Genomic DNA, 251235 nt, shown 5'->3' on the forward strand with positions numbered 1-251235 from the left:
TAGCCATGGGATAAGTCATGGCATTAGATGGCTACATGATCATCAGGTGGCACCAGGTGGCACTGAGAGGTGCCTCTTCAAATCAAAGATGGGTACCAGCAGAAAGAACAAGTAACAAAGAGACCTTCTGTGCTGGCCACCTTCCCCCCTGACAGTGGGCCCATCAGACGGCCTGTCAGTTTAGTGATAAATACGATGCTGACATTGCCACAGTTCATACAGGATCACAAACCAGCTTACCCTCACATCCATCTTCAAAATAGGTTGAGACAGCACAAATTTAAGACTTGCGATTGTTTTTCCTGCTCTCCTATCCAAGCAAATTAACCTTTGAAATAGCATCTCGAGTGACCAAAGGTTAAGAAAAATTGTCTTGCAAATGTTTTGAATTATTTGTCACCCCCAATTTCTTTCACAACCCTGGGCAGTTCATTAGGACTGCAATTGGCTTCAGGGCTGACAACTTCAGTGGCAAAACAGGAAGTGTTGCCCCTCAGGCCCCTGCTTTACTGCATCTACTGAAACTGAACGGTCTTGGGGTTTCGTTTTCTTTTGTTTTGGTTTGGTTCTTTTTTCCTTTGGTTGGTGACTATGGTGGTTTTTTTTCCCTTTTTTTTCTGTTTTGTTTAGGAGCCTCAGCTGGGCAGACACTGCCACTGCTCCTTATTTGCATACAGCTCAGCTGGGGCAAGGGTGAACTGAGGACAAACTGGTCCCTTTTGACTTCGCAAAAGCAGAAAGTCAGCTGCAAGAAGCTACCACTTTGCAAGCAAACCGAGGTGTCTTTCCCTCCCTCCCTTCCACCTCTGCCTCTCTCCCACCCTCTCCTCTCTCCCACCCCCCCCCCTCGCTCTCCCTCCCTCCCTCACTCACTCCCTCCCTCCTTTTAGAAGAAAATATAAGATCAATCTCCAATAAAACACAAAAACTTGAAAGGGGGAGACAATTAAAGTGGCCAGGTCATTCTTGACCCACTTGCTTTGTTTGGTTGTTCCTTTAGAGAGGATCAGATCATCAAACTGGAAGTGTCCCAGGTGAGTTGCAAGACTAGCTGGAGAACCAACATTTGGTGACAATGAGAACAAGCCAGCAGTATTCTGAGTACCCGTTTTCTGTACAGCCACCTCCTCTCCAGTCCTTTGGGGATGAATCCAACCTATATTTCTTCATCATTGCACCTGAGAGGTCTGTTTCAAGTGAAGGTGAGTGAACGGGTTATGCAAAACGAGCAGGCCCTGAGAGAGGTGATTGCATGATTTCAAAGCAGTTTGGTCCTTTCTCACTGGTTTTCTGATGCAGTTCAAGTCTCCCCAACTTCATTATTGTGGGTTTGAACCTCTTTCACAGATCTGTCCCTTGTAGCTGTCACTCACAGCCTTACTGTCTGGTACATCAGATTCCAGAGATGCCAATGGGCAACTTTGCTCCAATGTGTTTGGTAAAATAGCAAGCCAACACTCACCAAAGAAAGTACATCAAGCCAACACTCACCAAAGAAAGTACATCTCTATTGTGAGTGGTATTCGGCCAAGCTCCCTGTGTCCTCTCTCAAATAAAACAGCAAACTTTCCCAGCAATGAGCAGCAAGCGGATATAATAGTGCATTTATCTCACCTTGTTCCAAGAAACAAACAATAGAGTAATGAAGTATATATTAATATTTAGATATGCCTCAAAGCTTCACTTTCAGAAGAAATTTTCACCAATATTACAGCCAGCCTGAATATTTCCCCCTCCACGTTGGAGTGCCATGAGCCCTGAGCCCTGATAAGGAGTGTCCCCAGTCCTCTCTAAATGACTGTGGCAGTAGTTTCAGAAGACTGTCATATGAGTTTGCTCTCACAGATCCACAGAATCGCAGTTCCTATCAAAACCTCCATCACACAAGGTAACTTGCCTGTCCAATGTTTAAAATATTTTCTCTCATGCCAAATTGTTATTTATTAACAAACAGTATTTTCATTACCTGAAAAGCTAGCCCCTCATTAGCTAAATATTTCATTCCAGATACTAACTGGCAGTGCAAGAACTATGTAACAAAGCATGTAATTCAAAATCATACCTCTTCAAAATTAAAAGTACCGTAAGTTATGGAACTCTGAGACTGATCCAAAATTCAAGAACAGACTACATTCTTTGAAGAGTCAAGAGTACACGAGAGCCTGAGTAGCAGAAAAATGTGTATCTCAGGTGTCTGGAAAAGAACTCCCCTCTAAGGAAGGTTCGCTTGACTTCCAAACATGTGATTGAATTACCAGGATAAGCCTTAACCTACGAGAGGTCAGTTTCTATTGCCATGCATATATATAAAACAGCTCTTCAAAGAATTCTTGAAAGATGTGTGTTGTCAAAGAACCCACACAGAGTTCAAGTGTTTTTGCACCCAAAAATTTACCTTTGGACTCCATCTATTCATGAACTTGTTCAAGTCCCTTTAGATATCTAATTAGTGTTCGCCTTTATAATAATTTACTGTTATGCAATTTTTGAAGACATTTATATATTTGTTATTATTTGGCGAAGCCAAAATTTAGAGATGCAAATGTTTGTTGTTTAGGTATTAGTTCATTCTTTTGCCTGCTACCATCAAAGCCCCTGTCACTAGTTTAAAGAGAGATGATTAGAAAAGCACAAATACATCAAGGTACAAAAAGCCTTCATATTCCAAGGTAGACAGTGGGCCTAGATACTCTATATAACTCTCTGAGCCCTCATGGTTTTGATAGGATTAGTTTGCTGAGACCTGATACACAATACTCAGTACTCTCAGACTCGTGACCCACCTCTGTTCTATCGCTTAAACCACTGCCTGTCTGCATTCTGGAACAGGGAGAATTGGGCCTTGTAACTGGCAGACACTTCTGGACTTCAGGGACTGCCATGCACACTTGGTTTCCATGCATTTTTTTAAGAGCTAAACATCAACAGCTCACATTTCAATGTTTATGTTTCTATTTAAACAGAGAACTATGATAATGTGCTGGAGTAAGGCTCACTTACCAGAACTGGTGCAGGCTTGTCTCATTTGGGAGGCTATATTATTATCCACACACCTCTTACTGGTCCACACCTTCTGCTTGAGCTATCTCAGTTATTTCTGTGGCTTCAATTCCATTTCCCTTCTGTCATCACCTGTCTCCTTCCTGCTGTGTGCTGGGCTCTCGACTCATCCTCTGCCTGGCAAGTACACTTGTATCTTTCAGAGGCATCTCAAAGGGGCTATGTCTCCACCGTGAACATTTGAACTTCACCTGCCAGCCTCCCTCCACCTCCAGAAATGTTTCTCTTCTGTTTGCTAATGCAATCAATAGTGGGTTTATTCTCTGTTGCTCATGCCAGAACAGGAAGAAACCACTCCTGGCACTTCACATTCCATCTCTCACCACGCTCTCTATCCCGGTCACCATCAAGCCCAGTGAAGCTGCTTCAGCGATAATGGAAAACTCATTAATTCCTACTGTGCTGCTCCATTCTACTGTAAACCGCTCTGGCTTCTCAACAGTGCCATGGCCAGAACATGGACTTGATCTCGCCACAACTTATTTTTCTTTCCATGCCAATTCACTACCACTAATTCCCCACCCACCAATGATTACAGATTTTTATTCTATTTTAGCAAAATAGATATAAAATTAATACTTCAGCCTTTTTAAAAAAGATTAACTTTATTCTAAAGACAGAGTGATAGAGAGTAAGAGGGAGACAGAGTTTGAGAGATACTTTCCATTTGGCCAGGACATGATGAGGGCTAAGCCAGAAGCTTGGAACTCTGTCCTGGTCTCCCACATGGGTGATAGGGGCTCGATTACCTGGTTCAACTCCTCACTGCTTCTCTTCCAATTCAGCTCCCTGCTACCATGCCTGATAATCCAAGTGCTTGGGCTTCTGTATCCATAAAGGAGACCCAGAGGAGCTCTAAGCTGCTGGCTTTGGCCAGCCCAGCTCTAGCCTTTGCCACCATTTAAAGAGTGAATCAGTGAGTAGAGGATATCTCTTTCTCTCTCTCTCTAAATCTGACTTCCAAAATTTTTTTAAAAATCTAAAAAAATGAAAGCACATTATGGAATATTACTCAACCATAATGAATTCCTATCTTCTGTAACAAAATGGACAAACTGGAAATCATTATGCTTAGCAAAATAAGCCAGCCTCAAAGAGACAAATAGCTGTTTTCTCTGATATGTGGCAAGTAACACAGAGCAGACCAAAAAAAGGTAAGAATGAAATGATGGCTTAGTCCATGTTTATATTCCAGTGGGAATGTAGGCTTGTAGTCTTTTAGTTTTCACTTGTTGAATACTATGTTTAGTGACAAATTACACCTCTGAATACACAGTGGATTAAAATTATGACCATATACGTGCTGTAGAAGATAGGGAAGAGATGAATGGGTAGGGTGATGGAACAGGGGCACAGGGAAAGTGTAGTTATCTTCTTGGAACTGTACATACAGAATGTATAGAATCTATTCTGTTTATATTAATTAAAAAAATTTCAATGTTTAAAAGGCAGAGAGAAAGATACACAGATATTTTTCATGTGCTGGTTCGCTACGCATATATTCCCAACAACCAGGATTGGACCAGGCCAAAAGCAGGGCTGGAACTCAGATCCATGTCTTACATGTGAGAAGCAGGGATCCAAGGTCTTGAGCTGTTGTTGCCTTTGTATTCAAGAGTGTGTATATCATCATAAAGAGAATCAGAAGTGGAATAGAATTCAAACCTAGCCACCCCGGTACATGATGCAGGCATACACAGGATCTCAAGCACTGGACCAAAGTCAGTGTTCCTGCCCTATGTTGTTTTAAGCATACAGATTCTTATGTATGAGCAATAGTCCTCAATTCAAAGATTAGAAATATTTTCTTCTTTTTCAAAGTTTATGCATTTTTATTTATTGGAAAGGCAGAGCAGCACAGAGACAGAGACTCAAAGAAAAATCTTTTATCTGCTGACTCATGTAGCAGGTGGTTACAACTGCCAGGGTTATGCCAAGCCAAAACCCAAAGCCATGAATTCTATGCAGGTCTCCAATATGAATGGCAGAAACCCAAGCACTTGAACCATTATCTGTTGGATCAAAAGTGGATGTAGGACTCAATCCCATGCATTCTCATACGGGATGCAGATGTTGCAAGTGGTAGCTTGCCACAGATTTTTTTTTTTTTTTTTTTTTTTTTTTGCCACTCAGTTTTGACATGTCTTCACTTGAGCTCTCTAATTTAACAGTGCATTAATTCTTGGTATTCAGTGTCAGTCTTTGGAATTATTGGAATAACAGAGCTCTCTCATCTTTGTCTTGAATTAGTTGATGATTACTCAGCATCTCCTGCAGTTGCCAATAGTTACCTCTACGATTTGTCTAAAAGCATCATTCAGTTTTCCTATAACCTACTCCGTTTATTTGAAGGCACCACAGTTTTCTCACATGAAACACATGAATAATTACTACCAACCCATGCCGTAACTGTACTTTGTGCAAACATTGCAAATGCAGTGGCAGTAGTCATTGTCAGTTTGGAGCAGAGGTCAAGAATCTCCAAGAGTAGCCTGACCTGCTCATCAAGACTCAGGAAAAATAACAGTACGTCATCATGTCAGGATGCAGGTTAACTAGGGTTCCATGAGAACCAAAGCATCTACTTACACTGTTTGACAGCCAGTAGCAGGATTTACATCCAAATCTACCTTGAGCAGATTGTTTAGCCACCTTTTCTTTCAGTTTCTATAGACAAAGAAATGGACATTAACAGTAATGCCTACTTCCTAAGGTGCTATAAATAACTTTAACACAATAGCCTGCATCATTCAATGGGGAGACCAAAACTTTTAAAGGAAGAGAAAGTGCAAGTGTTATGACAGCAATAGCTTTCTTTCACTGCTTTCTCCAGGGACCTCAGCAGTGCGTGACCTGGATTTGTGGAAAGAAAGTGTGAGTAAACTTCAGATCTGAGGCTCAAATGTGCAACTTACGGACTCATTTTTTTCTTCCATGGTTAAATGGCATGAAGGCAGAAATTCTGCCTATGTGTGTCACCCTGTGTCCCCAGCATTTACTCCTGTGCCTGACAGAGAGATACTCCACAGAAACATTTGCCAAAGGAACAAGTTCACAAAGACAACATGCATGGCACATTCCCTTGTATGAAACAGGTGCACAACTGTTGGAAGTTATGTAAGTTGCAGGGGCTCTTAATGCCATAGTAGCCAACCTGAGACCATCTTGACCTACTTGAGAACTGATTTTCCACAGATGTGAATATTACACATTTCTTTGTGTGTCTTGTCCTGCATTTACCCATCAGTTCCTGATTACTACAGCTAGACTTGTGTGTGTGTGGTTGTTCACACAGAATCTAAAACTGGACTATAAAATATGGCAACCACTGCTACATGTGGCTACTTCATGTTAAGGTAATAATTTACATTTAACACTTTAATATCCATTCTTCAGTTGCACTAGCCACATTGCAAATGCTCAGTGGTCTTGAGGTTAGACACTACTATTTTGAGTAGTTTCAATAAAGATGAAAAAATCAGCAATATATTTAAAAATTGTCTTTATAAAGAATATCACACTACCCCTGTATTCTGGCATTATTTTTTGAACCTATAAGCCCCAGGTGCTTCACAGTGTCTTAAATTATATCAGTATGATGGTTAACTTCAATGTCTAGATATGTGGGTGTGTCTGCGTGAATTATTCTCAGTGTGTCTGAAGTGACTTCCTGAGTGAAATGAACAATCGGATTGATAGACTGATTAAACTGATTGCCTTTCCTAATGTGAATCCATCTTGTCCATTTAGTGAAAGACCTGAGCAGAATAAAAGACTGAATAAAGGAGAATGTGCTATCTCTTTGCCAGGCTGTCACCCATCTAGTGTGTTGACCTTTTCCTACCCTAAGATTCAGACTCATACTGGAGCTAACACCTTTGGCTCTCCTGAACTCCTAGCTTGCTAACTGTAGATATTTGGGTTTCTCAGCATCCACAAGCACATACCAGACTCACTCTCTCTCTCTCTCTCTCTCTCTCTCCCTCCCTCCCTCCATATATGTATAATCTCCTACAAATTCTATTTTTCCTTAGAATCCTGACAAGTACAAGCAGATGGATGGAAAATCTGCCTTCAGTACAAATGAAAAAGCTATGCTTGTAGGAAATGAGACTTTTTCTGGGTCATACCACAGGCCAGGTATCTGGACTCCGGAATGTGGTTTCTTAGTTCAGACTGAGCCAGCCACAGAGCAGAGGGCTTTCTGCATTTCATTAAAATTGGCCATATCCGCTTCATCCCCAAGCCCAGGGTGCTGTGGGCCAGTCAGACTTTGTTGTCTGTGGTTATGCCCATCAGCCAGGCTCCGGGATCTAAACCAGGCCCAAGCTCTTCCCACTGAGTTCAGGCAAGGGGAGTTCTACCTTCTAGTCTGCCACAGTGTTCAGGAGCTATTGCATATTTAAGCAGTCTGGAACCTAGTAGGGAATTTTCTATCTCTATGGTTTTTTTTTTTTTTTTGTATTTTATTTTTGGTGATGTTTACATAGTTGATTATGGTGGGAAGAGTCAAGGGTTAGGAGAAAGTGGATGAGAACATTGTTTCCATATTTTCTTTTTTTTTTTCTTCCTGTATCTGGGGGAAGAGGGGAGAAGTTGCACCCTGCCTTCTAACTGCTTCAGTACCTAGGGATAGGAAGTGGCCATTCAATGTCATCCCAGAGTCATCAATGTAGAGCATGCTCTGAGAGTCCTGCTCAAGTGGTTTTGATAGTTCTGAAATGCTGTCGATCTCACCAGTCCAAGAAAGGAAATCCTTCCAAGGTCCATTGGCTGACACAGTCCACCTTAGAATCTCCATTTGCCCAGATATTTGCTGCCAATGCTTGGCTGGGGTTGCTAATGAATTTGTTCTGCCCTCCTTCCTCTGTTATGGTACCAGATGTCCTCTGTGGGCTCCAATGGACTGTCATATCCTCCACATACACCTGGGTATGTCATCCACTGCTCCGTCTAAGCCACTGAGGAGGACTGGCTCTGACATGCATCCCACAGTCAAGCCACAGATCCTGCAGTTCTCCCCATGATTGGAGTCTGAGTCCAGCAGTACATTTGGGGGATCCCAAAAATATCTTTATCTAAAATGACTCTTGTGTGTGCTTGCCAGTACAGGGTCCGGTTCTGTCTGTCACCCACATCAGCCTACACTCACACTAGTAGTGGCAATTGCTGGGTCAGTTCTGTCTCCAGCCCCACCTCCTGCACAAACCAATGAGTGCTGTGGTCCAGCCCGACCCTGTGCACCACACACTCAGCTTCATATACACCAGCAGGAGCTACAGCCTAGTCGGAACAACTCCCAATAACCTCAACCAAGCCTGCCCCCCAAGCCTTAGTTCCTGTGCTTACCAGTACATACAGTAAGCTGTTCGAAGTTTGTCTCATATCCCATTCAGTTCATGTACACATCAATTGGCATTGAAACCAAGTTCAACCCAAACAATACCACTATCCAGACCAGACTCATGCCAGCAGGTGTCACCACATGTCTATCCAGGCCTACCCCAGCCCTGATTCTCATGTTCACCAGTGAGGGTTCCAGCCTTTCAGAGGGGTGCCCAACAGTTTCCCTACTGTGCCCACTCTCAATCCCAACTCTTGCACTCTCCAGGTGACTCTGCAGTCTAGCTTGACAGAAGTTTCCCCCAGTCCCAGTACTCACCAGCCAATGCTAGAACAAAGCCTAAGCTGCCCGTATCCACTCTAGCTTATGCATGCACCAATGGGTATAGTCCACCCAGCCTGGCTCACTCCATGATCCAGCACACATGCAGACCAACAGGTGTTATAACCCTGCCCAGCTTGGTCTGCTCCCATTCCCAGCTCTCATGTTCCCCAGTGGGAGCAGTGGCCTAGCAGGCGAGTTCCCTTAGCCCCCATGCCAGGTTCACAAACCACCACCCCCACTGGATCTCAAGTGTGCTGATGGACATTGTGGCCCAATCTGCCATGGCCCGTCTCACCTGGCATTTTCCAGCGGGTGCTGTGACCTTTCTATCCCAGCTTGCCCCAATTCCAGCTCAGGCTGATAGCAAAGCCCAGCTATCCCCCAGTCCTGGCCCTATTGCTGTGACCTGACCTGGCCTGTTCTGCACCATATCCTGGTTCTCAGATATGCCAGTGGGTCCTAAGGACTGGCCCAGCCTGGCCTGCCCCCAGACCTGACCTACACATATGCCTGTGGGTACTATAACCTGGATTGGTCTGGGCTATTCCTAGCCTTATTTCTTATACTCAGCTGCAGGGACTGTGTCCTGACAAAGGAGTTCCCCAAGTTACTGCATCAGGTCTCATCACAATGGCAGGTCTCGCACACACTGGTGTATCCTTGACCCAGACTTACTTAGTCCACCTTCTGTCCTGGCAGGAACAGTGGCCTTGCCCAACTGACCCACACCCATTCTGGTACTTACTGTTGGGTGCTACAGCCCAGCCACACTTGATCCACTCCCAGACATAGCTCTCAAGTGGTTCAGCGGGGCAGAGACCTAGCCCAGCCTGTTCTACACCCACCCTGACCTCTCACAAGCTCCAGTGGGTTCTGGAGTCTAGCCCAGTCTGGCACACCCCAGACCCAGTTCATATACATGCTGTGTGACACTGCAGTCGTATCCAGCCCAGATTGCTGCCCCCATTCTGGCTCTAGTAGTCACCAGTGGGAGCCCCAAACCAACCAAGGCATCCCCTAGCTCCCCAATTAGGCCTGTTCCCAGCCACAGCTCTTGTATGTGCCAGTTGTTGCTCTGACCCAGCTCAAAATAATTCATCACCCATCTTGACCTTTGCCTTCAGATGCTGCAGCCTGACCTGTCCTGGCCTGCCCTCAGTACCAACTCTCACTGTCAGGTGCTACAATCTAGCCCTGCTCAGTCTTCCCCCATCCCTGGCTCGTGCAAACCTGTAAGCGTTATGGTCTAATTCGGCATGACCCAAACTCCAGCTTGGCTGCTAAACATGGCAAAGGGATAAGGTTGGTCTGGCCTGTCCACACTGCCCCCTTCCAGAAACAATACTTTCTGATGAGTGGACCTACCTTACCTGACCTGACCAACACCCAGGCCTGAACCACATTCTCTCCAGCAAGATCTACATCCCACCAGAGGAGATTCCCAAGTTCCCACCAGACTCACTCCCAGACCCATATCTCACATGTGCCAGCAGGTGCTAGGGCCTTACCTGGAATATCCTGCCCCCTCCTCCCCGGCCTTTGCATGAGCTGGTAGATGTTGTAGTCCTACCCACCTCATATCCTGTTGTTGGATGGGCCTGTGGTTGCTGAAGCCTGGACCTAGCCAGCCTGTTCCCAACCCCAGTACCCATAAGTGTTGGAGGGTTCTGTGATCATGCCTATCTCAGCCCATCACTACCCCCAGCTCTTAAGCTAACCAGTGGAAATTGCAGTTCCACAAGGGTGGGCCCACAGAATCTGCCCCTGGACCTGGTTCTTTTGCATGCTATTTAGTGTCATGGCCCAACCTATACCCGTCCCCTGTTCTGTCACTGGCAAGTATTAGGATCTAGCCCTCCCAAGTAGGCTTCCAGCCCCAGCTTTAGTGGGTACCCCTGGGTGGTGGTCACCTGTGAACCATACTAACTAGCCCAGCGATCTCCCACATGGGCTGGTGCATCTGTGTGACCCATGAAAGTACTGCTTCTTCCACCCTCTGAACCACTCAGTCTCAGCCCTCTCACTTACCTGCAAGTACAGTGGCATTGTCGATGGGAGTCCCTCAGAAGTCAATCCTTGTCTGCAACATATTCCTTCAGCAGTATTCCTCATTACCTACTTCCCTGATCAATCCACAGGCCACATACATGGGGAGATCCCCAGGCTCACTCCACCTATGTGGACGTGAAGTCCCAGGTGTCCCCAGAACCCTTCCCCACCTGGCCAGTATCATTCCCCATCCCTGAACAAGCCAGTACCCTCAGCCTCCCAGGAGTGTGGGGTCAGGCTCCTTGCACCCCAGGGTCAACCAGCCCACATGCCGGCTGCTCACCCACGAAATTATCAAGGACAAGATCAGAGATGCATCTCCACTGATTCGCTCTAAGCCAATTTCAGTAGTCTTGATCATTAAAAAAAAAAAAAAAACAGAACTGAAAAGAGGCAAATAAAACATGAAAGGATCGACCTTTCCATTTCTTAAGCCCTATCATCTGTTTTACAATTAAGGACTCAAAGGAGGTCAAGAAGACCATTTTCTTCAACAGCTATGACTGCTCAGCTTTCTGCTTCAGCCAGGGTCCCTAATCTAAATTAAGCTGCACAACAAACGACTCACATGCTCTCATCAGTTATACTGGGCCTAGCGCAATAGCCTAGTGGCTAAAGTCCTTGCCTTGCCCATGCCAGGATCCCATGTAGACCCTGGTTCTAATCCCAAAAGCTCCACATCCCATCCAGCTCCCTGTGTGAGGCCTGGGAAAGCAGTTGAGGACAGCCCAAAGCCTTGGGACCCCATGCACCTGCACAGGAGACCCAGGGGACGCTCCTGAACCCTCAGCTCTGGCAATTGAGTCCACATGGGGAACGAACAGTGGACAGAAGATCTTTCTCTCTGCATCTCCTCCTCACTGTAAATCTGCCTTTCCAATAAGAATAAATAAATCTTTAAAAAGAAAAAAACTGAATCATACCAACCACAAGCCAAGTGTCTTGATCTATAATCTGTCTTCTTCCCAGCTCAAACTCTGCAGAGGGTTTGCTGTATTTCTGACAAATGGCCAGCACCACTTTTAACTCCAACCTCAGGGGACAAGGGGCAGTCAGGTTTTGCTGCTTATGTTGTTCCCATCAACCAGCCTCCAGAAAAGCCCCCAGCTGAGAAACATTGTTACATATGTGAAGACATTTGTGTAATCACAAAGCATTGCCCAAGTGTTATTGTTAACATTCAATGGTTTTAAAACAACATCATAAAAACTTAAATATTGTTTGGTTATAGTTATATTACTATTTGCAAGAACACAGAAGCACATAAAATATACACTTGGGATTCTGTGTGGGAATGACTATTTTAGGGCCCAGCTCAATGGCCTAGTGGCTAAATTCTCCCCCTGCAAGTGCCAGAATCTCATATAGGCACCGATTCATGTCTTGGCTGCTCCATTTCCCATCCATTGCTTGTGGCCTGTGCAAACAGTACAAGATGTCCCAGAGCCTTGGGACCCTGCACCAGAGTGGGAGACCAGGAAGAAGCTCGTGCCTACTGGCTTTAAATCAGCTCAGCTCCAAATCTTACACCCAAAGGCGAGTGAACCAGCGGATGGAAGATCTTTCCCTGCATAGCTCCTTCTCTCTGTAAATCTGCCTTTCCAATAAAAATAAATCAATAATTAAGGAAAAAAACTATTATTGTATTAGAGGCATAGGTCCTCTTTGTATTTCTAAGAAAGTCTGAGTGCACAGCAATCCCTGAAGGAGACAGAAGTCAAGTAACGGCTGCCACTTCAGGAGAGCGGACATGATCTGGCACCAAGACGTGTGGGTGAGGGTTTTGTGTGATTTTCTCTTCCTGTTGATTTATTGTAGCACTGGGAGCTCAGATACAGGCAACTATGCACTACATGGAGCATGCTTGAAGAGCAGTTTCTTATACTCTACTCCGGAGAAAAGGGATGTGACCAGTTCTTACATTTCTAGATCTGAACAACTCTCAGCACCGCTAGGTTATAAAATAAGTTTTCCAAACTTCAGATGATTTTAATTGCTGGTTACTAACCTGAAGTGATGCACACTTTTCACATATCTCAATCAGTGTCCCCCAAACAAAACACAAGGACTAAATAAGCAAATCATCAGATTCAGCCGCAGTTATCTTGAGGTTGCTTTGGACAAGGATTTTCACACCAGTTTGTTTTTTTTTTTTTCCATTTCTGGTACTTTCGGTGCACAAACAGTTGAGTGTGATGGAGAAGACAGGAATGAGTGAATGCACACAAACATTTCCCCCAGCCTGGGGGTCTTTGTTGAACACATTGGCAAGCTGGAGATCAAGCACCACATTCTTGGTAAGAAGCCTCTTTCACAGAGAGAGTGCATTCGAGAAGAAAATCGAACTTGAATCGCTGTTTCTGAGCTGACTTTGAAAGACAGATGGAAGGAGTAGGTTCCATGGGAAAGGAAAGGAGGAAAGAAAGGAAGTGGAATGATTTGCCAAAGGCAATCTGGCTGTGGTTGAAACTCTTTCAAAACTGCCAGAAACTTTTGGAGTCACATGCTTTTCTTTACTGGGAGGAGACCCAGGGCAAAGTGACAGTTCAGTAACTGGAAATGACTTTCTCTAAGACCAGCACCTCACTCAGAAAGAAAAGAAGAAAATGGAGTAAGCTAAAGCCCTTCTTTCCCTTTGGGAAAAATTTACGGAATCCTGAGAGATGCCAAAAAATCACAAGTGGACAGATTCTTAATCTGGAATCCATGACACTCTACGAAGTCCCTAAGAGAGCCCTAAAGGAATCTGTGACCACCCACAAAGTTATACTAAAATGGAATAGACAGTTCTTAAAAAGTGTTCTATGCCAAATTAGTTATATTTAGAAGACATTTTCAATTCATAAGCCCTCCTAAGAGCACAAATTCCCTTCTTCACTACTGGAGATATAGTTGGCCACACCAAATACTTTTCTGAGATAGTTAATCTTTCTTTCTGTTTATTTATTTATTTGAAAAGCAGAGTGACAGAGGGAGAAAGTAAGGGAGACCCTCCACCTGCTAATTCACTCCCCCAATATCCCTATGAGCCAGAGCTAGAGCAGGCCAACACCAGAATTCAGGAACTTGAACTGTGTCTACCACATGCCTGGCAGGGATTCAAGCACCTGAGTCATTGTTCCTGCCTTTCCAGCACATTAGCAGGAAGCTGGCAGGGAAGCTGTGACCCCGAAGCAGTAGCCTAACCCACTGCACCGTAGTACTCACCATATCTAATCTTTCTTAACCTTCTGAAGTGCTTACTATGTTAAAAGTAGAGAGTAAGATGATACATTTTTTTCAATCATTATTATTTTCTCAAGATCTATGTGAAGTACTGTCTTTCAGACACAGTATGCTGTATTTGTGCTTTGATTTGAGGCATGACTAGGAGCAGTCCCAGTGCAGAGGGCTCTGTGACAATCAGTAGGGCTTCATTTTGTCTCATTCTGCTGAGTGTGAGTGCATACAATCAACGAGTGAGTCCTAATTTTATACTACGCAGGCCCTCTTGATGTCAAAGATTGCCAGTGTTTGACAGGAAAGTTAGTAATCTGTCTTATACATTTTGTGTTAAAAATTGTAGGTCAGAGTGTTTTCAGAAAACTACTTGTGGAAATTGTTAAAAATTACCTCCAAGCCCTTATACTTGCCATTGGGGCTATTTCTATGCAGTGAACATGGCAAGGTCTGTAGGCAGAAACATTTTTGTTCCGAAGTTGTTTTCAGGATCTTTGTTGCAAAACCACAGTTCATGCAGTTCTCCTATGTGTGTGCTGGTGATAACCTTGAGATCTTAATTGAAACATCTAGTTTTTTTCTAGATATTTAAAGGTTTACAATCCTTGTCAAGAGTAGAGAATGGCTAACAGCTTACATTTGACTGTTGTCCTATTAATTCATAGGTATGATTATCTTTTGAGAATTGAATTGTTAAACTTACTCTCTTGGAAAAGGGAAGTACTGAAGGTTTCTGTGCTCCAAGTTATTACACAACTTTGGATTGTCTTACCATTGTTCTAAATATGCATTTTAATTGATATGGGTATTTGTACAAAAGTTAAATGAGTCCTAAGTTCCTAGAGTATGTGAAAACAGAGGTGGCAAAATAATACCTTTGTAAATCCTGTATGTATGTATGTATGCGTGGTTTTTTGTTTGGGTTGTTTGGTTTGGTTTGGGGTGGGTTTTTGGTTTATCTAGTTGTTGTTGTTATTGTTGTTGTTGTTTATAAGGAGGAACTGTTAACCTTCTTTTCCATGGAGCCACACAGATTTCTTTTTTTTTTTTAAAGAATTATTTATTTTTATTGGAAAGGCGGATATAAATAGAGGAGGAGAGACAGAGAGGAAGATCTTCCATCCGATGATTCACTCCTCAAGTGAGCCACAACGGCCGGTGCTGCGCCGATCTGAAGCCAGGAACCAGGAACCCCCTCCAGGTATCCCGCACAGGTGCAGGGTCCCAAGACTTTGGGCTGTCCTCAACTGCTTTCCCAGGCCACAAGCAGGGAGCTGGATGGGAAGTGGAGCTGCTGGGACCAGAACCGGCGCCCATATGGGATCCTGGTGTGTTCAGGGCGAGGACCTTAGCCGCTAGGCCACGCTGCTGGGCCCACCACACAGATTTCTATACTTCATCTGTGGGATGGTGGAGGAGAAAAAAGCCAGAGAGAGGAGGAAGGGCCCCTTGCTATTATTGCTGTCTCTAGAAGATGGTCTTATAATATAACCATGGCCTATGTGCAGCTTTTATTAAGTACCTGTGTTTAAACAATATTCATTCTTTTTTAAAAATTGGGACACTTTTTTTTAAAACTTTGCTCACTCACTCCCCAAATGTCCAACAACTTGAAACAAAATGTTTTATCTGTGTATGAATTCTCTTCCCTAGTCTCTAGACAGGAGAGAGAAATTATTTATGCAGCAAATACTTATAGAGTGCCAAGCATGAAGCTAAGTGTTTCATGGTGAGAAGTTAGAAAAGACCTTAGGTATGGGCAAGAAATGAGACCTTTGCTCTCAAAAGAGTTTACAATTTGCAAACTAGACTAGAAGGTGAGTTAGATGAGGTTAGAGATGCAGAAAGAAAAAATGAAACTGCTGAGATTGATTTGCTCTCCATGTTATAAATTGGAGGGACTGACAACATAGTTGTATAGACTATTCCTGCACTTTCAAGCACCAGCAGCCCACATAAACACCAGTTTGTGTCCCGGCTGCTCCATTCCCAATCTGTTTCCCTGTTTATGGCCAGGGAAAGCAGCAGAGGAGGGCCCAAAGCCATGGAACCCTACACCCACGTACGGGACGCAGAAGAAGCTCCTGGCTCCTAGTTTCATACTGGCTCAGCTCCATCCATTACAGCCATTTCCATGTGAACCAGTAGATGGAAGATCTTTCTGTCTCTGTCTCTCTTCTCTGCAAATCTACTTTTCAAACAAATCTTGAACACAGATTATAAATTGGAGCATTGTTAACACAGTGTCTTTCTCAACTCCTATTCCACAGCACAATGAAAGTTAACAAGGTGTATCTGTACTCAAGGCCAGAAAATAGAGAGCCTACGTATCACTATGGTCTGCAACATCATTTTCTCTGCAACTGGGTGAGATCAGGCTTCCTTCCTCAAAGACCTAAGGGTGAATAGGTCAGGTCATTAGACAGCTCAGTGAGCAGGCCATGATACTTAGATAGTCCTTTAGAATCAGTACATCAGGACCCAGTGTGATGGCCTAGTGGCTAAGGTCCTTACCTTGCATGCACCAGGATCCCATATAGCACCAGTTCTGATCCCAGCATCCCCACTTCCCATCCAGCTCCCTGCTTGTGACCTGGGAAAGAAGTCAAGGATGGCCCAAAACCTTGGGATCCTGCACCTGAGTGGGAGACCCAGAGGAGGCTCCAGGCTCCTGGTTGCAGATCAGCTCAGCTCTGGCCATCGTGGCCACGTAGGGAATGAATCAGTGGATAAATGATCTTCCTTTCTCCCTCTCTCTCTGTCTCTGTCTCTCTCTCTCTGTCTCTATGTCTAACTTACCAATAAAAATAAAATAAATCTTAAAAAAAAATCAATACATCTATGGGCACCATGATCTTGTTAAACATAGTGATCAAATAATTTTTCAAGCATATTAGGTGTACATACAATCTACAGTTTTGAATAGAATAGGGGTCTGCAATAGCTATTAAAAACTCAGTGGTACACTAAGTAGTTATGAAACATGATAGGAAGATCTGAACCCTGCACCCTTGTAAATTTCAATCCAAACGCAGGCTGCATTCTCAACTCCTAGCTCTCAGTTCTTTGCTAAAATAATAAACTTTTGTGTCAGCTCAATTGGGCCAAGTGATGTCCAAATAGATAGCAAAGTATTGCTTCTGCATGTGTCAATAAGAGTGTTCTGGAAGAAATCAGCATTTGAATCTGTACATAGAACTGACAAAGAAGATTACCACCACCAATGCAGTGGCATCATCCAATCCATTTGAGCCCTGGATAGAAACAAAAACAGAGGAAGGGAGAATTCACTCTCTCCCATTGAGCTGCAACCTCCAGCATGTTCAGGTTATGGAATCACAGCCGCTCCTTCTTAGGTTATCACTAGCTTTCTAGGTTCCCTGGTTGCAGATAACAAATCCTGGGACTTCCCAACCTCCCGAACTGTATAGGCTAATTCCCATAATAAATGTTTCTTTAGATATCTGTATATGCAGCTGATTGGCTGTGTTTCTTTGGAGAACCCTGACATAAGCTAAGTAAAGAAAGGATGGAGAGGCCCAGGGAATGACCTGTGCAAGACTTCTTGGCACATGATTCACAGAAGGTGTTTTCATCCACTCATCTATTTCACTCAATAAATACCTGTTGAGTATGTATCTACTGTCTGAAGGAAACCATAGTAAATATAACTGACTGTGTGCTTTACATTCTAATAGCAAGAACTGAAAATAATCAAGACAGTAAAATAATTAGTTATGACAACTTTCATTAAGGAAAGAATCTTTCATTAAGTAAAGAGATTAGCCAGGGGGACATGCACTACATGAAACAGACAGTAAAGTATCTTCCAGGAGATGAAATACAAGTCGACATTGGATGGATGAGATATCTGGACTATGAGAAGATATCAAGAAAGGTTAAACCAGGAAAAATTAAAAGCAAATAAAAATATCTTCAAGTATAAAGCACTGAAAAAAAAAAAATAAACACCAGCATTACAGGAGTGTCATGAGGAAAGAAGAATGGCAACAAATAAGGTATGAGACAGACTACCAAAACTTGAAAAGTTGGGTGAAACCATGGCATGTTTTAAGCAGGGAAGTGAGATACTGACATTTGTGTTTTTTGCTGGTTGAGGAACGGATTAAAGCAGGCCAAAGTAACCAAAAGGAGGCTGTTCGGGATGTATTACAATAAGCCAGACGACATTATAACAGTTTGTTCTCTGGCAGTAGTGGTAAAGAAATAGAGCAGTAGATGCACACGACAAAAAACTCTTTTTATGAACGCATCCACAGGGCTAACTAATGTCCCTAAGATGAAAAGGAGAGTGGTGTGGAAAGTGGAGATACTGAGAAAGGACTCCCAGGTCTGACGTTTTAGCAACTTGGTGGGAAGGAAAAGAGAACTTTTTTTCTTGAGAATCATAATGGCAGATCATTGGCTCTAAGCAGGTAAGAACAGAAGCAGGGTGTGGGTAACGACAAAGATGCAATGTCAGTGGATTTCCATCTGCAGCTTCAGGACAGGCGTTCTCAACCTTTATTGTGGAGAGTGCCCTGTGCCTTGGAAGATTAACTTACAAAAATGTAAAGATTATAATGTATACCACAAAAAAAAAGATGCGTTAAAGAGGGTTATGGAGTTCATCAAAACAAATAACTTTGGTTCACTTTCTTTACTATTGCACTCAGAAAAAAATAAGTGCCTCAAAAACATTTCTTGAAAAGTCTTCATTCCATGGACATCGACAAAGTTGTCTACTAAGTGTCAGGTATATGTTAGAATACGGAGAAATGTGAAGATTAACTGGCACAAACCAAGAGTCCAGACAATTCCACCAGGATGGCAAGAAGGCAGCTTTGGAAAAATCTTACTTGGCCTCTGAACCTTTGCCAGTCCTGTACATATCTGTGAATGACACATTCCCATTTTCCCTCAGAGATGGATCTTGTGCAGTGGCCTGAGTTCACAGTAATGAGGATTGATTGCCTGCTGGGAATGCTATTTTTCCCCTTTACACAAATTGTCAGAGGCCTCCCACATGATTTCCTTTGAGCCCTTAATCTGTGAGGCTCCTGGGATTTTTCCACAATGGAGCAAGTGACATCAATCACTAAGAGCCAGAGCAGATCAGTGGTGGTCAGGCGTAAGCATGGAATGAGGATCTGTCTCCAGTCAAAACAAGGCAGTGAACGTTGGCATGGATGTGGCAGGCTGCAGATCTGCCAGCAAAGGCTGGAGCACAGATCTAAGGATGGACAGGGAAAACGGGAACTCAGATACTCATGAGTTTTCCTCCATGTCTGGATTTCCAAGAGATAAAACCATCATGCAATTCGGGTAATCCCTGTAATGCATGGTCATTACAAAGCCTGCAAGCTCCCCACTCTAAAAGGAGCCGGTTCGGGCAGTGAAAGACACACCTGTCTCCAGGGTCAACCTTGAGACAAGAGGCCTGTCTGATAGGTGCCTGGATGGAGGTCCTCAGGGGTTCTCCCTCCTAAGGAACCCCACATTCAGGTGGTTCTCACAGTGAATTGTACCATGAAGCTCCAGAAGACGTACCCCAGGTGCACTTGGGGTGAAAAGACACAGTACCTTGAAAAGTGATTTCCAAGTTTTCTCTTTATACATTATTTGAATCATTATCATGAGCATGCACAGCTTCTGTAATATTTGTTTGTCTACAAAACCCTGCTTGTCTTGAAAATTGAGTTGCCTCCAAAAGCTTCTAGATCTATCACATAAAAAAATCACTGCACACAATTATCTGTTCCTTCCTGCAAGCCCCAAGCCACAGCTTCTTTCTCACATTTTCAGTCCTCGCCTCAGCCGCCTTCTTCCAAGTTATAACACATTTGTGTAAACAGTCAGCAATACCTGTTATCTCACAGTCGCCATGACTCTTTATGGAAGAACACGAGATAAAAACACATCAGGAAGTACTGCTTTATCACATGTGTTGACTCCTTTGGGTTTTGAAGTGTCTTTTTCCTACTACAATATCGTCATCTATCTGCTTTTCCCTCCCCTGGCTTGTCTGAGTCCTCAAACACAAGGTCAATTCCCAATGAATATATCTTCTTCATTAATGCACATGATGATTTTCTAGACTCCTGGCAACCTTCCTTGCTCTGATTGAATTGGACAATCTGGGCAGAAGCTTGATTATTCCTGTCACTTCTTATCATTTAGCATAAGATGTCAAATGCTTTCGATTTTCACAGTTGTTCTCCTAATGGTCTGGAATCAAATAGGGAAATCTCTGTAGATACTAAAATTCTAGAATTTTTTCTTTATGAAAATTCCCTACCAAAATCCAATGAAGAGGAATAATGGGAGCATACTTGCCAGCGGCTGAGTCACATCACTCCACTGCCTCTCAAAGCCACACTGCTTGCACTGCAGTCATTGCTGCTCAGCAGTTGCATGCTCTTAGAGGCTCCCATAGCACATCTCACATAAAGAGCAGGTGAAGGGCCCGGCGGCGTGGCCTAGCGGCTAAAGTCCTCGCCTTGAAAGCCCCGGGATCCCATATGGGCGCTGATTCTAATCCCAGCAGCTCCACTTCCCATCCAGCTCCCTGCTTGTGGCCTGGGAAAGCAGTTGAGGACGGCCCAATGCATTGGGACCCTGCACCCGCGTGGGAGACCCGGAAGAGGTTCCAGGTTCCTGGTTTCGGATAGGCGCGCATCGGCCCGTTGCGGCTCACTTGGGGAGTGAATCATCGGACGGAAGATCTTCCTCTCTGTCTCTCCTCCTCTGTGTATATCTGGCTGTAATAAAATGAATAAATCTTTAAAAAAAAAAAAGAGCAGGTGAAAAATGAAATCCTGGGCCCATCAGGTGGAGTCCATGGTTCTTAGGGAAGTTATGAATACTTAGACTCTGCATTCATAACTTTGAACTTCCAGACAGAGTTGGCCTATTCTGGGAAAGTAAAGTGCAAATCTTTTTAGATTTGCAAAAGGATCTATGTGTAGCTGAGGTTTCAAGAAAGCTGAGAGAGTTTGGTGTAGGAGGGGGGAAAACACCAGACATAGAACAAGATGAATAGAAAATAATGTTAATGTGCCCAAAAATAGTTTTATGCATAAAATATTTCTGAAAATTATACTTTGAAAACCAATAATAGAGGCTTGTGCTCTGACTCAACTGATAAAACCACATATGATGCCAGCATTCTCTATCAGCCAGTCAAATGTCAGCTTCTCAACTTGTGATCCGGCTGCCCATTAATGTTCCTAGGAAGGTAGTGGCTGGTGGCCCAAGTGCTTTAGGCCTCTGCTACTCATGTGAGAGATCAGGATGCTGTTCCTGGCTTGCTGTTCCTGGCTCTGACTTTCTCCTTCATCCTTGCTGTCACTGTGCCTTTCAAATAAAGAAATAACCCCTTTTTATAAAAAGAAAAAAACAAAGAGGCCAACATCTTGTCATAGCAAATAAAGCTGCCATCTGTGATTCTGGCAACCCGTATGGCTGCTGGTTCAAGTCCTGGTTGTTCCACTTCCAACTAAATGTCCTGTTAGTGGCCTGGAAAAAGCAGTGAAAGATGGCCCAGGTTTTTAAGTTCCAACCTTTTATGTGGGAGATCAAAAACAAGTTCCTAGCTTGCGGTTTGGGTCTGACCCAGCCTTGGCCATTGCAGAAGCCATCTGGAGAGCGAACCAGTGGGTGAAAAGATTATCTCTGTTTTTCTATCTCTCTCTGTGTAACCCTGACTTTCAAATAAATAAATAGATAAATAAATTTTTTTTAAAAATAACAGTAGTTGTTCCTAGGGAAAGAAATGGAGTTAGAAGTCAATTGGAGAAAGGTTTGTTTTACAATCAAAACACATTAACACATTTAAAATTTTTAACATATATCTATGTCAGCTATTAAAAAACAGTTTATGCATTTTTCAAGGAAACTACAATTTCAAGCTGTCTGATAACTTTCTGTTTCTATGGACGGGCTGCTAGAATTGACCTCTCTCTGTCTAAGACACTCTGTTACTTGTTCTAATGAGGACAATAAAATACACAGTGGTAAATAATTAAAGCTTTTACGGAGCGCTGATAAGACTTATGGGAGCCTCTGGGTTTCCTACCCACTTTCCAACAACATCAGGGTGTTGCTAATAGTCTATCCTTCCCTGCTGTGTTGGGGGATCACCTGATTGTGTTCACACAGTTTCTGCCACTCCTCTGGAGATGAGTCAGGGCTGGGTGACTCACTCAAGGCAATTCTGCCCTCCCTTCACTCCTACCTGGTACCGAGAAGGTGAATGAACCAGAGCCAGCTCAGGTCTCATAAGAGAACAACTGCTAGGAGCACGAATGCAGGCTTTTCCTCCAAGTCAGCACATGGGGCAGTGTTAGGGAGAGTTTTTGGCCTCTGCCCATTTCCTTACAGCTGGCGCTGTGCCAGAAGTCCAGACTGCTTTGCACTATGGCATCTGTCATCACCTGTGATGGCAGGTGTTGCCAATATACCGACCATGGCAGAACAGGAGAAAGGGAGACACTGGCCCTCAGGGACTTTACTAGAAGCAGGATACAGTCCTGGCTATCCCTAGCTTCTGATGAGGAACAAATCCTAGGAGTTCTCATCAGAAAGCTTATTATGTGCATCGTATCAAACTACCTTTCGACCCAGAAATTCCACCTTCATCTCATCATCTTCTGACCCAGAATCTCACTTCCGAACATTTATCTTGAGGATATGGTTATACGTTAATGATTCATCATTATTATAAACAGAACAAGTATTGTTCTTTATTGTGAAAATAAATTTTAAATCAAGTTACATATCCAATAGATTGCAGGTTAAATAAATTATAACAGTATATGCAATCTAGACCAACTTTTCAATATAATATTGTCTCCCATCCAAGTACTAAACTGGCCCGAGCCTGCTTAGCTTCCAAGATCAGACGAGATCAGGCATGTTCAGGGTGGTATCGCCATAGACTCAATAAAATATTGTAAAGGTGTTACTGACATATTGTGTGAAAAAAAATTAAGGTGCAAAAGAGGTGTAAATAATGCTTTTCTTCTTGTAAAACACACACATCAAAATCACAATGGCAAGTATTTAGTAGATAATGGAATTGAACATTCTTTTAAACTTATTTCCAAGTATTGAACTTGCTAGTTTTACTACAATGACCATGTGCTCCTTGCCTGGTAATTTCCATTGGCTCTAGCAGAACACTGAGTTGCAGTAGGTATTAAAATAACACCAAAATAATATCATCAGTAGGATCCCTAGGAAAGACCATTTTAGGTTTTTTCTTTTCAGATTATTCTCAACATTCTGGATGGTTTGGGGAGTGGGCACATTCAACTCACAACTTAAACTCTTTGCAAGCTATGGTTCTCAGACAACAGGGATGGTGCCTCATCCAGAATTTGAAGCTACACTGCAATTTCTACAAGTCTGGACTGCAGAATCCACTTCATTTCTTTCCTCACCCATACTTAAGTATCCACTGCCTACTCTACCTGCCTACCACCTTGGTGGTAAGGTATATGTCAGTAATATGTGTAAAGCAGCAATACAGGGGCATGGAGCAGGGGCTGCAGGATATGAAAAGGAACGTTGCACTGCTGAGAAAATAGAATAGAAAAAAAAAGTTGCATGGGAAACAGTCCCTGAGTCTGTGAGCCCCAGGGATGGGAGGGCGGGTCCTGTGGATGCTGGACTGTATGGCCTGGGACCTTCACTCCACCTGTATAGTGGGTGCTGGGCTCATGAGCCCCAGCAGAGGGATGTCCTGGCCTGGCCCAGATCACCTGGCCCAGATCCTAGGGCCCACCTGCATAGTGGGTGCTGGATCCATGAGCCCCAGGGGTGGTGGGTCCAGTGGGGCTCAGGTCGCCTGGCCCCGATTCTTGGGCCCACCTATGAGAAATGGCCCTTCACAGTGTGAAGAATGGAGTGCCGGACGGCAGACTATGGTGAACATAGAGAACATGGTAGCCCACTGGGGCATGCAGAGCACATCTGGTACCATAGCAAAGCATGGAGAACAAAACATATGCACAACTACCCCAGCCAAAGGATGACAGTAAATATCTGGGCAAATGGAGATTCTAAGGTTGACTGTGTCAGCCAATGGACATTGGAAGGGATTCCTCATCCATAGAGCAGTGAGATCAAGAGCATTTCAGAACTATCACACTCACCTAGGCAGAACCCTCTGAGGATACGCCACATTGGAACCCTGGGCTATATCGAATGGGATTCCCCATCCTGAAGTAATGAGACAGTTGGGAAGCTAGGTATGGCTTCTCCCCTTAACTCCATCCTCCCTCCAGAAATGGGAAGAAAAAATAGCCAGTTTGGATGCAATGATCACACCCACGTTTCCCTAGCCCTAGATCTTTTGCACCCTGATCAACTATGTAAACATCACCTAAAATAATAAAAAAGGAAAAACAGTCCCTGAGCCAAACCCATTTAATAGCTGCTCAACTCCATATCATTGTTCCTTAATTCCAGGAGTGATTATTTAGGGTACATAGCATGCCAGGGCTAAGGAACACGTACTTACATTCAGGCAATAGAGTTATGACCTCTGCTTTTAATTAGCACAGACACAAATAAATAAACCTTAGGACTTCTGTTGCAAAGATAAGCAAGTGTACAACAAATACTGAAGGTCACAAAGAGAGGACAGTTACACAATTGGATGAGACTGAGTAGGAAATTTTTCCAGAAAAGGTGACAGGTGAACTGGGTCTTAAAATTAGAACAGGAATTTTCAGAGAGGAAAGTCACTCCACAAAAGAAAAGGCATGAGTCTCCAGAGGTGTGTCCAGCACACTTGGTACTGGGAGGAAGCCATTTTAACACTTCTCCCTCTAGAACCTGGCTTCTCATGAAGGTCATAAGGCAAACTGATGATGATGACGACGACCAGTGAGACTACAGAACATTGCATGTTCCTTTTATTTAACTTTGTGTTTATAATTACGCAGTTTAAAAGTAGTCAATAGATTCTAATTAAAACAAAGCATTAACAAAGGTATAGTAGAGACAACTACTAAATCATACCCTGGGCATTTAATTTCTTGATTCAGGGGCTAGCATGGTAATACAGCAGGTAAAGCAACAGCACCCCACAAGAACAACAATTCAAGTCCCAGTTGTTCCACTTCTGGTCCACTCTCTGCAAATACCCTAAGAAAAGCAGAAGGCAGTTCAGGTGCTTGGACCCCTGCACCCTGCTCTTCATTTCTGCTCTCTGGGGAATGAACCAGTACATGAAAGATCTCTCTCTCTCTTCTCTCCCTCCCTCGCTACCTCCTTTCTTCCCTCTCTAACTCGGAGTTTGAGATATCAATCCATCCTTTAGTTTATTTTGTTTTGTTTTTAATTTTGAATTTTATGGTACAATTCCATAGGGTCTGGAATTTCTCCACCCCCCACCCCAAATTGCAACCACCTGATTTTCCCCATATTATTACAATAGCATAGTCCTTCATAAGCAGTCCATCGGTCTGTTATCTAAGCTTGCCCTGACATTGCTGGTACAGAAACAAAGTCAGCAACAGGTATGGAATTAAAACAAAAAAATTACAGCACCATGGAGTCTAATATCCAGGATTTACAAAGAGCTTCAGAAACCCAGGGACAGCAAAAAAAAAAAAAAAAAAAAAAAAAAAAAAAGGGAAAAAAACTTGTAACAAAATGGGCAAAGGAAATGAACAGACATTTTTCAAAAGAACAGATTCAAATGGCTAACAGACATATGAAAAGATGCTCAGGCTCCCTAGCCATCAAAGAGATACAAATGAAAACCACGTTGAAGTACCACCTAACTCCAGTGAGACTAGCCTACATTCAGAACTCAACACCACCTCCTGACGTGGATGTGGGGAGAAAGGTATCTTCTTCCTTCACTGCTGATGGGAGTGTAGGCTAGTACAACCACTGTGAAAATCAGTATGGAGAGTGCTTGGAGAATTGGAAATAAATCTGCCATATTGACCCAGCTACCCCACTCCTAGAAATATATACAAAAGAAATAAAATCTGCATATGAGAAGGGGATCTGTAATCCTATATTTACATCAGCACAATCTATAATAACAAAAACATGGAAACAACCCAAATGCCCATCCAAGAGCAGTGGTTAAAGAAACTGTGGGGCCTGGTGGCGTGGCCTAGCGGCTAAAGTCCTCGCCTTGAAAGCCCCGGGATCCCATATGGGCGCCGGTTCTAATCCCAGCAGCTCCACTTCCCATCCAGCTCCCTGCTTGTGGCCTGGGAAAGCAGTTGAGGACGGCCCAATGCCCAATGCATTGGGACCCTGCACCCACGTGGGAGACCTGGAAGAGGTTCCTGGTTCCCGGCATCGGATTGGCGCGCATCGGCCCGTTGCGGCTCACTTGGGGAGTGAATCATCGGACGGAAGATCTTCCTCTCTGTCTCTCCTCCTCTGTGTATATCTGGCTGTAATAAAAATGAATAAATCAAAAAAAAAAAAGAAAAAGAAATTGTGGTGCATCTAATCCATGGAATATTACTCAGCCATTAAAAAAATGAAATTATACCATTTGCAACTAGATGGTCCCAAAAAGAGACCTTTATGCTCAGTGAAATAAGTAAACCCCAAAAGGACAAATACCATATGTTCTCTCTAATATAAGACAGCCTTTATGTAAACTGTAAGATCACTAACCCTTTGTTGAAGGGTGCGAGTGCGTTCATACCGGACATGTCTAAGGCTTATTAAGGAGTCTTTATTAACCAAGCTTGGTGATAATAGAGCACAATAGCAAAACATAAGTCCATACAGCAATCCAACCAATCATAATTCCAAAAGAAACAAATGGTCATTATCCTTAAGTCCATCCATTAAGCTGAAGACCTATGTCCCAGCTTCCCCAACAATATAAGTTATCCTAAGAGAGATGCAACAAATAACCGGGACACACTTACAAAGCTGCAGACATTCACCTTTCCCTGGCTTCTCTGCCCACATTCCACTACTGCTAGGCCTCACCCCTCCTGGAACTCCTGACAGCACACAAACCAGAAACAACATTATTATAACCATTGCTCCATCTAAGCAGTACACAGGGACCATGCTCAGGGGATCACCTGTCCTGGGTCAGGCAAGAGTTGAGGTGCTAGCATAATGGAAGCACCTGGCCAGAAAGAGAGAGAGAGAGAGAGAGAGAGTCCCTGCTTCCTGGGCCTTTCAAAGGGGCTTGTGAGGGAGTGGTTACACGACAATGCAATACCATCCCCTCTCAGTTGATAGGTGAGTCACAGGTGGGCAGGAGCAAATACCTAAGTGTTGTGAGTTAAGGAGTTAATTGGCGCTCAGTGGGATGGGCAGGAACAGGAACTGGGTTTATAGCTGAAAATGCTTAGACTAATTGGACTTGTCTGCATCCAATATCCTGGCTAAATTAGGACATTGGGGAAGTGGTTGAGGATTGAATTATCATTCCATTGCTGTTAGGACCCACCTTCAGGACAGAGGATAGGGGACCCAACCAAGTTTCATTTGCCCACTATCACTGGCTGCACCCCATAACACCTATCCATACTGTTTTTGCTGCATCCCATGTGTTTTGATGTTTTTACTTTCATTTTCATTTCTTCCAAATAGTTTATTTTCTCTTGTTGAATTCATCACTGGTTCATGGATCACACAGTGGCATCATTTTATCCAAAAGGTTTTTGTGTTTTCTTTTTTATTTCTTCACCCACATGTTGGTAAATCAGTGGTGTATTTTTCAACTCCATTGTGTTGAAAATGTTTTTGTTTTAACATCCTTTAGTTTTAAAACAAATAATTTGAAGAAATACTGCACTTTAGAGACACACTCTAATTGCATAAAACAGTTCCATGCAAGTTAAAATTTGCACTGAATTACATTCTTGTACAGCTCTAGAGTCACATAGTTTCACTGCCTTCGATTTTTCTTCAGAAAGTATCACCAACTTTCACTTGAAACACACCTAATGCAAAGGCTTGCAGCCAAGTCTACATGCCCTGAAGGCTCCCTACGTAGATGGAAGTTCTGCAAATAGTGTGCTTGCGTCTAACAGTGTTCACTGACAAACAAGTTATAAAAATCTACTGATTTGAAACTTTCATAAACTCAGCTGTGACCACATCAATTGCCAGATTTATACCAACAGAATAACTTCTTCTGGAAATTGTATCTAACCAGTAGCATTATTTACAATGATAATAGGAAGTGAACTACACTTAGGTGGTTGTAGCATGCTTTTTAAAATTCTCTATGGACATGTACCCAGTAGTGCTTGGACCCAGGGCACAGCAGATGGCCCCCATTGCCCAATGCTCGGCATGCTGCTTACTGTATTTCCCTGGAGCAGAAACTTTAGATTAGAAAAACTGACCTAGATTGTCAACAATCAGACATGTGGACAGGTAGATAGAGCCCCCAGCAAGGGCAAAAAAGCCTTGGAAATGGTTTATCTTTCATTCTATCAGGAAATAAAGAGTTCTGCCAGAGGGAAAAACTCCACCTCCATATTCTTCAGCCAAACCTCCCAGTCACATACCAAAGGCTCAAAGCTTTTCCATGCTCTTCAGTGTCAGGGTCATGACAGCGGGACAACAGATACACTCACAGAGGCCAGCAAAACACAGTGGAGCTTCCGCTTCCTGGCCCCAAGGTCAAGCCACAGCAAGCTTTCCTGGAACATGGCACTTTAGCTACTTTGTCATTTTTGTTCCATCTTTCAAAAAATTTTTTCATCCCCTTTGCCTTATAAACAAGATCTTCTTTCAATACAGTCATGCCTCTCGAGACAATTCTTTTAGCTATTCCAGGGACCTGGTTTTCCATAGCAGCCTTTACACTGTGTAAGGACAGATGAAGAGCAAAATTAGACTTGAAAATTAGTGGTTTCATTTTGGCAAGAGTATTTCACACAAATAACTAATTAGCATTTTTAAGAAGATATTTATAAAATGATTTTCCAGGAAATTCCAGAAACAAAAAACATTTGCACTGATCAAGAAAACAGAGATATAGTCCCAGCTGGTTAAAAAGTGATTTTGGGGGCCTGGCACAATAGTGTAATGGTTAAAGTCCTCGCCTTGAACATGCCAGGATCCCATATGGGCACCGGTTCACATCATAGCGGCTCCACTTCCCATCCAGCTCCCTGCCTGTGGCCTGGGAAAACAGTAGAGGACGACCCAAAACTTTGGGATGCTGCACCTGTGTGGAAGACCTAGAAGAAGCTCCTGGCACCTGGCTTCGGATCAGCTCAGCTCCAGCCATTGCAGACACTTAGGGAATGAACCATCTGACAGAAGATCTTCCTCTCTGTTTCTCCTTCTCTCTGTATATTCACCTTTCCAATATAAGTAAATAAATCTTTAAAATAAATAAATAAATAATGATATTGAATGGTAAAGCTTACTGTCATGTGTGTAACATATTAATTTACTGCAAAATAAATAGGAAATTTAGAATTAAGCTTGACAGTATACAGAAAATTTTTTTAAGAAAAGGAGATTCACAAAGCTATTTTCTTTTCTGGACATTTTATTTTTTTAGAAACAAAGATTTATTGGGCCTGACACAGTAGCCTAGTGGCTAAATCCTCACCTTGCATGCGCCAGAATCCCACCATATGGGTGTCAGTTAAGTCAGTTGCTCCACTTCCCATCCAGCTCCCTGTTTGTGGCCTGGGAAAACAGTAGAGGATGACCCAAAGCCTTGAGACCCTACATCCACGTGGGAGATCCAGAAGTTCCTGGCTCTGGGCTTCAAATCGGCTCAGCTCCAGCCGTTGTGGCCACTTTGGGAATGAACCAGGAGGTGGGAGATCTTTCTCTCTCTTCTCTCTGTAAAATCTGACTTTCCAATATACATAAATAAAATAAATGAATAAATCTTTTTATTTGAAAGATTTACAGACATAGAGGAAGAGGCAGAGAGAGGGAGAGATCACTGGTCTACACCCCAGACCACCTCAACAGCTAGGGCTGGGTCAGGCCTGAGTCTGGAGTCTGCAGTTCATACAGGGCTCCCACCTAGATATTGGGGCCAGAATGTTTCTACTGCCTTCCCAGGAGCTTTAGTAGGGAGCTGGACTCAAAGCAGAACAGCAAGGATCTGAACTAACATTCATATGGCATGTCACCAATGGAGGCAGCACCTTAATGTGCTACACCAAAATGCTCCCCCTCTCTTCTGAAAGCCTGAGAGAGAGGTAAATGACGAGGGCTGAGAATGCTGTATTTGGAATCAGTGGCACCCACAACCAAACAATGGTGCTTTTGCCACAACTGTGTGTCCACTGAATGTATTGGTAGGGATTGTGGCGTCAGACAGTAGACAGATTCCCAACCTAAGTGATGCAGCTATCTGAGCTGACCGGTGTGAGGTCAAGAATGGAATTGTGGCAGGCAGGCAGGCAGGCAGGGAGGGAGGGAGGGAGGGAGGGAGGAAGGGAGGGAGGAGGGAGGGAGGGAGGGAGGGAGGGAGGGAGGAGAGGAAAAGCAGAGCTGTTCACATCATCACCATTGCCTCTGGCTTGACCTACAAAACCCAACAGAAGCTATAATAATACTCCATTTGCAGCTATACCAATGACTAAATACCATCACAGATCTTCCTAATGAAAACAAAACAAAATGCTAGACCAGACATTCAACAGGTGTTCTCCTCTGCTGAGAGGTAATGCAATCTCAAACCAGCTTGTGGCCTGAACTTCTGCTTTGATGGATTTGCAGCGCTTGGGGAGACAAGGCCAAGCTCAAACCACCCTGGAGGTAGTGGGTCTGTCTCAGAACACTGGGATCTCCCCAAGAAAAAGGCAGATCATCAGGATGAGAAGCATGAGAAAGTAATCCAATGAACATAAAGAAAAGGAAACCAAACACTCTCACCTTGGCCTTGGCCTTGTTCAGAAGAGGGAATCAATATGTCTTCACAAATTGTTGTCACAGGAGCAGGTGTTTGATGCAGTGGGTGAGATGTCGCTAGGGATGCATATGTCATATCTGAGTGTCAGTTTGATTTAGAATCCCAGCTTTGTGCTAATTCATGCTACTGGAGGTGGCATGTGATGGCTCAAGTGTTCGAGTCTCCGCCATCCCAGTGGGAAGCCTGGATTGAGTTCCAGGCTCCTGGCTCATCCCCAACTTGCATTTCGAGTGAACCAGTGGATGGAAGCTGTCTCCTGCTCTGTCCCTCTTTCTCGCTCTTGTTGTCTTGCACTCTTTCCATTTCAAGTAAGCCAAATACAGAAACAAACAGTAAAAAAAATAAAATTTGAGCAATAAACTCTACTTAAAAACAAACAACACAAGAAATAGTTATTACAAACCAAATTACAGAGTTTTCATCTGAATTCACAGTGCTTGTGTACAAAGGTAATGAAAGGATCTTCTGACTGTAAATCTGTAGAATGGGTAGTCACGATGAACCATCCTCCCAGGCCACCGACAGGAACAAATCAACTCAGAGATGCACTTACTCAGACCTTAAGGAAAATCCGAGGAAAACAGCAGCCCAGGAAAAGAGAGCAAACCCCACTGTGTGAAAGTGAGCAAAAGCAAAGGCTACAGAACCAGACTTCCTAGGCCTTGGAATTATCTGACACACAAACATTTTAGAATTGTGTTTATGATGTTTAAAGAAGTAAGGAGCTGACACACCATGGCACAGTAGGCTAAGCCTCCATCTGAGATGCTCCACTTCTAATCCAGCTCCCTGCTTATGAGAGAGTAAGTATGGCCCAAGTCTTTTGGATACCCAGAGGGTCAGGTCCTGGCTCCTGATTCCTAACTTCAGATCAGCTCAACTGTGGCCATTTTGGAGAACAAACCAACGGATGGACGATATCTCTTTCTCTCACTGTGTAACTCTTCCTTTAAAATAAAGGTGAATAAAAATGAGAAGCTTGATGACGAGAACAAGGAATATGAGCTTACAAGGGATGATCAAGCCGATTAGAAAAGAAACAAAGTCCATAACTGTAACAATGTCTGATTGCCTAAATTAGAAATGTTGGGATGTCAGAACATTTCTGATGCAATTAGGTGTAATTAGTACCTAACTGCAGTAGTAAAACCCCAGAAATTATTGGGCTATTGTAGAGGCCTGAGCATCCTTTTCACACATAAAGAAGGCACTAGGTTCCCATAATGTCCATAATCTCTTCCAACAACTCAAGTATTTCCTGGATTTCAAAGATGACTTTCTAAATTCAGAAACTAAGAAAACATAGTATTCAAAAATCAAGTTCTCTTTTTTGTTGTCAACTTTGATTTGCTACCTGAAAAAAAGATACATTGAAAAAAGCCCATGCTAGTTAGCTTTGTATAAATAACAGAATTGCCCCTTCCCTTTAGGAAGCAATAAAACCAAATGATAAGTCAGTCACTCAATTGCGTCACAAAAACTTATGAGGTGGATCAGTCAGTCATTACCGATTGGAGCAGATCAGGAAAGAACTCTTGGCTATCCCAGTTCTATGCGCAGGAATAATGTGATCCCTCATTTCCTGAAATTGAATCATAACAAGGGGAATGGCTTGAAATGTGACTTTCTTTATTGAGAAAAAGGGATTCAGACAAATCAGAATTCTGTGTCCTAGGATTTGTCTTCAGAACATATAACAACTCCTGCAACTAAGCTTTGAACTGAGATGCTTTGAGAGAAGTGGCTATCCTCAGTTACATCAACAGTGTTCTCCCAAAAAAGAGAAAGACAAGGGAGCTTTCCTTTGTCTGTTATTGCCTTAAGCAAACAATCTGAAAAAAACAGATTAACACAATTCTGCCCAAAACCAGGATTACTTGCTTTAAGAATAGGGATGCTTCTGAGGGACACTTACAACAAATCATTTTGGGGACCAGCTTTGCAACATAATGGGTTAAGACTCTGCCTGCAACTCTAGTACTCCATACAGGAACCAGTTCAAGTTATAGCTGCTCCATTTTCAATCATGTTCCTGCTAATTCACCTACAAAAGCAGTGGAAGATAGCCTAAGCACTTGAGCCCCTACACCCATTTGGGAGACCTGGAAGAAGCTCCTGGCTTCAGCCTAGCCCAGCCAATGGCCATATGGGGAATGAACCAGTGGATGGAAAATCTGTGTGTGTGTGTGTCTTTCCACTTTTTAAATAAAGTATGAAAGAGGGCCAGGAGCAATAGCCTATTGGCTAAATCCTCACCTTGCATGCACCAGGATCCCATTTGGGCACTGATTCATGTTCTGGCTGATCTACTTCCCATCCAGCTCTCTGGGAAAGTAATAGAGGATGGCCTAAAGCCGTGGGATGCTGCACCTGTGTGGGACAAAAAGCTCTTGGCTCCTGACTTCTGGATCAGCTCAGCTCCAGCCATTGCGGCCACTTGGGGATTGAGCCAGGAGATGGAAGATCTTCCTCTCTGTCACCCCTTCTCTCTGTAAATCTGCCTTTCCAATAAAAAGAAAAAAAAAAGAGAGAGAGAAGGGCCAAGGAGACACAGAGCCGCAAAATATGGTGATAGATGTTTCTACCTAACTGTGTGGTAGTTTGGGATGAGTTCAGAAAGGAGATACTGGCTTGGCTGGCTATAAAGAAAAAGACAGAAATAACAGAGGGAAACAAAGGTAGTTGGATGGAATCAAAGCCAAGGAGATATTAAAAGCCTACGAAATTGTGTAAATTCTTGGGAAGCCATGTTTCAGTATTTCCTGCACAAGAAACAAAAGAGAAGTAAACCTTAAGTCCAGTAAATTGTTATCCTTCATGTGTCACTTCATACAGGATCTTAAAATGTACCCATGCGGGCCTGGCGGCATGGCCTAGTGGCTAAAGTCCTCACCTTGAACGCCCTGGGATCCCATATGGGCACCGGTTCTAGTCCCGGCAGCTCCACTTCCCATCCAGCTCCCTGCTTGTGACCTGGGAAAGCAGTCGAGGATGGCCCAATGCTTTGGGACCCTGTGCCCGCGTGGGAGACCCAGAAGGAGGTTCCTGGCTCCCGGCTTTGGATCAGCATGCACCGGCCTGTTGCGGCCACTTGGGGAGTGAATCATCGGATGGAAGATCTTCCTCTCTGTCTCTCCTCCTCTCTGTATATCTGACTGTAATAAAATAAATAAATCTTTTAAAAAAAGAAATAAAGATGATAGCTGTTTGGTAAAAAAAAAAAAAATGTACCCATGCAAAGGATCAGTGCTAGGGAGAAGTTCAAGTTCCAACTCACTGTGACTGACTCAACTACAGTATCTCCACAGAGGCACCTTTGGACCTCTCCGTACCCCAACACTGCCTACAGAAATGCCACCCTTTTGGTTAACTGACCTCATGACTGTCTACTAGGCTTAGTCAGAGGCAAAAGAGACAACAGTGTAGCTGCATGACAAGTCTCTGCGCAAGAGACCAGCTTATCTATAGTAGCAACATGCCCATCATTGAAGCAAATATCTTTACTAAAAATTTAAGGGCAGGGGTTGCTATTGTGACATAGCACATAAATCCACCACCTGCAATGCCACTATTCAAAATGGACACTGCTGGATCATATTCCAGCTGCTCCAGTTCTGATCCACCTTCCTGGTAAAGGCCTCGGCAAAGCAGTAGAAGATGGGCCAAGTGCTTGGGATCTTGTCACCATCTAAGACACACTTGGAAGAAGCTCCTGGTTCCCAGATTTCTCTGGGTGTTGCAAAAATCTGGAGAAGGAACCAGCAAATGAATGATGAATCTTTCCTGATCTCTCTTTTTCTCTCTGTTTTGTATATATAAATCTTTCAAAAAATACTTCCATGCAGAAAGCATCCTTGTAGATATTCTTTTTTTTTTTTTAAGATTTATTTTTATTACAAAGTCAGATAGACAGAGAGGAGGAGAGACAGAGAGGAAGATCTTCCGTCCGATGATTCACTCCCCAAGTGAGCTGCAACAGGCCGATGCTGCACTGATCCGATGCCGGGAACCTGGAACCTCTTCCAGGTCTCCCACGCGGGTGCAGGGTCCCAATGCATTGGGCCATCCTCAACTGCCTTCCCAGGCCACAAGCAGGGAGCTGGATGGGAAGTGGAGCTGCTGGGATTAGAACCGGCACCCATATGGGATCCCGGGGCATCAAGGAGAGGACTTTAGCCACTAGGCCACACCGCCGGGCCCGTAGATTTTCCACTGTTGTGTTTTCCCATCACTGAAAGAAAGTCATGGACACTAAGCTAGCCACAGTACCATCCAGAACATATATTTAGTCCTACAAAAAAAAAAAATAAATAATACTAGGAAAAATGGAATTTGGACATCTTATAAGGCTACATCAAACAGTTCATGGAAAATGTAACTAAAAGACAAATTTATTTTGGTGCAAAATATTTTGAAATCTATGCACGGTTTCTTCATGATATATATTTTTCATAAACTTTTTGAAAGCCCTCTGATATTTGTCAAGTTTAAGAGAAGGCAACAGATAGAATGTTCTTTTGATCTAGCAGAGAATGAAATTAAATCAATTTGTATCAACACAGGTTTCAAGCTATGTGACTATACAGAGCTAAATGAGGTATGCTCTTGAGGAGCATAGAATAAATAAGACCAACTACCTGAACAAAAGTTGGTACCCCTCAGCAAGCTCTTCCAAATGATCGACATCATTTACAGTCACCAAATCTGCATTCTTCCTGGAACCAACAGATTCAGAGCCACTTCAGGTTTGCCCCATTTTGGGGTATGTGGCAAAAGATCCATCTGAAAGACCACAGAAACTTTCAGGAGCCAATTCTCACTAGAATGCTTCTAAGCACCTGCCTTTGGCCTTTCAGACTACTCAGAAGATGAATCATACATCAACCCAGCTTAACTCTGGTCTCTTTTGTGGCCTCTCCTTCCTTTCTGGAACCTGCTTTCAAGATCATCCTGGGAGGAATTATACTGTGCTAACATAGAAATGTGTTTGGCTTGGCTTAAACTTAGATTTATCAAGCTTGATTGAGCCATAGAATGAACTCACACCCTTTGTTTTAACTTTCACTCAAGAGATCAAATTGATTTGCAAGCTAGACATCTAGCCAAGAAATTTCATTCTCCTTCCCTTCCCTTTGTTCTGATCAATTCTTTAAATAAACGGAACATAGTGCCTTATGGCTCCAGCCCAATTATTAAGAATTTCATGGGGATGAGCACTGAGTTACTGCAATCAACACTAGTACCCCATATGAGCACCACCAGTTCCAGTCCCAAAAGCTTAACTTCTGATCTAACTCCCTGTCAATGTGACTGGCAAGTAACAAAAAAAAAATGGCCGAAGAGCTTAAGCTTCTGTTAACCACACGGGAGACCCATGTGAAGCTCCTGGATCCTGACCAGCCTGACCTAGTCCTGGCCATTTGAGGATTGAATCAGAACATGGAAGATCTTTATCTCTACTTCTTTCTGTAACTGCCGTTCAAATAAATAAATCTCTCAAACAGCAAAAATAAGAAAACGGCTGTTTTTGGTGTGCCAGTCTAATGTGTAATTTGTTTATCCACATTCTGGAGCCTAAGAAGCTGTCAGCAGATGAAGACTGGCCTTCAAGAACACCTGTGACTCAACATGGTAAAACAGAATCAGGACACACGAAATAAACCTAGAACTATAGACATGAAAGAGGATCCTTTGTGATATGGTAAGAAAGGAAGCTATCATACTTAAAAGTATTTCAGAAAGATTACGGAAGAAAAGGCCTGCATTTCATATCAGAGTGCCTGGGTTTAGGTTCTCACTCTGTTTCCAACCCAGCTTCCTGCTGTTGTGCCCACTGGGAGGCAGCAAATGATGGTTCAAGTACTTGCTGCCAACATGGGAGATTTGGATGAAGTTCCAAGATCCTGACTTTGACCTTAACCAACCCTGGATCTTGCAGTAATTTGGGGAGTGAACCAGTACATGGAAGATCTCTCTGTGTGCATGTATGTGTCTGATTCCGCAGTTGAAATAAATAAGTAAATAAAGAACAGCAACTTGCTTTTATTTCCATTATTAAAATTTATCAAGAGAATTTGAAGTTTTCAGAAGCTTGCTTTAACAAAGGACAAAAAGGGCCCGGCAGTGTGGCCTAGCAGCTAAAGTCCTCGCCTTGAATGTGCTGGGATCCCATATGGGCACTGGTTCTAATCCCGGCAGCTCCACTTCCCATCCAGCTCCCTGCTTGTGGCCTGGGAAAGCAGTCGAGGACGGCCCAAAGCTTTGGGACCCTGCGCCCGCGTGGGAGACCTGGAAGAGGTTCCTGGTTCCCAGCTTCGGATTGGCGCAGCACCGGCCGTTGTGGCTCACTTGGGGAGTGAATCATCGGACGGAGGATCTTCCTCTCTGTCTCTCCTCTCTGTATATCTGACTTTGTAATGAAAATAATAAATCTTTAAAAAAAAAAAAGGACAAAAAAAAAACTAAAGCCATTAAAATCATTGAAAGTTCTTTTTTTAATCTTGTGAATGATGGGGCCTATTATTCTCTTAGCTACGAGACTGCTTTTCTCCATGGAAAAAGCTAATTTCCAAGCTACACTTTCATTGCCCTGTGGCTCAACAGAGCCACTGTACCTCACCAGTGCCGGCTCTTGTGGGAAACAAGGGGGCACCTCACAGAGGTGGCGTGTCAACTGAGAGTCGCAAGTGGAGTCTGTGACTTGCAATGGGACTGTTTAATTCATCATCCAAGCAGAACACTTATGAGAATGAAAGAACACGCAAGCAGAAAAAAAAAAAAAAAGGCCTGATCTGAGACCCTAGTAACATGGCACATGGGACATTACATTTCCCAGGATGCCCTGCTCTGTCAAGCCTGTGCTCGCCTGGCACACAGCACTCTGGGACCAATGGTTAGCACCATTTAAGAAGGCGAACAATATAGGGCTGGGTTCAGACAGGAAGGATGCCCCCTGGGGACACTCAACCAGACAGAAAACAGCAACTTGGTTGAAATTCCAATGGATAGGGCCCAGCGGTGTGGCCTAGTGGCTAAGGTCCTCGACTTGAATGCGCCAGGATCCCATATGGGCGCCAGTTCTAATCCCGGCAACTCTACTTCCCATCCAGCTCCCTGCTTGTGGCCTGGGAAAGCAGTCGAGGACAGCCCAATGCATTGAGACACGGCACCCGCGTGGGAGACCCGGAGGAGTTTCCAGGTTCCCGGCATCGGATTGGCGCGCACCGGCCCGTTGCGGCTCACTTGGGCAGTTAATCATCGGGACGGAAGATCTTCCTGTCTGTCTCTCCTCCTCTCTGTATATCTGACTTTGTAATAAAAAATGAATAAATCTTTAAAAAAAATTCCAATGGATATTAAAATTAGGGTTGAGCCTCTCCCTTCCCAACAAGAGTAGTTTCCAAGGGAGTAGAGCTGGGAGAACTGCCCATCCTCAGTGCACTGTCCTAGGGCTGCTGAGTATTGCCCCTGCCTCGCCACCCTGCCAGCATTCCCATCACTGCTAGTCTTTTGGGGGATTCTGGAACAGGTACTGCTCCCAGCTGACGTCAATCAACTTGTAACGCTGCATGATGGCCTGAGCATCTTCCACAGAGGAATGTCCACTCTTCCCCACCTGTATATCCCACTCCAGCAGCTGCTTGGTGAGATGTTTCAGAGACGTGGTGGCGTTCTGTAGGGAGTCGGCCTTTCAGCTGAGGAGGGGGATATAGGAGGTGTCACAGGTGAGGGACTTGGGGTGAAGGTACTGGAAGGCTTTGAAGTCATTGTGCATGGCATGCCCCACCACTATCTTCCCTTCAAGGATCTTCAAGGATCTTCAAGATCTGGCTCCGGGCAGTCTTGAAGGGGGTAGTGTTGACCAGGTGCTGCTTCAGGATGCTGCTCCACCGGGTCCTGTAGTCTACAATGCAGCAGGATGGCAGGATGTATTCATCATTATCACCATGCCTAGCTAAGGAATAAAGACTATATTCCAGGCCTGGCAGCGTGGCCTAGTGGCTAAAGTCTTCTCCTTGAATGCCCCGGGATCCCATATGGGTGCCAGTTCTAATCCCGGCAGCTCCACTTCCCATCCAGCTCCCTGCTTGTGGCCTGGGAAGGCAGTCGAGGACGGCCCAAAGCTTTGGGACCCTGCCCTGTGTGGAAGACCCAGAAGGAGGTTCCAGGCTCCTGGCTTCGGATCAGTGCAGCACCAGCCGTTGTGGCTCACTTGGGGAGTGAATCATCGGATGGAAGATCTTCCTCTCTGTCTCTCCTCTCTGTATATCTGACTTTGTAATAAAAATAAAATAAATCTTTTAAAAAAAGAAACAAAAGGCCTGACACAGCTCAGTAAAGAATCAGTGCTTCTGAATAACTGTCAGCAGTAATTTCCGAGATTGAAATGAAAGGGGCAAAAATGAAAAAGAGCTGCATATTCAAGAATTGCGAGAAATTACATACTGGGCTAGATGCATGTAATAAGAATTTCAAAAGGAAAAAGAGAAATAGAGGAGGAAAAATAGTCGAGATAAAAATGACTGAGAACTTCCCAAAATCAATGGCAGATAACAAATCACAGGACAAGAGAGTTCTGAGAATATCAAGACAAATAAATACCAACAACTAAAAAAATTAAAATTTTCCCTGGACTGGTCGTTACATCCTGAAGAGAGCTAATTAAGACACAGCAGATGGGGGCCCGATGCAATAGCATAGCGGTTAATGTCCTGGCCTTGAATGCGCCGGGATCCCATATGGGCATCAATTCTAGTCCTAATCCCGGCAGTTCCACTTCCCATCCAGCTCCCTGTTTGTTGCCTGGGAAAGCGGTCGAGGACGGCCCAGATCACTGGGACCCTGCACCTGCGTGGGAGACCCGAAAGAAGTTCCTGGCTCCTGGCTTTGGATCTGTGCAGCACCAGCCGTTGCGGTCACTTGGGAAGTGAATCATCAGACGGGAGATCTTCCTCTCTGTCTCTCCTCCTCTCCGTACATCTGCCTTTCCAATAAAAATAAATAATAAAATCTTAAAAAAAAAAAGAAGAAGAAGAAGACACAGCAGATGGAATGGGAGAGCCTCATTCCTTTTGGTCTTTGGTCTCACCCCTATACTGACATTCATCAGATATCTACCACCTGCTTCACTGGCTCCAATCACAAAATCTGAGTCACCCCTTACAGCATCCCTCAGTCAGTGGTCTCATGAGGCCCAGCAGCTCCCTGCCTCCCTACTTCCATGCCATGTCCAAGGGCTTAGAAGTCAATCTTTAAATCAAAATTTAAAAAGATGTAGATTATTCATTAAAAAGGCAGAGTCACAGTGAGAAGAATGAGCACAAGGGAGAGAGGAGTGGAGAAGGAGAGAGAGAGAGAGAGAGATCTCCCACCTGCTTATTCACTTCCCAAACGGCCACAATGGCCAGGGCTGGGACAGATTAAAGCCAGAAACCAGGAGCTTAATCGCAGTCTCCCACGTGGGTACAAGGGCCCAAGAACCTACGTCACTTTCTGTTGCTTTCCCAGGTGCATTGGCAGGGAGCCAGATCAGAAGTGGAGCACTCAGAATTTGAACCAGCATCCGCATGGGATGCTGTTGTGTCCTGCAAACAGCAGTTTTACCCATTAGGCCAGGGTACTAGCCCCAAGAAGTCACTCTGCCACTTTCAAAAGATACCCAAGAACCTGAAGAAACTGGATGTGCCCCTCAGCCATTTGCTTCACAAAGCATGGCTGCCCTTAGTTCCTTCCTGAATGTCTTTTCTTTGCTTCAGTCCTTATCTGTCCTCCATTCTCCTCTTTCCTCCAGCATGAGCATGATATTTTGGTCAGAAGGCATGGTAAGGACAGCGGGGTGGGGAGCCTACTGTCTTTCAAGACATTTAGGTCTTCCCACATGAGCTTTAAAAAGTTAAGGCCAAGACAACTCTTATCTCCTTTCAGTGATGTTATGCACACACACACACACACACACACACACACACACACACACAAACACACCTCCCAAGGCAAAAGGCACAGAATAGTAACTACAAAACAACATAGGAGGGGGACCCAGCCCAGTGGCTCAGTGGCTAAATTCTCGCAAGTGCCAGGATCCCATGTGGCGCCAGTTCACGTCCTGATTGCTCCACTTTCTTTCCAACTCTGTGCTTATGGCCTGAAAAAGTGGTGGAGGGTAGCCCAAAGCCTGAATGGGAGACCAGGAAGAAGCGCCTGACTCGCAGGTCCTGCCTTCGGACCAGCTCAGTTCCAACCATTGTGACCACGTGGGCAATGAACTGACAGATGGAAGATCTCTCTGTCTGTCTCTCTTCCTCTCTGTAAATCTGCCTTTCCAATAAAAATAAATAAATCCTTAAAAAAATCATCAGAGGAAAATATGAGGCTTGAGGGAAAAGTAAACCACTATCTATAATTGGAAGGTCTAGATTTCCTGGTCTTCTGAAAGTTATTAATGCCAGAACAAAGTCACTTACATCTAACTCTGCTAGAATAAAGTTGAGGGTGTGTTCAGCACTCTGCCTCAGCAAGCACAGGTACACAGGAAAGATTTTGCAAACTGCAACCTGCTTCATGTGTCATACAGCCAGCCACATTAGGACAGCACATCACTTGTACCAGAACTCTTGGCTGACACATTGCCAACACTAACATGACCCCTGCAGTAAGCCCCTGCAACCAATACTCTGCTTGCTTTGAGACATTTTGCATGTACTTCTCTCCTTGGCCTTTACACACTTCCCCTTGGACAGAGTCCTTAGATCGTCCCCTAGTTTGCTGTCAGATGCGTATCTCAGACTGCATTCCCTGCCATTACTGAATAAACATTGTCTGATAGCTGATCTCTGTCATTTGTTTTATTTTTTCTAATGATTTTTTTGTTTATTTACATGATAAGCAGACTGAAATAGAGGGTGAGAGAGATCTTCCATCTGCTTGTTGAAGCACCATATGGTCTTAACAGCCAGGGTTGAGCCAAAGCCATCTCAAGCCATCCTTGCAGTCATTTGGCATATCTTGCTTGACCTTTCCCCATGCCAACTCCCATGGGACTGTGTGATGCCTCACTCTACCCAGCTGGAAAACTCACCAGCCTGTGGCAGTCTCACTGCTGTGTAGCCTCATGGAAAATGAATGGGGTTTCTCAGATGGAGGCCCACCACCTCCAGAACCACATCCCAGAAACTGAGGCACATACTCTTTCTACTCTGGAATCCGTGTTTATTTCGTTTTTGTATGGGACATAGACAAAGAGAAACAGTGCACACTGCCATATGATGGTTTCTTTACCCATCAAATACCTTCACGGTGGGAGCCAGGTACTCAATCCATGTCTCCCACATTGGCAAATAGTCATCAAGCTATCCACTGCTGTTTCACGGAGTACAGACAGAACTCAAGTCCAGGTACTCCCATATGGAATGTGGGAGTGACAACCAGTTTCTTAACTGCTAAGTCTAGTGCTTATTCCTTGTAATATCCTTAATTTACCAGGGCAATGGCCTTCTCACAATTAGAATAGTAATGATTAAATCTAGGTCGCTGTGCATGGGAGCTGAGAGCATGCAGTGAGCCCATACACAAATAAGTTAAGATATGCACATACAAGTTAAGAGCCAATGTAAGGGTTCTCACTGTCTCCCTCCTGAGAATTTCACAAGCAGAGGAGGAACAGGGATCTGAAAGCTAATCTAGTCCTCATCAATCTTTCTCCAAAAGCCTCTGCTGGTCTGTGGCTTTTCCCTTTCTAACAGGTAAACTGAGCTTACATTATCAAGTTATCATCTCCATTATAGCCATTTACATGATAAACTTCACACTCTAAATCATCCAGTTGACTCTTGGCCTCAAAAAGCTTTCTATTTTAATTTTCTAAGGTGTCCGGCTCATGAACTTGGTTCAGAATCTACTTAGAAATCTGGCTGATCTTGGTTCTACTGCCTTTTGACTAAAACCGAGGCTGCTTGGGTTTCATGGGACCAATTCCAGAAGGATCCTAGAGCTCAATGCCTAGAAATGAAGACAGAAAGACATGAAACCTTGGTTCACAACTGGAAGTGTGCCTCACTCAGTCTTTCCAGAAATATCTTGACTTAATTATTATTCTATTAGGCCTACTTTATCTTTGAGAAAGCTAAAGCAACGTAAATAACAGTTTGGAGAAATGAAACCTCTTCAAAACCTCAAAGAACCATCTCACCCTTGGTGCCCCAATATTTCTTATTTTCTTCCTAATTTTAAGAATTATGTACTTAAGGGCCAGTGCAATGGCTCAATGACTAAATCCTCATCTTGCAAGTGTTGGGATCCCATATGGGTACAGGGTCATGTCCCAGCTGCTCAACTTCTTATACAACTCCTTGCTTGTGGCCTGGGAAAGCAGTGAAGGATGAACCCATGAAGGAGATCGGAGGAGTCTTGACTCCAACTTTAGATCAGCTCAGCTTGCAGCCACTTGAGGAGTGAGCCAGTGGATGGTAGGTTTTTCCATCTCTCCTTCTCTCCATGAATCTAATCTGCCTTTCCAATAAAAATGAATATATCTTTTAAAAAGAATTATGTACTTAAATATTCATTTACTTGAACTTTAGCGTGATGGGGGTGGAGAATGGAGAGAGAGAATCTTTCCTCTTCTCTTTTCCAATCCCTAAATGGCTGTGACAGCTGAAGCTGGGCCAGATTGAAGCCAGGAACTCCATTCTGGTCTCCTACATGTATTAAACACCCAAGTACGTGGGCCATCCTTTGCTTCCTTCCCAGAAACACTAGCAGAGAGCGAGATCAAAAATGAAGTAGCCAGGACTTTACCTGGCACTTCAATGTGGAACCCCTTGTGCCACAACATCAGCCCTTCTCTTATCTTATTGATGTGCCAAACTTTTATATGGGTGTGTGGTTGCTCAGAATCAAACCTGCGTTTCCAAGCTTCCCTTGCAGCTACTCTGCATCTATCAAATGGTTTGACTAAAGTAGTGCTGGCTGCTGTAATAGGCCAACCCTAAACTCTTGAGAACATCACCAACTGAAAGCTTACATCTCATTCATGTGAACTACAATCAGATATCCTTGATAAAGTCAACTAACTTGTTTTCTATCCAGGGACCTTGATTTATTCTGTCCAGGGACCTTGTTTTCTGTTAAGAAACCCTTTTCAAGAGCCTCATGGTCCTCTCTATTCAATGAGCAGAATAACAAGAAAGAGAAGTCATCCTTCCTAAGTTTGTCTGGATTGAACTTGCAGTGGTACAGACAGTGTTCATTGGTCAAGACCTAATGCTATGGTCACATCCAAATGCAAAGTAAGTGGAATATAGTATCACCACACAAGTGTGCATCTAGGAAAATGAAGCACACAAGGAAACCAGTGAGCACACTCATGTCAGAGTTCCTCAAAGAGCACATGCATTTTTCCTACCTCCAGACGAAACAAGAAACAAGTCAAGTTAGCAAATACTTGTTGAATGCCTTCTGTAGACTTGGGACCAGACATATCTTCCAGAGACATATGAACCAGACCTGATCTTCCCATCTATCTGCTATCAGCCCAGAAGGGAAAGGCAAATAGTTTGCTAATTAAGATAAAATAATGTAGCAAGGATGGATTAATTCTATCTGACACAGGTAAGGAAATCATCATGGTGAAAGTGATGCTAGAGGTGGATCTTTTTTTTTTTAAAGATTTATTATTATTATTATTGGAAAGCCAGATATACAGAGAGGAGAAGAGATAGAGAGGAAGATCTTCCGTCCGATGTTTCACTCCCCAAGTGAGCCGCAACAGGCCGGTGCTGCGCCAATCCGAATCCGGGAACCTGGAACCTCTTCCGGGTCTCCCACATGGGTGCAGGGTCCCAAAGCTTTGGGCCGTCCGCGACTGCTTTCCCAGGTCACAAGCAGGGAGCTGGATGGGAAGTGGAGCTGCTGGGATTAGAACCGGCGCCCATATGGGATCCCTGGGCGTTCAAGGCGAGGACTTTTTAGCCGCTAGGCCATGCTGCCGGGCCCTAGAAGTGGATCTTTATCAATGAGTAGAATACTTTTAGAGAAGGGCATTTTAGGTAGAATAGACAGCTAAGCAAAGATATCACAGGCTGAAGGTAACTAGTAAAGTGTGGTTGCTGTGTGATGTAAACTGTGGAAAAATCTGGAATCTTTCGTTTCCCATATCTGTCTCATCCTGTCTGTCTCCTGACACCTGCAAAACCCAGATTCTTACCAAAAGCATCCCTTAACAACATTTCTTTCACACACCCAGCTGCCAGAGGCAGGCATAATGCCCAATTAACTTTTAGGAACCCAAGCAATAGTGCTCAATGCCTCAATGATAGAGGGGCCTGCAGAAGTCCAGGTTAATGACCTCAGCTTCTTTTATGGAATGGTAAATATCTCTGGTCTTTGTCAAACAACTGGAATTTTTCCTCACCTCCTGCTGCCCCAGTAGCTAGTTAATGGTTAGTTTCTAATTGCTGACTCGCAGGAGGATCTGTGTGACTCAGAGCTCAACAGACATTCCAACGGGTACTGCGGAGACACTGCTCCAAACGTGACTGTAGGCACACAGACCAGAGACACAGCGGGCACCAGAGGAAAGAGTCTGGCCTCACTCGACGAGTGCTCAGACCTCAACCATGCTTCCAGTAAGAATAACAAGACACTTACTGCCTATCCAAATGAGTTTACACTGATGCAAAGGGAAAAGAGAAGTCTGTTCAGCCCAATTTTGTAAAAGCAAATGAAATATTCTAAGGTTGATTTAAAAAATGAAAGAAAGAAAGAAAGAAAGAAAGAAAGAAAGAAAGAAAGAAAGCAAGCTTCCTGAGTAGCTGTGCCTGTGCAGCAAAGAACAGTTCAGAGCCTACACTATGTTGTAGTGGGCAAACTTCTACCCTGCAATGCCAGCATCCCATATGGATGCAGTCTGAGTTTCCAGCTGCTCTACTTCCCATCCAGCTCCCTGCTAATGCGTCTGGGAAAACAGCAGACAACTGTCCAAGTTCTTGGGCTCCTGCATCCACTTGGGAGACCTGGATAATGCTTCCAGTCCCGGCCCAGTTCTGGCTGTTTCACCCATATGGGGAATAAACCAGTAAATGTAAGATTCTCTCTCTCTCTCTTTCTCTGTGTGTGTGTATGTGTGATTCTGTCTTTCAAACAAATAAAATAATTCTTTTTAAAAAAAACATTTCTGGGGCCCGGCAGTGAGGCCTAGCAGCTAAAGTCCTCGCCTTGAATGCACCGGGATCCCATATGGGCGCCGGTTCTAATCCCGGCAGCTCCACTTCCCATCCAGCTCCCTGCTTGTGGCCTGGGAAAGCAGTCGAGGACAGCCCAAAGCTTTGGGACCCTGCACCCGCGTGGGAGACCCGGAAGGAGGTTCTAGGCTCCTGGCTTTGGATCAGCGCAGCACTGGCCGCTGCGGTCACTTAGGGAGTGAATCATCGGACGGAAGATCTTCCCCTCTGTCTCTCCTCCTCTCTGTATATCTGACTTTGTAGTGAAAAGTAAATAAATATTTTTTTTTAAAAATCATTTCTATCCTTTTAAAAGATGGCCATTAAGGATATTTTAAATGTTTGCATACACTGAAGTGCAGAAGTTAAATGTGTACACATAGAATATATAGTAATATGTTTTTATTTGAAATGTAGAAGTATTTCAGAGTAAAAGCAATAGCATAAATTCTCTGAGGCAAGTGTTGCAGCACAGCAGGTAAAGCCACTGCTTGGGAAGCTCTCAGGCCATATCAGCATGCCTCTTTAAGAACCAACTACTCTGCCTCTGACCCAGCTCCTTTCTGATACATTCAGGAAGCAGTAGATGATGGCCCAAGTACCCATTCCCCTACCACACACTTGGGACACCTGAATGTGGACTCCACTCACTAGTGAAAAAGAAGGAACATTTACTGCATTCCACAACATTCTCAAGGGAAGCAAACTGTGTGGAAAGTGGTCTCTAAAAGATGACACCTGGTTCTCTCCGTTTAGGTAACATTCCTGAATGATGTGTGAAACACACCTGTAAAAGGGATAACATGAAGGAGATGTGCGCTGATGAAGGTAGTCTTGGTAATGGTAAGAATCTACAAATGTGAAAAGAGAAAAAAAAAACTGCTTACATTATGCACCCAGAGACAGACAAAGAGGCATGGAGATCAGGAAATGTGTCTGCGCTCTATAAACCAATGCCCGTATCCTGGTGGCGATGTGGGCCTTTAGCTGTATAAGGAGCTAAATTATTGAAGCACGGAGGCAGAGGGACAAACGGATGAAGGAGGCAAGGACCTCCCTCCATAATTTTTCACAACTTCCTTGAATCTATGATTACTTAAAAGTTTTCTCTGTGGGGTTATTCTGCAACTATTCTCTTTCATTAGAGACTATCTAACCCTACCAGTTAGGGGCAATTTCTTAAGACAAAAGTCATCGGGCCCGGCGGCGTGGCCTAGCGGCTAAAGTCCTCGCCTTGAAAGCCCCGGGATCCCATATGGACGCCGGTTCTAATCCCGGCAGCTCCACTTCCCATCCAGCTCCCTGCTTGTGGCCTGGGAAAGCCGTCGAGGACGGCCCAAAGCTTTGGGACCCTGCACCTGCGTGGGAGACCTGGAAGAGGTTCCTGGTCCCCGGCATCGGATTGGCGCGTACTGGCCTGTTGCGGCTCACTTGGGGAGTGAAACATCGGACGGAAGATCTTCCTCTCTGTCTCTCCTCCTCTGTGTATATCTGTGTATATCTGGCTGTAATAAAAAATGAATAAATCTTTAAAAAAAAATTAAAAAAAAAAAAGACAAAAGTCATCAAGTTGAAGCTGAAATGGAAAGGTCACTATACTTGACAGAACTTAACTGGGGTGGTGATAGCTGATGGTTACATAGTTTGAGCAATTTAACTGTGACTTTCCTACCAGGAATCAAATGATAACCTCTAGCCAGAGGTATATTTTCTCAATTATGATCTGGAATATATATATAACCCATCCATGCAAATAACCACCCCTTTTATCTCATGCCATGCTTCTTTTTGAAAATGGTCCTATTTGATATTTAAATAACATGCCACCTATAATCCCGATTCAAGCGTCAAAACTCCACATAATAAAGATGGCACTTGGGTGACTACATAGGCTAAGTGACTGAAAATTTCTCTGTCGTCTGCAGAAATTTTGGTCCTTTTTTTAAAAGATGTATTTATTTGTATTGAAAAGTCAGATATACAGAGAGGAGAAGAGACAGAGAGAAAGATCTTCCATCTGATGATTCACTGCCCAAGCAGCCACAACAGCCAGAGCCGAGCTGATCTGAAATCAGGTTTCCCACATAGATGCAGGGTCCCAAGGCTTTGGACCGTACTTGATTTCTTTCCCAGGCCACAAGCAGGGAGCTGGATGGGAAGTGGGACTGCCGGATTAGAAATGACACCCTTATAGGATCCTGGCGCATGCAAGGTGTGGACTTTAGCCACTGGGCTACCGCACCAGGCCCAGTCTTGTTTTTACCAAAGAAGTTTTCATTCCCTAACAGGCTCGTGCTTTTTTTCTCTCTCTGTCTCTCTCTTTCTTTCTCTCTCTCTCTCTCTCTCTCTCTCACACACACACACCTTTAGCTACGTCTTTCTCTATCTATCTGCATCATATTTTATGAATACAAGATGCTGTAAATTTTAAGACAGCCCTGAGTTCACATATTCGAGCCGGAGGAGAAGCGTGCCTTGGAGTCGATGGGTGACCAGGCTAGTGCCATTCTCCAAAATGGAAACGTGGAATCTCTGTGTTTATTTCAAGAACAGATTTCTGCCTTCTGCCTTCTGTTTCCATGCACAGTGAATCAAGTCTTCCTTTCAAAACACAAACAAAGGCTTCCTTTTCGCATGCTAAGAGAGTGTGTGGGGAACAGGAAGATTGTGTGGTTATTTGCACTCCCTGGATGACCTCATGAGAAACTTCCCAGGGACCAGAGCATGGATGACTGTGTGCGAGGCAATCCCACTGGTCCCAAGGCCTCTGAGTCACTCACAAATCCACTCAAGGTTAAGGCTGGGGTTCCTGTGTCAGAGTGGCAGCCACTTCCTGTCTGAGCCAGGCTGCAGGAAGGCACAGTTGAGTCACCAGCCCCGGCTAACCACACCTCCTCCCGTGAGTCACAGGCAAGCCATGTAGGGAAATCTTCAGCTGGGTTACACTGGCATCTGGCACTGGGAGCAACTTGCAGAAGCCAAAGTAGACCTGGTGTTACTCATAACAGAGAAGGCCTCAAGGAGAAAAGAATGGCCTGGCACAAGGTCTGCAAGATCTGAGTTGAGAGGCTACAGAGAACCAAGTTAGGAGCACCAGATGCTGGCCTCAGAGTGGAGGCAACCCGGGAACCATCGAAACCAAAGGCCCTTGGACATCGTCCATTCCAGGAATGGAAAGAAATCAGGACCACAATGGAAAAAAAAAAAAGGAGGAGGAAGGTGGCACTGTGGTGCAGCCCGTTAAGCTGCGCCCTGCTAAGCCAGCATCCTGTATGGGCATCAGTCCGAGTTCCCAGCTGATCCACTTACAATCCTACTCCTTTCTAATGGCGTGCAAAAGCAGTGAAAGATGGCCCAAGAGCTTGGACAATCTGTAACCCACATGGGAGACCCAGACCCAGAAGAAGCTCCTGGCTCCTTGCTTTGGTCTGGTCTAGCCCTGGCTGTTATTGTAGCTATCTGGAGAGTGAGCCAGCAGATGAAAGCTCTTCTCTCACTTCTCTCTCTCTTCTCTCTCTGTATATGTGTGTGTATATATATATATATACACACACACACATGTGTATGCATATATATTTTTTTAACTCTTCCAGATATATATATATACATTTGAGCAGTTTGTAGATACATATACATATATTTGAATATATGTAGAGTTTATATCTATATATAAACTAAAAGTCCAAACTAAGAGGCTAAAAGTCCAAGTTCACAGTGCCAGCAGGACTTGTTTGTTCTGAAGCTACATGTCCTCTCTGCTTGCCTCTGTCTGCTACTCCCACTGGAGAGTGTGAGCTGGGATGGGGAGAGACCACACTAGGCAGGGCTACAACACCTGTGGGCCTCATGTGGACTAGATCAGGGAAGTCAGGCTGGGCTGATTGTTCCTACTGGTGCAAGCCAAAATTAGAGTAGGTGAGGGTTGTTTGGGCTTAGCCGCAGCATCAGCTGGCAGAAGCTGGCACTGGGGAATAATTCTCTCAAGTTAAACCTCAGAACCATCTGGAGAGTGCATAATCCGGGAGTGGGAGTGGCCTGGGAGGGAAATAGTGGGATCCTCCCTCTTGGGTTACTACTCCCAAGGGAGGGCATGAAAACTAGGACGGGGGCTAGGGTGGCTAGACAGAGAGGCACTCAACAATATCTGTGAGGGCTGGATGGTTGAGTTGGTTAAACGGAACTAAGCTTTAATACCCATTGACAAGTACAAGAGCCAAATGGGATGTGGGACAGACTGGATTAGTCTGCTACACATACTGGCAAATCAGGGTAGGGGGTGGGCCTGGTGGGGGTTATTGTGGGTCGCCCCGACTAGGCTGCAGCTCCCACTGGTTTATGTGAGGGCCGAGTATGTGCTGGGCAGAATCAGACTGGACTGCAACACCCATTGGTTCCAGTGCAACTCGGGACTGAAACCAGAACCAACCCAGTAATTGCAACCACCAGCTGATCGGGGTGATGGACTGTGCTGGGCCCTGTGCTTGCTAGAACGTACAAGAATCTGGTCTGGGAACACCTCAAAGTTTCTTTGGAGATATCCCTAATCGAACTGCTGGACTCAGAACTCTAACCATGAAAAGACAGAAGACAGAACAGGTCAATCATTCATCTCAGCTATATGTTGGCCGCGAAATATGGGGCAAAAGGAGACTTTATGATGGACCATATCAATCAGTGGACGACCTCATCGAGCGAAACTGGCAGCGATTCATAACTGGAGAACTATTAAAACCACTTGAGGGCTCGGCAGCGTGGCCTAGTGGCTAAGGTCCTCGCCCCAGGATCCCATATGGCCGCTGATTCTAATCCCGGCAGCTCCACTTCCTCTCTATCTCTCCTCCTCTCAGTATATCTGACTTTGTAATGAAAATAAAATAAATCTTTAAAAAAAAAAAAAAACACTTGAGCAAATATCTCAGAGCATGCCCCACATCCGGGACTTGGGGTGGGCGGGAAACCGGGTGGGGCTTCTCCCTCAATATCCCCCTTTACCTCAGATACATGATGGAAACAATATGGACATAATAGTATTACCCACTTCCCTATACCCCCTGAACCTTTTTTTTTAATGTAATTAACTATGTAAAGATTGTCAACAACAATACAATAAAATAAATTTAAAAAAAAAAAGGTCTATTGGCTGAGCACATCTACCTCACTGTGCCCACAGACTTAGATGCTTGCTACAATGGCTTTCTCCTTTTCTCTCTGACATCTTTTTTCTCTTGGTCTCATTGCAAATCTTTCTAAACATTTTGCTTATGTATTGAAAAGGCAGAGATAGACACAGAGCTTAGCATCTTCGCCACCAAGCTACATGCCCACTTCCAGACTTATTTTTAAAGCACTGGTTGGAATGTATAAGTCTGATGTGTCACTTAGAGACTGGCATTTGGACCCTTAAGCTGTTGATTGGCATGCCACATCCACGATCGGACTGCCTGGCTTTGAGTCCTGTCTCAGCTCAGCTCTCCATTCCAGCTTGCTGCTATGGGGCCCGGGAGGCAATACTGATGATTCCACATCTACATACTATCCACATCCCTGCTCTCTGCTTGGGACTTCCTGGCTCCTGGCTTTGACCTGACCAAGTCCAAGCTGTTTGGGGCACTTGGAGAGTAAATTGGCAAATGAGAGCTTTCCCTCTGTCATTTAATCTCTCTCTGCCTCTCACCCTCCTTCTCTCTCCTTCTGTCTTTTTCATTACATAAACTAAAAACAAAAAAGAAAGATGGTGAAGGGTAGAAACTCAACAGCTTAATGTCCTCATAGGGCAACCATTCCCACTGGATAGGCTACAGTCAAGAAAAGGAGGTCAGAACTTCCTTTCCAATCCTAAGGGGACATGAGGGATATTGGTCATCTCTGAACATCATCCCTACCAAACACTTACCAAACCATACAGCTTACAGTCCCTTTATCCTGGGACCTTGGGGTTCTCTGTAACATATCAAAAGCATTCATGATGGCAAGTAGGAATCCAATCACTGCTTCACATGGGTCCCCTTCCTAGATCCTAGCCAAGGTGAGGACAGGATCTATTGTTTATCAGTGCTAAGCACAGATTCAGTAAACATTCCCAAGCAAATAATGAATGCCTGCCTCTCACATCCACACCCACCTCTTTGCTATCTTATTGCCCATTTGCTGCACTTCCTCCCTTAGCTTTAAAAATATTAAGTGTACACCCGACACGTGGGAGTAGAGGGCACATGACAACCTGCCTGGTATGCACTCCAGACTACAACGAAGGCCTTGTGGTTATTTGTGGAAAAGAGTACTCCAACTTCCTTTTCAAACATTTTTATCACAGGTTTTATGTGAGCTGCCTCATTTATTCTGCACCATTAATTTGTTTAGAAACCCTTAGGCTCAGAGAGTTGAACATCTTGTCCAAGCTCACACAACTACTTGGAGATGCCTGAGCCAAGCCTGCAGCTCAGATATGTCTGATTCAAGCACTGTGTTGATTCAGCTCATCTGCCTAGAAAGTATTTCCTTGCTTGCAAAGTTTCAGTTTTTCAGCTCATCTCCAAGCACTGTTACCATGCTGTTCAGCTGGTATTCAACAGTCGCATTTCAAGTCTGACTTCTTGCCTCTCGGCTCCCATGCCCTCAACAAGCTGCCTTCACAGTCCATCTGGGGCTGACACAACAGAGAATGGATATTCTGTCTGTCCCCAAATAGCATCAAATGAACTAACAGGTGAAACTCTTTTGGTCCCTCCCCCCCCCCCCCCCCCCCCCCCGCTTAATCTTATCTGAGGTGTTAGAAAGAGTGGTGACACTTGATGAACTTGAGAGTTCAGCCATTGCCTTGCAAACCTTGTAACTGGTGTTTCCAGAATCCATTCAAATGCTAAACGCATTTCCTCTTGGCACTCAAAACCAAGTTCCAGGCAGCTGAGGCAAATGAATACTAATTAGTGATCTCCGAGGATATGTGAAGAACATCTTACATATTTTCCACAATTTCACTCATTTGGTTCTGACTACTTCTTCCCTTAACTGGCTTCTCAGAATTTAAGTTTACAAATTAGCAGATTTATTTTTAAGTGTGTCTTATTTCCACTTTCCATTTATGTCACCAGGTATTTGCTGGTGCTTACTATCCCCAGCAGCCCATGAGATGCACAGGAGAGCATGAGGAGCCAAATAAGCACAGTTCCGACCTGTGAGGCGCTTAACCCTAGTGAGAGAGCAGAGATTGGTCCAGCTGGGGCACCTGGACAGTGTTCTCTGACACCATGACACTGGATGCACTAGGATCTAGCTGAGTGAATCAGGAGTAACCACCAGCCAGTGCACAATGGAAGAGAGTGTAGCAAATATACAACTGGGCACCCCAGAGGTGTGAGCTGAAGCTGGAGCGGCAGGCCAGGACCAGAGCTTATGCTGAAGAATTTGGTCTGAAACCCAGAAGCAATGGGGAAACCACGCAAGAGCTTTAAACATTGGGATAGCACTCTCCAGTATCGCAGAAACATTGCCTTAGATTCAGAGGTAGAATAATGAATCCCATTAGCTCTGTTGTACTTTTCAGTAGAAAAGGAGGAAAAATAGGAATTGGTATCTCCGTGAGAGATGGTGACTCCTAGCACACAGAACACTAGCACACAGTAGGCCTTCCTCATTTTGCTAAATCTCCAAACACCCATTTAAAAATCAGATGAAATGCTTTGTCAAACTCACATCAGATGCCCCTCCTCCCATACAAGATCTGATGTATCGATTTCTGAAGTCCTCCAGGTACAAGGGATTAAGCTGGTGTCCAGAAATATAAGCTATCTAATGTCTAGCCCAGGAGTGGTTAAGCCTTGCTATCCTCTGATCTTCTCTCCACACACAAGTCAGCTGTCCTCCCATTCTCCACATTAAGTCACTCCCAACCTCCTCATCTCAGTGTCTTGCCTAAGGCAAAGGCAATATTCGCTGCACTTCAGCACCACCAGACCTCAGAGGTGCAACTACAATCTGTAATGCCTAAAATAAGTCTAAGCCTTCCTAAATCATTCAGTCTGCGTACTTCAGTCTTAAACTTGCTTACAGAAAGTTATGCTTTCTGCATCTCAGTATTTTCAGTTATAAAATGGAAATAGAAGCAATGGAGAACAAGTCATTCCCACCAAAATTTCCTGATGGGAACAACTGGAACAGCAGGGAAAACATGTTTTAAAACAATCTCTTTGACCCGAATCAGGAATTGCAAATGCAGTGGAGAATGTCAGTAGGGAGATGAAGGTACAGAGAAATGAACCCCATGTTTACAGCAGCTCTTTCTGCTCTTTCTAAGACGCACGGGCTGGGGCCAGCAATGGGATCTTGTATCTCACCTGCTTCACTTCTGATCCAACTCCTTGTTAATGCACCTGGGAAGGCAGCAGAAGGTGGGCCAAATGCTTAGATCCCTGCTATCCACATGGGGGACAGATGGATTTCCCAGCCCCTGCTATTGTAAATACTTGGGCAATAAATCATTAGATGGAAGATATCCTTCTCACTTTGCCTCCCCTGCTCTGTGTCACTTTGTCTTTCAAAGAAACAAAATAAATATTTTTAAAAAATAGAAATTGAAACAAGAAGAATATCTTGAGTATTGCATGAAAAAAGAGGCATATTACCTAAAAATAGCTAAAATTCAACAGAAGATAATGGAAGCATAAAAATTATCTTCAGCATCTCTAAAATGCTGAGATGAGACCATCCAGACCTGCTGAGGTCTTGGCCACACCTTCAGGTGGCTGGCACCAGCAGTGCGCACCCATTTCCTAACTAATTAAGAGACCACCAATGGGAAACATCTTACCTGTAGCTTCAGGGAATGCTTAAAATCCCAAGACACTTCCCAAAAACCCCTTTGGTGTCTCTCTCTCCCTCTCGGGAGGTGCTTCCCCTTCCCCCTCCCTTCCCTGCTCTCCTGATCCCTTCGCAAATAAACTTTTCTGTCTGCAACAGATTTCCAGCTTTTTATTTCTATACTGAGGAAAGAACCCACTGGGCATTTCTGGTAACATATTTTCCCTGGCGCCCAACGTGAGGCGTGAAAAAAGAGACTTAGATGGGAGCCATGTGGCCCGACTCAACCTAGAGAAGACTTCACAAGGCCTGTATGCCTTCCCTCAAGTGGGACTGCACCCGTGGAAGTGACCCTTGGCACCCCATGGCTCTGCACGAACACGGAGGACCCCCCAGCCACGGCCTAGCTACGGTCGAACCTCCAGAGGGATTGTATTATAAGGGGGGTTGTGTTAGGAAGGGCAGTTGTTTAGGCCTTCAGAGGCCTTAATCCCTAACCACCTCTTTGCCCTTTCCTATCGCCTTCATTTTCCTTTCGGGAGCAAGGCCGTGGATGCACAAGTTTGGAGGAAACCTGGAGGAGGACCGACAGTCTGGCAGAGACGACGCTTCTGCGTGACTAGAAACTCCCCAGGTGGATTCTGAACGCCGACCGCCCGAATGGGTACCCTAGTGCCGAGCTCCCAGCCACATTTCGGGCTGGTCTCTTCCTTGGTGGAGCTGTTAGTTATTTAAATAGGTGTTAGTTTTTTTAAAACAGTTTGAGTTCTAGTTCATACGATATTATTACGCGCAGCTAATTCCCGCAACCTGGTTCTTTACCGTGAGCTGAAAACACCAGAAGCGAGGTATCTTAGGAGATTCATTCCAGCGGGGCAGGAACGGGGTGCAGGTGCTGGAGACAAAAAGGGGAAGGGAAAGGGAGACCGGAAGAAGAGAGAGAGCCGCACCTGGGGCCTTTTTGTCTGCAAGGTGTGGGGGGTAGGGTTTTGGAAGGGGCTGGAAGATTGGGGGTGGGATTCTCAGGTGGAATGCCAGGTTACATCTGATTGGTGGATGGCTAGACCAGTGCTAATTTCGTGAGCTGTGAGGAAGAGGAAATGGCGCCAGGCCCAGGGTGGGATATTAAAATAACTCATAGAAGCAGGGGTGAGACTCCTGGCCACCCCCACGAGTGTGCGACTTGGGTTGTTCCCTTAAAGTGACCTTTGGATGACCCCCCTTTATATTCCCCAGATGAGTTGAGAAAAGGCCAATCCCTTTGCTCTGTCTGCCGTCTCCATTCTATCCCCCAAGCAGCTTCCTGCCTCTGAAACCCAAACAGCCTTAGAATGGGAGAGCGCATTTGGAGCTGCGCTGTCAGGAGATTCTTCCCTTAAAAGCTCTGATAGCCACAGAGAGTCTTTAAGGAATTCAGGAAACCTATAGCCATGTAAAAACCTTATCACCTTTGAAGCCAGAACCAGCCATAGAAGAGGGAGGGGCAGTCTTGGAGTCAGCGGTTGAGGAATTTAGGACTTGAGGAATTTAGGACCAAGGTAATTCGACAAACTTGCCCTTGCTGCTTCCCAGTTCCTTTTGAAGCCAGCCTATTATAAGGCGAGCTCCATGCCTTGCCAATTTTCAGCCATATTGAGGTCATGCACATTTCTGTGGGCTTTTATTTTGATCAGGCCGAGAAGAAAGTTCAAGCAGTAAGCATTAGCAATCATGTTCCTCAGCTCCAGGGGCCACTTTAGATTTTCAGGAAAAGAATCATGGTGAAGTGGTTAGCAAGGAGCCTCCACGGGGGATGAGACAATGGGCACGGACAGGTGGGGCGAGGCAGGGGTAGTAGTGGTAGTCCCCAAGCTCGTGGATCTTGTCCCGGCAGTCAACAGGGCCACTCCTGTAATGACCGCACACGAGGTCAGACTGGACTTGCCCCCAGCTCTGACATACACTTTGGGCATAGGCTAGACAAGGGAGAAAGTGGCAGCAAGTCTCTCTCTAGCCTGTTCATTGTCTCTTTGTTGCTCAGATGGGATCTCAAAATTCGCGAGTGGACTCCCGAACTTCGTTTGGTTGTATCCTTAAAAATTAGGACATATTCGGCTCAGGGATTGTGAGCAAAAAGGACTTGATCTTTTTCTGCATGAAGGCCTGGCCCAAATACTCTCTTGCTAATGGTGAAGCTTGGCCTCCCACAGGGAGTCTTAATTACCATACCATCTCAGAATTGGACAATTATTGCAGACGTTGGGGAAGGTGGGTAGAAATCTCCTATGTCCGAATATTACTCTATCTCTGGGATCACCTTAAGAATCACCTTGCAGAATAGAAAAGACCTAGTTCAGACAACTGGGGAGCTGGCCATTTCAGATTCAAAGAAGAAGGTAATTTGCAAGTGAATAAAGATTCTTCTCCCTCAAAGAAGGAGTCACCTGAAGGGATTCCCTCAGCCCCTCCTCCACTGGGACCTAATCTCTGCTTATCTCATCCGGAGGAGCCCTGCCCCCCAATCCACAGGCATCAAAGGAAAAGGCTTCTAGGCCTTATCCTGGAGTGAAGGGAGAAGCCACGTTTCCTCTTCAAGCTGTGGGGGTAGGAGAATTTGGGATACAGATTTGTTATTAACCTGTTTCTCTTGGAGAACTCAAGGAAATAAAAAATGATTTGGGCAGTTACACGGACAACCCTGATCAATATGTACAAACTTTTGAACTACCCCAGTCGGTATATGACCTAGCTTGGAAGGATGTAATGTTACTGTTAGACAACACTCTGACTTTCTTAGAAAGAGAGAGGGTACTGGAAAAGGCTCGTGAGGCCTGAAACCGTTATTATGCCGCTCAGGGGAGAAGTATCAGAGACCAGGCAAATATATCCATTGGGGCAGAGGCAATCCCCACAAAGAATCCCAACTGGGATGCAGAGGACGAAAGACACGACTAGGAATGAAATCACTTAATTTATTGTATTTTGGAAGGATTAAGAAGGGCAAAAGTTAAGCCTTCAAACTATAGCCAGCTCACCACTGTTCATCAGGGAGAGAATGAGCCACCAATGACCTTTCTAGAACGCCTCAAGGGGGGCAATTGTGAAGTTCACCAATTTAGACCCAGATACAGTGAAGGGTGAAGTGATCCTCAAGGACAAGTTCCTTGTGCAGTCTGCCCCAGATATCAGGAGAAAGCTCCAAAAGCTTGTGGCAAACCCTGATAAGTCCTCCTTGGACCAGTTGATCCAGGCAACCAATGCTGGTTACTATAATCGAGATTTAGAGAGGGAAAGGCAGAAAAACAGGCACCACAGTGAAATGCTGGCCGCTAGGCCATGCCGCTGGGCCCTTACTTACACTTTAGTGCTCTACTTTTGAAATTTTTGAATGCATTATCCAGTCCAAACAAACAAAACCTAAGTTCTTGATGGAAGCCTTTCATTATGGGGAAAAAACTTTTGTGATAGTTTTAAAAACACACCCTTTGGGCCCAGCGGCGTGGGCTAGCGGCTAAGGTCCTCGCCTTGGAAGCCCCAGGATCCCATATGGGCGCTGGTTCTAATCTCGGCAGCTCCACTTCCCATCTAGCTCCCTGCTTGTGGCCTGGGAAAGCAGTCGAGGATGGCCCAAGGCTTTGGGATCGGCGCCTGTGTGGGAGACCTGGAAGAGGTTCCTGGCTCCTGGCTTCAGATCGGCGCGCACCAGCCGTTGCTGTCACTTGGGGAGTGAATCATTGGACAGAAGATCTTCCTCTCTGTCTCTCCTCCTCTCTGTGTATCTGACTTTGTAATAAAAATAAATGAATCTTAAAAACAAAACAAAAACAAAAAACACACCTTTGGTTTCTCCCCTGACGTCAGATACAGGGAAAAATGATGATATTAGTGTGGAAACAATGGTATTACCCACTTTCCTGTAGCCTTTGACCCTTTTTACCCTAATCAACTAAGTAAGATTATTTAAAATTATTTAAAAAAGAACACACACAGAAGAAATTCCTCATGTGAAGATTATAGTTACCATTTAAAACTCTGCATGCAACTCCAAAAGCAAGTCTGAAATCATTGAGGAGATCTGTAAGCATACAGGCTTTCAGCTTTACCAGGCTTCAGAATTAACTGCACATTACAAAGAGAAACATGCATCTGATCTCAACAAAGCCATGACAGGTGCTCTACCTGTGACTTCAAAACTGTGGACATAGAGCAAGGGGGAGGAAGGCTTAGAGCCCGTAAGAAGTAGAAGGCACGTGGACGATGGCATCGCACAGGGCCCCATGCTCCAAAGGACTGCTCTGTGGTCACCATCTTATTTTTATTTTTATATTTATTGTTTTTTTCTTTTAAACTTTGTAGTAACAAAGGAAATTGCCTGACCTTTTTTTTTTTTTTTTCAGACTTTTTGTAGTCCTTCTTGGGTATTTACATTTGTCAGAAGAAAAGGTTATGTCAATCTCTAATATCTACCACCAAGTGGGAAGAGAATTTATTTCATGTGTAAGTCTATTTCTTGCCAGGGTTACCAATTCAGGGTGCAAAATATGAGGGTAGCTTTTCCATCCAGACAGTCTCCTACAGGGAGTAAAGGCTGGCTCCACTATCAGGAAGTAGATACTCAACTGGCAAGAGGAAGCAGCAGACTAAAAGCATGTTTTCCTAAGAAAGTTTGAAAGAGCAGCCAGGCATCCAAAATGGACATTTCAGCCCCGTATTGTGCCTAATCACAGACTTCTAAGGAAACATCGCTAAAGTTGCCCGGTGGTCCTGATGCTCCTTTTAGTTTGGCCTGTCTGGTTCTTGAGTTGGAAAACAATGATCCTGTTGCCTGCCCAGGCATGTGTTTCTATCGCATGGCAGGGGCCTTGTACATTGCTTAGTTTTCATTCTAGTTAGAAAGCATAATACACGTACTCATAACATCTGATTGTCTCCAGCTACCTTTCCACTCTTTATCCCCAATCATAGCTTTTTCTAGGATGATAAAATGAACAATTAGCCCTGTTTGTTCCCAGATGTTCTTTTATGTGCACATGTTTATGCAAACACATGTCCAGAAAAAGAAATCAGGTCAAACAATATATGTCAAGTGACTTACTTTTTTCCCCTCACTGCTTATTACAACGAATTTTTAATGTATATACTTAGAGCTTAACTTCATTCCTTCCAATGATGGCATAGTAAAACAGACGCTCCTCCCAGAACACTCTCCCTCTAATTCCTTCACCACTTCGATGTGTCATCCCCAGCTGATTCTGTGGATGTGCTATGACTTTAGCTGCTAACATCTGCAACGATGTTGTAACACCTGCCCTTAGGTTTCTGGAGCCATTTTCCTGCAAGCATTTAAGAACAGAAGGGACCAAAGGTGCATGAAAGCCGAGCCATCTCCTTGTCTCCAGTTGGTGTGATTTATAGTCCCAAGGGGATCTGGAGAGGTGAGCCAGGACGTCATCTGAAATCACACCTTCACTTCTTTCTTCCAACTCCCTGTTCTGCTTCCCACCAGTAGAATAACCCAGTAGGTTATCCTAGAAATATTTCCATCGTAAGTCACATGCACAGGAATTCTGATCAGAGGATGTGTCTGGGAAAAAAGGACTCCAAAATGTGCAATGTTTACCTCCACTGCCTTCTATACATCCATACATTGTTTCTGATTTTCCTGTTAGACTAATGGACACATGTGTGCCCACCAGTTCTACAGCTGAGTCCTGCATCGCCCTCCTCGCGGCCACGCCTATGAGTTGCTTTGGTGGTGAAATCAGTTGCCTTGCCTTGTGCTGTCATCGTTTAAGATTGTAAACACAGCTACAGGAAACACACTACCTTCATTAGCAACCATGAAGCAAATGACTCAGCCAGATAGTTTGTTTTTTCTGGAGTTAAGTTAGTTTGAAAAAAGAGTTCAACCCACTCAACTTCACCAACCTCCCCAGTCTCAAATTCCTAAGTAATCAATGTATATCATCAAACGCCCTGGATACAACAGACTGGATCCTGCTGGTGTGGGTTCAGATCATTGACTCACAAAGGGACCATTGTCGGAGCAACCACAAACTCTTCTTAGCATCCATCTCTTCCAGCTCCTTGGATGATCCCAACTGCGATGAAATCTTGTTGATGAGATTTTGTTTTTAGATGCTATTGAAAAACTTTCCAGGAACCTGTGAAAGTAGAGACTGGATATTCCTTTTATGAAGTGAGGACCTAAGATATATAGAAATCTATTGGAAACCCTTTTGTTTAGGCAGCCTCCGAAAATGAGCTAAGCTCTCAGTCTCCCGAGGAAGCCATTAGAGAGGCTTCTCACCCAGGTCTCCTGCCATAGACCCTAACACAATCATTTGAGTCTTCTTCCCCTTGTGGGTGTATCTGATTGGACCTCTCAACTCTGAGTGTACATCTGCACTCACCGAGTAGTTTCTGGAAGAAGTGATAAGATTACAGGAGAGCCATCATGCTAAATACACCTGGTAGGCAGCCTCCTTTCATCTGAGAAACGTTCCACGGCCAGGAGTGAGGTCCGTGCACTTAGAACATGCAGTCATTGAGTGAGAGAAAGAAGAGTGGTGGTTGTCAGCATGAGTTGCATGACAACATAGCTGGGACACAGACTACAAGCAGACACAGCCGACCTCATGGTACTGTCACATCCCTGGGACCGGTTAGACACAAGCACAGTCATCTCCTCTGTGTGGCATCAGAGAATCAACTGGAAACAAGACAGATGACATGAACTGCACCTCTCACATTCTTCTGGTAATCCACCTTCTCCTGAAAATCATATCCTGTTAGTCCCTGGAAATTCCAGCCCTCTGGTGAAGGAATATTGGATCAGACCAACCAGGGAGAATTACATCTTCTCTAGAAAAGTTCATCCCAACACTAAGAGCAAAAGACAAAATGAGTTTAGGGGCTGGCATTGTGGCACAGGGGAAAAAGCTGCCGCAGCATCCCACATAAGTGCTATGAATGCCGGTTCCAGTCCCAGTGTCTCTACTTCCAATTCAGTTCCCATCGATGCAACTGGGAAAGGCAGCCGAAGATGGTTCAAGCATTTGGGCTCCTGCTGCTCATGTGGGAGAACCTAGTGGAGTTCCAGGCTCTTGGTTTTCCTGGTCCAACACTGGCCATGGCAGCAATTTGAGTGAACCTACAGATACAAAATCTGTCTTTCTTTCTCTCTATAACACTTAATAGATAGATAGATAGGTAGATAGATAGATAGATAGATAGATAGATAGATAGATAGATAGATAGATAATAGATAATAGATAAATCTTTATTTAAAAAAAATCACAAAACAAAAAAGAAAGCAAGTTCAAAGGGCACAGGCCCGAAGCTCTCAGCGTTAGAAAGGAGCGCAGAGATAATGTGAGGAAAGGGATGAGCATTTTTCCAAGCTTACGTGGCTTACCCCAAAGGAGCTCATTAGTCAGAGGTGACAGCCTGCTTCCCTTACTGCTGGCCTGGGGCTTTTTCCAATAGAACACATTGTTAATGTTGTTAGAAACACAAAGGGCACAAGAAAGAAATGGCTTAAATGCCAGAAAGCCCTACCATCCCATGACACTGAGAATGATGATGGTGATGATGATAATGCTACAATCTTGGGCTCACATCTTTTCACACCTAGCAAAGCCCTAGATTATAAAGAAGGAACCGAGCACTTTTCTATCAGCCTTGAGGAGTCTGTCTATCCAAGGCCTCTCTCTGGGCCTGGAAACCGAAGCTTCACCAGCTAGACTGCTATTGTTCTGCAGACATTCTGCTCACAAATTCACACATCCAACCCGGCTCATGGCAAAGGCTGCTGCCTCAACCAGCAGCTTGGCCTGGCAGAGTTTTGGATGTTCTACAAAACAAAACAAAACAGGGTCTTCTCTTCACTTAAATTTACACACAGTCAGATAAGGGAGATATCTTATCTAGAAAAAGTACATCTCGCATTTTTGTATTACAATTGATGGATTTTTTCCCCAAGATTACCATAATAGTCTTTATAATTTTTTTTAAGATTTATTTATTTTATTATAAAGTCAGATATACAGAGAGGAGGAGAGACAGAGAAGAAGATCTTCCATTCGATGATTAACTCCCCAAGTGAGTGCAACAGCGGGGGAACCAGGAACCTCTTCCAGGTCTCCCATGCGGATGCAGGGGCCCAAGGCTTTGGGCTGTCCTTGACTGCTTTCCCAGGTCACGAGCAGGGAGCTGGATGGGAAGTGGAGCTGCCGGGATTAGAACTGGAGCCCATATGGGATTCCGGTGCGTTCAAGGCAAGGACTTTAGCTGCTAAGCCACGCCACCAGTCCCTAAAGAAACTTTCAAACCTTTGTATGTATATATACTGCCTATCTCATTATTTTTTATTTTCGTATATATTCCGACATCAAAAATTTTGACCAACAACCATTTGAGTTGATTCAAATGTTTTATAGGGCCCGGCAGTGTGGCATAACAGCTAAAGTCCTCGCCTTGAACGCCCTAGGATCCCATATGGGCGCTGGTTCTAATCCTGGCTGCTCCACTTCCCATCCAGCTCCCTGCTTGTGGCCTGGGAAAGCAGTCGAGGATGGCCCAAAGCCTTGGGACTCTGCATCCATGTGGGAGACCCGCAGGAAGTTCCTGGTTCCTAGCTTCGGATCAGCGCAGCTCCAGCTGTTGCCGTCACTTGGGCAGTGAATTATCGGATGGAAGATATTGCTCTCTGTCTGTCCTCCTCTCTGTGTATATCTGGCTTTGCAATAGAAATAAATAAATCTTTTAAGAAAACAAAGATTTTATAGTCGAGTATCATATGTATAAAAATATTCCTTTGTGTAAGACATTTCTATCATTTCCAAATCTGTCTTTATTATAAATAAATTTCTAGATGAACATTTGTTTCCACAAATGCCTTTGGACCCCATCCTTGCCTTCTGAACATCCAAGGTCTATTTGCATTGATTTTAATTTATAAAACCTTAAAGGTGGTGGCAGTTCCTCATCCCTGGTACTGGGATGTGTGAAAAGTCATGAGTGGTTTCCCCCTTTTTTCTTTCTCCTTCCCCCAGGAACAACAAGAAGCAATAGCAAATTTGGAAGCAATGAGTTCCCCCAATTTTCCCTAAACCTCGATCCCTCCCACACTGATCAACCATGTAAGCATTATTAAAAAATAAAATCTAACAAATTTTTTTAAAAACCTTAAAGGTTGAAGAGATATTTTTGGTTATTCTTTTTTTTTTTAAAGACTTATTCATTTTATTACAGCCAGATATACACAGAGGAGGAGAGACAGAGAGGAAGATCTTCCATCTGATGATTCACTCCCCAAGTGAGCCGCAACGGGCCGATGTGCGCCTATCTGAAACCGGGAACCTGGAACCTCTTCCAGGTCTCCCACGCGGGTGCAGTGTCCCAATGCATTGGGCCGTCCTCAACTGCTTTCCCAGGCCACAAGCAGGGAGCTGGATGGGAAGTGGAGCTGCTGGGATTAGAACCGGCGCCTATATGGGATCCCGGGGCTTCCAAGGCGAGGACTTTAGCCGCTAGGCCACGCCACCGGGCCCTATTTTTGGTTATTCTAGGCCAGTGGTTCTCATCTTAGCTTGCATATCAGAATGACATGGAAAAGTCAAGAAACAGTCATGAGGACAAAGGGGCACCCAGACCAGTCAGAACAAGACCTCGGGGCCTGGACCTCAGCACTTTTTAGAAGGTCCCAGGAGAGTGTGATGCGCAGCCAAAGCCACCCGCTTCAATTCATCCCGCTGGTGCCGTCTCTTACACTGTCTGTGTTAAACTCTCTCTTCCAACCCTTTCTATTTCTTGGGGCTCTGGCTGCTTGGAGACCGAGGGGATGGAGGAAATTTCTTTCAGGGCACCGGACACAGCATTCTTCCATGTGACACATAGCCCGTCATTCTTCCGTGTGACACATAGCCCGTAACATCTGTGAGGCTCTTGCTTCAGTGTGTTGCCATGAGAGGCAGTCTTTGGGAATTCACCAGCAGGAACAGGAGGAATTGTTTTTTCTGTGATGAGTTCCAGCTCTTCAGAAAAAGAGAATAACTTTTCCACCATGTTGGCCCAAGAGAATCGGAAGTGAACACATTTTCAAGAAAAACACTTTAATAAAAATGAAAGAACAGGTCAGTTTTCCAAAATCAAAGACTCTTGACTCCCATGGGATTTTCAGCATTTCTGGCAACTTACTGACTTTTCCTTCCTTTTTTTTTTTTTAGACTAAATTGTAAGTTTTTTTTGCCATCATCACTTCATATGCAGATACTGTATATGTACTTGATATTTTTCTTGGAAACAGGGATATTGATATCACAAAAATGTGGGATTCACGAAAATGATTGTAAATAAGATAAAGAAGGCCATATTGCCATTTATGTGCTACAATTCAGTGAAGCAATATTTGTAACCAGGCCAAACAATATGACATCAAGTTAGATCAAACCAAATAGCAAAGAAATTGGTTTTGTGGTCACCTGACAGCCACAATTAACCGGTTTACTTCTTGCTACCCTATGCGATCTGGGGCACACGTTTTTTTAAAAGATTTATTTTATTTTATTAGAAAGGCAGAGTTGGGGCCCTGCATGGTAGTCAAGTGGCTAAAGTCCTAGCCTTGAATGTGCTGGGATCCCATATGGGCACCAGTTCTAATCCCAGTGGCTCCACTTCCCATCCAGCTCCCTGCTTGTGGCCTAGGAAAGCAGTTGAGGACGGCCCAATGCATTGGGACCCTGCACCTGCATGGGAGACCTGGAAGAGGCTCCTGGCTCCTGGCTTCGGATTGGCACAACACCGGCTGTTGTGGTCACTTGGGGAGTTAATCATCAGACAGAAGATCTTCCTCTCTGTCTCTCCTCTCTGTATATCTGACTTCCCAATAAAAATGAATGAAGTTAAAAAAAGAAAAGAAAACAAACGAAAAGAAAGCAAAGAAAGAAAGCACAGAAAGCACAGAAAGGCAGAATTACAAGATCTGGCCTCAATGGTCAGAGCTGAATCAATCCAAAACCAGGACCTTCTTCAGGTCTCCCACGCAGGTGCAGGAGCCCAAAGACTTGAGCCAAACCACTGCAAGGAGTTGGATCAGGAGCAGAGCAGTTGAGATAAGAAAAGGCATCCGTGATGGGATGTCAGCACACAAGATTACTTGCTATGTACTCCCAAGCTAGCCCCAGGGGGCACATTTTTTAAATAGCCAGAATTTGGAATCTCAGCACCTAAATTTTTTCTTTATATACAATGAGGAGAAAAGATAACTGGCTCAGAAAGCTGTAACGAGGAGCCAAAGCAATGAATGTCCTAAGACCAAAACCCACAGGAGGCATTCAGATACTACTTTTGCTTACTCTTTGGGCCCTTTTCCTCAAACGTTCTCTGAATTTGTTGTGAGATTTTCCTGTCAAGACCCGGAGCAGCTGTTTGAAAGGGTCTGCAAGACAAAACATCCCAGAAGTGGAAAGGCAACAGGGGTGGGGACTGGCCGGGAAAGGGAAGTGGGGCTGGTGGGATTTCTCTCTTGCTGAAAGAGCTGAACTCTTGAACCAACTGGACGTGTCTTCCTTTGTTTTGCCTTGGCCTGGAGTAGCCAAAAAGTGGTGGGTGGATGGATGTCACTGCCTGTTTCCTCCTCGTTGTTTTTACACACTTCCCCACAAGAAGAGAGCTTTGTTCAGCAATTCAGCCAGGCTGTCTGAGATGCAAAGCCTTTCCATTTCAGATTAAGGTTTGGCTCCAAACATAAAAGAAATGCTGCCTCTTTTCCGGCTCGCTGAGCCTGCTGACTACCATGGAGCTTGAACAAGTTTTCCGCCCAACAGCAATACTGATGCCATCGGGGCGTCTAATAATGCACAAGTACCAGGAAACAAGCTCCCAGCTATCAAAGAAGAGACGGGAGGGATCTTGTTTCCACCCCCAGTGCCTGAATTAAGCCAAGGCCACCACGGGCTTGTTTCCACAACAGCATCAACCCTCCTCTTGCTATGTTTGGGGCTAGCTGCAATTCTAGGTCTTTGTAACCAGATTAGCAGGGAACACAAAACCAGTCCAGCCTCTGGGTGGCAGATGCCTGCTGCTGTCATCTTCAGGGGATTCTGAAGCACTAACCTGTAAATGTGACATTTCTCTCTGATGTTCTCAAGTAACAGGATTAAAGGATTGTGTTCTGTGGGCTCAGTATCAGTGCTGACTGCTTTAGTCCCCGTTCCTTAGGAAACAGATGCCAAATGCAGGTGACATGCCAACTTAGCTCTGCATTCTTTTTTTTTTTTTTTTGAAGATTTATTTCTTTTTATTTGAAAGCGTCACAAAAAAAAAAAAAAAAAAAAAAAAAAAAAAAAAAAAAAGAAAGCGTCACAGAGAGAGTAGGAGACAGAGAGAAGAATCTTCCATCCATTGGTTCACTCCCCCAGTGGCCACAACCTGTCAAACCTGGGCCAATCTGCAGTCAGGAGCCAGGCATTTCCTCTGGGTCCCTCATTGGGTGCACAAGGCCAAGAACCTGAGTCATCATCTACTGATTTCCAAGGCCTAACTAGGAGCTGTATTGGAATTAGAGCAGTCAGGACTCAAAGTAGCATCCATATGGGATGCTTGCACCACAGACGGAAGCTTAACCTATTGTGCCACATCACCGGCCCCAGCTCTTTACTGAAAAGCCCGGTGGGTTGTTTCTTCAGCTTAATACAGAAATAAAAAGTCGGGAACTGGTTGCAGACAGAAAAGTTTATTTGCAAAGGGACCAGGAAAGCGGGGAGAGAATAGGGAAGGGGAAAGCACCTCCCAAGAGAGCCAGGAGGCGGGGTGCCCCTCAAAAGGACAGAGGGAGGGACACCAAAGGTTTGAAGAAGGGTCTTTGGCTAAAAGCCTTCCCTGACCTCTCCTGGTTGGGTGGGAACCTACAGGTAAGATGTTTCCCATTGGCGGTCTCTTACCAGCTAGGAAATGGATGGGCAATGCTTGTGCCACCCTCTTGAAGGTGTGGCCAAGATTTCAGCAGGTTTGGAGTGGAGAGAGAGAGAGAGAGAGAGAGAGAGAGAGAGAGAGAAATAAATCTCACTGACAAGAGAACAACATCACTTCAAATTGCTTCCACTCCTTGCCTCAACATCCTCACCTGCAAAGGGGTAGAGCAATCTAGGCTTAAGACTCTCAAAAGCTGGTGCTATAATGAACTTATGCTTCTCTCTGCTAAGAACAAGTGACTTTCACAGGATGCGGTTAAGAACTTGCATTTTCTAACATATTGGTCACTCAATACCATGTCAATTAATTCCACAATATTGTAAATTGTTGTTGATGCTATGTTGTGGCTTTTAATTGGTCGGGATGATATTCTGCCAGCTCTGCTTTTAGACCAGAGATGGTCTCCCCAAGAAACTGTTGAATTTATCTGGACAATAAGATGCTGGACTCTATGCATGGTACATCCCTGCAATAAAGGAATCATGACTGGATTTGAACTGTACTACCGCAGGGGAGGGCTTGGGGGAATCCCAGCGACTATGAAACTGTGTCATAAAATAAAATGTAATTAAAATTAAAAAAAAAAACAGGTGACTTTCCCTTCATCTTTTACAACATGATGATATGAACCCCTTCCGCCAAATTTACCCCAGCCTTTCTCACTTCTGCACAGAGCATCTCTGAGTGCTTTGTTAGCAGTCCAGCATGAGTTGGTCCTTAGCTTCCCTTGCAACTCCTTATCCCCCACCTAATCCTTTGCAAGCTGCAGATTTTAAAGACCAAGAATTACTTGTCCACGTGTAATCTGCTTGCAGCAGGACTAACTTACCCTTGCATGAGAAAGGCGATGTTCTTAACCGGGCTAAGGTGTGCGTTACAGTTTGACCTGGCCCAAAGCACCTGCACAATACAACCTTCCCTGTGTCATGCACTCATGCTGTCAGTCCAAACTAAAACGTGCTTAAGGTTTGTCTACTAAATAGTTAACAACCAAATCCATCCACAGAGCAGATCGTCTTCAGAGCTTCCTGTCCTTGTTGACCAGCCTGGTTATTTCTAGGGCTTGTTGTGGTTAAGCTGCCTTGGAGAATAACCTCTGGTTCTCATCTAAAGACCTTCAGTTAGTGTGCCCTGTGTGGGGGTGCATTCTCAGCCCTGGCAATCAAGCGGATGGTCTCATCCTCATTCAACTACTGCCACCAGGGAGGCTGAAATAACTCAGGCCTCTGGATGAGACTTGGAAGAAAGAGCCAACATGCTTTTAACTTGCAAGCTCAAGAAATTATGACAACACAATTGTTTTTCTCACATCCCCTTCCTTCCTCCTTGTGAGACCTGCAAAGTGAATTAGAAGAGAGTAGGTCCCAGAAGAACATTGTCCTGGCCCCTAGGGGGACACCACAGGAAATGTCAGCCTCCAGTTGGTTTGGCAACGAGACCGTCCCATCCACAGCGGGAATGACTTGGGCCTATGCTGGAGTGGGGGGCGGGGCGAGGGGTAGAGACAGAATGAAGAGTTCCCATGGGTTTACTTCTTTCCTCGTCCCCTCTCTACTTGTCACTACCAAATTCATATCTTTTAATGATGTAGTCTCAGATTTAATGACAAAGGAAAAAAAAGCCTTGGGTTGCTTTTCCCTTGAATCTTGGAGCCAACAGAGAGGTCCATATTTATTGTGCCAACACTAGCTTCTGGGAACCGATAGCACCATCCTGGCACCCCACATGGGTAGCAAGGGCTCAAGTGCCTAAGCCATCTTCCACCACCTTCCCAGGTGCATTAGTGGAAGGCTAAACCAGAAGCAGAACAGCTAGGACGCAACCCACCACTCCAATATGGAATACCAGTGTCACAACCACTGACTGACGTGCTGTGCCACAACACCAGTCCAAACTTTTGCATTTTGAAAATCCCAGGAATGGGGGTGCGGTAAAGGAGCCTTGGCGCAATGGCTCAGCGGCTAAAGTCCTCACCCTATATGTGTCACAATCCCATATAGGCACCAGTTCATGTCCCAACTTCTCTACTTCCCAGCCAGCTCCCTGCTTGTGGCCTGGGAAAGCAGCAGAGGATGGCTCAAATCCTTGGAACCCTGTACCCATGTGGGAAATCCAGAAGAAGCTCCTGGGTCCTGGCTTCAGATCAGCTTAGCTCTGGCCATTGTGGTTAATTGGGGAGTGAACTAGTGGACAGATTTTTCTTTGTGTCCCTCCTCCTCTCTGTAAATCTGCCTTCCCAATAAAAATGAAACAAATCTTGAAAGGAAGGAGGGAGGGAGGAAGGAAGGAAGGAAGGAAGGAAGAAAGGAAGGAAGGAAGGACGGACGGACCTGCCGGACCCAGAACCCTAACCATGAAAAGACAGAGGACAGAACAAGTCAATCAACCACCTCAGCTATATGTTGGCAGCGAAAAACTGGGCAAACGGAGACTCTATGAAGGACAATGTCAGTGGATTCTTCAACGACCTCATCGTGCTTGGAGTGGTGAGATTGGCAACAATTCGTAACTGTTGAACCATCAAAACCACTTGAGCAAGACCCTCAGAGCATGCTCCACATCCGGAACCTGGGGTGGGTGGGAGACTCGTGGGGCTTCTCCTTTAATATCCCCCTTTACCTCAGATACATGAAGGAAACAATGTGGAAATAATAGTCTTACCCACTTTCCTGTAGCCCTTGAAACTTTTTACCCTAATTAACTAGGTAAAGATTGTCAAAAATATAATAAAAATAGATAAAGTTTAAAAAAAGTTGTGAAGTTAAAACTTAAAAAAAAAAGTATTGCATGTTCTTTTTCTTTTTTCTTTTCTTTTTCTTTTTTTTTTTAATTGGAAAGGCGGATATAGACAAGAGAGACAGAGAGGAGGATCTTCTGTCCAATGGCTTACTTCCCAAGCGGCCGCAATGGCTGGAGCTGAGCCATTCCGAAGCTAGGAGCCAGGAGTTTTTTCTGGGTCTTCCATGCGGGTACAGTGTCCCAAGGCTTTGGGCAGTCCTCAACTGCTTTACCACGCCACAAGCAGGAAGCTGGATGGGAAGTGAAGCAACTGGGATTAGAACCGGTGTCCATATAGGATCCTGGTGCTTGCAAGGCGAGAACTTTAACCACTATGCTATCAGGCCGAGCCCAGTAGGGCATGTTCTTCCAGGAGAGTACCCAGACTAGGTGCCCCAAGCACTGCTGGATCCCCCACCCTTGGGGCTCACAAACCTGACATCCAACCAGTAGGCTTGCCCCAAGGCCGGGGCCATGAGATCCAAACCTTGCTGGAACCCCCACCCCTGGGGCTCATAAACCTATCACGCAGGCAGGCCCCATGACCCAAGCCATGCAATCTGAGCCCCGTCAAATCCCCCACCCCTGCGGCTCATGAACCCCACACCCACCTAGAAGGTGGGCCTCTGGACCTGGTCATATGACCTGAGTCCTACTGAATCCCTGACCCTTGGAGCTCACAAACCCAGCCCCACCATAGCACCCAGCCCCGAGGTTCACAAAACCAGCACCCAACTAGAAGGTGAGCCCCAGGATCTGGGCCAAGAAACCCAAACCCTACCATGCTGGGGTCCGTGCAGTGGATGTGGGGGACACGAAGGTGTGAAGAGTATTGTTCCATTGCAGGCAGGGCAGGTTAATGTCAATAATAACGTTTTGCAAAAGGGCCTTCTATTATTCATATTGTCTTGGCTGTCCCCATAGACCTTATGCTAATCAAGGGACCTGCATTTAAGGTTTCATTCTTTCCTTGGTCTTTAAGTTCTCCTGTTCTTTGTGATAGAAGATTGAGTTGTAGAATAAGAATTGTAGCAGGAACTTTTAGAGTTTTTAGGTGAAACACACGGCAGAATTATCCTTGGAAACAGCCACTTGACCATGATGTCAAAAGTCTGAGCTAGGGCTTGTGATTGATTCTGTATAAATAAAGGGGACAGCTTTCTCGCATTGTCCATTATGATCCTGGAATTGTAGTGGTCCGTTTCGTTCCCCTTTGTGCCTCATCCATGCACCCTTCTCGAGTTCCAAACTCAGCTGGAGCTGGGCTCCGGCACTATCAGTTCCCCAGACCCTGAGGCTTAGGAACCCAGCCTCCACCATGTAGGTGGGCCCCAGGACCTGAGCCAGGCTACCAGAGCCTTGTCAGACACCCTGCCTCTGGGACTCACGGACCCATCCCCCACTGGGCCCAGGCTGGCATGACTCACCTCACCTCAGCGTCTGCAGTCTTACTGTGCAACCTGGCCTAGTCTAGTCTGTTCCAACTCCTACTGGTGCTGTAGCCTAACCCAGCCCAGCCTGATTGCTGTCCTGGTCCTAATGTCAACTGCCTGGTGTTGCAGCCTCATCTGGCTCCCTGCCCCCTGCCCTGGTTCTCAGATCTGCCAGTGGGTGTTATGTGCTAGCCGACTGGTCTGTCCCCAGAGCTGACCAACATGTATGCTTACAGGTACTATAACCTGGCATAGTCTGGGCTGCTCCCTGCCTTCCTTCTTGCTCTCACCTGCAGGGACTGCATCTCAATGAAGGAGTTTCCCAAGCTCCTCCATCGAGTCTTCTCCCAGTGGCAGTTCTCACGCACACCAGTGGGTCGTTGGCCCACGTTGACTTTTTTTTTAAGATTCATTTATTTTTATTGCAAAGTCAGATATACAGAAAGAGACAGAGAGGAAGATCTTCCATCCGATGATTCACTCCCCAAGTGGCCGCAACAACCGGTGCTGCGCCGATCCGAAGCCAGAAGCCAAGAACTTCCTCCAGGTCTTCCACGTGAATGCATGGTCCCAAGGCTTTGGGCCGTCCTCGACTGCTTTCCCAGACCACAAGCAGGGAGCTGGAAGGGAAGCTGGGCTGCTGGGATTAGAACCGGCGCCCATATGGGATCCTGGTGCACTCAAGGCAAGAATTTTAGCCGCTAGGCCACCGCACTGGGCCCTGCCCAGGTTGATTTTGTCCACCTCCTGTCCTGACAAGAACAGTGGCCTTGCTCAACCAGTCACACCCATTCTGGTTCTTCTTGTTGGGTGTTGCAGCCCAGCAACAACCATTATCTTAACATTTCCTCTTTTGGGAAATTACACTTTTTTGCATAAAGCGGAAGTTGTTTATACCATATAATGAAGTTATTGGCTTTTTTAAAAAATAAATGTCAATTAGTTTTTTAAAATTTTGCAATTTTAATATCAAATATAATAAGCAAAAAGAATTTGAAATCCTAAATGATATTTTTAAGAGTGTACAGGAGTATTCAGACTAAAAAGTTTGAGAACTAATGCTCTGCTTTGTACTGCTCAAACTGTCCTAAACTGAAACATTCCAACATCACTGAGTGTCCTCTTTAACCAAAATTTAGAGTGCGACAGAAATCCCTGGGCTTTTAAAGCGTGGGACTCCTTTGGTGCTTGGAAGGGTTCCCAGTCTGGGACAATGCACCGTTTTGGTGGGTAGAAATGAGAAACACCATAGAAAATATAAGTAGGGCCCAGTGCAGTGGCATGGTGGCTAAAGTCCTCCCCTTGAACACATCAGGATCCCATACGGGCGCCGGTTCTAATCCCGCCAGCCCCACTTCCCAACCAGCTCCCTGCTTGTGGTCTGGGAAAGCAGTTGAGGACGGCCCAAAGCCTTGGGCCCTGCACCCGTGTGGGAGACCCGGAAGAGCTCCTGGCTTCGGATCATTGCAGCTCCAGCCATTGTGGTCATCTAGCGAATGAATCATCAGACAGAAGATCTTCCTCTCTGTCTCTCCTTCTCTGACTGTCCAATTAAAAAAAATCTTAAAAGAAAAAGTAAGTAGTCTGTTGTAGCTGCTTGAGAAAAATAGGGACATGCAAGTTGAGGACCTGGAATCCCATTCCTTTAAAGGCATCTGTGCAGGAAAACACTTTGAAAAATCTCCGTGTTCCCCAGAATGAGGGTAAGCAGAGGATATTTGTCTAGAAGCCCTGTAGGAATGGGCCGGGAGTAACACATTACCTTAGAGACCATGCAGGTGCATACTACGATGAGACCCCTTCCAGCAAACCTGTTCTTCACAGCCCAAGGGACAGAAAAGCAGGCTTGCTAATTAATGTGCTTCTCCACCTCCATTCCTGTGGTGTGGTGACTCATCCCACAGAGCACCTGGCTGGCTGTGCAGTCTTAGCCTGTGATTTGGTTAAAGGCATGCATGGGTAGCCTAACAGAGCTGGAATTCATCCTCAGCTCTGGCTGGGCCAAATCAAGCAAGAATGGAAGCTAGCATTGTGGCACAGTGGGTTAATCGTATGTTAGCATTGGTTCAAGTCTGGAATCCTTCATCTCAGGTGCAGCTCCCTGCTAACGTACCTAGGAAAGCAACAGAAGATGACCCAAGTTTTTGGTTTCCTGCCACCCACGTGTGAGACCCAGATGCTGTTCTAGCTCCTTACATCAGCTTGGCTCAGCCCAACTGTTGCAACTATTTGTGGAGTGAACCAGCAGATGGAAAATTCTGTCTGTGTGTGACTCTGTTGCTCTGCCCTTACAAATCAACAAGTAAGTCTTTTGAAATTTAAAAAAAAAAAATCAAGCAGACTTCTTAAGTTCTCATAGTTTCTACTCCACAGCTATGAAAAGGGGATAAGAAGGTCCACCTTGAGTGAAAATACCAGCACACAATTCAATTAATAACTAGCCCTTCAGGGCCACTTTCTGCCCTCTAGAGCCTTTTACTTATAAGACTTAGTTGTCAGAATAAGCCTGGAAAGTCAGTTACACAATTATTTTCCTTGTAAAAAGAATTTTTGTCTGCTGAAGGCTGTATTTTATCTTGTATCAGATGTACCTAGGGTTTGTTCTATTTTTCACACGAAGATGATAAATTGATGGGACAACTTAGTAATAGGATATGTCATTTAATGAATGAAGGAACACGCTAAAAGACAGTCGCAACAACTTGTCCAAGTCCACAGATCAAGAAGGAACCCAAAGCATCCACCTGCAGAGCATGGAATGACCAGGGTCACACACTGCAGCAGGCTAGCTGCCTCCCCTCCCTTGCACCTGTGATTCTCCCAGGGAGCCAGGACTTGGGCAGATAAACCTTGGCTCTCTCAATCATGCCCTGCTACTTCTCTGCCCAGTTTAACAAATGCAGTTGCTGGTGGCTCAGTGAATCCCAGATGCCACAGCACAGTTACCCTTGCTAAAGTTTGTGTCTCTAGAAACTGAAAATTGACAAATCGCCTGTACCTCTCTCACCCTCCAAACATATCCCGACGCCAGGTCTAAGCATTTACTGGCAATACAGTGCCATGAATTCATTTGTTTATTTTTTTTAATATGGGGGACCCTTTGCTTTTGTCTTAGCCCCATTATGTTTCTTTTTAGTTGTTTCCTACCCCAACCTGCTTCTAATTTTCATCTCATCATGGAGGCAATCAAAATGTTCCTGCAAAATGCAATGAAAAGATAAGTCTGGGGCCCGGCAGCGTGGCCTAGTGGCTAAAGTCCTCTCCTTGAACGCCCCGGGATCCCATATGGGTGCCGGTTCTAATCCCGGCGGCTCCACTTCCCATCCAGTTCCCTGCTTGTGGCCTGGGAAAGCAGTTGAGGATGGCCCATTGGGACCCTGCACCCGCGTGGGAGACCCGGAAGAGGTTCCTGGTTCCCGGCTTCGGATTGGCGCGCATCGGCCCGTTGCGGCTCACTTGGGGAGTGAATCATCGATCGGACGGAAGATCTTCCTCTCTGTCTCTCCTCCTCTGTGTATATCTGACTTTGTAATAAAATAAATAAATCTTTAGAAAAAAAAAGATAAGTCTGTTTCTGTGCAAGCAATCTTTGAAATACATGCCTACACAATGGCTCTCTTTTTCTTGAAGGATGCACAGTACAAAAAACCACACTGTATTTGAAAAACATTTGCATCAAAATGAACTTGTCCTTGCATTTCATTTTTCCACAAACATTTCGAGGTGCCATTGGAGTAGCCAATCTGGGCCAGTGGTTCTTGACTGATATCTTCCAAAACTCATGTAGGGCACCATAAATTTAAATGCCTGGAGGCCTTGAATTATAAATCTCAACTGAACTTGAGCTGTGGTTATGCAACAAGGTGGAGGAATCCACCATGGTGGGAGGGTTTGGGGAGGGGTGGGGAGAACCCAAGTATCTATGTAACTGTGTTACATAATACAATGTAATTAATGAAGTTAAATAATAAATAATTAAAAAAAAATCACAATCCTCTCCTCCAAACCTCCCAGAGTGATACCAGAACAGTAGGCATTTTGGAAACCATCCCAGGCAATTGTGATTTGCAACTCTGATTAAGAAGCATTGAATTCAAACTGATGGGCTCTGACTTCTAACAGTTTAGACATAATCCCATTTGACTGGGGCCCCAACTGGGAGGTCAAAAGGCTGACCAACCAGGATTGGCATAAGCAGGGCTGTTCAGAGGACAAAGCTCATGAACTTCGAATGCTGTCCTCCAACACAAAAGCCTGATGCCTTGTCACTAGCACTTGAAGCTCGGAAGGTTGAAGGCATGAGCTCTGAAGGCTCTGCTGAGACATGTGGATATGAGAAGAACGTGGTGCAGAGAGTGGGCAGTTAGAAAGGTTTGCTACAGTAATGCGACCTCCTAATAAGACGGAGTTGCAGGTAGTGCTGTCTTTGGGTCTGGGCCCAGAATGAGCATAAAATCCTCATAACAGGTGTTTCCCCCTCCAGGCCTGGGCTCAGCTCTCTCTGCCAGCAGCCTCACTTTCAATTTTTTATATCTGTGGCAAGGATGATTTTTACTTGATTTAACAGATGGCATTGAAAGACTTGGTTAACCACTTCAGGGGGGGAAACACTGGTAAATTTAGTTTTGAATGAGAAAATGTCAAGCTTAGAAGTAATTTTAAAAAAAGGATACTAGGTTTCTACTAGCTTGCCTTTAAGCTCATCATACGCATAAGGGAAACGGCATACTTCGAAAGGTTTGCAAGCAATTCCATGGGCAAAATCATCATAAAATATAAATTGAAAGCCATCCACCCGGTTACTCACTCCTCAACATTTAATCAATGATTGCACACTTGGCCTGATGTCACACAGATGACCACTGGCCATAGAACCATGCCAATTTCCACGGCAACAGCAGCTCCTGAGGGCGTTAACATATAGATACATCCTCTTTTAGGGCAGTACCTGTGTATGTATCATGAGACTGGCCAGATTTTGGGACAAAGCTGGTGTCTGTCAAGGCCACTGCTCTTTAACATCACTGATTAGCAATCACCCCCAGGGGACCGACCTGTTCAACAGTGCTGACACACCACCGTGCTGTTGCTTCCAGACCACACCATGGATGCCTGTTCTCTTCACAGCTAGTGTTGGGAAAATGTAAGGGATGAAGCAAAGGCTCGTTTTGAGTCGTGGCTATTTCTGGAGTATAGCAGCAGGGACCCTGGAGGGAAAAAAATCCAAGTGAAACAGCCACACGTCTGCATTCTTTCAGTCCTCAGCCTTGACTGATATGTAAAGAGAAACTAGGCAACCTGGGTGGAGAAGCTACAGCAACTAAATAGTTTTTTTCCTCTGAAGCTTTGGAAGGGACTAAAAAGGGATGGGGAACAGTGAGAAGTAAATGGACCCTACAGTGAAACATGTCACCTCATAATGCTTATCACTTGAGGACTCTGAAAAAAAAAAAGACATTCATTTTTACTTGAAAGGCAGGTTTACAGAGAAGAGGAGAGACAAAGATCTTCCACCGTTGGTTCACTCCCCAAATGAATGCAATGCCAGAAATGAGCCAATAAAAAGCCAGGAACCAGAAGCTTCCTCCAAATCTCCCACATAGTTGCAGGGTTCCCAGGCTTTGGGCCAACCTCTACTGCTTTTCCAAGCCATAAGCAGGAAGTTGGATGGGAAGTGGAGCAGCCAAGACACAAACTGGCACCCATTCAGGAGGTGGATGCTTGCAAGCAGAGGATTAGCCAATTGAACCATTGTGTCAGACCAATTTGAGGGCTCTCATGTGATGCAATGCTTACCCAAGAGTTGCAGCTGGGGCCAGGGTTGTGGTTCAGTGAGTTAAGCCACTCCCTGCATGCAACGCTGGTGTCATGTACAGGAGCAGTGGTTTGAGTCCTGGCTGCTCTGCTTCCAATCCAGCTCCATGTTAATGCTTGGGAAAGCAGTGGAGGAGGGTCGAAGTACTTGGACTCAGTCCCCTTGTGGGAGACTGTAATGGAGTTCCTGGTTGCCAGTTTCAGTCTGGCCTAACCCTGGCCATTTGGGGAGTGAAACAGCAGGTGCAAGATTACTCTGTCTCTCCTGCTCTGTCACTTGACCCTTCAAATAAGTAAATATTTAAAAAGTAGAAACAAAAGCCCTGCTGTTTGAAACGACTGGGGGCAGGGAGAGGGAGACAAAAGGAATCAAATTGGCTGCATCACTGTGTATGATGCTGGAGTGGCAGACACAGCAGCAAGCCCAGAACTCACACAGCAACACCAGCGCACTCGCTCTAACAGACATGCCACGCTAACAAAGGATGCCAAGAACTGTGTTTTGCCACAAACACTCTGAACTCGCTGCTGTTTGCCATCAATCTAAAACCATTCTAAAACATCAAGTATCCCAACATGGACCCAGCTTCTTGCCTGATGTGCATATTCTGTCGAAAGGAAGAAAATGAAGTGAATGTCGACTAAAGACCTCTCTCCCAACTCTATCAAAAAAAAGATCCGAGGTACACTTCATCAGTGTATTTCAACCAAGTATTTTATTGGTCTGGTAACTGCAAAATATACAAATTTCTGAAAGGCATTCCTTGTTTGAAAGCGAGCACAGCTTCAGCCCAGGTCATTAATTCAAATATACAGAGAACAGAGAAGTCATCATTGGTCACACATAAAAGGTCCCCAAACCAATGAACAACTAAACTCAACCTATACAGCTTTCTGTCTTGACTCCCTTGTACATATTAAATAAATAAATAGCACATCTGCTATCAAAACAATAAAAAAATAAATTTCAAGTATTACAAACGAAAAAAATATCATTGGTGTGGTTCAAACAGTTTTTCTTCTCCCCCAGATGGAGAGTTTTTTTTGCCCACGGTCTCAGGACAGAATAAGGGAGAAGCCCACTCAAAAACAAATATGTAAAGTTAAGAAAATTGGTCCAGTTATTTGGGGATGGTGGTGGTGGTGTAGTGGAGTGGGAATCAGTAGAAACAGACATGCCACAGCTGTGGCCCACATCCACCCCAACCAGAGCCTCCTCCCAATGTCAGGTCACTGGCTTTCAAATTGAGCAGCGTTCCACTTCCTTCAAGATCTCCCCACCCTGTCCTGCATAACCTCTCTCTCCCTCACCTAGACCCTTCTTGCATTAAAGCCCCATGTGAGGTAATGTCTTCTTCATCCATGTTCAGGGAGTCAGATATGGGGACTACAAAGGCCTCCAGCTCCTACCAAGGTTCAAAGTGTCAGCTCCAACTACAGGACAAGATTCAAAAGTCACATGTAAGCAACCATTCTCAAGAGCAAATGGGCAGGCCCCTGCCTCCTGTCTCGAATATGCCTGGCCTGACCACACCTTCAGACTCATGTGTGTCTGGGAGAGAGGAGGAAAAAAAACAGTCCAAGTGTTATGTGGCCCAGGATGCAGCCCCAGACAGGCTCTGGGGCAGACAGCCCATTAAGGGAGATGGATGGGGTAGGCAGGGAAGACTTGCACAATTTGGTTTGTAAAACCAAGTGTTTCATCCTATGGGATCTGAAGCCATGTCCCCATATCCCAATCAGAGAAATGTGCATACTTGAGACATTCTCCTCGAACAAAAAAATGCTTATCTCTCTACTCCCAGCTTCAAGGTCCCCAATGTCCCGAACACTCATCCCAGGACTTGTACCTTTGTCCAAGGCAAAGAAAAGTCACCTTTGGTACTCAGAAGCTATGAGATACCCTGAGTTTCCAAAGTGTTACTTCTGGGCCCAAGACAACTCCTCCCGCCCCAGCACGCGCGGCAAAACCCACAGGAAGAAACTACAGGTCCTCAGAACCACATGTCCCATGCACCCCGCTTTCAACCCCAACAAAAACATCACAGATGCCACTAAGGCAAGGCCAGGCCAGGCCACCATTCTACCCTTCTGAATTCTCCAAAACCCCTGGTGTAGCACCAGGCCCATGGCAGATGCTATGCCACAAATACATGCAGAAGACAGTGCCCTCGCTTGAGGCCTTGCTCGGGTGGGCCATGGTTCCCACCTGGGAAAGGCAGTCAGTCCTGCAGGAGCTTCTTCACGCAGTGATTCCAGCGCTCCACTCTGAGCTTTCCGATCTCATGGGTGCACCCAACTCTCCATAATCAGAGGCTCTGAGCCCCAACAGGCCTCTATCTGGAGCACCCCAACATCCAGGTTCATGCAGAGATGGTGTGACTTTCAGATCACACTTCTGAGACCACCAATAAACAAAGTGCGAAAGCAAGCAGCTCTGGGAGTGATTCTCTCCGGCAACCCCCAAGTCCAGAGAGGAGAGCAGGGGAACCTCACGGCTCCCTGTGGGGAGGGGTGTCCTGGTGAGCCCATCTTGACGGAAATGGTTTCCTTCTGCCTGTGCAGCCAGTTTGTTCTTGAAGACAGGCATGTGGATGTGCAGAGAGCCAGGCTGCTTCAACACTTGGCAGGCAGGCAAGTCTTACACCCAGGGACTTCTCCAGAGAGCCCTGTCTCCCAACCCAGCACATGCCAGAGTGCATTCTCCACAAGGCACCTTTCCTGGCCGAGACACACCGGAAGGAGCCTTGTGAAAAGTCTTCTGAGTGTCCCTTGACCTTCAGCACGTACAATCTGGCCCTTCTGTGATTACAGGGTCCTCCACCAGCCCCATGTCTTCATCTGCAACCAACATGACAGGGCAAGAAGCTCACAGAAACTAAATGAGCCGGGGCCTTTTACCCCTCACCCCTTTCCAGTTCTCACCATCCTCTGTGAGGTCAGACACCCTGGAAATTCCAAGAGCTCCGAGGGTGGGGCAGCCGGCAGCTTGACATGGGAAGTCGTGAATCAATGGGACTTTCTGGGGTCTTGGCCACCCCAACCACGAAGCTGTGGTGGCATGTAGCTTCTCTTGAGCCAGCAGACGCCTCTTTGCTCCACCCCACCCCGTTCCAGGGGAAGTCCATGGGAGCAATTTGGCCTCAGGTTGGTGGGAGGACACAAGCTAAGCTGTGGGGATGGACCTGGATGTGTCTGTTTCAGTGCTTCCGGGAGGAGTCGGCGCCGTTCCGGGAGCCTCTCATGTTCTGTTTCCAGGAGAGAAGAGGGTTGGGGAACAGGGTTACGAGTGGTCGCTGGTTTACCTTTTAAAGCAGAAGACTACAAGCCATGTCATTTGCACCTCCCGCCCTTCTTCCCTCCTCCCCCACTCCAAAGAGAACAATATAAGAAACGTGTCACCAGCCTAACAGGGGAGGGCAGTCCAGGCAGGTCCCAGAATTTGACTGGGTAGAGTACCAGAGAGAAGGGCTGGGCACACACGCACATAGCCTGACTGGCACAGGGGTCAGGGAAGCAGGGCAGGGGAGGGGAGGATTCCACAGCTCTTCCTGTGGGCCCCACCCAGCTGTTCAGGGAGGACCATGAGTTGCAAGGTACACTGGGTACTGGGTGCCCAGTGGAGCTGGTTGGCCTACAGGTAGAGCAAGGCCTCCAGCGAAGCCCAGCCTGCCTCCTGCTGCCTCCAAGAAGGCACAGCCTGCCACTCCACCCATCAGGCGCTTGGCCTCTGGATTTGAGGAACACAACTCAACAGGGAGAACACGGGTGATCTGTGGGATGGCGACATGTGGCCAGGAGGCCCAGGCTAGGAGCCAGGCAGAGGAGGGCTGTGTGGCTGCAGTCCCACACTGTGTCCTGATCACAGTGACCCTCGCAGGAAGCCCCCTAGCCTACAGCTCTGGGGACACATGGCTGCTGCCACTGCCCAACAGCGGCCTCCTTCCTCACGCTCCTTCCAGCTACGCCTCAAAGAACAAAAAGCGAAACATGGAGTTTTAAAAGCATTGCCTCTGTTCCCGAGGGCTTCCATGAAGACTTCTGTAGGGAGGCCCACTCCTACCCTACATCAAAGCTCGGGTCCAGGGCTGAAACATCGCTAAGGGAATGGCAGGACTGCATACTCTGGAGCCAGCACACAGGTATAGGAAAGACTTGGGAATTCAGGAGTGTAGGGCCCTCTGTGAAGAGTGGGGTCCCCTGGGTGCGGCCTATATTTGTGTCTACAGAGTGCCCTAGTCCAGCTGTGAGACCAGAGAGTAAGGGTCTGCCATGCCCCTCCGCCGCTACTGGCTCCAACCTGACCTCCAAGCACCTACACAGGATGGAAACACGACATGGACACGTGGAGGGCTGCAAGGCAGGCAATGTCCACGTCACTCAGTCATGGGAGCCCTGGCTCAGGCGCACAGGGAGGGACAGGCAGAACACACCAGAAAGAACCTCAGGATAATGGCACTACTTGTAAACCCCTCTAGCACAGACACACACGAGGCACATATTCCACAATGGCCAGCCTGCACATAGACCAAGAGGCCCTGGGGCTGAGGTGCATGACTTGGAGAGATGGATGCAGAGGGGACAGAGTGACATGCACCCACTCAGTTACCTGTCCAAGGTTAGTAAGGAGAAAATTTTGAGAAAATGTGACATACAGTTCGTCTTTCACGCACAGAGGGCAAGAGGAAGAAAGAGGTTGGAAAAGAAAAAAAAAGTCTTTAGCAGCAGTTTCTTTTTCATGTGCATGTAATATAAAACTGAAGGATGTGTGGGACCAGCATTGTGGCATCGTGGGTAAGGCCACCACTTTGATTCCCAGTTGCTCCACTTCCAATCCAGCGACCTACTAATGGCCTGGGAAAGGTAGTGGAGGTTTGCCCAACTGAAGGAGCCCCCAACACTGATGTGGGAGATCTAGGTGAGGTTCCTGGTTCTTGGCTTCAACCAGCTCCAGCTCTGGCCATTACAGCCATCTGAGTAAAGCAGCAGACAAAAGCTCACTCTTGAGTTGCTAGCTGAGGTTCTAGAATTGCTTTAACTCTCCCCAGAGTTCCAGAGATAGCCACCAGTAGTACAACCGAGCCACAAACCCATACCTCACACCAACTCTAATCATTAAGCTCGAGCACAGAGCCCACGTGGATTCCTAAACTCTCCCAGCCAAGGAGTACACTGCCCAGCAAGGCTCGGCCCCACACCACTCTGGAAGGGATTTCTGCTGAATTGGAAAGATTCTAGCCTAGGCCATTTTGACATTTGCCCTGGAGGTGGGCAAGGTCAACCTCAGGTCAGGGAGATGCCTCTGAAAGGTGCCCACCAGCTAGGAGTTTTCTTTCCTGGCAGCCTTGGTCAGAAGAAAGGGGCTATGTTCAGATGACATGCCCCAAGGGTCCAAATACAAAGGCTGCTCCCCACACAAGGAGAACCTTGATCCTGGCAAAGTCTAGGTGCTGCAATGCTGGCTCCCAAGACAGATACTGAGCTGTGGGGACGGCTTTGTCTTTGAAGACTAACTTAACTCATAGGCTTACCGCTAGGTAAACAAGACCACAGCCACAGGAAGCAGCTGCAAGCAGAGGCTGTGGGAGTCAAACAGGAGCCGACAGCTGCAGGCCCTGGCCCTGCCCCACAGGTGGTGAGGATCGGGGAGCAGCGCTGGGAGAGGAGCCGGGAGAACAAGATCCAGCAGAGAGGAAGACGCCAGCTCTAAGAAACAGATCCCTGCAAGGGCCACTTGTGATGCCGGCAGGATAGACGGCCACATGGACATACAGCTGATCTCAGCCCCATCTGGCCACCTCCAGGGTCGTTTCAGGGATGTGAGAGATTCATCATCACTTTCTCCTGTGCTGCAAAACCCTACATGGTACATTCTTGCCTGCAGGCTGCCACCGCCATGTAAGCACAATGCCAAATCACTCCTGGCTTTGCAGAACCAAGCCCTGCTTTGCAGCTCCTCCAGCTAAACTTCTCCAACCCTTCCGGTTCCCGCACAAAGTAGTTAAAAAGGTATACTAATGAGCACAAGGAGAGTTGGGCAACAGAGGAGTTGTGGTAAGATGGCAGCTGCCCTGTGAAGCCCTTGGCTACTTCCTCAGGTTGGGGATCCTGGGAGCCATAGAGATGGTGAGTTCTTCACCCCGTGGCTGCTGGAGCTAATGTTGAACCAGGAACCTTCTACAAAGGGCCCTGGCAGAAGCAAGGGGCAACCTACTGGGTCTGATAGGACAGGTGGACCTCATCCTGAGCATGAAGCTAATGGCTGGGCAGGTGCCACTACGTGACTACCGACCACCAGATCCCTAGCAACAGCTGCCAACATAGAACTCTCCACAGTCTGGGGGGCTCCAGCCTCACCATCTGCCTTCCAGGAGACAGCTTCCTTCATTCCTTTTGCAGATCAGGCTCTGAGTACATATCAATTCCTAAAGGAAAAGATCCTGCCCCTCCTGCCCCCGGGGGAAGGCCCATGGTAGCAGGCCCAGACCCACCCCACCAAACTCTGACTCTAGGAGGGAAAATGTGGATTTACATGCAGCTTCACACCACGGCCATTACAACCACTCAGACTTGGGAGAGGGACTGTGGAGAAGCAGGCTGCAGCTTCAGTAGAAGGCCAGGCTGCTCCGCCTCTTGCACACCTTTCTGAAAAAATCCATCAGCTCCCAGCTCCTCCTTTCACCCCATACTCCCCTTCCCCCTGGGGAAGACCTCTCGGACTTCACCAAAACTGTCCCTATCTTCGACATGTTAACAGGCCAGGAGCCAAAGCAGCAAGCAGAAGAGAGAGGTGTGGGCAATAGACTTATTCAGAGAGAAATACTTACAGACAGGCTTTCCCTAGCAAAGGCTGCAGGGAGAAAAAGTGGAGAGAGAGAGAGGTCAGTTGGGAGGTAGGACTTCATTCCAGGGGGGCAAAGCCCTGGCACACGTCTCCCCCCACCACCAAACACACACACCTGCCAGGTCACATTCCAGACCCTCTAGGGTTTAAAGAAGCCCCTGAGGGAGTCAGGAAGAATTGGTGGGCTGAAGAGAAGGTCTTTTGCTTGGATCTTAGAAACAAGCCCAATGTGAAATTCAGCCTGCAGGATAGGGAGTTCAAGCAAGCACAGCCCCCTGGGCGATACCTAACTTGGAGCCCAGAGATTGCTACGGCTTGCACATTTGCCCAGAATCTTGAGTATCTTCGAGGAAAATACCGATTTGGGGATAACACATCTTGCCACTCAAGAATCACTCTCTTTCAGCCTCCAAGAGCCAGAGCCAATAAAATCAGTGAAATCTGGTTGGGGGGAGGGCTTTAGTTTTTACTCCCTGCTAAAATAGCCACACGAAGTGACAAAAGTGGCTCTGCCCTGTGCATCTGGCCTCAGGGGTGTTGCCAGCTCCAGGGCGTAGGAGGAAAGTTCTCAAATACCCTGTGCTTCTCTGCAATGGAAGGGACAGAAAAGATGTGTGGGCCCAGAGCTGCATGGAGACCTCGAGACTAAGGACTTGGTGTATTGGAAACAATCATTCGAGAATGTGAAAAGACTTGGACACATCGCTGTTCCTTGTGTGCTGCCTGGCTCTGTCCACATGCTCGGCAAGGAAGGGGACGTCACCCTGCTACCCAACCCCCAATCTGCCAAAGCCTCAATTTCAGAAAGCACTTCTTGTGCATACACAGGTGCACATGTGCACAGACACACATACCCAGATTCATGCACACACACACAGTCCCAGGCCTGAGGCCACTGCCACCCATCCCCCACCCCAGGGGAGGAAGGAAACAGGGAGTCACTGACTTGTCCGGGTAGCTGTGTGGGCACCTCCTGGGGCAGGCAGCTGGGCAGGGCAGCAGAAGTGGAAGCCACATGCTCCTCAAAGCTGTTGATGCGAGGCTTTTTGGTGGGCTCGGGGCTGGCTAGTGGGGTCACACTATTGCGTCTCATGAGCGGGTTAGGTCCCTTCTTTGCATCCTAAGCAAGACAAAGACAAAAGAGAGAAGGCGACAGTTACAAGGAGAGGGAAGGTCAATAAGCCACAAAAAAAAAAAAAAAAAAAAAAAAAAAAAAAGTTCTCCTGTTCCTGGATTTTAGAGAGATATAAAATGACTGACAAAGGAGGGGAGGGGGCCTGGGACCAGGCTGGGTGAGGGAAGGAGTGATGGCTACTTCCTCCATGTTCCTTCCGGTTCTTGGATTGCTTGGACATGCACACAGATTAACGCCAGGCAGGGAGGGAAACAATGGCCACAGGGTACAAGATCAGAGACAAGAACCTTGCTTCCAGCACCCGCAACAGACCAAGAGCCTGGGAGACAGACGAGGTCCACAGGAGGGGTAGAAGAGGTGTCAGCACTGACCCCCTTCCACCCTAGCCTGGCCCTGCATCACACACATGCACAATGCGCATACAAACACCACCCTGGCTAAGGACGGGACACAGACACCAGATACACAGAACACGGGAGGCGGAGCCTGCCAGGACCAGAGGACAGAGATGACACAACTGCAGGGGGTCCAGGAGCCTCAGGGAGAGCCCGTTCTACGCAGGGGAGCTTTCAGCAACCAGCATGGCCCAGCCCAGACTGAGCACTAGAGCTGAAATGTCAGACAGGAGGAGATGGGCTGGGCTGGTTCTCATAGAACAAATGCAAGTGCAGCATCTAGTCACCAAGCCTTGGGAAAGGAGGGAGCAGGAGTTAAGGCAAGGCCAACCAAGCCAGCACCCAGGCTCTTTCAGGCCATCATCAGCTAAGCAACTGCCCATGGGAGCTGGCAGTCCTCGGGGTGGTCATCTCAGAGCCTCTTAATGCCAAAGTCTGCTGGCCAAGCTCCTTGGCAAAGACTTCAGTTGCGTTGTTCTGGAAACTCAGCAGACAGAAAGCCCTGCCTGGTGAAAGAGGAAGGGTCTGACTCAGTCTGGTAAGGCTTTGCAATAAGTACATTCAAACTTGGGCAGAGAAGCAATCAGACAGACTCTCAGAATTTCAGACCTCTCTGAAGTGCAAAACAGGTTTGACCAGGCACTGGATCACTGGTTAGCCATCTGTGATGGCGCTCATCCCCAGACCCACTTCCACTCTCCCATGCTATCTATCCAGTTCTCGCACTCAGCAGATGCAGTTGGCCAAAGCCAACGGCAGGTCCTCTTTGAACCAATGACGCCTGAACTCAAAAGCATGGTGTTAGCTGTCAGAGAGGAAAACGGAAAAGGCAGCAATGCATGCCATCGCTGTTTCACAGAAGACTGCGTCTTCCTCTGTAACGTTAATTTCACGGGTGAAGGAGAAATGAAAGAAGTCACAGAAAGAAAGCAGATCTCTGGAGGAGCGACAAGAAAGCCAGGGAGAGCACAGGGATGCTGAGAAAGGCAGCCAGCTAGGCCGAGGGCAGAGAAGCAAGCTCAGGGAGACCATCTGAGCCCTACAGCACAGGCACGGGCTTCCTGTGGGTTCCATCACTCCACACAAGCTCCCAAGAATGATGAAGGGCAAGGGAGGGGTATTCAGGTGCCCCTACTCACCTCTGATCTTTCGCGGTGTGTGCTCACTGACTCCACATTCAAGTAGATAGATTCCACCCGGCAACCTGGGGGAAAAGGGGTGAGTGAGAGGCACTGGGGCTTCTATGGGAGGCACGATTCTGCCTACAGCTTCACAGCCCCTCAGAATCCATCACAACCTGGGAGACAAGGGTTCGGCACGGGATGCTGCTACTCACCATAAGCAACAGGTGTCAGTTTCAGGACGGTGTGAAGGGGGCATTTCAGGTACGGCATCTCCTCTGCAACAGAGAGACGTGGTCCCACAGTTAGCAATGAGATAGGTGGAGAGGCAGGTGGAGACATGCACGGACAGCCGCAGGCCACTGCCGGAACTCCTGCCACAAGGGACCTCAGAAATCATGCCTGGCTAGAGGTGTCCTCTCCCATCATGGGCCCATCCTGTGCAACGCAAAGGGTGCTAGGAAAAGGTACCTTGCCAAAAGCACCCAGCCAAAGTAAGGAAACAGACCCACCCACTCTCACAATGAGTCAGTTTTTTGTTCGTATTTTTTCAATACATTCCTCAAGCAAACAATTTGTCTACAAATTTACCTGAACCCTAGTTCTTAAGTTTATTTAAAAAAAATTTTAAAAGATTTGACAGGTAGAACAATGCAAGACTCGTAACAGCCAGGTCTGCACCAGCTTGAAAAATGAGCCTGTGGTCGCACATGCTCAAAGGAGTCTCTCTCTCTTCCTCCCTCCTCCCAGGCCAAGAACCTGCTCAATGGTACCTGCACTCTTATCCAGGAAGTAGGCCAGCAGGCAGCGCAGGACAGCCTGGTGGCAGATGACCAGCACGTTCTCCTGCCGCTCAAGCTCCATGATCACTGGCTCAAGGCGCTGGACCAGGTCCTGGTAGGACTGAACAAAGAAGGACAAGACATCACGTTGGAGCAAAGGTACTTGGTAAGTAACCCTGATGACGTGTCATAGTCTTCTGTCATTATTAGACAGCATGCCACCCCTCCACTCACCCAGCAATCCACCTACTCATCTGTGCATCCAACTATCCACTCGCCCAACCACCATGTCCACTCATTCATCTAGCAACCCATCTATACCCCACCCAACCATCCATTCATTCATCTGTCCATCTAGCCTCCCAACCTATCCATACACCCTTTCTCTTGTGTTTAGCCCTTCAAATGGCAAAGTCTTTAGGGGAAACATAAATCTGTTGTTTTCTGTCAATTCTTTCCTCTTCCTACCCCTCTCTTCATGAGTTGAGGGACAGCAGTGGCTGAGAAGGGGATGACTTACTTATCTGAAAGGCAGAAATGAAGGAGAGCAAAGGAAACAGAGAGAGAGACCTTTCCTTCACTGGTTTGCCCCCCAGATGGCTGCAAGAGCCCCGTCTGCAGCAAGCTAAAGCCTTGTCTCCCATGAGTGACAAGGGTTCAAGTACTTGGATCATCTTTTACCACCCTCTCGGGCACTAAGCAGAAAGCTAGAACAGAGGCGGAACAGCCTGAACTGAAACTAGTACTCAGGTGGGATAAACTGTAAGTAGTGGCTTAACCTGCTGCTGTGCTACAATGCCAGCCCTTTCGATGGAATACTATTCTGCAATAAAAAAAGAATGAGGTCCTGACATGCATGGAAGCTACACCACAAAGAAGCCTGGGAAAGGAAGCACACACACACACACACACACACACACACACACACAAAATCACACATTTTATATGAGATTGTGATGAGATGTCTAGAAGAAGCAGATCTATAGACAATGTAGATTGGCAGTTGCTAGAGGCTAAGGGTGAAAGAATTCAGACCAAATGATAAGGTCTGACATTTCTTTTTGCAATGAGGGGGAGTTCCAGAATTAACAGTTATGGTGGCATGCATGGCACTGTTAATCACAGCCCTCTCTCAGCCAACAATGTGACACCTGCTACCTATCCTGGCCATCCTCTGCAGCATGAACATGAGGCTGCAGATAGAGAGGGGAGGACAGGGGCTGACCCCCACACTCACCTCCCCTGTGGGGTAGCGGTAGTAGTACTTGTCCTGCTCACGCAGCGCATACTCCTCAGGGTAGGTGTCCTTCATCTCGTCATATGTCAGCTCCTCGCACACACCCTGGTGGCACAGCAAGTGGTCACTGGAAGGAACACGCCTGAAGGGGCCATCCACGATGCCAGAGGACCATTCATTCCTAGAGATCCCCACTAGGGCTCCCCACCCTCGGTGCAGACAAACGCCGGGGGCTGGGACTCACGGCATCGATCTCGTTGAGTGCCTTCCACTGTTCGTAGGGCAGCTTCAGGGCCTCGGCTGTCTGGATGGTGCTCTTTAGCTGGCTGGTCCACACCCGGAGGTCCTTGAGGTTCTGCTCCTCCACAAACTTGCTCAGGGCATTGGCAAACTAACAGAGGGTGGGAGAGAAGGCAAGCTGACCTCCCTGGGCAGAGGAAGGGCTCACATAGCTCACACAGAACAGTACTTGGCTGGGATCAGATGGCAGGAAGGGCCGAAGAGCCACCATAGACAACAGCTGGCCATGTCCCCATGACGGACATGCCACTGCAGAGCCCAGGACACTCACCTCTGCCCTCCACCTCCCAGGTCACCCTCTCTGCTGCACCCAGACGCATGCACCATGAACACACTAAAGCAACAGTGGCAAAAAAATGCATCCCCCTCCCCCACCTGGAGAATCTATAACTCCCTTCCCCTGAACAATGGAGCAGTCCCCTCCACTGTCCCTCCATCCTCAGCCCCATTGTCACTCCTACCTTCTTGCCCCTGGTGGACAGGCCAGAGTCACCCCCGATCTTGCCCTGGAGGTTATACTCGTTTTCACCATGCCGACACAAGTAGATGGTACGTGGCTGCACGTGGATGTTCATCAGGTAGTATACAATACGGCTCTGGATGTGGTCCTGAACTCTGTTCACCAGGAACCTCCGGCCAACATCAATCACCTTAATCAGCGATAAATCCCTGTGGAGAAACAGAGACCCTCCGTGAGGCCTCCCTCCGCCCGGTATAGTGTACCCATCCCTGGGCCTAGGAGGCATTGCTCTAGGACACGTAGGATCTTCCTGTCCAAAAGTCAGAGGCTGTGAGCATCCCAGATGAGGGGGAGGGAAAAGCAGAAGGATAGCAATGTGAACTCAGTAGCAAATTTGGGCTCCAATGTATAGTTGTGCATGCATCTACATGATGTCAGTTGTATTTGCACTAGGGTAGATCAGTGGATTACACCTCTACATGTGACAGTGACATCCTGTAGTGGAGTGCTGGTGCAGGTCTTAGGTGCTCCACTTCTGATGCATCTCCCTGCTAATGCGCCTGGCAAAACAGCACGAGATGACCCAAATGCTTAGACCTCTGTCACCCATATGGGAGACATGGAAATCCTGCCCCAGCCTGCCCCAGTCCTGGCTCTTGTGACCATTTGGGGAGACGGAAGATCCCTTTTTTCTGTCTCCCTCTCTCAATCCCTCTCCATCTCTCTGCTTTTCAAATAAAATCTTGTACAAGTCTTTAAAAAGAAAAATATTTATACCAAGTGTGAATGTGTGATCCTAGAATTTTTTTTAAAGACATAAAAAAAAGAAGAAAAGTTTATGGAAGTCTCCATAAACTCACGGGAAATTGAAGACAACACTGTTAACCCCCAGGCAAGGGACAGGGTGCCGGCCACCGCTGAGGAGCTACCTGTCACATTTATCGGGATCAAGGGGCTGGTAGCTGGCTTCATAGCAATTGATTCTCTTCATGAAGTCGTCCATGGCCTCTGCTGAATTGCAATCTTTGTAATCCGGGCTGGAGATTTTAACTTCCTGTAATACCACAAAGAGGCAGCTGATGAATCACGCTGCAAGGCTTTCTGCGTAGATTAAGCAGGATTTGGGGCTTTCAAAAGGGGAAAGCACAGAAAGGCTGAGAATAAAGATTATCCTACCCAGCATTTAAAAAAAAAAGAAACTGGGGGTTGCGTCAGCTTGATGATTACATGGGGAGGATGCACCGGGGAGACACAGAATTGCTGGTTGGAAGAACGGAAACAGGAAGTCCAGGAGGATGCTGTAAATTACACCTCTGCGTGGACCACCCCCAGTCCGGATCAGGCCAGTAACCAGGGGAGATCACCAGACAGGCCGGCCCTCAGGTCAGCGTTAGTCCACGCAAGCACCTGCAACGCCCTGGCCAGGGAAAGCAGCTCACTGGGTACATAAGGTCCACTCGGTGGTTCCTAGAGATGCCCCCAGCCTCCTGTGGATGCTCTCTAACTGCCCCCAAGAAAGGCAGCGCCCAGCTGTCACTGGGCTGAGATTAACTGCTTCTCTAACTAGACTACAAGCCCGAGAGACCTAGCAGGCAAACACAAAACATTTGAATGCTGGTGCTCTTCTACCCCCCTCACTGACTGTCCTACCTAAGTCAGCGGGCAGCTAGCAGGGCTCCAGCTGTGGCACAGCCTGCTTAAGCTTAGGCCACTGCTTACAATGCCAGCATCCCATATGGGAGCCCCAGGTTCAGGCTCAGGCTGCTGCTGTGCCTCTGATCGGCTCCCTGCTAATGTACTTGGGAAAGTAACAAATGATGGCCCGGGGCCTTGAGCCTCAGCCACCTACGCTCAACGTCACTGCTTCAACAGGATCGCTCGTAACTTTCCCCTCTTGGAGAAGACTGAGATGACAATGCAAGCCTGGCACGTCCGTTAAGATCCACATTTACATCCAGCAGTAGTGTGGCGATTGCTGCTCATCCAGAAAACCTTTCTTTATGACTAATTCTGAGATGCTCAGACTGCGGAGGGTGACCCATCTCAGAGCCTTCAAGGTCAGTCTCTCCGTTTTTGCTACACTGCTGTCGAAGCCAATTGCCCTCCACACACCTGAGCAAACGCCCTTTGGAGCACTGGACACAGAGGGCTCCAGGGCGGGTGCATGGCACTTCCTCTGAAACATGGGAACCTCTCTGTCAGGTTTTGTTTTAGTGTCACATTTTTAAACATTTTTTTTTTTTTTTTTAGTTTTTAACACATTCAAGGTAGTCCATGCATCAATTCTAAGAATATAATTATTTCCTCCTTTCTTTCCTACATTCCCCTTAAACTAGGGTCTTTTTAAAAATTTTCCTGATGGGGCCCGGCGGCGTGGCCTAGAGGCTAAAGTCCTAGCCTTGAAAGCCCCGGGATCCCATATGGGCGCCGGTTCTAATCCCGGCAGCTCCACTTCCCATCCAGCTCCCTGCTTGTGGCCTGGGAAAGCAGTCGAGGACGGCCCAATGCATTGGGACCCTGCACCCGCATAGGAGACCTGGAAGAGGTTCCAGGTTCCCGGCTTCGGATCAGCGCGCACCGGCCCGTTGCGGTCACTTGGGGAGTGAATCATCGGACGGAAGATCTTCCTTCCTCTCTGTCTCTCCTCCTCTCTGTATATCCGGCTTTCCAATAATAATAAAATCTTTTAAAAAAAAAAAAAAAAAAAAAAAAAAATTTCCTGATGAGCTCTGTACCTAGTGGGGTATTAAGCCTTTGATTGTAATGTAGATTAAAAATACATTATCAAGGCTGGAGTGGTGGTGGTGTACGTTACCCACCTGCAATGCCAGCATCCCATACGGGTGTGTCCTCACTGCTCCACTTTCAATCCAGTTCCTTGTTAATGGCAGCAGAGCATGACCCTAGTTCTACCCATGTGAGACCTAGAAGAAGCTCCAGGCTCCTGGCTTTGAATCAGCTCAGCTCTGGCCATTGCACTAACTTGTGGAGTGAACCAGGGTATGGAAAATCTCTGTCTCGCCTTCTCTCTGTAAATCCGCCTTTTAAATAAATAATAAATAAATAAATAAATAAATCTAAAAAAATAAATAAATCTCTTTTTTTAATTAGAAGATTATTTTCAAGGTTCATCTACATTGTAGCAATGTATTCCTTTATTCACCCCAGGCAACACTGTGCATGCTGACTATTCTCAAAGATCCCTCACAGCAATAGCCCACTATACAGGGCAAGCTTGTCTCCACACTTCTGACCTCTCAGACACAACAGAAGGGGTCAGGGGTAGCTCCGCCCCAGGGTTGGGTCACTCTGCAGGCTCTGACCTGGACCCCCATTTGTTTTGGACTGAAGACATCCTTGTGGTGTCAGTGCTACATGAGCTTAGAGGTGGCAAGCCGTCTTACCATGATGTTGGACGCAACAACAGAAGGGTCATCGCACACAGACTCGATGAAAAACACCTGGTGGAAGCCAGACAGAGATGTTAAACAGAGATGTTAAGAAACTGACACATAAGGAGCAGGCATTTGGCCTACCACTCACCCATAACCCCAACTGGAAGCCCCCGGGTTTGAGACCCAACTTCTGTTTCTTGCTATTACAGACCCTAGAACACAGCAGGTGAAGGCTCAAACACTTGGGTCTCTGTCGCCTGCACAGAGACCAAGTTCCTGGCTCCCGGCTGCAGCCCGACCAAGTACTATGGGCACTTAAGAAGTAAATCAAAGAATGGGAGATTTTTCCACCTATCTGTTTCATTCTGCCTCTTCTATATTTTTAATCTTTATAAACCTTTTTTTTTTTTTTTTTTAATTAGAAAGTCAGAGTTCCAGAGAAACAGGGAGAGGCTGACAGAGAGAGCTCTCCCATCTGCTGATTCACCTCTCAATGGCTGTAATGGACCAGGTGGAAGCCGGGTGCCAGGAACTTCATGTGGGTTTCCCATATGGGTGCAGAAGCCTAAGCATTTGGGCCATTTTCCACTCTTTATTCCAGCACTGCATGCAGTAGCATCACCCATCACTCTGCGACACTGGCCTCTCAAATAATTTTTTAAGGAAAAAAAAAAAAAGAACAAGAAAAATGTTTACAAAGAACAACTGCACATCTCAGTGCACCATCCTGGACGTCACTGTGGTGTTATCACATACGAAGAGAGAGGCCATTCACTGATTCCCACAGACAACAAAAATCCATGACCCCATTGCCCCACCGCAGGAGGGATGCCTCCTGGACCCCTGTGGGCCCTGCCATAGCCAAGCTCAGGCAGCGAGAGGTGAAAGACTAAGTGGGAATTGGGGAACCAGCTGGTCCCCCTGGTCTCCCCATCTCTTCTGAGCTCTCCAGAACTAAACAAGGGGGCTTAGCTCACCTTGAAGTCATTTTCTTTGGCAAAATGCAGGATCATGTGTCTCCTCTCTCTGGTAGTGTTGGTGGCATCAAAAACCTGGAGGGAGGGACAACGGCCAGGAAGAAGACATGAAGCTGGAGCTGAACAACATTTAGCAAAACCATCCACTTGTTCATTCCAGTAGTGTATCCAAAATGCCCTGGCCAAAGCCTCGTCAAGGTTCGGACGACAGGCAGTCCTCTCTCAGCTACTGCCTCCCACACTTGGGGACAGCAGGGAAGAGGTGGACATGGCAGTTAAAAGCAGACAAACGCTAACAGCTTCTTCTGGGAGGGTAGGCACAGAAGGGCGACTGGTGTCAAGGCCCTGGCCACAACCCAGGTTCCACCCTGCCTGGAGGAGATGTCCAACTGCCACGAGGCTGGTAAGATGTTTGTACGACTGAGCACACCACCATTTCTGTGTCCACCCTACAACCAGCCCAAGTCCCCAGGCTGTTCTAGCCACCTGCTCCCCTCATTTCCCATGACCTCAGCCCTGCTTGATCCTGTTTAGCATCCCTGGAACATCCTCCTGCTCTGTCCTGGCCACTGAAAACATCTTCCTGCCGCGGGGCTGCAGAAACAATCAGCTCTGTTCCTCAGACTTACAGCAATTTGGCCTCCTTCCTTGGTCAGGTAACTTTTGACATCTCTCAGGGCGGCTAAGGCACACTGCCTGCAACACACCAGAAAGAGAAACTGTAATCAGAGCCAGCCCAGCCCAGTCACTAGAAGCTCCCTCACTGGCCCCAACAAACAGGAAGCCATACTTCCAGCTCAGGGCTGGCCAGGCCTTTCAATTTGGTGCAATGCAGATGGCCCCGGGCACCTTAGGGAGGTCACACGCGCCTGCATGCCTGGCTGCACGCCGGAACTATTGCTTAGGGGAGCTGTTCAAAAACAGATGTGTGGAGCCCACCCACAGATGCTTGCAGGACTGGCCTGTGATGGGCCCTGGCCCCTTCCCAAGCTTCCCAGGTGGTCCCAATAGGCAGCCGGGGGTGGGTGACACAGCACCAGGGATCCAGATCACCACCTGCCTCACAAGAAATCATTTCCAAAGGTACACGGATGATTCTCAGTGCAATGGACTTTGTGTTGAGCTTAAAAGATGTGGCTGTGGCTGCTACTGACCCACCTCCGTCAGCTGAGACAGACCCTCTGGGAACAGATCAAAACAGCCAGCCTCAGTGAGGCAGAGAGGCAGATCAGAGGGCCACCTGCAGAGAGCAGCCCCACCGGCAGGGTGGCTTCTTCTCCTGCTCTTACAGAGTCCAGTCAAAAAGACAAAGTGAACCACCCCCCAGAATAAATAAATAAAAACGCCTGCCAGGAGGCTGGCGTCTTACTTTCGGACTTTCATGGCTTCCTCATTGTCAGGGCGGAAGAAGTTGTAGGAGCTGTATTGCTTCACTGCCTCCCGGCGATACTCTCCCACGTTGAACACTGTGTGGGGGGAAGACAAAGGCAGCCCTAGGTGACCAAGCAGGAGGAAGGGACCAAGTTCCAGCCAGGAAAATAGTGTCAAGCAAAGGGGGGGTTAGGGAGAAGGTCAGTGAACAAACACCAATCTGAACACGATGAGGACTCAGGATGGAAGCAAAGCGTGAACGTCGCAGTCCAGCGTTATCACCTACTCCCCGCAAGCACTGGGCTGGCAAGCAGCTCAGCTTCCTCCAAAAACACAGTGTTCGTGACTGCCTGCATTATGTGAGGCTCTCTGCTACAACTCAGGCCTATCATGCTGCAGGGATTGTGAGAACAAACATCTTCTGCCAAGAGTGGCACCCCTGTGGACCAGTCCCACACCATCCATTTTCCTATTCTCAGTCCAGTGAACAGCAGGAGGACACATTAAAAGTGACTGGGCTCTGATAGCAGAAAGAAGCCAGCAAGAGGAAAAACAAATTCCCATCTGAGCTGGGAGGATCGGGGCAGGTTCAAAGTGGCGGCAGCAGCCTGGAGCACTGGGAGAACTCTCAGCAGAGGAAGTGTAAAAAAAAAAAAAAAATAGGACATTCAAGGACAACGACCTGCCCGGTCTGTGGCGGCAGCTCACCTTTCGTGGGCACACCGATCCAGTTGAGGTAACGAGTCAGTTTCTTGGAGATGTACGTCTTACCCCGGGCAGGGAGGCCCACCATGACAATTACAGTGGGGGAATTCGTCAGCTTTGGTCCACAGGCTGGAAAGAACAAGAAAGAAGTAAGGTCCAGTGGTCCACAGCACAATGGTGTGATCATAATCAATAACTTTTCACCTATTTTGTATAGAATTGTAAGAGAGGTGCTTGGAGGCTCCAAACACAAAAAAATGATACTTAAGGAAATAGAAATACGAATTACGCCCATTTGGTCACTGCACATCATATACATGTACTCAATTAGCACACTGTATTCCATCCAGATTACAACTCTCATGTGTTAATTAGAAGTAATCGGGGGGACAGGCATTTGGCCTGGCACTTAGGGTACCTGGATCCCACAGCAGAGTACCTGGGTTCAATACCCGGCTCTGGCTCCCACATCCAGTTCTTATTAACACAGGCCTTGACCATCAAGTCAATAGTGATGGCTCAGGTAGTTGGGTTCCTTCCACTCTGGCTCCTAGCTTTGCACCTGCTCTAGGCCTCAAGGGCAGCGAACCACCAGAAGGGACTACACACTCCCCCATCTCTTTCCAAATAAAAAAATTCGGAAGAAATTTAAAGAAATAAATTTTTATCAGTCATGTGACAAAAGTTAACAAACACAAAGCCATGCCAAACAATCAACTTTAAGGAATTTCATCAAAATTCTGCTCATTCCCCAACCCCCAAACTCCTGCATTTTATAATCCAAAAAAACGATCACGGCCCCCTAGTGGCCAGAGGCCCCCAGTGTCGATTTGCAGCTTCAGGGTGTATTTAGCACACAGTCCCAAACTCAAATCCCCCACAACACAAAAGGTCCTACACCCAGCATGGGCCCTCTAACACTGGTAGAAATGTCCCTCTCCCTGGGGACCTTAACACCAGGGATGATGAGGGAGCAGGTAGGAGAGGGCGGGGGGAGTTGGGCCCCAGTACGTCAGGCTGCAAGGAGAAGTCAAGCACCAGCTTCCCAGCCCTCACCTGGCACGTGGGCACAGCCTTCCTAAAAGAATCTTTAAAAAGCAAGTCTCTTTCTTTTTTTTTTTTTTTTAAACAAGTGTTTCCTCAGATAAAAGCAGGTCAGGAACCCAGGATATGGGCCTCCCCAAGGGACAGGTAAAACCTCATGTTCCTGAGAGTCTCATGCTTTTCCCTGACCTTTTGCTGCCAGGCAGCAAGCCATGCCATGCCGTGAACCTAGGCAAGGGCAGACACCAGACTGCCTGGCTTCCACCATTCAACCACTGCCCCATGTTCCTCAGCAGTTCCATTAAGACACTACCAGGAAATGATGGTCTCACCAGGCCTGCCGGAGAGCAGTCCAGAGCAGCCTGTTCTGGAGTCCAAAGACCTGAGACTTCTCAGGTGGACTCCTATGGTCTAGTGACTAGTGATTGCACGCCCGGGCAAGGTGCCAAGTCCTGGGTGGTGCTGCCCCATGGCTCACGGCTTGCCAAGCACAGGCCACCTGCACACTGGGCAGGGGAAGCTCTGAAAGCCGTTCACGGAGCTCAGCCAATGTCAGATTTGGACAGAGGCTGTGACGCACAGAGGAGCCTCAGTGGGCAAGTGCCAGGGAGGGTGGGGAGAAAGCAGAGCCACCATCTGGTGCACACCTGGGGGTGGGGAGGAAGGAGCAGGACCTTGGCAAGGACCCAAGCTGAGGTCCACAGCCAAACACCACCTTGTGACTCCATGGGCTCAGGAGATGTGGGGGAGCGGGGAGGGAACACAGACAGCCCTAAACTGCATTCATTGGCTTCTAGTGGCCCTGGAACAAGCAAACATGTTCCTAGAGAATAATAGCTGGCACTATTCTGGGAGGGGCAGCGGTGATAATCATTAGTGTTGCTAACCAGCACTGAGGGAACTTCTGTCCTCAGGACAAGCAGACAGACAGCTCCTGGAGACACCCTGACACCCAGAGACGATCAGACATGTGTGTGCACACAAACACCACACACATATGTGCACACAATCACACATAGACTGTCAGACTCATACGTGGAACTGAGCCAAGGAAGCCCAGAGATAGAAGCTGCCTGATGTCCCAAATCGGGGATTATGCCCATCCACTAATCACAGGAACAAATCTCCTGCATTAACACTTTGGGAAAGGGAAAAAAAGTACTGAAAAATCCAAAAAGGCAATAACAGAGAAAACACTGTAAAGCAGATGTTTAGACTGAATTTCAAAAGCCTAAGAAGTCATCACTCTCTGTTTGTTAGGTTCTTGCCCAAGACTTCAAGTGGCAGCAGGAGACTGGCGGTGCAGCCAGGGTCCCTCCTCCCTGGTCACCCAGGTCTCAGCAAGGAACCACAGGGCCTTCCAGCAAATCTCATTCCCCTTCATCCCACCGCCCTTGTTGGACCCCAGCCTTTTCCTTTTTGTCCTGAACAGCACAATGACTGTACATGAAAAACACCTGTATGTAAACTAAGATTCTCCAAGGAGTCCTTGTGTGTGCCATTTGGCATCATGTCTAACTTCTTCTGACAAAGAAAGCTTTTGAAATGAGATGCATTTCATTGTCAGTTTTCAACATCAACTTTAAGATGCCTATGGGAGTTACACAGATGTTTGCTATGTTATAGGGGAAGGAACCCATCTGTTTGGAGACCATTGGCTGGATTAACATATACACACCGCACTACAGTCTGGGGGGCGGCTCAGGCTAAAAGGGTTGTCCATGGGTAAGGCCCGGTCACTAGAATTTAAGATCTCACAGAAATCACCTAGTCCCAGGTGGTCACTCATCAGACACAGTCGCTGGGTGTCAGGTGAGTCAGGATGGGTGGATGAATCAGGGCCAATGTCACAGAGTGTTACAGAGCTGAGACTTGGCTGTCTGTAAGCCAGTCGTACCATACTGTATTAGTATCCAACACACCATGGCTACTTGTTTCAGGTCTCTGCTAAAGACCACCAAATAAACCCAGAAGACCAGCTGGTGAGCACGTGAGCTGCAGGCAGAGATTGCCAATCATGCAGAGAATCAGCCAGTCGGACGAGTTCAACCCCACCATCTGGACAGGGCTCGTCTGTGTCACAGCTAGCTTGGGAGGCTGGCACCCCGGGTTCCAGTTCCAGTTCTCCTCCCTAGATTGAGTGACTAACCACGCTGATAACGACAGCTGCCCTCATCTACCCAACAAAAGTCCTGAACTTATTCTCAAATAAACTAATTTAAAAGGGGGAGGGGCCCGGCACAATAGCGTAGTGATTAAAATCCTCGTCTTGCACGCGTCGGGATCCCATATGGGCGCCAGTCCTAATCTCAGCTGCTCCACTTCCCATCCAGCTCCGTGCTTGTGGCCTGGGAAAGCAGTCAGGACGGCTTGGGGCCTTGGGACCCTGCACCCTAGCTCCTGGCTTCGGATTGGCTCAGCTGCAGCCATTGCAGCCGCTTGGGGAGTGAATCATCGGAGGGAGGATCTTCCTCTCTGTATATCAGCTTTTCCAATAAAAATAAATAAATCTTTAAAAAAAAATCTACAGGGCCCGGCGGCGTGGCTTAGCAGCTAAAGTCCTCGACTTGAACGCCCCGGGATCCCATATGGACGCCGGTTCTAATCCCGGCTGCTCCACTTCCCATCCAGCTCCCTGCTTGTGGCCTGGGAAAGCAGTCGAGGACGGCCCAATGTATTGGGACCCTGCACCCGCGTGGGAGACCTGGAAGAGGTTCCAGGTTCCCCGCTTCGGATAGGCCCGTTGCGGCTCACTTGGGGAGTGAATCATCGGACGGAAGATCTTCCTCTCTGTCTCTCCTCCTCTGTGTATATCTGGCTTTGTAATAAAATAAATAAATCTTTAAAAAAAGTTTGGAAGACTCTTGGCTGCAGCTCCCACACCTCCAACAAGTTTCCTTCTCTGAGAAATTCGATCCTCAAAACAACACCCGAGCTCATTTCTGTTTTTTTCTACAAGTAGATGAGTTATGCTTCAGTTGCAAGTTCCAGGGGAAAAGCACAAAGGGTTGTTTTGATAGATGACTCAAGAAAGGATCCATCCCTATGGCTGCCAAAGGGAACTGGAATTGTGCTGGTTTACAGTAACCACCTCAAAGTACTCCCACCTGACAGAGGCAGAACCCAAGCTGGGGAGAAAGATCAGTTTTAACCTGCAGTTACACAAGCTGGACCTGCAGGAGATGAGAATGCACACAGCACCAGCAGGCAAGAGATGTGGGCCACACAGACAGGAACCTCTCTTCTGACATCGGCAGTATCGTCCGAGTTACCTTCACATGAAGAAGCACATCTGAGTTATCCGCAGTGGAGAACGTTGCTAACAGCATCTCTTTTACAACCTCTTCTGCATTGACTGTCATGACTTTGCATGCAATTTTATGCTATCAGCTAATGAATTTTTTGACTAAGAAATGGTCTTTGCAGCCTCAGCCCCATAGTCTTCACCAGCAAAATGGAGAGGCAGATAAGATCTATCACTGACAATTTCAGGGGGCAATACAATAGTACAGTATAAATCATGAGGGGCTTGGAGTCCAGCAAACACAGTTCTGACCCTGGCCTCACCACCTCCTGGCCCCTGGACAAGGTTACTCGTCTCTGGATGTCTTTGTCTCTTTTGCTGTATAATAGACCTCTGGACACTGCTGGGGAAGGCACTATAGCAGTTTTTGAAAATGCTTACTGAGGAGCCCGGAGAGGCTGCTGGCTATCCATGTTTCAGACAAACAGAAAATGAAGACTTGGCACAAGGGAGAGGTCACACAGCAGGACTCATGAGCGACAGGACTTGGCTGGAGTCTTCCTTCCACGGAATCCTTCTCTCCTAAGTGACGGCAGTCCACCAGTGGCCGAACCCAACAAGCTTCTACAATACAAGATACCCGGGCCACAGCTGGGGCACCACTTACTGGGCTTGAGGCTCCAGGATGCTCTTTTCCCATCCTGTAAATGATTCTAACACACAGCCTAAGCTGAGAATCACTGCTAAGAACTCCAGGGGCAAGCCTGCCATCTCCCACGAAGTCACACGTCATCACCAAAGACCAGACTTGCCACACGTGGAACCTACTTCCAAGATGAAAACCTTTCTGTCGCCGAGTCCCACACTGACCTCTGCTCACACTATCCTAGATCCCCGAGCAAGGATCATCTGGCAGTTGGTCTCATTCCTCTGCACCTTATGAGGCAGTCTCCCTACTTCCTGTTTAAGCCAACCTTGAACAGACCAGGATGAATATCCACTGTTCTGCCCTGATGAGGCTACCCTTTCCTTGAGGCTCATCAAGTGCCAGGCACTGTCTTAGGAACCATCAAACACGGGACTCCTCACAACCCTACTAGATGGACTGTAATGTCACGCCCATTGCAGACAAGGAAACTGAAAGTCTGACCTCCGCGTTTGACAGATGGGGCAGGCTTTTCAGCAAACACCCTGTGTCAGCTAGTACCCAGGCACCCAGTTAACGTGCTTTGCAAGTAGAAATCTTGTCCAACTCATCAATCTTGGGTTTTAACTGTTCCTAATAATTCTCCAGACCCTCTTTTAGTCATCAAGCTCAGGGCAAATTTACTGCTCCCCTCCACCCCATGAAAAATCTACTCATGTTAACAGGTTTAGCAGGAGGAAAAATCACCCAATGTCCCCCAATGCCAATGTCAAGTGGTGGGGGCGGCTGTGATGACAATCCAGAAGGATGCCAGAAAGGAAGGGAAAAGTCCTCCTTTTCATTCTAGTAAGAACCAAATGGGACCATACACGTGGAAATCACCCCTCTCCACGCCACCCGTCCCCCCCGAAAAAATGCCATTACTTGAAACTAGACTATGTAATAAACACTCAGGCTGTAGATATTTTTCTTTTTTTTTTTAAAGATTTATTTATTTTATTACAAAGCCAGATATACACAGAGGAGGAGAGACAGAGAGGAAGATCTTCCGTCCGATGATTCACTCCCCAAGTGAGCCACAACGGCCGGTGCTGTGCCGATCCGAAACCAGGAACTTGGAACCTCTTCCAGGTCTCCCATGCGGGTGCAGGGTCCCAATACATTGGGCCGTCCTCGACTGCTTTCCCAGGCCACAAGCAGGGAGCTGGATGGGAAGTGGAGCAGCCGGGATTAGAACCGGCGGCCATATGGGATCCCGGGGCGTTCAAGTCGAGGACTTTAGCTGCTAGGCCACGCCGCCGGGCCCTGTAGATATTTTTCTAAGAAGGAATATGCCTGAGACCACACATGGGGATTCGGGGAGCAGGCAGGACAAGAACCTCAATCCATCAGCTTTAGGCATCATATTCTCTCCCCTCCAGCGTCAAGCTCTGAACGGTTCTGACAGCGATGCTCTTCCGTGCGTGCGAGACGTGCAGACTGATGAAGTCTAACAGATGGGTTTCTTCAAGCCTGGAAGCAGGATGCATCTCCGCACCCCGGTGTCTCTGAGAATCAATCACTAGCAACCAAGACCCATCTCAGTACCCAGTAGGATACAGTCTTCCAGGACAATCAGCACAGACACACATTCAATCCCAAGTATGTATCAAGCTAAATGCCCCATCCTGTATTTGTAGTTTACAAAATACACTCCAGATAGCATTTGTTTTATTCAAAAGTGAAAAGGGAGTGGAGTTGTTCCCTGAGGGCACATAGTCCACCTCTGACAGGTCGTACAGGAAGATAAGCAGACCGAGAGCAGCCCTGGTTTATCAAGCAAGTTGACAGGGGCTGGATGAGTAGCAGACCTGCCAGGACGCCAGTCCTAGGATACCACACCCAGGAGGGAGAAGTTGAAGTCTAGAGCACCGGCCACCAACCTCACCAACCAGGGGACCAGTGCCTACCACAAGCAGGCTTCAGGGCCTGGCACGGGCCAGCTGGTGATTTAAGTTGGCAAAGCGCAGGGAGGTCTGTCATGTTCCGTGGTGGTGCTCCTGAGAAACGTGGCAGTCTGGGGAGACACCCGGCCAACCAACCGCCTGGCTCTCAGGTGCCCTCAGATGACCACAAGCCATCTGCTGGGTTTGCACATGGATCCGCTGGTTCCTTCTCGGGCAACACACCCAGCCTGGGCAAAATGCCCCAACTGGCAACTGGCCCCGGTCCATAAGATGGGACTCCAGGCGCGTCACCTGGCTGGCGTCACCCAGCCACTCCAATGGTAGAGGTAGAGGCAGCAGTCCCAGCGAGCACAAGGGCTACAGAGCTGCAGCGGGAGGCGCCCGCATACTGAGCCCCTGGGGACGCGTGCACGCGCGACTTCCTGCCCACTTGCGGTCGCCGCCGCACGCCTTCCCCTTCAACCACGCAATGGCTGTCCTGCCATCCCCCACCTCCCTTACACACACACACACACACACACGTGCCGGAAGGGCGCCCAGCAGTCACTGGAGCAGGGAAGGAGATGCGAGTCGACAGGGAAAATAAGGCAAAAAGGGAGAGAGACACAGAAAGAAAGTCAGAGAAATACAGTCGCACATGGGGCGTAGAGGGTAAGGTGAAAGAAATGAGCGCACGTGGCAAAGCAGAGCAGAGAAAAATATTTAGGAAGGGGAGACGGAAATCGGAGGGGACGGGAAAAGAGACGACGGACGCCAGAGCCCCGAGCGAGGTGGCGGCCGCACCCCTTGGCCGCAGTCTCGGCGCCGGTGCCCCGGGTGGGGCGCGCGCCTGGCTTCCCGGAGGCGCATGCTTTGCGCCGCCTCGGCGCTGGCAGCCCAGGCTCGCCAAGCTCGCCGTTTCCGCGGCTACAGCGCCTCAGCCGCCGGACCCCGGAGGAGCAGTCGGCTGCCGCCCCCAGCCAGCACCCCACAGAAGGGCACCGGCACAAAAGCGGGCGTCACACACAATGGCCCGGCCCTGCACGCGGCGGCGGCGCGGACGGCAGTCCCGCTTTGCCGTGCACTTGTACTCACATCTGGGCAGCGAGGGCCGGTGGTCCACCGGCAACCATATCTTCTGCACGCGGCTCTGGGTCAGCTCCAAGGGCATCTTCACTGCAGCACCCGGCGGCCCTCTACCCCGCGAGGAGATTCCAACGTGGGGAGAAAGAGTGGTCGCCAACCCCCGGAACAAAGGAAGAAGAGGGGTGCGTGCGCCGGCGCGCGGCCAGGCGCTCGCTGAGCTAACTAGGGGGAGAAAAAGACGTGCTTTGTGCTCCGAGTCCTGGGCGCCGGCCCCGCAAGCGTGCTCGCTGATCCGCTGCGAGGGTGGCGCGCGCGGGCACTGCTGGCTCCTGCGCTCCGGAAAGCACCGGGATGCGCGGTGACAGCAGAGGGCCACTCGCCTGCTCTCCACCTCTGCCGGGATGCCCCACTCGCCGCCCGGCTTTTGAAGAGTCGCTGCGCACGTCAGCCTCGGGGCGGGCCGCATTCTTAGCGTCCTAGCCCCGTTTCTCGAGGGGGAGGAGGCTGGGCAAGCCAGAAGGCGGCTTTTGGGTGCCCTCTGCGGGCCGGAGACCGCAGCGCCCTCGTGCTCCGGCAACCCAGCCCTGGGCTCTGACAGGCTGGCTGGCTCCAGACCCTATTATTGCCCTTTCTGCGGTTAGTTTTTAAGACAGCTTCCTCCGATAACTCGGAACTCTCACTTCACCTTTGCTCGGGGACAGCGGCGGCGCGGCGCCATATGCCGAACTGTAATTTTGGACCCTCGTGGCCGAGTCTTCTCGGATGCGGGTTAACACGCATCCTACTACTGAGACCTATTCTAGCTGTGGGGCCCCGGTATTCTGTATTCCTAAAGCGCACTTCGGGGTCGAGTACAGCCCAGGAAAGAGGGGGGTAGCATCTGGACCACAGCAACTTCTTGATGGCACCTGTGAGTCACTGCCCACCACGATCCCTGCCCTCCTTCCTTGGGCTGCTTGAATCCCTCCGAATCATGGGCTTGGACTGGGTGGGCCTTGCTCCCCGCTCGACCTAGCCCAAGACCAGGAACCTTGAGAGGTCTGCCATGCTGGGCACAAGCAGCAAAACACTGGAAAAGTCGAGAGGGGCGGGGCTGAAAGGGAACGCTAGAGAGACTATTCGATGTGCCTTGATCTGAAAAGGCAAGTCCACCAAACCTAAAACCCCCTTCCAACCTCTGGTTCACCATGGGACAACGTGCCCCAGGCTTACTACAGAAGCCGCTAGTAGACCAAGCAAGCCCCTTAAGTCCAGGAAGCTTCGTCTGCACCCTGTACAGCTTCCCCTCGCCACTCGCCGGTGTTGTGGTGCTACCCTCGTTCCTTGCCCGGCGCTGGCGGTTTGCATCCGCTGGCGACACTGGGCCAATCGTGGGTGAACCGCACAGATTTGTGGCGCTTGAAGCGATGCCCCGCCGCTCGTGCGCGCCGGGACGCAACAACACAAGGATGCGACTTTAGCTAAGCAAAGCCTCAGCGCAAAGGTGCGGACCGCGCTGCTTGGCTGAGAGGCGACTGAGCTGTGATGGGCGGGGAGAAGGCGGCGCCCGCTGAAACCACATTGCAGTGGAAAAGTCTGCGCACAAGCTGCCACACGTAGCTCACGTCCCGCATGCTCTCAACTGGGAGGGCCCCTGGCTCCCGGGCGGCCGGCACAGCTGCTCCCTCCCGGTGGTGCTCAGGTCCTAGCCCTTCCTCCGCTCCCGCCCCTGCTCAGTCTGTAGGGCTGGTCCAGGGGCCGCGCCGGTGCACCGAGCATCACCCACCTGGACGCTGCCCCCAGAGGCCTCCCTGCCCTGACCCCCCGGATTCTCAGGCGCTGCCCTGCCAGAGCCCCCGCCCTGCTTCCCTCATTCCACCCCAGTTTTGCTGACCGGCTGCTTTCCGCACTGGGGCAGCTGTGCAGAAACCCGATGCATTTGCATTTGTACTTGTTTTCCTGCAGCGGGAGCAAATGCCAGAGGTGACACCCTAGAACGCCCAAAACAGAGTCCCACTCCACTCCTGAAATAAGAGTGGGCTAGCCTAAATAGTAGACAGAATCTGCGAGCGCCCGGAGCCTCCAGGAAAGAATCTGCGGGGAAGGAGCACCTGCCCCGCAGCTTTCAGCTTCTCCGTGGAACGTTCCCATTATTTGCCCACCTGTGGTTCCTCTCGCTCTCTCTCCCCACCTCTCCCTCTTCCTTTCCCTCTCACTCACTCTTTCTTTCTCTCTCACAAGCACACCTCTCTTGGCTGGGCAAGCCTACTGGGTGGCTAGATTCTCCCACCCTTCTGAACGTGCAAAGACAATTGCTGGTTTCAACTCCCGTGAGGAGGAGGAGGGCCACAGCCTGCTCCACCTTTAATCTCCTAACCGAGCTAATGCCTCTGACCAAGGTCACCTCTCTGCAGGAGGCAGCTAATGTCCCCCTAGGTCCCCAGCTGAGCACTGCCCCCCACCCACCCCGGCCTTATCAACAGCCAGCGACGTAAAAAAGAGTGAGTTCCTCCCCCAGTCACCGCCTGCAGCAGATAAACAGCCAGCAAAGGGAATGCACAGAACTCCCTCTGCTTGGGATATCTAAGTGCAAACTGGGAGTGCTTGAGGGACGGGAAGGCAGGCACATTGGTTTTGTCTCTGTAATAGCCAGCTAGAAACCCTTGCTGCCTTTGCGTCCCAGGGTAAATGAAAGAAGAGAAAAAAAATCACCTCACTACAAAACTACTAGCCCAGGGGTGGCACCGTGGCTCAACAGGCTAATCCTCACCTTGCAAATGCCAGCATCCCTTATGGAAACTGGTTGGTGTCTCAGCTGTTCCACCCCCCATCCAGCTCCCCATTTATGGCTTGGGAAAGCTGCAGGGGATGGCCCACAGCCTTGGGACCCTGTATTCGTGGGAGACCTGGAAGAAGCACCTGGCTTCGCATCAGCTCAGTTCCAGCTGTTGAGGCCGTTTGGGGAATGAACCAGAAAATGAAGATCTTTCTCTTTGTTTCTCCATCTCTCTGAACATCTGCCTTTCCAGTAAAAATAAATAAATCTTTTTTTTTTTTTTTAACTGCTAGCCCAACTACCTGAATTGAGGGTGACGTGGAAAGAAATGGCTAGCATCCTTCAATTCTTCCTAGTGGGGAAAACGGCTCATCTTCACCCCAGGAGTCACGCTCTAGAGCTTCACCAACTCCCATCCCCCCACAGTCTTTTTTTTATTTTTTTAATTTATTTTTATTGCAAAGTCAGGTATATAGAGAGGAGGAGAGACAGAGAGGAAGATGTTCCATCCGATGATTCACTCCCCAAGTAACCGCAATGGCTGATGCTGTGCCGATCCGAAGCCAGGAGCCAGGAACTTCCTCCAAGTCTCACACACAGGTGCAGGGTCCCAAGGCTTTCGGCTGTCTTCGACGATGGGAAGTGAAGGTGCCGGGATTAGAACCAGAGCCCATATGGGATCCTGATGCTTTCAAGGCAAGGACTTTAGTCGCTAGGCCACCTTGTCAGGCCCCACAGTCTCTTAACAGAGTGATTTATTTCAAGCCAGAACTACCCCCGGGGCAGACTAATGTCTTCTTTTAGATTCTTGGTCAGGGACCTACACCCTATTAAAGCCTGAGCCAAGTTCAAAGTACTGGTCAACTCCCTTTGTTTTGTGTGAAAGAAGAGAGGGTTGGAGATTAGTGAGGTTAAGAAAACATTCCAAAAATTAAAGAAGGCCTGATAGGAACAGGGTTGGTCTGAAGGGTGTTCCCCACCTTCAGCTTCACACAGACAGAAGATAGGCCCCAACGGGGACTTACTGTGGACCGGTTGTAACCCATGGTGTCTGGTGGAATCCTAAGGCAGGGAAAGATCAGGCAGCCATTCAGATAGTTACCCAGAACAACTGAGCTGCTTGGAAGGCAAGAGCCAGAGAAAGGCTCTCATTGTGCGACTGAGACAATAGCAGGACAGTTACTTAAAATGAAACTGACATTTATGAAGAACCTAGCAGGTGCTGGCGAAGTGCTTACATAGGTGAAATTACTGTGCCGGTCCAGCCTTAGAGACAGGCCTAGGGATGTGGTTTTTCTCCACGATCTTTGTTCCCATTCCATTCTGCTGGCCAGTAATACCTAACCCTTTACCCCTGCTCCCAAATGCAGCTGTAAGAGCAGCAACAAACATGATCCTGTGCCAACTAGGAGGACTGAGACATTTAAACTGTGCAAGCACCAACCTCCTCCTGGGGGAAAGGATGAGACTGCTAACAAGCTGTGGCAGGCTACAGGCGGCCAAAGTTGCTAATTAGACACAAAGTGCCATTATTTGCTCTTGTGAAAAATCCCATGTGTGAGACTGAAGCCAGACACCAAACAGTGAAACCAAATCCTTTCATCACCACCCACCCACCCAATGATCAGTCGGAGGCAGGGGGATGGGGTGGTGACCTTTTTAAAACAAAAAATTTCGTAATTCATGTCACCCAATGTCACATAAGGAGTTTGAAAATTCAATTGATAACGTGCATGTGGAAGTAAACAGCAGCTGTATTCACAATTGTCAAAACACGAAAGGTTGGGGCTGGAGTTCTGGCATAGCAGTTTACCGCCACCTGCAACGGTCTCATCCCATATGGAGGCTGGCTCGAACCCCACCTGTTCCTCTGCCAATCTAGCTTCCTGCCAATGACCTGGGAAAGGAGAGGAAGATGGCTCAAGGAAGGTCTTGGGCCCCTGACCTACGTGAGAGAGAGACCTAGAGGAAGCTCCTGGCTCAGCTGGATCCAACCCTGATTATTGTGGCCATTTCAGGAGTGAACCAACGCATATTAAAACAAAAAATCTGTGTCTTTCCTTCTCTCTTTCTGAAAATCATATAAATAAACTAACTAATTAAAAAAATAGAAGCAACCGGGCGTGGTAGCCTAGTGGCTAAAGTCTCCGACTTACAGGCGCCAGGATCCCATATAGGTACCAGCTCTAATCCCGGCAACCCCACTTCCCATCCAGGTCCCTGCTTGTGGCCTAGAAAAGCAGTCAAGGACGGCCCAAAGCCTTGGGACCCTGCACCCATGTGGGAGACCCAGAAGAGGCTCCTGGCTCCTGGCTTCAGATTGGCACAGCACTGGCCATTGCGGCCACTTGGGGAGTGAATCAACAGATGGAAGACCTTCCTCTCTGTCTCTCCTCCTCACTGTATATCTGCCTTTCAAAATAAATAAATCTTAAAAAAAAAAAAAAATAGAAGCAACCTGAATGCCTCTCAGCAAATGAACAGATGAGCAAATGATTCAATGCAGAGAAGAAATGAGCAGTTGAGCCAGGAAAAATCATAAGGGACATTTAAAAGCATTACTGCTAAGTGGAAGAAGCCAATGTGAACCGGTTATATACCGTCTGATCACAACTGCATGACACTGTGAGAAGGGGAATACTATGGAGGTAACAGAAAGTCTGGTGATGGGTTGGAAAAAGAGGAGCAACAGGCAGGGATGGCAATGAAACGATATTGTACGATACTATTTTGGGGAAATATGGTCATTACACATTTGTGCAAAGCCAAGGAATGTACAATACCAAGAGTGAACTTTGGACTCAGAGCAATCATGGCGATGAAGGGGAAGAAGGGGAGGTATTGACGTGGGTTCACCGAATATTTCAAGTGTCCCCACCTGGTGTGGAGTACTGTCAGCAGGGGAGGCAGTGCTGGTTGCATGGGTGAGGCAGGAAGTGTCTGGAAACTCTGCTTTCCTTTGCCATCATTTTGTTGTGAACCTAAAGCTGCTCTAGAAAGTCAAGTCTACTTTGAAAACATTTAGATGGTGCCATGGCGCAGTGGGTTAAGCTGTCATACCATATGTCCTGCTGCCCCACTTCTAATACAGCCTCCTGCTAAAGCACCTGGGAAGGCAGGAGAAGATGACACACAGACGAGGGCCCCCTGCTACCAATATGGGAAATCCAGATGGATTTCCAGGTTCCTAATTTCAGCCTGGTCTAGACCCAACTGCTATGGCTATTTGGAAAGTGAACCAGCAGATAGAAGATTTTTCTCTCTCCCCCTCATTCTCTTTCTCTCATTCTCTCTCTTCCTCCCTCTTTCAAATAAGTAAATCTTTTAAAACACCTGATTATGTTTAACAGATGTCACACATATCCATCAGGTGGATTTAAATATCTCATTATGGAGGGCACAAGGAGGGGCCACTGTAGCCATAGCTTGGATCCTGGGGAATGCCACCAAACCCGTCAGGAAATTTCCATCACCTTCTGTCTAGTCCATGTTATCCCCTGTAGGCCTTTCCTTTCTTAAAGGACACCCTATACTTGGAGCTACATCCCTAAAGCTGATAGCATGTAGGATCCAGCACCACACTCCACCACTTGCTGTGCAAGGGTTTTGCATTGTCAGCCTCCTCACCCAGTATCCACACAGTCAAAACCACCACATTGCAAGTTCAACAATTTGAACTAAAAAAAAAAAATTATTTATTTTTATTGGAAAGGCGGATACACAGAGAGGAGGAAAGACAGACAGGAAGATCTCCATCCGATGGTTCACTCCCCAAGTGACCACAACGGCTTGAGCCAATCCGAAGCCAGGAGCCAGGAGCTCCTCCGGGTCTCCCACACAGGTGCAGGGTCCCAAGGCTTTGGGCTGTCCTCAACTGCCTTCCCAGGACACAAGCAGGGAGGTAGATGGGAAGCGGGGCAGCTGGGATTAGAACCAGTGACCATATGAGATCCCGGTGCATGCAAGGCGAGGGCCCCAACCACTACACTATCGTGCCGGGCCCAAAAATTTGAACTTCTTGAAAGTCAGATCCACTGTAGTCTACTGCTCGGTATTGTAACAACATCAATTTCCTTGTCTAGGGTTCTCTGCTACAGTCACTTACAATGCCACCATTGGTGGAAGCTGGGTGAAAGGTTTGTGGAACTCTATGTACTCTTGCAACTTCTTGTAAGTTCAGTCATTTCAAAATAGCAAGTTGAAATTTCTTTACAAAGTGTGACATCTCAGTTTGCTCAAATTCTGAAAAAAAAAAATTTAAAAAAAAATCTAACAATACATGGATTGTATACATTCCAGCCTTGTGGGAGGAAGGACCTGGAAAACAAGTCAGCAACTCTGTGATGATTTGCATGTGCTGACAGCACTTCGCTTCTTGCAAATGACACACTCCACAGGGAATCTGCATACCCTCTGCATCTGCAGGCAAACAGATCCAAGCTCTGCTTAATTTGCAGGGTGACTCTATTTGTTGGCTTTGCGTGGATCTCTGGGAGGACACTCAAGGGTCAGTGGTCACTCTAAGTGATGTGCTTATTTGATGCAAAAGTAAAGAAGCCATGGCACAGGATTTGGTGCAGGAATCTGACGGGGTCGAGCAGGGCCTGCCTTGCCCCAACAGGAAAGGTGACCCAAAGGTGAGCAACTTCTCACCAAATGCACTGGCCTGGTTATACCCATGACTCTTGGGGTGCCCAGAGCTCATTAGATGCTCACAAACAGCAGCTGTGTCACACATACACAGGATGAAGCTGCTGAAGCAATCTGAATGATTTTGGGTTCAACCAGAGAAGGGAAGGTGATCCCACGGCTGCCACCGTGCCATTACAGCAAGCCTCGCGCAGATTATCACAAAGAAATAGCTTCCAGGCCCATGAGAGTTACTTAGAAAAAAAGGGAGAATACCCACCAAGCAAAATAACAGCAGACAGCAAAGATAGACATGTAAGGGAAGGACACACCAAAGACTGGCAGGCCCAGGGCAAGTTCATGTTGTGAAGCAAAGTTTACCCATAACTGGGAACAGACTGACCGTGGAGTTCATGTTCATCCCACTGTTCTTTAGGTTTTTTCTGCCATGGAACTGGAAGTCAAGGTCTCTCATTTCTTTTTACATGCAATAAGTACTCAGTAAGAACTGGCTGTACTGTGGGGTGATAAAGTCGAGCAATTTGCAGTCTTTATCAGAAGCAAGAATTCCCTTTGGAATTACATCATGGCTCCCCAACACACACACACACACACACACTGTCACTGTCATTCGCGCTCTCTCTTCTCCTTAGACTTCATGAAACTGATGTGCAGAAATAGTAAATGAATTATGTGTAATCACAAAGCGAATAGACTGAGGAATAAAAAATAAGATCCTCAGATACTTTGGTATTTTTTTGCAGTTTTCTCTGTTGAATTAGAATGCTCAATAACTTTTTACAAGCTATTTATTTATTTGAAAGAAAGAACAATATGGAAAGGGAGAAACCAAGAAAGAGAAACAGAGAAAAAGAGATCTTCCATCCACAGATTTATTCCTCAAATGGCTACAACAACCAGGTGTGTACCAGGCCAAAGCCAGAAGCCAGAACTCCATCTGGGTCTCCCACATGGGTGGCAGAGTCCAAACACTTGGGCCATCTTCCAGTCCTTCCAAAGGCATTACCAGGGAGCTGGATCAGAGCAAAGCATCTAGGACTGGAACTGGTACTTCATATGGGTAGTGGCATTGCAAGCAGGGTCGTGACCAACTGAATCACAATGTCAGCCTCTTGATGACTTTTCCAATATAGTGCTGGCAACAAAGTTTTGCATACTTCACCAGTTACAGAAAAAAAAAAAGCATTCAGCTACTATAGTTAAGGTTGATTTTATAAGGAACAACAGTTTTAAGAAATGAATCAGCAACAAGCAAGAAAAAGATCTGAAGAAGGTCCTGAAATTTTTGTGCACAGTAGTTCTCTCTTATGGATAGAGAACACATTCCAAGACCCTCAGTAGATGCCTAAAGTCACGGTCAGTACTGAATGCTGTATGTATGCTCTGTTTGCCTGTACCCACACATAGACAATAAAGTTTAATCCATAAACTAGGCACAGGGACTAACAACAATAGCTAAAAATAAAGTTGGACAAAATACTGTAATACAAGTTACATGAATGTGGTCCCTATTAAAAAAAAAAAAAAAAAACTTACTTAACCTTCATCTTTACACTGGAAAAAAGCAGTTTATAACTTTGCTTCAGCATGTCCATTGTGCCAGCATCACTATTCCTATACTTCAGGGCCGTTATTAAGTAAAACAAGGGTTATTTGAACACAGGCACTATAATATCACAATATAAGAGAGTGTTTTGGAAGGTTTGTGAATACATGAAATTAAAATCTAAGTGCACATTGGTACAATGCATTTTCAAATCCTTTTTAGTTTTTCATAATATAAATTCTTCATTACTGTTTGAAGACTCCTCTACAAATGAACTTCAAACTTTTTGCGCTAAACATAAGCTTATGCTTTTGAAGATTTATTTATTTTTACTGGAAATGAATTTTTTTTGTAAAAAAAAAAGGACAGACAGGGCCCGGCGGCATGGCCTAGCGGCTAAAGTCCTCGCCTTGAACGCCCCAGGATCCCATATGGCCGCCGGTTCTGATCCCGGCAGCTCCTCTTCCCATCCAGCTCCCTGCTTGTGGCCTGGGAAAGCAGTTGAGGACGGCCCAAAGCTTTGGGACCCTGCACCCGCGTGGGAGACCCAGAAGAGGTTCCTGGTTCCTGGCTTCGGATCGGCACAGCACCGGCCCGTTGCAGTTTACTTGGGGAGTGAATCATCGGATGGAACATCTTCCTCTCTGTCTCTCCTCCTCTCTGTATATCTGACTTTGTAATAAAAATAAATAAATCTTTAAAAAAAAAAAAAAAAGGACAGACATAGAGGAAGAACTTCTATCTGCTGATTCACCTCCCAAATGGCCACAACATCCAGAGCTGAGCTGATCCAATGCCAGGAGCTCGGTGTCTCCTACATGTATCCCATGGCTTCCCCAGGCCACAAGTAGGGAGTTGAACTGGAAGTGAAGCAGCCAGGCCATGACCTGATGCCCATATTGGATCCTGGCACTTGCAGGCACAGGATTAGGCAGCTGAGCCACTGCACCAGCCCCTGGCTTACTTTTTAATTGCACTTTCCATGAACTTTCTGAGGTTTATACTTGTTTGGATACCAAGATGACTATGAAGTGACTAACGGCAGGTGGCTCATAACAAGCGTGGAGATGCTGGACAAGGTAATGATCCACATCCCAGGTGGGAAGGAGTAGGGTGGCAAGAGACTTCCTCCCACTACTCAGATCAGCATACAACTTAAAACTTACACACTGCTTCCAGGATTTCCCATTTAATGCTCAGGCCATGGTTGAGCAGCGTTATCTGAAATCACATGTTGTACCTCTCGATGGTTTTAAGACATCTTTACTGGCCAACCAGAAAATAAATAGATAAATACTCCTGTATCTCCATATTTAGTAAAGCTATTCAATAGGGGAGGCTGTTGTGGTGCAGCAGAGTATAAGCAGACAGTTGTGGTGCAATTGGTACTGTCCAACATCACCTCCTATCAGAGCTCCAGAATAACTCCTACCTGTTCCACTTCCAACCTAGCTTCCCCCTGATGCACCTGAGAGCACAGTGGAAGATGACCCACGGATGTGGGCCTCTGCCCACATCCTGAATTGAGTTTCAGGCTTCCAGCTTTGGCCTGATTCAGTCCAAGCAGTCGCTGCCACTTAGGGAACAAACCAGCAAATAAAAGGTCTCTTTTTCCTTTCTCTCCCTTTTTTTCTCTCTCTGTCACTCTGCACTAACCTTACAGTCTTCTATTATATGACAAACCTCACAATTTCTATTGTTAACAAATACAGTGTTCCAGAGCAGCTGCCTCTCTTGGAGGTTTTAGACAATGTAACATCCATGAGCTCAGCAATAGATCTGTCACACAGGAGCCACAAACAGAGCTTAAAATTTCATACTAGTAGATAGCGGAATATGGCAAAGACACGTTTAAACGGACGGAGAAACATTAGCCAGTGTGAAGCAGAGAACTCCCTGAGATCAGTGCATTGCATTGGTTCACAGGGAATATAATCCCTATTTTTGCTTTGTATGGGTGAAAATAGGTCCATGCAGCCCCCAGACCTAATGACTAACTGTTTCCAGGAAGATCAGCAGCACCAACAACCTAGATATATAGGACTCCTGGTGTCTCCCTAATTCCGGGACCTGCTCCAACCGGAAGTAGCAGAAAGGTCATACAAACAACGGTGCAGCCTCAACATGGTATCATAGGAGGTGGAGACCAGTGAGACAGGAGCTGGGGTTACAGAGGCCATGGTGGAAGTCTAACATAAGAACTCAGACCTGATCGAAAGGCCGGACTCAGAACCCTAGCCAAGAAAAGACAGAAGACAGAACAAGTCAATCAACCACCTCAGGTATATGTTGGCAGCAAAATACTGGGCAAACGGAGACTCTGTGATGGACTATGTCAATCAGTGGATTCTTCAACGACCTCATCGTGCTTGGAGTGGCGAGACTGGCAGCAATTCATAACTGGTAAACTATCAAAACCACTTAAGCAAGTATCTCAGAGCATGCCCCACATCCGGGACTTGGGGTAGGAAACTGGGTGGGGCTTCTCCCTCAATATCCCCCTTCACCTCAGATATATGAAGGAAACAATATGGAAATAATAGTCTTACCCACTTCCCTATAGCCCTTGAACCTTTTTACCGTAATTAACTATGTAAAGATTGTCAAAAATATAATAAAAAATAAATAAACTATTTTGGTGCAATAAAAAAAAAAAAAAAAAAAAAAAAGAACTCAGACCTGGAACTTGCTGGAGGGAGTGGCACAAATGACTGCAAACAAAGAGACTTACACCAACCACAGTAAGGAAATTCGAATTGTAGACCTGTGGGTGACACAGCTTAAAAACCTGCCCCAAGGAGAAGAATCTGATAACCAGAAGTACAATGACCAATAGCAAAAGAGAAGACAAAGGAACAATGAATATTACTGAAGACTCCCCTGCAGAGGAACAAAAGTCTTTGCCAACTCCAGAGTTAACTGAGGAAGACATCGAGAAAATGGGAGATTCAGAATTCAAACCACTTGTTATAAAACTTCTTATCAACAGTGAGAAGCACGTAAACCAGACATTAAAGGAATTTAAGGAATATGTTGCCGAATCCAGCTCCAGCTGAGTTCGGAACTCGAGAAGGGTGCGTGGATGAGGCGTAAAGAAGAAAGAAACGGACCACTAGGATTTCATGATCATAATGAACAATACGAGAAAGCTGTCCCCTTTATTTATAGAGAAGCAGTCAAACTCTGGCTCAGACTTTTTTTTTTAAGATTTATTTATTTTTCAAAGTCAGATATACAGAGAGGAGAGACAGAGAGGAAGATCTTCCGTCCAATGATTCACTCCCCAAGTGAGCTGCAACGGGCCGGTGCGTGCCGATCCAAAGCCGGGAACCAGGAACCTCTTCCAGGTCTCCCACATGGGTGCAGGATCCCAAGGTCTTGGGCCATGCTCGACTGCTTTCCCAGGCCACAAGCAGGGAGCTGGATGGGAAGTGGAGCTGCCAAGATTAGAACCAGCGCCCACATGGGAATCCGGGGCGTTCAAGGCGAGGACTTTAGCTGCTATGCCACACCGCCAGGCCCTAGCTCAGACTTTTTAAGTCATGGTCAAGTGGGTGTTTCCAAGGATAATTCTGCCGTTTGTTTCACCTAAAAACTCTAGAAGTTCCTGCTACAATTCTTATTCTACAACTCAATCTTTCATCACGCAAAAAAAGAGAACCTAAAGATCAAGGAAAGAATGAAACCCTAAATATAGGTCCCTTGATTAGCTTAAGGTCAAAGGGGACAGCCAAGACAGTATGAATAATAGAAGGCCCTTTTGCAAAATGTTATTATTGACATTAACCTCCAAGCTCGCATTGAGTAAAAAAGCCAACTCCACAGTAGCAAACAATTCCTGAATGGAGTAGAATTCTTGCGCAGGGTGGTCCAGTGTCCATGCAAAGGAAGGTAGAGCCGCATTCAGGTGGTTGTAGAGACATCCACTGGGCCCTGCCATACAGCGGTAAGTTCCTTGCAGCCCTGCCTGCAATGGAACAAAACTCTTCACACCTTCGTGTCCCCCACATCCACTGCACAGACCCCAGCAATATGTCACACTGGAAATGAATCAAATGAAAGCTGATATATCAGAAATGAAGAATACAGTGGAACGAATTAAAAGTACAGTGGAGAATCTCATCAATAGAATGAAGGAAGCAGAAGTAAGAATCTCAGAATTGGAAGATACTGTCTTCCTGTCACTAGGGGAAAACAAATAAAAAGCTGGAAGCAGAGCTGGCTCAAACAAAAAAGTATTCAAGAATTGAAAGACACTATTAAAAGGCCAAATATATGAGTTATGGGAGTCCCAGAAGGTGTAGAAAGAGAAGCTGGGTTGCCGACAAGGCAGCAGTTGCTAACCTCAAGCACTTGGGTCCCTGCTACCGACAAGAGAGACCCAGGTTGAATTCTCAGTTTTGGCTCCAGCCTGTCTCAGGCTGTCGTGGGCATTTGGGGAGTGAGTGTCTCTGTCTTCTCCCCCATCTCTCTTTAAATAAATAAACAGACTTCAAGTGACTAATGTTATGTGGGTTTCACGCCCCTCCCCCAGAAAAACAATGGACGAAAAGAAACAGATACTTTGAAAAAGGAATATATTATACTTGTTAACATTAGCACAGAACAGCTCACCAGATAGGGCGAAAAGGATGCTAAGAGTTGGAGAAAGCAAATTCACAATCCTTGAGCTAATTGGCACAGCCCTCTCTCTCCACAGCATGGCTTTGTCATCAGCTGTCAGCCTTCTCCAACTGGGAAGCTACTCAGCATCCAACAGCAGTGTAGCATGCAGGGTTAGGGAAGGAAGAGAAACCAGGAGATTTGGACCTGACAACTTGTTTCACATCAAGCAGGTGGACCCACGAGGTAACAGTGACTGTCCTCAAATAGGGGAGGAAGAGCTACCTAATAGAGCTTTTATATGAAGAGCACCCTGCAGGGTACTTGGTACACAGTAGATTCAGTACTGGTTAGCCAGGAGTTATGTCCAAGCCAAAGCATCATCTTACTAGAGAATCCAAGTTTCCTCCTGAACTCTCTGAATCTCTGGTGGCACCGGGCTAGATAACAGAGAGTTTTCTGATCCCTCCCCTCCCTACTCCAATCCCATCCAAATCAAGTGAATCCATCACATATCTGGGAGGTTCCACTGGCTCAGCAGTTAGGGAACAAGAGACATTCTCCCTGTTTTCCTACACAGCACCAGAAGAGTGCTCATCACAATGCTAACCACATCCTTATCCAAGGCTCCTGGGTGCCAGATCCTCCTAGGATCAACAGCTGTTCTTGAAGAGTCTTCCCAGGAAGACATTGGACAGTGCTGGAAAGGTCCTGGCTAGACATTTCTTATGCTGAGCCCAGTTGGTCTTTCTAGAATTTTGCCTTTCGGTTTTCATTTTGCTGCTAGATACAGAATATGCCTGAGTCCTCTTCCAGCCACAAATGCTCACCCTGGAACACCTGTAAGGAGTTTTTTTTTTTTTTTTTTAAAGATTTATTTATTTTATTACAAAGCCAGATATACAGAGAGGAGGAGAGACAGACAGGAAGATCTTCCGTCTGATGATTCACTCCCCAAGTGAGCCGCAACAGGTCGATGCGTGCCGATCCGATGCCGGGAACCAGGAACCCCCTCAGGGTCTCCCACGTGGGTGCAGGGTGCCAATGCATTGGGCCGTCCTGGACTGCTTTCCCAGGCCACAAGCAGGGAGCTGGATGGGAAGTGGAGCTGCCGGGATTAGAACCGGCGCCCATATGGGATCCCGGGGCGCTCAAGGCGAGGACTTTAGTTGCCAGGCCACGCCGCCGGGCCCACCTGTAAGGAATTTTTATCTTCTCATTGTAACGTGCATTCCTGGATCTCAGACCAGCAAAAATACTAACGTCTCATAGTGCACACCAAAGGTATCAGACTCCTAGAAGCAGAGTGAATTCATCTCTTGTTGTCAAAAGAGCCAGGGTGCAGGCAGAGGTCAATGTTGAGTGACAGTTGCACCTGTCGAAAATATTCAAATAAGCCAGATAGTCACACTGCTACAACAAAAAGCAATTTTAGATGAACCTCAAGATGATCTAGGTTTTGGCACTCAACCACTGTGCACCACGTATGTCTCATCTCAGATTTTATCCAATGTGAATGTGAATACAGGAAACAGAGTGGTATGGCCTGAGAGTTGGGAGTCCAGGCCCTGACTCAGCCCATGTACCTGACCTGGGATGCCTGTGCCTCTATCTGCTGGTGATGCATCCTGGTCTCTCAGCATCCCATGCACTTCTTCAGTGGCAAAGACCAGTGGTTTCCATTGTTCTCCGTAAAACACAAATAGAAACTTGAGAGTAATTACCAAGCTGTCAGCAATTTACACACAGGGTCTACTGTCCATCTCTGAATCACCAAAGCAGCCTATTGTGTCCTACGTAGGACGTGTTCAATATAGGCTTGTTTGATGAAGGGAAGTTTATATCTACAAGGATTCAGCTAATCAACAGAACAGCCCTGAGTAGGGACAAGTACTGGTTCACATTGTAGGCCGGAAGCAGCTTCTAAAGATCCCCCCAAAAATCACAGGGCTCACAGTAGATAGACAAGTAGCCATGCATGGTGGCCATCATCTGTAAAAGGTAGTTAACAGTTGCCCTGTCTACCTTGAAAGGTTGCCAGGAGAATCAAATCAGATATGAGCCAATGTACTCTTGAAAAAAAACTGTACTCAAACCAATCTGCACCTCTGAATTGTCCAACAGGTGAGGGATGAACAGATTCCTTCTCATCTTGGAGTCATGTCATTTGATCTCCACCTCTTGGGTACCCCAGCAGTTCAAAGATATCCCCCCAAAGACACACACACGAAGAGGAAGAGTCACAATCAAAACAACTGAGGTCCTAGCCAAAGAAGAACAGAAACTAGAGCCAGCCAGACCCCCTTCTGCTGAGTATGGGAAAGTACACCCTGGTGACACAGATTGCATTGAGACAGTAGGAGCTGGGCAATCTGTCACAAGGCCTGCACGTGCCTGCGGTGCACACGCTTACAATGGAGCAGCCCTGGGCTGGTAAACCCCAGCTGGTCTCCTTCCCTAACTCTGCTCCTTGTTCATCTCCTTTTTCTCAGCAGAAAGCATTCTAAAAATAGAGTTGAATCAACCCCCTACACACATAAAATGCAAATTTTTGAAAGCAATGCTAACTAGGTGCATAAAACTGACCCCAGCTGGGCTATCTTAAAGTGTCTTGTCCACACTGGTAGAAAGAGAATTGTGATTGATTCTACATGACTCCCTTTAATAGGAATCTCAATAAACACAATTACCATCAAAGAAAGGTAATCAGGTAGGATATCTGAACCATACAGAAACTGTCCCTGTGCAGAACAGCCAAGGAACTGGACATGAGATACAGACCATAAGGTAACATGCTAACTAGTTCAAGGGCAGTGGTCTTGCACTGGGTTGCTCCAATAAACAGACTCTGGTTCCAGCACTGGTTCCGGACATTGCTTTGAAAGTACAAGGAGATGCTGTCCTAGTATGATGGACACCAGTGGATGGAGACATGATATCCACCTGGCCAGTGAGGACCCCCCAGCAGCAGCAGTAAGATGCCCATGGGTCAGAAAGCTTGTGGAAGAGCTCCACGCAGCAGGAAACAGGTTAGCCAGCCTCCGCTAGGCCTGAAAAGGGGGAGGTTATATGGTTCTGCTGAGGCCTGGACCTCCTTTCCAACTTTACCCACCCCCTCTGCCCTGTCCAGCTCTGTGAATGCAAAAGACATTCCCTTGCACTCCCAGTATGGAAGATCTCACAGGTTCTGTGCAGTTCTAACGTCTCTGGGTCTACAACTACAACATGAAGTCAATCTGGACATAAAGCTGCTCATCTAGCATTTTAGTCCTCCACTTAGACCAACTTGGGCAGGCAAAAGGCTTACCTGTGAGAAGCCCCTGGGAGCACAAAGCTCTCAAGCAGTATCTGCTGTGGGGATCTGCAAGGTGAGACGCAGGGTTCACAATCAAAGGGAGAACTCAGTTTCAATTGCTAATTTTTTAACTGTTAAATGTGACTGTACAATTCTCTCTTTAATTTTCCCTGTGGCAGCTGCCACACTCTGCGTTGCTACAAGAAATACCTGAGGCTGGATAATTCTATAAAACAAAGATATTATTTTGCTCACACTAAATAAGGACATGCATTTAGGGATGGTCTTCTTGTTGGCAGAGTTCTGAAGCAGTCCAGGACATCACATGGCAATAGGCAGAAAGCACACAATGTACATGTGAGTCTGTGTGTGTGTGTGTGTGTGTGTGTGTGTTCCCTCTTTACATAAAATCATCAGTCTTCAATCATTGGGACTTCACCCTAATGACCTTACTAATCCTTCCATCCTTGCCAAACACCCTACAATGGGGATTAAATTTCAACATGTGACCCTGGGGGGGACACTCTCATCCTATAGTCAAACTTTAGTAGCAGGCTTCAATGTTTGGCCATTAAACATCTTGCTCATGCTTCAAGACAGGAAACAATCATGTTGAAACACAAGTTAATGAGATGATGATGAAGACATGTTAGAAAAGACAAAAATGTTCTTTGGGGGTTTTCCACTGGCTAAATCTGCTGAAATCTGAGGAATAAAATAAATAATACCAGTGATAAGATCATAACCCAGAGAAAAGTAAGAACACACAAATCCACCTCAATATAAATAAAATGAATGAATTAGTAGTTAATAAATGAGCACTGGATAGGGAAAAATCTCTTCAGAGAAGGATGGCTAAAAACAGAAGAAATGACGGACTTTGTAAGTCACCCTCTGGTTATCACTCTAAGGATAACTATTTCACACAAGAATCATCAAGTGCAGGAAACAAGATAATTTTCGAAGTCCCGAAGTGTCTTCGCACAAAGCGCCAGTTAATCACAGAGGGAGGAGCAGTGACCTTGCTGTAGAGAAGCCGGCAGTTCCCACCCTTCAGCAGTTTACCTCACCCATCTGAGAAGCACACATCACTGCTTCCCAAGCATTCCTTCCATCTTGGTCCATTCCCAGGACTATAACAAATCCCTGACCCTGGAAATTTTGGGACAAATAGTTGTTCACAGGGTTTGTGATTCTGGAAGGGAGAAGACCAACAACGTGGTATCAGCACGTGCCCAGCTTGAAATGAGGGCCTTCCTGCTTCATCAGCACATGGCACTGGGCATGACAAGGGTCAGGGGAGGGAGAAAGAGGAGTTGTTTAATGAGTGCAAAGTTTCAGGTTTGCAAGATGAAAAAATTCAGGAGATAGGTTGCACAATAACATGAATATAGTTGACATGCTAAATGTCATCCTTAATACAGCTGTGATGGTAAATTTTGCCGCATATTTTTGCCATGATGGAAAGCTTTAAAAATGTAAACAACGAGTGCCTATATGTTTCACAAATACAAAGGCCAAGACGGACAGGAAAGAATGAGGCCTCTCTAGAAGGAGACTTAAGAAGATGTGACAACTTGTTGAACTTGGTAAGCCTGTACGAAAACCTGATTGAATCAAATGCTCTGTAGGCTATAAATAAACAACACCAGTGGGAAAACTGATATAACATAGAGAAGATCTGAAGATAACGGAAGTGCACCAGTACGGATTTCCCTGCTTTGATCTCTATACTTTCCCTGTTGTGAGGAAACACTCTGAAGTATCTGGGACCAAAGGAACATAATGTCTGCATTTAACTTTCAAATGGCTCAAAAGATTAAAAAAAAAAAAATGTACTCCTCTTTCTCTTCCTCTCTCCGCACCCCCCACACGCATACACACACACTTGCCATGAAGGTATATCTACAATACCAACATATATATCTTCTCTCTCCAACTCTCCATGGAGGTGAGAAAGAGCTGTACAGATAGGCGGATGGATATATGGATGGCCATATGGACAAATGAACAGCCAGGCAGATAAACAGGCAGACAAACAGGAAATAAGGGAAAGGAGAGAGAATGATAAAGCAAAGGGAGAAAAACGTTAACACTTACAGGATTCAAATGAAAGCTATCTGGGACTTTTATCCTATTTTTGAAACTTTGTTACAAGCCTGAAATTGTTTCAAAACAAAAAGTTGAAACTCAAAAATGTTAAAGTTCATAGGAAGCATAAAATGGCCATCATTCTGCACACTGCCAGCGAAAGCATCTTCTCGGATGTGAAAGGCTGCCTCTGGCCAGGATTCTCAAGGATTGTGAATGAACAATCAGTCAAGACATCGCTGATATTTCAAGAAACTATGCTGGAAAGACTGGCAAATCCATCTAACCGAACTTTCCATGTGTTGACTGAAAAAGGAATACCACATGGAAAATGGTTGAGTTGGGAGAGATAGCCTGGAATGGTTGCTTAAAGCTGTGTCTTGTCATTTACTCTGTTTTAAACAGTACAGTATAAGCTGCATGGCTCACAGAATCCTACCTACATACATACCGACTGCTACAGAGGGGAGGAGGAAACAGGGTAGCAATTAGACATGGATGACAGCTTTCCAGAATTCCAGGCAATACGTCTGACTTCGCCTCCTCGGTCAGACTGAGGCAAAGCAGACAAATGGGCCAATTGTCCAGGACTCTACCATCAAGGAATATTTCTAGCCATAATATCCTTCTCCTATGACACACATTTTTGTGAGTGGGCAACTGGCACAGTGGTTAACAATGCTCTTGGGCTGCCCACACCCTGTATTGGAGTGCCTGGGTTCAAGTCCTGGCTCTGCTTTGCAGTTTCCTACTAATGTGAACCCTGGGAGGAAAAAAGGTGATGGCTCAAATACATGGGTTCCTGTCACCCACAAAACAGGACACTTCATATGAGACTCAAGTGGACATCTGGACTCCAGGTGTCAACCTGGTCTAGCCTCAATCTCAATGAATCAGTGGACTGGAGATTTCTCCATCTCTCCCTCTCTCTCCCTTTCAAATACAAACGCTACAATTTTAAAAACATGAGCTTTCAACACTGCTCAAAAATAATCTTTTATTATAATGACTGAGAAATGCCCCTATGTTTTACAGGCAAATAAAGTCAATGGTGATTAGCATGTTAGATCTCCAGTCCACATACACACTATCATACTTAAACTCACCTGTCAAAAATTCACACCTTATAATACAAAAGTAAATTAAGCAGTATGTACTAATGACAAAGTACAGAAAGGTAAAGAAACGTTTTAATGTATGTAGAAATGCTGTTTGTTGTAACCCAGCTGCCATCACACAGTTTTCAGTAACTGAATTTTGCTTTGGTTAAAAGGGGGTGGCAGAGGCCCCTGATTTAGAGGAAAGTTATTTTCCAGCTCATTCATGAGGGTGAGTCCTGATTAGGCTAGTCTATTCCCCTCTGCCTAGGACTCATCAGGAGTGATCAATTCTAGCTGGTTAAGCCACTGCTGGACAATATCCATTACTTACAGTAAAAAATATTCTTTGTAAATAGATCACTGATAGCATTACACTTATAATATTTACAATATATTAAAGTCACAATGGTTTTACTACAAATCATACCTCTGTCATATCCCCTCAAAACATTACCACCAAACAATTCTCTGTTTTGGCCTCACCACACCCCTGAAAGCAAGATGCATCACTTGAACCACTTAAAACACCCCCCCCCCCGGCAAACCTGGATTGCTCTTCTAAATCAACAAGACTTTAGACCATTGCAAGAGGGGTTTTAAACTGGAGAGGGCAGCCTAGAAAGATAGCCCAGTGGCTGAAGAACTCTCCTTGCATACACCGGGATCCCATGCAGGTGCCGGTTCATAGCTCAGCTGCTGGTTCATAGCTCAGCTGCTCTATTTCCCTTCCTGTTTCCTGCTTGTGGCCTGGGAAAGCAGTACAGGAAGGCCCAAAGCCTTGGGACCCTGCACCCCCATGGGAAGAAGCTCCTGGATCCTGGCTCCTGGCTTCGGATTGGCTTAGACCCAGCTGTTATGGCCACCTGGGAGTGAAGCAGCAGGTGGAAGATCTTTTCTCTCTGTCTCTCCTTCTCTCTGTAAATCTGACTTTCCAATAGAAAATTTTAAGAAATTTAATAAAAAAGTTATAATTTTAAAAGGTGGGGAGGGCAGGAAACACTGACATTGTGCCATTGGGTGAGGGTGTGCCCCTAACTGAGAGGCCTGGCTGAACTTCAGGATACGCTACTGGGCCAACAACACCAAGTGGAGGACCAGTGAGGCCAGAGCAAAACCAGTTGGAGATTTTCCTCCTCTACTGCCCACCCTTCCTCTTCACCCCTTCCCCCAGACAGTGTGTTTATAGTCTGTTTTCTCCTTCCCAGTTCAGACTTGCCCTCAGCAAGTTTCTGATACTCATTCATTGAAAGAGAAGAGGAGTGACTGATGGACGGTACAGAGTGTGACCCTCTTGGGACATCTTGTGTCGAGGGCAGCTGAGCCTCCTACTGAAAGGTCAACAGGAGAAGTCATGAGAGTGGGTTACTGCCAAAGCCAGGGGTTGATCTCCCCGGAACAACAGAGGATCAGAGGAATATAGGAGATATGGAAGGCCTTGTGCTCTGAGGTCACCAGGAAACCCTCTGGCCAAAGACTGGTCCCCTGAACACTTTTTCCATGGAAATCCTCAAGAACAGCAAGAATTTGGCCACCAGGCTATTTAAATCCAGTTTCCATAAATTGAGAGCAGGCTGATTTTCTGAATAATGGGGGGAGAGGGAAAAGAGAGTGTATATGCAAAGCTGATCACCAAACCTGAATGATGTAATGCAGATCAATGGGTTCCAACACCAGAAGCACAACAGGGAATAAAACAGAGAACTGAAAAGCCCATTGTGGGAAACTTAAATCAGAATTGCCAAGGTGAGGTTCTTAAAAATCTTATGCGATTATAATGCCCAGCCATGTGAAGACTGCAGTTTTCGCCAGCCTCACTACCTTGCCACTTAGTCAAGGGCTGTGGGGCTCTGGAGGAGGAGATGGATCAACTGCAAGGACTGCACTGCCTGTTGAGGGAACAAGACAAGCACACGGGAGGCAAGTCGTAAGCCATACTATCGTGGATTCTGGAGGTATTAAGGAGAGATTTGTGAGCAAAAAACAGAGTCTAGAGTAAGTGGACCCTTGCCATGGGTGTTTTTGCTATCTGCAGGCTTTTGTACTACATGGTTCATGACACTGCCACTTAGTACTGAAAGGTTTCTTTCTTTGGTTGGTTTTTGAGAATAAAGAGTTGAGTTGACCTTCTAAAAGAAGGCTGATACATTCTTAGGATACTAAACTACTAGGTAGTTTCCAGTGAAAATTCCCTATAGCTAGACCCTCTGGAAGTCCCCAGGGAGAACCTCAGGTGTGGCAGCACAGAAAAACTTAACCCTCTAAGCATGGGGTTGTATGTGTATGTGTGTTCGTGTGCACACATACGTGCTCTGGAATCTCAGCTCATGCAGAGCTACAGCCACAGCCACTTTCTGAACCTGTGGCAACAGCAGCAGTCCCTGGGGACTGCAAGCAGCTCTGGCTACCCCATGCTGTGAAGCAAGAGGGGACCCTGGGAGTTGGGAAAGGCATTGCACTGTCTCCCAGAAACTCCACCCTCTACCCTCCTGACCTCGGTCCCAGTTCCAGAACTGAATGGCAAACTTCACCCATATACAGCCATCCTCCAGGCTGAGTCAGTGAAAACACAGGATGATCCTGCCTCTCTCCTCCGCGGGCTCCCCCACCCCTACCCCAGCCCCACAACCATAGCTCCAGACGGAATAAGCCCGGAGTCACAAGAGGGAGCATGCAATGGCACATCCTGTGTTGCACAACCAAGGCGGTAGTCCTAGCCCAGCAGACCAACACTGGCTGCTTTGCTAGTCACTGTGCATTACTGAGAAAAACACAAATCGATGCCAAAACACAAATCGACCTGGCCCATGAGGTCCTGGGGAAAGGCCAGGTTGTCACAAACTCCTGCATCTCCCCAACACGGCCCTGATGGAGGGACTGCCCCTACAACCCTCCATTTCCATCCTCCCAGCTCTCCTCCTTGCCCTACCCACTGTTCTGGTCCAGCAATAGCTACATGATCACAGACTAGTCTTATTCTCTCCTGTCCGCTGACACCCAAGCCTCACCCGCTCACCTACCTGCTGCTCTCCTGGCAGAATTTCCCCAACCTCAGGCTTTTTCTGCACCCAGAACCCCAATCTCGGTCTTCAAAGTGTAGGCATGCGTTGGTACGTGCCTGTGTGGGTGTACAAGTGTGGATGTGCTCATGCTGGCGATCTGAGGATGCAAAGGCAAGGCAGACAGACGCAGTGAGAAACTAGCTGGCCTTCACCCAGAGAAGCTGGGTAAGGGGTTAGACAACAATTTTTATGGAGCAGAAAGAGGAAGGATTAGTCAAAGGTCAGACATGACAAGGAGAGGTCAGGAACCATTGCTCCAACTTTCCTCTTTTGGATTTGTTTGTTTGCTTCATTGCAAGAAAATACACATCAAATAAAATCTCCCTTTTAACATTTTGAAGTACACTGTTGAGTGGCATTCTGTAAAGTCACTATTGTGTGATCATCACCACCACCCATTCCCAGACTCTTCCTGTTGTGAATCTGAAACTCTACCCACTGGTCGACTCCTCATTCCCTTCTGCCCCCCAGCCCCTGCCACCACCATTCTTTTTGTCTGTATGAATCTGACTATAGGAATATTTTATAAGAAAAATCATACAGTTTTAGTTCTTCCATGGCTGGCTTGTTTCACTTAGTATAATATCCTTGAGGTTCAAGGATAAGTATCAAAGTAAGTATTTGCTGTAGCTCTGTGTTGTCACTTAGAAACTCCCCTCTTTTCGATATTAATGTAATGTAATTGAGAGACAGACTCAGACAGAGCAAGGTCCCATCTTCGGCTTCACCCCTAGAATGGCCTAAATAGCAGGAAATAGGCTGGGGTTGAAGCTGGGAGCTGGCAATACAACTCACATCTCCCATATGTGTGGCATGTACCCAAATACTTGAGGTATCCCCACTGTCTCCAAGGATATGCACTGGCCAGATGTTAAAATCAGGTGTCAGAGGTGGGGTTTGAACCTAGGTATTCTGATGCTGTGTCTTGCCCACTAGGCTAAACAGTCCAAAAACTTCCACCCTTTAAAGATTGTCAGCACTGGTCTCTATGTTAGCTGATCAGAATATGTCTTAGTTGTAGGAACACATTCAACAATTTGGCTACAAAGATAATACACAGAATAGAACATGTTAGTTTAGATCATTAAAAGTAAGACAGTCACACGTGGGAGACCATGAAGCTCCAGGCTCCTGTCTGCTACCTGGCTGTTACAGCCATCTGGAAAGTGAGCCAGAGGATGGAAGATCTATTTCTGTCTTTCCTAGTCTGTCACTCTGCCTTTCAAAAAAATAAATACTAAACAAAGTAATGTGGTCAGGGGTGGGCACCTGGTCTAGCAACTGATGCTCACGTCCCATATCAGAGTCTTTTTTAAATACTAGAAAAAGTAAATATACGTTAAAACAAAATAAATCAGAATATAAAATAAATCAGAATACAAAAATAAATAAATCAGAATACATAAAATAAATCAGAATACAAAATCCGGGCTAGGTATTTAGCGTTAATAGTTAAAACACTAATTAAGAGACCCATGTCTCCTATCAGAGTAAATGGGTTCCAGTTCTGGTCCTGGCTCCAGACTCTAGATTTCCTGGCAGGGGGTACGGCCCAGGTAACTGGGTCCCTGGCACCCATGTAAAAGATTTAGATCAAGTTCCAGGCTCCTGACTTCAGCCTGGCTCAGTCACAGACATCACAGGCAGTTGGGAGAGTGAACCAATCAGCAAAATGAAGCTCATTCTCTCTGCCTCACAAATAAATAAACAAAAATACAAAATCACGTGTATCTTACGATCCACTACATTGAAAACAAACTAGAAGAAAACCGAAATTATAACAATGGCTACTTCTGTTCCCAAATCATGACTTGTTCCTTTGTTTTCCTACCCTTTCTACACAAGCCTATTCTGTGGCTATTGTTAGGGGGGAAAAATGCAACCTTTTTCCTCCTTAACTATGACTGTCTCAGGCCCGCCTGTGCGATCTGGGGTGACTTGTACAACCACTATTCATTCATTCATTCCACAAACCATTCAAAATCACGCTCACTCCAGACACTGCGAAAAGCTGACTACTCTGATTGGCTGCAAGGTTGAGGCTGGTCATGCCTATCACTCAGCTCTATCTCACTGTGCACTTTGCTCATGGGTGAGCTAGGCTTCTGGCTAGTCACATGCCTGGTTATCATTCAGGTGGCTGGCTGATCACCTTACAACTCACCAAACTGGAACACACACTGGGTCTAACCACTCTGACCTCAGCCTTCAAATGCAGGTTTCTTCTGCATAACTCACATTGCCTTTCAACGGGTACCCAACTAGACAGCAGCATTCCTTCCCCTCTTGGCTCTCAGAGCCTCACTGGCTCTGTTCACCACTGACAAACATGGCCCACAACAGTGGTTCCTTCTCCCCACCTCTCCACCACCCCCTGCCAGTGCTGTCCTGGGCCTCCACACCAGTCCTCGAATGGTCCCTAAGCACAGCAACATTCCATGGTGAAGACAAAATCCTGTTCATTCCCTGGGTGCTTGCTGAGAAATCATCTGGGTGAGATATGTCTCAGCTTTCCCCCTTCACACCCATTGCTTTTCCTAGGAAACATGAGTCTTTTGGGGCTGGCACAGTTGCTCAACAGGCTAATCCTCCATCCACAAGTGCTGGCATCCCGTATGATACCAGTTTGTGTCCCAGCTGCTCATCTTCTGATCCAGCTCCCTGCTTATGGCCTGGGAAAGCAGAGGATGGCCCACATCCTTGCAACCCTGCACCTGCGTGGGAGACCGGAAAGAAGCTCCCAGCTCCTGGTTTCGGATCAGCTCCACTTCAGCCATGTAGCCGGTTGGGGAGCGAATCAGTTGATGAAAGCTCTTTCTCTGTCTCTCCGTCTCTCTGTAAATTTGCCTTTCAATTAAATAAATAAATAAATAATTTTTTTTGGAAAAAGAAACATATGTATTTAAATATAAAAGGAGACAAATTATTAACTGGTAAGTGACTACACACCTTTAGAGAAAGCATAAAAGCATGTTGGACAAACAGCTCAAAAGCAACACATCACACACTAGTACAACTTTCACTGGCTTGATCTGCTGCTGCTGTTCTTGCCTGAATAGGAACCTGACTGCCTGGGTTCAAATTCCAGCTTCCCCCCTTATTAGCTGTGCAGCCTCAGGCATTGATCCTGGCCTCCTGGTGTCCTGGTTTCTTTTCCAGTTCAACGGGGGAGGTGACAGAGTTCAAGCAATATTGGCAGTATTTATTCTTAGCCAATACATTAATAACAGCTCCGTTTTAATAAGCACGCCAAGCATTGAAGTGGGTATTTTACACAGATTGTAATCTTTAGAGCAACTCAACCAGGTAGATGATATTGCTACTCTACAGATAAGAAAACAACTTCAGAGAAATCAGAATTTCTGCATTCCCAGAATGCAGAGTTTATCACTAGGAGAGAGCAGGAACCAGGGACTTTGGACTCTAACCCATTTTCCTCAGGGGCTGTTAGCTTCAAGTTAGAAAAAAAAAAGCTTTCTAGAAGTATAAAGATGGGATGTGCTTGTGCCTAGAGGCTTACTGGACTGGGGAGGAGCCCTCTCCACTCCTCACCCCCAGGCCTTTCTGTCCTCAAATCCTTCTCCACATGCACCTGCCGAGGAATAGAATTGCTGCAATAGCAGAGATTACATGCAGGCAGAGTCCTGCCCCCTGCCCCCAGGAGAAATAACATCTGAATGCTATTAGGGTGAATGCAAGTTCTGTCCAAACAGCTCCTTCTGTGTGTGCCTGGGACACTGGCCCATGGGTGTCTCATTTCCTGTCCTCACCCCTGTCCATTCTCAGGGAGGTCTCCCATGCTCCCTCAGGTTAAATACTCCCACCCCAACACTTGACATTCCCTCTCTTTCTGAACTTTCCCCTAACACTGAGCATTGCCTAACAAAGCATGTGTTTGGTTTATGGTCTTGCTTCCCTCACTGATTTCTACTACTCCACAGATCACATACCTAGAACCAGCCTGGCACACAGCAGGTGCCCATAAAGATTTTTGACAGGATACAGAAAGGAAGAAAGGAAGGTCAAGGTGAGTGAGCCTGCAGTATCACACACAGGCCCGGAGCGACTTAATGGAACAGACACGGGTATCTGAGTAAAATTCAGCTCTCCCCAAGCATGGCACTCTCTGCACCTTAGATTTCAGTTTTCTAGAAACGACCAAGACTGGTGCCCAACAATTTTTGCAACCTGGGAAACTGCACTGGTACCTTGGCCCTTACCCTAGCTCAGGTGTTCCTTGCACCTACCATTTTTCTAGAGAGAAAAAAAAATTTTATTGGAAGGGCAGAATTACAGAGAAGACAGAGAGAGAGCATGCCTAGAACTCTATCTGGGCTTCCCATGTGGGTGGCCCCTGCCCCTAAGCACTTGGGTCATCATTTGCTGCCTTTCTCTGTACATTAACAGAGCTGGATCAGCCAGGAATAGAGCAGCTGAGAGTCAACTGGCATCCAAATGGGATTCTAGTGTTGGGATAGCTGCTTTACCTGCCATAGCAAAGCATCTACACTCTCGTACCCACTCACCCAGGAGTCTAAAGCTCTCAGTGTGTTCCATTTCCCAATGGTTCCCTGAGCTTCAAAATGAAGTCTCATCCTTTTTCAGCATTAAAAACCTCTTCCCCACTAATTCCATTTTCCTGAACACATCCCAGCAGCCCCACTTCTAACCAGCTCCCTACTAATGCCCCTGGGAAAACAGCAGAAGATGTCTAAGTCCCTGTACCCACATGGGAATTCAGACGGAGCTCTGGGCTCCTGGCTTTTGTCTGGCCAAGGCAGCGATTTGGAGAGGGACCAGTAAATAGAAGATCCATCTATCTCTCTTGCTTTCACACTCTCTATATACATACATATAATTCTGCTTTATAGATAAATCTTTTTAAAAAATAAAAAGAACCCAACCCTGTTAAAAATTTGCTGCAGAACTAACAATTTACTACACAGGAAGCCACAAAGTTAACAACTAAGAACTGAAACAGAACACTATGCTATCAGGTGAAAGCTGGAGTCACAGGATCTCAAGGTCAGCCAGGCCCTGGGAGGTCACCTCCAGCCAGGAAGCACCTCAAAGGACAGATGCTCCCTCCACCGCCCCCTACGCTTCCTGGAGCCGCAGCAAACAGTACTGGTCTGCCCCTCCTCTGCTGGATTCATTACAGTAACACTGGATCATCTTTCTCAATGTAAAAAAAAAAAAGTCCACCTATTTCTCCATCTTTTATTTAAAAGGCAAAAAAAGAGAAAGAAAAGAAGCAGAGACACAGAGAAATCTTCCATACACTTGTTTATTCCTTGAAAAGATTACAACAGCCAAGGCTGGATCTTCATCCAGGTTTCCCACATGGGTGGCAGGGACCCATAGCCTAGATCCATCACCTGCAGCCCCCAGGGTACACATTAGCAGGAAGCTGGATAGGGCAAGGCTCCTGAGGGACTTGAATCAAATATGGGATGTGCAGGTGTCTCATGCAGTGGCTTAACCATGTCACGATGCCTGTCCCTTGGTCTGGTTTATTATTATTATTTTTTTTTTTTAAGTGAAGTTGTGTTTGAGGAGATAACTCCATGGCTACAACAGATGTGAAAACCACTATCTAGGGCCCAGAGAGATAGCCTAGTGGCCCACTGGGATTCCATATGGGAGCCGGTTCATATCCGGGCTGCTCTGCTTCCCTTCCAGCTCCCTGATTGTGGCCTGGGAAAGCAGTCAAGGATGGCCCAAAATCTTAGGACCCTGTACCCACGTGGGAGACCTGGGAGAAGCTCCTGACTCTTGGCTCCGGATCAGCTCAGCTCCAGCTGTAATGGCTGCTTGGGAAGTGAACCAGCGGTTGGAAGATCCTTCCATCTCTTCTCTCTGTAAATCTGACATTCCAATAAAAATAAATAAGTCTTTAAAAAATAAAACAAACAAAAAAAACACTATCTAGTCCCAATCATTGGGTTTCCAGACGGTGAATTCAGGGAAATGTTACTTGCTTCAGCAACTTACAAGTTAGTGGTTTCCTATCACCTGGTTCATTAAAAAATACCTATACACACACACACACATATATAATTGTTTATAATTATATGTATGTATTGTTGAAGTTTAGTACACATGCAAATACACCACTCAGTAATTCCCCAAAGTAGGCACACCTGTGCAAACATCACCCGCCTCCCTCTGTTCCCTCTCCCCAGCTTGCTCCCTCTGTCACCATCCCTACAGAACCAGTATCTGATTTCTCACAATGTGGATGAGCTGCAGGTTTTTGAATTTGGCATTAGTGGGGTTTCACCGCTGCGTCTAGTTTCATTCACTATTTGCCGTTAAGCATCTTTTTTTTTTTTAATTTTTTTTATTATTGTATTGTTGTTGACAATCTTTACATAGTTAATTACAGTTAAAGGAAAAAGAAAAAAAAAAGAAAAAAGGAAAAAAAAGGTTCAGGGGGATAGGAAAGTGGGCAATGCCATTATGCCCATATTGTTTCCATCCTGCATCTGAGGTAATGCCGTTAAGCATCTTAAACATCACCTCTTCCAGCAACAGTCTGTTTTCTATGTTGGCCCAGTATTGTTATTCATTCCATTTCACTTTGTGAGGCTATGACAAGCCACAGCACCACGAATGCCACCCTGCAGGCTTTCAGAGCACATCTTGACAGCCGGAGGGGAACACAGTGGATGCATGCGCTGAACTTTAGTAAATGCTGTCAAATCGTTTCCCACAGCGATTGTATTGATTACAATTCCAGTACCAGCAATCTTGCAGCACTCCACCAACACTGGGTCCTTTTCTTGTTAGCTATATAAATAGGTGTATCCTAGGGCCCTGCTATGGCTTGAGCATTTCTTAGATGACTGAGGAAGCTAATTAGCTTTCCGTATGCACAGCCATCTGGACAGCCTATTATGACTATCATAAAATGTACAGCTGCATTTTCGTGCTATGCTTTTTAGGTTGGCTTTGTTTGTCTTCTTTCTCCTCAAGGATTTTTGCACTTTTTTAAAAACAAAATTGTCTCCCAGTTAAGAGCCAGGGCTCTGAGGCCAGACTGCCTAACATCATGACCCAGCTCTGACACCCACTGGCCACAGTGCTGGGCTAGTCCATTCCTGCCCATACCTCAGCTGCACTGTGTGTAAAACAGGTATGAAGGCCGGCGTGGCGTACTGCGCAGGCCTGAAGGAGCACCTACATAACTGGGCACTTCAAAAAGCCTTGCAGGACGTGCATCATCACCAAACCGAGTGCAGATTTCAAAATGTATAATCCTTCTCTTAATTCCATTTTCTACAAGTTTTTTTTAAAGAGATTTACATACATACATATATATTTAATATTTATTTATTTGAAAGTCAAAGTTGATGGACTGAAAGAGGGAGAGCGAGCTTTCATCCACTGGTTCACGCCCCAATTGGCCACAACAAGTAGGGTTTGGTCAGGTTCAAGCCAGGACCCAGGAGCCTCTTCCGAGTCTCCCATGTGGGTGCAGGAGGCCAAACACTTGGGCCATCTTCTACTGCTTTCCCAGGAGCATCAACAGGCCGCTGAACTGAAAGTGGACTAGCTGCGATTCGAACCGGCACTCAGTAGCTATGGGTGGCCCATGTCGAAGCCAGGAGCCAGGAACATCATCTTGGTCTCTCCTGCGGCAGGCAGGAACTCAGGCTCTGAGTCATCCTCTGCTGTCTTCCCGGGGATGGTAGCAGGGATCTGACATAGAAGCAGAGTATGCCCACGTGGGAGCATCCTCGTGTCAGCACCACAGGTTAGCACACAGGCCTTTTCCTTTTTTGCTGTTCATTGTATTTCATGAAAATCTAATATATACATGAATAACAGAATACACAGCAATATAAATTACTAATATTTTCAAAAATAATAGAAATAAAAGTTCCCAAATGCAGAAACATGGATTAAAGCCTAGTATTTAGCATTGGTTTTTAATTTTTAAAAATTTATTATGTATATATTTTATCTTTATAATACAGTTGCACAGGCTCAGGGAATTCCTCTCCCCCTTCTCTATTTGCCCCACCCTCCACTAACTTCCCCTATTATTGCTGCAATAGTACAGGCCTTCAAGAGCAACAGTCACAATCTCCAAGGACTTTTTCAAGCATGCTCAGAGGATGCTTGGCATATCCTACATGCTCTATATGTTACAACTTGTACTGTCCCATCAACTTTCTGAGTACCTGAAGTACCGAAAAGTGCTCTGACAGAAACAGAAAGAAAAGAAAAGGAGCAATACTGGGAGCTAGGGGCCAGTGAAGCTGCAGCCTATGATACTGATAACCCATATATACATACGCCAGTCCAAATCTGGGCTGCTCCATTTTCAGTCTAGCTCCCTGCTAACGTGCTGGGAAAGCAGTGGAAGATGGCTCATGTGTGAGGATCCTGCAGCCACATGGCAGACCCAGATGAAGCTCCTGGTTCCTGCTTTAGAATTGGCCCAGCCCAGACTGCTGCTACCATTGGGGAAGAAAACCAGCAGGAAGAAGCTCTTACTCCCTGTAAACTCTTTCAAATAAACCTTTTCAAAAAGCAAATGAGATATTTCCCTTGTGCACAGAAAATAAAGAGAAAGAGATAAAATGGTTTGAGTAGAGGCACTGGGAACATCAGGAGAACCGAAACAGACATACTGATGACGCTCAGGCTTCCAGCACCTCCAACGAGCTTGCCCCATCATCAGCTGCAGACCTGCAGCAGAGGAACCCCGACACCGAGCCAAGCCCAAATATCAGCATCTGCTGCTGTGTGTGGACAACTCACTTTGCCTCTCCCTGGTGCATGAAAAGGAGACAATCCATCCCTAGTTAGCTGGATCCTGCCCAGGCTCTGGCCCCAGTCAGTGGGCCTCCGCAGGCAGGGCAGCGCCAAAGCAGAGGAAGACTTGCTCAGCCCTGGCCTCCTGGGTGGGGGTTGCTGCATGCAGCCCTAGGCCCAGGGAGATTACCAGAGCTGCAGAATCCCTCATCCCAAGAAGCCTGAGCAGGACATGGGTCCCCGCCTGGCAGGTGCAGCGATCCACAGTAGGGCAGGAAGGGAACGGAGCTTGCGTATAGTTTTCTGGCTGTGACCCTTCTAAGAACTCCGACCCTAGATGAAGAGAGCAGGTCAAATGACCACACAGTGAAAAGTCGGTAAGGTCTGAGTTTCATTCGGTAAATAGGCCTGGGACAGTGGGATGATGTCTGAGGTGACTTTAAAAAATTCACAGAGGGCCCGGTGCAAAAGCATACTGATTAAATCTTTGCCTTGCATGCATCGGGATCTCATATGGGTGCCAGTTCAGATCCCAGCTACTCCACTTCCCTTCCAGCTCCCTGCTTGTGACCTGGGAAAACAGTAGAGGACAGCCCAAAGCCTTGGGTCTCTGCACCCATGTGGGAGACCCAAAAGAAGCTCCAGATTCCTAGCTTCAGATGGACTTAGGTCTGGCCATTGTGGTCACTTGGGAGGTAAACCAGCAGATGGAAGATCTTTCTCTCTGTCTCTCCTTCTCTATAAATCTGACCTTCCAATAAAAACAAACAAATCTTTCAAAAAGAGAAAGTTCATGAAAAAAGACGCTCAATGCCAAAAAAAAAAAAAAAATCAACATTCACATATTTTTTTCATAATACACATTTTCCATGAACCTCTTCCTATTAAAAAGAAAACAAAGGTTTATTTACTTATTTGAAAGACAGTTACAGAGAGAGGCAGAGAGATGTTTCATCTTCTGATTCAGTCCTCAGTGACTCCACCAGCCAGGGCTGGACCAAAGCAAAGCCACGAGCCTGGAACTCCACTCAAATCTCCCACATGGATGACAGTGACCCAAGTACTTGGGCTGTTCACTGCCGCCTTGCCAGGCATGTTAACAGGTGCTCATATCAGATGTTCCCAACACAAGTTGTGGATAACCCAGTATGCCATAATGCCAGCCTTACCCATGAACCTTTTTAATTCCCCCTATAACGAGCTGGTCTGTTAGGACACCAGAATGAGTCACTAAGATCCCACTCTCTTACTCACCAGATGAAGAAAAAACATGGCCTTGGGGTCAAGTCCAGCAGGACAGGTTGCCGCCCTCTGTGCCATAACCGACCTTGACAAGCCCCTCCAGTTAGGTCCACACATCTTAGTCATCACACCTTATCTTGCATAAGGTGACTCATGTAGAGATCTATACTCTCTCCATCCCTGCCATGGTCACTCAGCTTTAACCTCTCAAAGCCCAGGCTAGGGGTCATCACTTCCCTTCTTCTTCCCCTCAGCCTCTGCAATTCCAATCTGCTGTGTTCATCCCTAACAAGTCCATCTTCCCAAATTAAAACTTTGGTTCTATTCTTCCCTACCCCAGAAACTACTTCTTCTAAGACCTCCCAAATTGGCTGAAGGTTTCTGAAGCCTGTGCACCGACCCTTTGGCTGGTAACAGCCCCTCCTGAATCGTCATCTTACTGCCAGTATTCACTTGCCAGGGCTAGGTTTGGGTGCTCTTCCAGGCAACCTTCCCGGACCCTGTTGTCCCAGTAATGGGACCCTCACGTGACTCCCATGGCAGAGACCTCTCCCAGCCACACACTCACCAGTGTGGTGAATAGCTCCTTCAAGCCAAGAGCAGTGTTTTGTCCATCTCTGAATTCTTCAACAGTGCCAGATGCACTAAACATCTATTTCATAAATGAGAATTTACGTGTCAAAAAACTCAAGCCCAGTTACTCACTGACCCTCAAAATAGACCACTTCTTCTCAAAATAGAACAGTGGGCAAAAAGACAGAAATAAATGTGCCCCTGCTGTGATAAGCCAAGTAAACCAGTAGGTGCCTTAGTTTCCTTCCTCATTTGGAAAGTGGTCAAAAGAACAGGGGCCCCAGGAGACGCAACTCACTTTTGCATTTGGGTTGGAGAACAAACTTGAGAATCGGAGCTCTCTCTCCACAAACATAAAAACTTAAAAGCCAAAGTAATCCTGTTTAACTGTGCTTTCTGAACATCTGTACAATTCTCAAAGTAGCAGTGATCCTATTACCTGTGTGACAAGTTGCCAAGTCCAAGGCAAGGAAAGGCAACACGGTATCCTAGGTATCCTAGGTATCCTAGTCCGCCCAGCACAGAGTGGTGGGAGGTCAGCCTCACCTGCACTCCTGACTTGCCTTCCTCTGTTCCACTGAGACAGCCTCTCCCACCTCTCCTCCTCACCCAGGAGAGGGCTTCCTACTGGCTGTTCCAGCACCTTCCCCTCCCCCAAGTCGGCTGCTGAAGCCATCTGAACCAAGAAGCTAAGTGACAACAGGAAGCGCATGACACATCCCCAAGAGGAACAGACCTCTACAGATTCTACCACCACCACGCAGCTGACGTGTGAACGAGCTGTGGCTCCCGGCAGCCTCGGACCGTGCCACGGTGTTCCAGCAGCAGACGTCAGAGCATCTGTCCCTGACAGCCGGTGGTTTCTGGGTTTCCCTTGATGACGAAGACTGCAAGGGAGTATGGCAGCAAAAAAGGGAAAAGCACCAATTCATGTTCTCTGAGTCAGCCTTCCAATTGCAGAACCAAGGAACCTTCAGAATAAAAATCTGCACCCGAACAAGATCAAACAACTCCCAGACATTTGACCTTAGGAAGCACGGGCTCTCCCCTCTCACCATTGCTTTGAGCAAAGGCCTCCAAAATTTCCTGATCACAAACTACTACTTCTGGCAAAACAGTTCTTTCTTTGTAAATCACATCCGTATCCTACTGCACTAATACCTCATGCCCATGATAAACACATACACAGAAAATTAACACGAAAACCAGTGTTCATATTTCCTTCCTGTTCTCAAAGGAATCCTCTGGGGCTTAAGGAGAGACCTGAAGCATAGCCTGCCTTCCCAGCTACTGAATTAAGAGAATCTCAGTGCAGAATTCTCGGTCCTGCTCTGTAATGCCTAGCTTTTCTGAAAGCAGGGGCTCTCCTCTGCTCCACCCCATCCGCATCTCACCCTGGGCCACAAAATGTCTCTCCCTGCTCCCACCCAGCCACTCCACCACTCAACTACACCCTCTGCATACTATTCCCACCCTGCACTTTTGTGCTCAGTAAGCTGCTTGCCCCATAAATGGTTCCCATTTACTTTGTGGCTCAAAAATGTGGTCCACTTTAAATGTAGGCCTTCTGAATTTGTTAGAAGGACAACAGAAAAATCCTAACTCCTGGCATGGAGCTGGGGGTGAGTTTGGAAGGTAGACTTCTCTTACGTTAAAGGCTATGCATATCACTTCCCGGAGGTTTCCACATTGCTTCTCTGAGTTCCAGCAGCACCTCTGCACCTCCCGCCTGCAGAATGAGTGTCTATTTCTGGAGTTCTGGTAAACAAGGTTCTTTTGCTTAAAAGCCAAACCAAGGTCACTTCATTAAAGAACTAGAGGGTGGGCCCTAAGGCACGTCCACCCCACTTCAAAGTAACCACATAAGTTCAAGAAGTTCAATGTGAAAGAGTCCTAAAATGTTACTAATTTACAGTAACTATAAATAGGGAATAATAGGAAAAGTTACATCTTTCCAGAGTGCAGGTCACACGCAATACCAATACCCCGATCTTCAACAGCCTTGACTCAGAGCCTAAAAGTAGTTAGGAACTGCTGGAAGAAATGCATACCCAAGAAAGAAAAATGATAAAGATGTAAAGTTGGGAGTGTGGCAGGAGTCAGTGCTTTCTTGGGTCTCAGATTTCCTTGCTAATTTTGTACACAAGGCTCAGTGACTGGGGTTTCACCCCACAGGGTAAACATCAGAGGGTGCCAAGTCTTGAGAAATGACTTGTAAAGATTCTGCATTATCTGCAAATCCCTCTAACAGACCCTAACAATCACTTCCCGCTCCCACAGAGCAGCAGCAGCCAGTTCATCTCTATCCTACCTAAGGATCAGTCCCAAGACCTCAGGAATAGCCACAGCGACCCATGATCAAAATAAAGCATTCTTGGGATGGGAGAGGGAATAGGGAAGGAATGGATCTATTCTGCATTTATTGATACCAGCCTCCTATTCCGTCCCAAAAATTTCTTAGTAAACTAGTTTTGAGCTGTTTTCTGCTCACCAAAATTCAGACCCAGCTTCTAGACAAATCATTACATTCTTCTAAGGAACAAACACCATGAGAAAGAATGGAAAAAAGTCCTTACAGGTTCGCTGGGGGCAGAGGGTGGGGAAGCACTTTTAGGAACTACTCAGGGAGCCTGTATTGGTGGATGCATCTTTTTTTTTTTTTGCACATTTTTTGGATACTAAGTTGGACTGCTGGAGAATGTATTTTTCTTCTCTCCAGGCCAGCCTGCATGCAAGGGCCCAAGTTGACCATAAAGTACTGTTTTGTTTTTGTTTTAAAGATTTATTTATTTTTATTACAAAGTCAGATGTACAGAGAGGAGGAGAGACAGAGAGGAAGATCTTCTGTCCGATGATTCACTCCCCAAGTGAGTGCAACGGCCGGTGCTGCACCGATCTGAAGCCAGGAACCAGGAACCTGTTCCGGGTCTCCCACGCGGGTGCAGTGTCCCAGTGCTCTGGGCCATCCTTGACTGCTTTCCCAGGCCACAAGCAGGGAGCTGGATGGGAAGTGGAGCTGCCAGGATTAGAACCAGCGCCCATATGGGACCCCGCGGCATTCAAGGTGAGGACTTTAGCCGCTAGGCCACGCCACCAGGCCCAACCATAAAGTACTGTTAGCACCTGGTTGCAACGGCAGATGCCTGGTTGACCATCCTTTTATTTTCTGGCCCATTACACTCTCTCACAGGCAGGTGATAGGGATTGAGAGCTCCTTTAAGACAGGAACGGCAACACTAGTCGTCGAGGAAGCACTAAACATCTACCAGACTGTGCTGAAGAGCCTTGTGCTCAGTATGTCACTTAATCCTCATTAACTTCTGGAGATGGACAGGACAGGAAACTGAAACAGAGAGATTTACAACAGCTTCCCAGATTACACAGCTCCTCAGGGGTGGAGCCCAGTAAGTCGGCCTCCAGAGCCCAGGCTCAAGGTTGCATCATTCTGCCTCTCACCTGCATTCCTAGCTGACAGCAGTCTAGGAGGTTACAGCTTACTGCAGGAATCCCCACACTCTAAATTATAGCCAAGGCAGTACACCTCATGATGACTCATGAATTCAGGAAGAGAATGGTGGGGGTAAGCGACCAGGGCCGCAGCTCAGTGAGTAGCTGCAAAGTGGAGGATTCCACGACTTGTCCTCAAAAGCTCTCATTATCGCAGAAGCTTCTCACCATATCCACAGGTGCCCCAACCCGTGCCACCCTTTTGTTTGAAATATCAATATGGAGGGTGGGGCATGCTAGGACAATAGGAATACAATGTGACTTAACCTAGGTTCCTTCCCTGGCCCTAAATTAATGCCCCAAATCCATCATTAGATACTACCACTGAGGGCCAGGCTTTTGGCCTAGGAGCTTAAGACAGCTGCATCCCAACAGAGTGCCCGAGTTCAATCCCTGGCTGCGCTTGACTCCAGCTCCCTGCTAATGCAGTGATAGCTCTAATAATCGCAGCCCCTTGGGGAGATGGGTTGAGTGTCTCCCACCTTTGGCCCTGGCATGTTCTATCTGCAGGCAAATGGGGAGTGAAGAAAGAGACGGGGGTACTCACCCTCTCAAAGCTAGCTTTCATAAAAAGCCATCCCTTCAGTTAGATATCCTGTGATCATTTAAAAGGCAAAATGAGCTACAGTCTGCCATTCAAAGGATGCAAATCAGGGATCTGAGTTGACAGGGAAGTCAGTGACTCCCCTAGGAGAGGAAGGAGCTTGAAGGAAGCAAATAAACACCATTTCACTCTCTACATGCTTGCCCAGAACTGGATTTGCTAGATCTACTTCTTTTACATTGTGATGGCAGAGAAGAATGGACTCCAAGGAGGGTAAGGGTGAATAATTTTTAACATTATTTGACAGACAAAGTGACGGAGAAGTCTGTTCTTGATTTTAAAAGAAATTGTAACCAGGTTCTGCTAGAGATTCAAGGAGATATGCCCTCCGTATACTCTAAAACACTACCTCCCTCCAAGAGATGTTATATATTTGAGAATTTGATAAATGCGGGGGCGGGGGCACAGTGTCTCCCAAAGCACTCTTGTCTTCAGAAAGTAGGAAACTGTTACTAATTGTTAAGGCAAATCCAAGGCCTCAGAGGAGGCAGCCTGCATTACGCACTGTCTAACCAAGTCTGCAATGTCAGACACAGAGCCACCGAGCTGGATCAGACCAGACGACTTCCCACCTGACTTTCCGGATACTCTATCTAGCTATCTAGTCTTGCTGAAATGAATTCCAGTTAAAGCTCCTCCCCCAGTCCTCACCTCTTCCCTTGGGGAGGGGGGTGGGGGGAGAGACTTCTAACTCTGTCTGAAGCAGATGGAAGCACCCAGGGGGACCAGTGTCAGCTCTGAAGGCAAGAAACACTGTATGTGGTAAAGATGGAGGACAGTGAGATCCTGTGATCACATGTGTTAAACTCAAGGTCAGGATTCTTTAAGTCACATTGGGGACAATGCATCAGAATGGTACATTGGGCCTGGCACAGCAGCCTAGCAGTTAAAGTCCTCTCCTCCCAAACACCGGGATCCCATATGGCAGCCAGTTCTAATTCCAGGGCCCCGCTTCCCATCTAGCTCGCTGCTTGTGGCCTGGGAAAGCAACAGAGGACGACCTGAAAACCTTGGGACTCTGCACCCGCGTGGGAGACCCAGAAGAGCTCCTGGCTCCTGGCTTCGGATTGGCTCAGCTGCAGCCGTTGCAGTCACTTGGGGAGTGAACCATCGGACCGAAGATCTTCCTCTGCCTCTCCTCCTCTTTGTATATCTGCCTTTCCAATAAAAAGAAATAAAACTTAAAAAAGAAATGGTACATTACTATAAAGCTGACTGCTGGTGACTTAGGAATAATCCCAGCCCACAATAGCCCTGGTGGACTTCTCACATTTATTAGTGGGTCACCGACAGCTAAACAAGACTGGAGGAACGTTCTACTTCCATGCAGTGTACCAATGCAGAAGCCAGATCCTTTGGCTATGTTATTGTTCACAGAGCAACCCATTCCATGAACACAGATGCACTGCGAAAAGGTGAGGGCTGTAGGAGCCGCTAGAGAAAACTATCTTAGCTTCAGTCCTCCAATACAGGGAAACACCTTAGCTGTCCTGGCTTCCTGAAAACAAAAACTCCTCCATAAAGGCTGCCAGCTGCTTCGCAGCCTCTCTTTGCTACTCCCTGAGGCGGTGCAGCGCCCAGTCTAAGGTCTTGTTTACTGAAGTCTCAGATCCTTGCATGAAAGGGTCACGCGGCCCCGAGTCCTGCTTCCTCCGGTTAAACAACCCCTAGTTCCTCACCAACGCCTCAGGAGACATTCCCTCAGCGCTTAGCTTCTCTCCCCAAATTCGTCTCCGGGCCTAAGGAAGAGCCAGACGGACAATCCCGGGGCGCTGGGGCCTGGCAAGGTTTGTTTGTACGAACATCCTACAGAACAGGACGTCCACAGGCCATGGGCTCGGCACACGCGCTCTGCCAAGCCTTTGGAGTCTCAACACTGTGTGCTCTTGGGCAATCTCCCAAACTGAAGCCTTAGAAAACAAAGAACCCGTCACCGCCTGTTTCTTTCCAGGCGGTTTGCAGGGTCGTCCGTACGCCTCCCAACCCAACGCCGGGGTTTCTGCGAAAACACCTGCCCGACCTATATCCCCTCTGGCGTATTTATAAAGCACAGTCCCTCCCCGTGCTTCTCGGAAAGCACACTGTACCAAGCCCGGGGAGGCGGGGAGCGGACAGCCCAAAGCCTGCAGGGCGCACGGCGGGGGTGCACGGCGGGGGCGCACGGCAGGGGCGCACGGGGTCCACGCCGCGTCCAGGAGCCGCCGCAGCGGCCGCGGGGCAGACTGGGACGGCGCGCGGCGGCACGTGAACGCGGCGTGCCGAGCGGCCCGGGGCCGGACACGGCGCGGCCTGGCCGACGCGTGCGCCGCGCGCCGCAGCCAACCCGCGCGCGAGCACCACCCTCAGGGCCACGCCTCTTCTCGGGGCCACGTCTCTTCCGGCCGCCTGCCAGGAGTCCTCAGCTGACCTCTGCCTGGGACGGTCCGCTGGTGCCAGCCTGGGCGGCTGGGCGGCAGGGTGGCAGGGCGGCAGGGCGGCAGGCTTCCTCACGGAAGGTCCCGCGGGACTGAGCGGGAAGCCGGGTTCAGGGGAACGCCCCAGCGCCCCCCGGGGCGGGCTGCTCTGTCCTCGGCCAGCTTGGGTACCCCGCCTCCCCCGATTCTGACATAACGAAAAGTGTTGACAGTCTGTGTGGATTTTTTCCTTTTACCGTAGAAGCTGTTTTTTTGTTCCTAAAGAAGTTAGTACGCGCCGTTTGAGCAACAGTTGGAAAAAACATACAAGGGCCGGCCGGGATTAAGCCACCGCTTGTGGCGCCATCTGCATCCCCGATGGAGATGCATACAACACCTGCTGCATACACTTGGAACTTATCAATTCCAAGACCTCAAGTGGCTTCTTAGCAAATAGACTCCACACACTCTGTTTCTGTTAAACCTTAAGTGTATTCAGGAATAGAAATAGGAATTTAAAATTAGAGATCATTCCAGATTGCATTTTGATGGAATGGGGTGTTTTGAGACTTGCCACACCCTCCTGGTCCATGTCCATGTCCATTTCCTTTGGGAAGCTATCGCTGATGCAGACCAAGTGGTCATCTAAGTGCTTTGAAGCTGTTTTGTAGACCATGAAAACTTAGATTAGAAAAGAGTTCACCTTTTAAAACTGATTGATAATTAGAAAGGCAGAGTAACAGAGAGAGGAGACAGATCTTCCATCCACTGGTTCACGTCCACCAATGAGCCAGGCTGAATTCAGGAGCCCAGAACTCCATTTGGGACTCTAATTAGAGTGGCAGGGGCTCAATTACCTGGGTCACTGGCTACTGCTTTCCAAGGCACATTAGCAGAAAGCTGGATTGGAAACAGAACAGCCCATGACTCAATCCAGCACCAATTTTGTTCATCTTCACAGGTGGCGGGGGATAACTCCTCGGCATTCTTTCTGGCTTTGGGGCCCTCAGATGTAAAAGTTGGATTAGTCATGATCTTTGGTTCATCTCAAGCTGTCATCGTCCTCCCACGTATTTGTTTATTTTTTTTAGCAGGTTGTAAATATTATATTTCTCCCACACACAATATTGTATGTGACATTTACTAGTTTTAATATGTATCCATAGGATTAATACTCAAATGGAATACAATGTGGAAAGTGCAGAACTAAAGAAATAAGTCTATTTGAAAACAGAAGCACACATTTTTTAGGATTTAAAAACATTGCACATAATAAGGTCGCACAGAAATTACTGGCTGGTTTTACGAACAGAATGAGGTATTAGTCAATCTCTAGATAAAGGTAAGTGCAAAGTAGAGGAACTACGCACATACACACACCAAAAAAAAAAAAACACATAAATTCAAATTAAGACCTAGAATACCAACAACTAAGAAATGCGAAAAGGTGTACAAGTAGCCATGGTTTCAACATTATCAAGTCATTAGCCAGGGACCAAACATGTAACAATCTCTTGGCAATATTTCTTAAGTTTGCAACTTTTTTAGCCTAAGTGACTATGAGCGATACAATCCTTTACTTCACCTCAGTTCAGCTGTAGAAATGCATGGTTCTGTGGTAATTAACAAATCATCCCTTTCCAAAGCTTTCACTGGCAATTAACCAAGATACTGCTCTCCTTTGCTGACTTAATTATATAGTTCTATGTATATTTAGCAACTCAAGTCACAGATGCTACAGAGCATGCAATTTTAAATTAGAGAAGGTTTCACTGCAAAAATCACTCAAGTTCACACAATTTAAATGTACAGTAACTCTGAAAGTTTAAACTGTAAGTGTGTAATCAGGCAAACTCGAAGATTGCTTTTTGGAGGGGGAGTAATAAAACTGGCTACATTAATCAGCCCAAAAGCATGTAGGGAAAAAGGACCCCAGGCAGGCTTTATCTTTTTAGAAAGACACTTTCCCAATCAATAAAATAATTATACTTTTTTCCTACTGCTCAATGTTTGTCAATAATAATCTAAATGTATTTAACTGCTATATCAAATTGCTTAAATTAAGTGAAGTCATGCACCCGTCATGTACACAGTTCACAGAAAATTGTTTAGCCTCAAAGATACAGAGGAAGAGTCAACTAGCTGAATTTGACAAAACCCAAAGAACAAACTACTGTCCAGAATAGTCCGTGTACGTAGTGACCATGGTTCCTCTTCGCTGCGTGACAGTCCTGCAGTGCTTGCTGGATCCATGGAACCGATCCTGTCTGTACTGTGTGCCGATTGGGGCCATCAAAGCCACTGAAAGAAAGCATCTCTCCATGTCTTCAAACATGTCATCAAACAGTCCACCTCCAAAAGAAAAGTCCTGGAAATGATGTCTCTGTCCCCTGGAGCCATCCTGATGGGCCTGGAAATGCTTCTCAAAATGCTTCTTGGAGTGAGTATTTTGGCTTTGACCAAAGAAGCTAAAGTCTTTAAATAAGTCATCAAAATTGAAATTAAATGACTGCTCAAAAGGACTTCCATTTCCTCTCTGTCCTTTGCCGGTAGTAAAAGCACTGTGCCCAAGTGCGTCATACTCTGCTCGCCTCTCAGCATCTGAGAGCGTCTCATAGGTTGATTCTCTTTAGCTGAGAGACCTCACAGATGCATTTACCTTCTGCAATCTGAATTTTGCTTCCGTATCGGAGCTCTTATTTTTGTCTGGGTGATATTTCATGGCCAATTTGTGAAAGGCCTTCTTGATTTGGCGCTCGGATGCTGATTTTGGCACCCCTAAGATGTCATAGTAGCTTTTGGAGGCCAGAATTAGTTCTGTTACCATCAAAATGCAGATGGCAAAGACGGAAACTGACTGGGGCGTAGCCATTTCTGATATCCCACACCCTCTGACGGCGATTCCCGGGGGCCCGGTCCCTCCCGGAGCTGGCAAGCGCCTGCCCCTGTGCCGCTGGCCCTCGGACCTCGCGTCTCTCCGAGCCTCCGCGGCAGCGTCCTCCCGGCTCCCGCTCCCTGTTGGCGCCCATGTATTTGTTTAAACAACCTAACAGATGATTATCAGTTCATCTGACAACTGACATCCAAATTACTTACATTAGTTTCCTCTACCTATATGTTCCCCAGATCCCTGTTGCTGCCCCCTCCAAATGGAAGTAACCATTACCGCGAATCTGGGTAAAAAAAAAGTTACATATTATTTCTAAAAAGAATGTTGATTAGTTTTATTTGTTTCGATCTTCAAAAAACAAAAATATATTACTATATCTAAGGTTTTGGGGTCACTGAATAGACAGGTGACTTCCTACTTGAATGTGGCTCATCTAGACTGCTGTAGGATACTGGCTTGTGTAACTAACATTTATTTTCCACTCGAACAGCATTTGGGTTGCTTCAAGGTTTGGTGGGATTTATGTATGTATTTATTTGTTTGTTTATTTATTTATTGAACAGCGGGGTGGGGTGGGAAGAGAGCAAAAGAAAGAGGAAAGACAGGAATCGCCCTCTGACAGAACATTCCAAATGCCTGCAACCGGCTAGAGCTGGACCAGGCAGAAGCCAAGAGCTGGGAACTCAATCTGGGTCTCCCACATGGGTGATACAAACCCAAAACTTTGACATATCACCATCCACCTTCTAGGATATACATTAGCAGGAATGCTGAAATTCCAGCAGATCCAGGATTCCAACCCAGGCACCCCAATATGGGATGCAGATGTTCAAAGCAGTGTCTTTAACTGTGGGGCCAAACACCTGCCACAGAGGTTCTTCTGTTGGAGTGTTGCTATGGACACGACTTTACAAACCTTCCTCTCGGTGATACACCTAGGAATAGTGCTACTGGTTTCTAGGCTTTGTGAATATCAGCTTTACAAAATGAATTGTCTCGAAGCCACTTGCAGCAATGTAAACTACCAACATTGTTCCAGGGACCCTTCTGAGCCACATCCTCTCCAACACTGCAAACTACCAGACTTCAGTTCTACCAGCCAAAACAGGTAAGTGTCTCTCATGGTCCACATTTTATTCATCAGTAAAGAGGCTGAGTTTCCTTAGTTGCTTGTTTTTCCCACTGCCTGATTTTTTAAATCTCTTAGTCATTCAGTTATTTTCAATAAAAACCAGAAAGAATACAACTATGGAAAACAAAAGGGCCATTTCCTTTGTTGAGGAAAGTTGGTTCTTCCTTAACAAGGCTAAGGATTTATGGTACACCATGTACACCATGTACTGTGGAGTGGTATTCATGCCAAAGGCAATTTATAAAAGATTTGCAAAGCTAACTAAGAAGTCAATTTCCTGTAAAGCAGTAATGACAACTTGACCTTTTCCTTCGGGCAAACAACTTGAAAGAAAAAAGCTTTGATCTGATCTAGGATTTGAGCAGTCATTCTCCATTTCTGTCTAGGCCATTGGAATGATGGGGACACAGGAAAGACAATAGCAAATACAATTCTTGCGAAAGTGCATGCTGGCTTACTTTCATTATAAACGGATGACCGTTGAGTTTTAGATGTTTTCACAAAGAAAGCAAGCAATTTGAAGATTGATTCCTTGGCTTTTATTATGAGGGAACAATTTGATGATTAAATTCTTTTGACTTTCCAATAAATATGTTTGGCAAAACCCGCTCTGAGGAACATCTTCCCCGGCTGGACTTGTACTGAAGCTGGTTAAGTCACAGCCCATGACACCTATATCTGATATGAGCAACAGTTCGACTCCCGCCGGTTCAGCTTCCAATCTAGCTCCCTGCTAATGTGCCTGGGAAGGCAGTAGAAGATGGCCTGTGCTTGGGTTCCCTGCCTCCATACGGAAGACCTGGATGGGGTTCCAGGCTCCTGGCTTCAAGTGAAACAGCAGATGGAAAAGCAACCTCTTTTGCTCTCACCTATTCTCTCTCCTTCCTTCTCTCTGTTATTCTGCTTTTCAAAGAAATAAACAAACCTTTAAAAAGCAAATCACCCATACTTTCAAATCTCTAGTTCAGGACCATGAGTAACTTGGAATTTCTCCTTTTGTCATCCAAATGTGAATGAGGTTTAGAACCTGTTTCTCTAAGATAAAGCCATCTAGCACAAGGGTGAGCTTGTGTGCGACCAATCATCCTGGTTATCCTGGGCTAGCAGGTGACCTTTGCTGTTACAAGCAGGATGTTCAGGATGTAGAGGCTAAGCCTGCAGGTAGCTGCACTGAGCCCCTTTCTCTAGGAAGCCTTCTTGGAGTGGCCACCCCCATCACAATGGAGACCTGTTCAGTGTATGGAAATGGATGGAAAAGACAAAAATTCAACTGACAACTGGCTGCTACTAGCAGAACCACTGGATATGTAAAACCTAGTAAATATCTTCCTCCCAGCCTGGAGGGTAGCAGTGGCCATAAGTAAACCACATAGAACTTCTATAGGAATTCTTTATGTGTAACACTAATCATCATTCCTTTTATTTTTAAAGGTTTTTTTTTAAAGTAAAGTCTTTTTAAAAAATTCTTACTCTGTTGTTTTCATTGATTGAGGGTGTCACAGTACCAGGCACCAGCCCAGAAGACAGTTTCTTCTTCAAAGAAATGTTTCTGGTATCTGGCCCAGAGCATGATGCATCTTTCTGGAAGGCTATATTCTCTGCTATGCAATCCTTCTGAACTGAGGACAGAAGCTACTCAGGGAAGGCAGGGCCACTCCTCAGTTGCAGCCGCACTTAGCCGGTTGCACTCCACTGCCTTAACTATCAACAGGAATCAGTGTTCTCTTACCCTACAGATCAGAGAGGAGGCGGCTGTAGGAGTTAGCCATGATTCACGCTTTCTCTCACTCTACAGCTACTCCACCAACAAGCTCTACTGTCTCCCACATATACTTGGAATCCAACCACCTTCAACACCCTCCTCTGCACACGCCAGATTTAAGCCATCATAGCACTCACCTGCATAATGTCCACGGCCTCCCACCAGGTCCTTACTCCATCCCCGTCACCTACAATCTCCACAGAACTACCACCTACTAGAAATATATCTAATGCCATCAACTTCATGCATGTTACACTTCCCTGAGATCCTCCAAGAGCTTTTGCATCTTACTCCAGGGGACACAGCCTTACCATGGCAATCCACATTGGCCTATGCAACCAGCCCACTACTATCAAGAATCCAACCATCTGCTCCCACATGCACTCCACGGCGGCTATGCAGGTTCCACCACTGCTCAGCCTTCTCAGGCGCACAGCGTTTGTCCCAGACCTGTGCACCTGGCAGTGACCACTCTATTTACACCCACATTACAGGCACTGGACATACGCTGTATTCGTTTAGTTATCTCCTTATTGTCTGCCTTGTCCCTGGTAGGATGTAAGCTCCAGAGGCAGGTTCCTGTCTGCAAAGTTCACTGCTGCATCCTCAGCACTTAGGTGCACAGCCTGTTTACCAGGTGCTCTGTGGACATATGCCACATGACTGAAGGGCTGGTGCAGGTGACATCAGTGACACCAGGAGTAACGGTAGGCACCAGCAGGAAAGGGCAGCCTGCCTGGCTTCCAACCATGTTTCTTATTTCCTTTACTAAATTTTCCCAGTACCGGATCTATTCCCCTCCCTTTATAGTTGTGCCAAAGCATTCCTTTTGTGAATGTGCCAGAGAAACTTGGCCCTAGAAAATGGTTGGTTATTGTGGTACCACCCACTCTCCCAGCTGGTTCCACTGCCTGTCCCCACAGCTTCCAATGCTCAGAAAGCCCCCAGAGATGCTCAGATGGTCCATCCAATAGCTGGCCAGTGAAGGCTCCCCAGGAAGACCACCCAGATCTTGTCACAGGACCTAAAGCACACCCAGAACCCTAGCTGCAGGACAGCTTGAAGAGGTTGGCATGTGGTTCGCCAGCTTCTGCAGTACTAGCTACTCTACCCTACAGCAAGTGATTTCAAAACTTTAGCAGCCTTGCAATCAATCTGCTGGAACGTGATCAGAATCTTTTACATTGAAATGGAAGAGACAAAAATGTACTAGTCATTCTAACCGTGTGGCGAAGAGCCTCCAGAGTATGTATGGTTTAGTCCTCCAGCAAAACGATGCCTCTGTCCTCATGGCTTTAAGTAGGCACCTGGCTGCCCCCACGGTCACTCAATCACCTGAGGCCAGTGTCTCCCTAGATTTTGCCTGCACCAAACAGGCCTTTCAGGCCCAGCACAGACTTTGCTGCCTCTTCCTATTGCCAAACCCATGCTTTCCTTGAGAGACCTCCTCAACTTCCGTCCAGCACCCACAGGTTGATTAGACCTCTGCCCACCTATGTGACTGGACAAGCCTCCAGGGTAACATAAGCAACTTCTCAGAGGAGGTCTCCAAATAGTTGCCAGTCAGCATCTCAAGGTATCCAGCACCAACACAGTGCCATTCAAGGAAGCCGCACAGGTGTCACCCAGGAGCACCAGCAATACCACCAGTGTCCCTGTACATCAGGGAATGACAGCCAGACAGAGCCAGGGGCCCCTACCTCCGGAAAATCTGCTGGTTGCTCATGCAGCCAAGGGAAGGGGCACAGGTGGCCCTGGACCCATGTGAAAGGCCTGCCTGGAATCTGATGCTCCCGGCTTCAGCCTAGCCAGTCCCAGCCACTGCAGTTATTTGAGGAGTGAACCTGTGGATGGAAGATCTCTCTCATCCTCTCTCTCTTTGACTCTGCTTTTCAGATAAATACAAAATCAACCTTCAAAACAAAACAAACACATAGACCCGTCAGATGTGTTGGCTCCCTGTCGTTTCAGGACTTCCATCTGGAGTGACACCTAGGGAGGCTGCTTGTAGAAGTGGCAGGAAAATGAAACCCCTATTCTCTTCTGATGTCCTGTGGCTGCCCTACCCAGAGCATGGGATGTCCCTGTGGTGCCAGGAGTGCCAGGGCCCATTGCTCTGACCCTGTACAAGAATCACCCAAGAACTGTGTGTCTGTGGGGCCCTGAACAGGGCAATGGCGCTCCACAGATGAAAGCTGCTTCTCCTCTGTCAGCTGTTACTGATGCCGCCTCCTTCTCTGCCCTCCTCATGCAGGAACGAGTCTTCCCCAGGCCATGACATCATGCACCAGCCTCTTCTGCCTTTTCCAAGTTGTCTATGATCTTTATTTAAAACAAAATAAGGGCCACAGAGACGCAGGGTTCCACACCAGCCCTGAGCATGGGGTGATGTGCAGCCACGGTGCCTCGACCCCAGCACTGCTGCCCCTCTCCCAGACTCACAGGCCTCAAGTCAAAGCTGGCGGAGCACAGAGACCAAAGCACGTGGAGCCATGGCCCCTTTACGGCCCCTTCACGGGCCATACATGAAGCTCGGAGAGAGATGCAGGCAGACGCCAGGCCAGCGAGCACACCACAGCGGTACAGACACATTTCCTTCTGCCAGGGCCAGCACTGTGATGCGGGTAGGTAAGAGGCCATTTGCAGACACCAGGATCTCCTCTCACAGGACTGGTTCCAGTCCCAGCTGCTCTGCCTTTTCTCTAGCTTCCTGCTGATGCACCTGGGAAGGCAGCAGATCATGACCCAAGTGCTTGGGCCCTGCCACCATGTGGGAAATCCAGACATTCCTCCAGTCCTGGCTGTTGTGGCCTTTTGGTAAGTGAACAAGCAAATGGAAAACATCTTTCTCCTTCCCTCTACCTCTCTTTCTATTTGGTGTTCTGCTTTTCAAGTAAATTTTTAATTTGTTAAATTTCCTTTGCCTTAGGGGTCAGCGCGTGGCCTAGTGGCCAAAGTCCTCGCCATGAATGCGCCAGGATCCCATATGGGCACCGGTTCTAATCCTGGCAGCCCCACTTCCCATCCAGCTCCCTGTTTGTGGCCTGGGAAAGCAGTCAAGGATGGCCCAAAGCACTGGGACCCTGCACCTGCATGGGAGACCTGGAAGTGGCTCCGGGCTCTTGACTTTGGATTGGCTAAGATCCAACCATTGTGGTCACTTGGGGAGTGAACCATTGGATGGAACATCTTCCTCTCTGTCTCTCCTCCTCTCTGTATATCTGTGGAGAGCGGGACTATGCCCCAAGATGGCGCTTGTTATTGTCTTCTCACGGCACAAAGGCAGTAAACAAGTTTTAGGAAGTTGTAGAGGATTGGTTCAAGGTCTCATGCAGTCTGCATGGTGTGCGCGTGATCAGAGTTGTGATTGGTGTGTGTGTGCGTGATCAAGGCTGTGATTGGTGTGTTTGACGCGTGGCCAAGCAGCCCTGTTGCAATTGGCTGTTGATAGGGTTTTAACCTAAGTTTGAGAGAGAACAAAGGAGAGAAGAAGAACAAAGAGGAGGAGGAGGAGGAGGAGGAGGAGGAGGAGGAGGAGGAGTAGTAGTAGAAGAGGAAGCCTGTAAATATGCTGTAGTTACTGCCCTTCTGTATTATACTTGGATTTCTTGGTTTGTTATGTTATGTAATTAGTTTGTCCTTCAATAAATCCTCACAAGAGCAAGCACCTGTGTCGGAGCTTCACTCGCTGGACGAGGGACCCCGTTATATATCTGCCTTTCTAATAAAAATAAATAAATCTTAAAAAAAAATCCCTTTGCCTCCTACAACTGCCTTAGCCATAACACTTAGGAAGCAAGAGGCACCAAAGATATGACCAGAGTCTGAGTAACTAGGAAGCATCTTAGAGTCTGAGCTGAAGGGAACTTAGCTCACTCAACAAACATGTAAACAGAGCTCAAGTGATCTTAAGCGACTTCACTGAGATGACCCAACCAGGGTCTGACACAGGCGGACCTGTTAGGATCTGGCTTCCCAGCTCCCAGGTCACTGTTGTCACCCTGATACCACGGCACCTTCATACACATTTGCTTCAGTCCCGGAATAGGTGCATCCGGCACTCCCCAGGGCTTCCTGAAGGCTCCCAGGTCACAGCCTGCCTGGGCAACACCAGAAGCTCCTGATGAGCACATACTTACGGACTGTCTGGTCGGTCTCTGAACATGACCTCAGCCCATGGAATCAGAAAGGGGTCTCTCCATCACACAGGAGCTCCTGTGTTGGAGGCCTGGGAGCAGGTAGATGTTGTTTAAAAACAAAACAAAACAAAACCCTGAAGTTCATATAACCTCAGACTACAACTCCTACACAACAGCAGGCAAGTGCGCTGGAAGCCGGGAGGGGGCACCTGGTCCACTGCTTGCCCCTCCCCCTGCCTTTCCTGGGCTGCTCCTGTGACTTCTGTGACGTCTCCTTCCGTTCATTTTATCTAGTCTTATCGGCACACAAATGCCAGGAAGACACAGTGTGAACAGCTTTCCAGCCTCCAGCGGCATCAGTGGCAGAGGCCGAGGCCCAGGCCATAGGAAGGATGCTAAGTGTCTGCATTTGGTGCTAGAACAGACAGGAGGACGCTGGCCAGGCCCTGGGAAGTCCCAGTGACCCAGAAGCAGAAACTCAAACTCAGAGTTCACAGCAGGAATAAAAGAATGTGGTGTACACCTGGGAATCCTCCGGGCCCTCTCTGTGGAGCAGAGGATATAGCTGCTGCTGCTGGCAACAACCATAGCTCACAAGGGAACCAATCTGAGTCCTGGCTGCTCCATTTCTAATCTTACTCCCTACTAACGTGCCTGGGAAATCAGTAGAAGATGGCCAAGGGCTTGGAGTCTGGCAATGCTTTCCTGGCTCTGTTCTCCAGCCTGGACAAGTCTTGGCTGTTGTAGCCATTTGGGCATTGAAGCAATAATGGAACCTCTCTTTCTCCTTCTATCTCTCTTTCTTCTTCTGTCTTCTACCTTTCAAATAAACAGAAATCTCTTTTTAAAAAATTCAGAATTCCTGGAGCCAGCACAATGGCATAAACACTAATCCCCTGCCTGCAGCGCTGACATCCTGGATGAGTGCCGGTTCGTGTCCCAGTTGCTCCACTTCCAATCCAGCTCCCTGCTTATGACACAGGAAAGCAGCAGAGGATGGCCCAGAGCCTTGGGCCCCTCCTGCCATGTGGGAGACCTAAAAGAAGCTCCAGGCTCCTGGCTTCTACTCAGTGGTCATTTCAGACATTTAGAAAATCAATCATCAGATGGAAGACCTCACTCTGTGTCTCTCCATCTCTGTGAAATTCTGCTTTTCAAACAAAAAAATTTCTAAAGTTATTTTTTTTAAACTTATCACTTATGAGGTTTTGTGAGGCATTGAAGAAACCCTACCTGGATGGGCCCGCCTTCCCAGGTCTAAATTAATCATGTAGACCCAGCTCACACTTGGAGTCCCAGGTTTTTCTGTTAGAACTTGATATTTCCAAAGAACATCAAAATAGCGGCAAAGTTAAACATCAGAAACATTTCTTTTCCTTTCATTTGTAATGTGTATTGTCTTTAAAATTATACAAGGGGGGTAGATAACCATCACCCTGTATAATTTTTTTTAAAGTTTTATTTGTTTTTATTGAAAAAGCAGATTTCAAAGACAGTATATAATAGAAAGATTTTAAGTTTGCTGATTCACTCCACAACTGGCCATTATGGCTGGAGCTGAACCAATCCAAAGCCAGGATCCTGGAGCTTCTTCTGGGTCTCCCACATAGGTGCAGGGTCCCAAGGCTTTGGACCATCCTCGATTGCTTTCCCATGCCACAAGCGGGGAGCAGGATGGGAAGCAGAACAGCCAGGACCTGAACCGGCACCCATATGGCATCCTGGCACATGCAAGGCAAGGATTTAGCCACAGAGCCATCGCTCCAGGCCTACTTCTAACAATCTTTTATTTATTTATTTATTTTAAAAATATTTATTTTATTTTCATTACAAAGTCAGATATACAGAGAGGAGGAGAGACAGAGAGGAAGATATTCCAGCTGATGATTCACTCCCCAAGTGAGTGCAACGGCCGGTGCTGTGCCAACCCAAAGCCAGGATCCTGGAGCTCTTCCAGGTCTCCCACACAGGTGCAGGGTCTCAGTGCTTTGGGCCGTCCTCCGCTGCCCTCCCAGGCCAAAAACAGGGAGCCAGATGGGAATTGGAGCTGCCGGGACTAGAATCGGCACCCATATGGGATCCTGGTGCGTTCAAGGCGAGGACTTTAGCCGTTAGGCCACGGCACCGGGCCCTACTTCTAACAATCTTAATTCGGCTCTGTAACTGCCCATGCACAAAGAAAATGGGAATTTTCACAGACTAACCAAGGACAAGAATTTACAAATCACTTGCTACCACCAGACCCCTAACACAAACAGCTTACAAAGCAGGAAATATTCTGAGAACTGATGAGTGATAAATTACCCAGGCTGTGAGGCAAGACCTGCCGTGCATACAGAGTAGATGGGAAGGGCGTTAGAGACAACCTGGACTTAGACAAGATCCCCCAGGAACAATCAGAAGCTTGCCTGAATGCACGATGTTTCTGTGTGTGTGTGTGTGTGTGTAAGAGAGACAGAGATAGAATAAGACATGATACGCACTTGGGAAAGGGGTGAAGGGCTTAAACAGAGAAGAAACAAGTGAAATAGCACACATAGTAGGGCTCCTGGGCAGCAGTGGCAGAGAAATAGGATCACACCTGACCACAGCAAAAAAACGCATCATAAGAAGTAATTCCCTAAGCCCTGTAAGTCTTCCTTCTTTTATTTTTCAAATGGAAATAAAACCAGGTATAGCCGACGTGTGAGAATAGAGAGACTTGCGAAGCATTCAGAAGGTGTCCAGTATATGAGTGGTCTGTAGGGGGCAGAGAGAGGTCAAGATGCCTCTCGGGACACCCACATCCCTTCTGAGGCTCTAAGGGTCAAGCCCCAGCTCCACTTCTGCTCTAGCTTCCTGCTAATACGCACCCGAGGAGGCAGCTGGTCATGGCTCCAGTAGCTAGAGCCCTGCCACCCACACAGGAGACGCAGGATGAGTTTCCCCCAGCTGTAGCTGTGGCAGGCATTTGGGGAATGAACCAGAATACATGAACTTGTCCTCTGTCTACCTCATCTCTCTCCCTCTCCTGTTACCTTGTCTTCAAATAAAAAATAAATAAAAATGAGGGCCCAGCACAGTAGCTCAGCGCTGGTCTTTGCCTTGCATGCATCAGGATCCCATATGGGCGCCGGTTCTAATCCTGGCAGCCCTCCTTCCCATCCAGCTCCTTGCTTGTGACCTGGAAAAGCAGTTGAGGATGGCCCAAAGCCTTGGGACCCTGCACCCGTGTGGGAGACCTGGAAGAGGCTCCTGGCTTCGGATTGGCTCAGCTCCAGCCTGTGTGGCCACTTGGGGAGTGAATCATTGGATGGAACATCTTCCTCTCTTTCTCTTCTCCTCTCTGTATATCCGCCTAATAAAAATAAATAAATCTTTAAAACGCATAAACACAAATGTTTACAGACTGTTGCTTGTGAATACAGCTCTCAGCTGCTACCCCCATCCCTCCTGAAGGTGAGGACTCACGCTGGGACACAGCAGACTGTTGTCAGGAGATCATCCTATAGCACCTTGGGAACTTAGCTAAGACTTCAGGCTCCAAGCAGAGCCACACTCACACCTCCAGAGAGAAACTGTGATCTAATCCATTTTTAAAAATCACTTATTTTTATTTGAAAACCAGTTATAGGGAGAAGGACAGAGAGAGATCGTCCATCTGCTGGTCTCCAAATGACTGCAACAGCCACAGCTGAGACTATCCAAAGCCAGGAGCCAGCATCTTCCTACTCTCCCAGGCTGGAGCAGGGTCCCAAGGCTTTGGCTCATCCTTCTGCTGCCTTCCTAGTCCATAAGCAGGGAGCTGGATTGGTAGTGGAGCAGCCAGGACACGTACTGGCACCCATGGGGGATGCTGGCACTACAAATGGAGAACTAACCAGCAGAGCCACTGTGCCAGTCCTATCTATCCTATTTTGCGGGGGGCAAAGTACTTGCAGCAAAACTCGGCCTCCCTCCACAGAAACTGCCTTGACTCTTTAGATTTCGCTGAAGCCTTTTCCGCTCCTTTTGCTTCTGAAAAAATTCTCTTATGTCTCACGTGAGGTTAACCTCTCCTTATCTCAAGAACTAACTTCTTTGACCTACTTCCTCTGGTGGCTGAGCCAAGGCAGCCCTTCCTCCCTCCGCAGCCATGGTCGTCCTGGAGACCAAACAGGAAGAGACATGAGCACTGTGAACACCAAACACAATGCTTGCATCATCCTTCTCCCCGTCAGTGGCCCAGAAAAACATCATCACCTGGTGCTCGAACCTCACACTGAGCAAAGGGAGACCCGGCTCAGTTCGAGCCACCTTCGCTCCTTCCAACCCCACTACAGGACTTCTGCCAGATATGTACCAGCTCACATGGGCCACATGGGGATGGATGGAGGAATAGCCAGGTCTAGGTCACTCTGGCTCAGTTCTAGCCCCCAGTATGACATTACCCTACAACAGCCGGTTGATGGTCCATCCCACCAAGCACTGCTGTGTCTACTCTTCCAATTTTCCTCTCCCTGGCTCTTGTTGGAGAGTCCAGGAGGTGAGCTCCCGGGGAAGGACCCCAGAGCCGTCTGTTCACAGTGAATATTCTTTCTGAGAATGACTGGGACACATGACTTAGAGCCACTCAATGATGCCCTAACAAAATACAGTAGCTATTAAATGAGTCCCTCTCACATGCAAGGCACAGGACCAGCACCTCAGATCTCGGGCTGGTTATCTGTTTTCCTATTAGACCCACTCTCCATGCAATGTTGCATCCCAGCAGATGGATGTGCATGTGCAACACCATCAGACTCCTGGCCCTCTGCTGTCAATACCATGACTCCACAGAGAAGGAGGAGTGAGGTGTGGGTGTGACATCTTCCCACTTCCTCTCCTTGGGCTGCCCATTGCGTGCACAACCCAGGCGAAACCACAGCCCTTTTCAGGCATCAGTAATTGCTTTGCCTCTGGACATTTTGCCCAGAGTACTGCATTACCCCTTCTGGTCTTTCATAAATATTTATTTATTTTTATTGGAAAGGCAGATTTATGAGAGGGGGGAAGATTTTCAATCAGTTCGTTCACTCCCCAATGGCTACAGCAACCAGAGCTGAGCTGATCTAAAGCCAAGAGCCAATAGCCTCTTTCGGGTCTCCCACATGGGTGTCAGGTCAAAAGGCTTGGGCCATCCTCCACTGCTTTCCCAAGTCAGAGGCAGGGAGCTGGATGGGAAGCAGGCCGCAGAAAAAGAACCAACACCCATATGGGATGCTGACATGACAGGCAAAGGACTAGCCTGCCAGGCCGCTGCTCCACATCCCACACCCCACCTTTCTGGTGCTTCTATACCTTACCAAAAACTAACAGCTCCTTCTTGAAACTCTTCTCTACTTGCCTGTGACTTTAAACACCATCTCCTGCCAGGCACTGGAAGAACTTATCCCAGAGCTTTACACCTGTCAAGACTTGGAGACACTGCAACGGAAAGGGCCCTTCCAGGCTTCCCAGACCATGGAAGACATCTTCTCCACTTGGCTTTGCTAGATTTAAGAAGAGGGCAGCAATCTTTTCATTTCTTGTCTTTTCAAATTAGTTTTCAAAGAGCTGATTCATCCAGATGGTTCAAAAGCAACAACTACAGACGTAAATTTCCACTGCCATCTCTCCAGCTCAGAGCAGTGGAAGCTAGGGCTGGAAGGAGGCGGGCACTCCTCCTATTCAGCAGGGCACCTCCAGGCAGCTCCCCTGGCTGGGTCACTGTGACCTGAACCACGCCCTGGTTCCCCATAATTCCCACTCTCCAGGTTCACAACTCATCAAATGGGGAAGCTCTGTCTTAGACTTCAGACCTGCCTGAGTCCACATGCTGGCTCACATCAAAGCTGCATGAAAATCCAGGTACAAGTTACCCCAAGGAGGAACAACTTCTCACGCACTGGTACCTTCAGGAAGTCGTATCCACAGACTGGGAGGAAAACACTTCCCTTTTGGTGCAGAATGTTCTTCAGATAATGACAACAAAACCAAAGTTTGAACTGGTTGCCAGCTTGCAAGTGTTGCCACTGGCAAAATCAAATAATGTACTGAAATGTCCCATCGTAAAGCAAAATCCTCAAGTGCGATCATGATAATAATTTAGCTGTCCAGTTATTTATTGCCTTGCTGCATGGGCCATTACAGAGATGTCTTCGCCTTCTAGGAGTCTAATGCAAGCACACACGCAGGCACGATCAGCGCTCACACTGCCCTTAATGAGATGAGGTAAGGGCCCAGGCAGCACGGTGGCCACATTATACATGGAATGATGGAGGCATTGAAAATGGGCAGCGTGAGACCAACAGCATCTGCTGAGCATGGTCTGCAGGGTCACCTTCCTTCTGGCCACTCCTCCCCATTTTCGCACCCCTGAAATGCAGAGGATGTCAGTCAGCACCCTTCACAGCCAGAGGTCCATCCAGCCTCCAGGCACGGAGCACCTTAACCTTGACAACTCAAGAAGGGACGCAGCAGAGAGGCAGGTAGACCCAGGACCTGCAGAGCCGAGCTTCCCCTCCCAACAGTGTACCCAGGCTGGTTGGGGGAGACTCCGGTCCTGAGCGACAAGGAGACACTGGAGCCCAAGTTGCTCTCAACACGCAGGAGTCAGCTCTAGTTTGGAAAGTAAAATCCAGTTCCTTACTTGAGCGGCTTCTCACTTCTCTCCCTGGGCTTTGATATCTGCAACATACCCGCAGCGACTCCCTTCCCCAGGGGTCGGGGTTGGCCCCTTAGATATATTCCTGCACACCAGGTGCAGAGGCGTCATGGTGAACCACCCCCGACAACGCAGAGGCAGGAGTCCCGACCTACCAAGGCGCCACGCCCACCCATTCTCCGCAGAACTCACACAGCAGCCCTCATTCCCTTGCTCCTTCCAAGGAAGGATACGAGCTCGGATGATGACATAATTTTTCAGGTGTCAGGGGGCCCAATCTCAGCAGCCCCACGGTTCCCGACCCGCCGCGAGAACCCGAGATCTCCCTGCCCCGAGGTCGATTCGTGTGTTGGATTCGGGGGTCCGCTGCTGAGAGTGCCACGCCCGCGCTCTCCATCATCCACCGCCACCGCCGCTGCACAGGCTGCGCCCACGGGCTGCGCACCGGCGGCACCTCTCGGCACCCATCCCGGCCTACTCGCAGCCCCGAGCACCGGGGTTTCCGCACCTGAGGGAGGACCCGAGCCCACCGCTGCGCCCACGGGCCTCCCCGCGGGTCCCGCGGGCAGAGCGCAGGGCGGTCTCGGCGGAATCCTACCTTTCCTGAAGGGCATCGTGCTGGAGGCGTTCCGCTCCGTTGGGCTGGCCCGCGCGACACCCAGGGAGCACGACGTCCAAGCGGCAGCCCCGGGATTCGGGGCGCCTGCGGGAGAAGGGGCCGGGGAGGGAGGGGAAAAGGACATATTTGGTCAAAAACCGGCGCGTCACTGCGAGGAGGAGGCCCGTGGCGAAGTCGGAAGCGCGGGAGCCGCGTCACCCGTGCGCTCGGGGCTGCGGGGCGAGGCCGGGGTGCGGGGCCCCGCCCAGGCCGCCTGGGCCCGCCCTGCCTTGCACTGCGGGGGTCGCCCGGAGTTGCCTGAGGCCTTGGAAGAAGCCCTGAGGTAAAAGAAAAACTGCGAGCTTCCTCAGGCTGTTCAGGGACCGTCATCTGCCGGAGGGGCTTTATACACGTTTCTTTGCAGCTCCTTCCACGGCTCCCAGATACACACCTGAAGAAAAAGTGTCTCCGATACCGTTGCTCCAGGGTGAAGTCTCCAGGTTGGGAAACCAGCAACCTAGTCCGAGAGTGGGGGTTGGAATCTCCATTGCGCCACCTCCCATGCAGCATGCTGCGGATACACCTGGAAGGTAAGGAGACCCGGGTGTTGGGTCCAGGTCCCTGCTACCCACGCAGCAAACCTCGGTGGCGTTCCTGGTTTCTGGCTTCAGGCTGGCCTGGCCGCGGTTGTTGAGGCTGTTTGGGGGAGTGAACGAGCGATGGTGGACCTCTGTCTCTCCCTCTTTCTGTGTATCTATGTCAAATAAAATACATTATTGTTGTTATTATCAAATAAGTAATTTTAAAAGAAAGGGCCAGCACCTGAGAAAAGGCTTTACTCTTTGGCACAAATATCTTAAAAGACAGAAACCTCTTTGGGGTCAGTTGGGAGTTAATTTCCACGAAAAATGCTGTTTTATGTTACACATTTTTAAAAGATTTATTTCTTTTCATTGGAAAGTCAGATATACAGAGAGGAGGAGAGACAGAGAGGAAGATGTTCCATCCACTGACTCACTCCCCAAGTGGCTGCAAAGGCCAGTGCTGAGCCAAGCAGAAGGCAGGAGCCCGGAGCCTTCTCTAGGTCTTCCATGTAGGTACAGGGCTTTGGGCCATCCTTGACTGCTTTCCCAGGCCACAGGCAGAAAGCTGGATGGGAAGTGGGCCACAGGGATACGAACAGGTGCCCATATGGGATCTTAGTGTATGCAAGGTGAGGACTTTAGCCACTAGGCTACAGAGCCAGGCCCAGGACCATCTCTTGATATTGAAAGCAACCACACAAGAGTGGTTGGGCCACTACTATGTGAAAAGGGAAAAAAAATATATATCCAGGGAGACTGAAAGGGGGTGGGGGTGGCTTTTTCTCTCTTTTTTCTTTAATCTTCTTTGAATTAGAATCCATTTCTTAGGGGGTCAGGTCCTGTACCACTGGCATCCCATATGAGCACCAGCCAGATTCCCAGCTGTTAACTTCCAATCCCACTCCCTGCTGGGGTGCCAAAGGGGAATGGTCAGTCTTTGGTTCCCTGTACCCATGGGTGAGACTGGGAAGAAGCTCCTGACTGGTGGCTTTGGACCAGCCCAGCTCTGGCCATTGTGTTTATTTGGGGGGTGTCCCACCAAATAGATGATTCTTTTTCTCTCCTCCCATCTCTTTCTCTCTCCCTCTCCTTCTCTCGATAATTCTGCCTTCCAAATAAAAGTAAATAAATCTTTAAATTAAAAAAAAAAATCCTTTGCTTAGTCTACTGTCTTCTGAAGGTAACAGATTAAGGAATTTTTCTAGTTTTGAATGGAGATGATGCTAGGGAAAAAAAAAACAATTGTGGGCCTTGGGTGAGGCAGGGTCAGCTAGCTTGGGAAGACCATGCTGGCAGGGCCTTCTGAACACACAGCCTGTTGTGGGCCTGGCTGGAGACCAAGGTGGGGAGTTATCACACCACCTCCACAGAGAGGGCTGGGGCAGTCGTCCATGTCCGAGGCCAGAGGGGTCCCAGATTCAGTGCTGTGAGGCCTCAGCCAATTTTGTTCTTCTTCATAACAACTATAATGTCAAGACGATGTGGACTCAGCTCTGTGAACCTAGCCACTGTAGAATGTACATTTTACCTAAGCCAACCAGCCCAGATAGAGTGCGTTGGTTTACACACACCAGACACAGCACTGTGGGTACCCTAGGAAAGTCAGATGCAGGCAGACCTTACCTGTAACCTCCTTGGACTCAAACTTCTGCAGGGATATATGGCTTAATGTAATACACTAGAAATACACATTGGGTCTCTGATCCCAGTTCCTTGCTCAGAGTTTCCAAAAGCCTGGGAATCTCCAGAGTGATAAGATTTTGTGTTTTTCATTTCTTCTGTATGCCCATGGAATGACTATGTGGTTGTTGGGAGGGACTGGGGAGAATGGGCTAGATAATTCAGGATGGAGGCTGTGGCCACGATGGTCAAGGCATGATTCGAGGGCTTCAGCTCAAGCACTTGGTGGCTAGGGAGGCCAGAGGGACTGGGGATTGAGTCAGTCAGCAATTGTGAGGGCCTGAAACAACCAGTCCTAGTAACCAAGCCTCCCAAGGACCCCAGGGACAGAATTGAGAGAGCGTCTCAGTTTGTAAGGCGTGAGATGGGAGGGGGGCAGTCCAGGGAAGTGTGGGAGCTCCCCAAAGCCCCGTCCCCACTTAGCTTGTCCCGTGATTTCTTCTACTTGCTGGTCCTGTGGTGCATCTGTTAGACTAGAGGGGAAAGAGTAACGACGCTCCCTGAGTTCTGTGAGCCGTGCTGGCCCACAATCACGTGTGAAACAAGAGACGGATGGCTAAGGGTTGTGGGGCTGAATCTCCACCTCTGTGGCCACTTTGGGCAGAAGTATGGGTGCTCTGGGCACTCAGCCCTTTCCTGGGTCTTGCAAGACTGGCTCCTGGAACCTGTGGTAGTGAGTGTCACAACTGAGTCGAATCGTACAACACCCGGTTGGCATCTGAAGAGTGGGAGAACTGGTTGTTGGAGTGGAAAATCCCACACATTTGGAATCAAAAGTGCTCTCAGTGAAAATGGGTCAGGCTGATAGAGCTGGATCGTTTCTACTTTGAATCTGTTTAATTCGGGGTAGAAGAAAAAGAACCTTGAGATTCATGACTGCTTTGTTTCCATTTCATGTTGAGATAACAGCACTGCCAAATTTTTGTTGTGTTGAGAATCTGTGGGAACATTTCTTACTTTCTCTCTTTTTCTCTTCTTAAAGATTTATTTATTATCATTGGAAAGGCAGATTTACAGAGAGAAGGAGAGAGAGAGAAACATCTTCCCTTTGCTAGTTTACTCCCTGAAACCAGGAGCCAGGAGCCTCATCCAGGTCTCTCACTTGTTCAGGGTTCCAGGGACTTGGGCCATCTTCCACTGCCTTCCCAGGCCACAAGCAGGGAGCTGGATGGGAAGAGGAGCACTGAGAATACAAACTAGTGCCCCTATGAGATGCTAGTGCTTAGACGTGGAGGGTTAGCCAGTTGAGCCATTGTGCCACTCCCCATTTGTTCTTTCCTTGACAGTCATACCTGGTGACAAAGATTCACATAACTCAGGGCCATCATTGTGGCACCGTAGGACACTGGCATCCCATGAGAGCACCAGTTCAAGTCCAAGCTGTTCCATTTCTGATCCAGATTCCTGCTAATGTGCCTGGAAGAGCAGCAGAAGATGGACCAAGTGTTTTTGCTTTGGCCAACCAAAAGGGAGAGCCAAATGGAGTTTGGGCTCCTGTCTTCAGGTTGGCCCAGCCCCAGCCATTCTGCTATTTGGGGAATGAACTAGCAGATCTAAAATCTCTCTGTCTCTCTTTTGCTCTCTTTCACTCTGTTTTCAAATCAATCAATTAACTTTTACAAAAAGTATATAATCACTCAAACGTGGTCTGGCTTCTTCCTGGCAGATGGCAGAAAGACCCTTGTTGGCAGGAGCCAACTTGGAAAGTTCACGCCAGGGTAGAGCCAGACAGGGAGAGCTGAATAAGGAATTCACATGAGCCAGTCCTGGGTAGCAATGCACAGGGGAGGTGGGATATGGGCCTATGATTTTCAGACTCAAAACACAGATTTGAAGCAATCTGAAATGGAGAACGTGTTTCTAGTCCTGTCAACATCACAGGAAGCACAGAATCGGGTGATTTCTTCCTCTTTTCTCTGCCAACTCGCAGTTGAACCTGCAGACATTTCTCTTCTCAGCCTAACAGACCATTGATCTGAATGCTGCTCGGCTCCTCTTAGCATAACAAATTGGTGTTTTAAAAAGCAACCTAATTGCTGGGAATTATGAGAAAACAAGAATTGCCTGGGCAGGCTTGAGTTTTCCACCATCTTTTTGCTGCTATCATTATTGGTGATTAGTCATTCTAAGTAGCATAATTTGGTAGTTGAAGTCTTCAGGACAGAGATTCCCCCAACCTGAGCAGACATCAAAATCACCTGGAGAGGTGCCTCTAGAGATGACTGGCCTGGGTTGGGACAGGTTTGACTGTGAGTTCAACAGCCACCTATGAAACCAGCATCTCATATTACAGTGCTAGCTGAGTTCTGGATGCTCCACTTTAAGTGCAGCTCTCTACTAATGCCCTTGGGAAAGCAGCAGCAGATGGTCTGAGTTCTTAAAGCCCTGCCAGCCATGTGGAAGACCCAAGTGGAGTTCCTAGCTCCTGGTGTCAATCTGGCCCAGTCCCAGGCATTACAGCCAAGTAGGAAATAAATTAGCAGATAGAAGATCTTTGTCTCTCTCTTTCTCACTCTGACTTTCAAATAAATAAATCCTAGAGGTGGGGGGAAGCTACTGTTTTGAAGAAGAAAGTAAAATTGCTGGGCCTTGCCCAGATTTCTGTTAGAGTCAGTGTCTAGCAAAGCCTCCGAATTTGCATTGCTAGCATCCTAGCCAGGTTCCCCGGGGATAAAGATGCTGCTACTGCTTCTTGGCTCCACTTTGAGAACTGAAGAGGAAACCCATGGAATTTGAGATCCACTCTACAGAGCACCTCTCCCCCATGGAGATCTACTCATGGAACAAAACAGAGCACACCCTTGACATTTCTTTGACCAGGGTGTGGCAAGAGCCAAAGAGTCACCTCTCTCCTAGGCTCCAGGAAGTGGCATGTGCCCATGCCCCGACTCTGTGGCTTTACTGTAGGAAGAACAAGACAAAGACTTCCATCCCTCTCTGAAGCAGAGTGACAACCAAGTAGGAAGACACCTAATGCTCTTTTGTGTCTACTCCTGCCTTTCTTCAGCCGAAAACTTACAATTCCAAATCTCCCTTCTCTAATTGTAACAAGTAAGGCTTTGCCATCTAGTTCCTGTGAAGGAATCCCTGTCCTGTGACACAGGGTGGGAACCTTTGGATGGGGAGCTGGGGGACACTGGCACAAGAGGAGTCTGTAAAGGAAGAAGACAAGCAGGGGTGTGCCAGAGCAGGGGGCCCCTAGGCAGGAAAGGATCACACCAGTTCTTTGCTTTTCCTGTTCCAGTCTCAAGCTTCTACCAGACTGTCAGACCTGGGGAGTCCAGGAACCACACCAATTGCTTGCATGCTCCCACTGGGATGCCCTTCTGCACAAATCCATCCTGTTCCTCCAAGCTGCCTAGCTTCCTGGTGATTGCTAAGCAACCAGGTAGGTATGTGGAAAGAACAAGGGGTAGGAAGAAGGATATAGGTTCTAAATCCCCGCTAGCTCATCTCCTGTGTACTGACGGAGCCTCTGTAGGCCTCACGGTATATTGTCTATAAATTGGGGTTGGTACAATCTTCACAGGGTTGCAGTAAAAGTTCAATGACATCACGTTGGCCTAGCCTTTGAGAAGTACATGATAAATGACCACTGTCATTGTTCCTGTTGTTATTATTTTAGCTTGAGGCACGGAGGGGATACTTAAGAGTCCTTGGATAATAGGCAACAAGGCAGGCACAGAGACTGTTGCTGAGATACTATATGGCTGACTGAGCAAGAGGAATCCAGCTGAAGGTGGGGATGAGTTCCTAGACGGAATCTGCGTGTATGTGAGTAAGATAGGGTCCCCGCCACCCCTCTGATTGACCCAGATGAAGCCTTGTTATTCTCATTAGCCTTTTGCGGCCATGTGGGGGGGCTGTGAATTAGCTGATTGATGATACATAGATAAATCTCTTCTCTCTCTCTCCACATACTCACATATATAATATACTTCATACACATGCACACAGGTGCATGCACATACAAATCACATTCACACAGAATAATATGGTAAATCAAATAAAAATTAGTGATGATGAATAGTTCTTCAATATGGGAGAAGAGATATAGCTATTATCATGAAGTATGTAATTTTTTTCAAAAGCAGTGCTTTGAAGAACAGGCATTTGGCAAAATGGTTAAGTTTCCTTGGTCGCATCCTACATTACAGTGCCTGGCTCAAGGCCTGACTCCTGTTTGTGATCCAACTTCTTGCTGCTGCACATCCTGGGACTCAATAGCTGGGTCCTGCTCACGCCCTTGAGAGACCTAGATTGAATTCCTGGCTTCTGTCTTTCGCCCAGCCCCAGCTATTACTGTGGGCATTTGTAGAGCACATGGAAGAACATGTGTCTACCTGAATCTGCTTCTCTCTCCACCTCTTTGCCTTAAAATAAAATGAAATAAAATAAGTAAAAATATAAAATCAACAAACTAATGCTCTGAGTGCAGTAGGGACTGATACACTAATTTACTGACCTTTCAGTAAAATTTGGGTTTCAATGGAGAGATGTGTTCATTTATTTCCTGTTATTGCACAGTTTAGTGGTTACAAACACTGCTCCTTTGCTACCTCACGATTCCATAAGTCAGAAATCAAACAAGATGATTGGAGGTCTGTTCAGCCTTCTCTCACCAAGCTGGATCCAAACAGTCCAAGGGGCTGAGTTCTCACCTGGGAAAACCCATCACCAAGTTCATTCTGGCTGGCAGAGATCAATGGCTGTGGTTGTAGGAATCAGGCCCCCATTTCCTTGTTGGCTGTCAGCTGGAAGCTCTTTGTTGCCGTCATCTGTGTTCCTCATCATGTGGCCCTTCACTTTCAGGATAGCAAGGGGATGCAACTGAATTGCTCCCCTGCTTTGTACTCTGACCAGTTCCCCTGGATCCTGAAGGAGAAAACCTCTGACTTGAAGGATTCAGGCTTCCTGACAACGTCCTGATTTCAAGGTCAACTGGGATTTTAGTTATATCTATAAATCCCTTCAGGACAACACCTGGGTTAGTATTAGATTGAGTCTCAAGGGGAAATGAGTAGCCGAGGGCCTATGGATGTGGGGCCCTTTTAGAAATCTGCCTGTCCCAGAATGCAAAATCTTGAACCAAATCAAGAGCAGTTGGTTGGCCACAGGCTTATGACTGGGTAGAACTGGACTCTGTGACCATGTGGGTTCCCAAGTGTTTCTAAGTCAGCTTGACCTGGTCTGACCAAAGATCCTGCACAAACCATGCACCCTTTCTCTCCCAGATAATCCTTCCATTTGCTTGCTCTACCTAGGCACAGCCTAACACTGGTGCACTGTCACAGACTGCCCTTTCTCCTATTAACTAGGGTTTCTGGAAGTGAAGATTTAATTTCTAGAACCAGATTTCTTTCCGACATGGGATGAACATTCCCTAGTGGATGGGGAGTTTTATTGTAATTATGGTCCAGTTGTGCTTCTCAGGTGCCCAGGAGTCATAAGCCATGGCCCTCACCTGACACCTTGGGCAATTAGCCCTTTCTGAGGAAGCAAAGAGTAATTCACAGAAAGACCTTGTCAATGAGTGGCAGGCCCTTGCAGGCTGTTGGTGGAGTGTGTACCCTCAAGCCTTTGAAGACCACTGAGCAGGGGCTGGCATCAGCCTGAGTATGAAAACGTTGGAAAGCTCCATGCCTTGCAAGGGCTTCCAGCTACAACCCATCTGCTCCAAGTGTGTCCACACTGTAACCAGCTTTTGTGTTTTCTTTCTAATGCTACAAAGAACTTTCATTCCTGTACATTTATCTATTCATTTATTCTGTGACATATCTATATCTTTGCTCACAGTGCCGTGACGAACTTTAGATCTTCTGATGCATGGTGCAGAAGTGAGCATCCGCCCCATTTCAGGGATGACTGAGCTAGTCTGCTCTAACAGGTGGCTGGCTAAGTGATGACACAGTCAGGTGCAGTCAGGACACTGCCCTCCCTCCAGGTCCCCTGTCTGGGGCTGCAGTACACAGCTTTGCTTCAGGGAGCTGTATTTGCTCCCCCAGCTGAGTCCCAAGGTTTGGATGCCAGTCCGTAGGGGTTAGCTGAGCCAGACCTGAGGGCCTTCATTCTCAGCGCCTGGATTCCTAATAGCTTATTTATGCTGTGGATTCAGTTGCTTCCTTCCCAGCAGTGAAGTTCCATGTCTCTGGGGCCTAGCGACTGCTTTTCACTGCATTAAGTTCTTAGAAGAAGATGCTGTCTTCTGGGGAGGAAACTAGACTGATGGTGATTTCACATTAACCACATGATCACTTTTCATGGAGGGAAAAACTGGAATTCTTTGTTCCAGAATATTTCATCACACTTGAAAGACTAAATTGAATTGAACAAAAGCCAGGCTGGAGGAGGGGATGGGGGGAAGGGGCCAAACCTAGTGAGGGCTTTTGCAAGAGTTGAGCAAATGTCATTGGCCCAAGACAAGCAGCAAATGACATCAAACACTTGTTTTTAAAAAAAAGTCAAATTTTAGATTTTCATTGCAATTGAGAGTAGGGTTTATATGTACAGGATTCTTGGGGTTTGTTTCAATTTGGACAAATAATCATCCTTTTTGAATTAAAAATGTCATGGTTTTCTAAAAAATTGTTAATATGTATTTATTTTTATTGGAAAGGTAGATTTACAAACAGAAGGGAAGATAGAGAGAAAGATCTTCCATCTGTTTGTTGGTTCACTCTCCAAGTGGCAACAGTCGGAGCTGAACAGATCCAGACCCAGGAGCTTCTTCCAGATCCTCTACATGGGTTCAGGTCCTAAGGCTTTGGGTCCTCCCTACTGCTTTCCCAGGCCACAATCAAGAAGCAGCTAGAACATGAACTGGCACCCATTTGGGATTCCAGTGCTTGCAAGGTGAGGATTTAGCCATTGAGCCATCGTGCTGGGTACAGTTTTCTCAAGCTTCTAGATTTAACTTTAAAACCCCTGGTTTCAGCTTATGACTGGATTTCTAAAATAGGGAACATTTTACCTAACGTTAAGGGAGATTTTGATGACTAGTCTCCTTTAGAAATTTGGTATTTGGACTACCTTGACATTTTTGACTGTATTTATAAAATATATACTTTAAAATATTTAGTGACAAACATTGCCAAGTGCTTAACCTTAACTTCTCTTAAATAGTCCCATAGCCCAGTGTGGTGGCCTAGTGGATGAAGTCCTCACCTTATATGCACTGGGATCCCATATGGGTGCCAGTTGATGTCCCGGCTGCTCTGCTTCCCATCCAGCTCCCTGCTTGTGGCCTGGAAAAGCAGTGGATAATGGTCCAAAGCCTTGGGACCATGTACCCGTGTGGGAGACTTGGAAGAGCCTCCTGGATCCTTACTTCAGAACAGCTCAGCTCCAACCATGGCAGTCACTTGGTGAGTGAACCAGCAGACTGAAGATGTTTCTCTCTGTCTGTCCTCTCTGTAATTCTGACTTTCCAATGAAAAATAAATAAATCTTTTTAAAAAGTTCCTATAGTACTTATACTTTTACTAAAAATTTTCAATCTTTTAGCTGGAATCCTAGGTCTTCTCCAATTACCAAATTGCATTTTAAATTAGAGTCACAAGGCCAGTCTATTGCATGCTCCAACATACCAGTCTTTTAAAATTGTAAGTTCCGGGGCCCGGCAGCGTGGCCTAGTGGCTAAAGTCCTCGCCTTGAAAGCCCCGGGATCCCATATGGGCGCCGGTTCTAATCCCGGCAGCTCTACTTCCCATCCAGCTCCCTGCTTGTGGCCTGGGAAAGCAGTCTAGGACAGCCCAAAGCTTTGGGACCCTGCACCCGCGTGGGAAACCTGGAAGAGGTTCCAGGTTCCCGGCTTCGGATCGGCACACACTGGCCCGTTGCGGCTCACTTGGGGAGTGAAACATCGGATGGAAGATCTTCCTCTCTGTCTCTCCTCCTCTCTGTATATCCGGCTTTCCAATAATAATAAAATCTTCAAAAAAAAAAAATAAAATAGTAAGTTCCTAAAATACCAAATACAGACAGATCACCTAAGCTTAAATCCCAAATTTCAAAAGCACAAGAGACAAGGCCAAACAAGGAAAAGAATGACTTGTAAATAATGCAAAGATGTGCAACATATTTTTCAAAAGTCATCAGAATGGAATGCTGAAAGAGCAACACTTATAAAATGAAAGGTTTGGATTATATGGAAAAACTTTCTGAAAGTGAGTTCTGCTAGAAGTAAGTAAGGATTCTGACATACAGGATAAGCAAAACAATAGCATAGATTGAGGATTCTTGGCTGTCATCCTGATCTCTGGCTGTCTGGCACTCAGTATGTACCAATGTGTGTAGACACCACACACAGATTATCTGTGACTTTGCACGGAGAAACACAGGCATCAACAATAGGACTGAGGGAATCGTTTTAGATGAGGAGGCTTCCCCAGTTCATCCTAAATCTCATCCCACAGGAAGACAACTAAGTTACTACAGGAAACCAAGGAAGCTTTAGCAACTTCCTTTCAACGAAGTAGTCTTGTCTCTTGAGTGTGTTTGCTTCCATTAGAAATGCTTTGGGCTGCAGGTAAATGGAAACCTAATAGAGGCTTTTTTTTTAAGTTGGGGATTATTTTTTTCCTCAAGAAATAAAAAGTTTAGGGCCCGGCAGCGTGGCCTAGCGGCTAAAGTCCTCGCCTTGAACGCACCGGGATCCCATATGGGCGCCGGTTCTAATCCCGGCAGCTCCACTTCCCATCCAGCTCCCTGCTTGTGGCCTGGGAAAGCAGTCGAGGACGGGCCAAGACCTTGGGACCCTGCACCCGCGTGGGAGATCTGGAAGAGGTTCTAGGTTCCCGGCTTCTGATCGGTGCAGCACCGGCCATTGCAGTCACTTGGGGAGTGAATCATCGGATGGAAGATCTTCCTGTCTGTCTCTCCTCCTCTCTGTTTATCTGACTCTGTAATAAAAATAAATACATCTTAAGAAAAAAAAAAAAGACTGAGAATGAACATTGGATTGAACTTCTCATAGTCTTGACCCAGTCTGCTCCTCTGTGTAGAGCACACTGCCTCCCCCGGGGTCTAGAAGACCACAGTAAGGATTTACGACAGGAATACATTCAAGTTAGCAGTGTGCTGTGCAGTCTTCCTATTCAAGCTGATAAGCGGCTTCTCATGCTCTGGGCAGTGGAACCACGGGAATTATGGCAAAGGAACAGAATAGCTGCAATAGAAGTCACTTTCAGAAACCGAGAGGCTGGGAAGACAAAATCCATGGTTGGTATTAGCAGAGCAGAGCAGAAGTGAGGTCTCAGGGCCTGGTGACATGACAATTCCTTGATTAGCCTGCCTCCCTCTTCTCTAAGAAACCCTCCCATTTACTCCCACAGAATCCCTGGAGGATACTCTAAGGTCCTATCAGAGGAGAGTATTGGGGAAGAATGGCCTTCGTGGGAACTTAGAATATATCTCTTGAGGGTATGGGTTCAGGAACTGAACAGTCCTGGCCTACTGCTTTGCTAGGTGGAGAGATTTCTTTGGTGAATGTAATAACTTTCAAAATCTTATCAGCTCTTTGGATCCACTTTGGGTCAATGTTCAAGGAACTATAGCATGGTCTTCCTCTCACTGTGGTCATGTAGCCTAATAACCTTTTTTCTTCTTCAAGAAGCAGAGAGAAAAAGAGCAAGAGTGACCCATTTACTGGTTTTCTCCCCAAATGCCTACAATGGCTGAGGTTGGGCCAGGGGCTGAAGTTGTTTGCTGGCAACTCCTCAATGTAGGTTTCCTATATGAGTGACAGGAACCCAGATAGTGGAGCCATTAAGACTGCCTCGTGGATGCTACGTTAGCAGGAAACTGAAGTCAGGAGTGGGAGCTGGCATCAGGAATTGAAACCAGGTACTCTGACATGGGACACAGGCATCGTATCTGTTAGACTAAATGCTCACCCCACCCAGTCTTCTGTGTTATACCCAACCTCCTTTTTAGCCTATTGGCTTTTACCTGGACACAAGTCAATGATAATTACGTAATAAAATGATAATTTAGGTAAGAAATCAGTGCATCTTTACCACCTTGGCTCCTGATTGTATTGCTGGGTAGGTGGCTCTTCATTGACTGTTCAACTGACTCCATATGAGGACACGTTAAATGGCTATCTTCACCCTTTCCAAGTCTCAGTCTCAGGAACCTCTGCCAATGTAGATTGCAAGCCATCAGCAGAGATTACACTTGATAAACAAATGAAGAAACACTTCCTCCAGCCTTTTCTTCCCCTTGACACACTGGGATGGTGATGTTTCAGCATAGTTTGCCACTGGCCGTCAAACAACCCAGCAATTCTGGTGGCACTAGGCAGTTGTGATATTTCTGTCTTTGAAAGCAACTTCTGGGTTTGCCCAAAAGGTTGTCATTAGTAGGAGGGGACTCACTGTTCAGAATGAGAGGTTGTGTGGGTGACTGGTGGAAAGCCTGAGAGGACATGTAAGGGCGAAGATTTATTTTTGTCAGAAAATATGCTTTGTCCTAACACAGGGAAAAAATGCTGCCTTCATTCCTGCACAGCCATTGTTATAAAAATAATGCAATTGATGAGGTGCAGCAATGACTACTGAGGTCATTGCATTCATCAGGTCGTTTTTTATAAAATATTTATTTTATATATTTGAAATGCAGAGTGGCAGAAGGAGGGAGAGGGCAAGAGAGTGAGAGCACTTCCATACACCTGCTCACTGTCCAAAGGGCTGCAAGTCAGCCTGAAGCCATGAGACACGTACTCCGTCTGGGTCTCCCACGTGGCTGGCAGAGGCCTAAGAACTTGGGCCATTTTTCCCTGTCCTCCCCCCAGGAGCATTAATAGGAAGCTGCATCAGAAGCTGAGCAGCCAGGATGTGAATGGGCACTTCAATATGGGATGCCGGCATGGCAGGCAGCAGTTTAACCTTATGAGCCACAACGCTGGCCCCCTCTCATGAGTTCTATAAGCAACTGTCCACAAGGGGGTCTAAAGGAAACCTGGGATTCTTTATGGAAGTAGAATGTTTCATTTCCCCAGGTGGAATTCTTTGATCCGAAGCCATCACAAACAGCAGTTTATTTGCACTACGTCCTGCCAGTTAGAGTGTATTGCATTCCCAGGCCAGAATGTAGAAGACAGAGCAAGGCAGGGAAGCAGAAGTCAGTGTCTTTCTGTCTCCTGCTCAGCCTCCATCTGCTCATCCCAGTTCCAATCCTGCACATCTCCAATGCCTGACACCAGCCCTGGAGCTGAGAAAGGACCACGGCTCCTCTCCTGTGGGAGACACCTTGGACAGCGGGGTAGTGCAATGTTCCTAAGAGAGGCTGCAGACAAGTCAGAAATCTGAAGCCTCAGAACACACTCTGTATAGCTGTAGCTCAGCCTGAACTGCAGACTGCTCAGCAGAGCAATGAGCCAAATGAGTCAGAGAACATGAATTTTCATGAAAGAGGATGACTCACAGGACCATGAGCGATGTGAAGATGTGCTGGGCAAGAGAGAAGACCATCCTCCTCCAGGCTCCTGAAGGCTGTTCACTGGGTGGAAGGCTTCTGGTTTGTGCTCCTATGTGGTACATACAACGTCCTTCACCAGAAACAGGGACTTCCCTGTCTTCTCCATACGTCTTGATTTGGGAGACTGGCACAGAAATTCTCTTTCACAGCTCTGCATGCTTAATAAATGCAGGAAGGGGGCCAGGAAAGAGTGTACTTGGTAGAAGAGTTGTTGAGAGAAGACTCTACTCTGCCCACAGACATGACAGTGAAGGTGCCTTCGGATTTAGGATGTGGAAGTCTGGGCTTCAGTTACACAGCTACATTTGCCGTGTGTGTCAAGTGCAGAACTCACTTAGAGCTGTTAAAGGAATACGGAATTTCATTTTTTATAAACATCAGTTCAGGAGCAGGTGCTGGACTCAGAAATTGGGGGCTACTTGGCACACGCCCATGGCATTTCAGAGTGGGTTGGTTCCAGTCCAGACTCTGCTTCTGATTCCAGCTTCCTGCTGAAGGCCACCTTGGGAGGCAGCAGGTGCTGATTATGGTACCTGGGTTCTTCCCTGTCTCCCACGGGAGTTCTCGCCTTCTGAGCGTTCCTGCCCTGGCTGTGGTGGGTTATTTGGGGAATGATCCAGAGTTTGGATGATAATCCTTCTTCTGCATTCTCCATATTCTATATATATAAAGAAAAGTCAGACCAGTAATGCATTTTTAAAAAGAAGATTTATTTATTTTTATTACAAAGTCAGATTTACAGAGGAGGAGAGACAGAGAGGAAGATCTTTTATCTAATGATTCATTCCCCAGGTGGCCACAATAGCCAGAATTGATCTGATCCAAAGCCAGGAACCAGGAGCTTCTTCTGGATTTCCCATATGGGTGCAGGGTATTAATGCTCTGGGCTGTCCTCGACTGCTTTCCCAGGCCACAGCAGGGAACTGGATGGGAAGTAGGGCCGCCGGGACACGAACCAGCACCCATATGGGATCCTGGCACATACAAGGCTAGGACTTTAGCCACTAGGCTATCGCAATGGGCCCATAAATGCATTTTAAAAATGATTTATATATTCAATCATTTACTTGAGAGAGGGAGGAAGAGTGCAGTGTGATGTTGGAAGCAGACGAGAGCATCTGTAACCAAGGATGGCCAGTAGCAAGGGAGGGAGGACCCTGCCCTTGACGCCTCAGGCAGGGGAAAGGGTTTCCTGACAACATTTTTAGACACATAGCTTCTAGAACTATGAAAATACATTTCTGTCATTTTAAGCTCCCCATTTTGGAGGATTTTGTTACTGCAGAGGGAGGAAACTCACAGAGCTACTGTTAGATTTTGTCACTGTGATCGGAAATCTCACAAGTCTCACCTTTGTAAGGGAAGCAAACAAAACACAATGCTTATTCCACCAGGCTCTGAACTCCTAGGTGATAAGGCCAGCCGTCACCAACCTCAGCTACCTCTGCCAGACCCTGCCTCTAACACCTCCCAGGTATCACGTGATAAATATGTAACCTAAGGTCAGTAGAGTGATAAACCAACTGATTGATAAGATTACTCAGAGCTTCCTTCCAAATATAGTTTTTGTTCTGCCTTCCTTCCTCAGTTCTCACCCTATTTACCCTATCCTTTTAAGATAAGTAATCCATGAGTCATTCCAACAAATTATAAAAGTACGAATTATAAAAGTGTTTTAGGGCCCAGTGCAGTTGCCTAGTGGCTAAGGTTTTAACTTTGCATGCCCATGTGGGTATGGGTTCTAATCCTGGCTGTTCCACTTCCCATCCAGCTCCCTGCCTGTGGCCTGGGAAAGCAGTGGAGGATGGCACAAAACCTTGGGACCTTGCACCTACGTGAAAGACCCGGAAGAAACTCCTGGCTTCGGATCAGCTCAGTTCTGGCAGTTGCAGCCACTTGGGGAGTGAGTCAGTGGATGGAAGATCTTCCTGTCTGTCTCTTTCCTCCTCTCTGTATATCTGCCCGTCCAATAAAAATAAATAAATCTTTAAATATCTATATGTATATATATATATATACACACACGCCTACATATACACACTTTAGTTTTATTTTCCTTCTTGGAAGGCAAAGCAACAGATAGAGAGGGGGAAGGAGAAAGAGCTCTTCCGTCTGCTGGCTCACTCACCAAATGGCCACGATAACCAGGACTTCTTTAGAAGACATGAGGATTGAATTTGTGTCTCCCACATGAACAACAAGGGCCTAAGTGGCAGGACCATCTTCTGCTTTTCTGGCCATTTGCTGGGAGCTGAACTGGAACTGAAACAGCTGGAACATGAACCCATGCTAACATGGAATGCCACATGCAGGCAGTGGTTTCACTGACTATGCCACAGTGCTGGCCTGAATGTGTGTAATCTTTTACTGACACCTTTGTATCTGGCTGAAATTTAGAGACCTGTTTCTAAGGAAAAGGAACTGAATGTCAAGACAGGAGGCTGGCAACTGTTTGGTTGGGTGGTCTGCTTTATGTTTATCTTGGTCATGTATGAGTCTCAGACCACTGTATGGTATGTAGTTAATAAATATTTATTGCTAATACTAAAACAAAATAACTTCATTAATGTCTTCAAATAGATAAAGCACAAGGAAAAACTGCTTAGAAGTCTGTTGGAACATAACTTAGAACCCAGTCATCCATATACAGATAAAAGTCAATGGTAGGGATCGAATACTGACATTTTCAGACATGCAAAAACTAAAAAGCACATAATGAAATTCCTGGGGGAATGTATTCTATTATAGGAAGAACATGGGCCATAAATCATGAAAACTCTGAGAGGTCTTGAGGGAAAATACAAAGCTAAAAGATAATATACCTGGTGTTCTGGGGGAAATAATGGCAGCTAAAAATCAGTGAAATAGGGCCCAGCGGCGTGGCCTAGTGGCTAAAGTCCTCGCCTTGAACGCCCCGGATTCCATATGGGTGCCGGTTCTAATCCCAGCAGCTCCACTTCCCATCCAGCTCCCTGCTTGTGGCCTGGGAAAGCAGTCGAGGATGGCCCAAAGCTTTCGGACCCTGCACCCGCGTGGGAGATCCGGAAGAGGTTCTAGGTTCCCGGCTTCGGATTGGCACAGCATCAACCCGTTGCGGCTCACTTGGGGAGTGAATCATCGGATGGAAGATCTTCCTCTCTGTCTCTCCTCCTCTCTGTATATCTGACTTTGTAATAAACTGAATAAATCTTTAAAAAAATCAGTGAAATAATGAGAAAAGTTTAAGGGCCAGCATTGTAGCACAGTGGTTAAGTGGCTGCTTGCGACAGCAGCATCCCACATCAGAGTGCTGCTTTTCCTGGGTGCTCCACTTCCCATCTGACTCTCCTCCCTGCTAATGCGCCTGGGAAGGCAACAGAAAATGGCCCACATGCTTGGGCCACTACACGCATGTGAGAAGTCTGGGTGGAGCTCCAGGCACCTGGCTTAAGCTTCACCGAGACCTGACCATTGCAGCCATTTGGGAAAGTGAACCAGCAGAGGAAAGACTTTGCTCTCTCTCTCCCCTTGTTCTGCTTCTCAAATAAATAAATCTTTTAAAAGAAAAATTAAGATACATCAACTAAACAATTTTTAAAGAACTGGGAGATTACAATTAACCTAGGCAAACTCAGCTATATAAGAAAATGGCTATTTTGCTATCTGATCATAGTGAAAAATCATCATGCAATAGTGAATATGGTTTTAAAAATGAGCCTAATTTTTACTGTCTGATCTGAGCCTCAGTACTGTAACTGCAAAGAGTATCTTTATTTCAGATAAATTATTGCATTTCATTCCATTTATTCCTTCTGCTTTTTAAGATTTTTTTAAAAAATTATTTTTATTGCAAAATCAGATATACAGAGAGGAGAGACAGAGAGAAAGATCTTCCATTCGATGATTCACTCCCCAAGTGAGCCACAACAGCCAGTGCTGAGCCGATCTGAAGCCAAGAGCCAGGAGCTCTTCCGGGTCTCTCACGCAGGTGTAGAGTCCCAAGGCTTCGGGCTGTCCTGGACTGCTTTTCCAGGCCACAAGCAGGAAGCTGGATGGGAAGTGGAGCTGCTTGGATTAGAACCGGTGCCCATGTGGGATCCTGATGCATTCAAGGTGACGAATCTAGCCACTAGGCCACCATGCCGGGCCCTCCTTCTGCTTTTCTAAGAGAAATCAGTAAGGAAGGTCTCTTAGCAATGCCATTCTTAACTAATTTCCTTCCCTTTTTGTAAGATTTGGTTCAGCAAGCCAGGGATTCACATGAGTTTGTCACAGACCTTATCCAGGGGCAAAGAGCAGACAGCTTAGCTTTCCCGAAATGGAAAACTTAAGATAGCAGACATAAACTGTGGGGTAAGAACACAATAGGAAGAGGACAGGATGATAGAGATTCAACAAGAGGTATTTTTAATATCATGTGAGAGTACAGAGGAGGGAGGAAAAGGTGGTTACTAAAAGAAAACATCCAGCTGTTAGCAGGTCCGGAAGTTGCTGGTACCATGAAGACATCTCAGAAAACCAGCAGCTCCTGTAACTTTTAAAGGGACATTAACACAGTAGCACTGTTTTTGTTATGCCAGTTTCAGGAATCCAAGACACTGGACACAAAATTATTCCTCTAGTTTTTGCCCTTCTCACACTTACAATATCTTTAGATTATTTTTTTAAGATTTTTTTTTAATTGGACAGATAGAGAGGAAGATCTTCCATCTGATGATTCACTCCCCAGGTGGGCACGATGGCTGGAGCTGAGCCCATCTGAAGCCAGGAGCCCAAAGTCTCTTCTGGGTCTCCTATGCGGGTGCAGGATCCCAAGGCTTTGGACTATTCTTGACTGCTTTCCCAGGCCACAAACAGGGAGCTGGATGGGAAGTGGGGCTGCTGGGAATGGAACCGGCACCCATATGGGATCCTGACCCGTGCGAGGTGAGGACTTTAGCAACTAGGGTATAGTGCCGGGCCCCTGATTACTTTTTAAAAAATTGTTTTTCTTTTGTGAATGAATGTCTGATAACTGAAACAAAGTGAGCTTAGCATTCACCGAACAGTGGCTATGTGTTGCTCTTCATTTAGCAACTAACAACTCTAGCAAAATGATTGAGGACTGATTCAAAAGAGAGTACAAACTAGAATCCATAGAAAGGTATAATTTATACTCCAGTTAGAGTAGTTGTTACCAAGAAGACAAAAAAAAAAAAAAAAAAAAAAAAAACCCACAAAAAGAACAAAGGATGCTAACAAGGATACAGAGAAAAGGAACCCCCCCCCCCACAGTTGACTGAAATAGAGTAGGCAGGTTCCACAAAAAATCCATTTCCGGGTAAATGTGTGAAGGAAGTGAGATCAGTGTTATCAAACTGATACCTGTACCCTCGTGTTTCTCCAACACCCTCTCCAACAGTAAAGACACAGGGTCAACCAAGATGTCTGCCAATGGATGATAACGATGTATGTAGCCCTCAAAGACTCAAATTCTGTCACTTTCTGCAAAATGGCTGGAACAGACCAGACACATGGAAGACCAAATCCACATGCTCGCTGCCCTGCGTGGAAGCTAAGGAAAGTTGATCTGAAGCTAGGCTCATGATGGCCAGAGGTGGGGGTGAGGATGGGCTCACACAGAAGATAGAAAGAATAAACTCTAATGTTGCACAACACAGGAGAGTATGGAACATGAGTGTGTGTGTATAAAAGGAGTGAGCGAGGGGTGAAAAGTTCCAAACAAGAACTCATAGGGAAACCGAAGATCCAATAATCTGATCAGTTCAAGCTATTTTTATGTGCTGAACTACTACACTGGGGGTTGGCATTCAGGTCAAGCCACGATGCTGGCATCCCTTATGGTGGCTGGTTTGTATCCACCTGATCTAGCTCCCGGCTTATGGCCTGGGGAAAGCAGCGGCAGAGGGCCCAAGTATTTGAGCCCCTGTCACCTGCATGGGAGATCAAAGAGGCTCCTGGTTCCTTTTTCTGGCTGGTCCCGTGCATGTGGACATCTGGGGATGGATTTCTTTCGGCAACACTTTCAAATAAATCAATCTTAAAATCAACCAACCAACCATGGACTGTCAGGACTGGAACACAGCTCTCTGAGACACCAAACCCAAGTTCCCAACCACAACTTAAAAAAAAAAATGCAGCCCATAAAAATACGCAAATATTACCTACTAATGGAAACTTTTAAACAATAGTCGAGTATTAAGAAGAATAGACTTTGGAAATAGTTAATATCCTCATATTATTCTTAATACATGCATTGATGTAGAATGCCAGCATTAAATCGATTATTGTTGAACAAATTTTTAAATGTTTAAAATATTTAAAAACAACACATTCAACTTTACCATTTACATAATTCATTCTCATAATGCTCTGGTCTAGGGCTCAATCACTTAATGCCTCAGAAGAGGGTCAGACAACAAGGGAGAACAGACAGAAGACTAATTCAGAACCAAACGAATGGGCCCAGTGCGGTAGCCTAGCAGCTAAGGTACTTGCCTTTCATGCACCAGGATCCCATATGGGCCCTGGCTCGGGTCCAGGTCCCCCTGCTTCCCATCCAGCTCCTTGCTTGTGGCCTGGGAAAACAGCTGAGGACGGCCCAAAGTCCCGGGACCCTGTGTCCATGTGGGAGACCTGGAGGAGGCTCCTGGCTCCGGATCAGCTCAGCTCCGGTCGTTGCGGCCACTTGGGGGAGTGAATTAACAAACGGAGCTTCTTCCTGTCTCTTCTCTTCTCAGTATATCTGACTTTCCAATAAAAATAACTATATCTTTAAAAAATAAAACAAAAATTCTAAAATGTCAATGCAATAAAGGGGAGGAAATCATCAAAGCAATGTAAGAAAAAAAATCCCAAAATAAAGGATATTCTCAGGTGGAAAATTGACAAACACCTCCTCCTACCTTTCCATTTGTTCAAGTTAGTCGTAAGGCTACACTGAGAAAGGATCAGTATTTATGACACTGTACATTACTTCTAGCCAAACTACTTGCACACCACGTCCCTCATTATTACACAACTTAATGCTTTTCCTGAATTAAGTCACAGTATGGAATACCCTAGTTCTTCTCATCCCTCATAGAATCCTTCCTTCCTTGTTTTGTTCTCCACAGACTGATGGGTCTCTAGGCCTCTGTAATTACTGGATCAAGACTTCCCTTCAGTATTTTCTTGAGAACTACTTTTCTTCTCTCTTGCATTGCACTCTCCTTGAGCCAGTGTTACCATTTTCTGAATTTGTTTGACTTACAGTAGGTTGAGTCATATGTATGCAAATTATAAAGGTGGAGATTAAGTACAGCCCATTTCAGAAATGTCTACCTATGAAGGAAGCAGCTTTGTAAAGATACATGGGTGATTGGCACAACCATTAACACCATTAGGGACATTCACACATCCTATCGGAGTGCCTGGATTTGAGTTTCAGATGTATTTCTGATTACAGCTTCCTACCCGAGTGCACCTTCCAAAGCAGTAGGTGTTGGTGTGGGTAGCAAGGAGCTGAGTCCTGCTTCCCACATGAGACCAAGTTCTGGGCGCCTGGTTTCAGTCTGGACTAACCCTGGCTCTTTCAAGTATTTGGGGAGTGAACTAACAGATGGAAAATCTTTGTCCCTTTTGAAATAAATACATGTCACGCTCTAAAAAAGATGTCTTGAAAAATACGAAGGCGGAGATGAGAAGCAATCCAAGTAATAACTAGTTACTATGTTAGAGGTACAGTGTAGAACTGCTGCTTTTCATTTTCAGGCAGGTGCTGCAGATAACCTAGAATGACTCCCTAAGTGCAGGGTAACCGACGGACAGATGGAGGAAGGGATAGTGCCGAGATGAACCTGCTTCTCTCTCCTGGACCATAAGGTGTTGTGGTGAGGTAAGACCAGGCACAAGGGTGGTGACAATTCATTCCCCAGCTTAGTAGCCTGAATCCAGATCCCGTCAAGCAGACTGACAGAGTTTTACGCAGAATAGCAGACTGAACTGCTGAGGTACTGCCTTGGCAGATCACAGCAATGAAAAGCATAGCAGAGCTCAGCTGAAGCCAGCGGCCTATTCCAGACAAGAGATCTGAGGATCTGAAATAACTGAATTCCTGGGTCAAAGCAAAAGACAGAAAACAAATAACCCCAGCAGACTGGGTTGGAATAGAAGGAAAGGGAGAATTCAGAAGTTTCCTAGGTTTCTGATTTAGATGAACAGGTGAAGCTTCACTTAGGAAGAGGATGAACACTAACAAAAGGGAGCATTAGAACAGTGATCACTTAGTTCTAAAGAACTGCCGGGAAAAGCCACCAAGAGTAACAGCGTCCATTACACCTTGGTCACACTGATCTAAACTGCAATGTGGGGGACCTGGCAGAAGCAGAAGTCTCATTTGTGATGCAATACAACCCTCATTCTGCAAGTGCAGCTGGAATGGAAGAGGTAACCAGAATGTTAGGAGGTGGCCACACGAGGGAGGGGACTCTTGGAGAAGCCTGGCTATGAAAATAGGGTGGCTTAAAAATTCAAGGAACTGACCCTCTTTTTCAATCCTAAGGAGGCACAAATTTGAGTGTGTTTATATGCTAGCAGACGGAGAGTTTGTAAATATGGGAGACAAAAGTAGTTCTCTCCATGCAATTCAGTGACCACACTCATAAATATTTACCCAGCTAATGCTCACAAACATGCTCATGGATATTTACAGCAGTTTCATTCTAACTGCCATGGGTTAGAATATGCTTTTCAACAGATAAGTGAATAAACTCATGCATCCACAAAATAATTATTCATCATTTAAAAAATGACGAGTTTGAGCCACAAAGAGATATGGATGAATCTTAAACACACATTACTAAAAAAGTGACTGTAAACACAAACAAAAAAACCCAACCCTGAATCAGTTATGATTCCAGTAATGACATTTTAGAAAAGGAAAAGCTATACATGGTAAATGTTCAGCAGGTGCCAGGCATGGAGGTAGGGCAGGTTTGATGAAAAGAGGTAACTTCAAAGCACAGAGGATTGCAAGAGCAGTGCAACTATTCTGTATGATACTGTAATGGTGGGTGAACACAGATGCTAAACATGCCAATACTCCGAGCTTTGCAGAACCCCAAATAAACTTTAATGCTGATAAATTAAAAACAATTACTTAGGAGGCGGGGGCCTCTGATGCAATGTGGAACGTGTCAGATGAATGTGGAGATATCAGAAACACAGGGTGAAGACGGTCATCTATGAACCAAAGTGAATTTGAAACTAAAACTGTTCTTGCCTCGATCTCGTCCTTTCTACCTCCGGAACTGTAAGACAGAAATATCTCTTGTTCGTAAAATAGTGAGTTTATGTTGTTTTATTACAGCATCTCAGACTGTAACAGACAACATGTGACTTAATTCTAACGAGGCATGATTACTGGCATGTTCAAGTGAAGTGGCTGGTCTCACTTAAGTGGTAGACTGATTTGAACTGTCTGATCTGGTTACAGCTGCCCAAGATGTGAGTAACACATGGCAGCATTCCCGTTTCCCTTTTGGGATGATGAAAAAACTCAGCACAGACCTCAATTCTTCTGCACAAAAATGTATTTATGTTACCTTGTCTGAACAGGACAGAGTGACGCACTAACATCAGTTGGAAAAGAACCTCTAACAGAGGATCATATTCTGCTTAAATTGAAGCAAGAACAAACGTCAAACTTATTGTGAAGTTTGGGTGGAGTATAAAATCACTGATGCTTCACAAAGAGTTTCAGGGAGAGGCTGGTGTTGTGGCACAGAACATTAAGCTGCTGCCTGTGACACAAGCATGCCATCTGGGCCCGTGTTTGGCTCTCACAAACTTCTGATTGGGCTTCCTTCTAACGTAATTGCAAAAGCAGTGGAATACGCCCCCCGCACTAAGGCCTCTGCCACCCCTGTGGGAGGCCTGGGAGAGTTCCGGGCTCCTCCCTTCAGTCTGGTCCAGCCTGGCTATGGCAGACATTCGGGTAGTGAGCGGAAGCTCTCTGTGTCTCCCTCGGATTTTGCCTTAACATTTTTACGAAATCCAGATGAACTACAAATGCCTACCAGAGTGAACATTGCTTGTTACATGAAAGTTCTTATGAAAATGTTATATTGCAATTTAAAGTCAGTTTACACTAAAATTTCTCAAGACTAACTTGCAGATCTTGAAATTATTACAATCCTATTATTCATGCATTCTACAATCAAACAATGTTACTCATGACACAGAATGTACTAAGTGACTAATGAAGATTTGAATGATTCCTAAAATAGACAAACTACACTAGCCATCATAATATCTGGCATCTAGATACTTCTAAGTTTAAATGTGATCTCCATGAATAAGTTTCAGACTGCTTAAACATCCAATTATGTAGGACCTGGCATGGTAGCCTAGTGGCTAAAGTCCTTGCCTTGCATGTGCCAGGATCCCATGTGGGCGCCAGTTCGTGTCCTGGCTGCTCCACATCCCTTCAGCTCCCTGGCCTGGGAAAGCAGTCAAGCAGTAAATCTGACTTTGTAGTAAAAAATAATAAAATCCTAAAAAAAAAAAAAAAAAAAAAAAAAAAAAAAAAAAGCAAAAACATCAAATTATATAGTTGTTTTGTTTTTAAAGATTTAGTTATTTTTACTGCAAAGTCAAATATACAGAGAGGAAGATTGGAGGATGATTCACTCCCCAAGTGGTCACAATGGCTGGAGCTGAGCTGATCTGAGGCCAGGAGCCAGGAACTTCTTCTGGGTCTCCTATGTGGGTTCAGGATCCCAAGGCTTTGGGCTGTCCTCAACTGCTTTACCGGGCCACAAGCAGGGAGCTGGATGGGAAACAGGGCCACCAGGATTAGAACTGGTAGCCATATGGGATCCCGGCACATTCAAGGTGAGGACTTTAGCTGCAGGCTACCATACCGGGCCCGTATATAGTTTCTTTTACTTTGTATTCTCTGACTCAACTTCCTTCGCATTATATATGCACTTTTATCAGAGAACTTCAGTCAAATGTTACTCCTCCTTTATCTATGTTCAATAGAAACATGAACAAGTCCTTTTATAAAAAGGGTCAGAATATTTGTGTCCAAACCAAGTCCATGGACACAAAGAAACGTTGAGCTTTGTCACCCAAAGCTCACAATATACCTTCATTTATAATAACCTAAAAAGACAATATAGGTTCATCTCTACACTTGATCTTAGCCAGAAGGCCAAGAAGCAATTAGGTTCATCTGTAGTCACCATTTCAAACAAAATTACATGGAATATTAGGGCAAAAGCAAGGAACAGACCATAAGCTTGAGTACTTGATGGAGACATCTGCTGCCCTGGGAATGAGCCTCAGTAATGAATGTTTTATTTTCTTTTTGTGGTCTTGCTCAATTTTTCAGACACATGTATCAGTGTTGTTCAGCGGTACAATTTTTCATAATTTCAGAAACCATATTAATTTGTAGTATAATTTCAATCAGCTGCTTTATCTAAATTTTATAAATTTTAAAATGAGATACAATAATGCTAACATTGCTGGATTTCTGCCAGTAGAAACATGACCCCATTGAACTGTCACTTCCCAAACATCACTGGGCACACGTTTTCAATGTACCGGCCAGGTTCTGAATCAACTTGTCATTTCTTATCTACCCTAAAGAATAAGCTGAATCTCTGAAAACAAATGATTCATGATTTCTCTACCCACATGTTCTGTGAATCCACCACAAACCCCACAGTCTGACTTAGCTTGATGACAAATTATCCATTCAAACAGGTCATGGTAGGTTCACAAATCTTCAGTCTTACTCCAGGCTGTGGAATTTTTTCTGACTGGAGTCACTAAAAAGCAATCTCTCTGTCAGAGAAAGCAGGCCTTTTTATCTCTGGCTGACTGCCAAGGTGATACTTTATCACAGAATTTATGAAGCTACTTTATTAACTTGAAGGCTTTATTAAAGGGGGGAGAAGAAAACAAAGGATGACTTCATACAATCCCGCATCCCAAAACTCCCTACTTACTTTAAGTGCAAGATATGCTGCATCATCAAAGCGCTCGAGAATTATCATGAAATCTAGGAAAAAGTAATCACCTCAGAAGTAATAATAAATAAAAAAGAGAAACAGAGAGGCACACGGATTGTTGTGTTTTTTTTTTTTAAAGGATTTTTATACTATATTAAAAAAACCACAAAATAAAAAAGGGATAACCAACATATATCTTAGGAAGTCCTTCCAAGAGTCTCTACTCAACATGGAGGCTTCTGTCACTCCTTCTCCTCTGCTCAGTCTGCAGTTCATTCAATGGACGACAGTCATCCTGGAGACGACCTGTGCTCCAGTTGTAAAGTCAAACTTGTTCTGCCAAATCCAACACCCTAAATTTATCCAAATTGTAGAAGCATGCTTTTACCACACGTCCACCAAAATACCTCCCATTCAGATCAACAACAGCTAAAAGGCAAACAAACAAACAAACAAAGCCAGTCAGTAAGTACAGGTATCCTGTGAGACATTACAACAGCATTCACTTTAAATGGTAACTTCTCATTTATGAAAGCTAAGGTCACAAATTCAATTGTATTCTTCAGATGTAAGATTACCTTTAATTGCAGACTCAACTCTCTCAAATTCCAAAAATATTCGTACTGCTTCATCATCAGGAGCACCAGGAATCTGGAAAAGATATGACAATGAGTAACAGCAACATTTAAGTTAGCACTGACTGAGTTTTCTCCTCTAAATGATTTGTGTTAGAGAAAACTTTCTACTCACCAGCACACACAGACAACATTTGTCCAAAACAAATCAAGTAAGTTTAAGTTGTTTATCATGAAAGATGGTAGTGAATGTCTGTTTCGTAAAAGGCACCAAGTTGGGTGATAGGAACACATAGCTAAGAAAGGAGGCCTTTGAGCTTCAAGAAGTCCTATGCCAACCGATGGACAAGCAAATAATTATATACTTAACAAATAGCAACATGACAAAGCAAAACAAAAACATGAAAGCAGATATTTTAGATCTGTGCTCTAATTGCTTTTGATTTTAGTTCTCAATTTTGACTGTCTAGTTTTCTAAGCCCTCTACACTGTGACTCTTCCATTTATATAAACATGTCTCCTACCAATGACTCATATCCATTCCATCTGTCTCCTAGAAGCTTTTTCCTAATATAAATTCCCTTCTCCCAGTCCCTCCCCAACAAACCCAACTTACTCATTTCAAAGCTAAGCTCCTACTTGACATCATTCAAAGCCCCAGTGTCTTGCTAATTTAATCATATTACCTTCTATAGTTATAGGCGACACAAGCAAGTTCAGCAGCTCAATATTCTCTAGCTAGTTTACCTGTGTTTATCCTTCAACTGATCATACCAGAGTAAAGAATGGTTCCTTGTGTCCCTAATGCTCTCAGTATAGAGCCTATGAGAGGCACTAAATAAATACTTGGCACATGACTGAAACCAAAGGCATGTTTAATTAGTTCAGTTATTTCAGCACATTATAATCAAAGTATTTAATCACTATACTGAGCCTCAGCAATGGAATGAATATTTCTGGAGGCCAAAGTCATGGCACACTGGGTAGAGCCACCATCTGAAAAGCTGGCATTTCACGTGACTGCCAGCTGAAGTCTGGGGTCCAGCGTCACGCCAGCTCCTTGCTAATGTGTCTGGGAAACCAGCAGAAAGTGGCCCAAGTGCTAGGGGCCCTGCCACTCAGAGGGAAGCTCCTGACTCCAGGTTTCAGAATAGCACAGGCCCGGCAGGTGTAGCTGCCTGGAAGGTAAACCAGCAGATGAAAAATCTGTTTCTTCTTAATTCTTCCCTTTGAATAAATGAATTTTAAAAATGTCTAACTTCAAATCACATTTAAAGTAATTTTTGTTTGCATGTTTAAAACTGTTACACCAAGAAGTGGAACTACTGTCCCAGTTTTGGCATACGTTCATTTACTTACAGTAATATTCTCTATGTGCAAGAAATGTTTTATGATCTGTTAATTACAACTTAGGTTATAAATATTAAACAAAACAACCCTTACTTCAAATATCACACATTTTCCAACTTTGCCATATTTTTCACATTCTTCCTTGGTCTCAACTTCCAAGTCTTCATCTACCTCTCCTGCACCAACCATGTTCTACAAACAAAAAAATTCAAGCGCTGAGTATAATTTACAAATATACAACAAAGAAATGAATTTTACTCATAATAGCAAATGTATTCAATCCCAAAAGATACAACAACAAACTCTGTCCCTGAAACACTCAAAGCCTGGTATTTCTTAAAACACCAAAACATACACTACATTTGGAAGAGCTATAAGGGTATTTATATAAGCACTAAAATGTATAAACTCAGATCAAGTCTTAGAAATTTCAAATATTTCAAAGTAATTACTCACTGTAGTCTTACATACTATTTTCAGCAAAGAACCATATACATTAATAGAGAGGAAATCTGAAGTCAATCTTACACAGGATCTACACAGATGTATTATTTTTAGTTTTAACTGTTAGCCAGGGGCAGGGATTGTGGAAGCAGGAGGGGCAGGGTCTAGGATGGGATAACAAAAACCACAGGGGGCAGACTGGCTTCTTTTGCTTCTTACCCTTAGTAGGACGACTTTAGTAGGACACTTAAGTATTTCAGTTAATGGATTTGAATCCGACTTCTTGGATGCATCTGTATAAAAAATATAGCATCAGACATGTCACGGGAGGAGTCCTACTTAAAACAACCAATTTCAAGAGCTATTTTCACCATTTATGCCCTAGAATCATCTAAAAGCATGTATACACTCAGTTTCTGAGCAAAAAAATTGGCTTACCTGCAATGAAAGCACCTGCTTTATCTTTTTACGATAATTATGGAAAATGTTTAACTTTCATCATTACCTGCAACCTTTACCCACTTCACTTTCACTTTCTGAAAGGCTGACAGATGAGACGGGCCACAGCAATGACAGGTGAGAGGTGGCTTGGAGTAACAAACAGCCTAAAGTCATTAGCCCAGAGTAATACTTAATTACAGAAGGCTAACTCAAAATATTCTCACCAATTCTAGAACCACTGTGTTAATGCTACATTAACTAGCTGCTTTCCGAGCTGCACACCAATAGGGGCTGCCTGAAAAGTTGTCTTTTTATTTTAAGAAAGGGAGTTCAGCTAAGCTGCCTCAAAACTCAACTTTCCCAATTACAGTGCTGATACACCTATCTCATTCCTATACACTCTCAGCACAGACTGTGAAACTATAATGAAAATAAAGTCATCTACCAACAGACTGCACATCGTATTTCACGGAGTAAGCAATCTCTAAGAAAACTAGAAACCACATCTCAGAGTATAGAAAAAGGACGAAAAGTACCAAAGATGTCCTGAAGAAAGTAAAGATCTACCATGTAAAATAACTAGTATGCTATATATGGTTCTGTCCTTTATTCTATAAAAACATCAATATTATTTTAGAAAGAAAACAAGATTCTCTGCCCTAAGCAGGTATTATGAAATAACTTTCCTCAAGACTGTTCATTTCCTGTTGAAGCCTCACACTGTCTCTTTGTCCCACAAGACTTTCATGTCTCTACCTCTGTTCTGAAAATACAATACAAACTTAAGGATTCTTCATCTCACAATTAGAAGCAGAAATGCAGCATGAACACAGAATTACCACATCACAGCCCACCAGCCTTTCCAGCTGCGCTGTGGGAGCAATGCTTCTTGGTAGACTTACCCTGGGCTTCACCCTTCTCCATGGCATCACCCACAATGATTTTGCCGCCCCGCTTGCTGGTCTTCTCCACTGACAATGCGGTACTCAGCCCCTGCTCATGCTTTCCCAGACCCTGGCCTTCTCGGAAGCCATACTTCTGCATGATCTTATGTGCTACTGTGCCACTAGGAGGAGGAGAATGGAAAATATTCCTTATATTTGACATTATCATCTCGAAGTTCAATTTTATATCACTATGATCTCTTTCCAGGGAAACAGTGTACATTCCGCAAAGATTTCAATGAAATCACAGATAATTAAGGAGTCTTTAGAGGGAAACTGGATGAAATGAATATTCTAAGCTAACAACTGTAATCCAGATAATCTGTTATTTTTACTTCTCTGTTATTTTTACTTCTGTTATTTTTACTTTATTGTGTGTTCTCAGAACTGCATTGCTACAGATTTAGGACCAGTTTAGTGCAAAGAGCAGCTTGTCAAAAAATAAGCACCAAGTTCCAAACCACAATAACTGCATTTTTCTAACTAGCACAGAGGCCCAAGGACCACTTGGAGATCATCTTTTTAACAAACATTAGGTGATAGACTTACGTTTGAATGGAACTGAAGAAGTCACAACATTCAGGAATTATTTCTATGGGTGTTAATTAAGGCATAATGAAATCATGAGTCTTGCCTGCTAGTCCACTGTTTGTTGTTTTTTTTTTTTTTTTACAATAGCATCGGGCTTTGACACTCAATCGTGGGGTGCCACATTAATCTCAAAGGCTCCCCCAGGTGATCATGTTGCTTAAAACTGAACCTTAAAATTTTTTCAATTGTACCACATTACATCTTTCTTAAGCATAAGTTAAACATGGTTCCGGTTTAAAATGGAAGTCAGCAAAATATCAACTTTTACCAGTAAGCAGTACCAAAAAAAAAAAAAAAAAAAAAAAAAGGGCAAATCTCCAGCATACACTCTAGGAAAGCACTGTCCCAATAAAACTTACAACTTATAATGGAGATCCTTTCTATCTACAGTGTCAAATACGATCACCATTAGCTACATGTGGCTGCTGAGTTCTTGAAATTTATTAAGTGTGGCTGAGGAACTAGACTTACATTTTTAAAATTTCAAATTAATATCATAGTTACTTTGGCTAACAGCCACCATGAAGAGTCATGCAAGTTAGGATATGGGTACCCAGAGTCAGAAACTCAAAACACTCGCGGTGTGCAAGAACCTCACCCATCTATTCCATGTCTGACCAGTGGAGGCGAGTAAGTGCGGCCTCACTGGCTGCCCTTGTACGAAAGGCAGCAACCTGTTAAACACCATACAGCTGGGCCCTTGGTGTGATGCTGCTTCATCTGACAGTCCCTAACAAATGACAGCAGGCATGAAAACACACCAATCCATGAGCCCCACCCAAATGTCTAATTATACTGAGAATGACTAATGCAAATGACTTACTAGAGGGGGAAAAAAAGTTACTTACCCTATGGCCACAGCCTAACTCAACTCTAATTCCTATACTATTTTACTTGCAAATGTTATGAAAATAAATATAAATAATTATCAGAAAGCATTCTTATCTAGAGAAATAATGTTCAGCATCTAAGACATTCAAAACTCATATGAGATCAATGTCATCTTGGACACGGATTCTTGGAGAAAGGCATTACGTGACTGAACTCGCCAAGTATCTCCCTGTGGTCAGTCCTGAAGGCCCTTGTGTGCAGACAAGCTGCGTCTACTGATCTGAGCTACCAACATTTCACCTGTTTTCTCAAGCCACTTTTACATTTTCTAACATAAAAGCACTTAAAATCATTACCCCATGTTAGCAAGGAAGGAGTTGCTAGGCCCCGTCGGAGACCTCGGTCTGTCCTGGTCCTCGTACACGGGGGGAGGAACGGCTGCTTTGGAAGACTGGGACCGAGGTCTGGAGTCTTCTTCATACGGAAAATCTCGGGGCACTGGTGAAGAAAAACAAACCAGGCTCACCAAAAAACTAGGGAAAAAAACTGTCAAACCACACCTATATCGATGACTTAAAATTAATTTAAAATACATTTCTGGTTTACCATAAGAAGTAAATCTTTTTCAAAGTACAAATGGGGAACACTGATCGCTGATTCCAACGGGGCTTCTATCTGTGTTTCATCACACGTCCTTTAAGCATGTTACTGAAACATCACTTACCCTTTAAAACACTCCTAAAGAGACAATCCTTGCATGAATTCTTAGATTTCTGTATGTTCCAAGGAAATAAAATATGCCTCTTCTGATTCTCAGTGTCTGTGGACCTGACTTAAGACTAACCCTTCTATCTCCTCAGTTCCATAGACCACAAAGGTCTCTGACAGCAGATGCCATAGACTAGATGCTCATTAAACCAAACAGAAGCTTGAAAACTATCCCGATGCCTGGACTCTACTCTTTGACATCGGTTTCAATTGGAATGTGTTCTCAGCTTTTTTTCATAACAGGTATACTAAAACACAAAAACAAAGAAAAAAATCATCTTAAAAAAAGAAAAGAAAGAAAAAACAAACTCAAATATTGCAACAGGTATGAACAGTCCAATGTTTTCTTGGGATTTGAGATATGATCAATGCAGAGTAATGGAAAATGATCTAGATGGTATTTCACATTTCAGTTACAAAGCCCAAATGTGAAATAGCTCACTGGGAGAAGCAACAGTACCTTTGGGAGAAAAAAAATAACCAATGAAAGTACTGCCCCCTTGTGGAGGGTTGTAAATAAAACAGTAAAAAAAAAATTGCAAAGGAACTTAGTGAAATGTTGGAGAAAACAAACCAAATTGACCAGGGCTGGTGGGGAGGTTGGATCTCACTGCATGAAAACCTATGCCTAAGATCCTGCCAGAAAAAGGGCTAAAGATACCCAGAACCAAAGACAGCAGCAGCTCTGGCCCAGCTTTGACCTCAGGGTCAGAGCCAGAAGATGGGTTTCCAGGCTGTTTTCTGTAAACTCAGGCATTGAGATACAACTCATAGTTAATGTCACGACTATAACAGAATAAAAGGGGAAAAAACAGATCTACATACACTCTTTGTCTTTCTCTACAAGAGAAGTAGGTGGGGCAATGGCAGCTCCGCCCATACCTGCAAAAACAAACACATGGGTTAAAGGAGGGAAAGAAAAATGTTTCCATGCCACCCTCTGAAGGGACTTCACAGGCTTTATTCTTTATATCAACATACCCCTAAGTGAGGGGAAAGGTGAAGACCTGGGACTTCATCCTCTTTGCTAATATATACATAACTGAACATCCATTTGAAGCTAGAATCAAAAATGTAGAAATCTGGGAAGAGCTGCTTGGCTGAGCAGTTACAACGCTGGTCAGGACGCCCAGAGTCACTGTCAGTGGACCTGCACTCACACCCCAGCTCTGGCGCCTCATCTCAGCTTCCCGCTGTGACTCCCAGGAAGCAGCAGTGACGCTCTGCCACCACACGGCAGACCTGCACGAAATCTTGGCTCCAAGCTTCTGCTCAAAGTTCAGGCTGTGTGGGCATTCCGGCAGCAGCCCAGGTTGTGGGAGAGCTCTATTCCTCAAATTACTACAAATTTACAAAGGAATGAAGAAAAATGAAAACATCTACACAAGTGAAACTGTTTCTTCACAGGAGCCATTCAAGAACCCCAGAATGTAGTCAAAGTCAATTCTAAGGCAAAACCACACAACCTAGGGAGGACTCAAAACAGCTTTTACAGAGTATGTGTTAACCGTTCAGGCATTCTCATATGCATGATCTCATCTAGGTTTTTAAATAAACCTTTGAAATAGGCTATTGGTGGGCCTGGTGCAATAGCGTAGTGGTTAAAGTCCTTGCCTTGTACGCACCAGGATCCCATATGGGTGCCGGTTCTAATCCCGGCAGCTCTACTTCCCATCCAGCTCTCTGCTTATGGCCTGGGAAAGCAGTCGAGGACGGCCCAAAGCCTTGGGACCCTGCACCCGCGTGGGAGACCCGGAAGAGCTCCTGGCTCCTGATCAGTGAGTACTGGCCACTGTGCTCACTTGTGGAGCCAATCATCGGACAGAACATCTTCCTCTGCCTCTCCTCCTCTCTAATAAAAATAAATAAATCTTTAAAAAAGAAATAGGTTATTGTTGGGCCCAGCAGCATGGCCTAGAGGCTAAAGTCCTCGCCTTGAATGCCCCGGGATCCCATATGGGCGCCGGTTCTAATCCCGGCAGCTCCACTTCCCATCCAGCTCCCTGCTTGTGGCCTGGGAAAGCAGTTGAGAACGGCCCAAAGTTTTGGGACCCTGCACCCGCGTGGGAGACCCGGAAGAGGTTCCTGGTTCCTGGCTTTGGATCGGCGCAGCACTGGCCGTTGCGGTCACTTGGGGAGTGAATCATCGGATGGAAGATCTTCCTCTCTCTCTCTCCTCCTATCTGTAAATCTGACTTTGTAATAAAAATAAATAAGTCTTAGAAAAAAAAAAAGAAATAGGTTATTGTTTCCAGTTTACAGATGAACTGGCACTTAAGGAATACACTCAATTCTCTGTCACACTGAAGCCTTTCCTGGAACTAAACACCATTTTGCAAGTGGGAGTCCTTCTGGCTCTGGAAGAGGCCACATGCTATCACAATTCCCATTCATGCTTACTGGATGGAAAAGGGTAAACACAAGTGAATCTTCATGTCTTTTAGTCTTTTCAACCTTAAAATAGGAAGACAACGGGGCTTTACAGAAGCTAGATTAAGGAGCACCCTCCATCCATTCTTTCAATGACCATTAGAACACTGCTTAGCTTCACTGAGACTGTATCCTGAGTAGGGCATCTGACCGAGTGGCTGCTGTCCACATCCCTGTTCTCGCATCTGAGTGTGATCCTCGGCTCCCACTCCCGACTCCAGCTTCCTGCTAGTACAGACCTGGGAGGCAGCGTGATGACTGACTAGGTTCCTCTCTCCTCACTTGGGGCCTCATTTCAGGCCAATGGGACACCTGAGGAGTCAATTAGTAGATGGGAGCTTTCAAATAATTAAAAAAAAGATTTCTCCAACAGAATTACAATTCTATTCACCAAGTACAGAGAAAGAATGATCCTTATAAGCACCTAGTTCCAAACCCTGTCTCCCCACTCTCCCATGTGATAATGGAAAGAAATTACATCCAGAAAATCCGAATGAATTCCTCAGGTCTACGTGTGTCAGGAACGTGAGTGGGAGTGTCTTGACCCTGTAGTGCTGACCAGAAACGCAACAGCACTTAGAAGTTCCAAAGAGACTATATGTGAGAAAAATCATCCAAATCAACTTCAAATCAGCTGTTCAAAAGAGTATAAAAAGTACATGGTGGGACTGCAGCATGTTTGAAACAGAAAATATTCACAACTTACTTCTTTTCCTCCTTTCTCGCTCATAATCTTCATCCTCATCAGAATCTGGGTCAGGTCTCCTTGAAAACCCACTAGCTTCATGTCTATCTTTACGTCTCCTGTGACAACAAAAGAAATGATATTCATTATAAGTGAACCACTGTAGAGATAACAGTCTGGGATGGCATCTTGACTGTCCTCTTGGATGGAAAACACACAAATCCTCTTTCATAATAAATTATTATGTATTTTTGGGGTAAGGGAAAACGACAACAGATGCACACCAGGAGAAACAACTACTTAAAGACTAAAGTTAGCTAAAGCAGGAAAAGTAAGAAAGCCTCAAAAGGTAAGACTAAACAAACTTAATAGGTACCCTGAGCATAACTAGCAATAAAGTTCCCTTGATATTTACTTCCATTATAAAGTGCATCAATAGTTATAATTCAATAACTTCAATGATCTAGAACATATATTCTTACTTGTGAAATGGTTCAATAAGAGAGCAATACAGTATTTAATACATTTATTTAATATTAGAACAAATCCTGCACTCATATATTTTTTAAAAAGATGCATATGTTTAAAAAAAACCCACCTGACTGAAAAGCAGTAGTTAGAAACATTTAAATAGTGGTAATTCTAGTAGCCATCACACAGGAAAAAAAATTTCATGACTAGGTTTCTGGATTATTTTTCTAACAAAAACCTCAAAATTCATATTTCAGGTTTTCAGAATCTATAATGAAATTTACTCAAGCCTGTTCCTATCCTGGAATATAACTACAAATTCTTGAAAAAAAAAAAAAAAAAAGATTCCTTCACTTAATTGTTCAAACATACCACAACAATTTCACTCTTACATGCTGAAGTTCATGCATTGATACTCTGGTAAACATTTCAGTTGCAAACCCCCCAATCCAGTGGAAGCCTTACTTCTCCCTCTCTTCTATTTCCTTCTGCCTTTCCAGCTCCCGCTGTCTCTGTCGTTCTTCTCTCTGGCGCTTCACTACTTTCTCATAATCATTAGGAAACATAGGATCATATTCATCAGCTAAGGGAATCAGAACTTCCCCTGCAGAAAAGCCACTGGGAACAGGGTCCTAGGAAAGAAAAAATCATCAGAATACTATCTTCACACCTTATACGATGACGCATGCTCAGGCGGCATCAGAGTCACGACAAAGAATTTCTACTTTGAGTTTAGCAGTGTACTCCCCTACTATCCCACGGCATTCTCTGCAAATTTTCAATAAGCTACCATCAAACAAAATTTAAGGCATTAGTATTTTGAAGCAAAACTTTTTATTAATAACAGCAACACAATGAACACTTCTGCTTTTATAAACTCTGAGAAAACTTGAAGCAGCAAAATAAGCCACAGATTACACAATCCTTTCTGTAGTCATCATTTAGGAGAATAACTTCAGATTCTTATTTACTCAGAAAACAATGTATTATGATTAGGAACATTTTCTTTCTTTTTAAAATGATTTTTATTTTACTTGTATTGGAAAGTCAGATTTACAGAGAAGAGGAGAGACAGAGGAAGATCTTCCATTCAATGATTCACTCCCCAAGAGACTGCAACAGCCAGAGCTGCAGCAATCCGAAGCCAGGAGCCAGGAGCTTCTAGCGGGTCTCACACGTGGATGCAGGGTCCCAAAGCTTTGGGCCATCCTAGACTGCTTTCTTAGGCCATAAGTAAGAAGCTGGATGGGAAGTGGGGCCGCGGATATTAGAACTGGCACCCATATGGGATCCTGGTGAATACAAGGCAAGGACTTTTAGCCATCACGCTACCACACCAGGCTCAGGAACATTTTCTTAGTTATAACTTTTTCTTTTTTAAATCCCTTTGAACACCAATCTCTCCCCAGGCCCTGAGTCAGCCCAGATGGATGTAATGCCATTCCTATCAGTGTAATGTAAAGCTCGCAAAAAAACAAAAAACAAACAAAAAAACCTTTTGTATTTTCTCTTCTATACTTTTAGAAACTTCATCTACTCTTTGAGAGAAAGAGGTAATCTTACAAAAATAATCAGAAAAAGGGTGGTTGTGTTGGCTCAACTGGCTAAATCTTTCTCTTGAAAGCGTTGGGATCCCATATGGGTGTTGGTTCATGTTCTTGCTGTTCCACTTCCCATCCAGCTCCCTGCTTGTGGCCTGGGCAAGTAGTCAAGGGTGGCCCAAAGCTTTGGGACACTGCACCTGCGTGGGAGATGTGGAAGAATCTTCTGGCTCCTGGCTCTGAATTGGCTCAGCTCTGGTCGTTATACCCACTTGTGGAGTGAATCAGCAGAAGATCCTTCTCTCCTCTTTTCTGTATATCTGCCTTTCCAATAAAAATAAAGCAATCTTTAAAAAAAAAAAAAAAAGAGGAGGAGCCAGAGTATAGCCTAAGCGAAAACAGAAAGCCCATCATTAGAGACGGGCTTTAACCTGGCCTTGCTTCCTTGATGTGCATGTGGGTCTCTGAGCTATGACCCAACTTTCCCAAGCCGCTGCACTTTCTCCTGTTAGTTTTCTTAGCATAACCTTTCCAAATGACTTGTAAAGATTAAGATTCCTTTCCTGGTATATACAGATACCTTAAACAAGAACTTAGAATCAAGGTTAGTGTCCTTAAGTACCTAGTTAGTATTTATCAGGAAGTGCACTGCCAACAGTATCAAAGGTGAGAAGGTCATTTGTAAAATGTATTCCAGTTTGAACACAAATGATAGGATCAAGACAGCTTATGATTAACATATTTAAATTCAACACTTTCTGTATTCTGTGAGGTTTAACATTTGCATCATAAAATAAATCCTTCATTATTTCCTTATGATTAAAAATCAGAAATGCTTATGATCCAATGAATAAAAGCAAGTATAAAAGCTAACTGCAAACATACCCCAAACCCTGCTCCTGGAAAATTTATGTAACATGGAGCTCCCAAAAGAGTCCCAAGGCTTTGGGCCGTCCTCTAGTGATTTCCCAAGCCACAGACATGGAGCTGGAAGGGAAGCGGGGCTGCTGGGACACGAACTGGCACCCATACAGGATCCTGGAGTGTGCAAGGTGAAGATTTTAGCTGCTAGGCTATCGCACCAGGCCCAGTAGTTATGAATTTGTGTTCACACAAAAGATACCTTGAAAAAAGTAACAGTACACAAATAAGACTTTTTTATATTGGAGAGACAAGCTCAGAGCCACTCAATTTATAAAATACCTTCATTTTAGTATTTCTTTTTTTTTTTTTTAAGATTTATTCATTTTATTACAGCCAGATATACACAGAGGAGGAGAGACAGAGAGGAAGATCTTCCATCCGATGTTTCACTCCCCAAGTGAGCCGCAACGGGCTGATGTGCGCCAATCCGAAGCCGGGAACCAGGAACCTCCTCCAAGTCTCCCACGCGGGTGCAGGGTCCCAATGCATTGGGCCGTCCTCAACTGCCTTCCCAGGCCACAAGCAGGGAGCTGGATGGGAAGTGGAGCTGCCGGGACCAGAACCGGCGCCCATATGGGATCCCGGGGCGCTCAAGGCGAGGACTTTAGCCGCTAGGCCACGCCGCCGGGCCCCATTTTAGTATTTCTAAGACACAAACTATCAACATGAAAGCTGCACCCGGCATGGTAGCCTAGCGGCTTAAGTTCTCACCTTGCACAAGCCTGGATCCCATATGGGCATCAGTTCTAATCCCAGCAGCTCCACTTCCCTTCCAGCCCCCTGCTGTAGCCGGGGAAAGCAGTCAAGGATGGCCCATAGCCTTAGAACCCTGCACCGTGCGTGAGACCCGCAAGAAGCTCCTGGCTCCTGGCTTTGGATCGGCTCAACTCTGGCTGTTGCAACTGTTTGGGGAGTGAATCAACAGACAGAAGATCTTCCTCTCTGTCTCGTCTCTTCTCTGTAAATCTGACTTTTCAATAAAAGTAAAATAAATCTTTGAAACAAAAACTTGTGTTATTTAAAAAACTAGAACTTCATTGTATAAATCCTGTTAAACTTGGGCCTGGCGGCGTGGCCTAGCGGCTAAAGTCCTTGCCTTGAAAGCCCCGGGATCCCATATGGGCGCTGGTTCTGATCCCAGCAGCTCCACTTCCCATCCAGCTCCCTGCTTGTGGCCTGGGAAAGCAGTTGAGGATGGCCCAATGCATTGGGACCCTGCACCCGCGTGGGAGACTTGGAGGAGGTTCCTGGTTCCCGGCTTTGGATCGGCACCCACCGGCCCGTTGAGGCTCACTTGGGGAGTGAATCATAGGACAGAGGATCTTCCTCTCTGTCTCTCCTCCTGTCTGTATATCTGACTTTGTAATAAAAATAAATCTTAAAAAAAAAAATTTTTAAATAAAAAAAAAATAAATCCTGTTAAACTTGACAATGAATCATCCTTCTTTAAATCTGTAAACAGGGCCCAACGCAATGGTGGTGTTATATACTGTTAGAAACAAGCTGGCAGTAAAACTAAAGGGAGAAGAAAGGAAGATGGGTATACAACTGTGCTGCTGGAATTATATCTGCAAACCACACTGAATCTATTAAAACCTAATTAAAATTAAAATAAATTAATTTAATTTTTTTTTTTAAGATTTTATTATTATTGGAAAGCCGGATATACAGAGAGGAGGAGAGACAGAGAGGAAGATCTTCCATCCGATGATTCACTCCCCAAGTGAGCCGCAACGGGCCGGTGCTGCGCCGATCCGAAGCCGGGAACCAGGAACCTCTTCCGGGTCTCCCACGCGGGTGCAGGGTCCCAGTGCTCTGGGCCGTCCTCGACTGCTTTCCCAGGCCACAAGCAGGGAGTTGGATGGGAAGTGGAGCTGCCGGGATTAGAACCGGCGCCCATATGGGATCCCAGAGAGGTTCAAGGCGAGGACTTTAGCCTCTAGGCCATGCCGCCGGGCCCAAAATAAATTAATTTTAAAAACAGGCCAAAACAAGGCCTGATTTCTTAAAGTAACCTCAGGGAAGCTATCCCAAGAAAGTTCTAAAGGAATACAAAGCTTTTTGTAAGAATTGTCCATTAGGTCCTCTGCCCTTGCTGAGCCATGTGTGAGTTGTGTCTGGGTATAGACCAGGCTTGGTTGGGCTGTAGCACTCAACAGTAAGAACTGGAAAGATGAGGGCTGGTCAGGAAAGGTCACTGCTCAGCTAGGACAGGAGGTGGACTAAGCAGGGTTGGCCCATAGACCCACCGGTGGCCACAAGATCTGGTATTGGGAGAGGTTCGGATGGAGGAGCCTGGGCAACTCCTCTGTCAGGACACAGTCCCTGCAGGTGAGCACAAGAACCATGATAGGGAGCAGCCCAGACCAGGCCAGGGAATGGTACCCACAGGCATACATTTGGCCCCACTTGGGGGTGAACCAGGTTGGGCCAGTTCATATCACCCGCTGGCAAATCAGACTACAGAATGGGAATGTGGGTCTGGCATGGTAGGGTCGTGGCACATGCCAGTTCACATAGGGCCAGGACTGGGGGTCGGATGGGCTGGGCTAGGCTGTAGCTCCCACCAGCGTGAGTTGTAATTGAGGATAGGCCTGGCCCAGCCAGGCTACAGTACCCACTAGCAAATGCTGAGGAGAGGTGGGCCATATCAGACTGGGCCACAGCACCCAACCAGCACATGAGACCCATGAACCCAGCAAAGGGGCTATGGAGGACTTCCCTGCTGGACCACCACTCCCACTAGAGTGCGTAAATTGGGATGACGGCAGACCAGGCTGGGCAGGGCTGCCATACCTGTTGGCCTCATGTGACCTGGATCAGGGGAAAGCTAACTGACTGTTCCTACTGGTGCATGCGTAAGTGAGAGTGAATATGGTTTAGATGGGCCTTGTCACAGCACCAGCAGGCAGATCCTGGCCTAGGGCAAATTCTATTAAGTTAAAACAGCAGAACACCTAGAGAATGCAAGATGTGGGAGTGGGAGTGGGCCCAGTAAGGAAACAGTGGGCACCTCCCTCTTGGGTTACCACCCCCATTGGTGAGTATGAGAACCAGGACTGGGGAAGACATGTCTAGACAGAGAGTGGCACCCACCAGCACATATGTAGGCTGGATAGTGGGGCTGGTTGGGTTGAACTAGGTTTCAATGCCCATTGATGTGTATGAGAGCTGAGTGGGATGTGGGACAGATGGACCAATCTGCTGCACTTACTGGCAAGCATGAAAACCAAGGCATGGGGCAGGCCTGGTTATTGTGGGTCGCTCCGACTATGCTGCAGCTCCCACTAGTGTATGTGAAGGCCAAGTGTGTGGTAGGCAGGATCAGGCTGTGCTCCAACACCCATTGGTTTGTGTAAAACACAGGGCTGGAGGCAGAACTGACCCAGCAATTGCAACCACCAGCATGTGCATGAGCTGATATGGGTGACAGACTGTGCCGGACCCTGTATTGGCAAGCACATACAAGAATCAGGTCTGGGATTGCCTCAGACGAAGTTTCTGTGGGGATCCCCCCAGCTGAATTGCTGGACTCAGAACCCCAACCATGGAAAGAATTGCAGGTTCCACAGTCTGATTGTGGAGTGCATCTGTCAGAGCTGCGCCTCGTCAGTGGCTTAGACGGAGCAGTGGACAGCATATCCAGGTGCACATGGAGGATATGGCAGTACACTGGAGTCTGCAGAGGACATCTGGTACAACAGAGGATGGAGGACAGAACAAATTGATCAACTACCCCAGCAAATGTTGGTAGTGAATAACTGGGCAAATGGAGACACTAAGGTAAACTATGTCAGCCAGTGGATTCTGGAGAGAATTCATCATGCCGGGAGTGGTGGTAGTAATTAGGAACTGTTGAACTACTGAAACCTCATGAGCAGGACCCTCAGATCATGCCCCACATTGGGGACCCTTGGGTGGTGTAGGCTGGCTGTCCTCCATCCCAGAGTGGGAAGCGTTTGGAAGGCTGGGTGTGGCTTCTCCCTTTATCTCCCCCATTCTCCCAGACACAGGAAGGAAAAAAAAAGAGAATGTGGAAATGGTGATCTCACCCACTTTCCTGTAGCCCTTGACCCTAATCACCTTAATCAACTATGTAAAAGTCATCAAAAATAAAAATAATAATTAAAAAAATAAACAAAGCAGGAACATGTATCAAGGTCACAGGTGAAGTGTGGGCTTACCTTCAGTCCAGCTGCTACATGTGGAGGTGTGTCCACAATCTGTCGATCGTCCGAGGAGCCGCCTCGCTTTAGGTCAATGACTGGGGCAAGCACCGTACTTTGTTTCGTCCTTTGGCTCTAAAATGACCAGAAATAAGAAAAGTAATACGGGGAGAAAAGCTTTACACGGGATTTTCCCTTTGCTCACAGGCCATATCTGTCAACACATTACAGTTTAACTCGTATGCACAAGGAATGGGTCTGTTTCCATTTCCTGGGCAGGTGACACTTGAGGATGAAGGTCATTTTCCCTGCTATTAGGAAATACAACCCTGACACTTTCATTATGAACCTATAGAAAAAAAATTAGAGAAATTATTCATAAAATGTGACCACTGCTTATGTTTTACCATATTTTCTTTAATCTACACCTGTTTTTTTTTCCTGAATCATTTCAAAATTGGTAACAGCATGACATTTTACCACCAGTTTCCTAAAACGCAGGACATTCCCTCACTTTACCATATTACCAGATCTAACGAAATCAATAATTTAGTAATTTCTAAGTTGTTCCCAAAATATCTTTTAAGTAGCTGATTAAACAACAACAACAAAAAAATCAGGGTCCTACCAAAGCTCCTGAAAACACATTTATTTTCTAAAAGTCTTGATTTAGAATAGTCCTGCTTCCTTGCACTATAACCAATAATTTTCATTTCCTTCTTTTATTTACACTGTCTCGTAAAACGCTACATATCCTACTTCTGTTCAATAACTTCCTAGTGATCTAGTTTAACTTTATTCTTTCTGCACTGCTTTTAACCGACGTGAACGAATGAATCAGTTCAGGGTGAAGCTTTCAGACGATCTTCACAGGTGGGCAAACACAGAGGCGCACAGCAGGCTGTCCATCAGCAATGCTGAGGCTGATTACAGGAGCATGGCGGTGACCAACAACTTTCCATTATAAAGGTACAGTTTTCCCTTTTGGTAACTTATTTTTTTTTTAATTTATTTTTATTGCAATGTCAGATATATAGAAAGGAGGAGACAGAGAGGAAGATCTTCCGTCCAAGTGACGGCAAAGGCTGGAGCTAAGCTGATCTGAGGCCAGGAGCTCTTCTGGGTCTCCCATGCGGGTACAGGGTCCCAAGGCTTTGGGCCATCCTTGACTGCTTTCCCAGGCCACAAGCAGGGAGCTGGATGGGAAGCAGTGCTGCTGAGATTAGGACTGATGCCCATATGGGATCCTGGACATGCAAGGCGAGGACATTAGCTGCTAGGCCACTGTGCTGGGCCCTCCCTTTTGGTAATTTAAAGTGGTACTTCACTACTACCACTACAAAATGATTAGAAAAAGCTTCATCTCTCTTGAATATGACAATATTAATCAACTTAAGTGAACCAAAGTTCAATCAATTATCAAATGTACAAGCCACAGAGTGAATATCAAAATTTAAAGAATGGGAAAGTGGAGCCTGGCACAATAGCTTAGTGGCTAAAGTCCTCACCTTGTATGCACTGAGATCCCATATAGGCACCAGTTCATATCCCAGCTGCTCCACTTCCCTTCCAACTCCCTGCTTGTGGTATGGGAACGCAACAGAGAATGGCCCAAAGCATTGGGGCTCTGCACCCCACATGGGAGACTAGGAAGAAGCTCCTAGCTTTGGGTCGGCTCAGCTCCGGCCATTGTGGCCATTTGGGGAGTGAAACAGAGGATGGAAGATCCTTCTCTCTGGTCTCTCCTTCCCTCTGTAAATCTGACTTTCCAACAGAAATAAATCAATCTTGGGAAAAAAAAAAAGAATGGGACAGGGGATTATCAGATAATTTATATCATCTATTATTACTGATTTTTTTTTCCCTTAAAAATGTATCCATTTGAAAGAGAGATCTTTCAACTGTTGGTTCATTCCAAAGAAGGCCACAACAACCAGGGCTGGGCAAGACTGAAATCAGGAGCTGCTTCTGGGTCCCCCATGTTGGCGGCAGAGGTCTAAACTCCTGTGCCATCTTCTGCTGTTTTTCTCAGGCCATTATCAGGGAGCTGGATAGGAAGTAGAACAGCAGGGACTTAACTGGCACCCAAATGGGATTCTAGTACTGTAGATAGCAGCTTTAGCTGCTGCACCATAACACCAGACCCTAGTTCTCAATTCAGAATATATTTTAAGAGCAGAGATACAAATGAAACCATACACAAAACTCATTTAAGCCACAGGTAAAACTCTCCAAAACAATCTTCACAATTTTGATAGGCTAGTGCAGTACTGTGAGTAGTTAAATGAATAGCCTAAGGAAATCAATGCAATATCTTTACTCTCTTTTGAAAAAAAAAAAATACTAATCGTAGCAATCTCAAAAATACTAGAAAGCAGAACGGCATCATAAACAACTTTCAATTTTCATGAATTTAAAAAACATATTTATGCCTGGCATTGATGTGTGATAGTTAAGTCATCACCTGTGATGCCAGCATCTCATTGTTGGTTCAAGCCCTGTCTGCTCCATTTCTCATCCCTGTTAACACACCTGCACCTACAAAAGCAGTGGGAAATGGCCCAAATCTTTGGGCCCCAGTAATACCCACGTGGGAGATCCAGAGGAAGTTCCTGACTTCAGACTGGCCCAGCTCATCATTTGGGCAGAGCGCCAGCAGGTGGAAGACCTGTTTCCCTATGACTCTCCCTCTCTGTAAACTCTTACACACATACATACATATATATATATTTTAAAGATTCATTTATTTTTATTACAAAGTCAGATATACAGAGAGCGGAGGAGAGACAGAAAAGAGCTTCCGTCTGATGATTCACTCCCCATGGTTCAACACACACAAACCAACACGATCCCTGACATCAATAGAATGAAGGATAACAATCATATGGTATTTTCCCAGACACAGAACGTCTCATTCAGTAAAAGTCAATATTTATTTAGGATAAAGAAAAAACAAACAAACAAACAAAACAAAACAAAAAAACCCCAAAACCAACTGCTACAGGCTACAGAAAGGACATATCTCAAAATGTTTTTTTTTTCCTCCCTTAAAAGTTACTTATTTTTATCGAGAAGGCACTAGGCTCGCTCCCCAAACGGATGCCAACGGCTGGAGCTGAGGTGATCCAAAGCCAGGAACTTTGTGGTCCTTCTGGGTCACTCATGCAGATACAGGGTCCCAAGGCACTGGGTCATCCTCCTCTGCTTTCCCAGGCCACAACCAGGAGCTGGATGGGAAGTGGAGCAGCCAGGACGCAAACAGGCACCCATATGAGATGCTGGCACTAGCAGCTTATCCCATTGTGCTACAACACTGGCCTTATAATTTATCCATAAAATAAGCAAACAGGGCTTGGCGCAATATTGCAGCGGTTAAAGTCCTCGCCTTGAACGCACTGGGATCCCATATGGGCGCCAGTTCTAGTTTTGGCTGCCCTGCTTCTCATTCAACTCTCTGCTTGCGGCCTGGGAAAGCAGTCCAGGATGGCCCAAAGCTTTGGGACCCTGCACGCACGTGGGAAACCTGGAGAAGGCTCGAGGCTCCTGGCTTTGGAAATGGCTCAGTTCCAGCCATGGCAGCCACTTGGGGAGTGAACCATCGCACGGAGGATCTTCCTCTCTGTATATCTGCCTTTCCAATAAAAATAAATAAATCAAAAAAAAAAAAAAAAAAAAAAAAAAAAAAGCAAACAAAAAACTTACTTCTGGGGCCCTAGCCCAGAGCCAGAAATTACCAGAATATTGGGACTATGGCTACAAAATCAGCATTTTAAACACACTATATTCAGTCTCAGATATACGGAAGTTTAAAAATCAGAGTCACTACTGGAAGTTGACAGCACTACTTCACTTCTCCAAGAAATATTTACATTGCAAGGAACCAGCCAGCAGTAGTGAGTAACTCCTCAACCCTCTCCTCCTATACATGTTTAACACTATTTACTCAATAAAAAGGCAAAAGGACAAGCTTAAACCACATTGCCCCTAACCCTGGAAAGAGCCCACCCTGCAGACACCTGTTCTGGGAGCCTGAGCATGCACTTACCTTTGCTTGCGTGAGAGCGGCCTTCTTCACCTGAAGCTGAGACTGCAGGAGTTTGAAGTTTTTGGACCAGCCCTCTGTTTTTGAGTCACTGGTCTCCACTCCTAGATCATCATACAAGGACATCTTTTCAGTTTAGTGCTGAAAGGCAAGAGGGGTCAAGATTAAAGAATGCAAAATACAACAAAGATTTCACAGTCTTCCTTAAATATCATGGAATGTAGGATCCAGCATTCTTCAATATATGAAATTATGTTCATGACATATATCAAAAAGAAATCTCCAGAACTAATTTTTCCCACCTATAAGATCATGTGGCCAAGTGATTCAAAAGTGAAATCCCTTGGTCTTGTAGTATTTGATAAGAAAAGAGAAAGATATTCTAGATTTGGGGCATAATTATACCTATCTGATTTTTAAAAACTGCTTATTTCAAAGAGTTACAGAAGGGGGCGGGGAGCTGGATACAGGGATGGGGTCTTCCACCTGCTGGTTCACTTCCCAAATGTCTGCATCAGCAAAGGATGGGCCAGGCTGAAACCATGAACTTTGACGTCTACCTGGTCTCGCTTGGGCTAGCAGGGGCCCAAGCACTGGGCTGGCAGATGCCCAAAGCAGCGTCTGCTGCTGCTTCCCCAGGCACGTCAGCAGGGAGCTGGATCAGAAAGCGAGCAACTAGCACACATATGAGATACAGGCAGCACAGGCGGCAGCTTAACCTACTGCACAATGCCAGTCGCACACATACCCGTTTTTCAATTTTAAATTCCACTTATTGTAATAGGAAAAAGTAGATGCTCTACAAAAATGCCAATTACCAGATTTAACAGCATAATTAGGTATGATTTACAGTGAGAAGAAAATTAAGCCATACTCTTAAGAAAAATATAGAGCATCTCAGAGATGCTCTAATTTTATAAATATGATTGTCAAAAGGGGAGTAGAAAGTTGCTCTGACTTCCTCATAACCTATTAGGTAGAAATTTGAATCTTTATCTTTGATTATAAAGAAATAATTACCAACCTACATGTGACAGCAACATACAATATTCTTGAGACGGTAGACGAATACGTAACAACAAAAAGTTAAGAGTTAACAGGAACTAATGCTTGTCCATTCGGGCTCGAAGTTAACTGCCATATCTACCAACTTAAAGCCCTGCCGTTTATAGCTGAGGCAACGGCTATGAAGAAGGAGGGTTTCTAAAAGCAGAGCCCTGGGGTAATGGTGGCTGATTGCTCCAACAGACACAAAGAAGTGAAAGTTTGTTTACAGAATCTCTTCCCGCATAGGCTTCCCTGGCAACTCACGGCACCGCTGACAGCAGCACATTCAACAGCACAAAGTCAAACTGACTCAAAAAGTGATACCTTGTATCATAATCACAACCCATGGAGGCCAAATCAAGAATAAACTTCACTGCTTAACAAGGATGACTGAAAACTTCAAAGTTTTGCAAGGAACCCTCCTAGGATACACCTCAGAACCTATTTTAGCCCATCCTATTGCTTCTGTTTTTATTTTATTTTGTATTTATTCATTTTTGATGATTATTACATTGTTGACCAAGGGTGGGAAGGATTGGGGTTAGGAAAAAGTAGGTGGAATCATTATTTCCAATTTCTCTATTTCTTTCTGTCCCTGGGGGAAGGGGATAGATAAAGGCGGAAGTCACACCCAGCCTCTGAAATGTCCCAGTAACCAGGGATGGAGAACCACCATCCAGTATCAACCTAGGGTCTGGCTGTAGTATATGTTCTGAGGGGTCTGATCAAGCATTTTGGATAGTTCTGAAATGCTGTTGATTTTGCCTATCCAAGGGTAAGGCAACCCTCCCAATACCCATTGGCTGACATGGTTGACCTCAAGTCTCCATTCACCCAGATTTTTGCTGTCACCATTTCCTGGGGTAGATGTCCAGTTTGCTCTGTTCTTTCTTCTGTGACAGTACCAAATGAGCTGCCATATTCTCCATGTGCATCAGGGTCTGTGTCCACGGTTCCACCTTTTTCACTCACTGGCAGTTTGAAGGACCAGAGCCAGATGACCCGAGCCCCACTCGATCCCCACGGCCCCAGCGCTCACACGACCCAAGCCTTGCGGATCCCCAACCCCCAGGGCTGATGAACCTGGCACTCACAGGCTAACCCACTCTATCGTACACTATAAAAAGCTAGACCCAATTTATACTGTTCTTTACTACGATCAATGCTCAGCCCAAAGCTAGGTAGGAAATGAGGTCAGACACAGTGGTAAAGGTCTAACTGCAAAGTCCTTCCACGGCATCTATTCAGGAATTCCTGGGCGGCAATACTTCAGCTATAAAGAACACCATGCTCAATGGCTTTTCTGCACTTTTCTCATAGTTCACCTAGAATTCCAAACTCATCATTCTTACTTAGACACACATATGCTTGAACTCTAATCTGGGAAAAACTCAGTAAAAGCAGAAGCAAGAAAAGCAAGCGAGTTCATCCTAGCCCCACGGTACTCAAAAAAGTACAACTCAGAAAAGTATTAGTTTTCAGTCAGAAACAACCAAGCACGCTTCTTCTAGCTTCGTTTAAGATTTAACTGGCCACCAAACAAAAGCCTCATAAACCACAGGTTCATTCGTTTTCTTCAGTCTTATGACGGTAGGGAAGATAAACAATTTCACCTTAAGGAAAATCACAAACTATCAAAAACTTCTAAGAACTGAAGTTAAACACTACTTTAGATGTTTGTTTCTCTCAATATCACTTTGTAAGAAACATGAGAACTGCTTTGGAGATCTTCCAAACATGTAAAAATGCAAATAGGATAACCAAATACCCACTTACATAAAGGGGAACAGGGAGATCAGCTTATTCATTTTTCAATCTCCAATGTCTTAAAATGGAGTAGAAATTAATTAGCATTTATTAAATTGTTTAATGCAATACAAATTCTAAATTGTAGCCACATAAATCAACACAAACTTAGCAATGTTAACAGGCTCCACTGCAAAGTAAATAGGCAAGGCCTATAGGAGGACGGTGGGGATGACCGCACAGGACCCAGTGCCTACTGAATGGCAAAATCCTCAAGTTTTATATTTTGGACATTTCACAATACACTCGTAAGAAGTTCAAAAAGAAAGGAGTAAGAGGCAGTGGCGGGGACAGCATGCCGAGTGACCCTGCGCACTAGTGCATACCTAGCCAGAACACTGCAGCGGACGGAAACACGCCTCAACATTCTGGGGTAAAACTCAGGCCGACAGAGGATCTGTTTCCAACATGACTCCACACCTAGCAGTTTAACATGTTAACAAACATTTCCCAGCTGAGTTAGGATTCCATTTCATGTCTAAATTGCAGGTGGCTGACAACCTCTGCACTGCCTTGCTCCGAAAGCTTTAGGATCGTTTATGCAGAAAAATCTTGCATTCAACTAAAGTTCCTCATTTGTTTTCTCAAACCTCTAAAAAAAACATGTTAAGTATTAGAAACTAATGTATCTTACCAGTTTCTGCTAGTTTGCTATAAGAGCTTATAAAATCAAATCTGTGAATCACAGTAAACACAGATGTTTTCATTTTTTTTACTTTCACTGAAGTTCACAAAACTGTATTAATCACTGCAGCAATACATTGTTCTAATCCACCCATGCATGTATGAGTTGCCCTTACTTAGTTATAATGCTACAAGCACCTGTGAATTTACCATTCTAAATAAGACAGGATCTGGACAAGAAATTACACCTCATCACATGCCCCCTCCCCAAGCCACTCACCTGACTTTCCCTGAATCTCATTTGCCTTATTATTTCCTCGCTGTCTTTTCAAACAAATTTATTCAAATGATGTTTAGAAGTTATTTGCTTATTTGCAAGGTAGTGAGGTGGAGGGAGAGAGGGGGAAGAGGTAAGTGTGTATCTCAATCCGCAGGTCCCCTCTCCATTTGCCCCCAGTAGTCAAGGCTAGGCCAGGCCAAAGCCAGCAGCCAGGAACTCGGTCTGGTTTTCCCATCAGGGATCCAAGTGCTAACAGCACCATGTAAAATGCCCATCCTGTATTTACAGTCCTAACACAGCTCTTCTTTAAAAGGTGCTTGCAACTTTCATTTTTGTCCCAGTTTATTAATTCTCCCCCAAGGCAATGAAATGTATTTAACAAGTACCTTACCAAGGCTCTGTCAATACTCATGTTTAACAGAATTAGTGTTGAGGATAGTACCCGGATAACATATAAACATGCATTTCATAAAGTCTGGCTCCAGTTAATGAATCAAAATCAGCATTTTCTTTTTTTTTTTTAAAGATTTATTTATTTTTAATGCAAAGTCAGATATACAGAGAGAGGAGGAGAGACAGAGAGGAAGATTCTCCGTCCGATATTTCACTCCCCAAGTGAGCCGCAACGGCCGGTGTGCGCCGATCAGAAGCCGGGAACCTGGAACCTCTACCGGGTCTCCCACGCGGGTGCAGTGTCCCAATGCATTGGGCCGTCCTCAACTGCCTTCCCAGGCCACAAGCAGGGAGCTGGATGGGAAATGGAGCTGCCCAGATTAGAACCGGCACCTATATGGGATCCTGGGGCGTTCAAGGCGAGGACTTTAGCCGCTAGGCCACGCCGCTGGACCCCAAAATCAGCATTTTCTAACATTTAGAAATACCATAAGCAGACAGGTTCCAAAGCAAATATCAACAGCTGGTTTTTCTAACTTCCTTAATATTTGCCGTGAAGTCCATTATATCAACATTAGCCTTTGATCCTCTATATATTTCATTTTTATTAAGAACACAATAAACATGATTCTGCTGGAAGGAAGAATAGTGAATTTCCGAGCACGAAGCTGCAAAGCTACTGCTGCTTTCTGCTTTTTTTTATTGAAGACTCAGAGAGAGAAAGCTCCACCTGCCGGTTCATTCCCCAAACGCTTGCCAACAGCTGAGGCTGGGTGCCCACAGTTCCCCTGGTGGGAGGCACACCTGACCACCTGGACTACCAGCACAGCTGTCGGGCCTGCAGTCAGGAGTACCGTGTCGTGGAAGCAAGCATCATACCCACCAGTAAGCAGATGCTCACTCTTGTGGAGTATTGTTTTTAAATAAGTACTATCAGCATGAAGAACGAGTAAGATGTCTCAGAAACTTTCTACCCACTTGTCTTTCACTTACGTATCGTACAAGCCTTCACAACTACTACTCCCATGCCAAAGCTACCCCCAATTTGCTCCCGCTACACATACTAAATCTACTGGGATTATAGCAACCTGTTACGCTGCCTCCAACTGTCATTATAAACACTTCTTAAAGTGTTTTTGCCTTCATTTTTAATCTCTGGCTTTGCAATATGCCTGGAATACAGTAAGAAGTCTATAAATACTTTTCTAGGGGCTGGTGTTGTGTCATAGCAGGTAAAGCTGCCACCTGCAACATGAGTGTCCTATATAGGAGTTGATGTGTATCCCAGTTGCTCCACTTCCAATACAGCTCCCTGCTAATGGCCTAGGAAAAACAGCAGGGGGTGGTCCGAGTGTATGGGCCCCTGCTATCTATGAGAGACGCAGATGAAGCTCCCAGCTCAGCCCTGGCCAGCGTGGCCACCTGGAGAGTGACCAAGCAGATGGAAGACATCTCACTGTAACTCTTTCAAATAAGTCTTTTTTTTTTTCAAAGATTTATTTATTTTTATTACAAAGTCAGATATACAGAGAGGAAGATCTTCCATCCAATGATTCACTCCCCAAGTGAGCGCAATGGCCGGTGCTGCGCCGATCCAAAGCCAGGAACCAGGAACCTCTTCCAGGTCTCCCACGCGGGTGCAGGGTCCCAGTGCTCTGGGCCGTCCTCGACTGCTTTCCCAGACCACAAGCAGAGAGCTGGATGGGAAGTGGAGCTGCCGGGATTAGAACCGGAGCCCATATGGGATCCTGGGGCGTTCAAGGAGAGGACTTTTGCCACTAGGCCACGCTGCCGGGCCCTCAAATAAATCTTAAACAAGAAAAAAATTTCTAGATTTTATCAGTTGAATTGGTGGAAAATGAATGCATTACTTAAATCACATTATCAAGAAATAAAATCGGCATTCCTGATCTTTAAGGACATAAGGCAAGTGGAATGTGATGTAAGTAAGGAAAAATTTAAATTGCAAACCTAAATGAGTCAGAGGAAAAACTACCACTACACAATCGATAACAAGGCAGGGCCTGAGTTCTAGCACCTCAAGCAGCAGGCTTAAACAGAGTCTTGAGATCAGTAAGCAGAAATGCAATGAGAAATGAAAGCTGCCTCGCTGAATCTGGCTTTGTCAATCTACACAGAAAGACGGGGAGTCTCAGGGTCATACACTTCGATGCCCCGCAAACCCATAAGCTGTAATCAGCATGTGCCCCTGTATTACACCTGCAACAACTTGGTTTTCATCAGTTCAATATGCCACTCATCCTCATGCTCTGTACCAGCAGAACACCATGGAGCGCCGTGCAGTGCAAAGCCTAATCGCCAGCTGTTTAACAGCCGTCCTGCACGCTGTTACCTCGGGTCCACAACCACTGGATCTCCTCCCTGTTCCCTGCCGGGAGCAGAGAAAGGTTGGAAAACGCATGTCCTGGAAAAACCAGAAAGGTTATAAAGGAAATCCACTGTCGACACTTTTGGGGGTGTGCACCTTTCTCAACATTCTCCGTAAAGGGGGTGTTCAGGTTTCCCAGAACTCTACGAGGAAACGGCTCTTCTGTCACCACTTTCGTACACCTTACAGCCATGCTAGCACTCCACTCTGTTCTCAGCTACACAGCACGCAGCTCCCAGTGTCGGTTCCTATCCTGTTCATCTCGCATTCCCTATAAGTCTTTCTACTCAAAATGTCGGCAGCCTACATCCAGCAACAATTGTGAAAACGTTGTTGAAGAGCAAGGCAGACTTCTCTACTAATCACCTTGGTCCCTCGTCTATTCCACTTCCCATCCTAGGCCCGGTTCTGGCCAACAGCACCTTGCCAAGAGCGTCCGTAAACACTTCAGATCTCCCATATGGGCGCCGGTTCTAATCCACCGCTCCAGACCTGCTGCTCTCCTGGCCGTCTCCAGCACGCGCCAGGGGCTGCCCCTCTGCAGACTGCGCACCCCGTTCCCTTCCCGAGGAACCTCGTCCTCACCTCGCACAGGCAACAAGACACCTCTAGGACCCAGCGTGCGCCTCGAAAGACCCCGGCTCGATCCAGCTGGGTGGGTTTCCAGCGACCAAGGACCACCTCCTTCAAGCTGCAGCCTCGGTTGGTTCCTCCAAAGCAGGAGACGCTCACACCCCTCAAAGAGGCTGCCGTCACCTCCCCGGGTGGGCTGCCCGCTTCCACAGATGCCCGGCACCTGCCACTCCCAGTTCCGGGGTCCAGGAGGCCAGCCTGGTGGGGGTGGCACCCTCGCAGCGGACAACCTGGTCAGGACACGGAGTTCCAAAGAGACCGAGGCATTCACGGGGAAAGGCTGGGGGGACGAGGGTGGCGGACCAGGGCGCGGAGCAGGGGCCGGGGTCGCGCGCGCGCGCGCACACACCCGGAGCAGGGGCCGGGGTCACGCACACACACCCGGAGCAGGGGCCGGGGTCACGCACACACACACACCCGGAGCAGGGCCCGGGGTCGCGCGCGCACACACACACACACACACACACACGCCCGGCGGCTCGAGCTGGCCAGGCCGGAACCCCCCTCCACGTCCCGGCACGGCCTACAGCCGCCGCGGCCTCGCGTCCAGCGCTTCCCGGCCCGCGAGGGCAGCCACTCACCCAGCCGGCCGCGCCGACTCTGCCCATGAGCCGCCCCGGGGGCAGCGCGGAGCCGGGCCGCACTCCGAGGACGCCTGCAGCCGCGAGCCCACCACCGCGGCCGCCCACCCGCAGCCCAAGACGCTGGGCGCTCCGCGGCGCGGGGTCGGGAGCGGGGGCCGACGGGAAGGCGCGCCCGAGAGTGCGCGCGCGGCGCGGGAGCGTCGGCTCACTGCCCCCCGCCGGCAGGAGGACCGCACTGCAGGGTCGCCTCCACGCGCGCGTCCTCTTCTTGCACCAGCAGGTGTCGCCGTGGCGCCAGGCTTGGGGAGCGTGAACCTCAGCAATGGTGCCGGAGCGGTAGCCTAGCGCCTAGAGTCCTCGCCTCGCAGGCGCCGGAATCCCATTTGGGCACCAGTTCCAATCCCGGCGGCCCCGCTTCCCGTCCAGCTCTCTTCCTGTGGCCTGGGAGGGCAGTCAAGGATGGCCCAAAGCCTTGGGACCCTGCACCCACGTGGGAGACCTGGGAAAGGCGCCTGGTTTTGGATCAGCTCAGCTCTGGTTGTTGCGGTCACTTGGAGAGTAAATCATCAGACGGAAGCTCTTTCTGTCTTTCCTCGTCTCTGTATATCTCCCTTTCCAATAAAAATTAAAATAAATCTTAAAAAAAATGGTGCCAAGCTTCGCTGCTAGACTGCAAGGAGAGGAGAAATCCACTCCATCCCAGGTTCTCATCCATTGAAAACCAGTCTTTTATATGTGAATAAACAAATTAAAAAACTTGAAAGTAGATTTCCATAGGTGAGATACCACAAGAGAATGGCAATTAAATATAAAACCCAGAGCGTAGAATTAAATGTAAAACCAAGAACCCAAGCTGAGAGTTAGTGTATGTGGTGGGTGGGTGGCACAGTGACTAAGACGCTGTTTGGAATTTTTGTGGCCCATACAGTAATGCCTGGTTTGGAGTCCCCACTTCCCGCCTGAGCCCAGCTGCTTGCTAAGGTGCGCCTTGGGAGGCAATAGGTGGTAATTCAACAACCTGGGCCCCTGCCACCCACCAGGGAGGCCTGGGTGGAGCTCCTATTCCTGGCTCCTGGCTTGGCCTGGCCCATCATCTAGCATTACAACATTTGAGCAGTGACTCACTGGATGGAAGGTCTCTCTCACTCCTTTCAATATATGTAAGATATATATACACACACATATATGATATATATAAATATATGCTATATAATGAATATATAACAAAAATACAAATATATAATAGGTATAATAAGATATATAATAGAAATATAATATAATAGTTTTATATATGATGGAATATAGGTAAAAGTTATAAAGCTTCTAATTTAAAAATGATATCAATTTAAAAACTAGGGGAAGATGAAACAGAACTTCATGTGAGTATAATTTTCACATCTTTTTGAGTGTCAAAAATATTTCAAGATCCTTAATCAAATAATAGAGATGTAAACAGCCATCTTATTCCAAAGAAGCATACCAAGAATGATAATATGAAGTTATTTCAAAAGTCTCATGGAAAATGGAATTGAAAAGCAGGTTTGGAGCAAATAATTTTTTGTAATTCTGTTATAGTGAGCACCGATTTTTGAAATTCATGTATATTCATATAGTTATTAAAACATGATGATGAGGCAACTGCAGGGAATGCAGGAAATGAAAAATGCAGCGGGGAGGTAATATACAACCCAAAGAAGAGGGTTCAAAATGAGACAACAATCAAATTACTGGAGGAAACTCTGCAAGACATTGGTATAGTTGAAGACTGCTTGGAAAACATCCCAGAAGCATAGGCAACAGAAGTAAAGATCAACAAATGGGATTACATCAAGCTAAGAGGCTTCTGCACTGCAGAAGTGACAAAGAGGAGGCAGCCAACAGAAGGGAGGAAATATTTGCAACTATGCAATTGATAAAGGATTGCTATACAGAAACCATAAGGAGCTCAGGAAACTCAATAGCAACAGAACAAACAATGCAGCTAAGAAATGTGCAAAGGACATAAATAGGCATTTTTGAAAGGATGAGATAGAAATAGCCAACAACACATGAAAAAAAAAGTGCAGGATTACTAGCCTCTAGGGAAAGCAAAGAAAAACCACAATGAGGTTTCACTTTACTACAGTTAGAATAACTGCCATGCAAAAATCAGAAAATAATAAATGCCAGCAAGGATACTCTGCTGATGGAAATGTTAAGTAGTACAAATGTTATGGAACACAACATTGAAATTTTTTTCAGAAATTGGAAAATAGGCCTACCAAGTGGCTCCTGAAAATTTACTCAAAGGAAGTGAAATCAGTATATGAAGGAATTACTTGTACCTCTATGTTTATTGCAGCGCAATCCACATTATCTAAGATATGGACTCAGCACAGATGTCCATTAGCTGATAACTGGATAAAGAAAACACCATATGTATATGCGATGGCACACTACTCAGCCACTAACAGAATGAAAGCTTGTCTCTTGAAACAAAATATATGCTGCCGGAAATGCACTACCTTTGGTGAAATAACCACTTCCAAAAAGACATGTTTTTGCTAATATGTAGTAGTTAATATAGGATACAGAAAAAAGTGTCTAGGATGAGTCAGACATCTTGTGATGTGATTGGTTTAGCCCTTGTCTATACTCTCGGGGAACCCTGGTCTTTATACTTTTTCTTGTCTAATGTTATGATACTGGTCCATTAATCCTATGATTATACAGTGGACCAAAATTATACATTTGCAACAATTAAAGAAAAAAGGAAGGAAGGAAGGGAAGAAGGGAAGAAGGAGGGAAGGCAATCATCAGGGTTATTTTTGTAGAATTTACCTATGAAATGCGTAAAATATGTTCTCTTTATCTTAATGCACTTTTTAAAAGAACAAACAAAATAAAAAGAGGGTTCGGGACTTGATGTAGTGGTATATTAATATGGTAACTCAGAACAAAAATGAACACTTTTCCAGTAATCAGGAGAATACAGACACAACAACAAAATGAAACATCATGAAATATCTTTAAAAAATTTACACAACAATATGACAAAACTAAGACCAAATATCTCACATGAATAAATGCAAGTTGCCTATGTTCAGTATTTAAAAAGTAACAATCAGGCTTGGCACAATAGCGTAGAGGTTAAAGTCTTCGCCTTGAACGTTTCAGGAATCCCATATGGGCACCGGTTCTAATCCTGGCAGCCCTGCTTCCCATCCAGCTCCCTGCTTGTGGCCTAGGAAAGCAGTCAAGTACGGCCCAAAGCCTTGGGCCTCTGCACCTGCGTGGGAGACCTGGAAGAGGTTCCTGGTTCCTGGCTTCGGATCATTGCAGCTCTAGCCCTTGCGGCTGTATGGGGAGTGAACCATCGGATGAAAGATCTTCCTCTCTGCTTCTCCTCCTTTCTGAAAGTTCAGATGCGCAAGACTAGAAAAGATATATCAGAAACATGCTAACATAAAGCAATCAGGGCTCCCCAAAAACTTAAGGCTGACTTGGGGGCAAAATATTTAAATTAAGTTTTAAAGGAGTATTTTTATAAAAGAAACAATCCACCAGGTAAACAGAAAAGGAAAATCTATGAAACACGTCACATTACACGAGTAAATGAATAAAACAATAAACAAGAGTAAATGAATGCAAAGAAAATCAGCTCAGGTTCTCACATAAGGAGTAAATGTGGATTGAGAAGACCTCCAAATATAATTAATGAGAGAAATCTAACAGCTCACATTCTGTGCCTTGAAATACAGATTGTATGTTTCCAAGGACTTATGGGGCATTCACAACGCTTGGCCATACGGTTAGCCACAGAAAAAAGGCTCAACATTCAGTAAGTAGAGCCACTGAATAATATGATTTGACCACAATTCAAAACTGGAGATTAGTGATAAAAGAGCAAATCAAAAATTCCCATTCCTTGGGAAATTGTAAATGCTTAACCACTTTTTGGACCAAAAAAAGGAAAACTAGATCAAATAGTATAATACCTAGAAAAGAATCAAAATCACATCGGGAATCACACAAGTTAGATAAAATGGCATTAAGGGAAAAGCTCGTGCATTTATTTTTGTAGTAATTTAAAAATAAAAATTAGTTAAATGAACGAAGCGCTTGTGAAAGCAGCCAGATACAGAACAAAATAAAAATTTTAAAAGCAGAAGGAAATAATTTATAAAGGAAAAAGCAGAACATAGTGCTGCGTAAGCAACAAATGATTGAAGAGCAAAGAGAGAAGGTGTCTAGACTGGGTTTTGTCCCACCCCCGGATCAAAGCCCAGGTGGGTGTGCGAAGGTCTGACTCTGTGCCCCGGGGCCTTAGAGTCGCCCTCCAAGTTGAAGCCACTGTCTACCCACTCTCCCTGATCCACTGGCAGTCTGAGCTGCGAAGTCTATTTGCTCCTCTTGTCTATTTTTGGGCGGACTTCTGTGTTTTCATGCCCCATTTTCTTTTCAGTCTGCTGAATGGTTTTTGCAACTTTGGCAACGACGTTAAATCACACCCATTGTTTGGAATTTTCTGGTGTACTTCTCAGGAGGAAATCTGGCTTCGTTCATCTGCTAGAACGTGGAAGCCCCACGCTTGCTTTTAAGAGTAGCAAATGTTACCTGTGTCTCACAAATCGAGAATCTGAGGCTCCACTTAGTGGAGGAACATAACCAGGCCCCTGCCCATCTCAGGCAGCAGGACCAAGAAAGGCAGGCAGATGGACAAGACAAGAGGCACTAAGAACTAAGTGAGGCTGGGGAGCAAGGATGCAGTGCAACCCTGGACAGACAGGCCAATCGGGATTTTCTCCTGCAGGGCTCAGCAGCCTGGAGGGAGCGGTGTGGTAGGTGGAGGATGGAACTAGTCAAAACCCAGAAATCCGGGCTTTGGATGTAGCTCTGAAGATGTTGCATCCTGTATGGAAGCACTTGGGTTTAGGTCCCATCTCCACCCACTCCGGTTTCCTGTTGATGGACACCTTGCATGTAGAAAATATTCTGAATTTTGTCATTGTTTTCCATTAACTAGTCTCTGTTCTGTTTGTGCCGCAAGTTTTTCATCAAGATTTAAAATCGCTTAACTTAGCTGAAAATTAAATTTTTCACCAAGAAATTTACTTTTTATGTTTTTTCTTTTTGTTTTATGAATATGTTTCATTTTAAATGGACACAGAGTAAGTATATAAATACTTAACTTTTATGTATGTTTTATGCATTTTATTTGGATATTTTAAAAAAAATGGTTTAAGGGCCCGGCGGCGTGGCCTAGAGGCTAAAGTCCTCGCCTTGAACGCCCCGGGATCCCATATGGGCGCCGGTTCTAATCCCGGCAGCTCCACTTCCCATCCAGCTCCCTGCTTGTGGCCTGGGAAAGCAGTTGAGGAGGCCCAATGCATTGGGACCCTGCACCCGCATGGGAGACCCGGAAGAGGTTCCAGGTTCCCGGCTTGAGATCGGCGCGCACCGGCCCATTGCAGCTCACTTGGGGAGTGAATCATCTGACGGAGGATCTTCCTCTCTGTCTCTCCTCCTCTCTGTATATCCGGCTTTCCAATAAAAATGAATAAATCTTTTAAAAAAATGGTTTAAGTATTTTTTTTCTTTTTTTTTTTTTCCTGGAAAGGTAAATCAGATTTACAGAGAAGAGGCAGAAAGGTCTTTTATCTGTGGTTCATTCCCCAAATAGAGCAATGGCCGGAGCTGATCTGCTCCGAAGTTAGGAGCCAGAGCTTCTTCTGGGTCTCCCATATGTGTGTAGGGTCCCAAGACATTGGACCATCCTCTTTTGCTTTCCCAGGCCACAAGCAGGGAGCTGGATAGGATGTGGAGCAGCCTGGATATGAATCAGTGCCCTTAGGGTTTCTGGCACTTGCAACGTAATATCTAGCCATTGAAGCCACGGTGCCAGGTTCTTGTGTGGATATTTTTTTAACACCAAGTTGACATACGGCCATCTCTTTCCAACTGGGAGATTCCCACTTTTTAGGCACTGAAACCAAGAGCTTGACTCTGCCTCTATTGTGAGGTGTTTTCCTTCCATGTGTCGTCGTTGTCTTCTTCTTCTTCTTTTTTTTTTTTTTTTTTAAAGATTTGCTTTACTTTTATTAGAAAGTCAGATATACAGAGAGGAAGATCTTGCATCTACTGATTCCCTTCCCCAAGTGGCTGCAATGGCTGGAGCTTCACCAATCTTGAAGCCAGAAGGCCAGAACCTCTTCTGGGTCTCCAACGTGGGTGCAGGGTCACAAAGCTTTGGGCTGTTCTTGACTGCCCTCCCAGGCCACAAGCAGGGAGCTGGATGTGAAGTGGTGCCACTGGGATTAGAACTGGAATCCGTATGGGATCCTAGTACGTGCAAGGTGAGGACTTCAGCCGCTAGGCTACCGAGCCAGGTCCCTCCATTGTGTCTTCTAGTGCAATTCTAGAGAAAGGGCCGACGCAAGCCTTGCTCCAGTGGTTTGATCAGGAATAATGTTCAAAATAGAGATTTAAGTGAAGATGTGGCAGGAAAACGAGATGAGAGTGAGGCTATAGGACTCGACAAATGAGACTAGAGCTCTGGTAGAAGAAGCACCTCAGAAAATAGATGCAGCTGAAGACACAGGAAGTTCTGGATGGCAAACTTGAATGGACGTGACAGTTAATGGTAGAAGCCATTCTAGGTGAATCAGTAAAGGAACGAGTGGAAAGGGATTCACTAGCTAGTGCAAGTATTAGGTATTGGAGACGTGCAGGGAAAATCCCAATTCATAAGGACAAAATGGTTGGATGGTGCTATGGTTTAGATGCCGTTTGTCACCATTAATATTCATGTTAGCTCCCTGTGTAATGGTGTTGAAATTCGGTGAGATCTTTAAGAGGTAATTAGGTTGGGGGGGGCTCTGTTCTTAGTATCTGAGTGGCTGACTTGGTTACTGTGACTGTGGGTGCTTTACAAACTTGGTGCACTTTCTCACAACACATGCCCACTTTTCCACACTGAATCCCTCATCAGAAGCCACGGAGATGTTGGCACTACAATCTTGGACTTCCCAGCTTGCAGAACCATAATAAGCTTGTCTTCTTTGTGAGTTACCATGTCTTAGGTATTCTGTTATAGCAACCGAAAACAGACTAAAACAGATGGCTATTGCTAAGTTCCACCAACACTCTATAACAACAAGATCAAAGACTACAGGTGTAAGGTAGACCACTGAAAGTTGAGAGTCTGAGGAATTTCCCAGTAGCTTGCTGAAGGGCTCTTCTCTAGTTAACACATAGTTGGGTATAGCTGAAAACTGAGCAGCTGGCATTGCCCCTTGCTTTAAGATGATATAAAGGCTTTTTATCCAGAAAGACAATAAGGGCTGTACAAAATCTTCTCCCATCTATGCCCTGACCATTAGACTGTTTTTTTTTTTTTAAATAAAGTGTGTGTTTGATTTAGTTGTTTTTGTTGAAAGATTTGCAAAGAGAAGCAGAGACAGAGAGAAAGCTCTTCCATCTGCTGGTTCGTTCCCTAAGTGGCCACAACAGCTGGAGGTGAGCCAATCTGAAAACAGGAGCTTCTTCTGGGTCTTCCATGTGGGAGTAGGGTCCCAAGACCTCAGGCTGTCCTCTGTTGCTTTCCCAGGTCACAAGCAGGGAGCTGGAAGGGAAGCAGAGCAGCCAGCATACGAACCGGCACCCATATGGGGTTTCAGTGCATGCCAGCTAGGAACTTTAGCCACTAGCCTATTGCGCTGGGCCAGGCCGTTAGACTTGTTAGTAGGGTGGAGAAACAGCATGACCAAGGCAAGGATTTGGGCACTGGAAGGTCAAATATTTATCTTTACAGGTCAAGCCCACAACTCTCACGCAGTGATGCTGCGGTCACTGTGGTCACTGAATTCCCCTGTCTCTCGGTGAGTCAGAGCTGCCACCTGGCACCCATTTCAAAAGTATCATCTCCATCTTTATCAACAGATTTCTGTGGGCAGCGAAAAAGTGGTCCTTGTCTGACTGTCCCATTTATCAGATGAAGGATGTTGACCAGATGGCTCAGGGAAGTCATGCCAATTAAAATCATGATTCCAATCTAAAGTTGTTGTCAGCCCCAGAATCCATTTACAAAAGAAGAGCCCCTTTTTCCAGGAGGCAGGTATCTAAACACAAACAGAAGCTTACCTAATAAAAATTCCCCTCAGTCATTTGCCCAAGAAGCCTGTGGCTTATTGCTTGGACAACTGCATCAGTGAAAGAGATAATAACCAAGAAAATTGAAAATTATTTTAATCATGGATATCTTTAGACCTAATGTGTCACCATGGCCTCTCTGGTGAAGTGGAGGCATAAAGCAGGCAGATAGTAAACAAAGTCCTTGTCAGCATCTAGCTTACGTGAACCTAGCTATTGGCCCATTTTTGCAGTTTCTGAAGGTTCAATAAAAATCAGTGTTCTTGAGAATGCACACATTTCCCACCAGGAATTCTTGGCCTTTGGTGTGGTGGTACCATAGCGGGGAAAGATTAAAAGGAAGATTCTGGGGCTCCCTTCTAAAAAAAACAAGATAGAGCATCAAACATGGTATCCTATCTCACGTAATGATGACAACAAAAGTTAGTGCCATGCTCAAGGATCTAAAGCAGAAACTGGTTAAGATGTTAGGCTTTCTGAGTCATATAGTCTTTGTTACAATGATTCAACTTTGCCATAGTAGCACAAAAGCCATTATAGACAATCTGCAGGAGTGAAGACTTCTGAGTTTGAATACAGTTTATGGACACTGAAACTTGAGTCGCATATAATTTTCACTTATTAAAATATAACATTCTTCCGATTTTTCTCAGCCATTAAAAAATATAAGAACTACTAGCCCAAAGGCTATAAAAGTAGGAAATAGATCAGATCTGACCCCAGGCTGTACTTTGTAGATCTCTGAGATGAAGGACACAGCGACATTGGTCTCCATCAAGTTTCTAATGACTTTGTCAGTCTTACCTCAGATGACAATACATTTTTTGGGGGGAGGGGTCTCATTTGTTGATTTCTATTTTATTTCACAGGTGGGAAGAAAGACAGACAGAGATATCTTCAGTCTGCGGTTCAATCTCCAAATGCCTACAAGCGCCAGGATTAGACCAGTCTGAGGCCAGGTCTCCCATGCAGGTGGGAAACAAAAACTGCCTCTGCTTCCATACCTCCTCCCTGCCACTGCGTTTCAGGGATCTGTGGCCAACTGTGCCAACTTTATGCCATGCCAAAAGACCACACATGCTACAGAAGATGTCTTTATCAAAACATCTGTGACCGTGACCTTCATAGAAACAGTACAAGAAGTGCTAGAGAATTCTTTTTCCTATTACTGCTGTCCCTCGCACAGATAATCTTCCTTCCTTCCTTTTTTAAATCAAACATTTCTTTGAGGAAAGATAAGTACACCTATTAAAAAAGTTTAAAAGCCAAATATAATTTGTTCATGTCTGCTTATAGCCTTTTCTATGATAGTTTTCCTTGCTTTAAAGTCAGAAATGTTGCTTATCTAGACCTGAATGTCATCTCAGAAAAGAAAGCAGATCTGAAACAACTTCCTCTATCCCTATTGGGGTCCTCTCCCTGTAAAAAGTCAGAGATGACCTGAGTAATTCTATGCCTTTTTTTTAAGGAGAGAAGGGGATGAAACAGAATAACCCCATATACAATGTTATAACCTTAGGCTGAAAGGAACTGTAGGCACCATCACCTTACATAATGCTTAAATCTTTCCTATTACGCCCACAATATGGAGCCTTCAAGGCACTAAACAGTCCCCTCTCTTTCCTGTCTGAGCTTTGAACCTGTTGAGAAATAAAGGAGAAACAGCTAGTGACTGAAATATTAATATTAGTGTTGATACAGCCAGGTTGGAATACATGATGAATCTGTGGTTTGAACCCAACCTCGGCCTGAAATCTACATGGAGACAGTTGGTTGGCAAATAAGATCTCACTCTGATGTTCTATGGAGGCAGTGGTCTGACTATACCATTTCAGGGCACAGAACCTGCAGGCCACTCTCCGCGTAGGCACCTGATTGAAGAGAGAATTGGGGACCAACATTCACTGGACTCTTGCTATCTCACTAGCCTGATGATCATGGTTTCCTCTTGAGAAAAAGCCAATGAAAAGGGAGAGAAGGTGATAATTGCTACTTCATAGTTTAGCAGTCAGACACATTTTCCAGGAGCTATCCATATCTGGACAGTTGACACATCTGGAAAATTCTTTAAATGAAAGTGAAATCCAGGGTAGAGTTGGGGAGAAGGCGGCAACAGGCAGCACCGTGGCATATTAGGTTAAATTGCAGCAACAAATGGGTGCTAGTTCAAGTCCCGAGTGCTCCATTTTAAATTCAGCTCCCTGCTAATAGCTTGGGAAAGCAGCAGAGGATGGCTCAAGTCCTTGGATCCCTGCACCCCACATAGGAGACCTAAAAAAAACTCCTGGCTCCTGGCTTCAGCCAAGCTCTAGCCATCATGCCATTTGGGAAGTGAATCAGCAAACGGAAGACATCTCTCTCTGGGCATGTGTCCCTCTCTATAACTATGCCTTTCAAATAAATAAATAAACAGCATTTTATCTGAGCTCTTCTTCTCTCAACTGAACATATATAGGTGCGCAAATGAACAGTTTTGGGCCCATTCACTATCTTGATCTTTACAACAGATAACATTGTGACAGGTATGGTGTTATATAAGACAAAAATTATAACAAAAAAACCTTGGAAAAAAAATGGAAATATTTTTGCTACTCCTATCTTAACTCACTTTTTCTCTTCTTGGAATTGTATAGCACAAGATACTCCCAAAGTAAAGTGCCTGGACCAGCTGCCTGAGCATCCTTTGAGAACTTGAGGAAAATGTGGCAGACAGAAAAGTCCAAGCTGTGCCACATGCAAGGAACTTGTGACTTGGCATTGGACCAGGGCATGGGTTGCTTTAATTCACCTGTTGGGTGATTATGATAAATTTTGAAGTTTGAAGCTCATACTTCAGAGGTGGAGGATTACACCATTTATCTCATTATAAAAATTGAATAATACGGAGCCAGCATTGTGGCACATCTGGTTAAGCTGCCACTGAATGACTCCTATAGGAATGCAAGTTTGAGCCGCAGTTGCTCTGCCTCAGATCCAGCTTCCTGCTAACACAGCTGGGGAGAGAGCAGATGATGGCCGAAGATCTAAGGACCTTACCGCACATGTGGGAGCTCTGGATGGGTTTTGTGACTCCTGACTTCAGCTTGGCCCAGGCCTGGTGGTTGCAGACATTTGGGAAGTAAATCAGCAGACGGAAGGAGCCCTTTGCATCTGTCCATCCCTCTCATCTCTCTGTGTCATTGTGGCTTTGAAGTAAAAACAAATACATCTTTTTTGTTGTTGTTGTTCAACAAACCCAATAGCTTTTTATTTAACCACACAAGTCAATCTTATTTAAAATCAGGACTGCCGAACAAAAATATTCAGTCAGCCATTCATGATCTGAATTCTGGTATAGGAGAATTAAATTACAGTGGACATTAAATAAGTTACGAGACATTGTTGTTTTGTAATAAATAAGGCAGTGGCCAAGCATTGCTTATTAGTGGCTTTTTTGAGATAAGCTATCAAGTCTGCCCTCTCATTCTTCTTAATGGCACAAAGATCATCTTGGTGCCCGGGATGTACTTCTTGGGATTCTCCAGGTATTCCATCAGAGTGTCCTCTCCCCAGGTGATGCCTTTGCTCTTGTTGGCATCTGTGTAAGAGAAGTCGGCAGCTTGCCCGGTCTTCCGCCCAAACAGACCATGGAGATTGGGTCCGGTCTTGAGCTTGCCTCCTTTTTCCATGGTGTGACACTGGGCACACTTCCGAACAAAAATCTTCTTGCTTTTCTCAACATCATCCATTTTTGAAGTTCGCGCTGGTTGTCCCCCATGCCCGAAAGGGTGACCCTGGGAAGCTGGACGTCCCGCTCTAAAAACAAATAAATCTTCAAATAACAAATAAATAAGTAATAAACTTTCTAAAAGATTTTCCTTTATCTGCAATTGTATCTATGCTTCACAATTTATATTACCATTTATATTATGAATATGGATTTTATTGCTACCCAAATATTTCCTGACTGCTTCTGTTCTTGGAGTGATACATGTTCAAGCATATGCATGTCTTCTTCATGCCACCAGCCTCCCTACTCCTTTCATCAGGCCTACTTTTTAGAGTTGGGTATGGCCTCTCAGTGCTGTCTTGTAATCTTTGGTACTGACTTATCTTCAAGCAGCTGGTTCTACATTCTTCACCAAGTGAGATGATCAAAATAGTGAAGAGGAAGAAAGTTTTCTTGTTTTAAACAATGCTTGAAACCCACTGAACTAAGTAATTGGAATACAAGTCTGTCTTGGAAGTCTTAGGCTTGGTCTGAAGGTGGGACAAGTACCATATGTCCAAAGTAACACTGGCCTGGTCATTAGCCTCAATTGAAAAGATCTTCAAATTTGTCCCCTCTTCTAGAAAAACAGCAGAGCTTAATGGATGACGAGTCTTATTTTTTATCTCTCTGCTTCTCATACCATCAGTCCGAAGAGCTAAGGAAGATCAATTTATTCCAACAAATATATATTGAGCAGTAACTGCAAGTTAATTCCATATCCTGAGACTGTAGAAAGTGACTCCTGATTTGACTTTGTTTTTTATTAATATGGATTTCATCAGTTTCTATTCTTGTTTCACACACCTCAACTTTGTCAGGGTTCTTAAGGAAGTTACATGTGTGACTGTTGTATGTGCTTAACAAACGTTTGAAGTTTTATTTCACATTGGCAGGCTGGAGTAGGGAAGAAATGTGTAGAAAAGCACAGGGGAACATGAAATACAAAACAGAAACAAGTGTCATCATACAAGTGTCATAGGAACACATTTCATATTTATTTTGGACTCCTGTCTCCACAGGAGTCAAGAATTCAGAGCAGAGGCTTACAAAATGTGCAGCAATGAGAGCAGGACTTAGGTAAAGTGAGGGCATGAGTATACACTCAGGTGTGAGCAGCTCTGAAGAGAACTATTCAGGAAGACAACATGAGAGAAGACTGAAAAAGGACTGTCACCAGTTCCAGTGGTCCCCTTATGGGCTAGGAGGTGGTACCCTGAGTGAACATACTGCTGGAGTGCAGTTTGGGTTGGGCTTGGTTGGGTGAGGTTTGCTGGGAGCTTCACAGCGTCTCTGTCTCTTTCCCAGAGAGGGGGACACAGGTACATCATGGAGAGTGGGAGCACTGGATTGTCATTTAAGGGGAAGGGTTAAGGTGTAGGACTAGAGACACAAACTGTGGGAATGTCTTCCAGCTCGTTTTCCCCTAACTCCTGGCCTATTCTGGGCCCCAGATCAAAATCACATGCTCTTGCACATGTGTGTCTAGCAGGGAAATGTGTAGGGTTTGTAATGTATGTATAAATATGATATTTTATAATTTTGACTCTGTTCTTATTTTGCTTATCCAGTTAGTCTAAGTTTTTTTTTTTTTTTGCTCAAGATAATTTACTGAAAGGTGAAATTATAAAATAAAAAATTTGTCAAATATAGCATCAAGAGTTGTTGATAGTGCACAAACTCCAGTTCTTTCATTTCTTCAATTCTTATTCTTCCTTCTACATTTGTGGGTTTGAAGCCTGCAGTGGCCTAAGTCAGGATGCTATCCATGCTGGGAAGGCCTCAGTTAACATGTCTTCTTAAGTGAACTGCAATGGCTAACAAGGAAATCTCAGCCACCGGCAAGGGAGACATTTACTGTGTATTAAGAGGGAGTAAGTTTTTTTTTTTTTTTAAAGATTTTATTGTTATTGGAAAGCCGGATATACAGAGAGGAGGAGAGACAGAGAGGAAGATCTTCCGTCTGATGTTTCACTCCCCAAGTGAGCCGCAATGGGCCGGTGCGCGCCGATCTGAAGCCGGGAACCCAGAACCTCCTCCAGGTCTCCCACGCGGGTGCAGGGTCCCAAAGCCTTGGGCCGTCCTCGACTGCTTTCCCAGGCCACAAGCAGGGAGCTGGATGGGAAGTAGAGCTGCCGGGATTAGAACCAACGCCCACATGGGATCCCGGGGCGTGTTCAAGGCAAGGACTTTAGCTGCTAGGCCATGCCGCCAGGTCCGGGAGTAAGTTTTTTAACATAGGGTCATTATAGGAAATGTGATTTATAGCCTTGTTGTTTACTACTCTGCACAAAGATAACACGGAATGCAGACATGTAGTATATCCCCTTGTTGATTAATTATGAAGTCTTTTAGTATTACTAGGAGTTCTTCAAATTGCAATGAGGTCATTTTCAATGTCCTTTTAAAAAAGATATCTATTCATTTTATTTGAAAGGTGGTTACCAGGAAGAGGATAGAGAGAAAGAGGGATAACTTTTATCTGCTGATCCAGTTATCCAGTTATTAAATGGCTGTCTCTCCCAGGGTTGGGCCAATTTGAAATCCGGAGTTTCATCTATGTGTCTCACATGAGTGACAGAGATCCAAGCACTTAGGCTACCTTCTGTTGCTTTCCCAGGCAAGTTGGCCAGGAGCTGGATTAGAACTGAGGCAGATGGGCAGCTGGGCAGTCTTGATGCAGTGCCCATATGGGATGCCACCATTGCTGATAGAAGTTCAAGCCACTGCACTGCACCACAACCCTCCTGCCTACTTTTTAAAGGATTTATTCATTTTTTTTTGGAAGGCAGTTTCAGAGAGAGAGAGAGAGAGAGAGAGAGAGAGAGAGAGAGAGAGAGAGAGAGAAAGAAGGATATTTGCTGGCTTAATACAGACACTTGCTGTGAATTGCCAAACAGAACACATGTGTGCAACCCTTTCCCATTTCTTCAAAGGGTCCAAGCCCCCACTGGAGGCAGAGTGGCCAGGCCACCAACACTGGTCCAGTAGTCTGTAGCAGGAAGCAGGGCCATGTATGAGTTTAGGAACCAGGTCCCTGGGTACTGTTCCATTGTCCCCCAAGACTTCACTTACACTAGTTCAAAGAGAGGGTTGCTAAGAAATTAACAGTATATCCACAGAACAGTAGAGCTCATTTGCAGAGCCCCTTTAGATCACAGGACCCTGTGCTATCACACTGGATGTCTGCCCATGGAGCTGGTCCTCACTGCTGACCAGGATGAGGTCAAGAGTGGTGTGAGCAACACTTGGGGAACAAGAATCAAGAATGGTCAAATCAAGAGGGGAGAATATGAAATGGATTTATTGGATAAGAGCCGAGAATGGTGTTGCCAAGGATTCAGAGTGGGATAAAGCCAAGGATGGAAAGAAGGGAGCATAAAATGTCTTTGTGCTTTTGGGAGAGTGCTGTAGTTTTAAACAAACATTAAAAATGGTTATTATAAAGTAAATTAGCCACTGTGTCTTCTCTCTGTAAGAACGATAAGAGGAGGAGGAGGAAGAGAACACAAATGCCTGACAGTGTAAGATTGCAAGGGTCCTACTGTGCCTTGAGGATTTGCAAGATTTGGGAAGTGGTTGTGGCATAGGCCTTGTACAAGGCAACTGTAAGAAACAAACTCCAAATGAAAGGATGCCTTCTTTCGTTGTTTTCTGAATAACCTTTGGGCTCTTAGACATGTGGGCCCTTAACTTGTGAAGCAGCTTTTTGCTGTCTTCAGCACTGCTCTCTATACCAGGCCGATGGAATATTCAGAGACTTCTGAAAGTGGAGTTTGTGCTGGTGAGTCCACTTAGCCATTTTCAGGTAGCCTAATGGCAAAGGTAGCTGAGTCATTTTGTCTGCTTGGTTGCTTAAATCTTCACACATTTTATCCATTTCCATTTGCCTACCCACGCACTTTACTTCAAAGCACTTTGTCTCCAATTATTCAATATTTTCCCTTCTAAGTCCCTGGTCAGCCAGTTCTCAGGCATCTATATATTTCACACTTTTCCTTCCACACATGATGATTACTTTCATTTTGTATTTCTTTTTTAAAAAAAGATTTTATTTATTTCAAAGTGTGTGTGTGTGTGAGAGAGAGAGAGAGTACTTCTGTTCCCCAAATGGCCACAATGACTGGAGCTGTGCCAAGTTGAAGCCAGGAACTTCTCCTGCCTCTCCCATGTAGGAGCAGCACATGGGACATCATCCACTGCTTTCCCATGCACAATAATAGGGAGCTGGATCAGAAGTGGAGCAGCCAGGACTCAAACTGGCATCCACACGGAATGCTGCAGGTGGTGACTTAACTGGCAATGCTCAGTTCCAATACTTCCTGTCGGAAGAGTTTATTTGTCCACCTATTGGTGACCTGCTGAGCCATGTGACTTGCTTCACTTGATGGAATGGAATGTGATTTGCTAAATCAAGCAGCAATATGAGCGTTGTTTGTTTCCATGAATTCTCAAGCTCAATTCCTTGGGTCACAAGGTTGACATATGCTAGACAAAGACTGTCTTTTCTTATTTGGAAACTGAGAATTAAGAAGACTGAGTTGGTGGAATTTTAGTCTAAGTTCCACAGTCTCATGCTCAGTATAGAGCTCTAGATCCTCAGTTCACATAAAGCAGGAGTGAGAATTAAGCTTTTTCCAGTTGTAAGTCACTTAAGCTTTGGAACTGGTAGTTCCAAAGAAAAATTAGTAACCATATCTCTACTCCCTTAGAACTAAATTTCATGAAAATGAAGGCGTGATCTTCTTCATTGCTATTTCCTTGAACCCCAAAATGGTGACTGGCCACATAGAAGTTGCTCAATGAACTTTCTGGATGAGACCCCACCTTGATTTTCACCTTACTGAGGAAATTAAGAAATCAGAAGAGAATCATCTCACTTCCCACCAACACATCTGTTCAGCCTACTTCTATGGTATCAGTAGGAGGGAGCAAGGCCTTTCCACCTGCCACAGGAGAAGGATGGTCTCAGCTTGATTCCTTTGTGATGCATCAAGCCTCTGGAGTCTTACTCAAATATTTTGATCTTGAAATTTTCCTTTGGTTCTCTCCAGAATTCTCATCGGCATATCACTATCTCATAATAATTCCCTTCATAGAAAACAAGCAAGCAAGCAAACAAAATTTAAAAAACATCAGAGACCAGCATTTTAGTGTAGTGGGTAAAGCCACTGCCTGCCTCATCCCATATGAGTGTTGGTTGCAGTCCCAACTGCTCTATTTTGGATTCAGCTCCCTCTTAATGCACCTGGAAGAGTAGTGGAAGATGGTCCATGTGGGTGAAGTAGAAGAGGTTCTTGACTCCTGGGTTTGACATGGCCCAGTCCAGGCCATTGCAGTCATTTGGAAAGTGAGCCAGTGGGTGAAGGCCTTCTCTCTAAGTCTCTCCCTCTATTTCATTCTTTCTGTAAACTTTATTTTTCAAAAGCTTGAAAAATATTTCAAAATGTCATCTTTGTTTTCTTAGGGGGTTGAAAAGAAAAGGGGTGAAAAGGCAGAGCATAGGAGAATTTTAGGGTAGTGAAACTGCATGATTCCGTAGAGGTGGATGTAGGTCATTATGCATTTGTTCAAGCCCATAGACTGTCTGACATCAATGCAAAGGTCTGTTATTGATGTAAACTATAGATCTTTGTTGATGATGTTATGTCCATGTAGGCTCATGGATTGTACCAAGTGGCAGGATGTCAGTAATGATGGAGCTATGCATATATGGAGGCAGACAGGATGTGAGAAATCTATCTTCCACTCAAGTTTACTGTTTACCCAAGATACTCTGGAAAGAAAATATATCACATTTTATTTATTTACTTGAAAGGCAGAGAGTGATAGAGAGACAGAGAGATGTTTAGTCCATTGGCTTACTCTCCAAGTAGCTACAACAGCGAGGACTATGCTAGGCCAAAGCCAGAAGCTAGGAGCTCCATTTTCATCTCCTGTCTTCTGTTGCTTTCCCAGGTGCATTATCAGGAAGCTGAATGAGAACAGGACTCAAATCAGCACTCCAATTTGCAGCATAACCCATTCTGCTGCGACATCGGTCTCCAGGGAAATCTGCTTTTCAAAACTCTGCTAGTTGCTCACAACTCCTCATTGATGCTCCTGCCTTACTTGTATATTTTCTGCTTCCCTTTACAGCAGTTCCTCAAAGGAGATGCTTATCTAACATCTAAATAATATCTCCAGGGCCTGATGTGGTGGCCTAGCGATAAAAGTCCTCGCCTTGAATGTGCCGGGATCCCATATGGGAGCTGGTTCTAATCCCGACAGCTCCACTTCCCATCCAGCTCCCTGCTTGTGGCCTGGGAAAACAGTCCAGGATAGCCCAAACACTTGGGACTCTGCACCCATGTGGGAGACCTGGAAGAAGTTCCTGGCTCCTGACTTCGATTGCCATAGCACTGGCCGTTGCACTCACTTGGGGAGTGAACCATCAGATGGAAGATCTTCCTCTCTGTCTCTCCTCCTCTCTGTATATCTGACTTTGCAAACAAATAAAATAAATCTTAAAAATAAATAAATAAATAAATAAATGATATCTCCACTAATATTCCAATTACAATGGCCAAAACACAGGGTTTTTTCCAAAAAAAATTTATATATTCATTCATTCATTCATTTTACTTGAAAATCAGAGATAAGGAGAGACAAGAGATATTCTATCCATAGGTTCACTCCCCAAATGATTGCAGTGATACTTATCTGCTGCTGCTGTTTTCCTGGCTGCATTAGCAGGGAGCTGGATTGAAAGTGGATCAGCTGGGATTTGAAGTAGCATTCACATGGGATGCAAGCATCCCAGGATGCGTCTTAACCTGATACATCAAAATTCTGGTCCCCCAATACAATTCTTAATGACATCTCATACTGCAAGCTAAATTCTACTGATTTTTCCTATTTTTTCCTAACCAGAAAAATCTGAATAGTCCAGCCAAATATGTAAACAGTCTCTATACTTTTCTTTTCCTCACACACATAATCCAATCAATCAATCAATCAATCAATCAAGTTCTTTGGGCTCTATTGTTAAGATAAATCTCTAAGTAGCCATCATTTCCACAGCTGTGGCTCAGATTACACACCTATCATGTGGACACTTGAAAGAACCCAAGTGCAAGTGCTTTATTCCTCTATGCTGAACCTTCCTACAGCTTTCTCATCAACCCAGAATAAAATCCCAATGTTCTGACCTGCTTACTTTTCCAACCTGTACCTCCTACTTAACCCCAGCGCCTGCACTCCCGCCAGCAGGCTCCCTCTTTCTCAGACACTGAGCTCACTCCCAGCGCAGGAATGCACATCTTTTTCCACATAGTGACCTGCCTCGTCCCTCACATCATCCAGATCTCTGCTTAAAAACAATCCTTCAGAGAAGGTTTTCCTACCTTCTCCACCCGACAGTGCATCCTTTCCACTCCTTTATGGATATGCTCTATTATCTGCATAATTTCTCTTTTTAACACTCGTTAACATGAAACCTTACACCAGTATTTCGTTGCTTACTGGCTGGCTGTCTCACCCCTACTAATGGTCACATTAATGGTGGAGGTTTTGTCTTGTTCTCAGTAGCACCAGTGCTTATATATCTTGCACAGAGTAGGTAATCAACAAATAGTGGTAACAGTATACCCATGAAGATACCAGCAGAAGAGGATTTGTGTAACATCAGCACACAGATCACCAACATGGGAAGATATGGGCCATAACAGCAGAAGGATGAGTTTTTCAAAAAACAACAATAGATGAGAGAACTAGAAATATGTCCCGTCTCCACCATGGATGAAACACACGTAGTCTCACAGAGCCTAATCTCTTCATCTTTTAACAAGAAACAGGCAAAGGGTTGGGGAGGAAAAAAGATGAGCGCACTCAACTTAAAAATTTTCAGACTTCTTAGAAAAAACTAATTTCGTCAATTCAAGGTATTGTTAATATCTATCTGGTCACATCTGATGAAACAGATACTTAGATTCCATGAATTTAACCACTTGATAATGTCACTCTGGGTTCTTCAGGCCTACTGACAGGTGGCTTGCTCTTTTGTTCTATTTTAATCCTCCAGCTGTCATGCGAAAAAATTTGCCTGTTATGAAACAATACCCTGACCTCATTACCCAGAAAGTCCCTGTTTTGTTTTTGTTTCATCAAATCACACTAGAAGTATGTGGCAAAATCTGAATTTTTATGGATAGATTAAAGTTTACCAGAGCCTTAAACGAGGAAAATGTGAAATACTGTAGCTCCTCACCTGCTCCTGTCCTGTGTAACTGGTGATAAATTCTGCCCATTTCTCTTCCTGGGGTCATTCTGATCTTAAAAAGAGCCAAATTCAGAGTCAAAGAAAGCAACACACTGTGTTCCTAAACAAACGTGCACTATGAGGCCAATAGCATTGAAGTCCTTGGATGCATGGTTGATCCTACTGACAACTGTTATCTGTTGATACTGAAGACTTGGTAATTTTTAAATTTTTTTTGACAGAATTCTTCCATCCACCAGTTAACTCCCTAGATGCTCGAAATAGCTGGGGTTAGGCCAGGCAGAAGCCAGGATCACAGAGCATGATAGAAATCATGTGAGGGGCAGGGATGAAAGAACTTGAACCACCAAATTCTTCTTCCTAGAATGTTAGATCTTGAGGCAAAACTGGAACAAGAAGCCAGAGCCCCTGTTATGGGATGCTGCTGGCCCAAGAAGTGTCCTAACTGCTTTGCCAAATGTGCATCTCTGTGGAGAGCTTCAATCAAGCCTTTTCCAACATATTGCATGATTGTTGAGTCTAGACTACTTAGGCATTCATGGAGTTTTCCCCCACCCCTCATATTCAGTTCCTTAAAGTAAAAACTTGATGAAATAGAGTTAAGGTTAATGCCCTTTTCATTACATATCTCAAAGCCACACTCTAAAAAGGGTTTTCTATACAATTCAGTCAACAGATACTTAGGGATTATCTCTTTTGTGCTAGGTTTTACACTTTGTACTGGGAATAAAAGGGTGACTAAGAGGCACATTCTTTCTTTAATGAGACGTAGAGTCTAGTTGTAATGAGGATGTGTGTCTCTGGAGAGCTAAAACACCTTCATAAATTGGCAAGTGCCCTGCTGCTGATGAAATAGTGGTATGTTTAAAGATTAGTTAGACCTGGGACCTAGATATGACACCAGTCCTAATGAATTATATGTGGGTGTTTTACAACCACAAGGAGACGCAATGTCTTCATGTGTAACATGGAAATTGTGATAGTATATTTGCCTTATCAGATTGCTGTGAGAAGTCAGTGAGATAATACATATGATCAATATAGTGCCGACCATGCAGTATTTGTTTCATCCATGCTAGTGATTATTTTCACTATTACTGAGCTGCTGATAAGGTTCAAGGGAAAGAGAGCACTTTCAGATGGAGGGATAAAGTGACTTCTTTTAGGAGATAGAATTTGAACTGGACTTTAGTTTCTAAGCTTTATTTAATTTATTTGAAAGGCAGGAGTGACAGAGAAAGAGGTAGAAAGATGGAGAGAGATACATTATGCCCATGGTTTGATTTCTGTGATGGCTGCAATGGCTGAGGCTGGACCAGGCTAAAGATATGATCTCAGAACTTCTTCCAGGTCTTCCGTGTGAGTGGCTCTCACTTGGGTATCCTCTACTGCTTTCCTAGGTGCATTAGCAGGGAGATGGATTACAACTGGCCCCTAAGGTAGATCTTAAGATGTAAATCAGACTGGAGTTATAAATTCAAAATAGAGTACAAAAAGAAAGTCATATTTGGTGACTAATGATTTTTACTATATTGCACTATGTATGTGTTTAATTTAGTATGGTAAGAAAGACAACATGAAGACAATCAGTTGAATATCCATATTGAAGTGCTGGGCAGGGCAGATTATGAAAGATCTTGAATGCTAGGTCAAGGCATTTGTGCTTCACTTAAAAGACACTATGAAATTCTTAAAACTCTAAGTTTCAGATGAGAAAAGGCAAAAACACTAGTGTTATCCAGGAGGATTAAATTGGAGGCAATGGGAAAAGTGCTTAACCTGCTGGTTAAGAAATCAATTATGATGTTTGTGTGGGCATCAGGGTGCCTGGATTTGAAACCGAGCTCCAAATTCTGATTCTAACTTCCTGCTAACATGAACCCTGGAAGGCACCAGCAATGACGAGAGATATTAGGTCTCTTCTACCCATGTTGCAGGCCTGCGTTGAGTTCCTGGCTCCTGACTTTGCCTGGCTAAGACATGGCCATTATAAGCATTTTGGCAGTGGGCCAGAACATTGGACACACACACACACACACACTCTCTCTCTCTCTCCTCCTACTTTCATAATGTTTTTAAAAAGGAAAACGGTATGAGGGGATATATTTGCATCAGGGAAGCCAACTGGGAGGTCTGTAGATGTTTAAACAAAAAGTGAGGAAGACCCCTAAGCTCATCTGGAGCCTTAGGCTTTTTGTTCTGGGCAGCCATTGGTCATCATCACTGGTATGAGAGACAAACTTATTTTAAACCTATAGAAATGAGGGAGCTGGTGCTGGGACACATCTAGCAAATACATTCTGCACTCAAAAATAAAAGGGTACAAGAATCTGTCACCATCAGTCAGAAAGTAGGGGTGGAGGGAGATAAAGTCTATTTAGAATTGTCAGGGATGGAGGACTGTTTATGATTCAAACAAAACAACTGTTCTGTCCCATTGTTTCGATGAGTAGAGTAATTCACAAGTCAAACAGCCCGTTGGGAACTAGACATTTGAGCTTGGGTGGTTTATGTGATTCATAGTGGATTCTGGTTTTCCACAGGACTCCTATGCCCCATCTAGCAAATTCTGGTGGAAATTACAAACTGTAGAAATTCAACCCAGTGCCACAATAACAGGATGCACCTGTAGATTTCGTAGAATTTGCAGCAGCATTCTACTAGCACCAGTTTGAGAGGAAGAACACTGCTTGCAGAGTACCTACTGAAGCAGAACCTAAGCTGTTCTCACATGCCAACCAGCAATGCAGGCATTACTGCCAGGGCAATACTCCCATCGTATATCGGATAAACAAGGATAGAAGATCTATGTGCCCCAGAATTTCTTTCAGCAGTTTATTAGCTATTCTTGGGAATGATCAATTGGACTGATGTGTTTTTAGTTCATTGGGAAATTTTCTGGCCCTGCCACCCAATTCTCACATTTAGATTGCAGTCTTTGAGGGCAGAGTTCTTCATTTATTTTGCATCTCCGAGGTCCTGGCCAGAGCACCTTGTTCCTGGATTCTCATATTTGGTGAAGGAGGTGATACTAAATGATGTACCCAAGGGTGCATGAGTGTTTAAAAAGTAAATTGTGAAGGCTGTTGTTGTAGTGTAGCTGGTTTACAGGTACCATTTAGAGCTCTGTCTCCACTTCTATTTTTTTTTAAAGATTTATTTATTTTTATTGGAAAGTCAGAGATACAGACAGGAGGAGAGACAGACAGGAAGGTCTGATTCACTCCTCAAGTGGCTGCATTGGCCAGAGCTGTACTAATCTGAAGCCAGGAGCCAGGAGCTCTTCCAGGTCTCCCTCGTGGCTGCAGGATCTTAAGTTTTTGAGAGCTGGATGGGAAGTGGAACTGCAGGGATTAGACCCGGCGCCCATATGGGATCCTAGCATGTTCAAGCTTCTTGGCCATCACACCGGGCCTGTGTCTCCACTTCTGATCTAACTCCTTGCTTATGTGCCTGGGAAAGCAATGGAAAATGCTCCAAGTGCTTGAACCCTTGCCACCCACATGGGAAATGCAGCTGAAGCTGCTGTTTCCTGACTTTGACCTGGCCTAGCTTTCGTTGTTGTGGCCATTTGGGCAGTGAACCAGTGGATGGAAGATCTTTCTTTCTTTCTTTCTCTCTCTCTCTCTCTCTCTCTCTCTCTCTCTCTCATTTGCTATCTTTGAAACAATAAATGAATGTCTTTTTTAAAAATTAAATTGAGGGACCTTAGGTGGACCTCTCAGGTCCGTGTCTAAGAGGTAAAGGACAGAAAGACTCAGGCCACCAAAAACGTGCAGGAATCTCTGACTAAACCTAACAGAGTATCACAGATGTAAACAACAGATCAGCTGGCTTCACCTTGCTCGTGACCCTGGCATCCAAGATTGTGAAGATGTCTCCACTCTTCAGATCTGGGTTCTGAGAGTACACAGCTGAGCACATGGCTCCTGTAGAGGAGATGAGAGAGTGAGGCTGCTTTCATGTGGTGCCAGCTGCATTGGGCAGGGCAGGCCTGATCATGCAAGGGATCTGTGCAGCAATGAGCAGTCGCGTCCCCTTTCAAGTACCCATTTCTTTCTTTTTAAAGATTTATTTATTTTTATTGGAAAGGCGGGTATACAGAGAGAAGAAGTACAGAGAGGAAGATCTTCTGTCCGCAACTGCTGGAACTGAGCCAATCCGAAGCCAGGAGCTCTTTCAGGTCTCCCACGCAGGTGCAGGGTCCCAAGGCTTTGGGCCCTCCTCACTGCTTTCCCAGGGAGCTGAATGGGATGTGGGGCCGTGTCGCTGTCCCGCAGCGATGGACTTGGTGCACGGAGCCGATAATAACACGCGTGGACCCCTGACTGATGGTCAAAAGCCGAGGTTTATTAGTAGCATCAGACTTTATACTCTGAGGGTCATATAGGATAAGGGAGGAAGTGCTGAGCTTATCAACAAAACCATTAATACTTGTTTGGAACTCCTTTTGTCTTGCATATTCCACCAGGTGTTCTCATATACATATGCAGATGATATCCAATAAGGTATACAAAAGGTAGCCATTTGGTTATTCTCCAAATATTATCCAACCAACTGTAGTCCTGTGCTCACTAACCTTTTCGGGTCACAATGTCCTCCTACAAATCCCCCTTCTGTGTTTTGTAAAATTAGGCCTGAATGATGTATGTAGGGGAAACATGCTCTTGGGAGAGCAGAAAAATGGGGAGAAACAATATTATTTAACCGAAAGCAGAGTGGCACAGGAACAGTATAAAGACCAACATTGACATACATAGCAGCTGAGTTCAAACATAACATCAAAGTTCTTTACAGTTACATCTTGTTTAGCATTAACAGTTTTAAATTAATAAAAGCTTTTCAGGGAGATTCTTAACCCAATTTAAATTTTGCAGTTTATAGAGGTTAAGCACAGTTTTGCATTTAACAATTGAAGAATAGAAAAGTTTTAGGTAGGTGAGCAGGGAAATCCCCAACAACTTAGTGAGTGAGGAAGAATTTAACTCTACATGGGACTCACAAGCAACCCTGATGGTTGGTGTAAGAGAGGGCTGAGAGCCAAGGCTGGAACTAGTTAAGAACTAGAGGAAGCTCCTCCTACAATCCTTTTGTCTCTGAGTGCCTCCCGGGGCTCCTGGCTTAAGTTCCCAGGTCACCAGACCCTATGAGCAGGGTACTGGGCTGCTTCAATCCCTTGTGAGAAATCCAATAGGAAAGGACTGACCTCAGAGTTCTCGGCCTCCAAGGGCACTCATCTTCCTTGTGATCTCCTTGGCAGTCGGGATACGGTTCTCGATGTCCTTGATGAGGCAGATATCCACTGCTTCTGCAGCGAAAGCACATGGGAGGCCTCCGGGGGTCTCCGGGACTAGGATAGAGGGCTCCTCTTATCCTCCTGCTCCACCCTGAGATCCCCCTTGCTCTATACACACAACCTCCTTTAAGAGGGTGTCAGAGTCGTCCTTGGATGCCACCACAAATTTCTATGGCTTTTCTAATGTCTAAGGTCATTAAAATCTATAAATAACAAGTTACACTTAAAGTCTTCCTCAAACATTCTAAGAAGGTGGAGAATTTCTCTGCACTCCTGACCTGTAGTGGAACCAGAGGAATATTAAAGAAATTTAGCTTTTCAGTTCTTAGAGGACGCTCCACTGGGGGTTCCATCTTCTCCAGGGGCAGTGTTGAGTTCAAGGGAGCTGCAGCACTTTCGAGGTCAGATGAGCCATAGTTTTGAGGATCCATCAGGAAATTCTAGGGACAAGAGCATAACCTTTCCCACGGATTATTAGTGTTTATCAAATGCATCATAATGTCAAGGACAGTTGCGCTTGATGCACCAATCTCTTAGGATCCCTCACGTCACCCGGTGTTGGAAGGGGTCTGGCCTCCTCCTCCTCCTCCAATGTCTCCTTGATGGAGATGGATCTTTCAGAATGAAGTCGCGAATTTGTCTTACTGCAGGCGCTTCCTCCGGTGAATGGAGTCCAGGGCTTTACATTACCAGCTGGCACCCACACAGGCTGCAGCTCAGTTTCTGGAAAAACACAAACAAACCCTCTTCCCACAGTTAGCAAGGGGTCAGGATCTCTCCACTTGTGAGTGGCTGGGTCCCTCCATCAAACCAAGGGCATTTGTGTTGGGCCTGCAAGCAGCCTCTAGTGACGCAGAGCTGGTGCTCGCCAGGAGACAAAATCTGAACAAAATTTAAGGTGAGTAAGACCAAATTAATGCATTTACAGGGGTAGCATATTCCCCCCTCTGCTTTTAAAGCATAACTTTAACATCTTTGTGATTTTACAATCCTATCAGAAAGCTCTGGGCGTGGCTGCAGATTGCCACAGCCCCAAGGCAACCTGCTCTTGATAAACAAACAGCAACACATGATAACAATTTGAAACAACTTTTTACAAAGGACAAAATGTTAAGACACACATGTATGCGCGCACACACACAGACACACACACACACTTTTGGAGACTTGAAAATATTATTCTCAACCAAGCTTAGTAGTAGTGTTCACCAAAAACCAGTAAGTGAAATGCCATTAAGTCAATAGTTTTGAACTGAGAAACTCAGACAAAAACATTGATCATGCTATGAAATCCCTCCATCAATCTAAAATTGCAAATTTCAGTCTTCCCAGAAATACAGCCATGCTAAGAATACATAATTAGCAACACAAACTAAAATTAAACCTTCACAACTCCATGGATGTATACAACGTTTTGACACAATAAAATTTTACTCCATTTGTTATTTGGCAATAATCTTAGTATAATCCAATAGCCTGATCAACTGTCTCCACAAAACGGGAGATAGATCCGTTGGCATTCTTGAGGCCTCGTAAGAATACCAAGGGAATCCCTAGGATTTGAAACCTTTGAATTCTTAAATGCTTTTTTAAGGATAGCTAAAAATATCTGAAACAAGATTTGTTGTTGACATTAGCATAACATATGATAGATTACAATTGGTTATTGATGCGAGATCATCACTCAAATATCTTTAAAACAAATACAAAACCTTGACACATTAAAGGCAGTGAGAGATTTGATAACCAGCCAAAAACACAAGAATTACATTAATACATGCAATTAATACATGCAAACACTTTGTAGACAATGAATATCACATTAACTTATACCTTGAAATAATCAAATAGTGTTCGAGTTCAATTTTACACCAAATTATTTATGATAAAATTTCACATTTTTATTAAATGTCCCCCCAAAAAACCCTCAGGATTTACAAAAGCCTAGTATCTTCTTTGAATTCCAAGCTCCCAAAAGTTGCAATGGATATACAGATGAAGTCAGTTTGCTAAACATCTAACACAACAAAAGACCTTGAAATTGGTGATTATTGTGAAAGCTAGCCACTAAACCGAAGGCCAGCTTCCTCAGCATTATAAGATATTCCAAAAGACATGCGGTTACAACTTGGGTACATTAACAAACAAAACAGCAAACATTCACTTTATAATGATATAATGACATCACCCAAACACTCCTTAAAGCAAGAACATCGCTTTTGTTAATTTTAAACAATGAGAACGTAATGAGGCAGTGAACATAAAAATTAACTTAATATAAAGACTTGTACTTAAAAATTAGTATACATGATTAAGCAATGCTGTATAGGAAAAAGCACTATATGAATAACATGCATACACCACAACTGATTGGAATTTCAGCCTCCAGGATTTATACTTGCAGGGTGAGGAGCACAGGTGGGGCAATGAGACAGTGGAAGTTTTAAGTTTGTAGCTTCTCTGCAGATTCCCATTTTGTAAACCTGTGAATGTTTGGGACCTGGGGCTGACCCCTCCCAGAGTCTTCTGGCCACAGGCATCTGCCATCACGGTCAAATTTGGATTTACATTCTTTTTTCCAGTGTTGGCCTCTTCGGCACTTAGGACATATTCCAGGGGAGTGACTGTTAAAAGTATCCGCAGGGTATTTTTGAGTTGAAGGAAGCATTCGGCAATCTTTTCTAAGGTGTCCTGGCTTGCCACAATTAAAACATTTAGCCTTCATTTGTTTTTGAATAGCAAAAGTTTCAAGTGCTGCTAGGCGGGCACGGTGCTTAAATGTCCCTATGTTGCGACAGGCTTTCAGGTAACCCAGAAGATCCTCTCTTTCTTTTATAGGACGAATAACAGCCTGGCAGTCCTCATTCGCATTATCAAAGGCCAGTTGCTTTAACAACAATTTCCTAGTGCCTTCTCCCCTAACTTGTTTTTCTATAGAGTCTGTCAAACGTCTTACAAAATCAGCATAAGATTCTCTGGCTCCTTGAATGACTTTTGTATAACTGCCTGCAAATTCAGACCCAGTTTCAGTTTTCTCCCATGCCCACAATGCTACGTCTCGTATATGCATGAGCGCAGCTTGAGGTAGCTGTATCTGTTGCTCTGTAGTAACCCACTGTCCATCTCCAACCAACATATCATAAGTCAATTGTCCCCCACCAGGGAGTTGCCGACCTGATGCTCCTAAGGACAGCAGTTTTTCCTTAGCCATATCGCTTCTCCACATTTTCCATTGTAAATATTGAGAAGGAGAAAACCCTACTTTTGCTATTACTTCAAAATCATAAGGAATCCAGTTTGCTCCCTGGCTCCAGCCACTTAAATATTCCCACACATAAGAAGAAGTAGGTCCATAGGACACACAAGCCTTTTTAAAAGCTATGATGGCATTAACATCTAGGCTTTCATAGGTAGGTTGGTTATTTTCTTGACTAAGTATGATTGGAAAAAGCAATCGGAATTCGTGAGGTCTCCGGGGAACATCAGTCATTTGGAAACGTTTTTGATCAGATTTAAGAGCAAGACGGCATGGGCTGATATTTAACTGTTGCTTTATCCCAGCCTCATTTACCTCACTAGAGAAATCCTGTGGTTTAACACTGAAAATTTTCTTTTTCTTAGTTCTGATTTCATTTTCAATCACATTATAACATCTTCCAAGCTTTCTTTTCCTAATTTCCACATCTGTAGTGTAAGGCCTTTCTCTTTTAGCTGCATTACAGTGGCATCTCCTCGTGGGAGGGTCTCTCACACATTCTTTCTCATCTTCATCTGTAGTATAAGCCGTTTCTTTCCTAGCCACATTACGGTGGCGTCTCCCATTAGGGAAATCTCTCACGGGCTCCTCTTTGCTGTCCTCCTCATCTGTACTATGAGGCGTTTCTTTTTTAGCCATATTACAGCGTCCTTTCCTGTTAGGTGGGCCTCTTAAGGATTCCCTTTCTCTTTCTTCCTTGTTCGTACTATGAAACACTTCTTTTTTAGCTACATTTTGGGGGTGTCTCCCCTTAGAGGAATTTCTTGCAGATTCCCCTTCTAAAATTATAATAATAGCTCTAATTAAAGCCGATATAATCCAAAAACTAACTTGAATATCTTCTATCCTTCCGGCCTTTTCACCATTTTTCTGAGTAAAATTCTTAAGTCCAGTTTCTAGTGTCCATTCATCTGGAGACCAAGGATTATATTCACTAACAAGCTCTAAATAAGAATGCAATTGCTGCCTAGTTATCTTCGTTCCACTTTTCACTAAAAAATTCTGCATAAGAGAGATAAAAGACTGTGCCCTACACTGGTTCTGGCCCATTGTCCCACTCACCACTTTCTGTGGGGGTCTCCGCTGCACTTTCTCTTCTTCTTTCAAGTCCCTGTTCAGGCGCCAGTTGTCGCTGTCCCGCAGCGATGGACTTGGTGCACGGAGCCGATAATAACACGCGTGGACCCCTGACTGATGGTCAAAAGCCGAGGTTTATTAGTAGCATCAGACTTTATACTCTGAGGGTCATATAGGATAAGGGAGGAAGTGCTGAGCTTATCAACAAAACCATTAATGCTTGTTTGGAACTCCTTTTGTCTTGCATATTCCACCAGGTGTTCTCATATACATATGCAGATGATATCCAATAAGGTATACAAAAGGTAGCCATTTGGTTATTCTCCAAATATTATCCAACCAACTGTAGTCCTGTGCTCACTAACCTTTTCGGGTCACAATGTCCTCCTACAGGGCCGCTAGGATTAGAACCGGTGATCATATGGGATCCCGGACGTGCAAGGCGAGGAACTCAATCACTACGCTATCGCGCCGGGCCCCTCAAGTACCCATTTCTTTGGCTCTTTGAGTAGATGATGAGCATCCTGACAGAAGGAATGTGTCTTCACTTTTAATATCTCTAACTGGATTCTGACTTAATGTTTTGCTTCATGGCAGGTGTTCTGTCAGTATTTGATAGAAGTAAAATTCTTTCATGTGAGGATGTGAATGGACAATGAAATAATCAAAAGGTCGGTAGCAGCTGAGACAGAAAGTGTGAAATTCCTGGACTAAACATACTTCCTGCTTGTCCTCAAATCACAAAAAAGGCTGTGTTCTACCTTTTAACACAGAATTTTTCCAATTCCAAAATGCATGAAAAAGGGTTGAGAATTTTACTCAAGTTTTGTGGGATGCTGGGGAGATGGCTTAGTATTTAATTTTATTATTTTTTTATTAATTACGTTGCATTACGTGACACAGATTCATAGGCTCTGGGATTCCCCCATCCCCTCCCCGTGCCCTCCCCCCTTGGTGGATTCCTCCACCTAGTTGCAGTATTACAGTTCAAATTAAGTCTAGATTCTTTCATTGCAATCATATACCAAGCATAGAATCCAGCATCTTAATGTCCAGATAATTTCAACAGTTTCTTGGGGAGACCTTCTCTGGTCTGAGCGTAGAGCTGGCAGAATATCATCCCGATCAATTAGAAGCCCCAGCACAACATCAACAACAATTTACAACGTTATAGAATTAATTGACATGGTGTTGAGTAATCAATACGTTATAACAGTGCAAGTTCTTAACCACATCCTATGATTATTTCATTGACCCTTCAGTTTTTGTTTGTACTCAGCACTGGCTGCTCTACACCTTAAGTGGCTATAGGGTACTATTCAGCTGTCTGGTGTCTGTTTTCATTTTAGTATTTAGCTGTTTATTGTGTTGACGCATAATTTTGTTGAACTTAGTAGATTTTAGGATAGTCTTAAACTGGCTTATAAATCTAACCAGACCTTTGTCAACAGTTGATTGCAGAACAGTTTTAGGAGGGGTGTGCAGAGAAATCTTCCATACCCTAGTGAGGAGTAACTAATCTTTGTGTCCTATCTAGTAAGGTATATGTGGCTCCATGCTGATTGTTACCTGTTTGGTTCTAAGCTTTCCTTGTATTTCTCTGACTATCTATTCTATTTTTGGGGGGGCGGAGGGCTCTGGGGCGATACTGATGGTCATTGCAAGAGAGGGCAGGGATCCAAAGCTGGAACTAAGTAAGGACCAGAAGAAGCTCCTCTCCCTAGTCCGGAAGGAAGTTTGCTGTTCTTCTGTTTCTGCAGATCACTCAGGGCTCCTGCCTGTTTTTCTGATGACCTTGGATCCTGTGAGGAAGGATTTAGACTGCTTCCATCCCATGTGGTAGATCCAAATGGGGCTGGGTGACCTCGGAGTTCTCGGCCTCCGAAGGCACTCCAATTCCCTGTGTTCTCCTTGTCTGTTGGGATGTAGTCCTTGGTCTCCATACTGATAGTCCTTAGTGAGGATCCGAGTCTTCAGGGTTGGGATACAGATGGCTTAGTATTTTAAAACAATTTATACATAATAATTATTTGCAAAAAGAGGTTTTGCATTTCGTTTAAGCTGTAATTAAGTTTCTCTGCCAAAGCACCTCTTTTCACTCTATCTTAATCCCTTCTCTTCACTTATTCCTCAACATTATTTTATCATCATTCATGAACCTTTTGTTTTACTAGAGAGACTTTTTTAAACCTTTGTCCTCTAATATGCACTCTCATACTCACCGTGCCAAGCATGTCTTGGAGCACCAATGGTTTATTGCTTGAAGGCAATAATAAGGGGCTTGTGCTTGGTGTGGTTATGTTAAGCCTCTACTTGAGGCACCAGCATCCCATTTAGGCATAGGTTCAAGTCTTGGCTGCTCCATTTCCAATCCCGATCTCTTGACATGTTTGGGAAAGCAGTGAAAATGAATGATGGCAGAAGTCCTCGGGTTCCTGCACCAAGAAGCTCAGACTCCCAGATTCTGACCAGTTTAGCTCCATCCGTTGCAGCCATTTGGGGAGAGAAGAGGAGGGTGGAAGATCTCTTTTTCTCTTTCTCCTTGTAACTTTTAAATAAAAATTAATAAATCTTAAAAAAGAAATCAATAATAACAGAATTCACTGGAGGGTTCCCCTGAATTTTATCTCCACAATGCCACTATTGTCACCAAACTTTATATTTTTGCATCCGATCCTTCATGATGCCTTTCTTTCATTTTCCTTTCCAACGTCTGTGCTGCTTGGGATTAGGGGCTGCTGGTGAATGAGAAGCCACATAAATGAGAGAAGGTGATTTATTTCTCACCAGTTCTTCCTCTGGTCCTTTACCCCTTCCTCCTGAGTCTAGACTCTGATAAACAGAAACTCGGTTATAACGTAACTGTGTGTGTGGTGTGAGGTATGAGGGGAGGCAGGAAACAGACTTGGGAGTCAAAGTCTAGGATAGTCTGGATAAAAAATGGCAGAAATAGAGGACCGTATAATATAGTATGAGTGAGAGAACAATCTATGTGACAATGCCACCATCTTTCTGCCACTCACTAATCTCAGTCTTACACATTTGGATTTCATCAACCACTTGATCAGCTCAAATTAGCAAAGTGAACATTGGCAAACTTCCACTCTCCACCACTAGCCTTCATAGACAGCTATTATAAACTCCATCTCTTTTTGCAAGATTTTCCGACACCAAGCTTTGCCACTGCAATTTGTATCACTTCATTCAGGTCCTGTTTGGATAGCATTTTAGCATCTCCGTGCCTTAACTTCCCCCCTGTAGCACTGTAACTTCTTCCCGCTAAATTGCTATTGTTTTTCTTGAACTTGACAGTTGTTAAGTTTGCAACCCTGAGAGAAAGATGTGCCTAAAACATGACAATCTTGGTCAGAAGTTTGCTGTTTGACGTGATAATTATGTTCTTCTGGGAAGTACCATTTCTGATAACAGAGTTGAGTGATTTCCTGACAAACTGAGAGCCAGCCTGAACATTCAGCCATTTGTCCTGTGAGGAACTTAGCTGCCTTTGAAAAGTGCTTCTTTTTTGAACTTAATCTATCATTGTTTCTTCAATAGATTCCTTTTCTACAAAAAAAATTCACAACAGCAAAGAATTATTTGCAGTGGACTTATTAGAAATTGTAGCCGACTTCAAACACAATTTAGACACATGCTCACCAAGAATTTATATGACATCACTTTAATATACATTAGCCGTATCTTTATGTATATGCACCGTAATACATCATGGGTGCAAATCCATATGTGCTGTGCTCGGTGTGAGGTGATAGGAGTTCAGAAACACATGAGACATATGCCAGTCCTATGTCTGGCACCTTCTGTTTGAAATCCTGGATCTTCTGAATTCCGAGTGGCATTAACACTTCTAAAACTGCCCATGCACACACTGATGTGAACTTTTCCCCAAAGCCAACCAGATAACTTGTTTCACAGTGATCCATCTCAGCACCAAGTGTTGGTCCTCCACCACTTTAAGTTTTTTTTTTTTTCAGCTCTCTTATTAGCAGACCTAGGTCTTGCTTAGCTTCTTAGATTTCAGCAACATCTTGGTTCAAAGGTCAAGATACAGAATTGTCTAGCTAGATGTCTGTGAAATGGCATAGTTCCCATAGTTTGACAAGATAAACATTTTTAGAAGCTCACATAAATACCATTGTGAAGAGTCAAAATGAATAATTATGAGCTTGATTTTTTTGTTATTAAGGAAATTATTGTGACACCCAGAAAAATTGGGCATGATGATGGAATGACAGTGTTGTTATTTGGTGGTTTGATGGTTGTGTTGTTCTGATGTAGACAATGATCTTTATAGGTATATTCTAGAGTGAAGGTGGATACTTTCAAACCATTTGTGAGGTGGGCAGTGTTGTGGCTTAAACTGCCACATACAATGCTGGTATCCCAAATCAGAGCAACGCATCAAGTCCCAGCTTCTTTAATTTTGATCCAACTTGCTGCCAACGCAACAAGAGAAGCAGCAAAAGATTGTTCACATTTTTGGGTCCCAGCTATCCAAATGGTAGACCTGGATGGAATTATAACCCCAGCTGGTTGGGGAGCAGACCAGCAGACAGAGTCTTTCTCTCTCTCTCCTTTCTCCTCTTTCTCTCTTTCTTTATTTCTCTCTCTCCTTGTCCACTTTGCCTTAACAAAAACCTTAACATAAACAACAGCAAAAATCATTTATGAGGAATTTATCTATATTATGTTTCCAACTTTTCTTTAGGTTTGTTTCAAAATTATACGATGCCAATGATAGCTAGTAAAACTTCTCATCTTAAAAACTAGAATAACCTTGGGGATAATAGGAGTTGTATTCACCTATAAAACTGGCAATGATGCTGCTAGCAAGGAAGTTATATCTACTCTGAAATATTAAAGGAGAAACAGCACGTTTTGGTAAGTGCTCTTTTCCCAGAAAGGTACCAAGTCATTCTTTTTTACTGCAAACATTGATATTTAGCCTGGAAGTGCTTCTTAGTTCATTCTCAGAACAGCAAGTCTCCTTTTAGAGATAGTCGTGATTTGGAGAGAATGTTAGAGGAAGCAGTAATGCCTTCATGATGGGTACAATTGGCAAGACAGAGTCCATTATTTCATAAAAACTGGAGGGACACTCTAACAAATTTTAAAAAACAAGATTGAACTTTACAAAGAAGTGTGAGGTTGAAAATCAATGCTGCCTTTCATTACCATCCTTTAAATCACTGGGGTTGGGAATGTCTGGCCCATGAGCCAAATAAGTTCCACAAAACATTTTTTTTTTTTCTGGCCCTGCCAAGGCAACCACAGATTGGAATTGAAGTTCAATGATTCTAATTTTTTTTTTCATCTATTTTTTAAGCCTAATATTTTAAGTTGATAACTTTATATGGCCTGTGAATGATGTTATAGGTATCCAAATGGCCCCTGGCAGAAAAAAGTTTCCCCGTCCCTACAGGAAAAAGAAAATTGTGGAGGTAAAGCAGCTTATAAAATGACACAGCCCTTTCAGGAACCCAGGACACGATAGTGAAATGAGTATGGCTGGTACTGACTCCAGATCTTAGATTACTCATCAGTTGGCGTATCAGTCAGTTTGCTCCTTCCTTCTTAATGATCTGAATGTTGGAAACCCAGCTTTGAAACTACAAGCCTGCTGAAAGGGATCCAGGGTCAGACAACATTAGGAAACACTTGTTATTGCCAAGGCTGTATGTACTTCCACACATCATATCAACTTGGCTTTGCACCTCCTGTGGACCCTGCTGATTCCCTGGGGAGCAGCAGAGCTGGCTAGGTGAAGGGGATTTGCAGTTTACAAATTGCAAAGTGAGCCCACTGCCAAGAAGTGCTTGCTCACCCCTCCTTCAACGGCAGGGGAATCTCCCTTTCCTTTTATGG

At 45.6% G+C, this 251235-nt stretch overlaps 3 protein-coding genes and 2 pseudogenes across 6 annotated transcripts; all 5 read right to left on the reverse strand.

The window, feature by feature from the left end:
• Window positions 1–38400: 38400 nt before the first annotated feature.
• LOC131481329 (interferon-stimulated 20 kDa exonuclease-like 2) lies at window positions 38401–64957 on the reverse strand (annotated as a pseudogene).
• A 14802-nt stretch (window positions 64958–79759) lies between these two features.
• Window positions 79760–162063, reverse strand: PFKFB3 (6-phosphofructo-2-kinase/fructose-2,6-biphosphatase 3). 4 transcript variants are annotated; one of them, XM_058669514.1, is made up of 16 exons: window positions 161904–162063; window positions 96615–96740; window positions 95905–96001; window positions 95165–95231; window positions 94536–94610; window positions 93568–93624; window positions 91093–91217; window positions 90165–90372; window positions 89648–89794; window positions 89404–89508; window positions 88158–88287; window positions 87600–87662; window positions 87403–87467; window positions 85680–85853; window positions 84717–84739; window positions 79760–81137 (listed from the first exon to the last, which is right to left on the reverse strand). In XM_058669514.1, the coding sequence occupies exons 1-16, from the start codon at window positions 162046–162048 to the stop codon at window positions 81131–81133; spliced, it is 1614 nt and encodes a 537-aa protein (XP_058525497.1). In that variant the 5' UTR covers window positions 162049–162063; the 3' UTR covers window positions 79760–81130. The 4 variants fall into 4 exon arrangements, with proteins under 4 accessions (XP_058525497.1, XP_058525495.1, XP_058525496.1 ...); XM_058669512.1 differs by lacking the exon at window positions 161904–162063 and adding an exon at window positions 104566–105163; XM_058669513.1 differs by lacking the exon at window positions 84717–84739.
• Window positions 145827–147638, reverse strand: LOC101531017 (dnaJ homolog subfamily B member 9-like; annotated as a pseudogene).
• A 25577-nt stretch (window positions 162064–187640) lies between the features above and the next one.
• RBM17 (RNA binding motif protein 17) lies at window positions 187641–215755 on the reverse strand. Its single transcript, XM_058669515.1, has 12 exons — window positions 215583–215755; window positions 207833–207970; window positions 203806–203922; window positions 197622–197788; window positions 196707–196804; window positions 194396–194452; window positions 193159–193300; window positions 191339–191502; window positions 190215–190288; window positions 189645–189743; window positions 188205–188277; window positions 187641–188055 (listed from the first exon to the last, which is right to left on the reverse strand). The coding sequence occupies exons 2-12, from the start codon at window positions 207953–207955 to the stop codon at window positions 187952–187954; spliced, it is 1218 nt and encodes a 405-aa protein (XP_058525498.1). The 5' UTR covers window positions 207956–207970; window positions 215583–215755; the 3' UTR covers window positions 187641–187951.
• Window positions 215756–227161: 11406 nt separating this feature from the next.
• Window positions 227162–227500, reverse strand: LOC101527226 (cytochrome c, somatic-like). The gene has a single exon (XM_036495251.2). The coding sequence runs from the start codon at window positions 227441–227443 to the stop codon at window positions 227162–227164; it is 282 nt and encodes a 93-aa protein (XP_036351144.1). The 5' UTR covers window positions 227444–227500.
• Window positions 227501–251235: the final 23735 nt, after the last annotated feature.

The sequence above is a fragment of the Ochotona princeps genome, chromosome 10 (genome assembly GCF_030435755.1).
Source record: "Ochotona princeps isolate mOchPri1 chromosome 10, mOchPri1.hap1, whole genome shotgun sequence".
Lineage (NCBI taxonomy): Eukaryota > Metazoa > Chordata > Mammalia > Lagomorpha > Ochotonidae > Ochotona > Ochotona princeps.

Excerpts from the sequence above, each read along its gene's own strand:
- PFKFB3 (XM_058669511.1), bottom strand. The coding sequence starts at position 105,022 with ATGCGGCCCGCCCCGAGGCTGACGTGCGCAGCGACTCTTCAAAAGCCG. Across the intron at positions 93,625-94,535 it reads CCAAAGAAAATGACTTCAAG|GTGTTTTTCATCGAGTCTGT; the intron begins GTGAGCTAAGCC and ends GGCTTCCACCAG. Across the intron at positions 81,138-85,679 it reads CCACACAGCTACCCGGACAA|AACATGAGAGGCTCCCGGAA; the intron begins GTCAGTGACTCC and ends TCCTGGAAACAG.
- RBM17 (XM_058669515.1), bottom strand. The coding sequence starts at position 207,955 with ATGTCCTTGTATGATGATCTAGGAGTGGAGACCAGTGACTCAAAAACA. Across the intron at positions 197,789-203,805 it reads ATGTAGCAGCTGGACTGAAG|GACCCTGTTCCCAGTGGCTT; the intron begins GTAAGCCCACAC and ends TTTCTTTCCTAG. Across the intron at positions 194,453-196,706 it reads GCGAGAAAGGAGGAAAAGAA|GTATGGGCGGAGCTGCCATT; the intron begins GTAAGTTGTGAA and ends TTGTTTTTGCAG.
- LOC101527226 (XM_036495251.2), bottom strand. The coding sequence starts at position 227,443 with ATGGATGATGTTGAGAAAAGCAAGAAGATTTTTGTTCGGAAGTGTGCC.